Raw genomic sequence first — 216,206 nt, 5'->3', positions numbered from 1 at the left:
TTTACTGGGTTGTGTTTCTATGTTGTTTGTTTCTGTCTTTTTGAGAAACATAGTAATTTGGCTGTGATCTGACAGTGTTGTTTGTGGTTTGACTGTGAATGCTCTGAAAGAGGATGGGTCCAAGTCTGTAATCATATAGTCTACTGTGCTGCAGCCAAGAGGTGAGCAGTAGGTCGATCTTCCTAGGAGGTCTCCTATGAACCTACCATTGACAATGTACAGACCCAGGTTTCGACAGAGCTGTAGTAGCTGTTTACCGTTGGTATTTGACTGCTTGTCGCAGTTATGCCTGTATGGAAGGGAAGGGATGTCAAAGTGGTTATTCCCGAATACATAATTGTTTCCCTGATTATTGGTGAAGTCTGGTTCTTCGCCCGTTCTTGAATTGAGGTCCCCACAGATCAACACGTTCCCCTGGGCCTGGTATTGGATAATTTCCCCCTCCATGTTGGAGAAGGTGTCCTCTTTGTAGTACGGGGAATCGATTGGAGGGATATACCGTTGAAGCACAGCCTCCTGAGCTGAAGTCTTTAAAGTGAGCAGCTGGTCGCACAGTTATCTCACGGACAGAAAGTCCCACCGTGGAATAGAGAAGCAGCCACCTAAGTCGGTCTAACAACTTTGATATAAATGGGATGGAAGTCTTCGAGAGGATGAAAAGGCTCAGAGCAGAGACGTCCCCAAGGTTAGATGGTATTTATCCCAGAGGACTACGAGGGACAGGGGACAAGACTTGTGGGTCATTAACAGTCATTATGAGGGAGTGGAACACGGGAGCAGTATGAGCAGATTGGAAGCAGTGCCCATAATCAGTGCCCATTCAGAGTGCCCCTGATGTACCCCTTAACATTTCCCCAGTCCTCCATTGGCCCATCCGAATAAGGATACAGGAAACTCTTTTTTATCCGGCACCGACGGGACCAGCGTGGTGCCGGTTTATCAAAAAGTCCGGATTACAGAGAGGTATAGTAAAAGGTACGAGAGCTTCGTACACATCAGCAGACCCAGATTTCCCTGTTGCTTAGGTGCAGGAACCCCGCCACAAGTTCCAGACCTCCCTGTTGCTTAGCAACAGATGCAGGAACCCCGGCCACAAGTTCTAGACCGCCCTGTTGCTTAGCAACAGGTGCAGGAACCCCGCCACAAGATCCAGGCGTCCCTGTTGCTTAGCAACAGGTGCAGGAACCCCAGTTACACAGCCACAGATCCAGGAACGGCCACTAATATGAAGTAAAACTTACCTGAACCTACTCCTGAATTTTGCCGGTTAACAGAGATTTCTGGTTATTTAGGTGCCAGTAAATCAAGAGTTTCCTGTACTGGTTTAGTGTTAAATGGAGAAACTTATTTCATGTCGAACCCTCGCACTCGTGGGTTCGTAGCCCCACTCCGGAGACTTTGAGCACATAATCTAGGCTGACACTCCCACTGCAGTACTGAGGGAGTGCTGCACTGTCTGAGGTGCCGTCTTTCGGCTGAGACATTAAACCGAGGCCCCGTCTGCCTTCTCGGGTGGATGTAAAAAATCTAGGGACAGTAATTTCAGTTCAAAGTACCCCCAGCCTTTCTATCGAAGATAAGTCATGGCAAGAGTTTCTTCAACTTTGATCAATTGAAAAATAATGTCAGTCATTGTGTTACGGTGGAGACCAGCCCACCCTGGCTGCCGGCAGTATTAGACAGTGATTGGCCAAAACCAGCGTGCTCTGGCTACAGGTGGACTCGTGGTGGAGAGAGGTTTTTTGTTTGCATTGATCTTGTTGATAAAAAAGTTCTAAAGCTGATTAAATGGTGCGAGGCAGTGACTGGTGATGGGGCAGCACTCTGGCTGCAGATCGACAATTCCCCAGACGCTGAGCTCCATAGTAATCCCTCTGGGAAGCAGAATTGGAGAAGCAGTCAGCTCAAACCTGCCGTTGTGTACCTCCTCGAGGCCAACAGCAGAGTGACAGAGGCAGAGCCTTGCAACAAGTCCCTGCTGGTCCTCATAGATGTGGAATGGTAGAGAAGGAGGAAGCAAAGTAATTTAGGTGTCAGCCGTGGCTCAGTGGGTAGCACCCTCACTTCTGAGTCAGATAGGTCGGAGGCTCAAGTCCCACACTGTGAGACTTTGAACACATAATCTCGGCTGACACTTCCACTGCGAGTGCTGCACTGTCTGAGGTGCCGTCTTTCAGTTGAGATATTAAACCGAGGCCCTGTTGGCCCTCTCAGGTGGATGTAAAAAAATCCCATGGCACTATTTCGAAGAAGCTGGCAGACTGGCCAGAAAAGTAAAGATCAGAAGGGAAAGTGGCAAGTTGGATCCAAAATTGTCTCAGTGGCAGGAAGCAAAGGGTAATGGTCGACGGGTGTTTTTGTGACTGGTAGACTGTTTCCAGTGGGGTTCCACAGGGCTCAGTACCGGGCCTCTTGCTTTTTGTGGTATATATCAATGATTTAGACTTCAATGTAGGGGGCATGATTAAGAAGTTTGCAGATGATACAAAAATTAGCCATGTGGTTTGTAAGAGCCATAAAAGCTTAAGAAAATACTTTAAAATAGTGGCTAAATGGCATAATACAGTTAATTTACCTGAACGACTTATTGTATTAAGAAACCCCCTATTTTCTTGCTCCAGTAGTATAGTCCGACACCCCCTTCATTCTTGCCACAATGGAACAGTCCCTAAGCCACACATGGGTGCAGCCATCTTACAGTTTTAAACTGCACGTGGTGAAAGAGGCAGAAGCTATGAGGTTTGGAGCAGTACAGTTTTTGACCGTGTTCGTTTATATGTGTTTGCTTTGTAATTCTGTTTGTTAAGTGTTATAGTAAACCGTTTAAAAGACAAAGCTACGTTTGGGAACGTTTTATTTCGACACGCGTCTACTCGATGTTAAAAGCCCCACAGCTCAGTGGCCTGCCTGTTTGGAAACTAAGAAGCGCCACTACATTAGTCAAAAACTAGCTCCCTAAGAAGGAAGGGACGGAATCGTCGGTGAACGTATACATGAATGGTCACGGAGCCAGACGACAATTTAAGAAAGCGAAGGTACAGTGACTGTTACTTGCTTTGTTCATTCTGTTGAGAAGCTAAATAAGAGCTGCGGGTAAAATGGCCGAGGCCTTACGGAGCCAGGAGCTTCCCCCAGCCAGAAGGATTGCTGGCCAAAAGAGGGAAATAAAGCTCACCCCAAAGGCAAGGGAAGAGAAGTTACATAGAAGCATAGGTGCAAGGAAGGCTAAATTAGTTCAGATAACTGGAAAAATGAAGATAATTGATCGTCTCATGGAAGATAATGCTAATATTAAGAAAGCTGAAGACATGATGTATTACGATTTCTCCAAGCTGCATGAAGAATTTAATATACTCAATGAAGATGTATTAGCACTTCTGTCTGAAGAAGAGGGAAACACTGATCAGCACGACTGGTTTGATCTTAAATCAACCAGCATTAAGGACTATATCAAGGCCACGGAGCAGTGGATGTTAAAAATTCGTCAAGATGCTGATACAGCAGAGAAAGATAAGGTTGACGATGAAGTCGGACCAGACGATAGCATTTCAGAGACTTCCGCCAGACCGAGCAAAAATCGAAAAGAAGGTAGCTCTGTTTCTGGACGCAGGTCAGTCGCTTCTACCACAAGCTCGGCGCGACGCATGAGAGCGGAGGCCGAACGGGCGGCGTTGATGGCGCGCGCAGCATCTTTAGATGAGAAGCAAGCTCTTGAACGGGAAGAGGCCCAACTGCAGGTCCAAGAGGCCCAACTGCAGGCCCAACTGCAGGCCCAACAGGCCCAACTGCAGGCTCAACTGCAGGCCCAACAGGCCCAACTGCAGGCCCAAGTGCAGGCCCAACAGGCCCAAGTGCAGGCCCAGCGGGCCCAGGTGCAGGCAAAGAAAGAACGGCTGGAGATGAAAACAGCTATCGAGGTCTCAGATGCCAGGTTGAGTGCGTACGAAGATTATGAAGGCTCACGGGACGGCGGGAGCCACTGCCAGTCAACGTTGCCACATAGAGTTGGATCCAGGGCACCTTCAAGAGTTACAACAGAGCCCGAAAGCAATTCCCCGGCATTACAGCGTGGAAGAGTGGCCTCTCCACTAACAGGAGCACGTGATGCTACCCCAGACGTCAGACGGTCTAGACTAGAACCTGCTGATGACCACCAGAGGCCTGAAGACACAGGGAGAAGCCTATACCGAGTGATGCAACGTCAGAACGAAATTACAGAGATGCTTGTAAAACAACAGAATCTGTTTCGACTCCCTCAAAGAGACATACCAGTGTTCCAAGGCGACCCACTCAAGTATAAGCCCTTCATCAGATCCTTTGAACAAGCCATTGACTCCAAGACAGAGAGCAGCAGTGATAAGTTGTACTACCTGGGACAGTACACCAGTGGTAAACCACAAGACCTGGTCAGAAGCTGTGAACACATGAGACCGGACCGGGGATACATAGAAGCCAGGAAGTTGCTGCAGGAGCACTATGGTAACGAGCTGAAGATAGCCACTGCATATATCGAAAAGGCTACCAAGTGGCCACAGATCAGATCGGAAGACGGAGAGGCATTGAACGCATATGTTCTCTTCCTCATAGGATGTCGCAACACCATGGAGGATGTTGAATTCATGGAAGAGATGGACAATCCTACGACTATGAGAATCGTCATCTCTAAGCTTCCTTACAGGATGAGAGAACAATGGAGAAGAACAGCCTTTGAGATAATGGAGAGACGGAAAAGTAGAGCCAGGTTTGCAGACTTAGTGAATTTCATAGACAAACAGGCTAAAATTGCTAGGGACCCATTGTTTGGAAACATCCAGGATGTCAGCCCGACCACCGATGGAAGAGTGAAAGCCAAGCCTGCTGAATCAAAGACTCTCAGGAAAGCTGGTTCCAGGGGAAGCAGCTTTGCAACTATCGTCACTCAGGCCGAGGAAGAAAGGCCCCAGAACTCATCTCCCAAAAAGAGCAGCACAGTGACGCCTGCTAATGCCTTTCAGAAGCCATGCTTATTCTGCCAGAAGAATCATACATTGGATTTCTGCAGCGACATCAAAGCACAGCCACATAAGGACAGAATCGAATTCCTGAAGTACAACGGCCTATGTTTTGGATGTCTCTCTCAGGGGCACCTGAGTAGAAACTGTAAGCAAAGAACAACATGCAGAGAGTGCACTCGGAAACATCCCAGTCTGCTGCATATCCATAAAGAAGAACAAGTCTCTAAGAAGAGTGAAGAAAACAATACCGACGAGAAGGTTGTTTCAAGTGCTCTGGTGTCGCTAGAACCAGAGACTTGTGGACTCACTGGGGCCGGTGACAGTGACTGTATTCTTGCCATCGTACCAGTAAGGATCAAGTCTAAGAGGAGTGAGAAGGTTGTGGAGACTTACGCCTTCATGGATCCAGGTAGTTCAGCAACGTTCTGCACAGAATCACTCATGCGACAGCTGAACGTTAGAGGCAGATGAACAGAAATCCTATTACGCACCATGGGTCATGAGAAGTCAATGCAAAGTTATATCCTGTCAGACCTAGAAGTGTGTGGACTTGAAGAGAAGGACTTCATAGACCTGCCTAATGTTTTGACACAGAGGGAGATTCCTGTTAGAATAGGGAACCTAGCCCTGCAGAAGGATGTGGATAGATGGCCCTACCTAGAAAAGGTGCGTCTCCCATACATTGAAGCAGAAATTGGCCTATTAATTGGAACCAATGCCTACAAAACTACGGAGCCATGGCAGGTGATAAACAGCAAGGATGACGGACCCTACGCCGTCAGGACAGCCCTTGGATGGGTAATCAATGGACCGGTAAGGAGAGATGATGGCCACAAGTCGAACAAGGAGGAACGACAAAACGTCACAGTTAATCGCATCTCTATCGCAAGCATTGAAGAGCTGTTGATACAGCAGTTCAACGCAGACTTCTCAGAACGCAGCTGTGAGGAAAAGACAGAGATGTCACAAGAAGACCATCAGTTCATGGGTTTGATGACAAGGTCTACACAGTTCATTGATGGCCACTATCACATTGGTTTGCCACTGAGAAGACAGACCGCGAAGATGCCGAACAATCGCTGCATAGCAGAGCAACGCGCCATCAGTCTAAAGAGAAAGCTGAACAAGAACCCCGACTTTCACGAAGACTACAAAGACTTCATGAGAAACATCATAGCGAAAGGCTATGCTGTAAAAGTGCCCGAAGAACAGTTGAACAGAGACGATGGAAGGGTCTGGTACATTCCTCATCACGGGGTGTATCACCCAAAGAAGAAAAAGATCCGTGTAGTGTTTGACTGCGCCGCCTCATTCAGAGGAACTTCATTGAATGACCAGCTGCTTCAAGGTCCTGATCTTACTAATACCCTCATTGGCGTCTTGACTAGGTTTAGACAAGAGCTCGTTGCCATGATGGCAGACATAGAATCAATGTTCTACCAAGTCAGAATCCCTGACGAAGATGCTGATCTTCTGCGTTTCCTTTGGTGGCCAGATGGCGACGTTAGTGAAGCGATGGTGGAATGTAGAATGGCCGTACACCTGTTTGGAGCCACATCATCTCCCAGCTGTGCAAGCTACGCTCTCAGAAAAACTGCAGAAGATGGCAAGGGCAAAGCACCATCCGAGGCTGTGGAGACAATCTTCAGAAACTTTTATGTCGATGACTGTCTGAAGTCCGTGTCAACAGAAGACGATGCCATCGCACTGTCAAGAGACCTTAGAACTCTGTGTTCGAATGGAGGATTCCATCTGACTAAGTGGATAAGCAACAGCAGAGCAGTTCTAGCTTCTATCCCAGAAAAGGAAAGAGCCACTGAAGTCAAAGATCTGGACCTGAGCCACGATGTCCTTCCTATCGAGAGAGCTCTTGGTGTACAATGGTGCATCGAGTCAGACACGTTCAACTTCAGGATAATGGTGAACGAAAGACCATCCACAAGACGAGGGATTCTCTCCGTGGTCAGTTCCATCTACGACCCTCTCGGATTCCTGGCACCACTCATTCTGCCGGTGAAGCTGATGCTACGAGAGCTGTGTAGAGACAAGAGAGGATGGGATGAAGATATCCCAGAAGGTCAAGCTCAGAGATGGCACAGATGGCTGACAGATTTGCAACAACTTTCTAGCTTCAACGTCAGTAGATGCATCAAGCCCGCGAGTTTTGGAGTTACAAAGACGGCTCAACTACATCATTTCTCGGACGCCAGTGAGGACGGCTATGGCACGGCTACCTACCTCTTGCTGACAAATCAACAGGGCCAGAAACATTGTGCCTTCCTCATGGGAAAATCCAGGGTGGCTCCGCTGAAGCAGGTCACCATCCCGAGACTGGAATTGACGGCAGCGGTTGTTGCAGTTAAAGTTGACCAGATGATGCGTAAAGAGTTACAGCTCCCATTAGAAGAATCTGTCTTCTGGACGGATAGCACGACGGTGCTGAAGTATATAGAGAATGAGAAGATACGCTTCAAGACCTTCGTAGCAAACAGAATCTCATCCATTAGAGAAGCTACACAACCATCTCAATGGAGGTATGTAAACACCTCATTAAACCCAGCAGATCAAGCCTCACGGGGATTGAAGGCTGAAAACTTCATGAGGAGTGAAACTTGGATACAAGGCCCAAGTTATCTGCTGGAAACAGAGAGATCATGGCCAGAAAGACCAGATATGCCAAGTCAGATTACTGAAGACGACGTCGAAGTCAAGAGATCAGTCACAGTAAATTTCATAACTACGAAAGAGAACTTTGACACAGTGAACAAGCTTGTTAACCATTTCTCAGGATGGCACCAGTTGAGGAAAGCAGTTGCATGGTTTCTAAGGTTGAAAGAGTTGCTGCTACACCTGAGCGGTAAGAGAAAAGAGTACCGAGCCACTATCAGTCAGTCTGAAAGTAACCCTGATAAGCAGAGAATGCTTCTACAGCAGTATATGCATCAGCACAAGACCACATTGAGCAAGAATTCATTGACCGTGGAGGATTTGGCCAAGGCTGAGAAGGAGATAGTTTGCTTCAGTCAAAGACAAAGATACCCAGAAGAAACCGAAGCTCTACAGCAAAATACTCCAATCAAGAAAGGTAGTCATATCTACAAGCTGGACCCTACACTGCAAGATGGAGTACTGAGGGTGGGAGGGAGACTAAACAAATCTGCTATGCCAGAGGAGGCCAAGCATCCTGCTATCCTTTCTAAGGACCTCTGGGTTGCTACTCTCATTCTTCAGCATATACACCAGAGTATTGGACACAGTGGGAGGAATCACGTGCTTGCGAAGCTAAGACAAAGATACTGGATTCCAGGAGCTAATTCCGTAATAAGAAAAATACTCTCTGAATGTATTGTTTGCAGGCGGTTACACGCTAGAGCTGGGGAGCAGAAAATGGCAGACCTGCCTGAAGACCGTTTGTTACCAGACAAGCCCCCATTTACAAACGTAGGGGTGGACTATTTCGGGCCCTTCGAGGTAAAGCGAGGACGGAGCCTTGTCAAGAGATATGGTGTGCTTTTCACTTGTTTGACCATCAGAGCAGTTCATATTGAGGTGGCACACACGCTTGACACTGATTCCTGTATTAACGCCTTGCGGCGCTTTGTCTGTAGAAGAGGACAGGTGTCCATTATGCGTTCTGATAATGGCACTAATTTCGTCGGAGCGGAGAGAGAACTACGGGAAGCTATTGAAGGTTGGAATCAGCTTAAAATACAGGAAGCCATGATGCAAACAGGAATTAAGTGGATCTTCAATCCTCCGGCTGCATCCCACCACGGAGGTGTCTGGGAAAGACAGATACGCACCGTAAGAAAACTACTCAGTTCTGTACTGAAGCAGCAAGCGCTGGACGACGAGGGACTCCAAACCGTTCTGTGCGAGGTCGACGCCATCATTAATGACCGACCGATAACTAAGACATCAGATGATCCCAATGACCTCGAAGCCCTGACTCCGAACCACCTGTTGTTGTTGAAAACACAGCCAGCCATGCCCCCGGGAGTCTTCAAAAAGGAAGATCTGTATGCCCGTCGGAAGTGGAGGCAAGTTCAGTATATGTCAGACCTCTTCTGGACCAGATGGACAAGAGAATACTTACCTCTGCTACAGGAGCGTCAAAAATGGTCCAAAATAAAGAGGAACTTCATCGTCGGAGACATTGTCTTAATTGTGGACGATTCAGCCCCTAGAAATTCTTGGTTGATGGGAAAAATAATTAAGACCATGCCAGACTCCAGAGGCGTCGTTCGTCGCATCTGTTTGCAAACCAAGACCAGTACCCTGGAGAGACCGATCACAAAGCTCTGCCTGCTACAAGAAGCAGCGTGAAGAGCTCCTGAACGAAAGAAAAAAGTGGACACTCGTATTGTAAATATGTTGAACTCATTAGTTTATGACTCTTAATGTTTGAGTAATTGATATGCTTCATGTGCCTAGTCAATTAGGGGCCGGAATGTAAGAGCCATAAAAGCTTAAGAAAATACTTTAAAATAGTGGCTAAATGGCATAATACAGTTAATTTACCTGAACGACTTATTGTATTAAGAAAACCCTATTTTCTTGCTCCAGTAGTATAGTCCGACACCCCCTTCATTCTTGCCACAATGGAACAGTCCCTAAGCCACACATGGGTGCAGCCATCTTACAGTTTTAAACTGCACGTGGTGAAAGAGGCAGAAGCTGTGAGGTTTGGAGCAGTACAGTTTTTGACCGTGTTCGTTTATACGTGTTTGCTTTGTAATTCTGTTTGTTAAGTGTTATAGTAAACCGTTTAAAAGACAAAGCTACGTTTGGGAACGTTTTATTTCGACACGCGTCTACTCAATGTTAAAAGCCCCACAGCCCAGTGGCCTGCCTGTTTGGAAACTAAGAAGCGCCACTACATGGTTGATAGTGAGGAAGAAGGCTGCAGACTGAAGGAAGATATCAATGGACTGGTCAGGTGGGCAGAACAGTGGCAAATGGAATTAAATCTGGAGAAGTGTGAGGTGATGCATTTGGGGAGGGCTAACAAGGTAAGGGAATACACGAGAAAAGGTAGGACACTGAGAAGTGCAGAAGATCAGAGGGACCTTGGAGTGCATGTCCACAGATCCCTGAAGGTAGCAGGACAGGTAGATAAGGTGGTTAAGAAAGCATTCGGGATACTTGCCTTTATTAGCCGAGGCATAGAATATAAGAGCAGGTAGGTTATGCTTGAACTGTATAAAACACCAGTTAGGCCACAGCTAGAGTACTGTGTACAGTTCTGGTCACCACATTACAGGAAGGGTGTGATTGCACTAGAGAGGGTGCAGAGGAGATTTATGAGGATGTTGCCTGGGCTGGGGAATTTTAGCTATGAGGAAAGATTGGATAGGCTGGGGTTGTTTTCTTTGGAACAGAGGAGGCTGAGGGGAGACTTGATTGAGGCGTATAAAATTATGAGGGGCCTAGATAGAGTGGATAGGAAGGACCTGTTTCCCTTAGCAGAGAGGTCAATAACCAGGGGGCACAGATTTAAAGTAATTGGTGGAAGGATTAGAGGGGAGTTGAGGAGAAATGTCTTCACCCAGTGTGTGGTGGGGGTCTGGAACTCACTGTCTGAAAGGGTGATAGAGGCAGAAACCCTCATCGCATTTAAACAGTACTTGGATATGTACTTGAAGTGCTGTAACCTGCAGGGCTACGGACCAAGAGCTGGAAAGTGGGATTAGGCTGGAGAGCTCTTTTTCGTCTGGCACAGACACAATGGGCTGAATGGCCTCCTTCTGTGCCGTAAATGTCTATGATTTCATAAGAGTGAGGGAGTTCTCCCCCGTGCTCTGGATAATATTTAGCCCTTAACCAACACTGCTAAAAACCAGATGATCTGGTCATTATCACATTACTGTTTGTGGGAGCTTGCTGTGTGCAAATTGGCTGCTGCGTTTCCTACATTACAAAGGTGAAACATTTAATTGGCTGTGAAGCGTTTTGGGGTGTCCTGAGTTCGTGAAAGGCACAATATAAATATTCTCTTTAATGGAATGGGGTAAGTACGTAACTAGCTTCAGAGGAAAGCTCTGAGTGTTAGTGTACTTGGTGACTTCTACAGGGTCCCCTACTGGCTCAGTGGATAGTGGCACTGCCCAGTGTGGGAATAAGCCCCGCAGACCGGGACCTCCCAGGGCCTCATTCTCACCAATCTACCTGTCGCAGATGAATCTGTCCATGACAGTATTGGCAGGAGTGACCACCGCACAGTCCTTGTGGAGACAAAGTCCCGTCTTCACACTGAGGACACCCTCCATCGTGTTGTGTGGCACTACCACTGTGCTAACTGGCATCGCTTCAGAACAGATCTAGCAGCTGAAAACTGGGCATCCATGAGGCGCTGTGGGCCATCAGCAGCAGCAGAATTGTATTCCACCACAATCTGTAACCTCATGGCCGGGCATATCCCTCACGCTACCATTACCATCAAGCCAGGGGACCAACCCTGGTTCAATGAGGAGTGTAGAAGAGCATGCCAGGAGAAGCACAAGGTGTACCTAAAAATGAAGTGCCAATCTGGTGAACACAGGACTGCACACATACTAAACAGTGGAAACAGCATGCTATAGACAGAGTTAAGTGACCCACAAACAACAGCTCATCTCAACCACAACGATTGACTTCAATGGGGCTGAATATTGGGCGGGGCGTATAATGGGCGGCGGATGCGATACCATCCATTTTGCGTCCCCACACAAATTGAATTTCACCCCCACTGGGTCACTGAAGGTGCTGGCATATGCTACAATTCTCTTCAGCAGTACTGCGTTAAGGAGTTGGGGGGGGGGGAATCGGCCACGGTCCTTGCTCCTGACAACTATCCAGTGAGCCCTGCTGGAAAGTGTGTGGGTGGGTATTGGCAGAATTGGCTTAGCAGCGATGCCTCTACAGTCGAATAGCCCGTCCCTATCCAGGTTCACGCATGAAGAATGGCCACTTGGATGAGGTACTGGGTGGGGTGGCGGGGTGGGGTGGGGGGCGCGCAGCTGACAGCCGTGGCACTGTATTCCCGTTGGAGCCAGCACCTTCTGTGACACCATGGCAGCGAAATTCGACTTGGGGTGGGAGTGCAAAATGGACGGTATCGCATCCGTCGCCCATTCTACGCCCTGCCCGATATTCAACCCCATTGAAGTCAATCGAACCGAATAGCGGACCAGGCGTATGACGGTCGGAAGATGCGATAATGCCTGTCCTTTGCCACCCTGCTCAAGTCGAATTTCACCGCCCCATAGGTGGAATATCGTGTCCGCACAGAAAGCACAGGAAAGATTCCCGAGATCAGCAAGAAGGAGATAATCAGGTTTCAGATCATAAAAGTATGATGAATAGATAAGGAGGCAAAGCCCATTCCCAGTGGCAGACAGATTAATGGAGAGGGTAGGCTGAAAGATTCTTAAAATAATGAAGGGCTCGGGGAGTTTGTGTAGAACCAGGAATCAGAGTGAGCACTGGGGTTTGGAGCTAAAACTGATCTCAGCTGATACTTGGGGACCATCACCGAATGCAGGGAATGTTAAATGTAGGAATAATAGAAAAGCAGATTATTTTTTTAAATGGTGAGAGATTGGGAAATGTTAGCGTTCAGAGGGACCTGGGTGTCCTTGTACACGAATCACTGAAAGTTAACATGCAGGTACAGCAAGCAATTAGTATGTTGGCCTTTATTACAAGAGGATTTGAGTATAAGAGTAAAGACGTCTTACTGCAATTATATAGGGCCCTGGCGAGACCACACCTGGAGTATTGTGTACAGTTTTGGTCTCCTTACCTAAGGAAGGATATACTTGCCATAGAGGGAGTGCAACAAAGGTTCACCAGACTGGTTCCTGGGATGGGGCGATTGTCCTATGAGGACAGATTGAGTAGACTAGGCCTATATTCTCTAGAGTTTAGAAGAATGAGAGGTGATCTCATTGAAACATACAAAATTCTTACAGGGCTTGACAGGGTAGATGCAGGGAGGATGTTTGCCCTGGCTGGGGAGTCTAGAACCAGGGGTCACAGTCTCAGAATAAGGGGTCGGCCATTTAGGACTGAGATGAGGAGAAATTTCTTCACTCAGAGGATGGTGAATCTTTGGAATTCTCTACCCCAGAGGGCTGTGGAGGCTCAGTCATTGAGTATATTCAAGACAGAGATCGATAGATTTTTGGATATTAAGGGAATCAAGGGATATGGGGATAGTGCAGGAAAGTGGAGATGAGGTAGAGGATCAGCCATGATCTTATTGAATGACGGAGCAGGCTCGAAGGACCAAATGGCTGACTCCTGCTCCTATTTCTTATGTTCTTATGACTCAAGTGAAAAGGAATGGATGGGATACCTGATTAAGCAGGAAGGAAGTGCATGTGGGGTTGGTGCAGATGAGAGATATGATGGCCCAGGCAGGTCCAGTGAGATGGCCGTAGCCACATTCTTCTGTTCCTTGTTTCATTTTATTCTGTTGGGCGAAAGCCAAGAGCCGCATTCACTCCCTAAACCCTGTTTGATTTAAATTATTTTTTGCAGATCGCCAAAGATAGACAAGCGGAAGAGTCAGCATTCGTCTCTTGTGACTCAGCTGAATAGTAGAACGTCCCTGGCTCCACTCGCACTCTGACCTGATGGTCCCCACTAGGGTTCACCAGGTGGACGGTAACAGGGACCAGAGTCATTTCTGCTGCCTTATCATTAACGCGGAGCTCGTGTGGCACTCGCAGATGAGCCTTGTTGCTGCTCATTCGGTGGCATTCATTCGCTGGCCACAGTACATTCGGGCAGTAAGACTCTGAGCTGCCGATGGCCGGCCGGATGGATGGACTCTCGTCCCTCCTACCACCGAGTTCCTAATCTCGGCCCGCAAGCAGTGGGAAGCACGGCCTCGGGGAAAGTCGGAGGGACCATCACCCGGGTGGCTCGCTGGCCAGTTCTGGACTGCACACGAGGGATGGCTGGAAGTCGCTCCCTTGTCCACCTGTTGCTGTCTCCATCCGGTCGAGGAAAAAGTGCGAGAGAAAAATAGAAAAGTGACCAAATAAATCCCTAAATTCCACGATTTGCAATTGTGCAGTAACTCGTTACTCGTTACCCAAGTAATCACTCCATTTGTCAGCAATGTCAGAACTGACTAATAAACTTTTAATTCAAGTCTTTAGCTGTTTGTTCCTGATCAGGCTCATGTCCTTACGCCTGTTTTCTCACTGAGCTGACATTTTCAGACAAGGCCGCACTGGAGTGTCGATGGTTGTTACTCCTATCCCAGGTTTGATGCTCAGATCAGCTGTCTCCTGAGCTCCTGCCAGCACTTCAATGCATCCCTTTTCATTTATTTGGTGCTTTCTAATGTCAGTGACACTCCTTCCCATTGACCGCCCTTCCTTCCCACTGACAATTATTACATAAGAACATAAGACGTAGGAGCAGGAGTCGGTCATTCGGCCCCTCGAGCCTGCTCCGCCATTCAATAAGATCATGGCTGATCTGATCTTGGCCTCAACTCCACTTCCCTGCCCGATCCCTATTGATGTGCCTTCAATAACTCAAAGACAAGGAATTTAAAGGATTCAACTAAGGCTTTTAATCACTAAGAACATAGCAGCATTACAGGCCTTCCCACATCGGGCGTCTGGTAGGTATGACTCATCCGGCTCCTGAGACCTTTATATGGCAAAAGACAGGGGCGTAGCCAATACACACAATAGGAACAAAAGGGGGCGGTTCACACAATACAAGCAGGTGAAACACACAGGTAAAACACATAGGCTGATGAAGGTATATATTTCATCACACCTATAACCCTTGACTTCCTTATCATTCAAAAATCTGTCTATCTCCACCTTGAATATATTCAATGACTCCGCCTCCACAGATCTCTGGGGAAGAGAATTCCAAAGATTCACGACCCTCTGAGAGAAGAAATTCCTCCTCATTTCTTCTTCTTCTTAGGCAGTCCCTCGGAACCGTGGATGACTTGCTTCCACATTAAAAATGAGTTTGCAGGTGACTGATTAGTTTTAAATGGGTGCCCCCTTATTCTGAAATTATGCCCCCTAATTCTAGATTCCCCCACGAGCGTAAACATCCTCTCTGCATCTACCCTGTCAAGCCCCTTCAGGATCTTATGGGGGCTAAATTCGGTTGATTTGTGTCTCCCGTTAGCGCCCTAACGGGGCGCAAATCAACTAGCACCTGGGCGCAGCACCGCGAAATTCAGCGGCAGGTTAACGGCGGCGCTAACTGTTAGCGCTGTGTGGCGCTGCGCCGCCGGCAATGAAGTCATCGCCGTGCGCAGTGCCCCTCTCGCGCCCCGGCTGTAATATTGGGTAGCGCCCCCCCGACTTACCGCCAAACGCTATGCCCGCCAGGGTCAGGGGGGCCTACCTGCGGCCGGGGCAGCGCTAGTTAAAGGGGAGGTGGCGGGCAGCCATTTTTGATGCTGGCCGCCTGCCAGCACCTGCCCCTGTTGCTGTCCCCGGCCCCCGTGAAACCCCCCCCTGCGGGGTGCCGGCTGCTCTCCATGAGCCCGGCACTCCTCCTGAGTGCCGGGCTCGTTTGCCGGCACTCCTTATCCCTGGTGGTCCAGCTGGGCGCCGGGACGTGCTGCGCCAGGGCCCTCCCCTTTAATAAGGGGAGGAAGGCCTGCAGTACCGCGGCACCACGATATTGGCTTGCAGCGCCCCAAGAGGGCCGCGGGGCGCTTCCAGTAGCGCCCCTCCTCCCTCTCAGGCGCTACTTGGGAAAATCGGCCGCGGGGGCACTAACCTTTTCGGGGTGCTACGATTAGAGCCCCGGCAAAGGTAGCGCCCCGAATGGTGCTACCCAATTATTACCCCTATATGTTTCAATAAGATCCCCTCTCATTCTTCTAAATTCCAATGAGTATAGGCCCAATCTTTCTTCATAAGACAACCCCTTCATCTCTGGAATCAACCTCGTGAACCTTCTCTGAACTGCCTCCAATGCAAGTATATTATTAGCTGTCAGCCGTGGCTCAGTGGGCAGCACACTCGCCTCTGCATCAAAAGGTTTTGGGCTCAAGTCTGACTTCAGCACAAAATCAACACAGCGCTGAGAGAGTGCTGCACTGTTGGAGGTGCCGTCGTTCGGATGAGACGTTAAACCCAGGCCCCATCTGCCTTCTCGGGTGCATGTAACAGATTCCACAGCACTATTGGAATAAGAGCAGGGCAGTTCTCCCCGGTGTCCCGGCCAATATTTATCCCTCAACCAACATCACTAAAATGGATTATCTGGCCATTATCACATTGCTGTTTGCGGGAGCTTGCTGTGCGCAAATTGGCTGCCGCGTTTCCGACAGAACAACAGAACCCACATTACAAAAATTGGGTTGTAAAGCGCTTTGGGACGTCCTGAGGTCATGAAAGGCGCTATAGAAATGCAAGTCTCTCATTCTTTTCCTTTTATTATGAACCAAAACAGTGTTCAAAGGTTGTTGGCATTTTGACAAAAAGCTGTTTGCTTTGAGATGTATTTGATTGGCTGCAGATAACCCCGGCGTGACCTGTTGCCGTGAGAACAGTCTACATAAAATATGGGCTGACAATGATCTGCCTTGGCCAATGGAAATGCAGGGTCGCAAGCCAACACATCCCAGCATGTCTGGGCTTGCACACCGTGCATCCTGCTCATTCCGGCTCGTGTTTGAGGACCTCCTGCAATCCTGAGGTCATGCAAGACCTGAGTCTTTCACAACAAACCATCCCACACACGCAGTGACTGTGCCTTGAGCTGCGGCCCAGAGCGGAGCGAGAAGTAGGAAAATGTTCGCAGTATTTTAGGTCGGTCCCTGTCGAGAGCAAGCTGCACAGAATGGGTGTCGTAGCAACTGGGAGTGTAACGACCTCATCCAGCTTGTTCTGGTTCTTGCGAGTCATCCCACAGCTTTGTCGTAAAGTGTCATTTTCCTTATAATGAAACTACCTTATTTTCTCCCCCTCGTTTCCTGAAGGCGGCAACACCTTCATGGATTTTTGGACTGTAGGGGACTCAAGGGATATGGGGATCGGGCAGGAAAGTGGAGTTGAGGTAGAAGATCATCCATGATCTTATTGAATGGTGGAGCAGGCTCAAAGGACCATATGGCCTATTGCTGATCTTAATTCTTATGTTCTTAAGTTCTTATTGATCTCAAATAAACACACAAGATTCTTAGGGTGATTGACAGGGTAGATGCTGAGAGGTTGTTTCCCCCTGGCTGGAGTGTCTAGAACTAGGGGGCATAGTCTCAGGATAAGGGGTCGGCCATTTAAGACTGAGATGAGGAGGAAGATGGGCAACACGGTGGCATAGTGGTTAGCACTGTTGCCTCACAGCGCCAGGGACCCGGGTTCAAATCCGGCCTTGGGTGACTGTCTGTGTGGAGTTTGCACATTCTCCCCGTGTTTGCGTGGGCTTCCTCCGGGTGCTCCGGTTTCCTCCCACAGTCCAAAGATGTGCGGGTTAGGTTGATTGGCCATGATAAAAAAAGTGGCCCTTAGTGTTAGGGGGGATTAAATACGTGGGGTTACTGGAATAGGGTTTGGGTGGGATGGCTATCGGTGTAGGGACCGGGTGCTAGGGTTTGGATGATCAGCCATGATCTCGTTGAATGGCGGAGCAGGCTCGAAGGGCCGAATGGCCTACTCCTGCTCCTATCTTCTATGTTTCTATGAATTTCTTCACTCAGGCTACTCCTGCTCTTACTTCTTATGTTTCACGAACACCAACCTTCCTCAAGTCCCTCATCCCAGGCCGTTCTTCAATTGTCGGCCAAGATGGTGAGGCTCATAGAATTAGAAATGGCAACAAAAATATAGGCCATTCGACCCAACCAGTCCGTGCTGGTGTTTATCCTCCGTGCAAGCAGTATCCCATGTGTCCGCCCTGATCCTTTTATCCAATTTCTTTCTATTACTGTGGCTCAGTGGGCCGCACCCTCGCCTCTGAGTCAGAAGGTTGTGGGTTCAAGTCCCCCTCCAGGGACTTGAGCACAAAAATCTAGGCTGACACTCCAGTGGAGTGCTGCACTGTTGGAGGTGCTGTACTTCAGGTAAGATGTTAAACCGAGGCCCCGTCCGCTCTCTGAGGTGGATGTTAAAATATCCCATGGTACTATTGTGAAGGAAGTTATCCCTAGTGTCCTGGCCAATATTTATCCCTCAATCAACATCACAAAAACAGATTTGGTCATTATCACATTGCTGTTTGTGGGATCTTGCTGTGTGCAAATTGGCTGCGTTTCCTACATTACAACAGTGACTACACTTCAAAAGTACTTCATTGGCTGTAAAGCACTTTTGAGATGTCCTGAGGTCGTGAAAGGCGCTATAGAAATGCAAGTCTTTTTACCTATCTAAGGAAGACTATTTGTCTACAGTGACATAGCATCAAGTCCAATCCTGTCCTCATTCAACATCTGAACATGTACTTGCCAGCTAGGGTGGGGGGGGTGGTTTACTGGATAATAACCCCTGGAGCAGAACCCCTGGATGGTTTTCCCCCAATCCTAGTTCAAGGAAAAACTGGGAATTGAATCCAGGACCTTCCTGGTCTATGGGACTCGCCAGTCACTGCAGTTACCAACTGAGCCATCCAGACTTTTAAACATCAGCGCTATGACTGCTGGCTCAGGATAGAGTTTGTTCAGAGATGCAGCGATGCAAAGCATCCAGTTACCCTGAAGCCTCAGAATCTGGGAACGTGAAATAAAGGAATGGGTCTGGAAGAATCAAACTTGACTTTATTTTAATGCCACTTCTAAATTGTAAAAAAAAATCAAAAGGAACATTTAATTTCATGCAGAAACAACTCAGCAAAATACAGAGAAAAATGACATCAATTTTTTTTTATTCGTTCCTGGGATGTGGGTCTTGCTGGCAAGGCCAGCATTTATTGCCCATTCCTAATTGCCCTTGTGAAGGTGGTGGTGAGCTGTCTTCTTGAACCGCTGCAGTCCGTGCTTGGAGGGGAACTTGGAGGTGGTGGTGTTCCCATGCGCCTGCTGCCCTTGTCCTTCTAGGTGGAAGAGGTCGCGGGTTTGGGAGGTGCTGCCGAAGAAGCCTTGGCGAGTTGCTGCAGTGCATCTTGTAGATGGTACACACTGCAGCCACGGTGCGCCGGTGGTGGAGGGAGTGAATGTTTAAGGCGGTGGACGGGGTGCCCATCAAGTGGACTGCTTTGTCCCAGATGGTGTCGAGCTTCTTGAGTGTTGTTGGAGCTGCACTCATCCAGGCAAGTGGAGAGTATTCCATCACACTCCTGACTTGTGCCTTGTAGATGGTGGAAAGGCCTTGGGGAGTCAGGAGGTGAGACACTCGCCTGCAACCTTTTGGTGAGGCTTCATACGGCTTGCCGCATTAGACAGTTTCCAGTTTTCTAACATGAGCCACTGCACAATCTGATTGGCTGCGATTAGGGTCGCCAACTCTGATTGGACGTGTTACTGGAGGTTTCATCACATGACCTCCCGTCTCCAGCGGCCCCGCCCACTCAAGCGGGTTTTTGAAGTCCTCAAAGAGAAAATGAAAAGATAACGCACTGGGTTTTTTTTTGGATGTGATATTACTCCCCAGGTTGGTTGCAGCAGTGACCAGGAAATTAATCGTTCATTCCTGGAGACTCCGGGGCAATCCCGGAGGGTTGGCAAGTGACAACCCTGCCCTCCGTTTTGGGAAAATCATACAATGGGCCTTCTGAGCCATTGTGAGAGAGACCCTGGAATGAGATAGGTCGCAACCAGAAGCAGCAAACTCTCCCTCCTCCCTTCCACCGCACCGCCCCCCCTCCACCACCCCCCCCCCCACCCCGGCCCACCACCCCCCCACCCCGGGTTGCAGTTCACCATCCTCGTCAGAATACTTGCACCGTTTCATTTTCATTTTGATGAAGAAAGTGAGATATTGAAGGAGTGATTTATTAGCGTGTATTCAGAAAACAACTGAGGAACATTGGAACAGGACTGAGGCCATTCAGCCCCTCGAGCCTGTTCCGCCTTTGAATGAGATCATGGCTGATCTGTATCTTAACTCCATCGATCCGCCTTGGCTCCGTAACCCTTAATACCCTTTGCCGAACGAAAATTTTGAATTGACCCCCAGCATTTTTGGGGGGAGATTTCCGCTACCCTTTGTTTGAAGAAATGCTCCCTGACATCACCCCTGAATGCCCAAGCTCTCATTTTAAGGCTATACCCCCTTGTTACGGACTCTCCCGCACCTCCCCGCCTCACCCACCACCCTCGCATGCCAGTGGAAATAGTTTATCTCTATCTACCCTTATGATCACACTTTAATCTTCTATACTCAAGGGAATACAACCCTAGTCTATGCAAGCTCATAATTTAACCCTTTTTGCTCATTCGCAGTACACGGCAAAGATGCTGGCCGCACAGAACACGGTGCCCTTCTCGTAACAGTGCGAAACAAAGGTGTCGGCGTGGGAGTCCCAGAGAGCGCGACTGGTCAGCAGAGCGTCCTCGTTTCTCCTCTCGCCCACCGTCACGATGCACACCAGCTTGTACCTGGGCGGCAGAGCCCCCTTCGCAAATTCCTTAATTTCCTCGCTCATTTCTTTCGCCAGCCTGCCGGCGAGGGCAGGGCCGTAGGAGACGCCCCTCAGCTTGTCAGGCAGGTACTCCTCCAGGAATCTCTGAACGGGGAAGGTGCGGAATTTCTGCGGGGGTTTCGAGCTGAACGCTGGCACCTGGAAATGGGAAAGCAAGTTAGGGGGGTATTCAGACAATCCCGTAAATAGTCACAAAAGCCAAATACTCCGGATGCTGGAAATCTGATATAAAAACAGAAAGTGCTGGAAATACTCAGCAGGTCAGGCAGCATCTGTCGAGAGAGAGAAACAGAGTTAATGTTTCAGGTCGATGAACCTTTGTCAGAAAGTTCTGACGAAGGGTCATCGACCTGAAACGTTGACTCTGTTTCTCGCTCTACAGACGCTGCCTGACCTGCTGAGTATTCCCAGCATTTTCCGTAAATAGTTACATTTCTATTGTAACAGAGAGCACTTTTTCACACAAAGGGTTGGTCCAAATCGTGGAACTCACACCACCAAAAGGCTGTGGATGCTGGGGGACAATTGGAGCATTCAAGACTGAGATGGATAGATTTTTGTTGGGTAGGGGTATCAAGGGAAACGGAGCTAAGGGGGGTAAATGGAGTTGAGGTAAAGACCAACCAGGATCTAACTGAATGGCAGAACAGGCTAGAGGGGCTGAATGGCATCCTCCTGTTCCTATGATGTTCCTGACATGAATCAGTCATTCATGAAAGAAAGACTTATGAAATAATACTGAGCGGCCTACGGGTGGCGCTGTCCAGGGAGAGTATAAATACTCGGGCACGGGCCCAGCCGCAGGCCGCTCAGTATTAGATCTTAAGTTTTTCTTTCATGAATTACTGATTCATGTCAGTTCCTATTGGTTTTTTATATTTTGCTCAACCAAGTGAAGGATGGTAGTGCTGAGCAATTGAATAATTTCACTTTCCCCCACCCCCCAGCATTCTCCTTCCTATGTCAACATTAAGCAGTCCCAGGGTAGCTGTACAGCACTGGTTAGGTGCGGAGTAAGCTCCACATACTCATACCCCCCAACCTCAGAGAGCGTCCCCTACCAGTGTGCTATTTTTATACTCTGTACCCTGTGTCAGCCATGGCTCAGTGGGCAGCACTCTCTCACCTCTGATTCACAAGGTTGTGAGTTCAAGCCCCCACTCCAGAGACTTGAGCACAAAATCTAGGCTGACACTCCTAGTGCCGTATTGAGGGAGCGCCGCACTGCTGGGAAACTGAGGCCCTGTCAACCCTCTCAGGTGGATGTAAAATATCCCGTGGCACTATTTTGAAGACGAGCAGGGGAGTTCTCCCCGGTGTCCTGGCCAATATTTATCCCTCAATCAACATCTCAAAAATAGATTATCAGGCCATTATCTCATGATGTTTGTGGGACATAAGAAATAGGAGCAGGAATAGGCCACTTGGCCCCTCGAGCCTGCTCCGCCATCCAATATGATCATGCTAATCTTGGGCTCAAAGCCACTTCCCTGCCCACTCCCCATAACCCTTCACTCTCTTATCTTGCAAAAATCTGTCTATCTCCACCTTAAATGTATTTAATGACCCAGCCTCCACGACTCTCTGGGGCAGAGAATTCCACAGATTTTGGTGGATTTTGGAGGACCTTGCTGTGGGCAAATTGGCTGCCACGTTTCATACATTACAACAGTGACCACACTTCGAAATTGTGTGGTCCTGAGCTCGTGAAAGGCGCTATAGAAATGCACGTTCTTGCTTACTTTCTTCCTTTCTTTTCAAAGAGAACCAGAAATGAGTTCACACCCGCACTGCCCAACACGGATTGCCTGGTGTCAGCTGTGCTGTCGTCAGGAGGCCCACTTAGAGGCTCGGTGCTTCTCCCAGAGAGGGAGAGATGGCCAGAGAAAGAGCCGCCACCTCGCAGGGCCAGCGCCGCCTGCTGGTTGCCAACAACGTTCCCGTCAAGCTGCGGGAGTGGCCGCGCGGCGGTCTGGAGGTCCCGCACAGGCCGCTCAGCGGCTTTTAAACGGGAAAAACTGCGCCTGCGCGGAAATCTGAATGGGCTATTTACATCATGTTGCGAGAGAGGGGAAAAGGTTTGCGGCCCGTTTGTAGATCAGAGTCCGAGAGACGGAGGGAACGGCAGCAGAAAAAGAGGAAACAGCCCAGTAAAGAATTTTTTTTTACCAAGAAGAAAGTTGGCGGGAACATTGGCTGCCAACCCTCCGGGATTGGCCTGGAGTCTCCAGGAATTGCAGATTAATCTCCAGGACACTGCTGCCAGCAAGTATGTCACTGAACGGCTGCAGAGCATTCTGAAGGGGGCGGGCAAACAGTCAGAGGTCGTGGTTCACATTGGTACCAACGACATGGGTAGAAAGAGGGATGAGGTCCTGCAACAAGAACTTAGGGAGCTAGGTATCAGATTAAAAAGCAGGACCTCAAAGGTTGTAATCTCTGGATTACTCCCGGTGCCACGTGCTAGTGAGTATAGGAATAGGAGGATAGAGCAGATGAATGCGTGGCTAAAGAGTTGGTGCAGGAGGGAGGGCTTTAGTTTCCTGGATCACTGGGTCTGCTTCTGGGGAAGGTGGGACCTGTACAAGTCGGACGGGTTGCATCTGAACCGGAACAGGACCAACATCCTTGCAGGGAGGTTTGCTAGTGCTGTTGGGGGGGGTTTAAACTAACTTGGCAGGGGGGTGGGTTATGGAGTGGAGCTATAATAGGGGCTGATGCACAGCCTAATATAGAGGAAAAAACAAGTCAGCCTGGAAGGCTGAGCAAATATGTAACGGCACAAGGGAGTATGGCAAGGCTGGATGGCATTTATTTTAATGCAAGGAGTCTTGCGAGTAAGGCAGATGAATTGAAGGTGTTGATGAACACATGGGAATATGATATTGTTGCTATCACAGAGACATGGTTGAGGGAGGGGCAGGACTGGCAGCTCAATATTCCGGGGTACAGAATCTTCAGGTGAGACAGAGGGGGGTGTAAAAGAGGAGGGGGTGTCGCAATATTAATCAAGGAGCCAATTACTGCTGTAAGGAGGGATGATATCTTAGCAGGTTCCTCTAATGAGGCTATATGGGTAGAACTTAAAAACAAAAAGGAGGCAAGCACTTTGCTGGGAGTGTACTATAGGCCCCCAAACAGTCAGGGGGACATAGAGGAACAGATATGTAGGCAAATCTCAGATAAGTGTAGAAATAATAGGGTAATAATAGTACGGGGTTTCAACTTCCCCAATATTAACTGGGATAGTCAGAGTGTGAAAGGCTTAGAGGGTGCGGAATTCTTAAAGTGCATCCAGGAGAGCTTTTTGAGCTAGCATGTAGAAAGTCCTACAAGAGAGGGGGTGGTACTGGACCTAATTCTAGGGAATGTGGCCGGGAAAGTGGTAGAAGTGTTAGTAGGTGAGCACTTTGGTGACAGTGACCATAATTCGATGAGATTTAAGGTAGTCATAGAAAAGGACAAAGATGGACCGGAAATAAAGGTTCTAAATTGGGGGAAGGCCGATTTTAATATGATAAGGCAGGATCTGGCCAAAGTGGACTGGGATCAGCTACTTGTAGGAAAATCCACATCAGAGCAGTGGGAGTCTTTCAGAAAGGAAATAGAGAGAGTACAACGCCAACATGTTTCCATAAAGGTCAAGGGTGGGACCAACAAGCCCAGGGAACCCTGGATGTCAAGGGATATATAAGAATGGATTAGGGAAAAAAGGAAGGCTTTTAGCAGATACAAAGGACTAAAAACAGTGGAAGCCTTAGAAGAGTATAGAAAGTGCAGTGGGGTACTAAAAAAAGAAATTAGGAGAGCGAGGAGGGGGCATGAAAAAACACTGGCGGGCAAAATAAAGGAAAATCCCAAGGTGTTTTATAAGTATATTAAGGGCAAGAGGATAACCAGGGCAAGAGTAGGGCCCATTAGGGACCAAAGTGACAAACTGTGTGTAGAGCCGAAAGATGTAGGTGAGGTTTTAAATGAATATTTTGCATCTGTGTTCACTATGGAGAAGGACGATGTAGGCATATAAATCAGGCAGGGGGATTGTGATATACTTGAACAAATTAGTATTGAGGGAGGAGGTACTAGTGGTTTTAGCGGGCTTAAAAGTGGATAAATCCCCAGGCCCAGATGAGACGTATCCCAGGCTGCTGTGTGAGGCAAGGGAGGAGATTGCAGGGGTTCTGACACAAATTTTCAGAACCTCTCTGGCCACAGGGGAGGTGCCAGAGGACTGGAGAACAGCTAACATAGTACCATTATTCAAGAAGGGTAGTAGGGATAAACCAGGGAATTACAGGCCAGTGACCCTAACATCAGTGGTAGGGAAATTATCGGAAACAATTCTGAGGGACAAAATTAGTCTCCACTTGGAGAGGCAAGGATTAATCAAGGATAGTCAGCATGGCTTTGTCAGGGGGAGATCATGTCTAACCAATTTGATTGAATTTTTCGACGTGGTGACTAGGTGTGTGGATGAGGGTAGTGCAGTTGATGTAGTTCAGTAAGGCTTTTGACAAAGTCCCACATGGGAAACTGGTCAAGAAGGTAAGAGCCCATGGGATCCAGGGCAATTTGGCACATTGGATCCAAAATTGGCTTAGTGGCAGGAGGCAGAGGGTAATGGTCGAAGGTTGTTTTTGTGACTGGAAACCTGTGTCCAGTGCTGTACCGCAGGGACCGGTGCTGGGTCCTTTGCTGTTTGTAGTGTACATTAATGATTTAGATATGAATGTAGGAGGTATGATCAATAAGTTCGCAGATGACATGAAAATTGGTAGAGTGGTAAATAGCGAGGAGGGAAGCCTCAGGCTACAGGACGATATAGACGGGTTGGTGAGATGGGCAGAACAGTGGCAAATGGAATTTAACCCTGAAAAGTGTGAGGTGATGCATTTTGGGAGGACTAACAAGGCAAGGGAATACACTATGAATGGTAGGACCCTAGGAAGGACAGAGGATCAGAGGGACCTTGGTGTGCATGTAAATAGATCCCTGAAGGCAGCAGGACAGGTAGATAAGGTGGTTAAAAAAGCATATGGGATATTTGCCTTCATTAGCCGAGGCATAGAATATAAGAGCAGGGAGGTTATGATGGAGCTGTACAAAACGCTAGTTAGGCCACAGCTGGAATACTGTGTGCAGTTCTGGTCACTACACTATAGGAGGGATGTGATTGCATTGGAGAGGGTGCAGAGGAGATTCACCAGGATGTTACCTGAGCTGGAGTGCTTCAGCTATGAAAAGAGACTGGACAGGCTGGGGTTGTTTTCCTTAGAGCAGAGAAGGCTGAGGGGGGACCTGATTGAGGTGTACAAAATTATGAGGGACATAGATAGGGTAGATAGAAAGGAACTTTTACCCTTAGTAGAGGGGTCAATAACCAGGGGCCATAGTTTCAAGGTAAGGGGCAGGAGGTTTAGAGGGGATTTGAGGAAAAGCTTTTTCATCCAGAGGGTGGTTGGAATCTGGAACTCACTGCCTGAAAGGGTGGTCGAGGCAGGAACCCTCACAACATTCAAGTAGCATTTAGATGAGCACTTGAAACGCCATAGCATGCAAGGCTACGGACCAAGTGCTGGAAAATGGGATTAGAATAGACAGGGCTTGATGGCCGGCGTGGACATGATGGGCCGAAGGGCCTCTTTCTGTGCTGTATAACTCTATGACTCTATGACTAAAAAACCCGGGAGAAAAATATAGGGGTGTTAAAATAAAATAGTGTGTGCTTTTTTTTTCATTTCATTTGTAAAAATTTGGTGATGGGAAAAGTGAAAGTCAAGAATCATCCAATGAGGTAATGAAGAGTCTTTTTGCTTTCCGATTGGCTCGGGAAGGCGGGGCGGCGCCAGGAGGGAAATGTTGGGCGACCAATGGCGAGAGCCTGGGGAGGCGGGGCTGTTGGCGGCAGAAGGACATGTGATGAAACCTCCAGGAATACGTCCAATCAGAGTTGGCAAACCTGGCCCCCCCTGACAACGGTTACCGTAACAGCATTGGCAGAGGGGAGAGAGTGAGAGAGGATTACCCGCTCTCCCATCGAGAGAGAGAACATTACAGACCTGTTCATTTATGATCTTGGTGGCAGCTGGTTTCTTTGCAGCTATCTTCAAAGCAGTTCTTTCCTTCCAACATAAAAACAGAAAAGGTTAGTTACTCTTCGGTTTAAGCCCCTGTCGACGGCGAAGTTGGAATTCTTTACCATCAAATGTGCATTTGTCAATCACCTTCAGATTTTTTGTCAGTCTCCTGGCAACGAGAAGCCCATTGAAAGTAAAGGAGGGAGGATGTGCTTCACTCAAAACATTCCCCAGCGAGGCTCTCCCTTTCACCCTTCCAAGCTGTAAAAGAAGATTGGAGGGAGTTAAGGAATTAATTGCAGCTGCACAATGTCAGTGAGTAAAGGAGGCATGTCCCCAGTCAAGCATAGAGTTTCTAACCAGACCCTGTTCAAGGAGGGAGTGGAGAGCCTAAGTGGGAGTGTTCGAGTTTCTAAAGGACATTATGAAAGGTTTTGCTAAACTAAATAAGGAGAAACTGTTTCCAGTGGCAGGAGGGCCGGTAGCCAATGGACACAATTAAGATAATTGGCAAAAGAAACAGAGGAGATTTTTTTTTACTCGAATGTTCTGACCTGGAACGCGCTGCATGAAAGGGTGGTGGAAGCAGATTTGATAGTAGCTTTCAAAAGGGGATATATATTTGAAAAGGAAAATTTGCAGGGCTATTGGGAAGGACCGGGGGAGTGGGGCTAATTGCATAGTTCTTTAAAGAGCCAACAAAGGCACAATGGGCCGAATGGCCTCCTTCTGTGCTGCATCATTCTAAGTAGCTACCACACTAGGATGGTGCGAGCAACCGTTTGAGGGAACATCATCCTGAGACGACAGAAAATGCTGGAAAAACTCAGCAGGCCAGGCAACATCCGTAGAGACAGAGAAACAGAGTTAACGTTTCAGGTCGAAACCCTTCCTCAGTGGTTTCGACCCGAAACGTTGACTCTATTTCTCTCTCCACAGATGTTGCCTGGCCTGCTGAGTTTTTCCAGCATTTTCTGTTGTTATTTTGGATTTCCAGCATCCGCAGTGTTTTGCTACCATCCCGAGACAGCTCCTCTGAACCTCTTAGTAGCCAGAGGGGGATTAACACCAACCTGGGAGCCGGTTAAGATGCGTGCCGTGAGGAAATGGCAGGGAACATAAGAATTAGGAGCAGGAGTCGGCCATATGGCCCCTCGAGCCTGCTCCGCCATTCAATAAGATCATGGATAATCTTCGACCACTTTCCAGGCCTATCTCCATATCCCTTGATTCCCCTAGAGTCCAAAAATCTATCAGTCTCAGCCTTGAATATAAATGACTCAGCATCCACAGCCCTCTGGGGTAGAGAATTCCAAAGATTCACAACCCTCAGTGAAGAAATTTCTCCTCATCTCAGACTGAAATGGCCGACCCCTTATCCTGAGACTGTGACCCCTGGTTCTAGACTCTCCAGCCAGGGGAAACAACCTCTCAGCATCTACCCTGTCAATCCCCTTCAAAATCTTGTATGTTTCAATGAGATCACCTCTCATTTTTCTAAACTCCAGAGAGTATTGGCCCAATCTACTCAATCTCTCATCATCGGACAGCCCTCTCATCCCAGGAATCAATCTAGTGCACCTTTGTTGCACCGCCTCCAAGGCACGTATATCCTTCCTCAGATAAGGAGACACAAAACAAAAGGAAAATGAATAACTTATAAACGAGCAGCCACACCGTGCCCTTCTCATGTTATAGCTGTGCCCTAGCCGTGCCGTGCTTTACCTCTATTGTCGCTTTGCTTAGTAAAGGAATGCTGTTGGTTCTTCCTCTGTTTGAGATAGACATTCTTTTCTCTGTGCCTCGGGCAGGGACCAGGCTCTCTCTCCTTCTGTCCATGTTGGGATGTGTTGAAGCGCAGCGAAACACTTGGGCCTGCACGGAGTGCCGGAGCTACTGCTCGGACGCTTGCTTGCAGCTCGTTACTGCGACAGAGGAAAGAGTGGATTCAGCATCTCCGTCACACAACAAACTGGCCCACTTTGTCCCCGTCTGCTGGTGGTCACTTTGCCCGTGTTGATCGGTGGATGTTCAAAGAGTGAGCCAGTGGCTCAGTGGGCAGCACTCTCTCTCGCCTCTGAGTCAGAAGGTTGTGGGTGACATGAATCAGCCATTCATGAAAGAAAGACTTATGAAATTATACTGAGCAGCTTACGGGTGGCGCTGTCCAGGGAGAGTATAAATACTCGGGCACGGGCCCAGCTTGCGCAGGACATTCTTAACAGGAACTAGTGAAGGACATAACTAGACCTCCATGTTGTAAAACAGTTGATTAAAGCTTTGTTTAACGCTTAGACCAAGTGCCTAGTAGTTTTCTTACGTCAATGGGTTCAAGTCCCACTCTAGAGACTCGAGCACAATAATCTAGGCTGACCCTCCAATGCAGTGCTGAGGGAGTGCCGCACTGTCGGAGGTGCCGCCTATCGGATGAGACATTAAACCGAGACCAGGTGGACATAAAAGAAGAGCAGGGGAGCCATCCACAGTGTCCTGGGCTAATATTTATCCCTCAATCACTAAAAATAGATTATCTGGTCATTATCGCATTGCTGTGCACAAATTGGTTGTTGCGATCCCAACTTTGCAACAGTGACTACACTTCAAAAGTACTTAATTGGCTGTACTTATTGGGACATCGTGAAAGGCATAAGTTCTTTCTTTTTTCCTTTGACATTTATGGCTGATAATATGGTGTAGTATAATCCTTTAATCAAAATAAGCAGTAAAATCATGCCATTCCACTCATAGTTTCAAATGAAAAATGTATATAGGTAAATCAGGGCAGGTGTAAAGCAGCCCTTGGGTTGATAGAGTTCGTTATGTCCCACACCACAGCAACGAGCTGACACACTCCATTGTGCAGTGTTTTATCACCCCGGTCTTTGCCCTTCCTCTGCTGAAGGCACTAACTCTCGTCATAGTAAGTGCTGGCAGGCCATTCCACTGTGGGGGCATCACAGCCGAGCCCAATCCTGTCCTCACCCAACATACGCGCTCATGCATGCTCCAGCGGGCGTCACAGGACAGTGGTCAGGAATGGGTGACCTTTGTGTGGCTCCCCCTCTCCATCGCAGGGGATCTGTGACCTAATGCGGTGTTGAGGTCGAGTAACTCAGCACAGAGCAGGTCAGAGGCTGGGTATTCTGTGGCGAGTGTCTCACCTCCTGACTCCCCAAAGCCTTTCTACCATCGACAAGGCACAAGTCAGGAGTGTGATGGAATACTCTCCACTTGCCTGGATGAGTGCAGCTCCAACAACACTCAAGATGCTCGACACCATCCAGGGCAAAGCAGCCCGCTTGGTTGGCACCCCATCCACCACCTTAAACATTCACTCCCTCCACCACCAGGGTACCGTGGCTGCAGTGTGTACCATCTACAAGATGCACTGCAGCAACTCGCCGAGGCTTCTTCGGCAGCACCTTCCAAACCTGCGACCTCTTCCACCTAGAAGGACAAGGGCAGCAAGCGCATGGGAACACCACCACCTCCAAGTTCCCCTCCAAGTCACACACCATCCTGACTTAGAAGTATATCGGCCGATCCTTCATCGTCGCTGGGTCAAAATCCTGGAACTCCCTCCCTAACAGCACTGTGGGAGTACCTTCACCACACGGACTGCAGCAGTTCAAGAAGGCGGCTCATCACTACCTTCTCAAGGGCAACTCGGGATGGGCAATAAATGCCGGCCTTGCCAGCGACGCCCACATCCCCACGAATGAATTTTTAAAAAGCTTCCTGAACCTACAGACATCAGAGTTCTTACCTTATGCTCCAGTGCAAACTGGTTAAAGCCCATCTATCGATTCCTGGAGTTTCGGCTAAATAAGCACAGCTCGAGGCTTCAGTGAGTGAGTTCCTGTGAAGTCAGACCAGTAAACTGCAATTCTTATCTGTCCTTTTTAAGATTTATTTGCTGTACTCAGGACCAGCATCACAAGGCACCAATCGGGAACGCGAAGTCTTTAGATAAGATTCTGGACTAGAATGCTGCGTGGGATCCCAGTGCCACTCGGTGCTAGGCAGGGAAGGGGAGGCGAAGGAGGGGACCTTGAGTTACACATGGATCCATGAACAAGAGCTTAAAGTAAATGTTTACTCCGTGTGTTGTTAACAACTTCAGTACTTGGAAAGCAATCAATCAGCGGCTGAACAGGATGAGACAGAAGCCCAGTTGGCATCTGTCAAACATTCAGACCCCTTGTTAAAAGTAAATATTTGCACTTTTTCAATGTAAAAACTTCTGAGTTATGGAGTTGACATAGCTGAGCAATCCAAACTTACGACAGCCATCTCATTATTCAACTGAACTGTGGTTACAGCTCTCAATGAAAGATGAAGACAACAATGAGGTTTTGGATTTCGGGGTCAGCCACTGTTCAGAAATTAGATCCTGGAACCAAGTAAATATGTATTTAAATGGGAAGCGTACTGCGCTGAGTCATCGCATCATTGTACAAGTTATTCAGAGCAACACCTGAACATTTAGTGCGCTGTAACTAACACCAACCACAACCACAAGGAGCTCACAGGCTTCTTTGTCACAACATTCGCTCGGCTGTCTCTGCTACTTCCCCCGCCCACCACCCCGCACCCTCCCATCCTCCCCCTTAGCCATCCAGCCAAACTTCCCTCCAGGCTGCCCCTTGGCTCAGCTCTGAACCTGCGTCTTCCTCCTGTCTCCCCTCTCGTGCCCTTCCTGATGAACCCCCGCCGTCATCACCCTCTTCCTCAAAAACATGAGCCAAACCGACCTCAGCTCCTCTGTGTTTGCAATCTACACCTTCGACATCCCTTTTCCCTCCAACCTCCTTGACTGTGTTGGCGCCTCCCCTAATCCGTGCCCATCTCTCCCACAACTCCATGCTTGAATCTCTCCAATCAAGTTTCCACCCCTCCCACAGCACTGAAATGGCCCTAATCAAAGTCACTGATGAAATTCTCTGTGACTGTGACCACACCAAGTTCCGTAAATCCATCACCTCCCTGACCATGGGGCACTATCCTTCCTCGTCCTGTAGCCTTTGACCTGGTCACCCACACCATCCTCCTCCAATGGTTCTCCTCGGTTGTCCAGCTCAGTGGGACTGCCCTCGTTTGGCTCCACACTTAACTAGCCCATTATAAGTCAAAGCATCTCCAGCGTTGGCTTCTCTTCCCACCCATTTTTCCTCATCTACATGCTGCTGGTTTGACAACATCATCTGCAGACATGAGGTCAGGTTCGACATGTACACTGACGACACCCAACTCTACCTCCCCACACCTTGCTCAACCCCTTCACCATCTCAGGATCATCAGACATCCAGTCCTAGATGAGTGGTAATTTCCTCCAGTTAAACATTAGGAAGACTGAAACCATCGTCTTTGACCCCTGCCACAAACTCCATGCCCTTGCCACTGATTCCAAACTGGAACTTCTTACCCCATACCCTCTTCATCTCAAAGACCACCGACTTCCATCTCCATAACATCGCCGTCTCCACCACCCTCACCTCAGCCAGTCTTCCGCTGAACCATACTCTTGTTACCTCCGAGACAACTATTCCAATGCTCTCCTGGCCGGCCGCCATCCTCCACATTCCATGAATTTCAGCTCATCTAAAACCCCGTCGCCCGTATCCAAGTCCCATTCACCCATCACCCCTCTCCATCCTACATTGTCTTCCAGATCTCCAACGACTCCAATTTAAAATTCTCATCCGCTTTCAAATTCCTCCATGGCCTCGCTCCCCCGAGCTCTGCAGCCCCACGACCCCCTGAACTCTGCGTTTCACTGACTCTGGCCTTTGGTTCCACCATTGGTGGCCGTGCCTGCAGCCACTTAGGCTCCATGCTCTGGAATTCCCTTCCTAAAGCTCTCTGCCTCTCCATGACCCTCTCCTCCTTTAAGACCATCCTTAAAACACCTCTTTGACCAAGGATTTTTCACACCTCCTACTACTGTATCTCCTTTTTTGCAATGTCCATTTTATAATTAAGTCTCTGTAAAGTGCCCTGGGATGTTCTTCTTCGTTAAAGGTGCTATCTAACAACAACGTGCATCTTTAACGTAGGAGAACTTCCCAAGGCGCTTCCCAGGAACGTGAATTGACACTGAGCCAAAGGAGATATTAAACAGGTGACTAAAAGCTTGGTCAAAGAGGTAGGTTTTTAAAGGGGGTCTTAAAGGAGGAGAGAGAGGTAGAGAGGCGGAAAGGTTTAGGGAGGGAATTCCAGTGTTTACGGTCCCGGCAGCTGAAGGCGCGGCCGCCAATGGAAAAATGCACCTTTTTTCGGAGGGTTGTAAGGCTGAAGGAAGTGACAGAGATAGGGAGGGAGGTGAGACCATGGAGGGATTTGAACATGAGGATGAGAATTTTAAATTTGAGGCATTGGTGGTGTGAGAGACAATGTAGGTCAGAGAGCCCAGGGGTAACGGGTGTGTGGAACTTGGTGCGAAATAGGACTGTGTGTGGACTATTCGGATATATTCAAACTGTGCAAGAACATAAGATCATAAGAAATAGGAGCAGGAGTCGGCCATTTGGCCCCTCGAGCCTACTCCGCTATTCAATAAGATCATGGCTGATCTTCTACCTCAACTCCACCTTCCCGCACTATCCCCATATCCCTTAATTCCCTTCGTTCCCAAAAATGTATCGACTTCTGTCTTGAATATACTCAATGACTGAGCATCCACAGCCCTCTGGGGTAGAAAATTCCAAAGATTCACAACCCTTTGAGTGAAGAAATTTCTCCTCATTAAAGTCCTAAATGGCCGACCCCTTATTCTGTGACTGTGCCCCTGGAAACATTTTCTCAGCATTAACCCTGTCAAGCCCCTTAAGAATTGTATATGTTTCAATTAGATCACCTCTCATTCTTCTAAACTCTAGGGAATATAGACCGAGTCTACTCAATCTCTCCTCCTAGGGCAATCCCTCATCCCAGGAACCAGTCTAGTGAACCTTTGCTGCACTCCCTCTATGGCAAGTATGTCTTTCCTTAGGGAAGTAGACCAGAACTGTACACAGTACTCCAGGTGTGACCTCACCAATGCCCTGTATAATTGTAGAAAGACTTCATTACTCTTATACTCTAATCCCTTTGTAGCAAAAGTTAACATACCATTTGCTTTCCTAATTGCGTGCTGTACCTGCGAGCTAACTTTCTGTGATTCATGTACAAGGACACCCAGGTCCCTCTGAGTGCAAACATTTCCCAGTCTCTCACCATTCAAAAAATATTCTGCTTTTTTGGTTTTCCTACCAAAGTGGATAATTTCACACTTCCCCACATTGTATTCCATTTGCCATGTTCTTGCCCACTCAGTCAGCCTGTCTATATCTCTCTGCAGCCTCTTTGCGTCCTCCTCACAGCTTACTTTCCCACCTAACTTTGTATCATCAGCAAACTTGGATACATTGCACTCAGTCCCTTCATCTAAATGATTAATATAGATTGTAAATAGCTGAGGCCCAAGCACTGATCCTTGCGGTACCCCGCTAGTTACAGCCTGCCAACCTGTAAAAGTCCCATTTGTTCCACCCCTGCTCCTATTTCTTATGTTCTTATGTTCCTACTCTCTGTTTTCTGTCCATTAACCAATCCTCAATCCATGCTAATATATTACCCCCAATACCATGGGTCCTAATTTTGTGTAATAACCTCTTATGTGGCACCTTATCGAATGCTTTTTGAAAATTCAAATACACTACATCTACTGGTTCCTCCTTATCCATCCTACTAGATACATCTTCAAAAAATTCTAATGGATTTTTCAAACACAATTTCCCTTTCATAAAACCATGTTGACTCTACCTAATCATATTATGATTTTCTAAGTGCCCTGTTACCACGTCCCTAATAATAGATTCTAGCATTTTGCCTACTACTGATGTCAGGCTAACTGGCCTATAGTTCCCCATTTTTTCTCTTCCTCCTTTTTTAAATAGTGGTGTTATGTTTGCTCCCTTCCAATCCTTGGGGACTGCTCTAGAATCTAGGGAATTCTGGAAGATTAATACCAGTGCATCCACTATCTCTGCAGCTACCTCTTTTAAAACCCTAGGATGCAGGTCGTCAGGTCCAGGGGATTTGTCGTCACTTAGTCTCATTAATTTCTCCAGTACTATGCCTTCACTTATATTGATTTCTTTAAGTTACTCATTCTCTCTAGACCATTGGTTCCCCATTATTTCTGCAATGTTTTTTGTGTCTTCTACTGTGAAGACAGATACCTAGGGCACGATCTTGCCAACCCTGGGGAGGCGGGTTTAGAGGCGGGACTGCTGGGAAAATGGCAGAATTTGGGGGTGGGTGCTCAACCCGCCCCCAACCCGCCTCCATGCCATCTTGCCAGGAGGCGGGTAGCCGTCCTGCGCCGGGTCCCGTCTCCTTGGAGGCGAGAAGAGATTACAGCCACTTAACTGCCAGCTAACAGGCAGAAAATAGGATTATCCCCTTTTTGCCCTCACAGGTGCGGGCTTCCCGAAGGCTCCGAACCCCACCAGGGTTCACCGAGGCGAGTAGGGGGTCTGTGGGGGTCTGCGGGGTCCAAAAAATGTGCTGTGGAGGTGAGTGATGGGTGCAAGTGTGGAGAGGTGAGTATCTGAGGTAAGTGGAAAGTGTTAGAAAAAGTGTACTTACCTTTGTTTCTTCCTGCAGGCTTCAATCGGTGGGTATGCGGAGAGTCTCGCACCTCCGCGGTAGAGATGACAACAATGCAACAACCATCTAATTTCTGCAAAAGAAAGCGATTTGATGAGTTCTTGTATTCAAGAACTCATCAAACAACAGAGAATGTCAGTGTTTGACAGCTTCACAGAGCTGTCAAACGATGACAATTCATTTGTTAAAAATTTTTGACATATGAAACGCCATACGTTGACGTTCTCTGTAACCGGCTTTCCCTTAATTGGCCTGCTAGGCCCACTGGGCGAGCTGAACAAGGTCAATCGAGGGACAATAGCGTGGGTTGGCCACAAGTCGATGGAGGCGGGACTGAAACCCGACAAGTGGGAGTCCCGCCTCCAAAAGCTCCCCATTGAGAAAATCCAGCCCAATGTATTTGTTTAATGTCTCTGCCATTTCCTTATTGCCCATTATAATTTCACCTGTCTCTGCCTCTAATGGGCCCATGTTTACTTCCACTAATCTCTTCCTATTTACAAATCTATAGAAACGTTTACAATCGTTTTTTATGTCTCTTGCTAATTTAGTCTCATATTCTTTTTTCTCTTTCCTTATCAATTTCTTGGTCCTTCTTTGCTGAATTCTAAAATCCTCCCAATCCTCAGGCTTACTATTCTTTTTGGCAACATTATAAACCTCTTCCTTTAATCTAATACTATCTTTAACTTCTCTTGTTAGCCACGGTTGGACCACGTTTCCTGTGGGGTTTTTGTACCTTAAAGGAATGTATATTTGTTGTCAATTATGTATAATTTCTTTAAATGCTAGCCATTGCTCGTCTACCGTCATACCTTTTCCCAATCTACCTTAGCCAACTCGCCCCTCATACCTACATAGTTTGTTTAGATTGAAGACCCTAGTTTTGGATTTAACTAAATCACTTTCAAACTCAATATAAAATTCTATCATATTATGGTCACTCTTCCCTAAAGGCCCCTTTACTACAAGGTTATTAATTAACCCTTTCTCATTGCACAATACTAGATCTAAAATAGCCTGTTCCCTAGTTGGTTCCTCAACATACTGATCTAGAAAACTATCTTGCATACATTCCATGAATTCGTCCTCCACACTATTACTGCAAATTTGGTTTGCCCAGTCTATATGTAGATTAAAGTCCCCCATGATTACTGTATTACCCTTGTTACATGCGCCTCTAATTTCCTGATTTATACTCTGCCCTGCATTACAACTACTGTTTGGGGGCCTATAAACAACTCCCACCAATGTTTTCTGCCCCTTGCTGTTCCTTAGCTCCACCCAAACTGATTCTACTTCTTGATTTTCGGAGCTAAGATCCTTTCTCTCTACTGTCTTTATCCCATCCTTTATTATCAGGGCTACCCCTCCTCTTTTTCCATTTTGCCTAGCTCTTCTAAAAGTTAAGTATCCTGGAATATTTAGATCCCAATCTTGATCACTTTGCAACCACGTCTCCCTAATGGCTATTAGATCAAATCTATTCATTTCTATCTGCGCTATTAATTCATCTATTTTGTTGCGAATGCTTTGTGCATTCAGATATAGTGCCCTTAGCTTTGACTTTCTTTCTATTTTTCCCTGATGTCACCTTAGTCACTGATGCCCTATTACCTTTGTTACTCTCTGACCCTTCCTGATCCACTCTGTTTATTTTTACCCAAACCTCTACTCTGTTCCAGAGCCTTGACATTTCTCTCGCTGCTTTTAAATTTACTCTTTCCTGAATCCTCCCACCCCTTCATCAGTTTAAAGCCCTGTCTACTGCCCTAGTTATTTGATTCGCCAGGATATTGGTCCCAGCCTGGTTTAAGTGGAGCCCGTCCCAACGGAACAGCTCCCTCTTTCCCCAGTACTGGTGGCAGTACCCCATGAACTGAAACCCCTACCTCCCACACCACTCTTTGAGCCACGCATTTAAACCTCTAATCTGTTTGTCCCTATGCCAATTTGCGCGTGGCTCAGGAAACAATCCAGAGATTATTACCTTTAAAGTTCTGCTTTTTAATTTGGATCCTAGCTCCTCAAACTCCCTCAGCAGAACCTCAGTCCTAGTTCTACCTATGTCATTGGTTCCTACATGGACCACGACAACTGGATCCTCCCCCTCCCACTCCAGGTTCTTCTCCAGCTGCGACAAGATATCCTTAACCCTAGCACCGGGCAGGCAACACAACCATCGCGGCTGCAGAAAACAGTATCTATTCCCCTGACTATACTGTCCCCTACCACAACTACATTCCTTTTCACTCCCCCCACTTGAATGGCCTCCTGGACCACGGTGCCATGGTCAGTTTGCTCATCCACCCTGCAGTCCTTGTTCTCATCCACACAGGCAGCAAGTACCTCATACCTGTTGGTCAAAGATAAGGGCCGAGGCTCTTCCATCACTGCACCCTGGGTCCCCATACCTTCCTGACTCGCAGTCACAACCTCCTGTCCCTGACCACTGACGAACTCTAAAGTATTATTTAATCTAAGGGGTGTGACTGCCTCCTGGAACAAAGTGTCCAGGTAACTCTCCCCGCCCCTGATGCCCTGCAATGTCTGCACCTCGTACTCCAGCTCAACAACTCTGAGCCGAAGTTCCTCGAGCTGCAGACGCTTACCGCAGATGTGGTTGCTCGGGATCGCGCTGATCTCCACAAACTCCCACTTGCTGCAGTTACGGCTCACCACCTGCTCTGCCATGTCTATCTAACCGTCTTTATTTATTTGATTAGTTAATTAATTATTTTTTTTCCTCAATCATTTTAGTTTTATTACTTAATTGGTTTATCCAGTTTTAGTTACTAATTTAATAAAGTAAAGTTATAGCAATTTACAGTTTCTTAGCTAGCTTAGAGACTAAAAAAACTGTAATACTCACCAACCAACCACTTACCTGCTGCCCTGTGATGTCACTCCTTGAGTTTTCTGTTTGAAGGCTCTTTATAACGCCGCTGATCCCACTGTTTAATTTTAATTAGTTAAAGTCTTTATTCAATGACTATTTATAGTTATATTAATTAGTACAACTAGTTAAGTTATAAATTTAATAAAGTATGTTATAGCTTGCCGCTCCAAGGTTAAGCCACTGTCCTAGGTGGGAGAGAAGATATGTTAATACTCACCCACCAATCACCGACCTGCTGTCGTGTGACGTCACTCCTTGGTTTTTGTTGCCTCCTCCGCTGCCGCCGCCGATTGTGTCCACGCTGGTCTCAGCCTCTCGTTCAGTTCAGGTGCTGCCGCCGCCGATTGTGTCCACGCTGGTCTCAGCCTCTCGCTCAGTTCAGGTGCTGCCGCCGCCGATTGTGTCCACGCTGGTCTCAGCCTCTCGCTCAGTTCAGGTGCTGCCGCTGCCGATTGTGTCCACGCTGGTCTCAGCCTCTCGCTCAGTTCAGGTGCTGCCGCCGCCGATTGGGTCCACGCTGATCTCAGCCTCCCGCTCAGTTCAGGCGCTGCCACCGCCGATTGGGTCCGCGCTCGTCTCAGCCTCCCGCTCAGTTCAGGCTCTGCTGTCGTGTGACGTCACTCCTTGGTTTTTGTTTCCTCCTCCGCTGCCGCTGCCGATTGGGTCCACGCTGGTCTCAGCCTCTCGCTCAGTTCAAGCGCTGCCGCCGATTGTATCCGCGCTGGTCTCAGCCTCTCGCTCAGTTCAAGCGCTGCCGCCGATTGTATCCGCGCTGGTCTCAGCCTCCCGCTCAGTGCAGGTGCTGCCGCCTCCTCTGCTGCCGCTGCCGATTGTATCCGTGCTGATCTCAGCCTCCCGCTCAGTTCAGGCGCTGCTGCCGCTGATTGGGTCCACGCTGGTCTCAGCCTCCCGCTCAGTTCAGGCGCTGCCGCCTCCTCCACTGCCGCTGCCGATTGGGTCTGTGTAAGCTGGAGAAATTGACTTGTTTCAGGCTGAGAGTGTTTACTTGTGGTATAACTTGATCATCAGAAGCCACAACAGTGTCAGCCGTGGCTCAGTGGGTAGCACCCTCGCCCCTGAGTCAGAAGGTTGCGGGTTCATAGTCCCACTCCAGGGACTTGAACACATAAAGCTAGGCCGACACTCCCAGTGCAGTGCTGAGGGAGTGCTGCACTGTCGGAGGTGCTGTCTTTCGGATGAGACGTTAAACCGAGGCCCCGTCTGCTCTCTCAGGTGGATGTAAAAGATCCCATGGCACTATTTCGAAGAAGAGCAGGAGAGTTATCCCTGGTGTCCTGGCCAATATTTATCACTAAAACAGATTATCTGGTCATTATCACATTGCTGTTTGTGGGAGCTTGCTGTGTGCAAATTGGCGGCTGCGTTTCCTACATTACAACAGTGACTACACTCCAAAAGTACTTAATTGGCTGTAAAGTGCTTTGAGACATCCGGTGGTCATGAAAGGCGCTATAGAAATGCAAGTCTTTCTTTCTTTTAAGAACATGTGTGACAGGCTGCAACAGCTGGTATGTGGGGCAGGTTTTGTGCTGACATATATTCCGCAGAAGCGGTTTGTGTCTTAAACATAAATTGTTAGGCTCTGTTGTTTGTTATAGTAATAGTAGTCGTAGTATGTAGAAGCTGGGCATTGCATGACACAGCGGCCCCGACAGTAAAAGCAAAGCAGCTACTTTAGGCTAACGTGCTTCCCTTCTCAGCCACTGAAAGGGGAATCCCTGCTTAGAGTCGCCAAGCCGAGCTGCTGCTTGTCTTCTGCTCAGTGAGCTGCTACAGCCACAAGAGGGTGATGTCTGCATTTGTTATGCCTTTCACTGCCCATTCACTTTCAGTGCCCTGTATATTATTATTTTTTATTTGTTCCTGGGATGTGGGCAAGGCCAGCATTTATTGCCCCTCCCCAATTGCTCTCGAGAAGGTGGTGGTGAGCCACCTTCTTGAACCGCTGCAGTCCGTGTGGTGAAGGTACTCCCACAGTGCCGTTAGGGAGAGAGTTCCAGGATTTTGACCCAGCGACGATGAAGGATCGGCCGATATACATCCAAGTCAGGATTGTGTGTGACTTGGAGGGGAACTTGGAGGTGGCGGTATTCCCATGCGCCTGCTGCCCTTGTCCTTCTAGGTGGAAGAGGTCGCGGGTTTGGGAGGTGCTGCCGAAGAAGCCTTGGTGAGTTGCTGCAGTGCATCTTGTAGATGGTACACACTGCAGCCATGGTACGCCGGTGGTGGAGGGAGTGAATGTTTAAGGTGGTGGATGGGGTGCCAATCAACGGGCTGCTTTATCTTGGATGGTGTCGAGCTTCTTGAGTGTTGTTGGAGCTGCACTCATCCAGGCAAGTGGAGAGTATTCCATCACACTCCTTACTTGTGCCTTGTAGATGGTTGAAAGGCTTTGGGGAGTCAGGAGGTGAGACACTCGCCGCAGAATACCCAGCCTCTGACCTGCTCTTGTTGCCACAGTATTTATGTGGCTGGTCCAGTTAAGTTTCTGGTCAATGGTGACCCCAGGATGTTGATGGTGGGGGATTCGGCGATGGTAATGCCGTTGAATGTCAAGTGGAGGTAGTCAGACTCTCACTTGTTGGAGATAGTCATTGCCTGGCATTGTGTGGCGCGAATGTTGCTTGCCACTTATCAGCCCAAGCCTGAACATCGTCCAGATCTTGTTGCATGCGGGCATGGACTGCTTCATTATCTGAGGAGTTGTGAATGGTGCTGAACACTGTGCAGTCATCAGCAAACATCCCCATTTCTGACCTTATGTTGGAGCTATTCCCTAGCTTTCTCTCGGTGTTTTTCTCTGTTGGTATAATCTCTTCAGGCCACGAGCTTTTTGTGGCATGATACGGGTCACACAGGCCACTGCCACTGTTCCACCTCTTGCTGGGAACCGCCTGCCAGTGGTTGATAATAGCCTCCACCCCAGCAACGACCCTGCCCACAGTGGATCAAGCCTGCCTCCCTCTCTTGCCATCGCCCAGTTTGCCAACTGCTTTGCTGTAGAGTTTATTTAAAGGAGAGTCTGAGATCCAAACAATTTATATTGAATACACAAACCACTTCTCCGGTATATATCTCAGCACAAAATTAGTCGAAGAACCTACTCTGCGCACCAACTGTTGCAGCCTGTCACACTACATGTTCTTACTGGCTCCTGAAGATCCAGTTAAACCATAATTAAACACACAGTCTGAAACAAGTCCATTTCTTCAGGCTTACACTAACCTTCTTCCGCAGTTTTACTACGTCCCAACAGTTCACACAGAGTGCACAATCCGACATGGGTTCAACCAACAGCACCAGAACAGAAGATCTGGTCGTTATCACATTGCTGTTTGTAGGAGCTTGCTGTGATCAAATTGGCTGCCGCGTTCCCTACGTTACAACAGTGACTACACTTCGAAAGCACTTCATTGGCTGTACAGCCCTTTGGGACGTCCTGAGTTCATCAAAGGCGCTATAGAAATGCAAGTTCTTTCTTTCAACGTCTACCAAGGAACAGCTGGGCTGGAACATATTGTTAGGGGAGGGAGAGAAGATTGCCCATGCTTTGTACTCCCACGTTATGATCGTGTCGAATACAGTTCTGTAACACACTTCAGACTGTGTGTTATTCTGTGTCTAATACATGTCAGTATGTGTGTTATCCTGTGTGTTAAAGAAGAAAGAAAGAACACATTTGCATTTCTATAGCACCTTTCACGACGTCAGGAAGTCCCAAAGCGCTTTACAGCCAGTGAAGTACTTTTGAAGTGCGGTCACCGTTATAAGTGTAAGTTACACAAGCACAGAACTAGGTTACATGTCAGGAGGTAATCCTTTCTCTTCTTCTTCTTCTTAGGCAGTCCCTCGGAACCGAGGATGACTTGCTTCCACACTAAAAATGAGTTCTCAGGTGACTGATGAGTCTGATGCGGGACCTACAGTCTTTGTCACAGGTGGGGCAGACGGTGGTTGAAGGGGCGGGTGGGTGGGGTGCTTGGGTTGACGTGCGCTCCTTGCACTGCCTGTGCTTGGCTTCCGCTTGCTCCTGGCGAAGAGACTCGAGGTGTTCGGCGCCTTCCCGGATGCTTCTCCTCCACTTTGTGCGGTCTTGGGCCAGGGATTCCCAAGTGTCGGTGGGGATGTTGCACTTTTTCAAGGAGGCTTTTTGAGGGTGTCCTTGAAGCGTTTCCTCTGCCCACCTGGGGCGCTCTTGCCATGTCGGAGCTCCGAGTAGAGCGCTTGTTTTGGGAGTCTCGTATCGGGCATGCGGACAATGTGACCCATCCATCGGAGCTGATCGAGCGTGGTCAAAGCTTCGATGCTGGGGATGTTGGCCTGAGCGAGAACACTGACGTTGGTGCACCTATCCTGCCAATGGATTTGCAGGATCTTGCGGAGGCATCATTGGTGGTACCTCTCCAGTGCTTTGAGGTGCCTGCTGTACATGGTCCATATCTCTGAGGCCTATAGCAGGGCGGGTATCACTGCTGCTCTGTAGACTATGAGCTTAGTGCCGGGTTTGAGGTCCTGGTTTTCAAAACACTCTCTTCCTCAGGCGACCTGAGAGAGTCACTGACCTCGGCAATAAATTGCTGGCTTATGGAGTGAGTGCAGATTCACCGCAAGCTTTCAAAAGGGAGCTGGACAAGTTCCTGAATGTGATCTCCTGGAACCAGTTTGATCACCTTTGGGGGGTCGGAGTGCAATTTCCCAGAGTTTCTTCCTAAATTGGCCTAAGGTTATTTTTCCTCTGTCATTTTACCTCTCCTTGGAGATTGTGTGGCTGGCGTGAGGAGGTTGGGAGCAGATGGGGTGATGATGTGTATCAGTCACACCAGGCCCATACAGGACAAGCTCGATGGAGCAGTTGGTCTTTTTCCTGTCCTAAGGTTCCGTCGGTAGTGATAATAGTAGAATTTGTGTTTTTTCAATAAAATGGTTAAGGAACTCAGGAGCAGAACTGGGATTAAGCCCCAGACAGCAAAAGACTTGGATTTATACAAGTTGTTATATATAGCGCCTTTCAGGACCTCAGGCTGTCCCAAAGCACTTTACAACCAATTAAGTACTTTTGTTTGAAGTGTAGTCACTTCTAATGTAGGAAAAACCAATGTGTGCACAGCAAGGTCCCACAAACAGCAATGTGATAATGACCAGTTAATCTGTTTTATTGATGTGGGTTGAGGGATAAGTGTTGGCCAGTACACCAGGGAGAACTCCCCTGCTTTTCTTCAAAACAGTGCCGCAGGATCTTTTACCTGAGGGAGCAGACGGGGCCTCAGTTTAATGTCACATCCGAAAGACGGCACCTCCGACAGGGCAGCACTCCTCATCATTGGTGTCATCCTAGATTTTGGGCTCATGTCCCTGGAGTGGGACTTAAACCCACAAACTTCTTACTCAGAGGTGAGAGTGCTGCCCACTGAGCCACGGTTGACACCAATCATGAGCAGGAACAGGCTTCCCCCACAGTGTCTTTTTAAAAAATAAAGTGCATGACAGAAAATATACTTTCAAGATTTATTAAAGAAAGAAAAAGAAAGACTTGCACTCATATAGCGCCTTTCACGGCCACCGGACATCCCAAAGTGCTTTACAGCCAATGAAGTACTTTTTAAAGTGAAGTCACTTTTGTAATGTAGGAAACGCAGTAGCCAATTTGCGCACAGCAAGATCCCACAAACAGGAATGTGATAATGACCAGATCATCTGTTTTAGTGATGTTGATTGAGGGATAAGTGTTGGCCAGTACACCAGGGAGAACTCCCCTTGCTCTTCTTCAAAATAGTGCCGTGGGATCTTTTATGTCCACCTGAGAGAGCAGACGGGGTCTCGGTTTAATGTCTCATCCGAAAGACGGCACCTCCGACAGTGCGGCACTCCCTCAGCACTGCACTGGAGTGTCAGCCTAGATTTTGTGCTCAAGTCTCTGGAGTGGGACTTGAACCCACAACCTTCTGACTCAGGGACGAGGGTGCGGCCCACTAAGCCACATCTGACACTATTATTAATTAATTACATGATTTGACAGAAAGCTTTCTAAGAAAATAATTTTCCATAGATCTTGGGTTTGAGGATCAATTCATACTGACTCCTCCTGAAAAACAAACGCATCAGTGTACATCTATCAACCTACCTATAAACGATCTGCTGCAAAATCCACCAAATACTGTCAAAACACACTGGTGATGAGTAAACCTGGTTTGCAACACTGAAATTGGGAATCTATAGTACCAAGGTGGCAAGCTATCCTGCATAGGTCCTCCCAGATCTCCTCCTGCAAAATAAATCTCCCCTTGCTTGCTAACTGTCTGATCCCTATTCTGCTCTATTGATAGTTTTTAACATAGGAACAGGATTCAGCCCCTCGAGCCTGTCCAATTTTTTGTCTTAAAATACTCCTGTGCAGCGCCTTGGGACGTTTTACTATGTTAAAGGCGCTATATAAATACAAGTTGTTGTTGTTCTGCCATTTAATTAGATCAGTGCTAATCTGTATCTTAACTCCATCTACACGCCTTGGTTCCGTAACCCTTAACACTCTTGCCTAACAAAAATCTATCAATCTCGGATCTGAAAGTTTTCAATTGACCCCCCAGCCTCAAAAGCTTTCTGGGGGAGAGAGTTCCAGATTCCCTTTGTGTAAAGAAATGCTTTCTGATATCATCCCATAACCTAGCTCTAATTTTTATGTCCCCCTTGTTCTGGACTCCCTCACCAGAGGAAATAGTTTCTCTCTAATAGCAGAGCACTTGGAAAACAGTGACAGGATCGGACAAAGTCAACATGAATTTACAAAAGGTAAATCGTGCTTGACTAATCTACTGGAATTTTTTGAGGATGTAACTGGTAAAATAGATAAGGGAGAACCAGTGGATGTGGTGTATTTGGACTTTCAGAAGGCTTTCGATAAGGTCCCGCATAAGAGATTAGCATGTAAAGTTAAGGCACATGGGATTGGGGGCAAGGTATTGACTTGGATAGAGAACTGGTTGGCAGATAGAAAGCAAAGAGTTGGAATAAACAGGTCTTTTTCCGAGTGGCAGGCAGTGACTAGTGGGGTACCGCAGGGACCTTGGACCCCAGCTATTCACAATATATATTAATGATCTAGACAAGGGAACTAGATGTAATATCTCCAAATTTGCAGACAACACAAAGCTGGGTGGGCGTGTGTGCTGTGAGGAGGATGCCGAGAAACTCCAGGATGACTTGGACAGGTTGGGTGATTGGGCAGAAGCATGGCAGATGCAATATAACGTGGATAAATGTGAGGTTATCCACTTTGGTGGCAAAAACAGGAAGGCAGATTATTATCTGAATGGCAATAGATTGGGAGAAGGAGAAGTGCAACAAGACCTGGGTGTCCTTGTGCACCAGTTGCTGAAGGTAAGCATGCAGGTGCAGCAGACGGTTAAGAAGGCAAATGGTATGTTGGCCTTCGTAGCGAGAGGGTTTGAGTACAGGAACAAGGATGTCTTACTGCAGTTGTACAGGGCCTTGGTGAGACCACACTTTGAGTATTGTGTGCAGTTTTGGTCGCCTTATCTGAGCAAGGATGTTCTTGCCATGGAGAGCGTGCAGCGAAGATTCACCAGACTGATACCTGGGATGGCAGGAATGACGTTTGAGGAAAGATTGGTTCGATTAGGATTATATTCGCTAGAGTTTAGAAGAATGAGAGGGGATCTCATTGAAACTTATAAAATTCTAACAGGGCTAGACAGACTAGATGCAGGCAGGATGTTCCTGATGGTGGGGGAGTCCAGAGCCAGGGGTCACAGTCTAAGGATAAGGGGTAAGCCATTTAGGGCTGAGATGAGGAGGAATTTCTTCACCCAGAGAGTGGTGAACCTGTGGAATTAACTATCACACAAGGCAGTTGAGGCCAATTCATTAAATATATTAAGAAAGGAGTTAGATATATTTCTTAAGGTTAAAGGGATCAAGAGATATGGGGAGAAAGTTGGGATAGGGTACTGAATTTGGATGATCAGCCATGATCTCACTGAATGGCGGAGGAGGCTCGAGGGACCGAATGGCCTACTCCTGCTCCTATCTTCTATGTTTCCATGATCTCATTGAATGGTGGAACAGGCTTGAGGGGCTGAATAGCCGACTTCTGCTCCTATCTTCTGTGTTTCTATGGTTGCCGGAGATTGCCCAGCCGGAACTCCCAGGTTGCCGGAGATTGCCGAGCCCACGGCTTGTCGGAGATCGCCGAGCCCGAAGTCCGACCACGCCCGGCTGTTGCCGAGTATTTCCGGAGATTGCCGAAGTGCTGAGCCGCCGCTCGGGCTCGGGTTCCTGTCGGCGATGCGATGGCCACTTCAAGCGAGCGCCGCGCTTTCGCTCAGAAAATCAACCGGTGAGTTCGCTCGACCGAACTTTTAATTCATATGCGGCGGGAACTTGTCTTGGGCGGCGGGTTGAGAGAGACCTTCGGGCGGCGGGGGTGGAAGAAAGGGTTGTCGTGTTGGAAAAAGTAGGCGCCAAACATGGGAGTTTTTAATTCAGTCACAGAAATTCAGGAAATTTTTACCTCAGGAGCTGAAAACAATGGGGAAAAGCGGCGGAGAGCGGGCGGGGGCCGGGCCCAGGTGTGAACCGAGGCTCCTTTACCTCAGGCTTTGCCCTGCCCCGGGTTACTGGAGCCCAGACCGGCAACATTTGTCGTCCGTCTCACTCCGGTGTGTTTGTATTCTGGGGAAATCAGGGCCCGTTTTCTGCGCCAAGTGCAGGTGGAATCTTGTTCATTTTATGGAGGAAACAGGGAAGGAAAAAAACATTTGGCCGCAAAAGTGTGTCACCGGGTACCCCGTGAGGGAGAAACTGGTCCCATCACATCTAAACCACAACAGCTTCTGTGCCGGGTTAAATAATGATTGAGGCTGTCAGTTTATTGTGGCACACGTTTGATCGAGTTTGGTTCTCCTTTCCCCCCGATCCTCCCTCTCCCCGATTCTCCCCCTCTCCCTCTCCCCGATTCTCCCTCTCCCCATTCTCCCCCTCCCGATTCTCCCCCTCTCTCTTCCCCCCCCCTCTCTCTCCCCCCCCCCCCTCTCTCTCCCCCCCCCCCCTCTCTCTCCCCGATTCTCTCTCTCCTCCCCGATTCTCTCTCCCTCTCCCCGATTCTCCCTCTCCCCGATTCCCCGATTCTCCCTCTCCCCGATTCTCCCTGATTCTCCCTCTCCCCGATTCTCCCCCTCTCCCCGATTCTCCCTCTCCCCGATTCTCCCCCTCTCCCTCTCCCCCCGATTCTCCCCATTCTCCCCCTCTCCCTCTCCCTCATTCTCCCTGATTCTCCCCTCTCCTCCCCCTCTCCCCAGCCCCGATTCTCCCCCTCTCCCCAGCCCCGATTCTCCCCCTCTCCCCATCCCCGATTCTCCCCCTCTCCCCATCCCCGATTCTCCCCCTCTCCCCATCCCCGATTCTCCCCCTCTCCCCATCCCCGATTCTCCCCCTCTCCCCATCCCCGATTCTCCCCCTCTCCCCATCCCCGATTCTCCCCCTCTCCCCATCCCCGATTCTCCCCCTCTCCCCATCCCCGATTCTCCCCCTCTCCCCATCCCCGATTCTCCCCCTCTCCCCGATTCTCCCTCTCCCCCCGATTCTCCCCATTCTCCCTCTCCCCCCGATTCTCCCCCTCTCCCTCATTCTCCCCCTCTCCCTCATTCTCCCCCTCTCCCTGATTCTCCCCTCTCCCCAGCCCCGATTCTCCCCCTCTCCCCAGCCCCGATTCTCCCCATCCCCGATTCTCCCCCTCCCCGATTCTCCCCCTCTCCCTTCCCCCCGATTCTCCCCCTCTCCCTTCCCCCCGATTCTCCCCCTCTCCCTTCCCCCCGATTCTTCCCCTCTCCCTTCCCCCCCATTCTTCCCCCCGATTCTCCCCCTCTGCCCCCCGATTCTCCCCCTCTCCCCCCCGATTCTCCCTTCCCCCCGATTCTCCCCCTCTCCCTTCCCCCTGATTCTCCCCCTCTCCCTTCCCCCCGATTCTCCCCCCTCCCTTCCCCCCGATTCTCCCCCCTCTCCCTTCCCCCCGATTCTCCCCCCTCTCCCTTCCCCCCCTCTCCCTTCCCCCCGATTCTCCCCCTCTCCCTTCCCCCGATTCTCCCCCTCTCCCTTCCCCCCGATTCTCCCCCTCTCCCTTCCCCCGATTCTCCCCCTCTCCCTTCCCCCCCGATTCTCCCCCTCTCCCTTCCCCCCCGATTCTCCCCCTCTCCCTTCCCCCCCGATTCTCCCCCTCTCCCTTCCCCCCCGATTCTCCCCCTCTTCCTTCCCCCCCGATTCTCCCCCTCTTCCTTCCCCCCCCGATTCTCCCCCTCTCCCTTCCCCCCCGATTCTCCCCCTCTCCCTTCCCCCCCGATTCTCCCCCTCTCCCTTCCCCCCCCGATTCTCCCCCTCTCCCTTCCCCCCCCGATTCTCCCCCTCTCCCTTCCCCCCCCAATTCTCCCCCTCTCCCTTCCCCCCCGATTCTCCCCCTCTCCCTTCCCCCCCGATTCTCCCCCTCTCCCTTCCCCCCCGATTCTCCCCCTCTCCCTTCCCCCCCGATTCTCCCCCTCTCCCTTCCCCCCGATTCTCCCCCTCTCCCTTCCCCCGATTCTCCCCCTCTCCCTTCCCCCCGATTCTTCCTCCTCTCCCTTCCCCCCCCATTCTCCCTCTCCCTTTTTCCAACCCCCACTTTTCCTTTTCCCCAATTCTCCCCCTTTTCCCCAGTTCTCCCCCTCTTTTTTCCCAATTCTCCTCCTTTTTCCCAATTGCCCCCCACCCCCTTCCTTGAGCTGGTAGTCCATGGGTGCCAGCACCTTCAGATAGCCCTGTTGGAAGTTTCCATTTTCATTGTGAGTCGAGTGTCAGACTCAACTGTTCGGAGCCAGACCAATACTGTCCTCCCACCCAAACATGGATGTTGCACTTTCCATCTGGGGTCAGTGGCGAGTTGCCAGGAGCTGGGATCCTGGTTGATCACTTGCATCTGGGTGACAATTGTTAGCCTTCCAGGCCAAGATTAGAGAACTCAAGATAAAGACCATGGCCCTTTCTACTTCCTATGGCTCATGTTAACACTAGACACTGCGCTTACACACTGAGCCATCAGGTGAACTAGTTACGTGATCTTTATTTGACACGTGGAAGGAACAAAGAACCTGGCTTGATACACGACACTGAGCTATGTACAATAGACAGAAATGTTTGAGCTTTTTTTGTGCGGTCGTACAGTTACAACAGTTGTGTAGGAGACAAGATTTTGTTTATTTTTGTTACAGCGAGAGAAAGAGATAATGAGATTAAACTCATTGTAGATTATGTGCCGAAATACTATGATTTGTTTGGTGGTTTGTTTCCTTTAGTTTTCTTGCTCCTGATCAGCTGTGTTTTTCTGTTGAAATGAATAGACTAGCTCCAGAGCTTTTGGGATTACATAGTATTTACAGCACAGAAACAGGCCACTTGAGTGCTGAGTTTCTCTGTTTGAAGAAAACGGGTAGAGACTAATGGATAGCAGAAGGTGATTACAGGGTATTAAATCCAGTTGGGTTCAGGTAACATCATATAACATGCGTGAACCCCTGCTGTTTTATAATCGTCATTTGAGGTTAAATTACAGGCTGGAAGTCGCTGCCTGGTATCGATTGCTGTTTAATGCACTGAGTTTTTCTATGAGGCACTTTATTCTGATTCTGGTCTGCGCTTCATCTGGTTAATGCGCTCAAACAAGAGGAATAAGCAGCTGTTATGTTTCAGGTGTAGGATTCCTCCAGCCCTACATCCCTCCGTGATCTTTGCACTCCTCCAATTCTGGCCTCTTGCGCATCCCCGATTTTCATCGCTCCACCATTGGCGGCCGTGCCTTCAGCTGCCTCGGCCCTAAACCTCTCTGCGCCTCTCGCCTCCTTTAAGTCATCCTCAGTTCCGAGGGACTGCCTAAGAAGAAGAGAGAAGACTCTCCTTAAAACCTACCTCTTTAATTAAGCTTTTGGTCACCTGCTCTAATATTAACTTGCGGGTTGGTGTCAAATTTTGTTTGATAAGCGCCTTGGGACATTTTATTATGTTAAAGGTGCTATATAAATACAAGTTGTTGATGTTGGGTGACGATACACACAAGTTATCGCAAAGATTTAATCGGTTTAGCTGCTCTCAAAAATATTCCATTGTGATGTAATTCATTGGAATATATTCAGCTACACCCTTATTTCTTGTCTCATTTGCAAGAATCCACGTGAGCCTTTCATACAATCGCTCAGTAATAGTGTAATTGGTATGTTTATGTCATGCTTTTGTTAATGCAATAGTATTATAGTCCCTGATAATGATTCAAACAAATGCATAACACGAGTCGGCCATTAGGCCCTTTGGGCCTGCTCCGCCATTCAATAAGATCATGGCTGATCTAACTCAACTTCCCGCACTCTTCCCCATATCCCTTGATTCCCTTAATATCCAAAAATCTATCGCTCTGTCTTGAATATACTCAACGACTGAGCCTCCACAGCCCTCTGGGGTAGAGAATTCCACAGATTCACCACCCTAATGATGGCCTGGAAAGCATTGTTACATGGTTGTAATGTCAGAATCCCAAAATTAAATCAATCTTAACTCCTCCCAATTAGCATTGTCTGTTGTTTAATATTCCGTTTACTAAATGTAGTGGTGAGTCTCTCCTGATAACACATCTAGTCTGTGTTGAGTTAGCTGATCTTAATGGGGCCGGTGGGACGGGATGATGCAGTTGACCTCTGCTCCTGGATTAACGAGGGACAATCCACCCTGATCAGAATCCAACAACACTCGCTGGGATTGTTTGGATGAGGGGCAGGATTTGGCGGTGATGCCCTCTGGTCAAGTAGACTGCTGACGCAACCTGGGCTCACACGTGAGCTTTGGGTGAGATTCTGGAGGTATCCCGTGAAACCATACCCCAGAAAGGAATCGGTAGCCTTTGAGTGAGTCGGGGGAGTGGAGAGAATAGAGAAATCATTGAAAAAGGGAGGCAAGAAAAAAAGTTGCTAATGATTCACTTTTATGGATCTTGAGGTGCGCTGTCGCTCCTCATCCTTCTCGACCTCTCTGCAGCCTTTTGACATGGTTGACAATGCCAGCCTCCTCAAATGCCACCCCTCCGTTGTCCAGCTGGTTCCGCTCTTACCTATCCATTTGTAGCCAGAGAATCTCCTGCAATGGCTTCTCTTCCTACCTCCGCACTGTTACCTCTGGAGACCCCCAGGGATCTATCCGTGGTCCCTCCTATTTCGCATCGACATGCTGCACCTCGGTGACAGCATCTGAAGGCATGATGGTTCCACATGCTGATGACACCCAGCTCTACCTTGCCACCATCGCTCTCAACCCCTTCGCTGCTTCCACATTGTCAGCTTGCTTGTCCAACATCCAGTCCAAGATGAGCCACATTTTCCTTCAATTGAACATTGGGTAAACCAAAGCCATTGAACACCCCCCACCGCCTCCTTTCCCTTGATACAGATTCCACCCCCCCTCCCCGCCACTGTCTCTGGCTGAATCAGACTGCTCGCAAGCTCAGCGCCCTATTTGACCCTGAAATTAGCTTCCGACCCCATATCCGCTCCATCACCAAGATCGCCTACGTCCACCTCGACAGCATTGCCCGTCTCTGCCCCTGCCTCAGCCCACCTGCTGCTGAAACCCTCATCCATGCTTTTGTTATCTCCAGACTTGACTGTTCTAATGCTTTCCTGGCCAACCTTCCACCCTCCATAAACTTGAGCTCATCCAAAACTCTGCTACCCATATTATAACTCGCACTGGCCCGCTCCCCCATCACCCCTGTGCTTTCTGACCTACTCTGCTACCCATATTATAACTCGCACTGGCCCGCTCACCCATCACCCCCGTGCTTTCTGACCTACTCTGCTACCCATATTATAACTCGCACTGGCCCGCTCCCCCATCACCCCTGTGCTTTCTGACCTACTCTGCTACCCATATTATAACTCGCACTGGCCTGCTCCCCCATCACCCCTGTGCTTTCTGACCTACTCTGCTACCCATATTATAACTCGCACTGGCCCGCTCCCCCATCACCCCTGTGCTTTCTGACCTACTCTGCTACCCATATTATAACTCGCACTGGCCTGCTCCCCCATCACCCCTGTGCTTTCTGACCTACTCTGCTACCCATATTATAACTCACACCGGCCCGCTCACCCATCACCCCTGTGCTTTCTGACCTACTCTGCTACCCATATTATAACTCGCACTGGCCTGCTCCCCCATCACCCCTGTGCTTTCTGACCTACTCTGCTACCCATATTATAACTCGCACTGGCCCGCTCCCCCATCACCCCTGTGCTTTCTGACCTACTCTGCTACCCATATTATAACTCGCACCGGCCCGCTCACCCATCACCCCTGTGCTTTCTGACCTACTCTGCTACCCATATTATAACTCGCACCGGCCCGCTCCCCCATCACCCCTGTGCTTTCTGACCTACATTGGCTCTTGGTCCACCAGCGCCTCAAATTTAAAATTTTCATCCTCATGTTCAAACCCCTCCATGATCTCACCCCTCCCTACCTCTAACTTCCTCCAGCTATACGTCACGCCGAGAACTCTTTTACTCCAACTCGGGCCTATTGCGAATCCCTCACTCCTTCTGTCCCTCCGTTGGTGGCCGTGCCTTCAGCCGTCTCGGCCCTAAGCTCTGGAATCCCCTCCCATAACCTCTCCACTTCCCTCTTCTCATTTAAGACCTTCCTTTAAAAGCTACCCCTGACCAAGGTCTCGGTCACCCATCCGAATGTCTCCTCCTTTGTTTCGGTGTCAGTTTTTGTCGGATTACTGTGGAACGCCTTGGGACGTTTTCCTACGTTAAAAGGCGCTATATAATTGCAAGTCATTGTTTTCACGAGATGCTATTATACGACAATAAGCGCTCTTGTTTTCAGTGTAATTTTAGAACTATATTTAACGGTTGTGAACACCACTTCTCGTCTTATTGAAACTATATATTATCAAATTTATGGATTGTGGAGGGGGAATCATAAAGTTGCAGTATAATCACTGGGTTCAGGTGACCTGTGTAAACCTCTTCCTTGCGGATGATGTAATCTGAAGCCCTGGGTAAATGACAGTAATATTTTGCCCCCCAGCCATCTGGCCGTTGGGCTTGCTGATGGTGTGTGATGCAGGGATCTGCTTTCTGTTCCTTAAGTGAGAGCTGTTGTATTCTTACTAGTGCGAGGCTCACCACACACAATCTGCAGCTCAGTTTGTGACTCTGAATACACTTTTGCTTTCAGTGTGGGGACTGCAATAATGTGCTTCTCCCAGCTTGCAGTGAAGGACAGACAACAGTGTAAACCTTCTAGATTGGCTGCTTTTTATAGAACTTTGGCTTAAAATTTTGGCAAGAGATTTTCTAAAAACTCACTCATGTATGAGACAGATTAAATAAAAGTGCAGTGCTCCTCTGAGCGATAGTGTGTCTATCCCCTTTGTTGTCTCCCTGCTTGGGTGGAAGCTTTTATTACTTATCCAGGACCAGTAGAAAGGTAGATTTGCTGTCGTGTTTTCACACCTGTTCCCAATGTACAGATCTATCTCAACTTTCCAAAGTGGCTACTCGTCTATTTTGAATCTGTTATATTACAAGTGATGACATCACATTAAATCGTCTTTCCATTTCGTGGTGGGGTGGTGAAGAGATACACCCAGCATATTGCCAGACCCACTATCGATATACTGTAGTTCATATTTAAAATTAACTTTTAATTAGTTTCCTAATGCATGGTATTAACTGATTACATGACGAACTGTGATCTGTACCTCACTGGTGTGGCTCACTCCTTAATCTGCCACTTGTGAGTTACTAACACAGCCCTAAATTAAAGCCCCAAGCTCATGTATCCTCTATCTCCCCCTTCAACCAGGTATAAAGGAAATAACAGTGGGTGTGTAAGCAGGACCCATCTTGACTTTTCAGCAGCTTATGCTTCCTCGGGTTAAGGGAGAGAAAAAAATCACTTTGCATTTTATCTCCACTCTTCTCCTAAGTCCTACACTGTGTCTGTTTTGCCCCCCCATCTCCCTTTCTGCTTTGTAAGTACAAGTTGTTTCATTCATGTCCCAGCGGCTGGTTAACAGCAGCATTGGCAGACACCTAGGAGCTGGTTACCCGTCCACTCTCTCGTCCACAGTTGGTTAACGGACAGTGGAGAACATAAGTACAGAAGCGTGCACAGCCGCATCAGAGAACAAAGCATTATAAACACAACAGCTGCTCAAGGATCGTGGAAGTAATAGCGTTTGAGGGAACGCCAACGTGTTTTATTCTCAAATAAAACTCCAGCATTTGGACAGCGGGATAATGACTAAATTATCACTCCACCTGAGGGTGAAAACTGGTTTTGATTTGCTGTGTGTCTTTGAGTGCTTACACGTTGTCTGTATTTGGAGATATACCAAGAATGCTCTGTAGGTTAGTGCAGGTTAAATGTTAGCGGAGACTCTTGAGCTTCCAGTTTGTAACTGTGCCTGCTCCACTGTGAGCAGAACAGCTAGAACTCCGAGTGGCATAGAGGCAGCCCTGGAGCACATAAAGAACAATTCCTCTCAGATAGACCAGTTTAAAGAAGTGAGAACAGTTAGCGAGTGATGCCGAGAGAGTTTTGTGCAGGGCTGGTGTGCAGCACATACTCTGGTTGTTGGAGCTAATCGGGTAGCTTTTCTAAATTTCATGCTGAATTTAATGTGCATTTTTCAAAATTAGAGGGAGACTTTATGTTTGATTTGGTGGTAGATTATGAGGGGAAATCACTGGGACTTCTCACAAAACCCCTGCTAGCAAGAAGGTGACGGCTGATTGCAAACGACCTGTTTGTGAGCTTGTGGGAAAGGGAGGGATTTTCCTGCTCACTGTGCTTCAGCTGAACTGATTGCAGACTTCGCTCTCTGGTACACGCCACCCAGGCATCTTCACCATCACCCGCAGGAGAGAAGGGGTAAAAGGAGAGAAAATGGTTACAGGCGGAAATTAACAGGAATTTCAGTCAGTTTTTCACGGGAATTAATTCCCAATTGCTGCAGAAATGAGCAATAGAATGTTGAACTTAACAGTAGAATGCAAGTTCGAGGAAGTCTGTAAAAACTGTACAGTGCTCTGGTCAGATGTCACCTTGAATACTATGCCCAGTTCTGGCCACAAGACACAAGGGCAACAGTCAAGCACTGGAAGTAGTGCAGGGAAGATCTAAAAGACATCTCCAGTGTTCGAAGCCTGAGTTATGAAGAAAGATTGGAGAAGTAGGTAGAGCATATGATGAAGCAGAAAAAGAGTGCATATGACAGGTCAGGTTGCAAATACATCGGAGAATCAGGCTATGCAGGAAACTCTCGTTTAAAAGGCACCTAAATATCCAGAATTCTCTATTAACCGGCGAAAATTCATACTCCGAAAAGACCTCAATAACCGGAAATGTGTCCCGAGTCTCCCGCGGTGGCCGAGTTAGTCAGTGGGGGTAGTTCTCCAAACTGCCACTACTCGGCTTCTTGGTGCTGTCGGAAGTCCGAACACCTCAATAACAAGAGTCTGACTCTTTGTTTGTTAAAAATAGCCTCGGTAGATAACCCCCTCCGTTATCCGGAATTTTTAATCAACTGGCACCATCCCGCTCCCGTCGGTGCCGGATACCAGAGAGTTTTCTGTATATAGAAAGGTCAGAGGAGAAATGAAAAAGAAAATAAGAGGGGCAAAGAGAGGATATGAGAATAGAATGGCAGCCCACATAAAAGGTAATCCAAAAGTCTTCTGTAGGCATATAAATAGTAAAAGGGTAGTAAGAGGCGGGGTGGGGCCGATTAGGAATCAAAAAAGAGACCTACGCATGGAGGCAGAGGGTATGGCGGAGGTACTAAATGAGTACTTTGCATCTGTCTTCACCAAGGAAGAGGATGCTGCCATAGACAGTGAGGGAGGAGGTAGTGGAGACACTTGATAGGATAAAAATGGATAAAGAAGACGTATTAGAAAGGCTGGCTGTATTTAGAGTAGATAAATCACCAGGAGTGGATGGGATGCATCCTAGGATGCTGAGGGAATGGAGGGTGGAAATCGCGGAGGTATTGGCCATAATATTCCAATCCTCCATAGATACGGGGGTGGTGCCAGAGGACTGGAGAATTGCAAATGTTACACCATTGTTCAAAAAAAGAGTGTAAAGATAAACTCAACAACTACAGGCCAGTCAATTTAACCTCGGTAGTGGGGAAGCTTTAAGAAACAGTAATCAGGGACAAAATTAACAGTCACTTGGCTAGGTGTGGATTAAGTAAGGAAAGCCAGCATGGATTTGTTAAAGGCAAATCATGTTTAACCAACTTGATCGAGTTTTTTGATGAGGTAACAGAGAGGGTTGATGAGGGTAATGCGGTTGACGTAGTGTACATGGATTTCCAAACGGTGTTCGACAAAGTGCCACATAATAGGCTTGCCAGCAAAGTTGAAGCCCAAGGAATAAAAGAGACAGTGTAGCATGGATACGAAATTGGCTAAGTGACAGGAAACAGTAGTGGTGAACGGTTGATTTTCGGACTGGATGAAGGTATACAGTGGTGTTCCCCAGGGGTCGCTTCTAGGACCACTGCTTTTCTTCTTGATATATATTAATGACTTGGACGTGAGTGTACAGGGCACAATTTCAAAATTTGCAGATGACACAAAACTTGGAAGTATGGTGAACAGTGAGGAGGAGAGTGATAGACTTCAGGAAGACATAGACAGGCTGGTGAAATGGGTGGCCACGTGGCAGATGAAATTTAACGTAGAAAAGTGTGAAGTGATACATTTTGGTACAAAGAATGAGGAGAGGACATATAAACTAAATGGTACAATCCTAAAGGGGGTGCACGAACAGAGAGACCTGGGGGTATGTGTCACCAATCGTTGAAGGTGGCAGGGCAGGTTGAGAAAGCAGCTACTGAGCTTCATAAATAGAGTTATAGAGTACAAAAGTGTTGAAATTATGATGAACCTGAATAAGACACTGGTTCGGCCCCAACTGGAGTACCGTGTCCAGTTCTGGGCACCACACTTTAGGAAGGATGTGAAGGCCTTAGAGAAGGTGCACAAAAGATTTACGAGAATTATTTCAGGAATGAGGGACCTCAGTTACATTGATAGACTGGAGAAGCTGGGGTTGTTCTCCTTAGAGTAGAGAAGATTGAGAGGCGATTTGATAGAGGTGTTCAAAGTTATGAGGGGTCTGGACAGAGTAGACGGAGAGAAACTGTTCCCATTGGCAGAAAGGTCGAGAACCAGAGGACATAGATTTAAGGTGATTGGCAAAAGAACCAAAGGCGATGTAAGAAAAAACTTTTTTCCGCAGCGAGTGGTTAAGATCTGGAATGCACTGCCTGAAAGGGTGGTTGAGGCAGACTCAATCTTCTCTTATCTTTCAAAAGGGAGTTGGATAAGTATCTGAAGGAAAAGCATTTGCAGGGCTACGGGGAAAGGGCAGGGGAGTGGGACTAGCCGAGAGTCGGCACGGACCCGACGGGCCGAATGACCTTCTTCCATGCTGTAACCATTCTATGATTCTAACCTTGATTTTATTTTCAGCTTTGGAAGGGGATGTCGAAGAGGTAATCTTATAGAAGTATATAAGATAGTTAATACAGGAAAAGTAAATCTGGAAAATTACTTCAAACTATGTGATTAGGACAAAGGGACACAGGTTCAAACCAATAAAAGGTACGTTTATAATTGACACAGCCAGTTCTTTGCATGGAATGGGCTTCCAGATAGAGTAGTGGAGGCAACAAATATGGGATCATTGAAGAGCTAATTGGATGCTACAATCTGGGGACTATAGGTTATTTCTAGATGGATGAGAAGCAAGATGGGCTGAATGGCCTCCCTCATCCATTATGACCGTGAGATTTATAAACTCAACTATTTACACTGGTTGCATCAGCCAATTATTGCCCCATCAGTCTACTCTCAATCATCAGCAAAGTGATGGAAGGTGTCGTTGACTGTGCTATCAAGTGGCACTTACTCACCACTAACCTGCTCACCAATGCTCAGTTTGGGTTCTGCCAGAACCACTCTGCTCCAGACCTCATTACAGCCTTGGTCCAAACATGGACAAAAGAGCTGAATTCCAGTGGTGAGGTGAGAGTGACTGCCCTTGATATCAAGGCAGCATTTGACCTAGTAAAACTGAAGTCAATGGGAAGCGGGGGGGGGTAAGCTCTCCACTGGCTGGAGTCATACCAAGCACAATGGAAGGTGGTTGTGCTGGTTGGAGGCCAATCATCTCAGCCCCAGGACATCGCTGCAGAAGTTCCTCAGGGCAGTGTCCTAGGCCCAACCATCTTCAGCTGCTTCATCAGTGACCTTCCCTCCATCATAAGGCTAGAAGTGGGGATATTTGCTGATGATTGCAGAGTGTTCAATTCATAACTCCCCAGATAATGATGCAGTCCATACCCGCATGCAGCAAGACCTGTTCAACATTCAGGCTTGGGCTGGTAAGTGGCAAGTAACATTCGCGTCACACAAATGCCAGGCAATTACTATCTCCAACAAGAGAGAGTCTAACCACCGCCCCTTGACATTCAACGGCATTACCATTGCCAAATGCCTCACCATCAACATCCTGGGGGGTCACCATTGACCAGAAACTTAACTGGATCAGCTACATAAATACTGTGGCTACAAGAGCAGGCCAGAGGCTGGGTATTCTGTGGCGAGTAACTCACCTCCTGACTCCCCAAAGCCTTTCCACCATCTACAAGGCACAAGTCAGGCGTGTGATGGAATACTCTCCACTTGCCTGGATGAGTGCCGCTCCAACAACACTCAAGAAACTTGACACCATCCAGGACAAAGCAGCCCGCTTGATCAGCACCCCATCCGCCACCTTAAACATTCACTCCCTCCACCACTGGCACACCGTGGCTGCAGTGTGTACCATCTACAAGATGCACTGCAGCAACTTGCCAAGGCTTCTTCGACAGCACCTCCCAAACCCGCGACCTCTTCCACCTAGAAGAACAAGAGCAGCAGGCACATGGGAACACCATCACCTGCAAGTTCCCCTCCAAGTCACACACCATCCTTACTTGGACATATATCGGCCGATCCTTCATCGTCGCCGAGTCGAAATCCTGGAACTCCCTAACATCACTGTGGGAGCACCTTCACCACACGGACTGCAGCAGTTTAAGAAGGCGGCTCACCACCACCTTCTCGAGGGCAATTAGGGTTAGGCAATAAATGCTGGCCTTGCCAGCGACACCCACATCCCAGGAACGAATAAAAAAAAAGACTTCATTAAATATCTTTGATAAAGTCTTTGAGGTTGTAAATGGAAGCTGTGGCTGCTCTCTGCTTCCTCCCATTTTCTGCAGCTCTTACAACAGGATTCTATAAAATAACAGTTCATTAAGCCCAACAGTAAACACTTGAGTGTGTCCTGTATACACAAGATTCTAATAGTGACTACTGTACAGTACTGCTCAATTTAAAGTTGCCTAATTGAAATGATCTGGGTTTTTCTAAAGCACTAAATTCCCACTTTGCTGTGTTATTTGCATTGCTTAATTGCAATGATTGGATAATTAACATTTTTTAGTGCAAAAAATGACTGAATCATCGGATGTAAATGATCTTTATTTTCGTATCCTGTCTGGTCATGGTTTTCTTTCTCAGTAAGTTGTGTGTTGACATAAATTGTTTATCTTCGATGGAAGCTTGGAGGGCAGAGAGGAAAAAATTGATTCTTGTGAAAATGGTGGTTATTCTCAAAGTCTTGCTTCATATTTATGGAAGCCTCTGGTCATATTGTCTGGACAGAGAACGCATTCTAGCTCCCCTCTGCTGATTTTATAAGGGTTTATGCAATGCATCAGAAATGCATTTGGCCGTTTCCCAAATAGCTCGGCTACATTGATTAGCTGAGCTATACAGACCAGGAATGTGCAGCTTCGATCTTTGGTCTCAGCCAGGGGTAGTGGTATAATTGGCCTGAGCATCCCTGGGTTAGGAAAATCGGCAGCGATATTCCTACCGCCGCATCACCTGCTGACATTGAGAGGCCGATTTTAACCCTGCCCACCATGGAGGACTTGCTGCTCCGTTTCCAATACGTTCCTGGCGCCATTTTAACCGCACATGTCTTTTTAGTCGGCTGATGACCCCCAGAACCAGGTGCCAATCGGAGCCTTACAACGCAATTAGATCCGACGCCATTTTAAGACGAAATCATAGAAGCCCCGCCCTACGCCCAACTCGCTGCCAGGGCACTCTAGCCCAGCTGGTTTCCTGGCACCGTGGTAGGTATTGGTCAAGGGGGTGTGAGGGGCTGACATTCCTGAGAGAGGGCAACACGTGCAGCTCCCATAGCCCCACTACCATTCCTGTGGGGCTGGAGCTCATCACTTCCACTGATTTGCAGAGAGCAGACTGCCGAAGATGTGTAACTCCTTGAAAGCCTTTATCTATTTGGTCTACCAATCTGACCAAGGAAGACAGCCGTCTCTCCAATGTGGAGCCCAGAGTCTGCATGGCAGCTGTTTGACCTTCCATCAAAGTTGGAAAGGCTGGTGACACCGACTCCCTTTGTGAGGGCTCAACTGTAGCGTCCCTGGATGTGGCCACATTCTCCGAGGTAGACTGCAGAGTGCCGATGCCATGTGAGCTGGAAGCAGACTCCTCCATAGTGCTGAAACTCCTTGGCAGTCCTTTCAATACCTGGTGCAACTGCTTATGAGAGGCAAGCAGTTTTCTTTTTGTAGCTGGACCCCTGAAGTCCTCATCTCTGACCTGCACAGCAGAGCTGGGAGAGGACTTTACCCTCTGGTGAGCTTGTTCCTGGACTGTTCCTGCTGCTCACTCCTACTCCGTGTTTCACCATGTACAAAACCCTCTAACTCACTCTCTCTAACCCACGCGGAGTGTGCTGGTGCTCGAGAGCAATGGAAGGTGTGATGGTGCATCTGCAGGGGGATAGTCCACCTTCAAGGTGAATGAAGGTTGAAGTAATATGCAGACACCCTGCTCAGATAATGTGCCACCCTCACACATTGGACTAAAGTAGCTGCTTTGTATTTACTGTCGTGGCCACTGTGTCATGCAATGCCCAGCTTCTACATACTACGAATACAATTACTATAACACAACAGAACCTAACAATTTATATTTAATACACAAACCACTTCGCCAGTATAATTCTCAGCACAAAATTAAAGAAAGACTTGCATTTATGTAGCACCTTTCACGACATCCCAAAGCGCTTTACAGCCAATGAAGTACTTTTTGAAGTGTAGCCACTGTTGTAATGTAGGAAACACAGCCAGTTTCCACAAACAGCAATGTGATAATGACCAGATAATCTGTTTTAGTGATGTTGATTGCCCAGGACACCAGGGAGAACTCCTGTGCTCTTCTTCGAAATAGTGCCATGGGATCTTTTACGTCTAATTGAGAGAGCAGACGGGGCCTCGGTTAAACGTCTCATCCAAAAGATGGCACCTCCGACAGTGCAGCACTGGAGTGTCAGCCTAGATTTTTGTGCTCAAGTCTCTGGCATGGGACTTGAACCCACAACCTTCTGTCTCATAGAAACATAGAAGATAGGAGCAGGAGTAGGCCATTCGGCCCCACGAGCCTGCTCCGCCATTCAATGCGATCATGGCTGATCATCCAAGTTCAGTACCCTGTCCCTGCTTTCTCCCCACACCCCTTGATCCCTTTAGCCTTAAGAAATATATCCAACTCCTTCTTGAATATATTTAATGAATTGGCCTCAACTGTCTCCTGTGGTAGAGAATTCCACAGGTTCACCACTCTCTGGGTGAAGAAATTCCTCCTCATCTCTGTCCTAAATGGCTTACCCCTTATCCTTAGACTGTGACCCCTGGTTCTGGACTCCCCGACCATCGGGAACATCCTTCCTGCATCTAGTCTGTCCAGTCCTGTCAGAATTTTATAAGTTTCAATGAGATCCCCTCTCATTCTTCTAAACTCCAGCGAGTATAAGCCCAATCTCTCCTCCTACGTCATTCCTGCTATCCCAGGTATCAGCCTGGTGAATCTTCGCTGAACTCCTTCCATGGCAAGAACATCCTTCCTCAGATAAGGCGACCAAAACTGCACACAATACTCAATATGTGATCTCACCGAGGCCCTGTACAACTGCAGCAAGACATCCTTGTTCCTGTACTCAAACCCTCTCGCTACGAAGGCCAACATACTATTTGCCTTCTTCACCGCCTGCTGCACCTGCATGCTTACCTTCAGCGACTGGTGCACAAGGACACCCCGGTCTCGTTGCACTTCCCCGTCTCCCAATCTATTGCCATTCAGATAACAATCTGCCTTCCTGTTTTTGCCACCAAAGTGGATAACCTCGCATTTATCCACGTTATATTGCATCTGCCATGCTTCTGCCCAATCACCCAACCTGTCCAAATCATCCTGGAGTTTCTCGGCATCCTCCTCACAGCACACACGCCCACCTAGCTTTGTGTCGTCTGCAAATTTGGAGATGTTACATCTAGTTCCCTCGTCTAGATCATTAATATATATTGTGAATAGCTGGGGTCCGAGGACCGATCCCTGCGGTACCCCACTAGTCACTGCCTGCCACTCGGAAAAAGACCCGTTTAATCCAACTCTTTGCTTTCTGTCTGCCAACCAATTCTCCATCCAAGTCAATACCTTGCCCCCAATCCCATGTGCCTTAACTTTACACGCTAATCTCTTATGCGGGACCTTATCGAAAGCCTTCTGAAAGTCCAAATACACCACATCCACTGGTTCTCCCTTATCTAGAGGCGAGGGTGCTACCCACTGAGCCATGGCTGACACAGTTGTCCTGGGTGTGCTCCTGCAGGTAGTGGGAAACAGTACCCTCCCTTCGTGCCCTGACCTTCTCCACTTGGACCTCCAGGGAGGCATCAGAAAGCCATGGGGCAGCCCTGTAACTCATTTCAGAGATTCCCTCCCTTGCAGCAGCGAAACCTGAAAGCAGGGAATGCTTTAAGAGGTGCATTCCTGCTTTAAATAGGCCTCGGGTGGCCCGCCGAAAATTGCTTTCATTAAGTGGGCGGACTGTCTGACTCCCGATACGATTGGGCGACCAGCTCGTCAATCATATCTAAATGAGACCCTGGAATTAAAATCGCCCAGCTCTCACGCTGCAGATGGCATGGAGGCTTGCCCCGTCTGCCCGATGTCTGTCCCCATTTAAAATCAGCGGTTTGGTGTCTGGAGACGCCCCTTTGGCATGGCACCAGTGGGTTCCCGGGACCAACTGATCTCTGCTCTGGCAACGGTCACTACCTTCAGAAGGGGAGAGGAAAAACATTAAAGTGAGGGGCAAAACGAAGCGTAGCTGGACAGCAGGACTCAACGACAAGCTGCAGCACGTCGGCCGGCAGCTCCATTTCGGGTAACTCGCAGTCCGGATGGGAGGAGGGGAGCCGGGCATGGCGGCCGGAGCGGGAGAAGCAGGCCACCACACGTGGAGCCGGCAACAGTGAGGAGGAGGCCGCGGTGAAGAGGAGGACGGAGCGGCTGAGGGACATCGTGCTCCCACTGCCACGGGAAGCCATTGTATTGACTCTGAACGCGGTGCTGTATGTATAGCTGACGCGTCCCCACGGGGAACAAGCATTCCATTGTACTTGTTACATATGGCAAATAAATCCAATCTGAATCTGGAAGAGGTGGATACAAATGCAGTAGGAAATGGCCTGGCTCCTTTTGTGCTGATGTTTCTTTGTCACAGAGGAGGTGACTTCAGCAAGACTGTCGGTTGCTACTTTTAGTTTTCTTCCTGGTCATTATGTTGATTTTAACTTGCGTATTTTCGAAAGCGGTGGGTGATTCGTTGTCGATTTAACCCACCTCACCACCCCCACCTTCGCTGAGAAAATGAACTGCCACATTAGAAACTGACATCTGGAGTTGGCCCCGTGTATCTGAGCTTGGGTGAAACTCTTGAAGCTACTAAATAGCTGCAGAGGCATTTCTTTCCAGCTTTGTTGAACGGAGCACAAAAGGAACTCGCCAGCTTGCGAGCAACATCAGCACGCAGCTCCTTAGTCGCCTCCTATCCTTTGTGTCTTGTTGCACCTCTTCCATGCCACACTGACTAGCTCCTACTATGTTGTATCTTTTGCCCCCCTGGCTTCAGCATTGCGCGTTCTTTAATATTTATAGACAATTAGAAACGTAGAATGGACGGAGGCTGAAGTGTGGGGTTTGAAAACCGTCTTGAGTCTAGTGGAATTTCTGGAAATACAGCAAAGTTGTCTCCAGTACTGATCCTTTTCAAATCAGCATTCTTAGCAGTTTCAGCATTTTTGGTTTCCAAATTTGCCAATTATCACACACCAAAGCGGGACCTTTCTCTTCGAATTTATAAAGCCAATAAAAGCTGGAAGAGTATGTGGGAGTTCGCTGTCAGCTGAAACGTGTTCAACTGCATCTGACAGTAGAATCTCCAGAATAACACATTTTTTGTCTGTGCTGTCACAGATGCAGTGCTTCGATTTAAGAGACTCTCTTCTGGATTGCAAAAGTTAAACTGTTAACTTACACATCCTTTTAGTTTTGTGTGTCCCTTTCTGTTTTTGATGTTCTCTATGTGGCTGAGCTCACTCTTTCAAATAACTAAGCCATTGATATTTTTTTCATTCTTTGTACAAAAATATATTTTTGTACAAACAGTAGGTGCTGAGCTCGTTGTATGACTGGGGAAGTAACTGGACCTGACGGTGTGATCGAGCTGAACCCAGATGCAGTTATTCAAGTGTTCTATTTACACGAACAATGTGTTAATTTGTCTCTTTTGTTGCATCAGGGTCACTCTTCCTGATCTCGTTAGCATTTACTGTTTAAAACCAATTGGAAAAAGGCAATAGAAATAAGACAAAAAAAGAGGTTAAAAGTTAATTATTTGACTATTTGATGTACAAAAGCGTTCCTGATTGTGACAGCTGCTTTCTAGAAAGAAAGACTTGCATTTCTATAGCACCTTTCACAACCACCGGATGTCCCAAAGCGCTTTACAGCCAATGAAGTACTTTTTGAAGTGCAGTCACTGTAGTAATGTAGGAAACGCAGCAGCCAATTTGCGCACGGCAAGCTCCCACAAACAGCAATGTGATAATGACCAGATAATCTGTTTTAGTGATGTTGATTGAGAGATAAATATTGGCCCAGGACACTGGGGGTAACTCCCCACCTCTACTTTGAAATAGTGCCATGGGATCTTTTACGCCCACCTGAGCAAATAGACGGGGCCTCAGTTTAACGTCTCATCCGAAAGGCAGCACCTCTGACAGTGCAACACACCAACAGCACTGCACTGGAGTGTCAGCTTAGTTTTTTGTGCTCGAGTCTCTGGAATGATACTTGAACCCACAACCTTCTGACTGAGAGGTGAGGGTGCTGCCCACTGAGCCACAGCTGACACTAAAGAGTTAGAATGGTGGGGTAGGAGAACAGTTTGTGATAAGACTGTGATCACCTACAGATGAAGCTAACAGTTCCTCCAGATTAATGTTGCCAAAACTGAATCCATCCTTTCTGGCCCCTGCCGCCACCAACACCACCTACAAGGATATGGCCTTCACTCTTGGCAATCTGCCTGACTGCCTCTTGTAGCTGAGGCCGGAAGTGCAGAATTTTGGTGTACTGCTCAACAATGAGCTTGCTACGTTTGTCTGTTACTGTGACCACCTTCTTTGACACCTCTAGCATTGCCCACTAGTGCCTTTACTTCTCCCACGACTTTACAACCTGCTATCCAAGCCAGCCTCCACTAATTACAACTCATTCAGAATGCCGCAGCCCATACCCTCACTTGCACCAAGTTCTGCTCTCCCATTTTCTTTTATCTTGGAAAACTTCACTGGCTCCCCATGTTCTCAGTTTCAGGTCCCTCCACTGCCACGCCACACCCTACTTCAGCTATCTCTTCAAATCCTACAGGCATTTTCCACTCCTTTGACACTGGCTTACGATTTGCTCTGCGCTCCAGCGCCAGTGGCTGCCCTTTCAGCACCTTCACATCTGCCCTCTGGAGCTCCTTCCACTCGCCCTTTCACCATGCTTTCTAAGACTTGCCAAAAATTATTCTTTGCCTTTGAGCCACCGACCCTTTCATCATCCCTTTCTTCTTCCCCATTCTTTCTCCCCCCACAGGTTTGGTTTCAACTGTTTCCTTCCTTGTCCTCTTAAAAACCCTCCTGAGGTTCTTTACACGAGGAGCAGCATAGAAATACAAATTGTTCTGAAACTGTTGGACCTAGTATCTTGCAAACAATAATGCTGAGTTTTCTAAGAGCCTTGTATACAGGTATAATGTAACCGATGTCTCTCAGTGACGCAGGATCTGATGGAGCATTAGTAGATTATTTTTTGCAGTGAATTGCAGTTAAATTCACTGATTTTACATGCATTAACATCAAGCTGTACATGCACAATTCAGATGTCTCTTACACTAAAGCTCAAAAATGGAAAGTAAGTCACACTCACCTTTTCACAAGCTTATGCATGAGGTCCTTCTCTTTGCTCCATAGAAGCACAGTTCGTGCATGGAACAGTACTGGAGTGTTACCCTCCCATGGTATTGCTTGTCGTGAGTTAACGGTTATGCTTTTGAAAAGTATGGGGTACTGCTGGCTGGGTTGTGGAAGTGGAGGACAGGGAGTGCAACAAAAATGAAGCATTGTCTCTAATTTGTGATGATGATGGCTTCCTTTTTTATTACAATATACATAACAGGTTCGTTCACAGAAAATGGCACAGCTTGTTTTGGTGCATTCTCCAGGATATGGACATGGTGTCTAGCCAACTATCCAAGAAAGGGGCCAAGCCTTTTTATTCAAATGCAAGCACCTTGTGTGTTTGATACGCAGCTTTTTCTTGTGTTCGAGACACATATTGACTGTTTTTGGTCATTTTTTTTGAAAAGCTCTTGTTTAAATTGAGTAGTCTGTCTGAAGCCATCATCGTTAGAGGCCAGAGAGACTCTGTGGCTAGTCAGTGATAAGCCAGCACGTAAACTTCAGGGACCTCGTGTTTGGTTCAACTTGCAGTTTTGCTTTGCACAGCAGGTGCAACTGTTATTTTTTTCTCTTCCAAGTCTTATCTGAGGAAGGATGTTCTTGCCATGGAGGGAGTGCAGCGAAGATTCACCAGACTGATACCTGGGATGGCAGGAATGATGTATGAGGAGAGATTGGGTCGATTGGGCTTATATTCGCTAGAGTTTAGAAGAATGAGAAGGGATCTCATTGAAACTTATAAAATTCTAACAGGACTCGACAGACTAGATGCAGGAAGGATGTTCCCGATGGTCAGGGAGTCCAGAACCAGGGGTCACAGTTTAAGGATAAGGGGTAAGCCATTTAGGACAGAGATGAGGAGGAATTTCTTCACCCAGAGAGTGGTGAACCTGTGGAATTCTCTACCACAGAAGGCAGTTGAGGCCAATTCATTAAATATATTCAAGAAGGAGTTAGATATATTTCTTAAGGCTAAAGGGATCAAGGGATATGGGGAGAAAGCAGGGACAGGGTACTGAATTTGGATGATCAGCCATGATCTCATTGAATGGTGGAGCAGGCTCGAGGGGCCGAACGGCCGACTCCTGCTCCTATCTTCTATGTTTCTATGTCTTTGTATTCTGATGAACGGCCAGTGTCGCTGTTAATCAGAAAAATTCGAGAAGTATTCACGGGTTGGGACTTGTAGACTGCTAGCTTGAGTCTTGAATCTCCAGCTAACATTGATAGATATAGGATCTTGCATGAATTTGAGAATTATGCTTTTTGCAAAGGCACCGATTTCTGACAGCAAATGTTGCATTACAGCGGGCAGAAGTGGGATGCATACACTTGAGGTGTGATGGACAAATGCATGCCAGATGTACCATTTTTACAAAAAATGAGTAAGAAAGTCAGTCATTGACCCGAATGCTGAAATTTACAACCAGTTTACTAACCTCTATCTGACCGTAGCAATTTACAAGTACCTACAGTAACCTGCATTCCCAAAGGGCAGGAGCACTAAATGTGTTAATCATCGCAACTGTGCCGCTGACTCTTGACTATCCATGATCAATGCTATGGAAAATCCACTAGTCATCAGGGTCTCCCCACAACAAACGTGGTTACGACGCATGTGGCACAGAAGGCAATCGGAGCGAATGAGTTTCAGTCTCTGGCTAGAAGACGGGAAATACCAGCAGACCGGCTCTGTTTTTGCAGACTCACTCAACACAGACTGCCCCTTCCCTCAGCACAGCTACCCAACCATTGGCAATAAAGGGTAATGACCCCAACTGATATGGCCACCAGTATGTACGGTCTCCCTCCACCCAAGCCCGGGCCTATTTAACCCCCAGAACCATGACCAGACAACCTGCCTTAATGCTCTGGCCCACATTGCCAGTGCAAGCAGTCATCTAACAATGTACTCCTCCCTCGAGCACCATGCAATCAATGTACAATGGGTTCATAAATTATGGAAATGTACACTTTTTCATAAATGCTCAAGGGAATATGAATGGGGAAACAAGTGATGGGATATGTCCTCAGAATCCTGGAATCTTTTATAAACAGTGTGAGCTATTCTGCTGTGATTGGTGACCTCATCCAAACCATGAGCAGCGTTACACCCTCCTGACCAGCTTCTAAAATGGGAGCACGTCCCATCTGTTTCTGACCACTGACTGGCTGACTTGTCTCCTCTCCAGTCCATCTGAAGCTGCATTTAGAGTAGGTTTGGTGTCGTGCTGGCTTTCGCAAATCTGGCAAGTTTGCTTTGAGGTCTGTGCGTTGGGAGCTAGCAGCGCCAGCATGCCACTAAAGCAGCATTAAAAACTGCTTCAAGTGCCTGGAATAGAAAATCAAATTCCGCAGGGTTGTTGGGGCTATAATGCTAGTCTCACTGAACCTACCACACAGAAAAAGTGAAGAAACTTCTTAAAGGCAGCAGCCTCTGCCAGCCCCGCCCCAATCTCATTTTGATCTTGCTGGAATCCCCGGACAATTTGTTTTTTGACATTTGTAATTTAACTACTCCAGCTCTCTTTGTAGCTCCCAACTCTTGCCAGCCATTGATATCATACATTTGGAACCATTTAAGCTGACAAAACTTTTAGTCTTTATTTCATTGTGTTAAGTTATTAGAACTTGAGAAATGAAGCTAAAGAACTGCAAGTATTTATCAACACCTGATGTGCACTCCTTCCATTGAGGTAACAGTTATTGTAGCTGCAAAGAGCTGTTTAACTAGAAAAGCAGTTGCTCCTAATCCCATCAGACTAGTAGTTTGAGTGGCCTGTTGGGTTTTAGTCAAAAAAAAATGTGATCTCCCCCTTCAATTTCACATGTGGTAAATTTTGAGTCTCAGCCAGGCTATCTGATGAAATTGGCACTAATCACAAAGGGGGTGATTTTCATTCAGAAGTCGGGAAGGAGGTGGGACTACAACTTTCAGTGTTGTAGTCTCGCCTCCATCGAGATGCGACCAATCCACGCGATTTTGACTTGATTGACCTTGTTGAGCCCGCCCAGCGGGCTCAGCAGGCCAGTTAAGGGCCACCCGGCAACAGGTGACGTCACAGATTGAAATTTCATCTGTCAAGACATTTTGACAGATGAAATATCAGTGTTTCACAGCGGTTTGAAGCTGTCAAACACTGACAGTCTGACTCCTAACCTGAGTCCTTCTACACAGACTCAGTTAGAAATCTCACCGGCACAGAAAGCTGCAGGCTGTCACTTTTGACAGTTCGCAGCCATTCTGCTTTCTGTGCCGGTTAGATGATGGACTCCCGAAACCTAGAGGAAGGAAGGCTGAAAAGGTAAGTACAGGTAATTTAAACTTCTTTACACACTTTAGACACACCAAACACACTTACCTTTGCACTCATGCACCCATCACTCACCTGAACACTGACATCTCGACCCCTCCAAGTCCTTCAACCCGACGGCCCGACTCCTCTAACTTGGCGTGGTTTGGAGCTGTCGGGAATCCCACACTTCAAGCTTTATAACAGGCAGTTAATTGGCACTAATCCCTTCCCGCCTCGGGTAGGCGGATCCCAGTGCGGAGTGGGTGCCCGCCTCCTTTGAAACTTCCATGGAGGTGGGTTGAGGGTGGGATGGTGTCGGGAGCCCCGAATTCGGGACTTTAACCCCCCCGCACGCCTCCAATCCCGACTCCACAGGTCAATGAAAATCGACCCCAAAATGTCAACCGAGGCCTCTTCGCATTAGCAGAGACTTGAAGATAGCTAGACAGCCCAAATAATTGTCTCTGGCAAGTGCTGTGTGTTGGAGAAGAAAGAGGAATTGTTTAATATGCACTTGAATGGAGACCTAAGATCCACCCTTAATGGATGTTTTTGACCCTTGATATAATTTGTTGCTTCAAATGCGCATTTGCCTGGAAAAGCTCCATAGGTGTTTGCGTCTGATTGCTTTATTACTAACTAAAACTTCTTGGATCTGAGCGAAGCAATGCTCCCAATACTTTCCCAGTCAGCCCTTCTGTCACATCTGGTTACTGTCAAGGTAGGAGGCCAACCCTTTCATAATAATCAGTGCAATTACTGTCAGGCACATTAGATGCAGATGCGTCTTAAGTGATGCCAGAAACTAATACCTCATGAAAATTAAACTGGCAAAATCACACGCTGCCTCAATCTTTAGAGCGGTGCTTTACATGCTAAATTTAAGATTCCTCTAATATTTCACCCTTGGAGGTTTAAAATGTATGTAATTTTTAGTGCTAGATTAAAGTCAGCCTCTCTGCTGAAAATGAAATCTAAATTTTGTGGTGGGCTTACAAACAATTCTAAGAGCATGAATGATTTATAAACTAAAATATTGCAAATATATACGAGGGAGACGCATATATAGTACAATATATTTACATGCCTAATAGCGGAAAACTGGGAATGGTTTCAGGCTAGAATCTAATTGAAGTCTTGGAGTTGATTTTATTTGGACTAATGGATCCCTGGAATGGAATCAAGGGGCTCGGTTTCCTCGAGCTGGAAGTTTGATGATGGATGCTAATGGCCAGCTAACTTTGACATGAGCGGGTAGATGCCCAGTGATTATGACCTAACATCTGCATGTTTGAGAGAGCAGTCGATTACTGTGAATTATGATTACACTGGCAAAATACATTATAAATGATCAATTCGGTATCTGTTATCTGTGGTGTAGTTTGTGGTTATTGTAACACAAAGCCATTTTATTAGTGTAAGTAGCTCTGTATGTCTGGCCTCTTCGATATTACGATTCCCACAGAACCTGACTTCGTAGTTGGTATGTTTACATTTTCTGAAATTGTCTGGATGTGCGCACACTGCAGTGTTATGTGCCCCTGCCTCCTATACTCATGTGGGGGATTGGGTAGTTTCCTTGATGTTTGTAACTTCTGTATTAAAATGACTGGGTAGAAACTGAAAACTTTATGTCCTGTAAAATTGTATTAATTTGTTTCAATTCCCCTTTGAAAGCTACTCAAAAGTGATTAGACCATCTCCCAGATATGTGTGCATGCACAAAGTGTGAAAACAGAATACAACACTTTTATATACAGGAAACTTTCTGGTATCCGGCACTGACGGGACCGAGCTGGTGCCGTACCATCAAAACTGCCGTAGAAACCAGCGCTATTGTTAAAACATACGGAGCTTTTGAGCTCCGTGTGAATCAACAAACCCTGTGCTTCAAAACAGTCGGCTGCAGCTTAAAAGCGTCTCTGTAGCTAAGCAACAGCTTCAGCGAGACCTTGCAGAGCCTGACTGGGGGAAAAAAGCAACGAGAAGTAAAAAAACTTATAGGAAACGGCTCCTGAATTTTGCTGGTAGATAGAGCTTTCCGGACGTTTAACCTTAAACGAAAGTTTCCTGTACTCGCATGCACAGGTTGGTTAGAGACTTCTGAAAACATGAAATGCTGTCTTGTTGGTCCCATTGGGACGGTAGCATCGTGGAAATGTTACTGGGTTAGTAATCCAGAGGCCTGGACTAATGAGTTCAAATCCCACCCCGCAGCTGGGGAATTTAAATTCAGTTAAATTAATTAAATAAATCTGGAATAAAAAAAGCTAGTATCGGTAATAGTGACCATGAAACTACCGGATTGTTGTAAAAACCCACTAATGCCCTTTAGGGAAGGAAATTTGCTGTCCTTACCTGGTGACTCCAGACCCACAGCAATGTGGTTGACTTTTAACTGCCCTCTGAAATGGCAGTTCGCCACCACCCTCTCAAGGGCAATTAGGCAATAAATGCTGGCCTTGCCAGCGACACCCACATCCTGTGAATAAACTAAAAAAAACTTTCAAAGTTAAAATACAGATAAGAGAAGCCGTTCACCCTTCCATAGAAACCCACGCTGCCCCTATCACTGCATCCAACTGCCTCTTGAATGATTTGGGGTTTTTCTTCCGCTACACTTATTGAAGTGTTTTCTGACCTCAATCTTGGACTTGCCCTTTACCAGTTTGTACCTGTATCCCATTGTTCGCCAGCATCTCTTCAAACATGTGTGCTTTATGACTCTACACACTCATAAACCAAGGATGAAAATGCTCCTACATGCTACCCAAGTTCACTGAAGCTTCATAGAATCAGACAGCACAGAAGGAAGCCATTTAACCCATCGTGCCTGTGCCGGCTCCTCTTCAAAATAGCGCCATAGGATCTTTGATGTCCACCTGAGAGAGCAGACGGGGCCTCAGTTTAACGTCTGATCCGAAAGACGGCACCTCCGACAGTGTGGCAAATTAGATTTAGGTGTCACTGTGGAAATAACATGTATGACAGAAGCACGTCGTGGTAACTTGTGCCTGCCACTGCTGTGTGTTCGTTATATTATTGCTAGCCAGGCAATCGTAGTATGTATTATCAAACCATATCACTAACTGCAGCCAGATGCGTTACCGTGTGCATGGGTACTGTATGCTATATATGTGTGCTGTTTCTGTGGCTCCCTCTGTCCTGTGTTCAGCTTGCCTGAGATTTAGAGACATCTGCTCATGCACACTCACATTTTGAATGGTATTTTAACCTCTTTATCCCTTGTGTTTATTCTAAGGATTACTTTTCCGCAGTTATTTCTAAACCAGATGATAAATGTTATCCAGAGACAGGTAGCAAGAGTGAAAGAAGCATTTAGCCAAATGCAGAACTGCCTGATTAGCTGATAGCTTAGCATGTCAGCAAGCATTGAGGGTGAAATGCTACCTTCGAAATGTGGGCATAACGCAGGATGCAATGTATGAATGACCAGATGCTCAACTTGAGGGGATAGATACAGAGCTGTTGATCAGTAGCCCAAAGAAAGACCATGTCCTTGGAGACTCTCAGGAACTGCTACTGTCTGAAGTCCTGGTGGGAAAACAGGAGGAAAGAGAGAAAGATAGAGGTACAGTTGACTCGATGACATTGAGGAATGCTTCATAGTGAAGAAGGTCAATCGCACCATGTGAACGGGCTCCGGTTAGAGGCACGTTCACTGTTGAGGTCTCCAAATTTTGGATGGGAGATGGCAGCTGAAGATTACTTCACGAGGAAGTCTTGGGTGGTATCCACATAAAACAAATAATTTTCTACGTTGAGCAGTGCTTGCTTATAAATCACTAACAGTTTCTGAGTGCAGATTTACAGCAAAAGAACCCTCTTGCTATCATCGGCATTGTATCATGCACTTCTCCTGTTGGCCTCTGGAGGTATGGGGTCATGACGTCAATCGCTGAGTGTTATTTTTCAGAGTTCATTCTGCATTTGCCTATAGATTTGACCAAAGGAAGCTGCAGTTCAGTTAGAAATAGGAAGTACATCCTCCTAACAGTTATTAATGTTAATTATTTTAAACAGCTTGTTTTAATGATGGAGTCGGGAAGCAGGCACAGTTCTGTTATCCACAGCTGGTTTTACATTGATATTAATTCAAGATTGCAGGAGTCCTGTGTCTGTAAGCCAGCTCCTGGCATTTGCACTGTTAAATATGGCTCCCTTATCCCAATGGTGGACTGGTAGACCCAGTTTTGGTGGATCTACAACAACGTGCATTTATCTAGCACCTTTAACATAGTAAAACGTCCAATAGGAGCATGACCAAAAATGGACAAAAATTGGTCAGAGGTAGGTTTTAAGGAGCATCTTAAAGGAGGAGAGAGAGGTGGAGAGATTCAGGAAGGTCATTCCAGAACTTAGGCCCTGGATGGCTGAAGGCACGGCCGCCAATGGTGGGGCGAAGGAAGTGGGGGATGCACAAGAGGCCAGAATTGGAGGAGCGCAGAGTTCTCGGAGGGTTGTAGGGCTGGAGGAGGTTACAGAGACAGGCAGGGGCTAGGCCACGGAATCTGCCGCTGGGATAAGGGAGCTGGATTCAGCAGCGGAAACACCAGGAACTAGTTCACAGATACTGATCTCCCAGAATCCGAACTAAACGACACCAATATGAAAGCAGTTTGTAGCTGACAATTCAAACATTATCTCTGGCCTGCTGAACGTCTCTGTGCTAAATCATACTGGGGCATTGGGGGCTCCTGGTTTTAGTTGTAACCTAAGCAGGAACGCTCTGATTGATTACTGACCGTGTGCCCAGAGTGGAAGCCATGGATTCACTCTGTTTGGGGCATAAACATACTATCCATCCACACAGTGAATTAAACCGATTCAGTGTCTTGACGTGACTGCAGATGGTGGCCAAGATAACCAGGGCTGTGAATGGCAGGAAGCAGGCGGTGGTTTCCTGCCAAGAGCTTGACTGATAACAGTTGAACAGAACACATTGTCTGTGATCCTGCTATATTGGCACAAGTCCAGGAGTTTCCCAAGATTAACCCATTCATTGACAAAATTGGAAGAATTGTTCTGTTAAGAGCCTGGGACTATGAGCTTTCTTGGTGACGTGTCTTACTAAGTGTAGTACTGAGTCGTAAAGTCCCAGGTTTGATCCCAATTGTCTTGGCTGGGACAGCATTTTTTAAAATTCATTCATGGGATATGGGCATCACTGGCAAGGCCAGCATTTATTGCCCATCCCTAATTGCCCTTGAGAAGGTGGTGGTGAGCCGCCTTTTTTGAACTGCTGCAGTCCGTGTGGTGTGTATACTTCTTTGTAGTAGTTTGGTACAACTGAGTGGCTTGCTGGGCCATTTTAGAGGGCAGTTAAGAGTCATGTGTAGGCCAGACCAGGTAAGGGCAGCAGCTTTCCTTTCCTAAAGGACAGATGGGTTTTTATGACAATCCGGCAGTTTCATGATCACTATTACTGACACTAGCTTTTTATTCCAGATTTATTTAATTGAATTTAAATTCCCCAGCTGCCTTTGTGGGATTTGAACTCATGTCTCCAGATCATTAGTCCAAACCTCTGGATTATTAGTCCAGTAACATAACCACTGTGCTACCGTACTCCTTTGGGATGCTTCATTTGGCCTCGGTGCCCTAGGACTATAGAGGAGAAAATCAGCCAGGGCTCCTGGTCTAAATTGCTAACGGTGACCGCTGCTGTCGAGTGTGCACGGCAGCAAGGATAGGGTTGGGCTCAACTGTCAAGCACCCAATGATTAAATAACCTAGACGTGACCCTCACGGTCAGCTGAAGATCAGTTTGAGACTGTCTGACACAAGTGGAGTGTCTGATCTGTGTAATAGATGAGCGGAATTGAGGGTCGCAGTGTGTCGGGTTGAATGAAATGCACAGTGGCACCAGTCTAGCACTGAGTGAGTGGAGTGCAAGAGAACTGAATGCTGGTGGGATGCTGTCTCAATCCTTTAATGAGTGGCTGAAATGGTCAATCATTCACTTAAAAATAATGAGTGCCCTTTTTCTTTCTTTATTTGAGGAGGAGGAAGAGCCCCTTTGCCTTTGTATGCGTTCTGTACCCGCAGGCGACAGTTGCATCAGTAGTTCAGATTCCCCTTTCCATGCAGTTTGACCCACTTTCCCATCGATACACATCACTGTCTGGTTACAAGTGAGCCACATTGTGTACATGTGTCAGAAATTTACTGAGGATCTGTCATTTATGCATACACAAAATAGTTAAATCCGCTTTATTAGTTGCCAATTTAAGTACCTGGATTTTTAAGGTTTTATTTTGAGTGTAAAGGGATAGAAAATCAGTATAAAAACACCTGGGTAAATTAAGAGAGAACCAGTGAAGTATAGTTTTTATTTTGATCATCACTAAAACTCAAGAAAACAAGAAAAACATGATAGTCTAGCTACGTGACAACTCACAATTACTGTACTTACACTGTTCACAGACGTGACGTTTATGGGGCTCACCATCAGACTTTCATTTAATTCAATTAAAAGCCAAACTGAAAAGCGTATGTTTATTGTTGTGGTGCAGGTCACTTAGCTGCCACAATGATGGTGGGATATTAAAAATTGTTGGGAGATTATTTAGAGGGAAACAGTTGTGATCTTGCTTTTATTAAAGAGTGCCTTGCTGGGTAACCCGAGTCAGCTTATGTCCGCAGGGACCATCAGTGCAGTAACCGCATTCGTGCACTGCTGTCTTCGAGGCATACCCAACCAGGAGTGAAAAACTGGCGTTTGCTGCACAATAAAGAACATAATTATCTAAAGAAAAGTGCAATTTGCACAGCCATTATTTATTTTCCTCCCAAAAATCAAAAGCACATCACGTCCATAACAGAATGTGGCACGTACAGCACACAGTGTGTTTGCAGACATCACGAATGCAATGTGGGCACATCTCTGGACCTGATTTTAGTTAGAAAACAATGTGAAACTTTGGGGGTGGCTTCTCGCATTCAGGAGGAAATCAGTGCTTACTGGTTCACCACCCAAAGGAAAATCCAGGAAATTGTCAGTGGAAATGGGTTAAAAACTGATTTAAAACCCCAGAAACAGTATACTGGGTGGGGGGTGAGTGTAATGCCCCCATTACTGACTGTACAAACTGACCAATAAGAGTACTTGCTGTGGTTTATGTTTCAGGGAAGTTATGAAAAGGGCTTTGGGTCAGCTGTGGCTCAGTGGGCAGCACTCTCTTACTCTCTGAGTCAGAAGGTTGTGGGTTCAAGTCCCCACTCCAGGGACCTGAGCACAAAAATCTAGGCTGACACTCCAGTGCAGTGCTGAGGGAGTGCCACACTGTCGGAGGTGCCGTCTTTTGGATGAGACGTTAAACCGAGGCCCCGTCTATTCTCTGACGTGGATGTAAAAAAATCCCAAGGCACTGTTTCGAAGAAGAGCAGGGAAGATATCCCCAGTGTCCTGGCCAATATTTATCCCTCAATCAGCATCACTAAAAACAGATTATCTGGTCACTATCACATTGCTGTTTGTGGGAGCTTGCTGTGCGCGAATTGGCTGCCGCGTTTTCTGCATTACAACAGTGACTACACTTCAAAAGTACTTCATTGGCTATGAAGCGCTGTGAGACGTCTGGTGGTCGTGAAAGGCGCTATATAAATGCAAGTCTTCTTTTATACACAGGCTCAGAGACGGTCCTGAAGCTGCACTTTATATAAAAAAAAATTGAACGCCAATTTTCTTTCCTCCTCCCTCCTGAAGGGACTGACATCAGGAGGGGAAGGAACTGGTCTGCTAATTGTGCTAAAGAAACTTGTGGGAATTCCAGTACAGGATTTGTTCTTCTCACCCTAGCAGTTTGGACAGTGTGCATTGGTGGGGACTTGCTTCGTACGAGAAATCAAAGGGTTTGTGACTAATTTTTATTCCTGGAAGGGATGATGTTTGAGTTCCCAGTTATTTATGTTAGGAATATGTTGGTAAGGAGCCACTAAATCCTGAGTGTCTTTAGGAGATTCGAGCCAGATTCCTGCTTGGCTTGTCATGTGTTACAGATGGGCTTTTAATGTAATGAAAGCATTTGTTTTTCTCACAATGAGCTGGTTAGATTTTATATGAGGATTGGAAGTACTAAGAAAATTGTCTGGGAAAGAATTCTCCAAACCTTGGTTCTTGCCAAAGAATGAATCAAGTCCTTTTGTAAAATGAACCCATGAGTGACTGGATTTAAAGCTGTTGGTCTAACTCAGTTTCCTGGGATCAGGTTTGACGAGGTAGCCACATGTCTGATTCAGTGGCCCTGGGTTGTACCTGCCTGGCGTTGCTTTGCTTCGCAATAAATCTAAGAAGCTGCTGAGCTAAGAAGCTCCGGATAAACTTGAGCTTCATGAATTAGTCCTTATCCTCCTCCTGCCTTTCCCCCTCCTTTTTCCGAGTCAGGAGCTGTAATGGTTTCAGACAATCCATTGCACCGTTGTCCCACTTCAGTTTCTTCATGTATGATGTAATTGCATTACACAGTAGTAATCTGGCAGTGACCTACTCAGTTCTGGTAATACTGTAGGTGTTGATTCCAAAGATTCCACTCGGTATGTTTTGGTATGGCAGGCTGAAATCTGAACAAGCCCTTAATGCCCTGTATTCAGGAATATTTCTTTTAGCTTTTGTTTGTGATTCTGGTCAGTTCAAACCTAACAGCTGAGGGTAGAAAAACTTTAAGATGTGAGCTTGAGTGAAAGCAGATTCCGGAATTATGGATTCTGTGTGTCCAGACTTAATGGGCTCGATTTTAATTAGAACATAACATAACAAATAGGAGCAGGAGTAGGCCATTCGAGCCTGCTCTGCCATTCAATGAGATCCTGGCTGATCTTCTGCCTCAACTCCATTCACCGGCCCTATCGCCATCTCCCTTGGTGCCCTTACTAGTCAGAAATCTATCGACTTCTGTTTTGAATATACCCAATGACTGAGCCTCCACAGCCCTCTGGGATAGAGAATTCCAAAGATTCACCACCCTCTATGTGAAGAAATTTCTTCTCATCTCAGCCCTGAATGGCCTACCCTTTATCTTGAGGCTATGGCCCCTGGTTCTAGACTCCCCAGCTAAGGGAAACGTTCTCCCAGCATCCATCCTATCAAGCCCTGTAATAATTTTGTATGCTTCAATGAGATCCCTTCTCATTCTTCTGAATTCAATAGAATACAGGCCTAGTTTACTCAATCTCTTCTCATACGACAGTCCCGCCATCCCAGGAATCAATCTCGTGAACCTTCGTTGCACTCCCTCTATGGCAAGTATATCCTTCCTTAGGTAAGGAGACCAAAATTGTACACAGTACTCCAGGTGTGGTCTCACCAAGGCCCTATATAATTGGAGTAAGACTTCTTTACTCCTGTACTCAAATCCTCTTGTAATGAAGGCCAGCATACTATTTGCCTTCCTAATGGCTTGCTGCACTTGCACATTCACTTTGTGACTCATGTACAAGGACACCCAGGTCCCTTTGAGCATCTGCATTCCCCAATCTTTCACCATTTAGGAAATACTCTACCTTTCTGTTTTTTCTACCAAAGTGGATAACTTCACATTTATCTACATTATATTCCATCTGCCATGTTCTCGCCCACTCACTGAGCCTGTCGAGATCCCCTTGAAGCCTCTTCAAATGCCCTTCGCAACTGACACTGCCACCTAGCTTTGTATCATCAGCAAATTTGGAAATGTTACATTTAGTCCCCTCATCCAAATCATTATAGATTGTGAATAGCTAGGGCCCAAGCACCGATCCTTGCGGTACCCCGCCATCCTGACAAAGACCCGTTTATCCCTACTGTTTGTTTTCTGTCTGTTAACCAATTCTCAATCCATGCTAGTATATTACTCCCAATTCCATGTGCCCTAATTTTGTTCACCAACCTCTTGTGTGGGACCTTATCAAAGGCCTTCTGAAAATCCAGATACACCACATCTACCGGTTCCCCTTTGTCTACTCCACTAGTTACATCCTCAAAGAACTGCAATAGGTTTGTCAAACAGGATTTCCCTTCCATAAACCCATGTTGACTCTGCCCAATCTTACTATTAGTTTCTAAGTGCCTAGTTATTACATCCTTTATAATAGATTCCAGCATTTTCCCAACTACTGATGTGAGGCTAACAGGTCTGTAGTTCCCCGTTTTCTCTCTCCCTCCTTTCTTAAATAGCGGGGTGACATTTGCTAGCCTCCAATCTGCAGGAATCGTTCCAGAATCTATAGAATTTTGGAAGATGACAACCAATGCGTCCACTATTCCAATGGCCACCTCTTTCAAAACCCTAGGATTTAGGTCATCTGGTCCTTGGGATTTATCGACTTTTAGTCCCATTAATTTTGCTAGTACTGTTTTTTTGCTAATAATTTCTTTAAGTTCCTCATTCTCGTCACACCCTTGGTTTTCTCGTATTTCTGGGAGGTTTTTTGTGTCATCCTCCGTGAAGACAGAAACAAAGTATTTATTTTATTTCTATTCCATTTCCTCATTCCCCATTATAAATTCTCCCGTCTCTGACTGTAAAGGACCTGATGTGCCTTCAATAACCACAAAACTAGAAGCTATAGACTTTAACAAGTTGGCTTTTAATCACTAAGATCAGAGCTAACATCTCAACACACTGACTGGCTCGCAGGAATGAGTCACACAGATCCTGGGATCTTTATGTAAGAGAAGTCAGGGGTGGAGCCAAGAGCCAAGACCTGGAGCCTTCCAGGTCAGTCAGGAAAGAGGAAGTGAAACCATACACCATGTGGGGGAGGGTAATATACATGAGTGCAAAACGAACGCAGGCAAGCCAAACACATTTCATTACAGGACCTAAATTTACCTTCGCCAGTCTTTTCCTTTTCACATACCTATAGAAGCTTTTACAATCCGTTTTTATATTTTTCGCTAGTTTGTGCTCATATTCCATTTTCCCTTTCTTTATCAATTTTTTGGTCCCCCTTTGCTGATTTCTAAAAAGATCCCAATCCTCAGGTTGACCGCTTTTTCTGGCAACTTTATAAGCTTCCTCCTTTGAGTTGATAGTCCTTTGGAGGTGGGTCTGTAGCGAAAATCGAGAAAAAAATGGGTTCAGGCACCCAACCCGCCTCCATCCTGCCCCCACCCAATTTTCATGAGTGTCTGTTCAGCCGCTCCCAAACTGACCCGACTGGAACTGGTGGGACAGGTCATTAAGGCAGTTAACAGCCTGTTAACTCCCTTGCTAATCCTATTTTCATAGTGGTTTCCCATTTTCGTGCTTCTGGCTCCTGTTTCCCGACTTGTCAGGAGACGACTTGCTGGAGGACATGATTTGTATGCATTGGTGGAGCACTTTAAAAGCACCCCTTAAACATGGCTGACATTCAAATGCAACAACTTTGTTGTTGTAGGTATGGGATAAGATTTGGCACATCCACTGACCTTGTGACTGTTCAAGCTGACACCCATCTGCAGTGTGACATGAATGGAATAATTTCAGGCCACTTCGACTGTGCGCTTACAAGCTTGTTGCCTCAAATGAAATCTATAGCAAGGGGATTGGAAACATTTATGCCCTCTCATCCTAGTCCTCATAATCGGAGGAATAGCAGCCGCGTGGCTCAGCACAGATCTTCCTGGGAAGAGGAGGAGGACGAGGGGTGCCTTGCATGCCCTGTTGTGACCAATGCAGCATCCCTCCAGTTCACTGCTGCCCGTCAAGCAGGCTATGCACACTACCATGCCACATTAGCATAAGTTTACTCTTCAACCATAGGTGGCTACCATATGGCTCTGTAATAACAAAAACAGATTATCTGGTCATTATCACATTGCTGTTTGTGAGAGCTTGCTGTGCGCAAATTGGCTGCCGCGTTTCCCACATTACAACAATGACTCCACTTCAAACAATATTTCATTGGCTGTATAGCACTTTGAGACGTCCGGTGTTCGTGAAAGGCACTATATAAATGCAAGTCTTTCTTGTAATTGCAGGCAACACTTGTCCAACGTCATACATCATCTCTGATATACCCTGTTATTTCCTATCACTTTTACCATCAGCAATACAAAGGCAAGTCGCCCTGAGCCCTCAATGCACTTTTGCCATTGCCCATAACACATAGGCCACACAATCAACTGTTTGCCATAATTTTTCTATTACACATCGCAAAAGGATAATAAACCAGCAACAGTCAGAAAAAGAAGATAAATTACCCAAGTGACTCACCTTTTGACTATAGGTGCTTAATCTTTCTCTTATGCGTGCTTCTACGTGCTACTTCCCCTGTGGCTTCAGCAGATGTAGAGGCACCTTGCTGACTAGAATGCTGCACCTGCTTAGATGCCTTTAGTGGGCGTCCTCTGGGTTTGGGAGCCTGGGAGGGCTCTTCAACAGTCTGCTCTTCCTGCAGCTGTGCAGGGGCAGAAATGGCCATCTCAGTTGTCTCTGCAATGTGGGTCTCTGACCGAGGGCTCCGCAGTGGCATGGCCGTGTGAGCGCTTTGAGAGGCGCCCACACTTCCTTCTGCCCTGCCAAAAACATCCCTCATGGGTCAGCCGCACCTCAGTGCTGGCAAGTGGCAGGAGAGCACCTTGCTGCACTTCAGGGGGACCATGAGCACTGGCAGTCCTCATCACAAGGACGACCATGAAGCTCTGGTCTCTCTGCTCAATAGCTGCCCATCGCTCCTCCAGAGATGACATTCTATTTTGAACAGTCACCATGTTTTCCTGACTCTGGCAACTTATTTCCTCCATGGCCGTAGCCATCCTTTCCACTGAGGTAGTCAGCCTTTCCACGGAGGTTGCCATCCTATCCATGGTGGTGTGTTCATGCACCATTGCCTCCGCCACAGCAGTGCTGATGTTACAGATGGACTCCTCCACACTCACACTAACCCTGGCGGCAAACCCTTCCAGAGACACTTGCACCTGTTCCTGTATTTCCCGAGACGCTCTTTTTCTGGATGGCCCCAGAGGCACAGCGTCTGCATGCAGCTCAGCAGAGCTAGGAGAGTCCTGCGACCTCCGCCGAGAACTCTCCACTGCTGTCGCTGTCTCCACCATCTGCCGATGCGCAATTGTGCGCTGTGATAGACCAAGTGGCAACACTACTCTAACTCGCGAGGGCCCCACCGATGTGAGCGTTGCTGCGTTGTTGCTGGGTGCACTGTGTCCTGGTGACGCTGCTCCCTCAGAGGCTTCAGGTTCCTCTAAGGAGTTGTCCGGCTCTTTGTCCTGTATCGTGGGGAGGGGGACGCTCGATGGTCCAGTGGGAGAGTAAAGGCATGATTTAGACATCTGATATTGATGTAGCGACACATCCTTTTGAGCAGATGATACAACGCGATTCTCTATGAACATCATATGCCATTAGATTCTGTGAGGGATGAAACTCTATTATGTCACCAGCTTCCTCTAGTGTGCCCGTCTCTCCATCGCACACTTCCAGGTCCTCGCCACCTCCAACAATCTCGTTTGCAGCCTCCTCAGCACTGGTCAGTGCGGCTAGGGTAGGTGTTCCTCCTCCAGTCATTGCTCTCTCCCTCTTATTGTGGGCTATCTTTTCCTGCAAGGAGGGACACAAGCGGTGTTTCAGCCACAGTGATGGAGTGAGTGTCAATCATCTCTACCATAGAAGCTTTGAGGGAGACAAAGATGGGGGTAAGGTGCCAAGAGGAAGCTAGCTCCCTGTGTGTTGTTAGTTGTTACTGCATGACAGTGAGAGCGAGTGTAAGGGGTGCGTAGGCAGGATGCTGAAGTGATTCAGTGCAGAGACCGAGATGGATAGATAAGGGTGCAAGGGAAGTAAGGGTAAGGTGGGATGTGAAGGAGGAGGCTTACAACGCAGAGTGCTGGTGATGAGAAGAGAAGGGAAGCAGATTGAAGGCAAGTGATGGGATACTTTTGATGTTCACACAAGATCATTAAACCTTTTCCTGCACTGGATCCATGAGCGTGCACATATGGACCTTGCGCTGACCTCCTCGGCAATGCGCAGCCAGGCTGCCTTGGTCTGCTGAGGAGGATCCTCAGGCACCCTCTGACAGCATCCACAAGAACATGGAGGGAATCATCGTTAAAAGCCTCTGGACGAAGTCATTGTTGCATATAAATCAATATCAGTGAGTCCAGGATGGCAGCTTTAAAAGCAGCAGCTATGATGACATCATCAGAGGCGGCCAGCCAACCCGATCACACTCATTGGACCGGCCAGCGCGCCTCATTGAAATCAACAAGCTCATTAAATCAAAATCGGACATCAGCAGCTGATCCCGCCGGAAGCGGTTCCGGAACCCGCCAACCACGCAACCCGACTCCAACCCACCTCGGCAAATAAAACCGAGCCCAATGTCTTTGGACACTTCACGAATTGTAGATACTTAGATCTTCAGTAAATAGAGGTTCTTATGCAGGCTTTTAAAGCTCAAATTTGGCAAAACCCTGCTTCATTTACCTCTTCTCTACACCTCACCTTGTTTAGTTGGCCTGCCCCATTAGCTCATCTAGGTTTCTCAATAAGAAAAATCACCACCTTCTGATTTGTTTAGACAGAAAGTAAACCTTGTTAAATACAAAATGGGCAATAGAGTCGCTCTAGCTGCCTCTAATGACAAAAACTGTACACTGGCATTACAGTTACCGTGGTATTTTCTACCAGCCTTTAGTGAAATTTACTGAAGAAGTTCTGATTTTTTTTTTAAAAGGAAAACTATAGACGAGTATTGTAAACCACTCTAAAGTGTCAGCCTTGGCTCAATTGATGGCGCTCTCATTCTGAGTCAGAAGGTTGCGGTCACGTCCCCAGAGACTTGAGCACATAATCCAGACTGACACTCCTAGTGCAGTGCTCAGGGAATGCTGCACTGTCGGAGGTGCTGTCTTTCAGATGAGACATTAAACTGAGGCCCCGTCTGCTCTCTCAGGTGTGCATAAAAGATCCCATGACCACTATTTCAAAGACAAGCAGGAGGAGTTCTCCCCGGTGTCCTGGCCAATATTTATCCCTCAACCAACATCACTGAAACAGATTATCCGGTCATTATCACGTTGCTGTTTGTGGAAGCTTGCTGTGCTCACATTGGCTGCTACGTTTTCTACATTATAATAGTGACTACACTTCAAAAAGTACTTCATTGGCTGTAAAGCGATTTGGGACATCCTGAGCAATGTTCCCTGTAGGCTGCACAGTGCTCCAGGGATCCCCCGCAGCCGGCTTGCTGGCTTTTTAATGCAAAATCTGCGCATCCTTAAAGGGGCCGCACGGCGCCAAACAAAATCACAGGGAACATTGGTCCTGAGGTGGTTAATGATGCTATACAAATGCATGATTTTTCTTTCCCTGACAACTTTTATATAAATGCAAGTTCTTCCTTTTCTTTCTTTACTGGGGACTACTGGTGAGATCTGGGAGCTGTGGTATTATTTCACAGCGAGCCATGTTAAAGCTGCTACAGTATTGAAACACCTGCAGTCTCATAACCTTACAGTGTGAAAGGAAGAACGCAGGACTTTACCATTTCCTTTGGAACCCTGTTGTTTGCAGATGTGGATTCATTCTTAATATGGTGTTTTCTATTTGAATAGCAGGGCAGTAAATTAGTGCTCATTGACTTCAGTAGGCTCCTTTAATGGTGTAGGTCAGACAATCGATGACTGGACTACATTGGATATTTCAACATCCCCAGTGTTTATCGTTATTGAAGGCTTTTCGGTGGGGATTATTGTTTTGAGAGAAGTCAGGGCAGATTCCACAGTGCCACTTACGGAATTATTAATAGGAAACGGCCAAAAGAGAAAAGGGGCTCAAGTCAAATTCAAAAGTTCCACTGCTCTCGTGCCTATTCAATGTTTGAGCTCCATTCTAAATGTTCAAACTCACTGATGGCTCAGTGTGTGGTACTGAGGCATACAGAACAAGAAGGTCGCAGGGTCACTGCTCAGGCTCGGATGAGAAATGAGACTTGGGAGAAGCACGAGAGAGTGGCTGGTGGTCTTGGAGCCGAACCCCAGCGAGAGTCACCGCCTTTAGGAGAGAAGTGAAGAAAACTTGAAAGAATTGCAAAATGCCAAGTTTCACGTACGTGGTTGTGGTATTCTTTTGACTCCCTCAGATCTGGTAATCCTCTGTAATTCTCTCTTTAAAGCTGAACATTTATGATAAGAGTTTTGGACAAAGTCCTGTTCTTGTTTCAGTGGGAAATATCTAATTGAACCTGACATCAGAGTCCGTCACTACTGACAAACCCACATTAGTTAGTGCTCAGAATACAACATCAATTATACAGCATCTAATTACACGTGATTCTGCGGATTAAAATGCCAGTAATAACTCCCGGGCATTCGCTGTAGAGAGATCCTTTAAAATCTTCTTGCTGCTCCTCTAATTTGCTTAACAGTAATTGCAGACAAGTAGAATAGAGTAGAACAGTTGTAATTGATAAAAACTTAGTCGTTATTCAAAACTAGTGATATTCAAACACTCCGAACCATCCTAAAGGGAAGCCAGCCTTGGTGTGTGTGCTTGTTTTACAGAGAAACGCATATATTATTCAGTGTTATGTTATGAAGCTTTCTCGGCTGTCTCCTGTCGAACTGGATTCGAGTGCCTCAATCCCCGGTCTCCTTCATGTATCATGTTCACACCTGCTGGCTCGCTGACGAGGAATTTCCGTGTCCTCTACGGTCACTTGTTCAGTTGGTTTATGTCCAGCTGATTGGCGCAGACCTTTGTCAGTAACCGGACTAGTAAGGATCACTTTTAGTATGTGGCTCGGTGCTGTGTCCGAGTTGGGTAGCCATGTCTTTCTTTTGCTGATTTTTCACCCCCAGCTCTTCTAAAGTTGATGACTCTGATTGAGATGATGTTCTATGAGACCCTCGGCGCTTGAGTAGCTTGCCAGCGGTTATTCATCACGGGCAAGTCTAGACAGCGAGTGGCAGCAAGCCATACCGCTATGCAGAGCCTTTTGTTCTCCTTGCAAAATATCCACGCGTTCATGCACTCTCCATCAAGACTCTGGCTAGTGATCAGGAGGGGAAACCCTGGATGACCTGTCGTCGTCATTTCCGCCTACCTCCCCCCCCCCCCCACCCCCCCATCTCTAACCCAGGAGCACCAAAGCCACTTGTACCATTTCAATCTGCCCCAGTTCCACAGACCACCAATTGAACCCAAAACCTTCTGATGTATATGGCACTGAGTGGCGCCTTTACCAACAGGGCTAAAGTGGGCCAACTCAGGAGCGGAGAGGTAGCGGCCAGAGTCAATCTGGGAATGGCTGAACCATTATCACTGAAGTGAAGTGGGGTGAGACCACAGAGGGATTTGAGGACAAGGACCTTGAAATGAACACACTGATGGGTGGGCAGTTAGTGAAAATGGCAAGGCCAGAGGGCTGATGGAACTGTGAAACTGTCGTAACCAGCCCCTGTGTAATGAGGCAGTTTCATTTCACAGCGATTCTTACTGCAAAATAGTTAAGTAGTTTGTGTTAGCTGTTTCCTTGGGGAAGCTGTCCTGATGGACTTTGAACTAATTGGGCTGTTTGTTTATACTCGACTTGCCCTTAACGTTTGAGGGGCGTGGAAACAGTGATTCTGCGTGTACATGCCCCTGGTGCCAGTGTCCAGTTTCCTGGGTTTCCTTGCTGGGCTGCTGACTTGCCATGTTAGTAAACAGGACTTGTACACAGCACTTGGAATTGGACCTTTGCAACCGTTATTGTATCGATAGTGCACATTTATTAGTGATTGTAGCAAACGATTGGCTCCTGTTTTTATGATGGTACAGTGTGGGTTGTCACCGAGAGCTGAGCTCTTGATTTATATACCAGACTGTCAGAGATATGGGATAACACTTTCAGCCTTTGAACATAAAATTGCTGGCAAATCCCTGTTAGTGCGAATCACGTTATTGTCACCCTTACTAGTCAAAATGAAAGTGGCCATGTTTCTGCTTCTCACAGTACATTAAATACCAATGCAACCCATTTATACTGAAGGTATTTTGCGGGTCTGGAGATGGCAAGTTACACCATCCGTGAGAAGTGAAAGTGTTCAAAACACTGGCTGGTACATTCTCGGGCCAGTCATTCTCAGCGTGGCCTTACCCTACATGTAGTAGTGTCAGTGTGTTGAGACACAGTTGGGTATTTTCATACTGTGAAGATGTTGCTGTGGAAAATAGCCACCAGCTCCTGATCACTAACCCCTTGCTGGAAAGCACGCGTGTTGATTTTGTGAGAGGGCCGGATCAGATTTCGCTGTGGTGCTCCTCACAATCTGCTGACACTCTACTGGCTAGGCTTACACATGAAGGACTCGCTACCTGGGCATGGGACTGGAGGGCTGCTGGCACGCATGGGACAATCTTCCAGCAAGATTCAGCAGCTTCACAAGAAGGAAAGAGATTGGGAAATTAAAGTACAAGATGGCAGCATGACAGAGGTGGTGAATTGTATGTGCCAAGGTGGTGGAGATGTGGATTCTTCCCAAAAGGGGTGCCAAAGATTTTAGAAAGGCCACGTAGCTGGGTCCTGGGTCCGAGGCTGGACTGGAGCTGAACTGGCTGAGGCTTGTTTGAAGGTGACATCGCAGAGCCGTCCCAGGGCTTAGATCCCGCACGGATCCTGGGGAGTTGGCGATTCACTGAAAGAGAGGCCCACCAAGTGAAAGTCTCAAGGTAGCACTTGGGCGAAGCTGCGATGGAGCTCTGTTTTGCTGCTAAATCTGGACTCTCACTTAGATTCTGCACCAGGATTCTGATTGAGTGACTTGATGAATTGCCGGCAAGTGTGCGTGTTATCGGCCGTTTGCCGAGGTGTGGCACGCCCCTGGGGTAATTGTTTGTCCCATTCAAGGTGACAAAATATTTGATGCAATGACTTTGAAAGATGGCTTGTTGATCTACACTAAACAGACTCTGGTCATCCACTGACTCCATCAGTGTCCTTGGTTCTCCCCAGTCATTATTATAAATGTAAACTTTTATGTCTAACTTTATCCCCTGCACATCAGAGAAGTGGATATGCCTCTTGATGTTTGTAAAGAAAGAAAGATTTGCATTTATATAGCGCCTTTCACAACCTTGGGACGTCCCAAAGCGCTTTACAGCCAATGAAGTACTTTATAAAAAAAAAAAAAGTGTAGTCACTGTTGTAATGTAGGAAATGTGGCAGCCAATTGTGCACAGCAAGGTTCTACAAACAGCAATGTGCTAATGACCAGATCATCTGTTTTTGTGATGTTGGTTGAGGGATAAATCTTGGCCAGGACACCGGGGAGAACTCCCCCTGCTCCTCTTCGAAATAATGCCATGGGATCTTTTACACCCACCTGAGAGAGCAGACGGGGTCTCAGTTTAACGACTCAAATAGAAAGACGGCACCTCCGACAGTGCGGCACTCCCTCAGCACTGCACTGGGAGTGTCAGCCTAGATTTTTGTGCTCAAGTCCCTGGAGTGGGACTTTGAACCCACAACCGTCGTGACTCAGAGGCGAGAGTGCTGCCCACTGAGCCACGGCTCACACATTGTACGTGCGAGATCTCTACCTTTCTGGAGAGTTGCTGAGCTTAGATGAGGTTCATGGAATTACATTGAATTTACAGCACAGAACCGGGCCGTTTGGCCCAGCTGGTCTATGCCAGTGTTTATGCTCCACTCAAAGTAGTTTGAATGAGAGCCTCGGGAAGGGCAAGGTAAGAGGGCTCGTTTAACTGCTACACTTCCTTGGTACAGTACATCCCAACAGCTAAGTGTTAGAGGAAGATACATGGCCTGTTCCTAAAGGCTGGGCTGCCGCAGAGGTTTTTAAGCAGTGCTGTGTTATATGACCATAAAGTCAGAGCAGGGAGAGGTCTTCACAAAGAGCGCATCTATTTGCTCTGGCTTCATGTCAGAAGATTTCCCGATCATCCGAGAGAGCCCTGACCTCGGCGTTGGCTCACCGAGTTCTGACCTTGCCATATTGGCGGTTGCCAGATTCTCCTCATTGCGAACTTCATTCAGACAAACTGTCGTTCTCTTCACAGGACCGTAGCAGCTGAAGTCAGGAAGCAAGTGTCCAGCCAATATAGTGGCTCACCGCAGCTGTCCAAGAAACGCAGCGGCTCCCATCAGTTGGTGAGTACACAGCTGTTCCATGAGCCTGACACACGGGCTGTACCAGATTGTTGCTGGGGAGAAAGAGAAAAACAAGCTAAGAGTCAGCTCCTTCAAAGTAAAGAACTGTCCCAGTGGGAATATGCAACAGCAAACACAGGGCTACCCTTTGAGTAGCACCAGCCAGATTGAACTTGAGAGAAGATCCCTCCAACATAACCTTGCTGCACTTTCAATTACATGCAGGCGTATGTGCGCACATGCACTGGGTTGAGAGGGGTACATAGCAGGAGTCTCTCCTATGATTGACTTGTGTGAACCAGTACCTTTACAGCATTGGGATAGTCTAAATACAGGGCTTAACTAAGAGCGTTATTTGAACTTAGTTTGATGTCCAACAGTTTTTGCAATGCGGTTGGCTTTGCTTACTTATATTCTCTTGCTCCTCCCATATTGTTTTCCCTTTCTGTCTAGGTTTTCACAGATCCTCCCCCAGCCAAGTCAACAAGGCGACAACTTACTTGTCTGAGTAAGGTTGCCAGTTAAAGCTGAATGAGGGACAGTTTTGTCCTGCAGCCCCATATCCACTAGGATTAAGCCTGCCCAAGCTCATTTCCCATAACAGCCTCAGTGCTGGCATGTAGAAGAGACTTTTTGTCCCATCAGTTTGTGTTAGATTTGACTCCAGGTCCCAGAGGTGAAAGGCCAGTGTCCAACCCATTACACCCCGCAGCTCCCTGCCGCTGTTTTATTGCCCTCGCTGCTCAGATTGTTTTCGAGAAGAATGTAGGTTTTGTTACATTCCATCGTGGCCCACGAATCACTCTTTGGGACCCGTGGGCTGCTGTACTATCATTAGCTTGCAGAGATTTCCCTGTATAAATTGGCAGGAAACAGCAAGCTCCAGACAGTGAGCTTATTGTAGCCTGTTTTCATTTTTGGTTTCTTTTAAATTGGACAGAAAAAACTATATTGACTCCGTTGGTATTCCTGTGACTGGCGTACTTTAAACTGGTCCATTTTCCCACTCTTCCCGCCTCACAAAGGTGCTATTTGCTTACTGTTGCCGCACTACATTCCATTACCGTCCAGCTGAGGGAGCAGCTAACTGCGCCCAGAAGGAATTCAGGAGCCCACCATATTTTTCACATTGCACATAACAGGTGGATCCCTTTGCACAGAACTGTGAGAAGTACAGCATTCCAACTACAGTATTGAGGAATCCATGCCCCACTTATCTCCCTGTGTCCACACTGTCCTGAGTCAGGGTGGTCCAGTTTGTGGACATCGTGCGTACTGGAGTAGTGGGGTCAGTCAGGCTGAGACTGGGAAAGCTCCTTTGACGCCAAACTCCCTGGTCGTGTAGCTCTTGGACCGACTGTCAGTGGAGGTTAGGACGCCAACTGGTGACTCTCCAGTTCATGAGCTTGTAGGTCATCATGAGGTGCTTGAAGTTTCTCTTTCTGTTGCTGGAATGTGTCCTGGTTTGCTGCTGAGACTTAGTTCTGGAACGGAGCCTGTGAGTGAGGGAGGGAGGAAGTCAGTGAGCGATGAACTGCATCATTTGCTCACTGAGTCTTATTAAAAAGAGGTGAACTTGTGACATTCTGATCGTATGTGCAGATAGCGACCAGACCGGATGTGGGCGGCAGCTAGTGATGTGTAGGTTTACAGTGTGGTCTCCAAAGGAAGTCATACAACCACAAGCTGCATGACAAGAGAGTCTCAAATAACCTGAAGCATTAGTAATTAATTAGCTTCCTTTAAAAAAAAACGTATCTAATATTTTATGCTCATGGAGCTGATGGAAGTTAGTGGCTGGGGAAAGGGACACTTTCCACTTCAGGCACTTAAGCCTACATGTTTTGATCAGTTTTATGCCTTTTAAAGTAAATAGTTATTGCCACTGGTAAAATAATGTCGTACAGGAAATTCAGGCACCAGTGTTGGCATCAAAAACTCCCAGGACATGTACAGCACAGGTTAGATACAGAGTAAAGTTCCCTCTACACTGTCCGGTCAAACACTCCCAGGGCAGGTACAGCACGGGGTTAGATACAGAGTAAAGTTCCCTCTACACTGTCCGGTCAAACACTCCCAGGGCAGGTACAGCACAGGTTAGATACAGAGTAAAGCTCCCTCTACACAGCTGCATCAAACACTCCCAGGGCAGGTACAGCACAGGTTAGATACAGAGTAAAGCTCCCTCTACACAGCCGCATCAAACACTCCCAGGGCAGGTACAGCACGGGGTTAGATACAGAGTAAAGCTCCCTCTACACTGTCCCATCAAACACTCCCAGGGCAGGTACAGCACGGGTTAGATACAGAGTAAAGCTCCCTCTACACTGTTCCATCAGATACTCTCGGGGCATAGCACAAGATAGATACAGAGTGAAGATCCTCTACACTGTCCCAACCTTCGAAAAAGGACAGTGTGTCATTTTTCCATTTCCTGAACCTGCCATCCTGTGGCCTGGCAATGAATCGTTAATTCGGGGCAGTTATGGGCGTGTAGACACGAGGAACATTGAGTGCACAAAGTCATCATGTGGAGCCCCTACTGGCAGCTGACAGAAGAGGCTTTTCATCCCATCAGTTGGTCTGGATTTGAACTTGGGTACCAGCGGTGAAAGCTGATCTCAAACCTGTTTCAGTCCTCAGATTGTTATTTTAAAACTTGAGATGTTTATATTCAGTAAGCAGGTAACTGGAGAGTCTAATTACTGAATGCTAAGCTTCCCCACATCACCCACGCTGGTGTTGGGTAGTGAATTCCAGGATATTGAGTCAGTAACGACGAAGGACTGGCGAGATATGTCCAAGTCAGAATGATGTTTGACGAGGAGAGGAACGTCCACATTGCTGCTGTGGTCCTTCTCGGTGGTGGAGGCCACGGGAAGGAGGTGCTGCTGTAATCAGCTTGGTGAGTTGCTGCAGTGCGTCCTGTAGATTGCACATACTGCTGCCACAGGGAGCTGGTGATACAGGGAGTGGATGTTGAGTCCAGTGGCAGGGATATTGATTACGTTGTTTCCATTGGCAGTGACAGACCTGTAGCTAGCAGCCCTTCACCCCATAGTAATCCATGGTAACATCGGAACAGGAGTAGGCCATTCAGCCCTCGAACCTGTTCCACCATTCAATTAAATCAAGGCTGATCTGTATCAACTCCATCTACCCGCCTTAGTTCCGTAGCCCTTAATACCCTTGCCTAACAAGAATACAGCTGACAATGCTCTCTGTCCTTAAGCTATTATTGTACTGATGGGTATTTCTTGTATCACAAGTGGACAGTATGAGCAATTCACACGTTTTACATCTGCCATTTCTCACAGGTACCCCTTTCGGAAGTGGTGGAGCCTGTGGACTTTGAGGAGTACCTAACTACACATCCCCCTACTCCAGAACCAGGCCCCCTCCGAGAACTGCTCGAGTTTCCTGCAGACGATATCGAGATAGTGTACGAGCCGCGAGAATGTCGAACTGTGGAGCCTGGGGTTCCCGAGGAAATGTGAGTATTCTGACACATCTGTAGCAAGGCCTTGGTTCATGGGACAACAATTTACATTTTTTTTAAAAATCCACTCTTTGACCAATTCATGCCCTCCCTGCACAGTATGGAGGCACAGGGTCACTGAATTTTCTACATCTGCTCTCTTTGACACTTGATCAACCAGAAGCAGGAGCCCAGTTGCAGCATGGTGAGCCAGATTGTGTCAGCTTTATTCTTGTCTCTGGCACTGGACACCTCGCTTCTGCCCACCACGCGAGCAATATGGCACAGCTTCTCCTACTCCTTATCTCTGCAACCCCCGAGATCTCTGCGCTCCTCCGATTCTGGCCTCTCGCATTTCCCGATTTTAATTGCTCCACCATTGGCGGCCGTGCCTTCAGCTGCCGAGGCCTCAATCTCCGAAATTCCCTCCCTAAACCACTCCGCCTCTCGACCGATGTTACCTTGAACTTTTTTTCGGAGTGCGGCCCTTTCAATATACCGCCCATGCGCGGTTTTTCACATTTAAAAGCCGGTGAGCCGGCTGCGCGGGAGCGCCAGAGCGCTGCGCGGCTTAAAGGGAACATTGCTCTCTACCTCTCCTCCTTTGAGACACTCCTCAGCACCTACCTCTTTGACCAAGCTTTTGGTCATCTGTCCTTATGCGGCTCAGTGTCAAATTTTGTTTAATGATGCTCCTGTGAGGCGCCTTGGAACGTTTAGGAGCTATATAAATGCAAGATGTTTTTGAAGCAAACCAGCTCATACGATAGGGAGTCCCACTACCTGCAGGATGGGAATAGGACTCGCAAGCGGATGGGCTGGGCCCAACAGTTCATGTAAGACCTTGAAGTTAAATTGGGTGTCAGGACTGTAGCCCTCTGACAGGAGCCAGTGCATGAATATCCAAGATCGGAATCCTAGTTAAGCAGCCAGGCTGCTTGTCGTTTAGTTAGACGATCTGATGAGTGAAGGCCTGGTAACTTTGAGCTCCAACTAGAACAGTAACTTGGCAGATTGTTCTTTGACAAACGGTGCAAAGGATTTTATATTGACCCAGAACAAAAGGACTGTGTAAGCTGTTGCATTTACGTGGAATATTCTATCCTTTCTCTTTCAGGGGAATGGACCCTCGTGTGAGGGACGCAGTACAGATCTACACCGAAGACTGGGTCATTGTTCACAGAAAGTGGGTTTCTTGCGGTTTATCTTTGTATTTTCGTTAATTGGTTCAGCCTGCTCTGCTTGTTTATTGCTGAACTGTTTGTTTTGCCTAAGGGTGATGTGCTGCTGCTGGGAGATATGCTGCACTGAGGAAACTGGATGGCCAGCTAACCTTTAGGAGGAAAATAAGAGAGCAGAAGTGAGATTGGGGCGGGGCCGGGGGGGGGGGAAAGAGGATGCAATGTTCAAGTATTCAATATTTAAATGGGCAGCTAGAGTCTCAGAATAAACGGGACTTTGATATTTCAAGAATCTTTGGTCCACTCCGAATTTTGTATCTGTGCAAAATGCTGCAACACAAAAGGCTGCACCGTTCTGATTTGTGCAAGTCCGGGTGTTAATTTGAGAGCGAACGGCCCTGTGTTATCACCTTTCAGCACAGTTTAACAGTTTGAGCTCAATAAAATGCATGCTCAGGTTGTGAGGGTACCACATCTGCACATTGTAGCACCTTGTTTTCAAATCCCTCCAGGGCCTCATAAGAACATACAGTACATAACGTAAGACGTAGGAGCAAGAGTAGGCCATTCGGCCCCTCGAGCCTGCTCCGCCATTCAATAAGATCAGGGCTGATCTGATCTTGGCCTCAACTCCACTTCCCTACCCGCTCCCCCTAACCCTTGACTCCGTTATCGTTCAAAAATCTGTCTATCCCCAGCTTCAATATATTCAATGACCCAGCCTCCTCAGCTCTCTGGGGAAGAGAATTCCAAAGATTCACGACCCTCTGAGAGAAGAAATTCTTCCTCATTTCCGTTTTAAAAGGGTATCCCCTTATTCTGAAATTATGCCCCCTAGTTCTAGATTCCCCCACGAGGGGAAACATCCTCTCTGCATCTACCCTGTCAAGCCCCTTCAGAATCTTATATGTTTCAATAAGATCCCCTCTCATTCTTCTAAACTCCAATGAGTATAGGCCCAACCTGCTCAACCTTTCTTCATAAGACAACCCCTTCATCTCTGGAATCAACCTCGTGAACCTTCTCTGAACTGCCTCCAATGCCTCGCCCCCTCCCTATCTCTGTCATCTCCTCCAGGCCTACAACCCTCCGAGATCTCTGCACTCCTCCAATTCTGGCCTCTTGCGTACCTCCAATTTTAATCCCTCCACCATTGGCGGCCGTGCCTTCAGTTGCCAAGACCCTAAGCTCTGGAATTCCCTCCCTAAACCTTTGTACCTCTCTCTCCTCCTTCAAGACGCTCCTTAAAACCTACTTCTTTGACCAAGCATTTGGTCACCTGTCCTTATGTGGCTCGATGTAAAATATTGTTTGATAACGCTCTTGTGAAGCGCCTTGGGACGTTTTACTACGTTAAAGGCATTATATAAATGCATGTTGTTGTTGTGCAACTCCAGATTCTGCAGTGTAAGGGCGGGCAGTATAAGTGAGGCTTCTTGTGGCTACAACTTTTGGTAAACCTGTTGAAGTTGACTTTTATTCTTTATTTCAACATTTTCATGAATTCTTCAGCATTACTTTTCCAGTAAGTTGAGAACCTTGCACCTCAACATTCACTGCTCGTGACGTATGAGCCTGTCTGTACTCAGCTTCGTCATTATAGCGGTTTTCAGATTTAGACACACAGCAGCGATCGACAGTCATTTTCCAAGCTGTGGTCCGGGGCTTGAGTAATTTAATTCAGCAAACGCACGTAAAACAGTGGCCACAGCTCTCCTCAATCTCAACCCCTTGATAGTGTCACTGCCTCTTCACTTTCTCCTACTTCAGAGAAGTCAAGGATGGGGAAAGGTCATTGACCCATCGCACCGACTCTGAGTGAGTCCCTTGCTCATTCCGGCCTCCTCTTCTCTCACTGTTGTAACCTTGTGTTTTGATTTTTTATTTGGAAATAGGTACCAAAGGCTGAGCACTGCATTTAACCCCAACACATTGGAGAAGCAGCGGGAGAGGCAGCGAGGCCTGCCCAAGCAGATCTTCGAGTCTGATGAAGTTGTCGATGACCGAGGGAGCCAGGACGATCAGGTATTTGAGCAGGAAGAATGTGTAACTGCTATAGTTACTTCGGTACTTGATATGCTTTCTGTTGTGTATGTAACCGTTTACCTTTAAGGGAACTATAGAATGTAACCGTTCGCCTTTAAGAGCACTACTTTAGGGTGGCACTATCTATTGGCTCATGTATACTGTAATACCGATAGTGACCACACCAGTATATAAGGGTTGTGATACGTTAACTAGGGCAGAATCGCCCGAGCCTCTGAATAGTAAAGACGTGTTTTATTTTGTTAACAGTGGAGTCTGTGATTATTTATAATACAACCCACAGACTTAACATTGGCGACGAGGATGGGATTCGAACCCTGCGGCAGTTGTTCCACGGCGGCTTCGTCCGAAGACAGGACGTTGGAGAGAGGTCTCAATCCTCACCAGTCTGGAACCGACAGGCTGGAAGCGACAGGCATTAGGACCCTGAAGCCTCCATAACCTCGTGGGTAAGCCGCAGCGTTGGCTGCAAAGACAGGGCGATCGCAATCCCTGATAAGAGCCGCGGTGAAACGCGCAAGCGGGTAAGCCAGAGCCCGGGAGGGAGCGAGCAAGATCCGCGCGAGCGGGTGAGCCAGAGGCCGGGGGCCGCTTTCAAGTGCGAGGCGCAGCCGGGCCATCGATCGCATCCGCTGATAAGGGCCGCACTAGGGCTGAAAGACAGCGTCGGGGGACGGGCGAAGACCGTCAAGCGCGGGAAAACCGCCATTGAAGTGGGCGGGGAGAGCGAGAAGCGCGGGAAAGCCGCCATTTTTCGCGGGAAAACCGCAGGGGAAGAAGGCAGAAGCGGGAAACCGCCATCTTAGAAAATTAATTAGAATTTTCAGAAACAAGAAATAAGTAAAGCAATACTTGTGTTGTTCTCAAGAAGAGAAGAAAATTAATAATAAGTAAAGAAATACTTGTGCTGTTCTCGGAAAGAGAAGAAGATGCCTAAGCGAGGAAATATTAATGATTTTAATGCTGAAATAGAAGACAGGGCCACGTATGGGGAACGCATAGGAATATATTGCGTAGCCATATACAACAAGGCAATAACTTTGTTAAATTCGATGGGAGCAAAAACATACGGGCTTTTGAAACATCTGATAGCACCAGTTAAACCAGTGGACCAGACCTTCGAAGAGATCGTAACAGTGCTGAAGGATCACTTGAACCCCACACCGTTGATGCTGGCTGAACGATTTAAATTTTACGCCAGAACCCAGAGGCAAGATGAAAGCAATGCGGAATACTTAGTCGAACTGCGTAAGCTAGCGAAATACTGCCAGTTTGGAGGGAATGTGACAGAGGCGCTGCGGGACAAGTTCGTATGCGGCTTGGCCAAAGAAGGAACGCAGAAGCGACTTCTGGAAGAAAACGACCTCACACTGGACAGGGCTGTCCTCATAGCTTCATCGCACGAAGCCGCAGCGAAAGGGACGGCGGAAATGCAGCTAAAGGCGGCGGCACTCGGGGTGGATCAAATTACAGCAAACACTTCCAAATGCTACCGTTGTGGAAAGACAACGCACGACCAGAATCAGTGCTGGTTTAAGAATCAAGAGTGCAGGAAATGTGGCAAACTGGGTCACATCGCGAAGGTATGCAGGTCCGGAAAGAAGACCAACAAGCAAAGGAAGCCACCACCACAAGGAAAGTACAACAAGGTGCATCAGGTGGCTGAAAAGAGTTCAGACGAACAAAATTCAGACTCAGACCCAAACAGCCAGGAGTTGGATAGTCTGAGAATCCACAATGTGGGTAAAGTAACTGATCTACAGACGATCTGGGTCACACTAAAAATAGCTGGAGTCCAAGTACGAATGGAGCTGGACACGGGATCAGCTGTATCAGTCATCAACCAAAAGGACTACCACCGACTATTCTCTCACATACCCTTAAGAAATACCAAGTTCGTATTACAGACATACACGGGGCATCGCGTATACCCCATGGGGAAAATAAGAGTCAAGGTGAGAGATAGGGGTAAAGTACACCCAAGAATGAATTTGTACGTACTACCTGAGGGAGGGCCACCACTTCTAGGACGGGAGTGGATCAAGAAAATAGACATGGAATGGCACTACCGACAAGCAATGACGAGTGAGGACTCGGTGCAGACAAGCAGCTCAGACTCTGAGCCGGAAGACGATAAGTCCAGCTTATGTATGAAAAACAAGGTTAACATTAACTCACGGACTAAGGTTGGAAAATCGATGGCGTGCATAAAGACAGAGAATTCTGAGTCTGTTCAAGCTACAGACATATGCATTACGGAGGAACACCGGGCTCGAACTCAACGCTATTTCAAAGTACAACAACAATTAGAACAATTAAGTTACCGCCTCGTACAAGAGATGAAAACAATGAAAAAGTTCTATGACACCGAATGGGAGAGTCTGGAAAGACAACAGAACCTACTGGCTCAAGCAGAGAGCGACCATAGAGCCATCGTGACCAATTACCGATCACATCTCCCTGATGATGTTCAGGGGTTAGAATATTTGCATGATCTAGAGATACAGCAGAAGGGCAAATCACGCTGCACTGAGGATTTTGTTCTGCAATTAGAGACGGAGCTAGTGCAGGCAAAGTTAAGAGAAGTTGAATCACAGGGTGCTCTTAAGGAGATGCAGAAACAAATCTTGGACATGGAAAAGAGAAACGCTTCTTTACCTGATGAGAATAATGTGGCCATGTTGCAAGAGGAGCTTATAGGGGCGAAACTGAAAGAAGCTAAGCAAAGGATGTTGGAACTTGAAACGCAGAACCAAATCAGCGGTAATCAGCTATGTCAAGCAGAGAAGGAGTGCAATGGTCTACATGAGAAGGTGCAATATCTCTCAGCCCAAAATAAGGGACTACTCACTCAGTTAAATGAAAGTAAACGGGAAATGGCTGAGATGGACTGCAAGAATAAAGAAGAGTTGATGGCAGTGAGACTTCGAGAGGCAGATAGCATAGCAGCCTTGGCTGAACTCCAACAGGAAATTGCGAAAGAAACAAATGAAGAGGAATCTTCAGGAAGCCAGGATTTTATTCCAGTTCTTCTCTACGACTCCTTACAAGCAGAGTGCGAGAAGTTGAAAAAACAGTATGAACAGGCCCAGACTACAATTCTGGAGGGGGTTAACTCAGCAACCTCCGAAAAGCTAGTTTCGTTGGAAGTATATGAGCAACTAAAGGTTGAACATGAGCAAGAAGTCCAAAGGCTGCAGGAAATTCTTGAGGAGCTCAGGGCCAAGATAGACTCATCGGTAGAAGTTCCATACATAGATGAGGATGTAGAGGTGAAAGACATGGCAGAACTCATAAAAATATGGAAGGAAGCCCAAGACAAAAATGAGGCGGCAATTACCGAGGTTGACCGACTTGAAGAACAGTTTCAACTGGGAATGGGCCCTGAACATGAGCTAGAGAGCATCGAGGCGCAACTTCTCCAAGCACTGGAAGCCAAAGTACAAGAGGAAGAGAAGATGAAAGCATTGGAGAAAATGATGGATGAAATGGAGGAGTACGCTGAATTACGTCCAGGGGAACAGGAGAATGGGGAAACAGCTACTTCAGTAGAAGGATTAAATAGCCTGATAACGAAATCCCTGAAGGAAGGGAAAGGATTGAACGCACAAATGAGGCCAGGAGGGAAGGAAGGGCAGACATCCGAGGAAGAGCAGGATGAATATGATTGCTTGAAGAAGGGTTTTGACCTGTTGAGTGACACCGAATGTTATGAGGATGTGGTCTGCCCAAATTGTGATGGGAACTCCCAAAGTGCTGAAATCCTGAGGAAGCACTTAAGGTCTAAGGAACATAGAGAGTTGGTGGCGCTACAGATGGCAGCCGGGAAAAGAGCTCGGAGAGTTTCAAAAAGGCAGAAAAGAAAAAGAAGAAGCAGAAAATAATAACTGTTTAAAATATTATTACTTCTACTACCTCAGTCCGAACACTACGAAAGGTGCTAAATTTGTAAAAAAAATCCAGGGACATTATCAAGACAGCCAGTGGGTTGTATAAGTCCGCACTGCTGGTTCAACAGGACGAAAGTACAAGCTGTTAAAAAAAAAAAAGGCTATGGAGGATGCTGTCTGGAACGAATTAATACCAGAGACTGAATTTATGAACTGTTCCCACAGAGACTGAACCTGTAAACTGATTCCACTGAGAGTATGTTTGTAAACTGTTATATGACGTTGACTCCATTGAGAGTATATCTGTAAATTGTTATATGACGTTGACTCCATCGAGAGTATATCTGCAAACTGTTTATATAAAGTTGAAGATTGTATGTTTAACGGGATTCTGTAAGTAATAAGCTAGGAAGGGAGGAGTGTTGTGTATGTAACCGTTTACCTTTAAGGGAACTATAGAATGTAACCGTTCGCCTTTAAGAGCACTACTTTAGGGTGGCACTATCTATTGGCTCATGTATACTGTAATACCGATAGTGACCACACCAGTATATAAGGGTTGTGATACGTTAACTAGGGCAGAATCGCCCGAGCCTCTGAATAGTAAAGACGTGTTTTATTTTGTTAACAGTGGAGTCTGTGATTATTTATAATACAACCCACAGACTTAACACTTTCGATTCGGGAAGCTGACACCAGTGATTGCTTCCTGATGGCATGTTCCCTACCTGAACCATACCATCAGGGCAAGGGGCCAGCAAAGGCCAGCGTCCCCAGCACTGTGAGGAGAGTCGCCCGCATTTCTCTTGCACACCTTGTAGCAGCTGGATCAGGAGCTTCAAGAAATCAAAACACTGCTGATGCTGGAGTTTAAACTCTTGTACAAATTGCTCAATTACAAGTGCAATATACCCCGTGCAAACTTGTGTAAGTCGGGCGGCATCTGTATATTTTTTTAAAAAAGGAACAATTTAAACGTTTCAGGCTTAACTTTCAAAAGGGAATTGGATATATGCTTGAAAATTTGCATGGCAATGGGGAAAGAGCAGGGGAGTGGGACGAATTACAGGAAACTCTATTATCCGGCACCAACGGGACCAGCGTGGTGCCGGTTTATCAAAAAGTCCAGATTACAGAGAGGTATAGTTAAAAGGTACGAGAGCTCCGTACACAGCAACAAATCCAGGCTTCCCTGTTGCTTAGCAACATGTGCAGGAACTCCGGCCACAGACCAAGCGTCCCTGTTTAGCAACAAGTGCACGAACCCCAGCCACAGATCCAGGAACTGCCACTAATATGAAGTAAAACTTACCTGAACCTACTCCTGAATTTTGCCGGTTAACAGAGATTTCCGGTTATTTAGGTGCCGGTAAATCGAGAGTTTCCTGTAAATAGCTGTTCAAAGAGCTAGTACAGGCACAATGGGCTGAATGGCTCCCTTCTGTGCCTTATCCATTCTGTGATTTATAGCCCTTCAGTTCTGATGCCTGAAACGTTAACATTTTACCATTCTTTACAGATGCTGAATGTTCTCCAGCCTTTTCTATTATTGTTTCACCCACCTGCTTCCATGGATAGCGAATGGTGCTTGGCACTGGGACAGGGGTCAGACAGGGAACAATACTTGATAAAAGCTGCAAATGACGTGTTTCCCCGTTCTTTGGTAGGATGAGTTGAAGCGGAGGTCAGTGTCTCTGGACGACACGCCACGGGGGAGCTGGGCCTCCAGTATCTTCGACCTGAAGAACTCCACCGCCGACTCGCTGCTGCCCAGCCTCCTGGAGCGCACGGCCATCGAGGAAGTGGACAGGCGCAACGGGGAGCAGAGGAAAGAGAGCCGACACCGCGAAGTGCTGGCACTCTTCCCACCCCCAGATGAGGTAAAGCAGTTGCTGTGGGGGGGGGGGGGCACCAATATAATCGCACACTCGCAGGCGGGCATGGGGAACGGCGCACCTGGTCCAGTCTCGGCCACAGTCGATGCCTTTCGAGCTCTGCCGTTAGGAGCGCTGACAAATGCTGATAGGGTGGTGGAAACAGATTCAATAGTAGCTTTCCAGAGGGAATAGGATAAATACTGGAAGGAGAAAAAAATTACAGGGATATGGGGAAAGAGCGGGGGAGTGGGACTAACTGGATTGCTCTTCAGAAGAGGCCGGTGCGCCGAATGGTCTCCCTCTGTGCTGTACTATTCTATGATTCTGCAAAATCACGGTGACGCAGGCACATTTTTATCCCCCTCTCCTGTTCTGTGGCCGCCAGCAGCCCTTCAAGTTCCTCGTCCAAGAGGCCATCTTCCATGTGTAGCCCAGACACCGAGCGCCAGCTGGTTATTCCACTGTAGAGGGGGAGGGGGGCATCGTAACCGAGCCCGTTCCTGTTCTTACCCGGCAGCCGCGCACCTGTCCAACGCCAGTCAATGGGTACCGATTGGGAGCAAGACTCTGCTAATTCCCTTTTCCCCGCCTGAACCCGGGAACACCGCTGCAGTGCTCCTACTGCCACGCCAGCTGAGATCACCACAAGGGCAGGTTGATCCTTCTGGTCTGTGTGGCTGAGTTTCACACTGGGCTGTACATTCATCCACTGAGCCACCAGGGGTTGCTAGGCAGCTTTAGTTAAGGTCAAGTTCCACGTGAGAGCCAGTAATCTTCCGTCAGTTTGTTTTAATGGGATTGCATTGATCAGAGGGAGCTGCTCCATTTACAATCTTTCCACTCATTTCAATGGCACAGTGTTCCTAGCCTGTACAATTTGTGTTTTGAAGAACCTTAGAAAGCAGCTGCTATTCTTCCCTAGTGTCACTTGGAAGAAAGGAAAGAAAGACTTGCATTTCTATAGCGCCTGTCACGACCACCGGACGTCTCAAAGCGCTTTACAGCCAGTGAAGTACTTTTTGAAGTGGAGTCACTGTTGTAATGTAGGAAATGCAGCAGCCAATTTGTGCACAGCAAGCTCCCACAAACAACAATGTGATAATGATCAGATAATCTGTTTTAGTGATGTTGATTGAGGGATAAATATTGGCCAGGACACCGGAGATAACTCCACTGCTCTTCTTCGAAATAGTGCCATGGGATCTTTTACATCCACCCGAGAGAGCAGACGGGGCCTCGGTTTAAGGCCTCATCCAAAAGACAGCACCTCTGACAGTGTAGCACTCCCTCAATATTGCACTGGAGAGTCAGCCTAGATTTTTGTGCTCAAGTCCCTGGAGTGAGACTTAAACCCACAACCTTTTGACGCAGAGGTGAGGGTGCTGCCCACTGAGCCACGGCTGACACAGAAGATACCATCCCTGTTCTAAGGATGGGGCAAGAGCTTGGATTTCAGGCATGATTCCCTTTTGAATAGCAAGGAAGGCGCAGTAACACGTGGCCTCAAACCTACATTGTTACTCGGGCAGTGCCTGACCTCAGGCACCGTGTTGGGGAAAGTGCAGAGCGCTGGTGAAATGCTTCCTCACTGGGACAGAGGGAGGAGGAAATGTCCCAAAGCCTCCCTCCTGCACAGCCTACATACAGCTGGCTTAACAACAGCAGCGCGGAAAGCTGGGAGCCTCTTGACCAGGGTGTGGTCTGTGGCAGGGGAGGACTAAACAGTGTGGAGTGCTAAAACCAAGATAAGGGGAAAAAATACTGATCAGAAAGGAAACTGAAACCATCAAAAATACCACTTCTTCAACTGCTTTGTAGAACTTCGAGATTTGTTTTCCTGACAACTGACACTTGGTGTAATGTATATGATACACTGCTGCCTTTATAAAATGTTGAAAGGCGTCTAGTCCCCCGAATCCCCCTTTAAAAGAGTTTGTAACTCCAAGCTTCTCAATTGCCGTTCCCAACATTGGGAACCTTGGTGCCACCTTGTGGATAACATAACTTGTCCTTTATCTATATCTATCTATCTGTCTATCTATATATAAAACGGTCCATCTTTCCCTCTGTCTTTCCAAAAATCCTCAAAACTCCGCTCATTAGCGGTTGACCAATCCTACCTCATTAGCGTTGAGTGACGTGCTGCTTGATCAATCCTACAGTTCAGTGACCTGATGGTTCACCAATTGGTGCGTCACGGGTGGGACCTAATCCTCCAGTCTCCCTAAACTTCGCCGCCATTTTTTTCATCCCCACAGGGACAGCACCAGCCAAACAAACCCCCACATTGTGACTCCGGGAGCGGCAGGTAAGTTTACACACAGCGGGCAGGTCATCGGCAGCGGCCGGCCGTCAACCGCGCGATCCGCGGGGGAGCTCAGCTGGGGTCCGTCTCGGCCCCAGAGCCCGGCCGGGCCTGAAGCACTAGGCCCCGCACCGCTGGTATCACAACGGCACCAGGCCTGACACAGGGGACAGACAGGGGCAGGGAGACCGCGCGACCCAAAATTGCCCTGGCAACGCCGGGCACCCCCTGCTAGTTACATATAAAAAGTGCACCTGCGCACTTCCACAGGTGGCATTGATCAGGAGTGCAGGGGCCTTGCAAAGTGCTGCTTGTTTGGTTAAAAAAAATGTCTTGACACTTACCCATGGAACCTTCCAAATATCTCCATTGCAGGGTGTTGTCGCAGTGAGGGGGGTTACCACAGAACAGCCATGTGCTACACATGGTATTCCTGCCCCATTCAGGGTCACCAGTGGCATTTCCAGAACCTGAACACTAACCTCCCAGGAGTCGCGTAGAAGAAGCACGCAGTTTCCCCCCCCCCCCATGCTTGACGCTGGAGTTGAGGTACAGATCAGCCATGATCTAATAAAATAACCAAGTTTGAGGGGCTGAATGGCCTACTCCTGTTCCTATGTTAATTTCCCTTTCTGCCTCAAATGGACTGGGTTATAAAACTTGTTTCTGATGTTGCAGTGGAAATGTGAGGTTCTGTGTTATTGTTTAAGTATTTTCTCTGTTGGAAATTTACTCCCAAAGATCGAAATATCCAAATATTCTACGACTGACGAGGTGTGTGTTACTTTAAATGCCACCTACCATCTTGGATATTCAGCACTGAAGCAAGTCGAAAGAATAGCCCAAGAATGAGTCACAAAAACAGCCACCATCCGACTGATCAGGATAATGCCGCCCATTACATAGAAACATAGAAAAATAGGAGCAGGAGTAGGCCATTCGGCCCTTCGAGCCTGCTCCGCCATGCAATATGATCATGGCTGATCCTCTATCTCAATACCATATTCCCGCTCTCTCCCCATGCCCCTTGATGCCTTTTGTGTCTAGAAATCTATCTATCTCCTCCTCAAATATATTACCCTGTCCCCCCACTTACTGTTTTGCTCGGAAATAGTTCTTGTTGACATGGGAGCGGTTCCGAGGGACTGCCTAAGAAGAAGAAATGTTGAGCCCAGAACTCGCCTCTCTGTTTACTGATCTAAGCACTGACAGTAAACGTTGGACAGCAGTTATACCAAGTCCTGCTGGAAAACAGGAGACTCTGGGTATTTCATTGGCATTCAGTGCTGGCCTTGGCATCCAACTAGAACTTGCAAATAGGAAACGGGTAATGGATGCAGCCGCCATGATAGAATATACTTGATAAAGTTAAGTGTCTATGTTACTTTATAAGGGAAGACTGACAGATCCGAGTGTTCTGGGTTCCCGTGCTGATTGTACTTTTCCACTCGCAGGATGAAGCGGTAGAACGATGCAGTACTCCTGAAGTCCCCAAAGAACATTTCGGACAAAGAGTTCTTGTAAAATGCCTGTCGTTGAAGTGAGTAGAGTGCCTTTACAGCATAGAAGTGATCTCCACACACTCCCCGCACCATGTTGAACACAAATTGGGAGTGTGTACATATTAACCCATGGGTAATGAGATCACAGGTGGGTTTGGTTAAGGCTCAGTAAGTAGGGTAAACACGACATGTAGCACAGATCTGAAGTGTGAACTAGGGGATTGTTTGTGATATTTCACCCAGAGTTCAGTCAGCTGATTCTGCAGGAGCCCCACAACAATTTAACAATTTTTTTTTAACCTTCCCAATAATAATGACATGGCGTAAACCAGATAAACTACATTTTTAGCCTCCTTCCTCTGCTCAGCTGAAGGTGCTGCCTCATGCTAACGTTTAGCTCTATGGGTGTCAGCAATTCGTGTGTGAGCCGGGCACTGAAAGTTAGCAGAGTGTGGGTCATCTCTGCCAAATCCAATGCTGTCCTCGCCCACCACCCACATGCGCACTTATAGAAGACCCTGACCAATTATTTCCTACCCTCTACCCATAATAAGCTCCTTTTGAATGAATCTCTTGGGGTTAGTCGAGCATTCCTACTGTTACTCCGTGTTTCTCTAAGTATCTCTACTCTCGTGTTCAATTGCAAGTAAACCTATTGGTTTCTCTTCATTAATGTTGTGCTCGTCAAGTTGAAGGATGTCAGTATTTGGATTTGGACACCATCCAGGACAAAGCAGCCCGCTTGATTGGCACTCCATCCACCACCTTAAACATTCATTCCCTCCACCACCGGCGCACCGTGGCCGCAGTGTGTACCATCTACAAGATGCACTGCAGCAATTCAACAAGGCTTCTTTGACAGCACCTCCCAAACCCGCGACTTCTACCACCTAGAAGGACAAGGGCAGCAGGCGCATGGGAGCACCATCACCTCCGAGTTCCTCTCCAAGTCACACACACTATCCTGACTTGAAAATATATCGCCGTTCCTTCGTTGTCACTGGGACAAAATCCTGCAACTCCGTACCTTCACCACCCAGACTGCAGCGGTTCAAGGAGGCGGCTCACCACCACCTTCTTAAGGACAATTAGGGATGGACAATAAATGCTGGCCTTGCCAGCGATGCCCACATCCTTCGAATGAATTTTTAAAAAAGTATTTGGATCTATGAGTTTCCGTTTTGCACCACTAATGTCAACATCAATCACTCCCAGGGAAGATATAGAGTAGGTTAGATGAAGATTAAATCTCCATGAAGTTCAACAGTATGCCTCAAACCCAGTCTCACAAGAATGGTCAATAATATTTGTCCCCTTCCGAAGCCACTCTGGCCTTTGAGTGAGATTGCCAGGTTAGTACCATTTCATGCTGAACTCTGAGACTGCAACCTCTCAACTGGATTGAGACTGCCCAAAACCCTTTCTGCATGGAGGAGAGGAGTTTCATCTCATCTGCTTGGCCTGGACTTTATCGCAGACCCCAGAGCTGTCTGGATGGTGTATTTCCCAGGCCCTGTACATGCTTGAATTCACTATTAACATACTTGGTAACATAGGCAGATGAGAGTGTGTTTGACCCTTTGTGAAAGCTATGAAAGAATATTGTGCTGCGATTGTCCTGTTTCTGCAGGGTAACCATGTTGTATTGTACTTCAGTTTCTTGCCAGTCTGTGCTGGAGTTTGATCGGGTTTTTGTTTATTCACCAGACTCTCACTATTGGATAACCGATACACCCAAACGCTAATTCAAGGGTTGCAGACAGTAGCAAAAAGGTGCATTATCTGCCTCTGAGTGACTGATTTCTGTTTTCTGCTCTTTCATCAAAGGTTTGAAATTGAAATCGAGCCTATATTTGGGGTTCTTGCCCTGTATGATGTGAAAGAAAAGAAGAAGGTAAGTGACTGCTAACAAATTCCTTCATTCATATTTATTCGCACTTTATTGTGCGCGAGGGGGGCGGGCGGGCAGGTGCAAGAATTCTGGTGCTGAGGTGGGTAGAGAAAAAGTATTTGCTGAGAAATGGAACTTTGTTATTGGATTTTACACGCAGTAATAGCCTCTGCCATGTCCCTGGTCCCTCGTCAGCTGGAAAGCAAATCGTCCAGCAGCTGGGAAATGATCGTTCATTCTCCGGCTTTCCGATGCAAGCGCAGTCCTCTCCGTAGCCGCCACCGCCAATGCTGCTTTATCTCCAGCTCTCCCAAGGCTTTGCTGTGGGGATATTGTCAGTTCTGTCCTTAAGTCAGGCTGCTGCTCCCATGTGGGGAGCCCTGACTGACTGACTGGGCCAGCCAGCTACTGCCGAAGCTTATTGTAGGCAAGCCTGGCAGATGCCAACATCCACCCAAGTGTGGGAATTGAAACTTGTAACCAGGTCACTTAAAGTCAGATTCCCAGAGGAATGAATGTGGTGTAGTTGTCATTACGAGAGGCGTGCTAGCCAGGTTCGATCGGGTGTTTCGCAGTATTGTACCCGGTATCCCAGTGTGGATTGTACATTGAGCAGTTTGCTTATTGTCCAGTGCAGCCCCTAGCTGATGTCAGCCAGTGATTGGGATGTAGCTGCTCAAACCCTTTTGATTAAACTAACGACGGTTTTTCTGCCGTTCACTGTAGATTTCTGAAAACTTCTACTTCGATTTGAATTCTGACCAAATGAAGGGCCTGCTCCGCCCTCACATTCCCCATGCTGCTATATCGACATTGGCCAGGTCTACCATCTTCTCTATTACGTATCCTTCCACTGACATATTCCTGGTAATTAAGGTAAGGACTGAACTTCCCTGTGAAATAATCTGTCGTTATTTTTTCATATTCCCTTTTGAGATGTAGATTTAAACTTGTTGGATTGACCTTGACTGAGGTTCCACTCCCCCTTTGAAGCTGCTGATCTTTCTTGGTGTATTTAATTTGGAATAGTCCTCACCTTTGTGCTTCTTCCCAATGCAGCTTGAAAAGGTTCTGCAACAGGGTGACATTGGGGAGTGCGCTGAACCCTACATGGTTTTGAAGGAGTCTGATTCCACCAAGGTGAGCAGAGTACACGCCACCAGTCGCTCTTAGTGTCATTTATCTGCTGCTGTAAATTTCCCAGTGAAAATGAATGTTATCTCAGTATATTGGTAATGATATAATGGCTTTTGTTGAGTCGTGAGGCCGAGAATGGGACCTCAGCTGGTGGCGAATCGCAGCATAATCCCGTGTTCTATTGCTGCATGATGCCTCTGTAATACTTGGTGTACTTATGTGCGGAGTTGCTAAATGCTCACCTTGATCTAATATACATTTACAGCATCACACTGTTGCTTCAAGGCCCTCTTTCTCGCATGTGTCAGTTTGGCTCAGTTTGTAGCATTCGCCTCTGAGTCGGGAGCTGGTGGGTCCACGGCCCAGTCCAGTGTGGTACTGACGGAGTGCTGCATTGTCAGAGGTGTCAGAGGACATGAAAGATCCCGTGGCACAATTCAGGGAAGAGCAGGGAGTTCTCCCAGTGTCCTGGCCAACATTCCTCCCTCAACCAACACGACCCACTGCAGATTAATTGGACATTCATCTCATTCCTGTTTGTGGGATTTTGCTGTGCACATAATGGCTGCTGCATTTACCTTCATAACACGTCACTACTTCACAAGTGAGATATTTCTAAGAGAATGGTGCTTTATAAAATACAGTTCTTTGCTCTCCTTATAGCTCTCTGCCACTTTTGCATGCTCTCTCCTTTTTTTTCTTAATCTATCTGTGTATATCTGTCTCTCTCTCTCCCTCTCGTGCTCTTGCCTTTCCCACTCTCGACGTGCTTATCTGGAGCTGGCTGTTGAATGTACTTTTCCCTTGTTTGTGTCGACTGCCCAGCACAAGGAGAAGGTGGAGAAGTTGAAGAATCAGGCAGAGCAGTTCTGCAACAAGTTGGGCAAATTCCGAATGCCCTTTGCCTGGACTGCCATCCACCTGATGAACATTGTGAGCAGCGCCGGGAGCCTGGAGCGCGATTCCTCGGACTCGGAAAGCGGTGAGATACTGCCTGTGGCTCAGTTCTGCCCTCCTCAAGCTGATCCCTTTTTGTAGTCGGATCTATTAAATGCAACTTGTTTGATGCCAGTCACGTGCCTATTGGAAAGTGGCTATCAGTATCAGCATGCAGTTTAGGATCAATCTTTCCAGCAACAACATCTTGCATTGATATAGCGCCTTCAACGTAGTAAAACGTCCCAAGGGGGCTCCACACGAGCGTTTTCTGACAAAACTTGACAGCGAGCCGCAGAAGGCGATATTCGGCCAGGTGGGCAAGTCTGAACCTGCGGTTCCTCTTGTACTGAGCAGGAATCCGATTGCAACAACACGTCATCAGTCGGGTAAGACTAACCCGTCTCACGACCGTCTAATCCCAGCTCACGTTCCCTGTTGGCGGGTGAACAATCCAGTGCTTGGTGAATTCGGCTTCACAAAGATGGGAAGAGCTGACGTCGATGGTTTTAAGGAGCATCTTAAAGGAGGCGAGGTAGAGAGGCGGAGAGGTTTAGGAGGGAATTCCAGAGCTTAGACAGCTGAAGGCACGGCCGCCAATAGTGGGGCATTTGAGAATGCACGGGGGACCAGAATTGGAGGAACGCAGAGTGTTTTCAGGCTAGAGGAAGGTGCGAGGCCCTGGAGGGATTTCAATACAAGGATTTTCTGGGTGTACATTAATCTCTCTTCTTAGTTTCTTGCTGAACCTGTTCAAGATCTGATCTCTGACGAACAGAGACCGAGTGGTTCTAATGATGTGCATGTTTTGCTTGCCTAATGCGCTCCTAAGTCAGGTAGCTGGGTGTGTACTGGTTTGGAATACCCACTCTAACCATGTAACCTTACAGTACGTTGTTACTAAGCTGATGTTGCAGCTTTTTTCCAACTGGAAAATCCAAGCCAGCTAAGTTATTTTACGATGTTGGACCGGCTCAGAACCTTCTTACACAGAACTGGAAATGCTTTACTATGTGACCACTAAAGCAGGGATTGTAACATTATTTAAAAAAGGAATTGAATAGATATTTGAAAAGGATGATTGGGGGGGTAGGAAAGGGCAGTATAATAGGGTTAGAAAACTCCAGTTAAAGAGCGAGCACTGGCACAAACCATGCGGCCTCCTCCTTTGTTAAACTGTAATTTAACACTGGCTGGCAGTAGGTTTATAGCGAAGGGAAACGGCTGCTGAACCCTTTTATTACTGCTGCTTTCTAGAGCGAAAGGGAACGTGGACAGACCGGAAGAAAAAGACGTTGGAGCGGATGAGCATCGGGGACGATGCCTGCAACTACACCAACTTTCGGCCAGCTACCCTGACTGTCACAAACTTCTTCAAACAGGTAAATAATAAAGATAAAGGAAAAACATCAGGCCAAAAGAAACATTGGAGGCAAGCAAATTTGGCTCATTGAAGGCCGCACAAAACTATCTTTTTAAAATAAAAAGCCAGTTACAGTACTGACCTGTAGCCAGACCTTCCCAAGTTGCCCTCTGAATGACCCAAGCAACAAGTAACTGCAGGTAGCTTCATCACTGTACTTGGACCATCTTTCTGCAGGGAGTACATGGACCTTAAAGGACCGGGCCAGGTTAGCTGCTAAAGATGATAGCAAAATACTGCGGATGCTGGAAATCCGAAATAACAACAGAAAATGCTGGAAAAACTCAGCAGGCCAGGCAGGCAGCATCCGTGGAGAGAGAAACAGAGTTAACGTTTCAGGTCAAAACCCTTCGTCAGGACTGAAAACACAGGAAATGAAACATTTCCGGTCTGTCCACGTTCCCTTTCATTTCCTGTGTTTTTTCAGTCCTGACGAAGGGTTTCGACCTGAAACGTTGACTCTTGTTTCTCTCTCCACGGATGTTGCCTGGCCTGCTGAGTTTTTCCAGCATTTTCTGTTGTTATTTAGCAGCTAAAGACCATCGCTTGAGATTCCAGTCTCTCTCTGTGCAATGTCATGGGAGATCTGCTAGTACCATTTAATAGAATCATAGAATGGTGCAGCACCATTTGGCCACTCGAGTGCCCATAATGTGTCGCGTACTTTATTAAGGTTCCCCTTCATCTCTTTTAGCCTCCTCCTTTGCAGATTGTGAAGTCCAAACTTCTCTGATCTTTCCTCATAGCTCAGGAGCCATCTAGAATAGAGTTTGGTGTAAGTTTTGCTGTGTTGGGTTGACTCGGGAGGAGTTGCACGCACCTGTGGAGCATCAGAAGGGACTCGAGTCCGAATCCCAGCTGTTGTTTCTTACAATTGCCTGCAATGTTAGCTGTACGTGCCAGTTCTTAGTTGCATCAATAACGGTATGGTGGAGTGTATTGAAGGGGAAAATGCTGGGCCACCCCTTCCCTTCCACTGCCCCCCCCCCCCCCCCCAAAACGCAAACACACCCACTGTTAACTAATAAAAGCAGCTCACTGCCAGTGTTGGTTTCTCTCTAAGATCTCGTTGGAAAGACATGTTAAATTAAGCGATGCTTGTGTCAGAGAATTAGGCTAAAAAAGTAATTCAGCTACACAATCACAGTAAAGTGCAAAACCACAATGTCGCACCCCCCGCCTGCCCCCATAGTGACACCTTGAGCCTCTTCGCCGGGAGCAAGCGGAAGCCAAGCGCAAGGAGCGCACATCAACCCAAGCACCCCACCCGCCCGCCCCTTCAACCACCATCTGCCCCACCTGTGACAGAGACTGTAGGTCCCGCATCGGACTCATCAGTCACCTGAGAACTCATTTTTCAGTTCCGAGGGACTGCCTAAGAAGAAGAAGAAAATGGCCATTAACATCATACCATTGTCTGTGTGACTGTAGCTGGTGGAGCTGATAGTGCCCGGTGGTGTATGATTAGTGATCGGTGTGTGCTGTTGGGTCAGTATTTCCTTGTTGTGTTCAATCTGTATGGAGTCCAGTAGAACTTGATTTCTTTTTTCCCCCGTTCTAACGGTGAAGTGTTGAAAACCGCTCTCAAGCTGAGGCCTTGATGCCGTACCACTGTCCTTGTGTTTCACCAGGAAGGCGATCGTTTAAGCGATGAAGACTTGTACAAGTTCCTGGCAGACATGAGGAGGCCCTCATCTGTTCTGCGGAGACTGCGGCCAGTGACGGGTAACTTGCCCCATCCCGAAGGGTCGAAGGTGCAGAGCGAGTGTTGGGCTGCAGCAAGTGACTGCAATGGCTTTGCGCAATGAGGAAATGGGAAAATGCGCCCATGGCTACTTTTGTGGAAGCTAGCATTATTTAACTGTTGCCAGACCTGGCAGTGACCAGTATTGATTTGAATATGTTCATACTGGAAGTCGTGGGTTCGGTTTTCTACCTATTCACACTCGATAGGTGGCATGTCGAGCCCCGAATGTTCAGCCTTGGTGAAACTGGCTAAAATTTAGATGCAAATTTACGATGGTACCAAATAACAGTCCATTTTTTGGAAGAGATTCAGCATAAAACTTGTGTTGGAAAGTCCTCTCACTCCTCGTGGGAATAAGTCGGGTTGAGCCTGGAAATTGCGCGTAACTTCATTGGTAAATCTCCAAGATATAACCTCTCTTGGACACTTAACGCATCAGTGCATTCTGAATCTGGCACTGCATAGAGACTGAGGGTTAGCAACAGGAGGTTGCTGCTGGTTACAGGTTGTGAGTAAGTGAATGGGCAGCCAAGTGGTCCATCTAGCACGCTAGCCAAGAGTGCTCCATCCTATCCCTTACTCCCTGTTAAAACCAGTTTCCACACCTCTTGTCAATCTAACAGACTACCATGTAGTAAGGTATAACAGTGGCTGCTGGTTACGCCTTCTGATTTTTCCTCAATCCCTAACATGTTTGGCTGGGATTGGGAATTTGCTGTGCGGGAATGCCAGGTTCATATCCAACCACCCTGAGGCATCACCAGGCCAACGCTAATGGCGTTTTTAAATGGCACGAGGTTGGTACTGAGCTAGTCTGGCAATTAACTACACTTTCTCATCGCTAGTGGCAACCTCAACGCAGGGAGAGGGGGCGTCATTTTTCATTTCCTGTATTACTTTGGTTTACCCGTATATCTTAAAAGTATTCCTTCTCTGTTTGTAGCTCAATTAAAGATCGATATATCTCCTGCTCCTGAAAGTCCACACTACTGCCTCTCCCCTGAGCTACTCCACATCAAACCGTACCCAGATCCTCGAGTCCGCCCAACCAAAGAGATCCTGGAGTTCCCAGCGAGGGAGGTCTATGTACCATACACTACGTACAGGTAACCATCAGCCTTGATCACATTTACACTACAACTGTGCTAACACCATTGCAAGGAAGAGGGCGGAGGGGGAAGAATCTTTTCCACCTCTGTTGTTCATTGGCAGTGGCCTCTGACATGAATCAGTCATTCATGAAAGAAAGACTTATGAAATAATACTGAGCGGCCTGCGGGTGGTGCTGTCCAGGGAGAGTATAACTACTCGGGCCCGGGCCCAGCTTGCGCAGGACATTCTTAACAGGAACTGGTGAAGGACACAACTAGACCTCCATGTTGTAAAACAGTTGATTAAAGCTTTGTTTAACGCTTAGACCAAGTGCCTAGTAGTTTTCTTTCGTCAGCCTCCATCGATGTTGCATTTATATAGCGCCTTTCACATCCTTGGGACGCCCCAAAGTTTGTGGGACCTTGCTGAACACAAATGGACCATTGCGCTTCCCTACACTAGAACACTCCCTACACTTACAAAGATGGGTGGGAAAGCAAGTTGTGCAGAGGGCTCAAAGAATCTTCAAAGGGATATAGAGAGGCTAAGTGAGTGGGCAAACATTTGGTAGATGGAGTATAAAGTGGGAAAGTGCGAGGTTATCCACTTGGGCAGGAAAAATAAAAAAGCAAATTATTATTTAAATGGAGAGAGATTACAAAGTGCTACAGTTCAGAGGGACCTGGAGGTCCTCGTGCATGAAACACAAAAAGTTAGCATTCAGGTACAGCAAGTAATCAAAAAGACAAATGGAATGTTGGCCTTTATTGCAAAGGGGTTGGAGTATAAAAGCAGGGAAGTCCTGCTACAACTGTACAGGGTATTGGTGAGACCACACCTGGAGTACTGCGTACAGTTTTGGTCTCCTTATTTAAGGGAGGATATACTTACATTGGAGGCAGTTCAGAGATGATTCACTAGGTTAATTCCAGAGATGAGGGGGTTGACTTATGAGGAAAGGTTGAGCAGGTTGGGCCTATACACATTGGAATTTAGAAGAATGAGAGGTGATCTTATTGAAACATATAAGATACTGAGGGGGCTCGACAGGGTAGATGCAGAGAGGATGTTTCCCCTCGTGGGGAAATCTGGAACTCGGGGGCACAGTTTCAGAATAAAGGGGTCGCCCTTTTAGAACTGAGATGAGGAGGAATTTCTTCTCTGAGGGTTGTAAATCTGTGGAATTCCCTTCCCCAGAGAGCTGTGGAGGCTGGGTCATTAAATACATTTAAGGTGGAGATAGACAGATTTTTGCAAGATAAGGGAGTGAAGGGTTATGGGGAGCGGGCGGGGAAGTGGGTTTGAGCCCAAAATCAGCCCTGATCTTATTGAATGGCGGAGCAGGCTCAAGGGGCCGAGTGGCCTATTCCTGCTCCTATTTCTTATCTTCTTATGTTAGAACAGTGACCACACGTCATAGGTAGGTCATTGGCTAGGAAGTGCTTTAGGACAGTTGAGGATGTGAGAAGTGTGATATTAAATGCAACTTCTTCCTTTTATTTTCCTTTCTCTTTTTAAAAAAAAAGCACTTCACAGTCAATGAAGTATTTTCTTTTTGAATTGTAGACACTTGTAAAATAGGGAAATGCGGCAATTTGTGCACAGCAAGGTGCCACAAACAGCAGCGAGATAGATAATCTGATGTCGCGTGAGGGATAAATGTGAGCCAGGGCACCGAGTATCTTTCACGACCACCTGCGAGGGCAGTCAGGGCCTGGGTTTAACATCGCATCTGGAAGACAGCGCCTCTTGACAGTCCAGCACTCCCTCAGTTTTTCGGCCGAGTCGTTAAACCGAGGCCCCGTCTGCCCCCTCTCAGATGGATGTAAAAGATCCCAGGGCCACTATTTTGAAGAAGAGCAGGGAGTTCTCCCCAGTGTCCTGGCCAATATTTATCCCTTAATCAACATCACTTAAAAAAAAAAAAAAACCCCAGATTATCTGGTCGCTATCACGTTGCTGTTTGTGGGAGCTCGCTGTAGGCAAATTGGCTGCTGCGTTTCCCACATTACAACAGTGACTACACTTCAAAAAAAAAAGTACTTCATTGGCTGTAAAGTGGTTTGGGACGTGAGGTCGTGAAAGGCGCTATATAAATGCAAGTCTTTTCTTTTTTAAATTTATTTTCGGTATTGAGCTGGAGTGCCCGCCTGGATTATCTGCTCAAGTCCTGGAGTGGGTCTTGAACCCATGACCTTCTGACTCAGTGCCACCACTGAACACAAACTGACAGGCAGGTAGCGATCTCTGTGGAGCTGCATCTGGTTTAAAAAAAAAACATTTTTGAGGTGTATTGCGACCACATCGTAATGCTGAGCTGCTTTTTATACAGATCATTGTGCTATTGTAAAAAAGGTGCTACTGGCATTCGGCCGCCAGAGGTCCTCAGAGTTTGGCAGAGAGGGCTCTCTAGTGGCAGAAAATTGACACTGCAACATTTCAGTTTTGTACATCACAAACTGATGTTTTCTGAAGGCACTGAATCTCGCAGTGTAGGCGCCAGACTTCAGTCCTGCGGAATTTTCACTGTGCCCAGAGAGAAATTAGAAAGCTAATGGGCCGGATCTTGCCGTGCCCCGTTAGTTAGACTTTTTTTCCCCCACCCTTCAGCTCAAAAGACTTTTGCTCCATAATTTGTTGGTAGCGCGAGCGGATAGCGGCGCAGCGAGGACAACGGGGCCTCTGAGACCTCTGTGAACAACGGGACCAACCGTTTGAATGGTTCCCCTTTCTGGGCCAGAGAGCTTGATTGGCGTTGCATTAACAATTATCACGTCGTTAAAAGGGTACTTGCGCTGTTCATTACCAGACATAATTTTCTGCGTTGAGTTTAATGGGCAATTAATGTGCAAATCTTCTTAAAAATAACGGGGAGGCAAAGGGCAAGATGTTGTTTATGCAAAGCAAACGGCGGAGTGGCGTAAATCAACCAGCAGATTCTGGAGATTCGCAACTTACGGCCTATCAATCCCCCGAACGTGCTGGCCAATTTGCACATTAATAACGCCGTGCGTTGCTAACATGCCGTTGTTTTTCTAGCAACATTTGGCCCATTGATCTGAAAACACGGTTTAAGAAAAGTATCACCAGCAACTGTTGATTTGATTTATTTATTTTAGGTTTAAAATACAGTGAGAGAACAACAGGATATGCTGTGACTGCTTTTGAGAACGCTGTAAAATACCAGCACATTTCCACGGGTTAGGGAAGTTAGTCAGGAATGTGACAAATCCCACAGTCTGCAGATGGTATCACAAAACTTCATCAAAAGTATAAGAACAGAAATACGAGAACGAGCAGCAAGTTTAACATCTCAATTCTGGTTGCTTACTGTTCCACCAAAAATCTTAGGTATATTTATAAATGTGCGTGGACACGCACTCCAGTCATCTCTAATGAAGTGCATCTGTTTCGTGTGTGTTTTTTAATGGACCTTCTCCAGAGATGTGTAAATGTAGGTCAATGTGGTGCCTGGAGGTGTTGTTTGTTTTGAGTACAGTACGTGTCGTACCGGAGCCCTTCAGGCACCATGAGCACTGGCAGCTGTTTCTGAGCATTCACCGAAAGCTGTTATAGTCTGAAAGTGGCGGAAAGTTCTGCTGCAACGGTGCAGCAGTAAAACACCAAAGTAACCCCAGGATAATTGATGGGAGGTATTGGGCATTAACTAGAGTGAAAAGGCTGTTTGAGTGCAGTTAACCCCAATGGAGATAAGATATATTTCACTAGATGGGCACTAATATACTGTGCATGCTTGTGTTAAAGGGAGCATCCTCTCATACATTTAATCCTTATTCGTTATGGAACATTTTCTCAAAGAAAAATGTAAACCGAAGGGGTCAGTACTACCAGAAAGTCCCTAGGATTTTACATTTTAAGAGACTAATTTGATAGCTATGTTTGCAGGTTCCTCCATAACATAATGCAGGGGATTTAGGATTGAGCTGTGTGATATTAGTGGTTGTGTGGTGGAAGTTTTTGGCCCGGTGGGTAATAAAGGCGAACTATCACCTTACCTCTTTGAAACTGATCGCAACTTCAGGATGTACATGCACATCCAAACATGGAAATCTTGAAGGTGAGGTCAGTCATTCACTGCTCTGACACTGGCTGCGCTGTGGCCCCACCCCACTCCCCATAGCTGGCAATCAGTGAAACTGATGAAAACATGGGCTTTTCTGCGGTCATATCGCTGTTAAATTCCCCATTAAATGTTAGGCCTTGTTGGATTAAGTGTAACTGGGGTTTTAACAGGGTATTGACGGCTAAACAAATGTTAGGGCACCCTGGGAGTAGACATATTCTGTGTTTCTAAGTATACATATTATGGGCAGCTTTGTTCGACTTTGAAAGATATATTTTTGATTCCCTTCATTCCTGATCGAACTGCAAAGGATACTAGCGGGATATTTCAGGAGCCACACTATGGGAGTGGTCTTTAGCACTAAGCATGAGAGAAGGATCCGAGTAAAAGCCTCAAAACATAACACGGAGAAAAGGAAGAAAATGTGGGTACACAGAAAACTCCATGGGGATAAGTATAACCTGAAATAATCATGAACAAACTTTTTAAAAAGTTTCTTAAAAATGTTAAGACCCTGAAAAACTAATTTTAATTTTGTGGAGTGTCAAATTTCTCCATTTTGATAAAAATTACAATTTTTAAGAAACTTTTAAAAAGTTTGTTCATGATTATTTCTGGTTATACTTATCCCCATGGAGTTGTCTGTGTACCCACATTTTTTTCCTTTTCTCCGTGTTATGTTTTGAGGCTTTTACTCGGATCCTTCTCTTATGCTTAGTGCTAAAGACCACTCCCATAGCGTGGCTCCTGAAATATCCCGCTAGTATCCTTTGCAGTTCAATTAGGAATGAAGGGAATCAAAAATATATCTTTCAAAATCGAACAAAGCTGCCCATAATATGTATACTTAGAAACACAGAATATGTCTACTCCCAGGGTGCCAGTAGCATCTATTTAATGTCAAAAGCAAAATACTGCGGATGCTGAAAATCTGAAATAAAAACAGAAAATTCTGGAAATACTCAGCAGGTCAGGCAGCATCCGTGGAGAGAGAAACAGAGTTAACGTTTCAGGTCGATGACCTTTCGTCAGAACTGGACTAAAATTTTCTATTTAAAAAGTGTAGACCCAAAATTTTTGTCACTTGACTAGAAACTCCTCTTGTCTTAATATAGCTGAAATGAAATTTTAATGTAGCACCACAGTTTAAAAAAATATCCTGTTACATATATGAAACATAAGAAATAGGAGCAGGAGTAGGCCATACAGCCCCTCGAGCCTGCTCCGCCATGCAGTAAGATCATGGCTGATCTTCAACACTTTCCTGCCATATCCCCATATCCTTTGATTACCTTAGAGTCCAACATCTATCTACCTCAGCCTTGAATATACTCAATGACTGAGGATCCACAGCTCTCTGGGGTAGAGAATTCCAAAGATTCACAACCCTCTGAGTGAAGAAATTTCTCCTCATCTCAGTCCTAAATGGCCGACCTCTTATCCTGAGACTATGCCCCCCTAGTTCTGGACACTCCAGCCAGGGGAAACAACGGGCTGGATTTTCCTTAAGCTGTCGGGAAGGAGGCGGGACTACAACTTTCGGGTTTTAGTCCCGCCTCCATCGACGTCCGGCCAGTCGACGCGATTTTCCCTTGATTAACCTTGTTGAGCCCGCCCAGCGGGCTCAGCAGGCCAAATAAGGGCCACCCGGCAACAGGTGACGTCACAGACTGAAATTTCATCTGTCAAAGAGTTTTTGACAGATGAAATATCAGTGTTTCACAGCTGTTTGAAGCTGTCAAACACTGTCAGACTGACTTCTAACCTGAGTCCTTCTACGCAGACTCAGTTAGAACTGTCACCGGCACTGACAGCGGAAGGCTGTCACTTTTGACAGATCGCAGCCGTTCAGCTTTCAGTTCCGGCTGAGTGATGGACTCCCGACGCCTAGAAAGGCTGTTAAGGTAAGTACAAGTAATTTAAACTTCTTTACACACTTTAGACACACTTACCTTTGCACTCATGCACCCATCACTCACCTGAACACCGACATCGCGACCCCTCCAAGTCCTTCAACCCGACGGCCCGCCTGCTCTAACCTGGCGTGGTTTGGAGCCGTCGGGAATCCCACACGACACCCCTCAAAATAGGGATTAGGCTAAAAACTGCCTGTTAACTACCTGTTAACAGGCACTTAATTGGCACTAATCCCTTCCCGCCTCGGGTCGGCGGGTCCCAGTGCGGGGCGGGTACCCGCCTCCTCTGAAACTTACGTGGAGGCGGGTTTTGGGCGGGATGGTGTCGGGACCCCCAGATTTGGGATTTTTGCCCCCCCCGCACGCCTGAAAGCCCGCCTCACGGCACACTGAAAATCTAGCCCAACCTCTCGGCATCTACCCTGTCAATCCCCCTCAGAATCTTGTATGTTTCAATGAGTTCACCTCTCATTCTTCTAAACTCCAGAGAGTATCGGCCCAATCTACTCAATCTCTCCGCATTAGGACAGCCCTCTCATCCCAGGAATCAATCGACTGAACCTTTGTTGCACCACCTCTAAGGCAAGTATATCCATGCAAATTAATAGCTTAAAACATCAAGGCAATAACTGGTAGTGACAACACTAACGGCATAATTCAGATAGAATCTTCCTAACAGGAAGAATAATAGAATAGCAAAATACTGCGGATGCTGGAAATCCAAAATAACAACAGGAAACGCTGGAAAAACTCAGCAGGCCAGGCAGCATCAGTGGAGAGAGAAATAGAGTCAATGTTTCAGATCGATGACCTTTCGTCAGAACTGGAAGAATAATAGAAGAGCTGAGAATGTGTTGAAGGGCGGAATTCATTCTTGGGTCGTGACTGTGACAAAGAAACACTTCAATGTCACGCCACACCATGCTGTTAATTTACACTGTGCAGTTGCTTTGCAGCTGCTATGCATAGTTTAATCAGGGAGAGTGGTTAATAAAGGCATTTTTCGGAGCCGAGGTAAAGCAGTACTTCAGGATGTGGCTCCTGGTCCATCATAGCACTCTCCCACTTGTCAAAACAAGAAGCGGGTCAGAGGGCAGGGAGCCAACATGGCCAGCCTGGTGAGCACATTTTCTACGGAGGACATCAGTGGCTGCCAGGGCATTACTCTTGTGGGGTTTCCACAATGACGTGATGTGCTAAACTGAATCTTGGCCGCTGTGTGTACAGTCACGGCCCAAGAATGAGTTGGAGTTACACCCTCAAAACACAATCTCCGCTATTCTGTTACTCTTCCTGGTAATAAGATTCTGATTAATTTATGCCTTAATTGTTGCCACGACTAGTCATTGCCTTGCCATTTTCGGCAATTAACTTACAGCTTCATGTATGCAACAGAAATATGTTTTTAAACCGTGGTGCTGTATTAAAGTTTAACTTCAGCTACATTAAGACGAGAGGGGTTTGTAGCCAAACGACAAAAGATTTGGGTCGATGCTTATTAAATAGCTGGTGCCAGCTGCGATCAGGGCAGCCCGATTTCGGGAAGGGGGGGGGCGGTCTCAAGCGGGCGTTGGGTCCTTATTTGCATGCAGAGGGCCTAATGCTCATTTCAGGAGCGGGCCCTGGACACCTATACTGGGGCGTTCACCGATACGCTGGATGGCGCACTTCTGGCGTGGAATTTGTGCGCGCATGCTACCTGCCATATTGGATGATAAGGCGCCCATTTTACACCTGCAAAACTGGGAAAGCATAGCGTCAGTTAATTTACAGGCCAAGGGAGGAAATTGCAGGTCATCCAAGACTGGATGTGAGAGGAGCAGTACAATGACACGGGCAGTGGAGGGGTGAAAAGAGGTGGTGGCGAGGCAGAGCTGGTTGTCGTCGGCGGACCGTGGAAGCTGACGCCTCGTCTCGGATGGTGTCGTCGAAGGAAGAGGAAAGGACCAAAGATAGATCCTTGGCGGACTGTGGTGCGTGGGCAAGAAGTGAAGCCATTGCTGGAGTTGATTGTGTCAGAGCAGCAGAGAGGTCGAGGAGGGATCACGCACCTCAGTCACAGTTATGGAGACTATCGTTCGCAGCTTGGAAGAGGAAAGGGAGATTGGAGATTGAGTGGAAGTTTGCTGGAACAGAGGGGTTGAAGGTGGTTTTTTTTTTTTTGCTGAGGGGTTAATGACTGCAGTTTTGAAAGAGAGCCGGGCAGTATCTGAGGAGAGGGAACCATTTATAATGGGGGCCAGGAAGGGAAGTTGGGTGGTCAGCAGTTCAGTGGGAATGCGTTCAAGGGAGGTGGGTCTCATGGACAAGGTGAGCTTGGAGAGGACATGAGGGCAGAAACGAGAGAATGATGTGGATTCAGGACTACGGCAGGGGGAGCTTGGGGGGAGGTTTCTCTCGGTGCATAAGGGAAATGGGTGGGGGGGGTGGAAGCAGCAGAGGCAGCTAAAAGGATGGTCTCAAGTGACAGGGAAATGGTTAGTTTAATCAGGATTTACTGTAAGGGAGTTGATGTTGGGCTTGTTTTAGGTTGGTATTGTGTGTGTGATCCACTTAGTAAAATGTTCCCTTATTTTTCCATGTTGTCTGTCTCTTCAGTAAATCACTGACAATGATTGATAGTTGGGCGAAGGACAGTTGAACCTGACCTGACCCTGATTAAGGTGATGTAACCAAGTGCCTGAAAGGAAGAGATCCGGCAAAACATTCGTGTGATGTTGAATGGGACAGGCCTTTATAGTGCTGCCAAAATTCTTAGAGCATTATAGCCATGGGAATGTACAGAACCTGAAGATACCACTGCAGTGTATCTGGCCAGTCCCAACATTCAATAAATACCATGCACTCCTCTATCTCTCATCCCGCACAATGGCCTTCACTGAAAAATACATCTCTCTCCAGTACCCCTCTTGATTTGGCAACGCCGTTCGCCTCCACTACAATATATTCCATATATTCAATACCCTTGTTGCTGTGGGTTTCTGATCGGGGAAGCCAGGTACAGCCAAACTTCATGATTGTAGGTGACACTGTGTCATGTGAGTGATTCAAGTGATCGCCAGTTAGACTTTGTTGACTGCTTTCGTTGAGATGCCTGTTACTTTTTTGAGGGTTTCTTCATTCTCTTTGCTATTCAAGTTACGGTTTGCTTCCATGCTTCAGACAACTTTCATAGATATGTCCTAGCTCTCTGAAAGTGACGGGCCAAAATTCCCCTCGTTTGTGCCTCCGGTGGAAGGCGCTAACGGGGCACAAATGGCTTTTCGCCGCCCCCCCCCCCCCCCAAGGCGATAACCGCGCCTCCTGCGAAATTCCACAGGAGCTTAGTGGCGGCACTACCGGGTAGCGCCCCGACCTTCTGCGCCCAGAGACTATGATGACGTCACCTCCGGGCGTAGCGCCTCGGGAGAAAAATCCGCACTCGCGCCCCGCAGCAGCACCGTTAGATGTTACCGACTGCCGCAGGGGTTGCAAACAGTGAGGCTAGCCGCTCGGGGGCGCAACTTGAAGGCGCGGTTGGCGGCCGGCCAAAAAAAAATGCCGAATTTTAAAAAATTTATTTTCGGCCACCGGTCGATCGCGCGGTATTCCTGCTCCCTGGTGGCCTAGAAATCTACATTGAAACCTGCAGAGCTCGCAGCGTGTGGCCCTTCCCTTTAATACAGGGAAGAGCCCCTGTAAAGAGGCAGCGCCACGTGTGGCCACACGTTGCGCTGCTGAGCACCTCACCCCGGGACATTGCTTGATTTAGTGCTCCACTTCCCTCTTGGAGCTTGGCGCTAACTTTCCAAACATTTTTCACTGAGCGCCCCAAACGGCCCTCGAGGGGAAATTCTCCCCTTGAGTGTTTTCACTTGCTGTGATATCTGGATAAATTCATAGCAAGGCCAGGGAACAAACAGAGAATCTAGGCTTTCCTCGAATGCCTTGCTCTTCCATTGCAGGTGGGGGGAAAAAGTACGGCAAGTGTCAGTTTGGCACAATGGTTGCACTCTGGCCTCTGAGCCAGAAGGCTGTGGGTTCAAATCACACTTCAAGGTTGAGCTCAATCTAGGCTGACAATTAATTGTAGTACTGAGGAAGCGTTGCACTCTCGGAGGTGCCGTGCCGTCTTTTGTATGAGACGTTAAACTGAGGCTTCATCTACCATTTGACGTGAATGTGAAAGATGCCAAGGCACCGTTCAAAGGCGAGAAGGGGAGTTCACCCAGTGTCCTAGCCAACAGATATCCCTCAATTACCACCGTCAAACACACAGGTTAACTGATCATTTCTCACATTATGGGACCTTCCTGTGTGCAGATTGGCTGCCATGTTTGTCTAAGACAACAGTGACTACACTTCAAAAGCAATTCATTGGCCATGAAGCCCTTTGGGATGTCCTGAGGATGTGAGGCATTATATAAATGCAAGTTCTCTCTAAGAAGAGACAATGTGTCCAATTCTTTAGGAAGGATGTGAAGGCCTTCGAGAGGATGCAGAAAAGATTTACAAGAATGGTTCCAGGGATGCGGGACTTCAGTTACGTGGATAGACTGGAGAAGCTGGGGTTATTCTTCTTAGAGCAGAGAAGGTTGAGAAGAGATTTGATAAAGGTGTTCAAAATCATGAAGGGTCTAGACGGCGTAGATAGAGAGAACCAGAGGACACAGATTTAAGGTGATTGGTAGAAGAACCAAAGGCGACATGAGGGAAAACTTTTTTACGCAGCGAGTGGTTAGGATCTGGAATGCATTGCCTGAAAGGGTGGTGGAGGCAGATTCAATTGTGGCTTTCAAAAGGGAAATGGATAAGTACCTGAAGGAAAAAACTGTGCAGGGGGAGTGGGACTAGCTGAAGTGCTCTTGCAGCGAGCTGGCACGGGCTTGACGGGCCGAATGACGGCCTCCTGTGCTGTAACCATTCTATGATTCTGTGAAATGCTGGAAATATGCAGCAGGTCAATAGCTATCCGGGCAATAGGTCCCATCTGAAACTTTAACCTATCATCAATCCCACCGAGTGCAGAGACCCAGGAGAAGTTTGTGTGCCCACGCTCTGCAATACTGCATTGTCGAAGGCGCTGTCTTCTGGATGAGACATGAAACCAAGGCCCCATCTGCTTGTTCAGTGGAATATTAAAGATCCCATGGCACTGTTTGTACAAGAGCAGGGAATTCTCTGCGTGTCCTTCAATCAACACCACCAAAAACAGATTAACTGGTTGGTGCTGTTTGTGGGACATTGTTGTGTGCAAATTGGCTGCTATATTAGATTAAAAAAAACAACAGTGGCTGCACTTCAGAAGTAATTAATCGGCTGTGAAGCGCTTTGGGGCATTCTGAGGATGTGAAAGATGCTGTACCGATGCAGGTTCGTTTGATGATTTTGTATGATGCAGGAGACTGAAGGAAGGTAAATGAACACTTTTACTTTCTGTTACAGGTAACATATCCCAGTCTGAAGAGATGTCACAATAGATGGGAATCCCCCCCCCCCCCCCCCCCACCTCTATTACTGAGGTCCACTTTCATCCATTTATTTGGTAGACAAGTAAATGAGTTAGTACATCAGGACAGCCAGCCACTATGAGCCTGGCTTGTGGCTGTATTTTGAATGTGTGTTGTCTGCGCTGACCCACTCTCATTGTTCCTCTTAGGAATCTGCTCTACGTCTACCCACAAGAGTTTGAACTTCAGCAGCCGCCAGGGGTCTGTGCGGATATATACAGTGAAAGTCCAGTTCATGGCGGAGAGGACCCCAACAGTGCCATGCCGGTGAGAAACATCTTACATCAATGTGGAGTGCAGCCACTGTTGTTCCTCAAGCATATGCTAGTGCCATACCTGTTTAGCCGTACTGGTGATGCACATATCGCACAAAGCAATGCAGTTCTTACTTATTATAGAAGGGAAGGGGCCACAATAGAGAACACCACCACAGCTAAAGGATATTATGAGGTAAATCAGGAATTGATGATATCAAAGTTCGGTTCCAAAAGCCAGAAGACTCTGGAGGAAGAAGAAAAGCTTTCATTTCTTTAGTGTCTGGTCTCACAAATGTCCCCAGACTGCTTTATGTGCAATTCATTAATTTGAAGTAGAGTCATTGGCTGCTGCTTTAGACCGTATAACATTTTGCACGCCAGCAAGGTGCCCACAGATAGCAAGGTGATGAGTGAGCAATGAATCTGTTTTTGTTGGTGTTAGTTGAAGGAGGGATGTCGTCAGGATGCAGTGAGAAACTCCCTGCCCTTAGAATAGTGTCAGGGAATCTTTAATGTCGCCACAAACAGGGGGACGGGGCTTTGGTTTAATGCCTAATCTAAAGGATAATGCAGTTCCAACACTGCAACGCTGCCTCAGTACTGCCCTGAAGCTTTGAGGTGCTGGGAAAGAATACGTACGGGACAGTGCATAAAGTCATGATTTGAAGACAGGGAGGAGGAGGAGGAGGAGTGTGTGGCGTGGGGTATCTACAGCTCAGAAGAAAGAGAGGAAAGTTTCAAAGATCAACAAACATAGTAATATCAATAAAACAAAGGCAAGAAAGGTTGCGATGGAGGTGTGAGAGATCACTTATTTGTTGTATGCTGTTTAGAGCGAGGGCTAGTCCCAGATAATGGGAGAGACAGTGTTTGTATGAATGGGTTGGATTTTATGGAGATTAAAGTGTTTGCCTGGAATGGGTTAGATTTTATGGAGATTGAAGTATGTTTTGGGGAATGATTTTTTCCTTTTGTGTCGAACACCAAGTCCAAGTCTGCGAATCTCCCACATCTACTGAGAGTCAATATGTTCCTTTCACACACATTCCAGTCTGACACCACTTGATACTGGGAGTTATATAACTGATTTTCCACTGCATTTGTGCAGTTTTGAAGAATAGATACTTAACAGAAGTACGCATTGTGCTTGCTGTAGTACCAAAATATATTAAAGTACACAATAATTGATAGTTGAGGCAATTACAGGAGCTTTTAGTAGCTGCTTACTCCCACACGATACTGGATTGTAGATGGCTGTGTGGGTGAGACAACAAATGCATCCACTTAACCGATCACCCTTATTATCATACATTTACTAGTGGAAGTCAGTGTGCCACCTCAGTTTTTGAAAGAGCTTAATGTCCATATTGGATAGTCCGTCTGCACTGAAATCTCTGTTCTTGTACAGGTCAGGATTTGTTCCTTCCATTTTAGTCTCTTCCGCTGAAGATGCTGGCTCTTAACTGGGGTACACTTCAGTGGTCACCAGCAGCACCGTAACCTCTATCCAAGTGTGTTTGTTCTGTACACATGAGCCTAGGCAGTGAGTGTTGTCATCCTATTTGACCATGGGAGGCCTCACAACCGAGTCCCGTCCTGTCTTTGCCCAACATAGACTTTCCAGTATTTGTCACTGTATCGTGATCAGGAGCAGGAACCCAGCCCCTACTTACTCCACCCCAGTCCCTGTCGCTATAGTTTTTCTCTCTCTCTCTCTCACCCTCTCTAAGCTCACCTCTTCCAAGAGTCGCACATCCTGCTCCTTCAATCCCCTCTCTACCCAACTCTCTGACCACATAATTACCTTTCCTGCCCCAACTGTTGGCAATAGCTCCCTTTGCTCTTCCTTTCAGAACTGCCGTCATCACCCCTCCTCAAAAAGGCCACATTTGACCCCTTTTTATCCTCGCTGGCCATCCTTCACCCTCCATGAATTCCAACTGGTCCAAAACTTCTCTCCGTGCTAAGTCTTGCTTACCCTTCATTCCTTTCTTGGCTGTTCTACATTGGCTTCTCGTGCCCCAATGCATTCATTTAAAATACTCCTCCCTGTTTTTAAATCCCTCCATGCCTTGGCCCCCACCCTCTATCTCTAAACCTCCTCCCGCTTTGCATCCACTTGGCCCTCTGACAATACAGCAGCTTTTTTCGGGTGTTAGCCCACAATGATCAGATTCAATGTCACAACTTGCCATGCCGGAACTTGAACCCTGGTGGTTTAGATTCTGTAATCCGATGTGCGTCAGTCGGCGTGCTTCTCTTGCCCAGCGCTTGCCTGTAGTGATTTATTTCTGCTTCTTCCTTCCACTTAAATGCAGGTTATCTTCGGCAAGTCCAGCTGTGCTGATTTTTCAAGAGAAGCGTACTCTGCCGTTGTGTACCACAACAAGTGAGTTATCAAGGACAAGTCTCGCCAGAGCCATGGAGACCGTGCAGACATTTCCTGTGCCTGTTTGTTATTCTGCAACTCGGGATAATCGTCATCATGTTATATTATAGTACATATCCCTGGGGTCCTGGGGCCAATATTTATTCCTCAACCAACATCACTAAAAACAGATTATCCGGTCATAACGACATTGCTGTTTGTGGGAGCTTGCTGTGCCCAAATTGGCTGCCGCGTTTCCTACATTACAACAGTGATTACACTTCAAAAGCGCTTTGAGGTTGTGAAAGGCTGGCTCTGCTGTTTGCAGGCAATTAGATTATTTCTTACAAACCCAAACCCATTGTCCGCTGTCTCCCGCAGCCTCCACGGCTCAGCTACACCCTGCTGCGAACCTGCTCCTAGGCTTTTGCCAGTGCCACTTTGCCAATAGCCCAGGGAAGATCTTCCTTCAGTTTTTTTTTCCCCCCGTGGAAAGGCCCTGTTGTGTGCTTGGTGCGTCCCTGAAGCAGTGCAGCTGAGAAATGGGGAGTGAGCATGGCACTGCAAGTTGTGTGTTCCCACATCGCATAAACAAACGCCATGAATCTGTACGCTGCTATAAACTGGCAGTTGTCTGAAATCCTGTAAAGAGCTAAAACAGCAGCACCGCAAGCCGTAACAAAATAAGCCCTCGCCTCTGTCGGCCTTGTAGTACTATCACTGATGTGAAAACTAAATCACATTTACAAGCACTACAAGCATGAAATGTGGCCTGCTACCCTCAGCTCACAGACACAGCACCACAAGATGAAACGATAAAACTGACAATCCTAATGGCACCGCCTGCAACCTTCACATAAACTCTGACCGTAGAAAGTGATTTTACGGCTCCAATCTAATCTTGGCACTCAGTTATCAGCTGCTCAAGGGTCGCCGTCTCCTCTCCATTACTCTGTGCGTCATCTTCATTCCAGTGCTAGTCAGTTGGGTTGTGATTAATCAATGGGCTTGCTTCATGGGGATGAATTGATAAATGAACGCTGTCATTGAATAAGGGACAGATAGGGAATAGATAAGACACATGAACAGGGGTAAATTCATGACAGTCCCATGTTCCATTTTAGAAGAAAATTTTAAGTTACTCCCTTCTTTCCTAAAGGTGCAGCTGCCTCCTTGCTTGGCGGTGTGTTTCCAAGGGCCAAAATACTCATTCCTTATGTATGAGCCTAGACCGTGAGTGTCAGCTGGCTATTTGGCCATCAAGGGCATCACTGCTGAGCCCAATCCTGGCCCCACCAAGAGTCACTGGATAGTGATGAGGAATGGCACCTTCTATGTGGCCCAGTATCACACCGAGTCCAATGTATGAGTTCAGTGTAGCACTGAGCCACAATAGATGATTGCATTGACCCACTGAGCTAATTGAGGAGTTAGGTACCTTTTTAAGGGACAGGCGGGGAGAGAAGAATTTTTCAAAGTGTTGGAATGAAAGTGAGCGAGTGAATGATAATTGTATGTGCACACTGGCTGGCGAGCTCTGCCAACAGTATCGGAGCTAAATCTGACACAATGTGTGACCTTTGCAGATCGCCAGAGTTTTATGAGGAAATAAAAATGAAGGTCCCAGCTAACCTGACCGATAACCATCACCTGCTCTTCACCTTCTACCACATCAGCTGTCAGCAGAAGCCGAGTGCAGCACTGGAGACACCTGTTGGCTACACAGTAAGTAACAGGGAATCAATAAATTGGTCCATGAGAGTCAGTACAGAACCCCAAAGGGGAGTTTTTCAGGTGTGGTACTATAACAAAGGCCTTAATGTTGGTCTCTCGTGTTAATTAAATATTGGGTGGTGTTTATCACTTAATCTGTTGAACTTGGGAATTAAATCTACTTGGAGCTATTCCCAAATTAACATTTCCTTTTGGATTCTTGTCAGAAATACTGGATGTTAAGGGACCATAAGCTTTCTACTGATGATCCTGCTGGGATTCCCTGGCATTTCTCTTGCTTTTGCTTACTACTAAGTCAGAGAAACAAGATAAGGCTGTGGAGCTGGACCTATCCCAGCACTCGCAGCAATAGTGAAAGTCCTATTAAAGCTATGGGCTCTATAGTTTTAACACTATCATTACAAATTACAACGTACTGTTTACATTTAACTTGCAATTCAGCCCCTAAGAGCGGCCAGACATTTTATCCCTGTTTTATATCCCCATCACTGTGAAGCAGCCTCGGGCCTCCCGAGTCATGCATGAGACAGCAGGTGGGATGAGGGGGATTAGCTCCTCACTGAACAGTGGCAGACACCATCCAAACCCACAGAGATACTAAGCTCAGAATAGGTTGAACTGAACACCGTAATGTACTTGCAATCATGCTGCAGGTTACAATTAAGGACAATGAATAATTAAAAGCCTTGTGACAAGTTGCAATTACAATATACCGTACTCCAGTGCGTTTTATCATTGCTTAAAAGAGAAATTAAGTCCATGGGAAGTAAGTTCTGATTCAAGTATTTATTCCCCGCTGTGCATTCAGTATTCTATATTAATAATATTGCTTGCTTGTTTGAAGAAAAAGCATATTTTTTTTACAGCAGTCTCGTGTGTCTGGCTTCCTTTTTTCCGGCTGCTTGGGTGACTGGGAGGAGCCCCGTGCTCCCTGGAGTGACCCCATTCTTTGCAATGGGGGTGGCTATCTCCGATAGGTCTGGGAATCGATCTCGAGATGCCTGGCCCTAGGAAAGCTCGGTACACTGTGCCTGCTGGAGAACCGATCCACTCTTCTCCATTTGACCCAAGCACGGAGTTGAGTTTCCCTGCGATCTGACGGTTTGAGGGAATAAACTGCATTTCGAAGCAGGGGTTCACCTCAGTTTGTGAATCACTTCAATTTGAGCCTGTTGTCCACAGTCACTTCCTCCAACCCTCCTGACGATGATGGACATTTGAGTGCAGTAGTGCAGCCTGAGAGCTCCCGAGTTGGAGTGGTTGCCCTGTGCCGGTGCCAACTATACAGTCTCTAATCTTTAATCTTGTACCCCACTCACTTAGTGGATCCCTTTGATGCAACACGGCCGCCTCCGCACCGGACAATTCAGCCTCCCAGTGTCAGTGGACAAGCCGCCTCCCAGTTACTCCGTGCTCACTCCTGATGTAAGTATGACCTATATGCTGCATGACATCACCCCTCTGGGTGTTTGAATCACTTCCTCCTCCTCCTCCCTGCATTCTGTGTTGAAATAATGACCCTTTGCACCGTCTCCTGTGCTAATTCTGTCTCAGCCCCTCAACCTCAGTCTACCGTTCCTTCTACAAGTCGGGTTTTTTAAAACCCATACTTGATATGTCACCTAATCGCTAATTCCTGATTTTCCTCGTCTTCCCTTGTTGGCCTTGGTGATGTCCTGCATTATGGACCTTGGCCGTCACCTATTTTTTTTTCCCAATCAAAACAAGGTTTAGTGAAGCTGAGGTCTTGGGCTTCATTGACTCAGGACGGGAAGCTTTGAACCTACAGTTGTGGAGTGGAATTGAGCGCATGGTATTGGGGCTGAGGAACTTGAGGCTTTGGAGCTGCATTTTCAATTTTGAGACGTGAGTGTAATGAGCACACTTTGTAATTGAGAGTGGGTCCAACAGTGTCCAAGGAACCTGATGGGAGAGAGCAGGGTTAGCAGACAGCATCCCTAAAACCCTCCATTTATTTCCCTAAACCTTTTCAATTTACGTTTTACAGCACTGCACCACTCCAGCAGTGATATAAGAACATAAGAATTAGGAGCACAAGTAGGCCATACAGCCCCTCGAGCTTGCTCCGCCATTCAATAAGATCATGGCTGATCATCGACCTTAACTCCACTTTCCCACCCAATCCCCATATCCCTTGATTCCCCTAGAGTCCAAAAATCTATCTGTCAAACAGGCTTGAGGGGCTCAATGGCCTACTCCTGTTCCTATGTTCCTATCTCAGCCTTGAATATACGCAATGATTCAGCATCCACTGCCCTTTGAGGTAGAGAATTCCAAAGATTCACAACTCTGAGTGAAGAAATTCCTCCTCATCTTGGTCTTAAATCGCCGACCCCTTACCCTGAGACTATGCCCCCTATCGTGGTATTGGTGGCATACCTGTAATGGGCTTTATTAAAGGCAATCCACGTTATTATTGGCAACATGTTCTGGCTATACAGTTTTCAGAGGCAATGCATATGAAACACAAACATTTTTGTGAACTTAGACCAATCTCAGTCGCTTGTTTACTGTGATCTCTTCACGATATTTTAGTTGGCCGAACCCCCTCTACCAGCTGACGTTACACTGCACTGCGTTATTAGGGCAACCATAAGCTGGCTTTTCCCAGCAGGTGTGCTTTGCCATTTTGACTCTTCTCTGGGAGGAAGGTAGAATGTTGTGGGAGAGAGGAAGGTCGTTCCTCGCTGTGGGAAGGTGCCCATGGCAGATTTTTCAGAGGAAGTTGGTTGTGGAGTTATCTGCAGCCTAGAGCACACTACCCTCCTGATCAAGGGGAACAGTATAGTTGGAGAAACTCAGCAGGCCAGGCAGCATCCGTGGAGAGAGAAACAGAGTTAACGTTTCAGGTCTGGGACCCTTCATCAGAACTGGAAAAAGCTGGAGATGTAACAGATATTAAGCAGGTGCAGTGACAGGAGGGGAGGAAGGAATTGAAGGAACATACTGTGCTTTTGTAAGAGGCAGGAAAGATAAAATGTTGCAAATGGGAATGGCAAAATCATACAGCATGAAAAATGGGGGCAGGGGTTATAGTTTGAAATTGTTGAACTCAATGTTGAGGCCAGAAGGCTTTAAAGTGCCTAATCGAAAGATGAGGTGCTGTTCCTCGAGCTTACGTTGAGCTACATTGGAACAATGTAATAGGCCGAGGACAGAGAGATCAGAGTGGGAGTGAAGCAGAGAATTAAAGTGACAGGCGACCGGAAACTCCGGGTGCCCCTTACGGACTGAACGGAGGTGTTCTGTAAAGCGATCGCCCAATCTGTGTTTGGTCTCCCCAATGTAGAGGAGACTGCATCGTGAGCAGCGAATACAGTATACTAAATTGCAAGAAGTACAAGTAAATCGCTGTTTCACCTGGAAGGGGTGTTTGGGACCCTGGACAGTGGGAAGGGAGGAAGTAAAAGGGCATGTGTTGCATCTCCAGCACTTGCACGGGAAGGTGCCAGGCGAAGGGGAAGGGCTGTTAGGGGTGATTGAGGAGTGGACCAGGGTGTTACAGAGGGAGCGGTCCCTTCGGAATGCTGAAAGGGGAGGTGAGGGGAAGATGTGTTTGGTGGTGGGATCACGTTGGATGTGGCGGAAATGGCGGAGGATGATCCGTTGAATGTGGAGGCTGGTGGGGTGAAAGGTGAGGACAAGGGGAACCCTATCGTGGTTCTGGGAGGGAGGGGAAGGGGTGAGAGCAGAAATGCGGGAAATGGAACGGACACAGATTTCCAGCATCCGCAGTATTTTGCTATTAGTATAGTTGGAGAACTGACTTACAGAGGAAACTATGGAATGTGTGGTTTACGGGACAATGCAGACTTCCTAGTACAGGCGACCAGGTACCGCACAAGGGGCTGTTTTTAAATGATCAGTTCTTGCCGTGGGTCCTGTAGACGTCTGAGAAATGCCTGTGATCGAATCTATATGTTTATAAATGTCTTCCTTTTAATTTCTCTTTCAATAGGTCCAGCTGCCTGGTATGAAGTGGGTCGACAACCACAAAGGAGTTTTTAATGTGGAAGTATTGGCAGCATCATCAGTCCATACCCAGGTACGTGCACCTTGCTTGGGCGAGCCTGCAACCCTGTAAGCTCTCCAAACCACTCTGGCAAAACTCAGCACCCTTTTGAAAGAGGCATTTTGGCCAGAAATTTCTAGCTCGCAAGACAATCTGGCTGAGCAGACACAGCGTTTGTAAATGCAGGCAATTTTCAGTGTCCAAGGGAGCAGGAGAGTAAATGCCAGACCACTGTGATCTTTTACAACAATGTTGTTGAAGAGGTTCTAAGGCAGTACTGTCACAAAATCCCCTGAATGAAGATTACCGTTATTATATACTCTTGCCATCGACAAGGCTGTGTAACCCGTATAGGCCATTCGGAGCTGTTATTGTTTTATTGCCCCTCAAACTGGCCCTTGTAACACAGTAAACTCAGCTGGGAGCAGCACCTGGAACCATCTCTGCTCCCAATGTTTATTTAGCTTCAGGCGGAATGCACAAACATGGCAGAAGTACAAACTCTGGATTGTATCAAGAAGTGAACCATGCCTCTTCTGGGAGTAATTTCACCTGGAATTGAAAGCAGACTCAAGGTAATTAGCAAAAGAACCAGAGGCGACATGAGGAAGCATTTGTTTGCACAGCGAGTACTTATGATCTGGAATGCACTCCCTGAAAGGGTGCTGGAAGCAGATTCAATAGTAACTTTCAAAAGGAAATTGGATAAATACTTGAAGGGGAAACATTTGTCGGACTATGGGGACAGAGCAGGGGAGTGGGACTAATTGGAGAGCTCTTTCTCAAAGTGCTGGCACAGGCACGGTGGACCAAATGGCCGCCTTCTGTGCTGTATGATTCTTTGAATGAGGGGAGCATACAGAGACCTGGAATTATTCTGAACTTATGGCCTATTAACATTCCCAGCCCCTGTATATCCTGATTAGGCATGGCACACCCACACCTTCTCCTCTGCTAGCAGTGCTTTCGAGAAGCTCAGTCTCCCTTCTTCCCTCAAAAACTCACTCTCTTTAAAGCCCAAGTCCACTCGAGACTTGTACACAGCTCTCGAATCTAGGGACGTGTTCTAACACCTGTCGCTTCTAGATGAGCTAGAGGACAAAGCTTTTTGGCTGAAAGTGGCCCTGCCCTCAGCTCTATTCTTCTCTGTCCATTCCTAAGAGCTGGCACAGGCACGATGGGCTGAATGGCCTCCTTCTGTGCTGTGTGATTCTTTGAATGAGGGGAGCATACAGAGACCTGGAATTATTCTGAACTTATGGGGGGAAAATTGAGTCGCGGCCCCTTTGGGGCACTAAATTCGCCGGAGCGCCCCGAAAAAATTAGCGCCCCCGCGACCGAAATTCATCGGTAGCACCCCAAGAGGGAAGCGGGGTGCTACTGGAAACACCTCGCCTCCCTCTTGGAGCGCTGAGAGGGAATATCGCAGCGCTGCACGTTGCGCTGCGGTACTGCAGGCCTTCCTCCCCTCCTTAAAGGGGAGGGCCCTTGTGCAGCGCGACCCAGGGCCCAGCTGGGCCACCAGGGATCGGAGTACCGACAAAAGAGCCCGGCATTCAAGAGAAGTGCCGGGCTCACGGAGCGCAGCCGGCACTCCACAGGGGCACTGGTCAGGAGGCCGGGGACGGCAACGGGGGGCAGGTGCTGGCAGGCGGCCAGCAACAAAAATGGTCGCCCGGCACCTCGCCTTTAATTAGCGCCGCCCGGCCACAGATAGGCCCCCTGACTGCGTCGGACATAGCGTCTGGCAGTAGGTCAGGGGGCGCTACCGAAAATCGCGAGTGGGGCGTTGCGCACGGCGATGACGCGCCGCGGGGCGCTAACGGTTACCGCTGCCGCTAACCTCCCGCTGAATTTTGCGGGAGGTGTTGGTGACGCCGTGCCCAGGCGCTAGTTGCTTTGCGCCCTGTTAGCGCCCTCTTAGGGAGGCGCAAAGCAACCGAATTTTTAGGCCATGGTCTATTAACATTCCCAGCCCCTGTGTATTCTGATTTGGAATGGCACGCCCACACCTTCTCTGCTAACTTGTTGCTATTTTGATGACACACTGTGGATAGTGCCCCTCTGAACTCTTGTTATTTTGATCCTCCTAAGCACCAAATATGGCAACCTTCCTGCTCGCTCCTACCCCTCACTCTCCTACCTGCCTCTCCCCTCCCTCCTACCTTCCCCATCACCCCTCCTACCTACCTTCCCCATCGCCCCTCCTACCTACCTACCCCATCGCCCCCCCGACCTCCCTTCCCCATCGCCCCGCCTACCTACCCCATCGCCCCGCCTCCCTTCCCCATCACCCCTCCTCCCTTCCCCATCGCCCCTCCTCCCTTCCCCATCGCCCCTCCTCCCTTCCCCATCGCCCCTCCCACCTCCCTTCCCCATCGCCCCATCTCCCTTCCCCATCGCCCCTCCTCCCTTCCCCATCGCCCCTCCTCCCTTCCCCATCGCCCCTCCTCCCTTCCCCATCGCCCCTCCTCCCTTCCCCATCGCCCCTCCTCCCTTCCCCATCGCCCCTCCTCCCTTCCCCATCGCCCCTCCTCCCTTCCCCATCGCCCCGCCTCCCTTCCCCATCGCCCCGCCTCCCTTCCCCATCGCCCCGCCTCCCTTCCCCATCGCCCCTCCTCCCTTCCCCATCGCCCCTCCTCCCTTCCCCATCGCCCCTCCTCCCTTCCCCATCGCCCCTCCTCCCTCCCTTCCCCATCGCCCCTCCTCCCTCCCTTCCCCATCGCCCCTCCTCCCTCCCTTCCCCATCGCCCCTCCTCCCTCCCTTCCCCATCGCCCCTCCTCCCTCCCTTCCCCATCGCCCCTCCTCCCTCCCTTCCCCATCGCCCCTCCTCCCTCCCTTCCCCATCGCCCCCCCTCCCTCCCTTCCCCATCGCCCCTCCTCCCTCCCTACCCCATCGCCCCTCCTCCCTCCCTTCCCCATCGCCCCTCCTCCCTCCCTTCCCCATCGCCCCTCCTCCCTCCCTTCCCCATCGCCCCTCCTCCCTCCCTTCCCCATCGCCCCTCCTCCCTCCCTTCCCCATCGCCCCTCCTCCCTCCCTTCCCCATCGCCCCTCCTCCCTCCCTTCCCCATCGCCCCTCCTCCCTCCCTTCCCCATCGCCCCTCCTCCCTCCCTTCCCCATCGCCCCTCCTCCCTCCCTTCCCCAACGCCCCTCCTCCCTTCCCATCGCCCTCCCTCCACCCTTCCCATCGCCCCTCCCACCTCCCTTCCCCATCGCCCCTCCTACCTCCCTTCCCCATCGCCCCCCCTACCTACCTTCCCCATCACCCCCCCCCACCTACCTTCCCCATCGCCCTCCTACCTACCTACCCCATCGCCCCTCCTACCTTCCCCATCACTTCTCCTAAGTACCTGCCCTTCCTTCTCCCTGCATTATTGTTTTCTTGCACTTGGCCTTGACCCTTGCACTTGGCCTTGACCCTTCACCTGGTATTCTCAACAAAAAAAATACTCACACCTTGGCTGAGTGAATAGGGTGAGCCGTACAAACAAGGGAGGTGCTGGGTTTGATCCCAGGCCCTACAGAGTCAGCTGATCTCAGCCAAGGTGGCAGCATGGGCCACTCCAGTTGAGAGCAGCGCTCCCTGGGTTAGTGAAGGGAAAATTGACCTGAGCCTCATTATCCAGTGACCCTTGTTGTAAGTGCATATGTGTGGAAGGCAGGAGTGGGTCAGCTGTGATGACCCCCACAGTTGAACAGTCCGTCAACATTCAGTGTCCACGATCACACATGATAAAGGTCTTTCTGGGGGGTTACAAAAGGATAACTGGCACCTGTGGAACCATGGCCTGACCAGGAGCTGTGGAACCATGCCCTGACCAGGAGCTGTGGAACCATGTCCTGACCAGGAGCTGTGGAACCATGTCCTGACCAGGAGCTGTGGAACCATGTCCTGACCAGGAGCTGTGGAACCATGTCCTGATCAGGAGCTGTGGAACCATGTCCTGACCAGGAGCTGTGGAACCATGTCCTGACCAGGAGCTGTGGAACCATGCCCTGACCAGGAGCTGTGAAACCATGTCCTGACCAGGAGCTGTGGAACCATGCCCTGACCAGGAGCTGTGGAACCATGCCCTGACCAGGAGCTGTGGAACCATGTCCTGATCAGGAGCTGTGGAACCATGTCCTGACCAGGAGCTGTGGAACCATGTCCTGACCAGGAGCTGTGGAACCATGTCCTGACCAGGAGCTGTGGAACCATGTCCTGACCAGGAGCTGTGGAACCATGTCCTGACCAGGAGCTGTGGAACCATGTTCTGACCAGGAGCTGTGGAACCATGTCCTGACCAGGAGCTGTGGAACCATGCCCTGACCAGGAGCTGTGAAACCATGTCCTGACCAGGAGCTGTGGAACCATGCCCTGACCAGGAGCTGTGGAACCATGCCCTGACCAGGAGCTGTGGAACCATGCCCTGACCAGGAGCTGTGGAACCATGTCCTGACCAGGAGCTGTGGAACCATGTCCTGACCAGGAGCTGTGGAACCATGTCCTGACCAGGAGCTGTGGAACCATGTCCTGACCAGGAGCTGTGGAACCATGTCCTGACCAGGAGCTGTGGAACCATGTTCTGACCAGGAGCTGTGAAACCATGCCCTGACCAGGAGCTGTGGAACCATGCCCTGACCAGGAGCTGTGGAACCATGCCCTGAACAGGAGCTGTGGAACCATGCCCTGACCAGGAGCTGTGGAACCATGCCCTGACCAGGAGCTGTGGAACCATGCCCTGACCAGGAGCTGTGGAACCATGCCCTGACCAGGAGCTGTGGAACCATGCCCTGACCAGGAGCTGTGGAACCATGCCCTGACCAGGAGCTGTGGAACCATGCCCTGACCAGGAGCTGTGGAACCATGCCCTGACCAGGAGCTGTGGAACCATGCCCTGACCAGGAGCTGTGGAACCATGCCCTGACCAGGAGCTGTGGAACCATGTCCTGACCAGGAGCTGTGGAACCATGTCCTGACCAGGAGCTGTGGAACCATGTCCTGACCAGGAGCTGTGGAACCATGTCCTGACCAGGAGCTGTGGAACCATGTCCTGACCAGGAGCTGTGGAACCATGTCCTGACCAGGAGCTGTGGAACCATGCCCTGACCAGGAGCTGTGGAACCATGCCCTGACCAGGAGCTTTCGCCAGAGGAGGGAGGAGGACATTTGGTGGGGGGGAAAACGCATATATATGAGGCTATGGGGAACACCAGAGTGATGATGGTACTAGCCATTCCCTCCTCAGTTTCTCTAATCTGGCGCAGGGAAAGTGAGAAAAGTGCATGACATCAAAACAGTGAAGGGCCCTCCATGCTTGGAGGATTAATTGCAAGATTTCTGCATACTGCTTGTCTAACCAGCCATTCTGCTTTTATCCTTAGGACCAATTTCTGGATAAGTTTTTCACTCTGGTGCACGTTCTGGAGGAGTATTCGTTCCCTTTTCGGCTGAAGGATGTGATCATCTCGGAGAATAACGTGGAGACCGAGTTGAAGGCCAGCATAACCAACTTGCGGTCAGCGAGGATGGAGCCGCTGCTTCGCTTCGTGCACCATGTCCTCAACAAACTCATCCTCCTAATCGTGCGGCCTCCAGTTATCAGCGGGCAAATAGGTACGAGCAGGCTTTCCCTCTGAAGTCAGCGTGAGCTGCTCCTCATTTATTCTTCCACAGAAAACGTCTCTAAAAACTTGGTGGAGTTTTCATCAATTGTAAAGTAATGAAACACAAGAGCATTTATGGGAGCAGCAGAAGCTGGTGGGAGACCACAGCCAAATGCTGAAATATCCCATCTCGGCAACAGGCCTCAGAAAGGGGGCTAAAATTGGGGGCTCTGATCAGGATTCTGGCTGTTACCAGGTTAATTTCACAAAAAAGATTTTATAAAAAGACGGGGGGAGAAATTCGGTGTCGCCCCGTTTGGGGCACAATTATCGGCCGGGCACAAAGTTTAGCACCTGGCGCTAATTATCGCCTCCGACTGCAAACTTGACTTCTATCGACCCTGGAGGTGATTGGAGCGCTAAATCAGGCGCTACACACCTCTCTTAAGGCGCTAACGCCGAGGAGCGATGCGCGGGCGAAGCTCATGTGATGTCAGTCAGCAATGGAACACAGACACACTGGCGCCGGCCAGTTCTTAAAGGGGAGGGTCGATCTTGCTCTCCAGCCACACCCTGCTCATTGCAGCCTTGAAACTCGGCCTGGACAGACCTGTACATCAATTCTGCTGGAAAGAACAATGAAGAGACCCAGGGAAAGAGCTCAGAGTGCAGCCCCCATACTCTCTTCTAAATCAATGCAAGGAAGGACAAATCAAAATGAACCTGCAAAGTGCAGCACAGTACCCAAAACTCCTACACACAGCATTGAATCTCTCCAGAAGTCTCTCTCTCTCTCTCTCTCTCTCTCTCTCAGAATGCGTGGTGCAAAAATGTCGCCGACAAAAAAAGACAGGAAGTGTCGCCTTTAAATAGCGCTCTCCCAGTCCCTTTCCAACTGCAAAACGCTCCCCTCAACCTGTCATTGCTAGCGGCAGGCGGTAAGGCAGGGGGCGCCACTCAATATCCGGTCCGGGGCGTTGCACGCTTGACTAACGTCACGATCTGCGGGTGCAGGAGATCGTGGCGGTAGAGTTTAGCGCTGCCGCAAAATGTCTGGTCAGTTTTGCGAGTGGCGCAAACATCGCCGCACCCGGGCGCTCGTTGCTTTGCGCCCTCTTAAGGTGCTAATGGGAGGCACAAAGCAACCAAATTTTTCCTCCTTGGACTCTTAAAGTATCATCACAGCTGATTAATCTAGTGGAAGGCCTGAATCGAAGACCATTGCTGTTCGTGTCACAATTCGGTTTGTACCAAGGTCACACTGACAAAAACCTTGCAATGAAAGTAAGGGCTGGTGAATCCCACGCACTGGAGCATTCAAATTCTACCAAGTGCTATACGACCTGGATGAGTTTCCACGTGCAGTGATGATCTGAGAGTTGCTGAGGCCGTTTTAAAGGCTCGAGTGGGGTGAAATCACACTGTACCATATCAGCACGCAATCTTTGCAGTTTTAATTAAAGGTTAAACTCTTCATAAATGAGTTAGACAGAGGCATTTCAAAGCAGCACATTAACATAGTCCCATGCTGATATCAAACAGCATGATTTCACTCCGTAGGAACTTAGAAATCAAGATAAAGCCTCTGAATTTTTATATTTCAGTAAACCTGGGTCGAGCTGCTTTTGAGGCAATGGCTCAGCTCGTCAATCAGATCCACAAGAATTTGGAAGGAAATCAAGATCAGCATGGACACAACAGTCTGCTGGTATCCTATATATACTATATGTTCCATCTTCCAGACACTGACCACTGTCCTCAGTTCCCTGGTATGTATAACTAACTGCATGCTGCGCTTGTTCAGGCATAATGGGCAAATTACTACTGGCTATTGAGAAACACTCGCCTCCGTACAATCGAGATCATTTTAGTCCGTTCAGTGAGAACCTAAGCCTACAATATGCACTTGAAGTATCCATTATTAAACATGGACCAGGAATTTATAATGGAAATATAAAAATAAGGGCCGAATGTCTGACTTTGAAATAAGGACTGAATTTACATGTGCACTCCCTGGACCAATAATCTCTGTCCTCGAAACCCCATTTCACCTGAAGAATGCACATGCGACGCTACAGGAGATGGACTTGTGTGCCTGTGCTGTGCGTGCGTACGTGTACACACAATCTGGATTAATTTTTCGCAGCCCAAGAAGTAAACCTTGAAAACAAAAGTTATGAGTGCTTCAGGCAGGTGCGTAGTACAGCTTTTAATGGAATGCGATTTAACATCAAGAAACTGAACATTACAAACCGCTTGCAGTGCATTGGCCATGAACTTCCCTGACAGTGCATTCCAAGTTATTTTTCAATACGCTAGTGCAGAGAGCCCAAATTATATTCAAGCTATATCCACTTCACTCGGGCATCGATGTCACTAAGATCCGGGAGCAACTCTGCACGTTTGACAGGCAATGGCCGTTAAGGACGTTGTTATTTCAGTAATTGTATTCCTCTAAGTTATAAAATTATCTTCATCTATTGTCAAAAAGTGAACTTGAATTTCATTTTCGACTTGTATGGGGGAGTTTATTTTAGCTTTGGTACGCAATTGATTTAGATGTTGCTGTAACTGGCCACTGAGGATGGGATTGGTCAAGATAAGGTTGCACCGGTTGTGACGTGTCCCCACTGGGCAAATGACACGCGTGCAAACTAGCAGCGAAGAGCTTTGTTAACGGTCTGATCAGGCAGTAGCAGAAGTGTTCTGTGGGTGTAACAAAGGTTGGCTAACTGACGGGTCCGTGCTCACACTACCCTGGATCTTGGGTACCCAAAAGGACCATGGTCGGTCATTTCAGGCCCCCTGAACTCGCAGACATCCCATGATATTTTTCGATGAAAAAAGAAATAACAATAAGTTGATCATATATAAATAATTAATCATTTTCTCACTTACTGCAGTAACATAGAAACATTACATTTTGCTTCTCGTGCGCATTTTCAGGCCTAAATGATTCATCAGATAATGCAATGCCTGCTTTAGTTACATAAATAAATAAAAAGTGCTCAACAGCTAAATGGCAATTGGCAACACTGTTATCTGTTGGCAAAAATACGGCCTCCAGCTGAATAAATTCACTTCTTGTATTCAAGGCAATCATTTTATCTTTTGGCTACGAGTGCTAACATTCCTGTGGTTTATGGCATCATAGTTAGATTATTGAGCCTTCAGCTATTCCTGGGCACCCATTATTATTTCTATATATAAGAAGTATTATAACCTGGACACATTGTAGTAGTATCCTGCTTTCAGCATGCCCGAAAATTGGAATTCCTGTAATGTTGTGACAAGGATCTCAATGACGTGTAACTGTGGATGTGTGAAATTTTTATCACGTGTCCATTTGCACTGTGAAAATACCTCTGATTACGTATGATTATAGATTGCAAGATGGGTTCGGATGCAGAAGCTGTTTCGCCCATTTGATCTTATGCTTGCAGAATACCAACCCTGCCATCTGCCCATTTCGGCTGTTTTATTGTCCACTTGGACAGGCAAACAGGACCTTAGTTTGCATCTCAACCGATTGACAGCACCTCTGACACTGCCTTCTATTCCAAACCTTGCTCGAGGGAGTTAAACACACAATCTAGGCTGACACTTCAGTGTCATGTTGAAGGAGTGTTGGATTGCCAGAGGCGCCAGTCTTTAGATGAGACATTAAGCCTGTTGCAGTGTTTTAGGTGGTTGTTAAAGATCCTATGGCACTATTTGAAGATCAGGGAATTCTCCTGGGAAACATGTCCTCCCTCAACCAACACTACCAAAAACATTTTGATTGGTCATCCACCTCATTGGTGCTCATATGTTGGCCTTCATAGCGAGAGGATTCGAGTACAGGAGCAAGGATGTCTTGCTGCAGTTGTACAGAGCCTTGGTGAGACCACACCTTGAGTATTGTGTGCAGTTTTGGTCGCCTTATCTGAGGAAGGATGTTCTTGTCATGGAGGGAGTGCAGCGAAGATTCACCAGACTGATACCTGGGATGGCAGGAATGACGTATGAGGAGAGATTGGGTCGATTAGGCTTATATTCACAGATCACAGAATCACAGAAACCCCACAGTGCAGATAGAGGCCATTTCGGCCCATCGAGCCTGCACCGACACATATCCCACCCGATCCCTGTAACCCCTACACCAACACATATCCCACCCTATCCCCGTATTTAATCCCCCTAACACTAAGGGTCAATTTATCATAGCCAATCAACCTAACCCGCACATCTTTGGACTGTGGGAGGAAACCGGAGCACCTGGAGAAAACCCACGCAAACACGGGAAGAATGTGCAAACTCCACACAGACAGTCACCCGAGGCCGGATTCGAACCCGGGTCCCTGGTGCTGTGAGGCAACAGTGCTAACCACTATGCCACCGTGCTGGAGTTTAGAAGAATGAGAGGGGATCTCATTGAAACTTGTAAAATTCTAACAGGACTCGACAGACTAGATGCAGGAAGGATGTTCCCGATGGCGGGGGAGTCCAGAACCAGGGGTCACAGTCTAAGGATAATGGGTAAGCCATTTAGGACAGAGATGAGGAGGAATTTCTTCACCCAGAGAGTGGTGAACCTGTGGAATTCTCTACCACAGAAGACAGTTGAGGCTAATTCATTAAATATATTCACGAAGGAGTTAGATATATTTCAAGACTAAAGGGATCAAGGGATATGGGGAGAAGGCAGAGACAGGGTACTGAGTTTGGATGATCAGCCATGATCTCATTAAATGGCGGAGCAGGCTCGAGGGGCCGAATGGCCTACTCCTGCTCCTATCTTCTATGTTTCTATGTTTATGGGATCCTGTGCACCAAATGGCTGCTAAAGGTCACTGCACTGCAATTCTTTTTGTTCTCTGGCCGTGTCTTGAGCTGCCTAGTCCCTAAGCTCTGGAGTTCCCTTCCTAAACCTCTCCTCGTTCTTTAAAACCTACCTCTTTGACCAAGCTTTTGGCCATCTGTCCGTATATCTCCCTATGTGGCACGGTGTCAAATTTTGTTTAATGTTGCTATAAAGCTCCTTGGGATGTTTTACTACGTTAAAGGTGCTATATAAATGCAAGTTGTTCTTGTGGGTGATGCTCACAGCCCCATGTTTTGCCCCTAGTTGCTCTAGCATGGTGGCGTTGAACACTTCTCGTATGTGAGTGGTTTGAGAAATCTCTGAGAGGCACTGTATAAAATGAAAGTCTTTTTTTTCCCCCCCCTTTGCACTGAAGTATTAGCATAGATTATGCACTCGGAAGTCCTAGAGTTGGTGGGGGAACTCAGAACCACCATCTTCTGTCACGGGGTAAGACTGCTGACGTTGAGCCAAGCTGACAGATTTTGGCCTTCCAATCTGGTTTTGTGTCTGGAGAGAACATTTTGAAGTGCACAGCTTTAAGATGAAGAACTGGTGGTTACAGGTCTGTCACTAATGGTGGGAGCAATTTGAAAAGAAAGAAATACTTGCATTTCTATAGCGCCTTTCACGACCTCGGGACGTCCCAAAGCGCTTTACAGCCAATGAAGTACTTTTTGAAGTGTACCACTGTTGTAATGTAGGAAACGCGACAGCCAATTTGCGCACAGCAAGCTCCCACAAACAGCAATGTGATAACGACCAGAGAACCTGTTTTTAGGTGTTGGTTGAGGGATAAATATTGGCCCAGGACACGGGAGATCGCCCCTGCTCCTCTTCAACATCGTGGCATGGGATCTTTTACGTCCAGCTGAGAGGGCAGACAGGGCCTCAGTTTAATGAAAGGCGGCACCTCCAACAGCGCAGCACCTCAGTACTGTACTGGGAGTGTCGGCCTAGATTTTGTGCTCAATCCTTGGAGGGGATGAATGGCACGTTAAAGTGTGTTGCTTATGTATAACTTTTTCGACATTGCATTGTTACCAATACACAAAACAAACTCAAGTGACTAGCCAATCCTGCATATTGATTTATTCTCCTTTTGCAGGACCAAACAGCCCCTCATATGGAGGCCCCATTCAGTACGCCACCCTGTCTCGTGCCACTACCAGGCCTAGCAGCCTGAACCTATCTCGCTCAAAGAGCATCAGCAACAGCAATCCAGACCTTGCCACGACCCCAACAACGCCCGATGATGAGGTGAAAAAGATCATGGGTTGCAAAGTAAGTCCAAATGCTTACGCAGTGGAACTCTAAACCGAGATTACCGATACAGACATCAATGTGTTCGCCCCTCTACATTATCGATTCTACAGATAATGCCGTGTGTCTGTATGCTCCTGCCGATTACTGCAAGTATCACTCAGTGATTGCAGGCGGCTTAATGTGCTTACCCCAGTAGATTACTGATTCTATAGGTCTTGTGTGTGTGTGTGTGTGTGTGAGGGAGAGAGATCCTGCTGTTAATGGTGTGTTCCTGGAGATTACTGACCCTACAGACAACACTGTGTATGTTCCTGTAGATTACTCTCCCTACAGACTGCTGTATGTGTGACAACGCTGTGTATGTTCCTGTAGATTACTCTCCCCACAGACTGCTGTATGTGTGGCAACGCTGTGTGTATGTTCCTGTAGATTACTCTCCCTACAGACTGCTGTATGTGTGACAACGCTGTGTATGTTCCTGTAGATTACTCTCCCCACAGACTGCTGTATGTGTGGCAACGCTGTGTGTATGTTCCTGTAGATTACTCTCCCTACAGACTGCTGTATGTGTGACAACGCTGTGTATGTTCCTGTAGATTACTCTCCCCACAGACTGCTGTATGTGTGACAACGCTGTGTATGTTCCTGTAGATTACTCTCCCCACAGACTGCTGTATGTGTGGCAACGCTGTGTGTATGTTCCTGTAGATTACTCTCCCTGCAGACTGCTGTATGTGTGGCAACGCTGTGTGTATGTTCCTGTAGATTACTCTCCCCGCAGACTGCTGTATGTGTGGCAACACTGTGTGTATGTTCCTGTAGACCTCTGACCCTAAAGGCTTTGTACTGCTTTCTGTTTAAGGATTGTTTTGCTTTTCGCTGATTTAAATGACCTGTGTTGCTTGAAGCAAGAAACTCTTCTCAATAAACACTGCTACATGTAGGGTCCTCGCTGTTGAACATGTTTCAGTAATGATGCAGATGGGGAAAACTGAGTCACTTTAGAATAATGGACTTCACACAGGGATCTTGACAACCAGATATTTACATGAAGATATCACTGTTCTGGATTGATTGATCCGCAGCTATCCAATCTGTGGTAAATCCACTTAAAAGAATATTGCGATAAGGGAAGCCATTATAACGCCACCATGGAAGGGGAGGACTGTGTGACAGTCTTTGGAGAGGATGGGGCGTGCCCACGTCGCAAAGTCTCCGTGAGGGATGGAGAAGTAAGAGAAAGATCAGGGTGGCACTGAGTCTTGGGAAGGGTATCCCCACTTCATGGCATCCTGGGGAGAGAGGCTGTCTGCATCAGAGTCTCTGGGTGGGTGGTGGGGGGGGTAACTGGCAGCACACAGCATGCCTGCACCCTATTCCTGGGAGGAGGGCAGGACAATCTGTGTCACAGAGACTTGGGGTATCATTGAGGGTAACCCAGTGTCCGTGCTTTCAGTTCTTTTATTGATGGTGGGGTCCAGTTCTGATTGTTGGACACGGAAGGTGAGTTATCTGTTCTGATAACAGCGCAGTGCTGTAATACAAACAGCAAGGACCACACGTGCAGTGTTGTTTGTGGTTTACTTCATTTCTTGAAAGCTTTTCAACAGGGTTGCAGGTTCTTTTTAAAGATATTTTAGTACGGCTGATTATTAGCCCCTTCTGTGCTTGCTCTGTGGCCCCGTACTTGTGCAGCCCAACACATTCAATCCTCTCTCATCGGCAGCTTTTACTGTAAGTGCTGTAACACGGAGATCACTTCAGCAGCTCAGGAGTTGCAGGGATCACGGTTGTGGAGGTTCTGTTGCTTTTCTGTTTTTGGGGTAGAGGGGAATTGGAGTCCGATTTTTATGCGATGCCGATGTGTTCACAGAACATCTGCTCGTTTTCATCTGGACCTATTTTGGCGAGGGGTGAGGGTTGGGTCACAATGCTGTTGAAGTGGAGACCCGATGGATGATTGTAGACATTTTAATATATTGTGTGTAAACTCAGACTGTCTGCCCCATGTTTTCGTCAGGTTGCAATGTCTAAGACAGGACTGGACAGACTAGATGCAGGAAGGATGTTCCCGATGGCGGGGGAGTCCAGAACCAGGGGTCACAGTCTAAGGATAAAGGGTATGCCATTTAGGACAGAGATGAGGAGGAATTTCTTCACCCAGAGAGTGGTGAACCTGTGGAATTCTCCACCACAGAAGGCAGTTGAGGCCAATCCATTAAATATATTCAAGAAGGAGTTGGATATATTTCTTAAGGCTAAAGGGATCAAGGGATATGGGGAGAAAGCAGGGACAGGGTACTGAGTTTGGATGATCAGCCATGATCGCATTGAATGGCGGCGCGGGCTCGAGGGGCCGAATGGCCTACTCCTGCTCCTATCTTCTATGTTGAACACTAATTTTTCTGGTTTAATCCAGAAAATAAAGTTTAGTGATGAAATGGTTGTTTTAAAAAGAAAATGGAACTAAATATTCATAAAGCCATAGGAACAGATGGAGCCAAGCCAGAGGCACCAAAGGAAATGGCATTTTTCACAGCTCCTTAACTGCAGATCGGTACTGGAAGTCAAGGTTCTGTTCCAACCTGACCCTGGGAATTATAAGCTGGTTAATTTGGCATCTGTACTAATAAACATTCTGGACTCAGTTTGTAAGGAAGTAATTAGAGAAAATACAGATGATAATTGCAAGCCAGCCAGGCTGGTGAAAGCAGGCCATGTCTAATAAATGTCTTGAAATTCTTTAAGGGTATATCCAGATTAGTGTTTGGTGGTCGTGTGGGGAGATATTATGTGTCTTGAAATTCAGAAATATTTGGCGAAGCACCTTACAACATCGTAAAGTGAAAGATCTTGGGGTAAAGGAGAAATCTGCAAATTGGATATTGATAACTAGTAGGAAAATAATAATAGGAAATGATCAGATTGGTCCTGATGTTGAATGAGTTGGTTAATTTGGATGACCTTTTTATTTAATAGTCTTATTCGAAAAGATAAAGGAATTTACTGAACTGTGAAACTCTATCGGGAACAATGTCACATGTAACTTCATATGCCTTTCAATGATTGAAGGTTGAATTCTTCACGAAGGTGTTGCATGTTGCAGGTGACTGGGCTGCACTGGAAGCAAAAACAAAAAACCACGCCCACTAAAATTGTAGTCTCAGCGTTTGTTTTCTAACGATGAGGTCAAGTTCCCGTGTATTGTGTAGGGTTAAAAGGCAGCAGTGTGCTGAGAGGAGTGCAGTGTTTGTGGTTATCTTCTCCGGTGTTGTAAGCCAGATGTTGGATGTTAGCTTTTGCTGATGAAGTGAAGCCATTGCGCTCTGTTCTGCAGTGTGCTTGTTGTGCAGACTGTACCTGAACAAAGTGATCTTCAACTGGGGCGAATTCCTCACATGAGCCAGCACTGAACGGGGTAATGAACGCTGCAAATGATGCTTAATTCTGACCTTTCTGTCTCCAGGCTGTCAACATTCAAGGCTCAATGTTGAAATTCTTAATTGTTACATTGTGTTTAATCGTGGAGAGAAGGTGGCATTGCTGGTTTAAAAAACTGTGGCCCTTCTTTTACTGACAACCTGCCAGTTCTGGGTGCCCAGGTGGGACTGCAAGTTTGTCCATACGTGGGAAGATGGCCACGGACTGAGCCTTGATACATTGACCGCTCTGGGAATGAGGGATATCACGATAATACATTGCCTGTTCTCTGATGTACAGCATTCTATCATCAATTCATGTTCAAATTAAGATCTTGATATTGGAGTTGAGATGAAAATGAGAAGTTATAAATTTACTGACCAGCTGTCTTTCAGATTTCATGATTAGTGTTTTATGATTAGAATCATAGTATGTTACAGCATGGAAACCGGCCATTTGGTCCATCAAGTCTCTGGCGTTTTCCTAGATGTGAGCCACCTAGTCTAATCCCACTCTCCTGCCCACACCCTATACTTTTTAACATTCTTCTTTTTCAAGAAACAATCACATTTCCTTTTAAAAGATTTTACGGACTCTGTTTCATCAGTGGTTTAGAAAATTAGAAAAAATTTGGATTCATGTTGCTGCTGAGCCAAGTACTCCAGTCTGGGGTGGGGGGGTAAGTGAAATACTGAAATCCTAGTGAACATCCTTTCTGAACAGTGGGAGGGAGCATAAAAGCAGAACACAGAGACTAGTGTAGTATTACATTGGAATTAGATATTTCATTTTAATTTGAGATTATAGAAGCAGACAAGGACAAGGAAAGGCCATTTGCCCCATCAGAGCTTGGCCGTCTAGCCCTCTTACTTTCCCAGTCTACTATCCCACTGCACTGAATGTGTTAACGTTCCTTATTACTTAGATTTACATACTAATAGATCAGGAAACCAAAACCTGCGTTATCCATTTACAGGAAATTCCTTTTTATCCGGCACCAGCGTGGTGCCGGTTTATCAAAAAGTCTGGATTAGAGAGGTATAGTAAAAGGTACGAGAGTTCCGTACACAGCAACAAATCCAGGCTTCCCTGTTGCTTAGCAACAGGTGCAGGAACCCCGGCCACAGACCAAATATCCCTGTTGCTTAGCAACAAGTGCACAAACCCCAGTTACACAGCCACAGATCCAGGAACTGCCACTAATATGAAGTAAAACTTACCTGAACCTACTCCTGAATTTTGCCGGTTAACCGAGATTTCCGGTTATTTAGGTGCTGGTAAATCGAGAGTTTCCTGTAGTTGATTACAGCCTCAGACATTTTCTAGTCTGGAACCTTGTAACATCCCTACCCATTCAGATCGAGGTTACCAAGCTCTGTGGAATACAATGAAACCTCCAGTCCAGATGAAACATGAATCAAGGCAATTTGAGCACTGCAGTTAATGGTATAAATCCCAGAGGACATAGGGTAAAAATGAAGTTAGAAGCAAGGAGGGAAACCGGGGCAAATGTCCTCACCCAAAGGGAAATCGAATTGTGGAATAAGTTACTGGGAAACCTGTTGACGAGGACAGCCTAAATGGGTTCAATCGATAACTAGATGTGTTTCTGCAGAGAAGAGACAGAGAGGTACGGAAAGAGGATAGATAGATGGGATTGATCTACAAAAAGGAAATAGGCTTGCTTGCCTTAATGGCTATTCCTGTTCCAAAAATGTTTTCTTTTAAATGGTTATATACGTTTTTGGATGTATGAATTTCAAATGCTTTAATTCTGGCAGGCTTCTGCTGCTATCTGCCCAGCACTCCCAATGATGCCACGTAGATTAGTAGAGATCCTGTATTTTCATTGTGGTTTATTGGCTGGGATTTTGATGTTACATGTAAATCGGTGCTCACTTTCTAGTATTTCACTATGTGGCAAATCGCTGCGCGTAAGTTGGGTCAGGAGAAACGAGATGCAGGAGGTTCTCGAGCGAATTCAAAATGAACCTGGCCATTCTTTACGTACATCCATGATGGAAGGTGTATCGTGATATCCCTGCTGGGAGCCCCCTGTTCTCACTGTGAATGACTGTTGTACCTAGACTCTTGTTTACACTTTGTGTTTCCTCCTTGTCCTGCCTCCTTTACCTGCCAGGGGATCGATCGCTCTCACTCCTGGGTTAATTCTGCTTACGCTCCCGGCGGGCCAAAGGCTGTCTTGCGGAGAAACCATCCCAATTCAAGCTGTGATCTAAAGCAGGTGCAGAACTGGTGTTTTCATCTTAAAGCATTCATCAAAGCATCATCATCAATCTACACATTGATTGCTTTCTCATTTTGCCACTTTCTACCGGGACAGACAAGTGCAGTCCAAAAATCACATCTGATTCATTTGTTTTGTTTTCATTCCCTCCGTTCCACTGATAGGTGATGGGGGCAGCGCCTTCAGGAAAAGAATGCCGCAATTCCAACCCTAGGCCGTCTTTCTTCTGTCCACCCAATTAAGGCCAATCTGGTGCAGCTCCACATCCACCAGCCTCGTCTCAGCATCATTCTGTGATGTACCATTTGCCCAATCGCTCAACTATATGCAAACCATAAACCAAGCAGGGTCACGATCCAGAGTTGACATTGCCTGGCAAACTGGATCTGTGTCGAATCAGAATTCCCAGTCTCTGAGTTACTTGGTTCGAATGGGGAGAATGCACAAACATGAACCTGGTGTCATTTCCAAATAATATGATTTTAACAGGCTGGTAAACCAGTTCAGTAGCTGCTGTACTCCTGAATGTAGTGTTAGTTCCAGTGTGTACTTCTGATTCAGGCTGGGGATGGGTGAGCGTTATAGAAACTCCTATGAGATATTAACTTTTTGCCTCTCTAACAAGCTAGTCGAACCTCGACTCTTGTTATTGAGTAAAGGATGATATCGGTGAGAGAAAATATAGGAAGAGAGCAGCAGAGCCGTACCCTGCAACGGACTGGAGTGCGTCTCCAACTCCCAGCAGTCCAGCATATGCCATTCTGTCAGTGAATCTGTGCATCCCTGTACAGGGCTGTATAGTCCTGGAGACAGGTGTTCAATCCCTATAAACCAGGGTGTGCCAGGAATAATAGTTTCAGATTCCATAAACAATGGTCGGTGATTGTTTCACAACTCATTCAGAGTAGCACTGCAGGTTAATAAGGCCATAAAAAAAAATGCAAGCAAAGCACTGTGGGTTCATTTCTCGAGCAATCGAATTTAATAGAAGAGAGGTAATGTTATCCTGGTACCGAACCTTGGTTCGACCACACTTGGAGTACTGTGCATCATTCTGGTCTCCATATTACAAAAATGATATAGAGGGAGAAGGTGTAAAAAAAGATTTACAAGGGTGATACCAGAACTGGGAGGTTATACCTATCGGGAAAGATTGAACAGGCTGGGGCTCTTTTCTCTTGAAAAGAGAAGGCTGAGGGGTGACCTCATAGAAGTCTTTAAAATTATGAAGGGGTTTGTTTAATAGGGTAGACATAGAGATGATTCTACTTGTGGGGGAATCCCAAACTAGAGGTCATAAATATAAGATATTCACTAATAAACCCAGTAAGGAATTAAGGAAAACGCGTTTACCCAGAGAGTGATTAGAATGTGGAACTCGCTACCACAGGGAGTAGTTGAGGCGAATAGCACAGATACATTTAAGAGGAAGCTGGATAAGTACACAAGTGAGAAAGGAATAGAAGGTTATGCTGATAGGTTTAGAGGAGGTAGGGTGGGAGGAGGCTCGTGTGGAGAATAAACACCGGCATAGACCAGTTGGGCTGAATGGCCTGTTTCTGTGTAATGTTCAAGATGTACACAAAGCAGGAACATCTCTGTCAGAGAATCTCCACATCCTCCCCATGAAAATCGGCTCATCAGTTTAGTAGTGCCTTCTGTTGGCATTACACCAGCAGGAAAGCATATATTGGGCCTGGGTTATCTCCATCCCTCATTCCTGTTTCATACTGACTGTTTATCTTATACTCACCATCTCATTTTTTCCCCATCCACTAATACCTGTTCTACGCCATCTTGCTCCCGCCCCTCATTTCACAGGCAGATGAGCGGAGTCCCAACCGCATGTCCGCATTTATGGAAGGCTTCACTCATTCACAACAAGGTCAACCAAGATTTTCAACAAAAAAGGTAGACCAAAAACGTCTGTGGTTTGCAATAAATTGGCGAAGTGACGAATACCCTTGCATATGGTGAGGTTTAAGATGGTGACGGTTTGTAAGGAGAGTACTTGCCAAATATTTAGCCAGTGCTTTCCTGTAAGTTCAATAATGTGACTGTCCAAATGCTCTCGGGGCTGTGAGGGACACTTTCAGACAATTATAGATCTGAGCTCAGGTCAGGGTGATGCATCCGCACAATTTAAAATGACCATTAAGAAGGTATTTTGGTTTCCAAATGACATAGGGCAAAGATTATACTGGCCTGATGAACAGGAGAGGTTCTGATGTCCAAATGCTCTCTGACCTCTTTAGTCTCATCCTTCCCCCCCCCCCCCCATGTGCTCCTATTGCAGCACTATACTGTTTCGCTCTGTGACTGCTCCTGAGTACAAGTGACGGAGGTCACTCGGAAATCCCACCCGAGCTTATCGTTTGGCCAGTTCCCGAGATGTAACAAAGCCGTCACGCAGCGCTCCCTCCACCCACCTGTAAAACTGGCGATCCGCCAGCTGCGGAGAGCAGAGTTAAAATAGTTGTCGGAATTCAAACTCCAACCTGAGCCCCTTGAGTGGGAGTCGGTGTTCCAGCGCAACAGCTAGTGGGTCTCCTGAATGTGAGTACAACACTCCCCCACAGGACCTAATGGATTCCTTAATGGGAGGCCAGTGTTCCACCGCATGTTCAGATTTGGATACACCCGTTAGATATATTTATATTTAACTTTTCTTTTTAATCAGCCACATCTCGAATGCAGGTGAGCAGTGCTCCTATTTCAGTACTGTGGGTCCACCCATTCCGTATCACTGTTTGGTGGTCTTTATACTTGCAGGGGCAGCTACATTTATATAACGCCCACCACTGCGGCCCAGTAGTGTGCTGGTTTGATGAAGGGACAGAAGCACCATTTTCCAGCAGCACTCACTTGGGTCTCGGAGCCGTCCCAATGACTGGCCCTCCAAATATTCAAGAAATATAAATTGTAAAATGTATTTACAAAATAAGTCCGGTGATGCGGCGTTTTATAATGGCAGGAACATCCTACCAGGCGACGCAGTATTCTGCTGCTGAGGTGGAGCTGTGTGTAAATTGGTTTGTCCCATTTAAGCCAAGAAAGTCTAAATTGCTGTAAGCAAACCCAGTCGGAGGTCAGGGAACTTTGCAGATTGGAGTGTAGTTGTCAGCTTAAAGTTGCAGCTGAGAGGCCCCAGCATTTTTAAGGCTGTTTTGGATCTGTACCAAAGGATGGCCTCTGTTGGGGGGAAAAAAGAAAGACTTGCATTTCTATAGCGCTTTTCATGACCACCGGAAGTCCCAAAGCGCTTTACAGCCAATGAGGTACTTTTTGAAGTGCAGTCACTGTTGTAATGTAGAGAAAGCGGCAGCCAATTTGTGCACAGCAAGCTCCCACAAACAGCAATGTGATAATGACCAGATAATCAGTTTTAGTGATGGTGATTGAGGGATAAATATTGGCCCAGGACACCGGGGAGAATTCCCCAACTTCTTTTCGAAATAGTGCCCTGGGATCTTTTACGTCCGCCTGAGAGCAGCTGAGGTTTAACGTCTCATCTGAAAGACGGCACTTCCGACAGTGCAGCGCTCCCTCAGCACCGCACTGGGAGTGTCAGCCTAGATTTTTGTGCTCAAGTCTCTGGAGTGGGACTTGATCCCACAACCTTCTGACTCAGAGGCGAGAGAGAGTGCTGCCCACGGAGCCACGGTTCACACTTGAGTTAACATCCTGCTTTTAATCAATGAATAAATGATGTATGTATCTTTTTCAACTGGTCTCTTCAGTGTAGTAACTGTTGTTTGTATTGTGTAGCTGCTCCACGAGGAGCTGGCCTTGCAGTGGGTCGTCAGCACCAGCACCGTGCGAGAGGCAGCCTTGCAGCAGGCCTGGTTTTTCTTTCAGCTGATGGTAAGTGTTGGCGATGATTCAGCAGCCCTTCGTCACACACATTCACTCAATTAGTCTGAAGTGGGAGCGGGAAGAAGGTGACGCAAAATCCCGACGGCTTCGAGTCTATTCAAGGGCGTTGTGAGTGTATCTAATTCTGCAAACTGTCTGCTTTCTTCAAGAATTGCAGTGGTTTAGACAGATTCATTGTCATTTACTCACATCCCACCTGTTCTAAAAGCAGGATATGCGCAGCAATCCATCAGCATCTGACCAGAGGGAAAAAATAGACTCTTTAACTTTTCGAGTAGATGACTCTCCTCACAACGAGCCTATGGATGTAGGCCCCAACCCGAAAAGTTAACCAGTCTTTCTTTTCAAGTCCTAGATGCTGACAGACGATCTGGAGATCTCTAGTAATTTTGCTTTTTATTTTGGATTTCTAGCATTTGCCAGCTTATTTTTTTATTCTTGCTCCCCATTACATGGGGACTGTCCCTGACACAACACCCCATTACACAGGGACTGTCCCTGACACAACACCCCATTACACAAGGACTGTCCCTAACACAACACCCCATTACACAGGGACTGTCCCTGACACAACACCCCATTACACAGGGACTGTCCCTGACACAACACCTCATTACACAGGGACTGTCCCTGACACAACACCCCATTACACAGGGACTGTCCCTGACACAACACCCCATTACACAGGGACTGTCCCTGACTGACACAACACCCCATTACACGGGGACTGTCCCTGACACAACACCCCATTACACAGGGACTGTCCCTGACACAACACCCCATTACACAGGGACTGTCCCTGACACAACACCCCATTACACAAGGACTGTCCCTGACACAACACCCCATTACACAGGGACTGTCCCTGACACAACACCCCATTACACAGGGACTGTCCCTGACACAACACCCCATTACACAGGGACTGTCCCTGACACAACACCCCATTACACAGGGACTGTCCCTGACACAACACCCCATTACACAGGGACTGTCCCTGACTGACACAACACCCCATTACACAGGGACTGTCCCTGACACAACACCCCATTACACGGGGACTGTCCCTGACACAACACCCCATTACACAGGGACTGCCCCTGACACAACACCCCATTACACAGGGACTGTCCCTGACTGACACAACACCCCATTACACAGGGACTGTCCCTGACACGACACCCCATTACACAGGGACTGTCCCTGACACAACACCCCATTACACAGGGACTGTCCCTGACTGACACAACACCCCATTACACAGGGACTGTCCCTGACACAACACCCCATTACACGGGGACTGTCCCTGACACGACTCCCCATTACACAGGGACTGTCCCTGACACAACACCCCATTACACAGGGACTGTCCCTGACTGACACAACACCCCATTACACGGGGACTGTCCCTGACACAACACCCCATTACACAGGGACTGTCCCTGACACGACACCCCATTACACAGGGACTGTCCCTGACACAACACCCCATTACACAGGGACTGTCCCTGACACAACACCCCATTACACAGGGACTGTCCCTGACTGACACAACACCCCATTACACAGGGACTGTCCCTGACACAACACCCCATTACACAGGGACTGTCCCTGACACAACACCCCATTACACAGGGACTGTCCCTGACTGACACAACACCCCATTACACAGGGACTGTCCCTGACTGACACAACACCCCATTACACAGGGACTGTCACTGACTGACAATACTGCAATACCTTGGCACTGTAGTCTGTCACTGACTGGCATTGCACCCTGTTACAGTGGGGTTCTCACTGAAGCTACATTTCTATTTGCCTGATGCCACAGCAGTTGAGCGATGCCACTACAGCTGACCAGCTACCTTTGGTGTATGAAAGACGACGTGTGTGACAGACAAAGAGATTTGTGAAACGTCATTTATTGTGGAGATTCCTGTTTAACTTTTCTCAGCGCTTTATCACCAGTGAGAGCACAGGCTGATTACTCACAGAATGGATCATTACTGGGGTGTGGAGGGAGCAGGGGGAGTAGAAAAAGTTGAACTTCAAATTCAAAATATTAAACTTGCATCTAGTCTCGCCCAGTAAAGGTGCTGCAATTGCCCTCAGCACCTCCTGGACTAGAGAAGGAATAAATCAGCGCTGGTTCCTGTTCTTGGTGCTATCCGGTGACCCTCTCCTGGGCGGTGAGCATGTGTTGACATTGGCTGAAGATAAGCTGGGCTCAGCCAACCCTCTCCGTTGACAGGATGCTGCAGTTATTGTTTGGACCACATGGCAGGAGGCACACAAATAGCTTGGTAGATTCTAGCCATCTTATTCCGCACCCCCCCCCCCCCCCGCCTCTTTCTCAGTACTCGCATGATGAGATTGGTAATTCGGTGAAGCGTGTGATTGAACTGTGTCCCACCACTTAGCAATGCTGTACTTTGGTACTTGCGTTCCTGGCTCCATTCACATTAGATGTTCTCATTCATTCTCATGGAGCTTAGCCAATGTGGGCAAATGCCTGCCACATCGATCACTAGGGGGAAAGGTAGGGCAACTAAAGTCAGAGCTCCCTTGATGACGCTAGAGAGTAAGATGAAGCAGAAAAAGAGCGCGTATGACAGATGTCAGGTCGAGAATACATCCGAGAATCTGGCTAAATATAGAAAGTTCAGAGGAGAAGTGAAAAAGAAAATAAGAGGGGCAAAGAGAGGGTATGAGAATAAAATGGCAGCTAACATAAAAAGTAATCCAAAAGTCTTCTATCGGCATATAAGTAGTAAACGGGTAGTAAGAGGAGGGGTGGGGCCGATGGGGGACCAAAAGGAGACCTACACATGGAGGCAGAGGGTATGATTGAGGTGCTAAATGATTACTTTGCATCTGCCTTCACCAAGGAAGAAGATGTTGCCATAGACGTAGTGAAGGATGAGGTAGCGGCGATACTGGATGGGATAAAAATTGATGAAGAGGAGGTACTAGAAAGGCTGGCTGTACTTAAAGTAGATAAGTCACCAGGACCAAATGGGATGCATCCTAGGACGCTGAGGGAAATGAAGGAAGAAATTGCGGAGGTACTGACCATAATCTTCCGATCCTCCTTAGAAACGGGGGTGGTGCCAGAGGACTGGAGAATTGCAAATGTTACACCCTTGTTCAAAAAAGGGTGTAAGGATAAACCCAGCAACTACAGGCCAGTCAGTTTAACTTCAGTAGTGGGGAAGCTTTTAGAAACAATAATCAGGGACAAAATTAACACTCACTTGGACAAGTGTGGATTAATTAAGGAAGTCAGCACGGATTTGTTAAAGGCAAATCGTGTTTAACCAACTTGCTCGAATTCTTTGATGAGGTAACAGAGGGTTGACGTGGTGTACATGGATTTCCAAAAGGCGTTCGACAAAGTGCCACATAATAGGCTTTCCAGCAAAGTTGAAGCCCATGGAATAAAAGGGACAGTGGCAGCATGGATACAAAATTGGCTGAGTGACAGGAAACAGAGAGTAGTGGTGAACGGTTGTTTTTTGGACTGGAGGAAAATACAGTGGCGTTCCCCAGGGGTTGGTTCTAGGACCACTGCTTTTTTTGATATATATTAATGACTTGAATGTGAGTGTACAGGGCACAATTTCAAAATTTGCAGATGGAACAAAACTTGGAAGTATAGTGAACAGTGAGGAGGATAGTGATAGACTTCAAGAGGACATAGACAGGCTGGTGGAATGGGCGGACACGTGGCAGATGAAATTTAACGCAGAAAAGTGTAAAGTGATACATTTTGGTAGAAAGAATGAAACAAGGAAATATAAACTAAATGGTGCAATCCTAAAGGGGGTTCATGAAGAGAGAGACCATGGGGTATGTGTGCACAAATCGTTGAAGGTGGCAGGGCAGGTTGAGAAAGCATTTAAAAAAGCTTACGGGATCCTGGGCTTCATGAATAGAGGTATAGAGTACAAAAGCAAGGAAGTTATGAAGAACCTGTATAAAACACTGGTTCGGCCACAACTGGAGTATTGTGTCTAATTCTGGGCACCGCACTTTAGGAAATATGTGAAGGCCTTAGAGAGGGTGCAGAATGATTCTAGGAATGAAGGACTTAAGTTATGTGGATAGACTGGAGAAGCTGGGGTTGTTCTCCTTAGAGCAGAGAAGATTGAGAGGAGATTTGATAGAGGTGTTCAAAATCATGAGGGGTCTAGACAGAGCAGACAGAGAGAAACTGTTCCCATTGGCAGAAGGGTCGAGGACTAGAGGACACAGATTTAAGGTGATTGGCAGAAGAATCAAAGGCAACATGAGGAAAAACTGTTTTACTCAGCGAGTGGTTAGGATCTGGAATGAAATGCCTGAAAGGGAGGCAGACTCAATCACAGCTTTCAAAAGGGATTTGGATAAGTACCTGAAGGAAAAAAATTGCAGGCCTACAGGGAAAGGGAGTGGGAGTAGCTGAAGTGCTGTTGCAGAGAGCTGGCACGGGCCGAATGGCCGCCTTGCGTGCTGTAACCATTCTATGATCAACATCTCCCCCTCGGCCCTGCTGAGATTAGCAACATCATGGGCGCCAACCCCTATTCTACCACTTTGTGCATAATGCATTGTGGTTTCTCATCGACTAGTGTGAATGTTATGTGCAGTAAAACGATCCTTCTGTTTAACCTTGTATAAGAATGCTTCTGGAGACCCCCCCCCCCCCCCTCGCAATGTGCTGACTTTGTTGTGTATGTTTTGAAATAGGTGAAAAGTATGGGCCACCACCTCCATCTTTCAGACCGGCTTGAGACCCTACGGAAAATGAGATTCCCGGAGAGATTTGTAGATGATATAACGGCTTTAGCCAGCATGATCACTGTAGACATTGTCAGCAGGTACCAGAAGGTAAAGGTTTAACTATTCTTAAAGTAATTTAACATTTTACACCAGTTAATATTTTCAACAGAACTCCGGGAAGGTGGGGGGCAGGGGGGGCGGACGTGGGTGTGGGGGGAGGTGCTCCTGGATACGGCCAGCTCCAGCAGCCTATGGACAGCTCAGATGCTCCTGTATCCGTAACTGCAGCCTGCAATGAATAACGTGGGCAGTTGTTTTTGGAAATCAACTTCTGAGGCTGTGAATGCTTTTGGTGTTATGAGCTGTTTGTCTTGATATATTTATGATATACCTTGTGTGTGTGTGTGTACATCTTTTTCAGGATATCGAGTTGGTGGAACGGCTGAATACCAGCTTGGCGTTCTTCCTCAATGATTTACTCTCCCTGATTGACCGAGGATATGTTTTCAGTCTCATCCGCATGTACTACAAACAGGTACTGTGTTGCATACTGAAGCCACGAGAATAGCTGGGTGGAGTTTCTGCTTCACGAGTTGCATGCACGAGCCCTGAGTTATCTCCGTGCCACTGGATGATATCACTTGGGTGGGAACTTCCATTTGTCCGAGACTTGGGGCTGCTACATCCTACTGGATAACAGGTGCTGTAGTACACCACAGGGTTTCCATTGCTTTTGGGGGTCTCTAGTGGTGGATGCCCATTAGAGAAGTGGTTCTCAAACTATTTTGGTTGAAGGACCCCTTTTCAAATCGATTAATAATCACGGACCCCCCCATCTAAATTATAATACTATACAATAATCATAATATGGAAGTTCTACATGTAAAGAGTGTTTTAATAATGCTTTTAAGAAAACAGGTATTTACTTACAGATATCAGTGAGATGGGTGTGCCTGCTTCTCACACCAGTTCTGGGTACTCCGCAGCAACAGATGATGGCCACCATTAGTCACTCAGTGCTGGACAGTTTTTAAAGCCGTCAGCAGGCTGGCCAAGGTGAGTGAGGGCACGAGCGCCCATGTACATGCTGGGTTGCTGCTGGAAGCACGACTCACCGCCATACTGTCCCACTGGCATGTTCTGTAACAGCTGCACTGTGGGATTGTGCGTTTTTGCGCGAACACGTTCAGGCAGGTGTTTGAAAGGCCCCACAGGCGCTCTGATCACGTGTCGGGGGCGCCAGGGAGAGGAATCGGCTCGACCGGCAGGGAGCGGTGGTTGCAAAGTGAGTGAGAGCTGTGGGCCTCTGTGAGGAGGCGGGCTCAACCGTTGAGAGTAATTCGCAAGAAGTGAATCAGTGTCGGTTTTATAAAGAGGAGCAGGCTTGAAATTACCTCTGGCCGCGGACCCTCTGGAAAGTCGCTATCTCGAAGGACCCCAGTTTGAGAAACGCTGCATTAGAACACCAAGCTTGCCTAAAATATACGCAAGGATCTGAATGTTTTGATACAGTCTGCTCCTTGTGCATTCCAACAATAAGCTTATCTCTCACCCCTGGATATTTGTGTTTTGGCCCTTGACGCTGTTACTGGCTGTGAACGGATGCCCAGTACTTCAGCAAGAATGAAGAAGCTGGCGGATAGGAGCGTGCAACTGAGGACAGGTGATTTGATTAATAGTTCAAAGGCAAAACACTGCGGATGCTGGAAATCTGAAATATAAACACAACCTGCTGGAAATACTCAGCAGGTCAGGCAGCATCTGTGGAGAGAGAAACAGAGTTCACGTTTCAGCTCGATGACCTTTCCTCAGAACTGGAACATTTTCGGTTCGGATTAAAAGTTTGTCTGTTTCCAAATCCATTGCCAGCATTTTTTTTTTTTCATTTCACCTAATTTTCTTCAAGTTTTTGCACAACGATGGCCGAGACATAGAGGAGAAGAGATTGCTCCCAATCCGATTGACAGACAACAGCAGGGGATCCCCGCAGCTTATGTCGCCCGAATATTTGATGATATTGGCCCAGAAATTAGGTTCGGGGGCTTGCCGCGCGTGCAAGCCCCCGATGTGCACTTAACCGGCGCGCCGACAGCTGAAGCCTGGGCCTGCTTGGAATTCCTGTCACTGGCCCGGTTCAGCTGTTGGCGCGCTGTGCTTACCTGATCCAGCGGCGTAGTTAGTTCGATGTGCCGGCTGGGATCAGGTGAGCACTGGGCAGCCAATCAGGGGAGGGGAAACTTCATTCATGAGTTTGATAGTAAGAACTGTCAAACTCATGAAAACTACGGGCGCCCAAAACACTACTTAAACTTAAATAAAATTTTAAAAAACATCCCACTAATTAAATGAACTATAAATAACTTTAAAAAACTATTTTAAACAATTAATCAAATTTTTGAAAAAAATAATTTAAAAAAAAATCGGGTCTAAAAATACACTTACCTTACTGTAAAGTCCTTAAAAACAATAAAGCTGTGGAAAAAATGTTATAATTTTAAATAATAGACCACTTACCTTAAAGAATCAAGTCCTTACGTCTCCTTTTTACATTTCTAAAAAGTTAGGCCCTTACACACGGGCAAACCTGTAAAAAAAAAGAAGGACGTTCAACGCGTGCGCGCAGAGTCCTGCGCACACGCGTTAGACCTCTGAACCCCTTGGAGGAAATGCCGGTTTCCCGCGCATGCGCTGTGCATGCAAGAAACCGGCACTTCCATCGGGTCAACGCGTGAGTGCCCCGTCCGTACTCACGCGTTGGGACCCGAAGTACTGGGCCATTAGATTGAGGAAATGGAGTGTCCTTCCAAATGAGCGCTGCCTAGCACCCACTTGTGGTAGAATAAGTGCCCCTAACGTCCCTTCCTATAAAGGCAGCGTTTTTCAATCCAAATGTTTCTATTTCTACGGAAGAAAAGTTGCAGACAATTCTTCCCTCTTCGTTCTGCTCTGATCTTGCCACGTATGGTGTAGGTCAGAATTTGAACTCCTGTCACAGGGGAAGCGAGGGGATCTGATCTTGAAGAATGCTGAGCTATGGTTTGGAACTGACTTAGGTGCCACAGCCTCTCTTTTGGGCGATTGATTCCATTCCAGTGACGAGGGAGGATTTTGTACATCGGATTAACTTAGTTATACCGATGCTAAGTCGGGGTCGGTCCAGGCCTGAGTTAATGCTCTTTGTGTGTTTCTTTCCCTTCTCCCATCTAAAGGTCAGTATTAAACTGCAGACTGCGCAGAACCCAAATGCCCTCATTGCTCTACGACTGGACTTCATTCGCATTATCTGCAGCCACGAGCACTACATCACGCTGAATCTCCCGTGCAGCACACTGTCCCCCCCTGCATCCCCGTCCCCATCGGTCTCCTCAGCTACCTCCCAGGTAAGCACCTTCTTGACGGTGCCCCTTCAAACCCCATTAATAGGTTTGAGCAGAGTGGCACCAACAAGAGGTTTAAACACAAATCTAAAATAACTGACAAAAGAACCAGAGGGGGGGGATGAGGAGAATTTGTTTTACACAGCGAGTTATTATGACCTGGAATGCACTGGGTGGTGGAAGCAAATTCAATCGTAACTTTCAAAAGTGAATTGGATAAATACGTGAAGTAGAGAAAATTGCAGGGGTATGGGGAAAGAGCGGGGGGACTGGGCCTAACTGGGCAGCTCTTTCAAAGAGGTGGCACAGGCACGATGGGCCGAGTGGCCACCTTCTGTGCTGTAAGATTCTCTGATCTTAACCTGTATCGAGGGAATGCAGCTTTGCTTTAGTTTCTTTCTGGTAACATTGGGAGAGGGCATCATAATTCAAGGTTTTGACACTATTAAAAGGCAGAGATCTGACTGAAAGTTCCTGTGTAAACGACCTGCTAGGTTTGGAAGCCTGTCAGTCATCTACAATTTTTTTAAAGTTAGTTTGTTATTAAAATTCTTGGATTAAAAAAAAACATAGCTGATTATTTTGCACTTTTTTTTAAGGCATTTTTTCCCCTTTAATTTTCTCCTCATCTCTCCTGACCACGTGCTCACAGACCTCTGCCTGTGCAGCTCTCAATTCAGCTGCTAGAAGCATCACAGGAGCACCTGGTTCATGCTGGCTCCAGTTCTACCCCCTCCCCTCACCCCATTGGCAATTCATTATCGGTGATCCCAGGCAGTGCACATGGGCAGGCCCTTTGGCTGATGCTGTCCTCGCCTGACGCCCAGGTAGGCACGTTCCAACCGGGGGGGGGGTCACTGGATAGCAGTCAGGAGCAGGCGCACTGGCTGGTTTTATTTTCTCACTTGCCCAGGGTCAGTTGCTCGGCTGAGACCAGCTCGCTTGGCACAGAGCAAGAATTGAACCTGGGGCCCTACTGTTTTCTGAGGCTGAGCTCACTTGACAGCTGAGCTATTGGGGACCTTGGAGATCACAATGTGTAGTCTTTATCAGGGCCACTGCTCTTGGGTCTGTTCAGTGTTGAGCTCCGGCGGAGACCTTATCCTAAAGGGTACCGCAGTCTATAAGTTCCTTTACCACCAGATTGAGCCACACACTTCTTGGGTCCTTCCCTCCCTTGCAAATCTGTGGCAAGTAAGCAATTCACTGTGCACTTCTGGAGGGCACTGGTCAGTGCCCACTAGTCATTGGGCACAACGGTTTCTTCATCCAGTTGGCAGGTTCATGGCTCTGGATTTCCTTGGGTGGAAAATAAAAAGGAGATGGGAGAGATTTTAAATTGCCTTGGCCACTGGTATTTTGCACTGTGCTGTGAACCCATCCTAGAGGGCATGCGTTTACATGGCGAGTTCCTGATTTTGATCTGGTTTGGTAAAGTGCCAAGTGGACGTTGGCTGCTCCTTTGATGCGACTAGCAGCTGAGTTGACGGCAGCACAGGCAGAGGTCCAAGAGCATGTTGTCTGCACACCTTATTAACCAGCTAGTGGTAAAGTGCTAGATAAATGTAAGCTTTCATTTCAAAATTGCTTACCGTGACAATTCTTGGAATGGTACTAAAGAGCAGAGAAAAACTTTTCTGTATATAAAAAAAAAGTGTGAAAGTGAAATTGTCCCGTGAGGACATGTTTTGTGAACTGTATCTGAAGTGCTGCTGACTGGGATTGTCCTTCATTCTGCAGAGTTCAGGCTTCTCCACGCTCCTTCAGGATCAGAAGATAGCCAACATGTTTGAGATGTCCGTGCCTTTTCGACAACAGCACTTTCTGGTGGGGTTACTATTGACGGAGCTAGCCTTGATACTAGAACCCGACGTTGAAGGGTAAAAGCATCTCATTTTCGTACACCAAACAGAGAGCAGGCAATGTTGAGTGTGCGGGGAAGCAAGCTCACAATGGTGACCCTTTGCGATCTCTGGTGTGTGTGTTGTTACGTGCTCTCAGTAGGGGTGAGACATTTGGTATCAGTGTCCCAGGTAGAGACGGGGAAACAGGCCCAGGATCTGGTTCCCAATTCACCACCCAGAAACCGTAGTGTGTGAACATTGGCTGAGGACAGCATCGGGCTCGGCTGAGATAGCCCCATGGTTGATATTCGCTCTCGAGGCTCACTGGAGCTATAACCAGCTGAGCACGATATTGGAAGATGCCTAGTGCCTCTGTAACCTTCAGTATAACTGTCAAAGCCTTCAGGAAAGGAGCACCCCATCGCTGCTCTAGATGCTGAGTGGATAGAAGTACAGTATGGTGGAAAAAACCCTCCCTAACAGCACTGTGGGTGTACCTTCACCACACGGACTGCAGCGGTTCAAGATGGTGGCTCACCACCACCTTCTCAAGGGCAGTTAGGGATGGGCAATAAATGGGCCTTGCCAGCGACGCCCACATCACGTGAACAAATTTTAAAAAAAACAGGGCTGCCCGGGTTTTCCTTTTCCAAGTCTCCGGTTCAGTCCTTGTACTGTGCTGATTTAATTTTGACAATGTACATACTTGCATTTATATAGCACCTCATCGCATCTCTCAGGATGCCTCAAAGCACTTCACGTACAAGTCTAATCATGGTATGCTTAAAACTTATCCTACGGCTGGCCTTATTTTCAGAAACATATTAACTAGACAGTCATCCCATTGCTGTTTGTGGGATCTTGCCCGAGGCAAAATAACTGGTTGTTTTCCCATTTAACACTTCAAAGTAATTCATTGTACATGAAGCACTTTGGGACATCCATGTGATAAAGCAGTATGTAAATGCACGTTTTTCAGAATTGCTAAATATTGTACTGAATGGACAGATGTGCTACTCACAAAGCTGCTGTTGAGTACTACAGAAAGAATCTGTAGCTGAGGCAGTGGGTATCAGTGTGTCAGTTGTTACAGGCAGTGATGCCTGGGGACGTGGAGTGTTGTGACTTACTGCTGCTCACCTGAACCAGGTAACTCCATGCAGATTAAAGTGGACAGTCGTCTCTTTGCTGTTTGTGAGATACCGCTGACACAAAATGGCCGCCACGTTTGCCTGTATAACAGTGCAATAAAGTGCTCTTTTAATTGCAAGTGTTTTTACTGCTGGATATTTTTCATGATTCAAGTGGACACAATCTAAAAATGGCACACGCCCACCATTCGTGACAGCACTGGTAGAGCATTAGCAGGCTGTGGGTAGGTTGGGCAGTGTTGCTGACCCTATGTGTGTGTGTGTGGTGTGCACACTTTTTCTTTTCCAGCTTGTTCTTTCTGCATAAAAAGGCGATCGGCGCAATCCATAACCTGATGTGCAGCCACGATGCAGACCCACGGTACACTGATTGCGAAGTGAAAGCCCACGTCGCAAAGCTGTATTTACCGCTGATCGGTATCGTCATGGACACCCTGCCGCAGCTGTACGATTTCACAGGTAGGAAAGAACGTAACGGGGTCGACTGTTTCGCAACATCAGCAATGACCTAGGTTAACCGTAGTTCAAGGAGCAGTGTGTTGGAGCACACAGTAATGTAGGGGTTTGATCTTCTCCGTGCAGGCGAGGCACTTGCTCATAAAAAGCTCAGAGCAACAACAATAACTTGCGTTTATACAGCGTCTTTAACGTAGTCAAACGTCCCAAGGCGCTTCACAGGAGCATTAGCAAACAAAAATTGACATCAAGTCACATAAGGAGATATTAGGACGTGTGACCAAAAGCTTGGTCAAAGAGAGAGGTTTTAATCGGCGTATTAAAGGAGGAACAAGAGTTCGAGAGACGGAGAGGTTTAGGGAGGGAATTCCAGAGCTTAGGGCCTCGGCAGCTGAAGGCACAGCAGCCAATGGTGGGAGCGAAGAAAATCGGGGTTACGCAAGAGGCCAGAATTGGAGGAGCGCAGAGATCTCTGAGGGTTGTAGGGCTGGGGAAGGTTGCAGAGATAGGGCCATGGAGAGACTTGAAAGCAGCCTTCCGACAGACCATGGAGCAGTCAATAGCAATCGGCATCGCTGGGGGGAGTGGGAAGAAAATAAAAGGATTTCAGACCTTGAGTGGAAGAAAAGAGGCTGTGGGGGGAGGGGGAGAGGAAAAAACAGAAGATTAAAATAAGTGATAAAAAGGTGGAGGTGGTGATTGGTGTTCTTGTGTCTGGGGTAGCGGAGATCAGGAGTGGTGAGTGCTGTCCATCCATGTCATGTCCACAGCAAGAAGATGCTGGTGCGTGTGGAACATGACGGGGACGCGAATGCTGGTCACTGGAAGAATTGTCTTTAGCTCGTCACAAAGCTCTAAACAAATACTCGCTGCTTCCCCTCCCCAACAGAAAACGGCAACCAGAAGGGGCGTCTCGCTGCTTCAATGATGGATGAAGTGGACACCGAGAGCAGCAACATGATCAGTCAGACCATCGCCATGGCAATAGCAGGATCGCCTGTGCCCCACCCAAACAGAAGCTCCCCATTCCAGCTTCCTGTCATGGTAGGACACCAGTCAGTGACGGTGGAGCAGCTGAATGAGCTTGTTCCAATGATAGCTTATTTATTTTTTATTTCTTTTCATCATTTAATTCCATGGGCAGAGAAGCCCGGAGGCTGGGTGGCCCCTTAGTAAATCAGATACCCAACGTTGCTCGGACTTATATTGACTCTGCCGGATCATAACCCTAGCTGACTCTGCTACCCTTGCCCACACCCCCGGCCGCCCATTGTGAGTGATTTATGTCCCAGTAAATGTGTCCTTCACGCATTTGGTATCGAGCTCAAGATGGCTATGGTATCGTGACATATTTATATATACAGGAAACTTTGTGCTATCCGGCACCGACGGGACCGAGCTGTTGCCGTTCCCTCAAAACTGCCGGACAAACCAGCGCTAATGTTGAAAGATACGGAAGCTTTTGAGCTCCGTATCTGTCAACAAACCCAACAGATTCTAAACAGTCCAAGCGTCTCTGTAGCTTAGCAACAGCTTCAGCAGACCTTGCAGAGCTTGACTGTTGAAAAAAAACCTAACGAAAACGGCTCCTGATTTTTGCCAGTGGCTCGAGCATTCCGGACAGTTAGCCTCCGGATAACACAAAGTTTCCTGTACTGAGAACTGCCTGTAAAAACTGTTAGAATTAAATCTTTGCTGAAAAGAGGCAGAAAAATCGAATCAGGTTTCACGCGAATATTTCCCTCCCTCCACTGCCTTTTATTATTCTCCCTGCACACCATTCCCCTGCTGAGCAGCCTGACCGGTCCACCACCAACCTCCTGTCACCCTGCAGTTGTGAAGGTTTTGTTTGAGTGACGCTAGTAAAACGTGCGAAGATTCCCCTTTGATTGGTTAGAAGAGAAATTTTGAACCAGTCCAGGAATTTCTTCAGGGTGATTGACACAAGGAATGAGCTTCTGGGTAGGGCAATGGAGGCAAAACACCTGGAATCAGTTGACGAACCCCTGGATTCTGTAATGGGGGAAGTGTTGATTTTTCTACATGGATGCGGGACCGAATTACCTTCCTCATCCATATTTATATTGTTCTTGGCCCCACCCTTCTCCTGACAGCAGGTGAGATTGGAAACCCGCCATACAGGGCATTGTAACAGTAGAAACGTTGTCCTACTACTCCATGGTATCATGGTACCAACCTTCTGTGCTACCATGCCACCCCTGGATATTAGCTTACCAATGCCACATATAATAAGAATTGGTGCTAGCTGATTTTTGCTTGAGGGGGAGAAACTATTTTAAGTGAAAAAGTTTTCTATTTCAGCCAGCCTCTCTGACCTCAGGTGAATCAAGTGATACTAACCCTTCTGAAATAGGTCTGTACCACTTGCCCAACTGCAGACATTGCTCCCGAACTCTGATGTAATAGGTACTGAAGCCGGGTGAGTTGTAATGCAAGCTCCTTGCCTTTGTAGCCCAGCCGGCAGTATGCCACCCTGTCAGCTGAGTCAAGTCGCATCCTTCTCATCTGTTTCCTCTGGATCCTGAAGAACGCCGATGAGGAGATCCTGCAGAAGTGGTTCACGGACCTGTCGGTTTTCCAGCTAAACCGACTGCTAGACTTGCTGTACCTCTGCATATCCTGCTTCGAATACAAGGTAAGCACACAGAGCAGTGGGGATATGGAGCCTGTGGGGTGTGTGAGAGGGTGCCTGTGGCTACAGTTCGGTTCCAGTATGGGCTGTGTGTTTCTTTTGCCACAGTCTGATATGGGGTTCATTGAGGTGCGTTGAGTTGTATTTGTTCTAACTCATCGAATCAGTGACATAGCAGTTCTGTTGCTGAGTGACAGGTTGGCAAACAACAGCAACTTGCATTTATATAGCGCCTTTTAACATAGTAAAAACGTCACGGGGAGCTTAACACGAACGTAATTAGACAAAACTTAATGGTGCGATTAGGACGGAGCCCCATGAGCACATTTGCTATGGGAAGAAAACAGGAAAGCAAACTCGCAACAAAAGAGTTTTACGCTGAATAACTAGGATAGGGGCTGTTCAACTGTAACCATCAGCAGTTGGCACTCTGTTAGGAATCCTTGACTTCTTTCAGATGCCTGTCATTTTCTCACTGGTATTGTCCCATCAAACTCATGATTCTCTGAGACCCCATCCATCTAAAAGATTATTGTTGTAGTTTATCCAAACAAGAAATAACAAGAACGATACTTATTTACCACAAGATCTAAACAACTTAATATTTTTAAACTTTAATTTCACTTACTGGTGCCAGAGGCTTATTCATGTAACTGCATCCCGACCAAAGCTAGACTCCAATCATTCACACAGCAGCTCAAGTGTCTCTGCGAGGTTTCTGAAAGAGCCAAAGATAGCTGTGATATGTGGACTGTTTGTCTTTGGGTCAGGACCTGTACCTCTACACTAGTGAAACGGTGAGTGAGGTTGCCAGAGTGCACACTGAAATGCTGCCAGTCCCTTCTGTCCGAACCTTAATGTTGTAAAAGCTCTTGGTTGGAACAGTCTCAGGATTGAAATAGTGATCCACAGGTTATGTCGAGGATCAGAAATTCTTGTGGCTCTTGCGGTCTTTGTTTCCTCTAATAATCGTCCGGATTTAAAAGCCCCCAGCTTGGCATCATTACCTAATCATCACTTCCGAATGTGCCGCCCCATCCCATCACTGTTTTCACCCTTGCTGTGGCCTACACTGCAGGCTATGACTTTTAACCTAGATTTCTTAATAAAGTCATTGACATCTCAGTCATCCCTTTAGCTTATGGTGTGGAGAAACCTCCCAGGTAGATCTGGCATGAGACACGTGTTTGGCATTCTATTAGCATTTGGCTCTGTTTTCTGAACAACACACAGATGCTTAACTGTGTGGGCTTAAAATCCTCTTGAGGATCTAGAAATAGAATTGAGGATCTCGCAGACCACTCTGCTGTGAGCTTTGCAGCGAATTGTGTCTGTCTAACAGCATTAGGGCATGCTAGGGGCCTGGACTAATGACCCAGAGACATGAGTTCAAATCCCACCACAACAGCCGGGGAATTTAAATTCAGTTAATTAATTAAATCTGGAATAAAAAGCTGGTGTCAGTAATGGTGACCAAGAAACTACCGGATTGTCATAAAAATCCATCTGGTTCACTAATGTCCTTTAGGGAAGGAAATCTGCCGTTCTTACCCGGGTTGGCCTATATATGACTGCAGACCCAAAGCAATGTGGTTGACTCTTAACTGCCCTCTGGAATGGCCACTAGCAAGCCAGTCATGAAGGCTCACCACCACCTTGTCGAGGGTAATTGGGGATGGGCAATAAATGCCAGCGATGCTCACATCCCATGAGCGAATTAAAAAAGAAAAATTTATGGGCGGGACTGCTTTTTGGCACAGTGGCTCACTATTGGGGTGCTGATGTGGTGATACAGTAAGAGAGCTCAGCTCCTCATCCACTGTCAGAGTTGGTCCCTTGCTGCAGAAGGTGCTCTGGCGTTTCTCCAGATTTAATAAGACAAGTCACCCCAAGAGCTGAGGAAATCTCAGGTGGCCATTAAAAGGTTTTCATGTGACGATTGATTTGTTGGTTCCAGGGTAAGAAAGCTTTTGAGCGGATTAACAGCCTGACATTTAAGAAATCCCAGGATATGAAAGCACGACTGGAAGAGGCCATTCTCGGGACTATAGGAGCTCGGCAAGAGATGGTGCGGCGCAGTCGAGGTACGCAGAGCTCTGTTTGAATTCTCTCCCATTGATCTGCGTTTCCAGCATTCACTCATTAACCTGCCACATATAGACAAAGGTAGAGATTCTGGGCTGGATTTTCATTTAGGAGGCGAGTAGGAGGCGGGACTACAACTTTCGGGGTTGTAGTCACGCCTCCATCGAGTTTTAGCCAACCCACTCGATTTTGACTTGATTGACCTTGTTGAGCCCGCCCAGCGGGTTCAGCAGGCCAATTAAGGGCCACCCGGCAACAGGTGACATCACAGATTGACATTTCATCTGTCAAGACCTTTTGACAGATGAAATATCAGCGTTTGACAGCTGTTTGAAGCTGTCAAACACTGACAATGTGTACTACAAGTTAATTCCTTCCTCTCCGGATGATTTAGAGATCTCCCCGGAACAGAAAGCTGAATGCTGCAATTTTTGACAGATCGCGGCCATTCTGCTTTCTGTGCCGGTGAGATGAGGGACTCCCGAGACCTGAAGGAAGGAAGGCTGTAAAGGTAAGTAAAGGTTAGTAGAACTTCTTTAAACACTTTACACAGACCAAACACACTTACCTCTTCACTCATGCACCCATCACTCACCTGAACATTGGACATCTCGACCCCTCCAAGCCCTTCATCCCGACGGCCCGCCTCGCTAACTTGGCGTGGTTTGGAGCCGTCGGGAATCCCACATTTCACCAATGAAAATAGGGATTAGGCTCAAAACTGCCTGTTAACTATCTGTTACCAGGCAGTTAATTGGCACTAATCCCCTTCCCGCCTCGGGGAGGCGGGTCCCAGCAGGGGTCGGGTACCCGCCTCCTTTGAAACTGGCATGGGGGCGGGATGGGTTCGTGCCCCCCCCGATTTCAGGATTTTAACCCCCGCACGCCTCCAACCCCGCCTCCATGGCCCAATGAAAATCCTGCCCTCTGTGTCTGTACATTGTTTTGTTGGGCGTGGGGCTTCAGACCAATTTTCTACCTCCTTCAATCCCGAAGGTCCTACCTCCGACTGCAGTAAAGTACCACAGGCACTGGTCGCCCTTCTGAGCCGTGCTCAATTGGCTATTTTTCATGTGTGAGCCTGGACAGTGCGTGTCTTCACCCAACGTCTGCACCCATCCACTTCTAGCAAAGGTCACTGGATAGTCATCTCGCACCCTGACCAATTCTGTAGTGCAGAAGCACTGAGGCTAATTGCAGCACCCTGACTGGTTCTGAATTGCTCAGCTACTCAATGCCTTAACCATCCAAGCCATTGGGGAGAGGGAAGGGAAGTGGGTTGTACATTAGTGTCACATGCATGCAGATCAGTGCACACTCACTCAATCCCAGTTAATCCTGTGTTTGATTAGATGCAACCAGAAGTGCATCTTTCCACCCCTTTATTCACAGAGCCTTTATTGGATTCAAGTGGCTGGTTACAGCAGATGCTAGTGCTATGATGTCACCTCTCCTGAATGTATGGGGTGATCTGTAAATATGATCTGCAGTTAGTACTGTACATGAGATTGTGACATTTAGTGGTGGAATATCAGTACCTACTATTGTGTCTGCATGTTATCAAACTGCAGTTGCTTCTGATCTCCATTCTGTGGTGTCTGGACAGTTCAAAAAGGACAAAGTTGCAGAAGACATTCTGTGGCCTGATATTTTGAGGCTGTTTGAACTGGAGAATGGGGGGGGTGGGGGGGGGGAAGTAAAACACAAGGCCAGCCACTGCTTCGTACAGTCAGTTCGTAGCCTCCTGTTTCAAACTAGAGCTATCTCAATCGTCATTGTAACCATCATATGGTTCAAGTAGGCTAACCCATTTAAGAGTGTATTTTCGGTGAATCTGTTCTGTTTTTGATTAAGTATAGAGAGCAGTTCGTGGGCAGTTGATCAAAATCTAATGTACTCCAATCTATTGTAGAGAGGAGCCCATATGGAAGCCAAGAAAATGTTCGCTGGAGAAAGAACATCACCCACTGGAGGCAGAATGCTGATAAGGTTGACAAGTAGGTGGCTGTTTCTACAGATCAGGAATATTGCACATACACCCCCCCAATTATCAGTTCAATTACAGCCCTGCATAATCTCACATAGAATCACAGAAGGATGCCATTCAGCCCACTGTTACTTTGCCAGGGCAGTTCCCAGTCTAGACAAATCCCACTTTCATACTTTTTACCCGTCTCCTTCAATATTTTACCAATTCAGGTATTAATCTCATTCCCTCAAATCTATCGGTCTCGATAGGCACTTGCGTAATCCTTTCTGTGAAAAATCTTCCTCAAGTGGAGCATAAATGCCGGCATGCACTCGTAGGGCCGAATGGCCTGTTTCTGTGCTGTATATTCTATGTAACCGCCCCCATTACGCTTTTAATAGTACTAGCACCGAACTGATTCATGTGTGGCCTTATACAGAGAGATCTACCTGATAGCTGTACCAGGTATTAACTCCAATTTGAATCAGGACAGCATTGGTTTGCCAATAAAAGCACAAAAGTGCTACTGTAGTTATGCAGAGCTCTGCCCAGGATGCATCTGGAATACTGAGTTCAGTTTGGATACTTCCCCACCTTAGGAAGGATACACTGGCCTTGGGGAAAGTCCAAGATGATACCTGGGATGAAGAGCCTGAGTTTTGATGAGATAATGGGTAAACTTGGGTTATTGTCCGTGGAGAAAGGGGTTGGGGGTGAACTGATTGAGGTGTTTAAAATAACAAAGGGAATGGCTCTTCGCTCTAGTAGGGGAATCCAGAACAAGCACGTAACCTTATAATTCAAACTCCCTGTACTTTCTGACTCCCAACTGCTTAGCCTTTGGCTATTCTTTTACCAGAATACCTCTGCAGCCATCGCTTTGCTCAACCGCTCCCTTATCTCCACCCGTGATGTCCGTCCCCCCAACAATACCTGCACTCTCTCCCATCTGGTTGGTTCCCCATCTTTGCTCCCTTAAGTTCAACAAGTGCAGACTTGAATGTTTCTGGTGCACAATTGATTTAGTTATCCATCTAAAGTTTGAATGCTATCAGAGCTCGCTCTCCTCTTCCAAAACCTCCCCCTACTCCAGGATCATCTTTGAGAGCAAAAATTACCCCAGCTTCTTTTCTTCACTACCAGCCCTCCTTAAATTCCTCCATCCTGCTGCCTCCAACAAAAAGTGCAAGGAGCTTATGAATTCCTTTGTCACGAAGACTAAGACCATCCATTCAGCTGCTTCTGACCCCCCTCCCCCCTCCTTTTCCTTGTCCACAGATGCAACGTCAATCAAGGTGTTTAAAAGGAAGATAGTTAATTTGGAAGTACGTATATTAAAGGATATGGAGAAACGGCAAGGAATCAGGATTGTAAAGAGCTGTTGGAGCTAACAGAATGCTGGAGTAGGCGCGATGGACCAAATAGTTTTCTTCTGTTTCCGTGTTCCTATTGGCTGACTGCTTGATGTGTCCATCTGGGTCGAGCTGTTAGACACAGACTGATGCTTCTCTCTCTTTCCCGCTTCCCCTCCCCCCGTTTCAGGACAAAGGCTGAAATGGAACATGATGCCCTGGTAGATGGGAACCTGGTTACTGAAGCTAACCTCGTGGTTTTGGACATACTTGAAATTGTTGTTCAGGTAAAGCAGCAAGGCCTATTGTGTCTGAGCTGGTGGCTGAGTGTACACCAGTACAAGCAGTAGTTCCGGCATGATTAGCTCCTGTTAGTGTCAAGAAAAGAACCTCAGACGCTTGGGTTACATGAGAGTAAAGTAGAGCTGGGAACAACCTTCATCTCATACTGTCAGCTGGCCGAAAACCACTGAGGGTTGTTGGAATCGCAACAACAACTTGCATTTATATAGCGCCTTTAACATAGTAAAACATCCCAAGGCGCTTCACAGGTGCATTCTCAAACAAAATTTGACACCGAGCCACATAAGGAAAGGAAATATTAGGACAGGGCTTGGTCAAAGAATCACAGCAGTTTGATTTTTAAGAAAAATATTGGAGGATCTGCTGTGACATTGTCAGGATGTGTTGGAGAACAGAAGCAGCGCAGCGGCTAGGACAGAATGGATTGTTGCGTTCAGTGAATCTGCTGCAGCATAGATTACAGAGCTGGACGGTTTGGGTCTTACCTGTGACGCACTGGGGGTTGGGGGCCAGTGTCTGGAGAGGAGGAAGGAATGAATTCTGAGTACCATGTCGTGGACCAGAATGAAGTACAGGAAACTCTCGTTTAAACGGCACCTAAATATCACGAATTCTCTATTAACCGGCAAAATTCAAACTCCGAAAACAACACCTAATAACCGGCAATGTTGCCGAGTCCGAGTCTCCCGCGGTGGCCGAGTTAGTCAGTGGGGGTAGTTCTCCAAACTGCCACTGCTCGGCTTCTTGGCGCTGTCAGGAGCCGGAACACCTCAATACCCCTGTAACAGGAGTCTGACTCTCCCGCGCTGCCGGTAGTCTCTTCTGATCCGCCATTTTACAGGGGTACTGTGTGTCTCCCACGCTGCTGGTAGTCATTGCATTGCATTACCCTCAACTGGCAGTACTGTACTTAATCGAGCATCTTCCACCATCCATTTAACACAGCATTCTGTAGGTGAGTACCCAATTACTGTATACTGCACATTTCTTGATTTTTTAATTTTTCTTTGTTAAAAATAGCCTCAGTAGATAACCCTCTCCGTCATCCGGAGTTTTTGATCAACCGGCAACACGCCGGTCCCGTCGGTGCCGGATACCAAAGAGTTTCCTGTAAATGAATCAGAAGCATTGAATAAGTACGAGTGGGTTAGGCTGGAGAGAATGAAATGAAGTTGTCATGAATCTTATCATTCATGAAATAACACTGGGCGGCCAGCTGGTGGCGCCGTCCAAGGAGTATAAATACTCGGGCGTGGGCCCAGCTTGTTCAGGATGTTTCTGTAACCAGGAACTAGTGATGTAACTAGAATCTCATGGTTGTGAAACAGTTGATTAAAGCCTTGTTTTATACTCAAATCAAGTGCTTAGTAGTTTTCTTAGTCAATAGCGACAAGAACAGGATAGATAACATACAAATGAATTCCATCGAAACAGTTGCGACTGTAAATAAATAAATGAAATAATCGAGTTTGATTGCACCTGGCTGGAAATGGATCCAATTCGTAGTTCAGGAGTGTTTGAAGCTATCGCTCAGTGAGCAGAGCGTGTCTGATATTGGTTATGTTGTTTTCCGTTGTGCAGACAGTTATGGTGTCGGAGTCTAAAGAGAGCGTATTGAGTGGAGTACTGAAGGTCATTCTACACGGCATGGCCTGTAACCAGAGTGCCCTCTTCCTGCAGCACTGCTTTGCCACCCAGCGGGCACTGGTCTTCAAGGTAAGCAGCATGACCCACCTTTGTTAATCGTGTTCGCAACTGTTTTTAGTTTAAAGTTACTTCTCCCCGCCCCCCCCCACCACCACCACCACCAACTCTTTTCTGCCCTCAGCACCCATAGGGACCATGTACGGCCAAAAGCCAGAGGGCCTTCTGATCCACCCCTCCTGCTGACAGTCAGAGTCTCGCCCTGCCACAGAGCACTGTCACTCACACGTGCATCTTTAAACACCATGGAATTTGTAATGTACAGGAAACTCTTTCTTATCCGGCACCGACGGGACCGGTGTGGTGCCGGTTGATCAAAAAGTCCGGATTACAGAGAGGTATACTTACCAAGGTATGAGAGCCCCGTACACGGCCACAGATCCAGGCGTCCCTGTTGCATGGCAACAGGTGCAGGAACCCCGGTCACACGGCCACAGATCCGGTAACCCCGGTTACACGGCCACAGATCCGGTAACCCCGGTTACACGGCCACAGATCCGGTAACCCCGGTTACACGGCCGCTAATATGAAGTAAAACCTACCTGAACCTACTCCTGAATTTTGCCGGTTGAGAGAGATTTCCGGTTATTTAGGTGCCGGTAAATCGAGAGTTTCCTGTAGTATGTGTGCTGTAAGCTGATGGTGTATCATCCTGAATTTCGGATTATTCAACAAAAACAAATTACTTTATTTGAAATATTTCTTAAACAGGCAGAAATCGGTAACGTATTTTTTTCACTGAAGTTTACTCTGGTTAACTTATTCCCCACTCCTGCGTTAGCACTCTGTGTAACTGTGGCTCAGCCCTGTGTCTGAAGGTGTTGAGCTGATCCCTTTACTCTGCTGGTTAATTGGTCTTTTGACTGTCTTTGTGCAGTTTCCCGAAATGCTGTTTGAGGAGGACACTGAGCTCTGCGCCGATCTGTGTTTAAGACTTCTGCGACACTGCAGCAGCAGCGTGGGGACCATTCGAGCTCACGCCAGCGCCTCACTCTACCTCTTGATGAGGCAGAACTTTGAGATTGGCAATGTAAGTACTTGTGTCTTTTCTATTATAGAATATTGGAGAGCAGGCGCTAATGATGAGTGTGGGGAGTTGAGGAGAAATTTTATCACCCAGAGGGTGGTGGGGGTCTGGAACTCACTGCCTGAAAGGGTGGTAGAGGCAGAAACCCTCATCACATTTAAAAAGTGCTCGGATATACACTTGAAGTGCCGTAACCTACAGGGCTACGGACCAAGAGCTGGAAGGTGGGATTAGGCTGGATAGCTCTTTTTTGGCCGGCACTGACACGATGGGCCAAATGGCGTCCTCCTATGCTGTAAATTTTTATGATTCTATGATAAGGGCAGTAATCTGGTGGTACGATGGGGTTATGTCTGGAGCTGGGTTCATATTCAACCAGACTTATTGAATAAAAGTTGCCTCTATCTACATGTAAAATGACTTGTGTTCACCTCACTCAATTCCTAGTTGGCATGGGCCTAAAGCACAAAACTGCCCTTGAATGGCATTGTCACTTAGAGAGGCCATAAGGATGGGCTAATGGGTGAAATAGCAAAAATGCAATATTGGCACAGCAAGGTGTGCACTTTTAATTGTTGGGATTAGTTCACACTGTTGGGACAACGTTGAGGTGTCAGCTGTGGCTCAGTGGGTAGCACTCTCGCCCGAGTCAGAAGGTCGTGGGTTCAAATCCCACTCCAGAGACTTGAGCACAAAATCTAGGCTGACACTCCAGTGCAGTACTGAGGGAGGTGCTGTTTTTTTGGATGAGACATTGTACCGAGGCCGTCTGCCCTCTCAGGTGGACATTAGCGAGCCTATGGCGTCATTGGAAGAAGAGCGGGGTTCGGGGGAGTTCTCCCCAGTGTCCTGGCCAATGTTTATCCCTCAACCAACATCACCTAAAACAGATTATCTAGTCAGCATGTCTTTGCTGTTTGTGGGAGCTTGCTGTGCACAAATTGGCTGCTGCGTTGTCCTACATTGGCTGTAAAACACTTTGGGACGTCCTGAGGCGCTATATAATTGCAAGTTTGTTCGTCATTCGAGGGAATTTAACTCAGCATCTCCCCGTGCTGTTCTAACCTGACGGCGCTGGCATGACGTGACAATTTCTGCAGCACTGACAATCCTTACCTTAACGTGGGGTCTGACTGCAAGTTTTAATGTGCGAGACTGATCACTCTGAAGGATACACTACTGCAAGATTACCAGGCAATAATTTGGTTTATTATTCCTGAAACGTCCTATGGCAGGTATTTATCATCATCATTTCTAAAGGGAAACCATACCTGTACAGTCCAATATCACACGTCTGCTTGCTCACCGTGCACAGTTTTCAGGTTTCCAATAAGCGCGAAATTTCCAGAGGAGTACTCGCATATAAAATACTTCAACTGAATGGTGCGTTGAGTGTACAAGGTGGCGATGAATAATGCACTAAGTGGCTATTTGTCAATGAACCGTGTACTGAATGGTCGAGGCGGGGATTAATTGTGCATTGAGTGGCCGAGGTAGCAATGTATGGTGCATTGAGTGGCCGAAGTGGTGATGAATCGTGGCTTGAGCAGGTGAGGTGACAGTGGTGCGCTCAGTGGGTACGCGGCCGATAAATCGAGTATTGAGTGGCCAAGTTGATGATGAATGATAGATTGAGTGGCCAGTCGATGATGCAGTGTGTTTGCACACTGGCCAAACAGAATTGTTCTGTTTTCGGGTGAATTGGTGAACTGATCACGAACCTGGACAAGTTTAAACACAAATGAGTTCCCAAGTCAGTAGGGGGGGGGGGGTTTAGTTTGAATCGTGTAGTCTTATTGGCCTGGAGAGGAAACAGTAACACAGGGAATAACCCGTATCCTAGAGTGAGCTCATCTCTTGCAGCTCAGTGGTCACACCACTGACGGTTCATTATTACCCTGTTCTGTTACACAGAGGCTGCCGGTGGGGACACTGTACAAGGGTAAATGACCTTTATTCTACAACAGAGACCATTGTTCTGGTAAGAACAGAAAAAACTCATCCCAGAATTGTAGTGCTAACAAAAGAAACTAACCTTGATAATCCACTCCTGGTGATTGTATGTACACCTTACTCTAGCATAATCTTTACTGGGAGTTCGCCTCGCACGCTTAATACTTTAACCTCGAGTTTGATGAGACTGAACCAAGCATTCTGTCTTCCTTTAGAACTTTGCCCGAGTGAAAATGCAGGTTACAATGTCGCTGTCTTCACTGGTGGGGACTTCCCAAAACTTCAACGAAGAATATCTTCGCCGCTCGCTGAAGACCATTCTGACGTATGCAGAGGAGGACCTGGAACTGCGAGAGACCACCTTTCCCGAGCAGGTAGAACACTTTAGAGGTACAAAATAAAAACAGAAAATGCTGGAACTACTCAGCCGGTCAGGCAGCATCTGTGGAGAGAGAAACAGCGTTAACCTTTCAGGTCGATGACCTTTCATCAGAACTGGTCCTCTAACTAAAGAGGAGATGGAAAAATGCTTTTCAACAAAGCTTAGTAAGCCAAATAACAAGGCGAACATCAATAAAGCCACTGAATGCACAAGTCACAAGGACCAAATCAAACTGATGATGGTGATAGAGAACTGACGTTAAATATACATCAAGGCAGATTTAAGTGAATGCATATATTTTTAAATGAAAGCAAGTGGGAAATACTCACTCCTCTTTCCCTTATTATTGGCTTCTGGAACATTTATATAATGTAGGTGTGATTGGATGTGCTATTTCCTTCCTGTTCAGGTACAAGACCTGGTGTTTAACCTGCACATGATCCTCACGGACACAGTGAAGATGAAGGAGCACCAAGAGGACCCGGAAATGTTGATGGACCTAATGTACAGGTAAAGGACGTGTTTCTCTCTCTTTACTGACGCTTATTTTTTGCTTGTTCCAAGAACGATGAGAGTGTAGAAATGCAGCCCAAGCCTGGCTGCTTTGAACTAACACTGTGCCCTGATCTAATAGAATCGCCAAAGGTTACCAGACGTCACCAGATTTGCGCCTGACGTGGTTACAGAATATGGCAGGGAAGCACTCGGAGCGAGCTAACCACGCCGAGGCAGCACAGTGCCTGGTACACTCTGCGGCATTAGTGGCAGAATACCTCAACATGCTGGAAGACTGCCGGTACCTGCCGGTGGGCTGTGTCAGCTTTCAGGTAAGAGCGTGCAGACGCAACGTTGTGAGCTAAAATGCTGGAAACACTCGGCAAGTGTGGCCCACTCCTGCTCCGATCTTCGATGTTTCTATGACAGCTCCTTGCCGGCAGATCAAGTGAGCATGGTACTTTGGACTGAAATTATCTCATCTACCCTCCCAGCCGATGAAAGTTTGATAACCATAGGATCTTTTGGGAGGGTGGGAGCAGAGTACCAGTGCATCACTTTCCATAAAATAATGGTGAATGTGAAATACTTTGGCCTGTTAATTGATTCAGTTTGGGTTGGGGGCAAGAATCTTGTTTCATTTCATTTTTATAATACTGTACATTTTTTCCCCCAAAGAACATATCATCGAACGTTCTTGAGGAATCAGCTGTATCGGATGACGTTCTTTCTCCTGATGAAGAAGGAATTTGTGCTGGGAAATATTTCACAGAAGCTGGCCTGGTGGGATTGCTGGAGCAAGCAGCAGCCTCCTTTACGATGGTACACAAATATGACAATACATCTCTCCCTCTCTCCCCATCTCTCGGACCCCCATCCCCCTCCCCATCTCTCGGACCCCCGCCCTCCCCCTCCCCAGCTCTCGTAAACCCCCCTCCCCAGCTCTCGGACCCCCCCCCCCCCCCCGTTCTCGGATTCCCCCCCTCCCCCTCCCCCGCTCTCGTAACCCCCCCTCCCCCGCTCTCAGACCCCCCCTCCCCAGCTCTCGGACCCCTCCCCAGCTCCCGGACACCCCCCCCCCCCCCAAGCTCTCGGACACCCCCGCTCTCTGCCCCCCCCCCCTCCGCTCTCGGACCCCCCCCCGCCTCCTCGACCTCCCTCCCCCCTCTCTCCGCCCCCCTCATTCCGACCCCTCCCCTCTCTTCCCCTCCTCCCCCTCTCTCTCTCCCCCCCACCCCCACAGAGTATTGTCCAAGCTACCAGTGTGTATATTTTTAAGAGGAATGTTATGCACAGCTGTACAGGAGAAATCCTCAGGGAATATCAGTAAAGCATGAAATGCTTGCTCTGTAGGACCAAGCTGTAACAGCATAATGTGAATCTAACTTCACAGCGGGTCTCCTGCATTAGGACACAGATAGGTGGAGGATGCCGAGTCGGCCTAAGGATGCGACACCAGTGGTGCTGCTGATGCTGCTGATCAGTTGTGGACTGACGAAGGTGTCGCGGCAGGAGCCTTTCTGTCCTGCTGTTCAGTTCGAATGTTAATTGCGTGACTTTTCTCCACCAGGCTGGGATGTACGAAGCTGTAAATGAAGTGTACAAGATCCTGATCCCAATCCATGAGGCCAACCGGGACAGTAAGAAACTGGCAACAATCCATGGAAAACTACAGGATGCTTTTAACAAAATTTCGAATCAGGTATTGCATGTTAACTTAGTAGCTGTGTTTTGTTTAGTAAATGGAATGTGTGAAATATTCATTCTAACTTAATAATCATTTGAAAACTTGTGCAGTATTTGCAGGGGGGTAGAAACTTCTCCTTCTCAACCACTCCAGTTAAAAGCCTTTCTCTTCCTCTTTAAGCACCCCTCCCTCCCGCCACACTCCACTCTGTAAATCGAGAGAGCGGACAGTCTGCTCCCAGGATTTGTCAAAGCTGCTCTTGAGTGGGCTGCAGCGTGATGTGTGTAACTTGCCTCTTTTCCCACCTCCACACTCTGGGAAAGAGTCTCACCTGTGCCTTACTCACCTCCCCAAACCCATCCTTCTTTATCACCTAGTGGGTCGAGACCAGCCTGTGATGTGGTGAATCGTGGATTCAGATTAACATCGTTTTCCTGGGCACAGCTTGTTGGTATTGCAGCACAGTGCGTTGCACCAGAGGTTGTAAACACGACTTGTATTTATATTGCTCCTTTAAACTTCCCATAGCGCTTCACAGGAGCGTTATCAAACAAAACCGAACCACATGAGATATTAGGACAGGTGACCAAAAGCTTGGTAAAAGAGGTAGGTTTTAAGGAGCATCTTAAAGGAAGAAAGAGAGGTGGAGAGGTTTAGGGAGGGAATTCCAGAGCTTGGGGCCTAGGCAGCTGAAGGCACAGCCGTCAATGGTAGAGCGATGAAAATCGGGGATGTGTAAGAGGGTAGAATTGGAGAAAAGCAGAGATCTTGGATGGCTGGTGGATGTTACAGGGAGAAGGGGTGAGGCCATGGAGGGATTTGTACACAAGGATGAGAATTTTAAAATTGAGGCATTGCTAAATCAGGAGCCGATGTAGGTCAATGAGCACAGGGGTGATGGGTGAACTGGACTTGATGCAAGTTAGGATATGGGCAGCAGAGTTTTGGATGAGCTCAAGACTACACCGCCTTGGTAGTCCCAGTGACCAGGAATGCTGCAACTTTCTGCCCCTTCACTAACACAAACCCACCGCCCCTTGACATTCAGTGGCATTACCATCACCGAATCCCCCACCATCAACATCCTGGGGGTTACCATTGACCAGAAACTTAACTGGACCAGCCACATAAATACTGTGGCAACAAGAGCTGATCACAGGCTGGGTATTCTGCGGTGAGTGTCTCACCTTCTGACTCCCTAAAGCCTTTCCACCATCTACAAGGAACAAGAGTGCGATGGAATACTCTCCACTTGCCTGGATGAGTGCAGCTCCAACAACACTCAAGAAGCTCGACACCATCCAGGACAAAGCAGCCCACTTGATTGGCACCCCATCTACCACCTTAAACATTCACTCCCTCCACCACCGGCGCACCGTGGCTGCAGTGTGTACCATCTACAAGATGCACTGCAGCAACTCGCCAAGACTTCTTCGGCAGCACCTCCCAAACCCACGAGCTCTACCACCTAGAAGGACAAGGGCAGCAGGTGCATGGGAATACCACCACCACCTGCAAGTTCCTCTCCAAGTTACACACCATCCTGACTTGGAAATATATCGCCGTTCCTTCATAGTCACTGGGTCAAAATTCTGAAACTCCCTCTCTCAAAGCACTGTGGGAGTACCTTCACCACACGGACTGCAGCAGTTCAAGAAGGCAGCTTACCACCACCTTCTCAAGGGCAACTAGGGATGGGCAATAAATACTGGCCTTACCACATCCCCTGAATGACTTGTTTGAAAAAGGCACATGCAGATGCTTGTGTCACACAGTGTATTAACCCATGCAGTGCAAAAAACACAGAATTAGGGACAGATTTAAAAAGCAGTGGCAATGTGCTTGCAGTAACTACACCTTGCCAAGGGGTGGCACAAGTGCACTTTCTATCGTGTTTAAAAACGAGCCATTGGCTGCTGCACCAATCAGGCCTGCGATCAGCTGCCCAAGTTTCAGTAAAAGTGCCTATAAAAATAACTCACGGAAGTTTGAGCTGCATTCAAAATTCTCTCAGCCAATTCCAAAAACCTATGTTTGAATAATGGCCAATGTTCATCTGCGGTGTTGTTTACTCTGCTGCCAGTGTCTCTTTATACAATCCACATACAACTCAGCTGAGTGGAATGACTAAAATGAAGGAGGGAAAAGAAAGTAGCATTACAACGCTGCTTCAGAACGCCCAGCGCCATCGGTTTACAGCTGACTGGAACCCGAGACGTCGAGCCCAAGGAATGACCATCACTTGTGTTGGTTTAACAGTGTAACCCCATTCTGACATGTGGCGCGCTCAAAAAGTAAACACAGCTCCGTACGGGTTTGCCATCTGTTGCAGATCGTAAATCTTAGTCCCACCGATGAGAGCCCTGAGTTGAGAGTGCAGGGTATAGATAAGTGACTGTCAGCTCATTTACTATAAGGGAAAAGTGACCAGACTGAGGGTCACCTCAGAAGGTCGCAAAAGAAATCCAGTTTGCGTCATATTTGATAACAGGCACCCTACAAACAGCATCGTGGGGTGATGCTGAAATAGTGCACAACATAAAATAGAATCATAGAAATTTACGGCATAGAAGGAGGCCATTCGGCCCATCGTGTCTGTGCCGGCCGAAAAAGAGCTCTCCAGCCTAATCCCACTTTCCAGCTCATGGTCCGTAGCCCTGTAGGTTACAGCGCTTCAAGTGCATATCCAAGTACTTTTTAAATGTGATGAGGGTTTCTGCCTCTACCACCCTTTCAGGCAGTGAGTTCCAGACCCCCACCACCCTCTGGGTGAAAAAATTTCTCCTCAACTCCCCTCTAATCCTTCTACCAATTACTTTAACTCCATGCCCCCTGGTTATTGACCTCTCTGCTAAGGTAAATAGATCCTTCCTATCCACTCTATCTGGGCCCCTCATAATTTTATACAACATCTGTATTAAACTTCCAAATTTTTAAAACAAAACATGGGTTTCAATCTACTGAGAAGAATCCTAATTTAAACAGTTTATACAAAAATAAATCCTGAATATTAACATTGGTTCTTAATATTAATTTTGGTCTCCAGATTTAAAACAAAGTTCAGCCTCTTTTCCAACCCAGCCCTAAATGTACGATTAACCCCACCAGTCTAAATGTTCAGCATAGTTCAATGCTTGGTACATCCCTGGGAAAGCTTTGATGAGAGCTTCCGTGACGACATGCTGGCTTCAGAGCTTTGTCACCGACCCCCCAAGTTTCTCTTGTCCCAGTCCACCGCTAAAGACGAAGAACTTTGAGGTCCGTGTAGTTTTGGTGAACTTTTGCGACATCATTAAAACATAGAAAAATAGGAGCAGGAGTCGGCCATTCGGCCCTTCGAGCCTGCTCCGCCATTCAATATGATCATGGCTGATCCTCTCTCTCAATACCATATTCCCGCTCTCTCCCCATACCCCTTGATGCCTTTTGTGTCCAGAAATCTATCTATCTCCTTCTTAAATATATTCAGTGACTTGGCCTCCACAGCCTTCTGTGGTAGAGAATTCCACAGGTTCGCCACCCTCTGAGTGAAGAAATTTCTCCTCATCTCAGTCCTAAATGTCCTACCCCGTATCCTGAGACTGTGACCCCTCGTTCTAGACCCCCCCCCCAGCCAGGGGAAACATCCTCCCTGCATCCAGTCTGTCTAGCTCTGTCAGAATTTTATACGTTTCAATGAGATCCCCTCTCATTCTCCTAAACTCTAACATCCCCTCATGCCAGTTCTGATCAGTACGCATGATGAGTGTTGAGTTCAAAAGTTACCCTAATTGTGCTTCTCCCGGCCGTGACCTTGCTCCGTGTGGCCTTGAACTCACTTCCTGGTGCCCCTCATCTCTCTTCCTCCTGCCCTGAAGGCACAGGTGCCCAAAGCTTCAAAGGTACGCTGTCAGAAAGAGCCAGAGGTTTGAGTTCCATAAGAGGCAAGGATTTATATAACCTTCGTGCTGACATTAACGGCAGGCTGCGTGGGTGAGATGTGAGGATCTTGTGGCTTGACATGACAATTGGAGGCAGTGGTCTCAGGTGGGAGTTTCCAATATTCTGATGGTGAAGGGAAAAGACAATAAATAGCAGAGCCTCAAGAAAAGGATGTCTGGTGGCCCCTTGCTATGGCGCTGCCTGATATATAGCCCACACTCTGATCCTGAGCAATTTTTACCCCTTCCTGTGCCAGTGGCTAATATATGCCCCTTGCTGTGACATTGGCCAATATGCCCCTCACTCAGTATTCCCACTAATTTTTATTTTTGGGTGCACAGCCCCTTTAACAGGCAGTGTGGCCCATTCAATTTTTCACGCGGTCGCAGTTATTTCAATTGTAAAGCCGTTGAGCAGCCTGCACGGGACCTTTAGATCGCTGCGCAGCTTAACAGGAACATTGCCCTCACTGTCACACTGACTGCATTCCCCTCACTGTGACTGTATTCCCCTCACTGTGACACTGACTGTATTCCCCTCACTGTGACTGTATTCCCCTCACTGTGACACTGACTGCATTCCCCTCACTGTGACTGCATTCCCCTCACTGTGACACTGACTGTATTCCCCTCACTGACACACTGACTGTATTCCCCTCACTGTGACACTGACTGTATTCCCCTCACTGTGACTGCATTCCCCTCACTGTGACACTGACTGTATTCCCCTCACTGTGACACTGACTGTATTCCCCTCACTGTGACTGTATTCCCCTCACTGTGACACTGACTGTATTCCCCTCACTGTGACACTGACTGTATTCCCCTCACTGTGACACTGACTGTATTCCCCTCACTGTGACACTGACTGCATTCCCCTCACTGTGACACTGACTGTATTCCCCTCACTGTGACACTGACTGTATTCCCCTCACTGACACTGACTGTATTCCCCTCACTGTGACACTGACTGTATTCCCCTCACTGCGACACTGACTGCATTCCCCTCACTGAGACTGACTATTACCCTCACTATGACTGTATTACCCTCACTGACACTGACTGTATTCCCCTCACTGACACTGACTGTATTCCCCTCACTGACACTGACTGTATTCCCCTCACTGTGACACTGACTGTATTCCCCTCACTGTGACACTGACTGTATTCCCCTCACTGCGACACTGACTGCATTCCCCTCACTGAGACTGACTGTATTACCCTCACTATGACTGTATTACCCTCACTGACACTGACTGTATTCCCCTCACTGACACTGACTGTATTCCCCTCACTGTGATACTGACTGTATTCCCCTCACTGTGACACTGACTGTATTCCCCTCACTGTGACACTGACTGTATTCCCCGCACTGTGACACTGACTGTATTCCCCGCACTGTGACACTGACTGTATTCCCCGCACTGTGACACTGACTGTATTCCTCTCACTGTGACACTGACTGTGTTCCCCTCACTGTGACACTGACTGTATTCCCCTCACTGTGACTGTATTCCCCTCACTGTGACACTGACTGTATTCCCCTCACTGTCACACTGACTGTATTCCCCTCACTTTGACTGTATTCCCCTCACTGTGACTGCATTCCTCTCAGTGACACTGACTGTATTCCTCTCACAGTGACACTGACTGTATTCCCCTCACTGACACTGACTGTATTCCCCTCACTGTGACACTGACTGTATTCCCCTCACTGACTGTATTCCCCTCACTGACACTGACTGTATTCCCCTCACTGACACTGACTGTATTCCCCTCACTGTGACACTGACTGTATTCCCCTCACTGTGACACTGACTGTATTCCCCGCACTGTGACACTGACTGTATTCCCCGCACTGTGACACTGACTGTATTCCCCTCACTGTGACACTGACTGTATTCCTCTCACTGTGACACTGACTGTGTTCCCCTCACTGTGACACTGACTGTATTCCCCTCACTGTGACTGTATTCCCCTCACTGTGACACTGACTGTATTCCCCTCACTGTCACACTGACTGTATTCCCCTCACTTTGACTGTATTCCCCTCACTGTGACTGCATTCCTCTCAGTGACACTGACTGTATTCCTCTCACAGTGACACTGACTGTATTCCCCTCACTGACACTGACTGTATTCCCCTCACTGACACTGACTGTATTCTCCTCACTGACACTGACTGTATTCCCCTCACTGACACTGACTGTATTCCCCTCACTGTGATACTGACTGTATCACTGACTATATTCCCCTCACTGTGACACTGACTGTATTCTCCTCACTGTGACACTGACTGTATTCCCCTCACTGTGACACTGACTGTATTCCCCGCACTGTGACACTGACTGTATTCCCCGCACTGTGACACTGACTGTATTCCCCTCACTGTGACACTGACTGTATTCCCCTCACTGACACTGACTGTATTCCCCTCACTGTGACACTGACTGTATTCCCCTCACCGTCACACTGACTGTATTCCCCTCACCGTCACACTGACTGTATTCCCCTCACCATGACACTGACTGTATTCCCCTCACTGTGACACTGACTGTATTCCCCGCACTGTGACACTGACTGTATTCCCCTCACTGTGACACTGACTGTATTCCCCTCACTGACACTGACTGTATTCCCCTCACTGTGACACTGACTGTATTCCCCTCACCGTCACACTGACTGTATTCCCCTCACAGTCACACTGACTGCATTCCCCTCACTGTGACTGTATTCCCCTCACTGTGACACCGACTGTATCCTCTTCACTGTGACTGTATTCCCTTCACTGGCACTGACTGTATTCCCCTCACTGTGACTGTATTTCCCTCACTGTGACATTGACTGTATTGCCCTCACTGTGAAACTGACTGTATTCCCCTCAGTGACACTATTCCCCTCACTGTGACTGTATTCCCCTCACTGTGACTGTATTCCCCTCACTGTGACACTGACTGTATTCCCCTCACTGTGACACTGACTGTATTCCTCTCACTGACACTGACTGTATTCCCCTCACTGTGACACTGACTGTATTCCCCTCACTGTGACACTGACTGTATTCCACTCACAATCACACTGACTGCATTCCCCTCACTGTGACTGTATTCCTCTCACTGTGACACCGACTGTATTCCCCTCACTGTGACACCGACTGTATTCTCTTCACTGTGACTGTATTCCCTTCACTGGCACTGACTGTATTCCCCTCACTGTGACTGTATTTCCCTCACTGTGACATTGACTGTATTGCCCTCACTGTGAAACTGACTGTATTCCCCTCCGTGACACTATTCCCCTCACTGTGACTGTATTCCCCTCACTGTGACTGTATTCCCCTCACTGGCACACTGACTGATGTAACCCTCCTATGATGTTGGTGTGTATACATTCCCTCTAAGCTGCACACGTGCGCTGCCACGCGGTACTCTGAAATGTTCCGCACAAGCCGCTCACAAACTTTTACATTGGAAATACCGTTCATGCTTAGAAATTTAAAGGGACCGCGCATTGAAAGAAACAGGCTGCGCAGAACATAGTGCAGCCTACAGGGATCCTTGCCCTTGGCCATTATGTCTGATATATGCTGCAACACTGCCTGATGTGTGCCACTCGCTTTACTGTTAGCATTGTTTAAGACTCCTCGTTACCAGAATAACCTTATAAAACATCCCCTTGAGCACATGGATTTTAAATGGCTCTTAAATGCAGCATCATAGCGAGGGTCCTCTGTAATTCTGAATTGTGTGTTAACTCCTGGATCTGTGTGTGTATTCATTGATGGGTGAATTTTGTCTCTCTTTTGCTTTACCTCTACCCTTCCCCCTCTCTGTCCATGTGCAGAGTTCTGGCTGGGAGGTAGGCTGCATGCACTCGGTGTGGATTGGATTGCTCGTACGATGATAGTGCTTTTGCATGTCACGGGCTGTGTCACGCGAGGAGATGGCGCACGCTCGGACTGGGAAAGATCTCCTGTTCTAACTAATGTTTCGTTAGCTAACGCTGAGTGTAGACCTCGGACATTGCTTCAGGCAGCCATCGGATTGTCTCGGGTGGGAGGGAAGGGGTGAAAGCTCACTTACTACTTTTGGTTTTATTTTTACACCACTTTCAACGATTTCCCCTTGTCTTGGCGTGTCCCTCCTATTACACCATTTCCTGGCTGAGGTCAGCAGGCATCCTGCTCTCGGCTCGCTCCACTTACTATTTTAAAACATGTTACTAATCTTTCTGCCCTCATGCTGACTCATTGTTGATGTTCAGTTCCTATTGCCACCTACCTCCCGGTTCCTACATAGAAACATAAAAGATAGGAGCAGGAGTAGGCCATTCGGCCCCTCGAGCCTGTTCCGCCATTTAATGAGATCATGGCTGATCATCCAAATTCAGTACCCTGTCCCTGCTTTCTCCCCATATCCCTTGATCCCTTTAGCCTTAAGAAATATATCTAACTCCATCTTGAATATATTTAATGAATTGGCCTCCACTGCCTTCTGTGGTAGAGAATTCCACAGGTTCACCACTCTCTGGGTGAAGAAATTCCTCCTCATCTCAGTCCTAAATGGCTTCCCCCTTATCCTTAGACTGTGACCCCTGGTTCTGGACTCCCACTTTGCCATCCTTCGCGCCTAGACAGCGAGAGTCAGCAGACTACTGTGGGGCTATAAAAGCCCAGCCCCAATGCTGTCCTCACTTTCCGTCCACATGCATACGGGGGGGTCAAAGCTTAGCGAGCATGAGCAGAAACCCGAACTGCTTTTCTCCTTTCTAACGCAGGGATGCTGAGGCCAGTTGCAGGGGCCCCCTAATGACATCCCAGCGTAGACTAGGGTTCAAACCAGGCAGCCTCTGGTCTGTACGGTTCAGCCACTCACTGACTTCAGGTGTTTCTCAATATCTTTAGCTAGGAGACACATGAGAAAGTCCTGGGCTAACTTCCGCCCACTCCCCCCACTCTGGGGAAGATGCCGAGTTTGAGTTCACCGATGACATGGTGTTGAGGTCCCCGAATTCACTGCATGGTAACTGGTGGCTGTGGACATGCTGCTCCACGGTACAGCGCGTTGGACCTCCTGTCCCCTGCTCCGCCTGCACTGTGAATGTGTGCACTACATCCTCAAGTGATGCTGCTATGTGCAGTCAGAGTATAAACTGATCTGCCTTGGCCAGGGGGGGTGGGGGAGGTAAGGCTGGAGCACTGCCAAAGAGAGCTGAACCTGAACCCTTGCCTTGAGATGTTTGCACTTGGGCTTCTCCTGAAGGGTGAGTTCTACCTGTCATGGAGGAGGTGAGAAAATCTGCAGCTTGGGCAGGAGAAAGGCTGTCCCTCTGTACACTGCTAACCCAGGCTGACCCAGGAGCAGTATTGACAGTGTGTTGGAGACATTTGCAGGCTACACTCCTCTTGTCTCTCAGACTAGGGAGGATAGCTAGGATGCACGGGCCATTGAGGATCGGGAATGGTGGGGAATTCCCAGCCTGTTGGAGGGAATCCCAAATGTTTAAAATTGTCCAGACAAAAATTTTCAGGGGGAAAAAAATGAGCTCCCATTAATGATTCCTCGGGAGTGCCTCAGTGTTCTTTAGAGAACCGCTAAATCCAGAGGGCTGCCTGAAGGCTGCTTGAAGTTAATATCACATTGCCCGACAGTTCCATGGTCGCCCTGTTTTGCTGACTGACCGATGTTTCCCAGCGTGATCACATCATTCACAACACTGACCTTCCAGTCATGTTATAACCAAATAATTCCCATCAGTGCCCTGCTCATGCTGTGGCTCACACCGCCGTTTCTGCTTGTGTTTGCAACGTACCTGATAACACATCTGCTCGTGTCCTCCCATTTTCTCGGTGGGAGTGAGAAGGGGCAGTCAATGAGCCGATGGCTCCGTTCCTGTGCCTCCGAAAATCTGCACAGAAACATCAGACCAAATTACGACTCGGCTAATTCACCAAAAACGAAAGGGGGCAAAAGAAGAAAAAAAAAAATCAAACTCTTGATTGATTGAAAACATGAAGTAACATTCTGCTGGATCCGAACCAGCCACAAGATGTGTTCGAAAAGGTTGCTGCTTGATCGTGGCTGTGTGGGACTGTGGGCAGATCAGAGGCGTAAAGCCCTCGGATCACAAAGCACCTTAACCTGCTTGTGTCCCGCGGGATGCAGTGTGTATGTGTACTGCCTGCAGGAAGCAGCGGTTTATTAAGGAAAGCCAGCAGGTTTTATGTCCGTGCGGAGGTGAAAACGTTAAAGCATGAGGCAGGATGCCGGGTGCTTCAATGAAGTCACTGTCCCCTGTACTGATGTAGAGGCTGCTGGAGAGTGATTACCCGTTAATACATGGCTCATATTGAGTCTGTGGTCCCTGTAGTCAGGAATGTTCTCCTGCTGAATGTCTGTCTCTCTGTTCATTTTGAGTGTGGTGTTTAGATTGTATATTTTTTCGTGTCCTCCTTTACGTGGACGGTTATGAATAAAGACATGTTTCAAATGTGATACTTCAGGGTGAAGGTGGCAGGGCAGGTTGAGAAAGCAGTTAAAAAAGCTTACGAGATCTAGGGCCTCAAATAGAGGTATAGAGTACAAAAGTGTGGAAATTATGATGAACCTGTATAAAACACTGGTTCGGCCCCAACTGGAGTACTGTGTCCAATTCTGGGCACCACACTTTAGGAAGGATGTGAAGGCCTTAGAGAAGGTGCAGAGGAGATTTACGAGAATGATTCCAGGAATGAGGGACTTCAGTTATGTTAATAGACTGGAGAAGCTGGGGTTGTTCTCCTTAGAGCAAAGAAGATTGAGAGGCGATTTGATAGAGGTGTTCAAAATCATGAGGGGTCTGGACAGAGTAGATAGAGAGAAACTGTTCCCATTGGCAGAATGGTCGAGAACCAGAGGAGACGGTGATTGTCAAAAGAACCAAAGGCGACGTAAGAAAAAACTTTTTTACACAACGAGTGGTTATGATCTGGAATGCAATGCCCGAGAGGGTGGTGGAGGCAGACTCAATCACGGCTTTCAAAAGGGAGTGGGATAAGTATCTGAAGGAAAGACATTTGCAGGGCTACGGGGAGAGGATGGGGGAGTGGGACTTGCTGAAGTGCTCTTGCAGAGAGCCGGCACGGGCTCGACGGGCCGAATGGCCGCCTTCCATGCTGTAACCATTCTATGATTCTATGAAGTAATTTCTCTGCAGTTCATTGCAGGAGGGGGGAGGTGGGCTTTTGTCATCCAGCAGCCCTCACTTCCAGTAACCTCCTCGCTAGTACGTCGTAACATTAAATGGAGACGCTGAGGGCTGCAGGAGTGACTGCGAATGGAGTTTCAGGCTGAGGGCTTTATTGCAGCATTGAGCTCACCTGACACCTCGGCACTGGTTCCTCTCTAACACTGGGATTGTAGTCTGTGAAATATCTTGTACTGAGTTAGTTCAGGGCCCTTGGGGAGATGCTTGTGCTTTGTGACGTAACCGAGCAGCAGACTGTGTTCCGCTGACGTCCGCGAGTGGAAGCTGTGAACCGTGACAACTCTCCAGCCAAAACCGCCCCTTGCACTTGTGGTCAGGGGGTTTCCCAGTGACATCTCCCCCGTGGTGAAACCGCTGCTGCCAGTCGGAAGTGAATGTGGTCCGAGCTTGGAATACCATCTCCCTGAAGAGCGCAGTCCGCCTTCCCGAGCAGTGGGGAATCATGGCCATTTACTGCTCGGTGGGGACCTGGTCATCTGCCCGCCCAGCGCCTTGTGAATTACGTTCAGGCACAGGCATCTTTTGGGATGGAGGGTGGGAGGGAGGGAAATAAAAACTAACCGAGGTACAAAAGTGGTTGGTGTTACAATTGCGGTGTTGATGGCCATTTTGGCAGCAGCGCTCACACCTTGGTGTCACGGGAGGCCACCTGTAACCTGTACGTGTAACAGTGATTGGTGTAAAGTCTATCAGTTGATGATTCTCTCTGTGTGCTCTCTCCTTTATTCAACTTGCTGCTGATCGCACTGTCCCCTCACTGCACCCTGCGGTAAGTTACTATATTTTTTTTAAATTTACTATGATTTCGCAATTTGTACTGAAGATCACTTGAAATGAACTGTCAATTACTGATGAATGTTTCTGGCATGCACCCAGTTGCCTCTTGCTTCAACTCTCAGTTCTGGGAGATTTCTTCAACTTTCAAAATACAGGAAACTTTGGTTTATCCGGAGGTTAAAAGTCCGGAAAGCTCTATCTACCGGCAAAATTCAGGAGCCGTTTCCTATAAGTTTTTTTTTACTTCTCGTTGCTTTTTTTCCCCCAGTCAGGCTCTGCAAGGTCTGTAGCTAAGCAACGGCTTCAGCTAGAGACGCTTTTAAGCTGCAGCCGACTGTTTTGAAGCTGTTGCTAAGCAACAGGGTTTGTTGATTCACACGGAGCTGGAAATCTCCGTATGTTTTAACATTAGCGCTGGTTTGTCCGGCGGTTTTGATGGGACGGCAACAGCTCGGTCCCGTCGGTGCCGGATAGCACAAAGTTTCCTGTACTCTCAAAGCGTCTGCTCTCTGACCTGAGATCTGTAAAAGCGTCTTTTCTCTTCAGTTTTCGATGGAGTAGAATTCAGGAAATTTGGGAGGGCAGAGTATTAAACACTGGCCTTTCAGCTCTGGGACCCAGATTTGACTCCTGCCCAGACTGATATGATGAAAGTCTCCTCTCTCTCTCTCTGCTGCCATGAGGGTCCTGTGCTGTGAAATGATTTGGTAGCAGTGTCTGGACTTGAGTGGGTGTCACCCACAGTCCAAGACTGCCGTTCGGCACACCAGTCCGTTGAAGTGTAGGGTCTGCAAATAGCAGATTGGTGAAGTCGGAGGTGTGAAGTTTGGGTTGAGTCTCATTATTCGGCTGGTGTAAAGGGAGGCTTACCCCGCACCTAGTCAGTGTTGTACTCCGTATTGAAGTTCGGTCCCATTCCCCACCACAAACATCCTCACCTTGGCAAGAACATAAATTGACCAGAAAATTAGGGAGTGCTGCAGAAGTCTAGACTGACTCAATATTTTACTTTGGTGTCACTGTAGTCAACAGACGTTAAGGCCTCAATTTTGATCCCAGGCAGCAAAGGGTTGGCCGGGGGTGGTTAAAATATCGGGCTACAGCAACCCAACCCCCACCTGACCCCATTCCCCTCCATGTAAATTTTTGCAACCCAAATCAGGCCATCGATGAGGCTCCCACTAAAGGCAGGCGGGGGCATAATTAACATTCCAAAGTCGCAGCCTAATTACATCATCGGCGTCGCAACTTAAATTTAACCGTAGGTCAGGGGGAAGCCCGAGCCGTCTCCTGCCTGGCAGCAGATACGAGGCAGGAGTCGCCGACTGTCTATGGTTAGTGTTGAAGATCAGCCCCTTTTAGCACTCCTTGTGGGCCAGGAGGAGCAGGCGTGCTCCCCCCCCACCCCTCAAGCCTCATAAGGAAGCCTTCACCAACCCTGATCTTCTACCTCCCCAGATGGCCAGGAGCCTTCCAGCCCCACCCCTACTGACTGCCAGGCACTGTCCCCACAGGTCCCCAGCTGTGGCCTCCCGCCGCTACTCACCACCCCGGCCAGGCAGTCAATCTGGTCAGCTGTCGGGCAGGAGTTTGTCCAAAATCATTCAGATGAGGCCTTGCCATTAAGATCAGCCAGGCTTCCACCTCCTCGTCCTTGCCAGTTTCTTTGGCCGCTACCGGGCTCCCCGCACCCTTCCCCGTCTCCTCATTAATATCGGGGCCACAGTGGACTCTTTGGGGTTTTTTTTGCTTTCGATTCCTACCCAGCGACTGGATTTACCTCCGATTTCACTGAGGATGAATAGAATTGAAACCATTCCATGCAATTTCTGGATGTGCTCTGGCCCCATCATGTGTGTTGGTAATCTAGATTAACAGCATGGGGTACTGGTGTATCTGTTACCACTTCCTGGCAGTTGTAGCCATTTATGTCAGAAATTATTTTTGGGGAGGGCGAATGGAGAGTGAAATGAGTGACACACCTCAGACCTGGGTTTGATTTTGCAGAGTAAGGGTGCTGAATGAAATGTGTTTGGACAATTTCAGTCCGGCCACATCACAAAAACAGCCCCTAATTTGGCACTATTTGGAGAGGTCAGAGAGGCTGGTGTGGGAAATTTTAAAATGTCACACTGATGCAGTAGGCGGGGGGGAGGGCAGCCTTCTGAGGGGGGGCAGAGCTGTGATTCCAACAGGTGAAAGTTAGTGGGATGCCCAATTAATCTGAGGTACGAACAGCTTAACAAGGATGAACATAACCAAAATTGGTCTTCAAACAACTTCTGCTAGGCAGCCAAACAACACCCTTAATGGTAAGATGCTGTCTCTAGTCCTTGTTAGACTGCTTGGATATAACTGGCACTGTGGTGACCAGTCCAGCTAATGGGTACTTTTTTAGTCACTATAACTAACAAGCTTTAAAAAAAAGAAAAGAGATCAAGAGAGTAGAGGGTAGGTGGAGGGTTGAACAAATCACTGCTGCGTTTGTTAACATTCTCCCCTCTCCACGTTCCACAGGACACAAAGAGGATGTTTGGGACTTATTTCCGAGTGGGTTTCTATGGTTGTAAATTTGGAGATTTGGATGAGCAGGAGTTTGTTTACAAGGAGCCCTCGATCACCAAGCTGGCAGAGATTTCATACCGGCTCGAGGTAAGCAAGTTTGGCAAATCCAGCTTAAAGAAAAAAGAAAGACTTGCATTTATATAGCGCCTTTCACAACCTCAGAACGTCCCAAAGCGCTTTACGGCTAAGGAAATACTTTTGAAGTGTAGTCACTGTTGTATTGTAGGAATCGCGGTAGCCAATTTGCGCACAGCAAGCTCTCACAAACAGCAATGTGATAATGACCAGATAATCTGTTCAGTGATATTGGTTGGGGGATAAATATTGGCCAGGACACCGGGGAGAACTCCCCTGCTCTTTTCTTTGAATAGCGCCGTGGAAACTTTTTCGGCCATCTCAGAGGGCAGACGGGGCCTCGGTTTAACTTCTCATCCGAAAGACGGCACCTCCGACGGTGCAGCACTGGAGTGTCAGCCTAGGTTTTGCACTCGTCTCTCGAATGGAACTTGAACCCACGAACTTCTGACTCAGACACAAGAGCACTACCCACTGAGACATGGCTGACACCGAACTCTGACAGCTGTGTGACGCTGGGACTTTAAAATGTTAACTATAGTACTTTAAATGAATATTGTGTGTACACTGGGCGTGGCCGAACAGTATTGTGACTTAGCATTCATGCAGGGAGGACCAGGACAGTTGGTCACTGATGGTGGGATGAAACAGCATATTGATTGTAAGGAGTATAACCTGCTGCTGCAACTAGTGCAGTGATGGACCTGTGACAGCAACACCAGGTGACTTGAAGATGTATTACTGTTGGTACTGTAGTTTAACAGGACTTCTGTATTGCCCTGCACTGTTGGTGTTGGGGTTTCAACAGGGATTCTGCATTATATTGCTATTCTCCTTAAATCATACTGTTCTGTATTGTGGCAGGAGTTCTACCAAGACCGGTTTGGTGAAGAGGCTGCTGAGATTATCAAAGATTCCAATCCAGTTGACAAAGCTAAACTGGATCCTAACAAGGTAATGGCAACCTCCGTAGTACCTTGTACAGTGCTGAAAACTGCTCTCCGTTGAAACTCGTTTAATACCCATGCACTCAATTCAATCCAACACTGCACACAGCACTTGAGCAGCAATTGTATGTTTTTACTTTGCTGGTCAAGGTAAGGAGGGGTTTCGGTGCTAGCAATGTATAATTTTCCAGCACCAAGTACCACCTTTGGGCACTTCCACATGATATATACCCCTATTAGATGCAGCATAAAGCTCCCTCTGCTCTGATCCAGCCATGTACCTTTGTTTTTCTAGATTTGACTATTCCAACGCACTCCTAGCCGGCCTCCCAAGCGCTACCCTCCATAAACTTGAGGTCATCAAAAGCGCGGCTGCCCGTGTCCCAGCTCGCACCAAGTCCCACTCGCCCATCTCCCCTGTGCTCGCTGACCTACATTGGCTCCCGATTAAGCAACGCCTCGATTTTAAAATTCTCATCCTTGTTTTCAAATCACTTCATGGCCTCGCCCCTCCCTATCTCTCTAATCTCCTCCAGCCTTACAATTCCCCCCCCCCCCCTCCCAAGTTCTCTGTGCTCTGCCAATTCTGGCCTCTTGAGCATCCCCGAATTTAATTGCTCCACCATTGGCGGCCGTGCCTTCAGCTGCCTAGGTCCTAAGCTCCGTAATTCCTTCCCTAAACCTCTCCGTCTCTCTACCTCTCTTTCCTCCTTTAAGACGCTCTTTAAAACCTACCTCTTTGACCAAGCTTTTGGTCATCTGCCCGGTTATCTCCTTATGTGGCTCGAAGTTAAATTTTGTTTGGTAACGCTCCTGTGAAGCGATTTGGGACATTTTACTACATTAAAGGCACTATATAAATGCCAAACTCTGAAGAGTCCCCCTAACGTACCAAACTGAAATTTCTCAAACCTGCCATTTTGTGGCCACTTTGCATGAAATTGCTAATTTAGTACCTAAATAGGTGGAGTCTTGTGCGCTGGACTCTCGCCCACTAGGGGCTGGGTTAAGATTGCTCGAGCGCATTTCATGTTAGACAGTCAACAGAAGAGACTTTCATCATATCAGTCTGAGCTGGATTAGAGTCCACGCCTCAGAGGTGAAACGGCAACATACTGCAGCAGCTCTTTGCTGTTCTATCAACGTTGGTAAATTCTCTATGTGCAGTAATTCTGAAGGGGCAGTTCTTGCACTGACTTGTGCACTTCTAAGGGTTGGGTTTTGTGTTGTTTATGGCTAGAAATTTCACAATCACACACACACTTGAAGTAAAGTTAGTAGAGGATAAACGAAAATTGGCAGTGATACTTTGCATCAGCGTCACAGAATATTGAGCAGATAAATCCTAAATTGGTTAAAAGCGAGATGATAAATCAGAGGGAAAGTATTAGAGAAGTTAGTTAAGCTAAAGGAAATGGGGGAAGAAAGAGTGGAGGCCAATGTTCCCTCTAAGCTGCGTGCATGCACGGCCGCGCAGTAATCTGCAAGGTCCCGTGCAGTCCGCTCTCAAGCATCTCCTTTTGAAATACCGCGTATGCGCAGAAATTTAAATTGCAATAAACAGGCCGCGTACAACAAAGACAATTTAGAGGGATCATTGGTGGAGGCCCGAGAAATTATATTTGAGGCTTTGATTGCGTGTGGATGTGTGCTGCAGGACAGGGGAGTGGCCAATGTAATCCAGTACCCAGTTTGAAAAAAGGGACACAGAGCTATCCTGAGTAATTACAGTTTGTTTAACATCTGTGGTAAGGAAAATGTAGGAATCTTTAATTAAAGATTAAATTACTAAATATCTAGTTGAAGAGATAATTAGAAGCAGCCCACACAGGTTTCAGAAAGGGAGATCGTGCTTGATGAGTCTAATAGGCTGTGACAGATATGCTGGATGTGGTGTTCAGAAAGCCTTTGACACTGTAGCACACAGGAAACTATCAGGCGATTAAGGAGTATGGAAGTCGGGCAAGGGTAGCAAACTGGGTTAAAATAAACTGTTCTGAAGCGAAGACAGAAAAATTGGGAGTTACGGGCAGTTTCTGAGTGGTTGGAAGTGGGTAGCAGTGTCCAACAGGATTCTGTTCTGGGACCACTTCTATTCACTGTGTACATCAGTGATTTGGATATGGGGCTAGAGGACGATACTAAAATAGGAAAGATAGTTAATCATTCTGAGGACCAATTGATGTGCCAAATAACGGCCTGAATCCGTGAGGTTAAAGTTTAAAACTAAAGGCTTTTATTAAGTAAGAACATGGCATCAAGTTAACACAGGGCAACCGTCATTCATCACCGACCCAGCCCTTATGAGTAAGACCCAGCTCTTATAAGTAAGACTCTCACCAATCCGGAGGATCCAGAGGGGCGGGGCTAGGGAGGAGCATTAGTGGTTACACCTGTAGAACATTCCAGACATTGACAAGTACAACAACAACAGACAATACAAATGCCAGAACACAGAGTTATTTCATCACACCAATGGAAGCTGCAATATTGATAAGAAGGTGGAATGGTCAAAAAAGTGCAGATGAAATTCAATATCCGTACAGGTGACGTGGTAAAAAAAATGTAAGCAACAATTATACTTTGAATGAGGGAAGGCCAAGTAATGTGGAAGAGCAGAGGGATTTGGGGGTTCAAGCTCAAAAGACATTAAAGGCAGCACTTCAAAGTGGATATGGCCTTTTTTTTTTAAAAAAGCTAATGGAGTACTTGGTTTTATGGGGTGAGGTATAGACTATGGAAGTCGAGATGCAATGAATCGATATAAAAGTTAGTAAGACCACAGTAAGAGTACTGGGTGCAGTTTTGTGCCTCGCACTGCAGGAAGAATGTTAAGGCAATAGAGAGGGTACAGCGCAGGTCTGCTCGGACGCTGCCTGGTGTGAGGAGATGCAAATACAAGAAGACTTGAAAAATGGAGGCGTTTTTTTTTATTAAGAACAGAAAAGATTGCGGGGTGATTTGATAGAGGTGTTTAAAATTAATGAAGGGATAGGACAAGGTCGATAGAAACAAATTGTGTTCAGTTATTGAGGGGTCAAGAACAAGGGGAAATGGGTATAAAATGAGAAGAAAGAGATTTAGAACAGAGAGCAGGAGACATTTTTTTTTAAATAGAGGCTTGTGAGATTGTGGAATTCACTACCGGAGTTAGTGATTGAAGTAGAGACCGGAAAGAGGGATAATGGGATATGGGAACAGGGTGGGCACATGGGATTAAGATAGATTGTCTGGGAGATTGGCCCAACCTGTCGTGTTTGGTGTCTATCGACCTGTTTTCATGTTGTAATTTCTGTGTCGTCCTTGGTTCTTCTTTTCTGTCTAACCTTTAACCTACTGAATTGAAGGCATTCAGAAGTCTCCCATTTGTCTTTTCCAGGCATACATACAGATCACGTACGTTGAGCCGTTCTTCGACACCTACGAGATGAAGGACCGTATCACTTACTTTGACAAAAACTACAACCTGCGCTGCTTCATGTACTGCACGCCCTTTACGTTAGACGGCCGTGCTCACGGAGACCTGCACGAGCAGTACAAACGGAAGACGATCCTCACAACCTCGCACGCCTTCCCCTACATCAAAACTAGGATCAACGTCATCCATAAGGAAGAGGTGAGGGCCCTGTGCCGGGATGTCAGTGAATACGAGTGTCCAAATCAATCAGCACAGTCTGGGGGGAGGGGGTTGCGGAGAACTGTTTGTGCTCATCGAGGTGAGGGGTTTCTGTTAACCTGTGGAGCATTTGCCTACTCTTTCAATGAGTTTTAGTTTCAAGTCCTCCCTTTTACTGAATGGTGTTTATCCGACACACCAGAATTCCCTGTACAGTGCCTGCACTTCACTCAGTAAAATCTTTGGGGCAGTAACTTCGCCGGGCCGCTACTTTTAGCGCCCCGAAAAAGTTAGCGTGCCCGAAATTCAATGGTAGAACCCCAAGCAGGAGGCGGGGCGCTACTGGAAGTTCTCCCCCTCCCTCTTGGGACGCTCCCATTGAATATCGCGGCACTACCTGCAGGAGCGCCACGCGCGCCGGCATGTAGCGGTACTTCAGGCTTCCCTCCCTCTCCTGATTAAAGGGGAGGGGCCTAGCGCAGCACACACCAGGGCCCTGCTGGCCCACCAGGGAGCGGGGTGCCTGCCAGTTGATGGATCACGGCCGGCAGCCCGCAGCAGGAGGTCAGAGGGGCCAGGTGCTGGCAGGCAGCCCAAAAGAAAAAGGCCGCCCGGCACCTGCCCTTTAATTATCGCCGCCCCGGCCGTAAGAACGCCCTCCCTGACGCTGTCGGACATAGTGTCCAGCGGTAGGTCGGGGGCGCGAGCCAAGTTTGCAGTCGGGGCGCTGCGCACGGCGATGACGTCATCACCGGAGGGCGCAGCGCCACAGGGTGCTAACGATTACCGCCGCCACTATCCTCCCGCTGAATTTCGTGGGAAGCATTAGCGGTGCCGCGCCCGGGCGCTAGCTGCTTTGCGCCCTGTTAGCGGCCCAACAGGAGGCGCAAAGCAACCAAATTTTTCCCCCTTTGAGTTTGCTGCTGTGCTATCTCCATGTTTGAGTGAGAATGTTAGATTACGAGCCTTGACACTGAGGGCGAGATCACATCTTCACCCAGTCGCTTCAAGCTGGATTTCAATTCATGTCCCAGCAATGAAAGGTTAATGCTATATCACACTGTCCTGCGTACTTCAATTCTTATTTTTCTGAAGCTTGCTAGGAGAATTGCCACGAAAACATCAAGCCTGGAAATGGGAAATTGGGCCAACAGGACAACTTCACTGAGTGTCCACACTGGATGGCCAAGCTGTACATCTCGACAGCATTCCTGGTGACTGATACTCGACTTGAATATATTGATAGGAAATTTCTTGACCCAGTCTTATCTGTTTTCACAAATTGCCTGATCGACTATTTGGGTTCTGACTGACTCCACAATAGTGCAGCTCTGTAGCTAGCCCTTCACCAATACCAAAATGCATCCTTGTCACAGTGTGACTGACTGACCCCTTGGCACTGGCCATCCTTGTCACAGGTTGCCAACGTCACCCGCAGTGTTATTCCTGCTGGAGCTCCAGATTGTTGCCATTACCCTCAGAGTGTTACCCCTGCTGAACATCACGGCAATAACCTCAAGATTATGAATAACTGGCCCAGATGAATTGTTCACTGTGGTGAAAGGGACACGAGTTTATAAATGAGGAAGCTAGGAGCAAGAAGGGAAGTCTGTGACACTTGGGTGGAATGGCCTTCCTCATCCACATCTATCATGTGATAAAGGGTATTCGAACTATGCAATGGGTTACTGAGGGAAGTCATTGAGGTGGAGAATACAAGAAACCATTCAATATGTGCCTGGAGAAAGGATGTGGTGTGTGTTCTTATATTCTCCTTCCTGTATTTTCAGATTATATTAATCCCGATTGAAGTAGCCATCGAGGATATGCAAAAGAAGACCCAGGAGTTGGCTTTTGCTACACACCAGGATCCAGCTGATGCCAAGATGTTGCAGATGGTATTACAGGGAAGTGTGGGAACCACTGTCAACCAGGTAAAGTACCTGTACACTCTTTATATTCGGGTACAGTGTCTGCGTGCTCTTTATATTTGGGCACAGTGTCTGTGTGCTCTTTATATTCGGGTACAGTGTCTGCGTGCTCTTTATATTCGGGTACAGTGTCTGCGTGCTCTTTATATTTGGGTACAGTGTCTGTGGTTTATATTTGGGTACAGTGTCTGTGTGCTCTTTATATTCGGGTACAGTCTCTTCGTGCTCTTTATATTCGGGTACAATGTGTATTTATATTCGGGTACAGTGTCTGCGTGCTCTTTATATTCGGGTACAGTGTCTGCGTGCTCTTTATATTCGGGTACAGTGTGTGTGTACGCTCTTTATATTTGGGTACAGTGTCTGCGTGCTCTTTATATTCGGGCACAGTGTCTGCGTGCTCTTTATATTCGGGTACAGTGTCTGTACGCTCTTTATATTTGGGTACAGTGTCTGTGTGCTCTTTATATTTGGGTGCAGTGTCTGCGTGCTCTTTATATTCGGGTACAGTGTCTGTGTGCTCTTTATATTCGGGTACAGTGTCTGCGTGCTCTTTATATTCGGGTACAGTGTCTGCGTGCTCTTTATATTCGGGTACAGTGTCTGCGTGCTCTTTATATTCGGGTACAGTGTCTGTGTGCTCTTTATATTCGGGTACAGTGTCTGCGTGCTCTTTATATTCGGGTACAGTGTCTGCGTGCTTTTTATATTCGGGTACAGTGTCTGTGTGCTCTTTATATTCGGGTACAGTGTCTGTGTGCTCTTTATATTCGGGTACAGTGTCTGTGTGGTGTTTATATTCGGGTACAGTGTCTGCGTGCTCTTTATATTTGGGTACAGTGTCTGCGTGCTCTTTATATTCGAGTACAGTGTCTGTGTGCTCTTTATATTCTGGCAGTGCCTGAGGTGTGGATGATGATGTGTGCAATGGAACATTTTTCAGAGATGAGCACCTTCAGTTTTTTGGCAGAGGGTGCATCCCATAAACTCGGTGCATGTGACTGCTACACCTGTATAGGCAGTTGGCACAAAACCACGAAATGGTGCATAAATAGTCCCTGCAAGTCTTTAATCATACACCACAATGCAAAACCAACAACACTCCTGGATGATCAACACTGACTGAGGGGTTTATGTTTGGAAGGATTACGCAGCACTGTTCCTGATTAACCTTTCGTGTGGTTCCAGAACACCTCTGCAGTCTGCTGGTGCCTTAAGCTTTTTTCGGCAGAATGCCTGGAGAACTATTGCTGTTTGCACAAACTCTCTGCACTCCTCATATTTTTCCCAGCAGTTTCTAACAATATATAACGTATAATTATTGTAGTAATGTCAGACCTCTGGGTTTTGCTCTTGTATTTTTCCTCTGATACCCTGCCACTACCTTCCACTTTCAGTCTTCTGCTGCCTGGGTTAACCCTTCCACCTTCAGCCCAGGAGATCGGGGTCACCTCTCCTGCGGCCTGGGTTAACCCTTCCACCTTCAGCCCAGGAGATCCGGGTCACTCCTCCTGCTGCCTGGGTTAACCCTTCCACCTACAGCCCAGGGGATCGGGGTCACCTCTCCTGCGGCCTGGGTTAACCCTTCCACCTTCAGCCCAGGAGATCGGGGTCACCTCTCCTGCGGCCTGGGTTAACCCTTCCACCTTCAGCCCAGGAGATCAGGGTCACTTCTCCTGCTGCCTGGGTTAACCCTTCCACCTTCAGCCCAGGAGATCAGGGTCACCTCTCCTGCGGCCTGGGTTAACCCTTCCACCTTCAGCCCAGGAGATCAGGGTCACTTCTCCTGCTGCCTGGGTTAACCCTTCCACCTTCAGCCCAGGAGGTCAGGGTCACTTCTCCTGCGGCCTGGGTTAACCCTTCCACCTTCAGCCCAGGAGATCGGGGTCACCTCTCCTGCGGTCTGGGTTAACCCTTCCACCTTCAGCCCAGGAGATCGGGGTCACCCCTTCCACCTTCAGCCCAGGAGATCAGGGTCACTTCTCCTGCTGCCTGGGTTAACCCTTCCACCTTCAGCCCAGGAGATCAGGGTCACTTCTCCTGCGGCCTGGGTTAACCCTTCCACCTTCAGCCCAGGAGATCGGGGTCACCTCTCCTGCGGCCTGGGTTAACCCTTCCACCTTCAGCCCAGGAGATCAGGGTCACTTCTCCTGCTGCCTGGGTTAACCCTTCCACCTTCAGCCCAGGAGATCGGGGTCACATCTCCTGCGGCCTGGGTTAACCCTTCCACCTTCAGCCCAGGAGATCAGGGTCACCTCTCCTGCGGCCTGGGTTAACCCTTCCACCTTCAGCCCAGGAGATCAGGGTCACATCTCCTGCGGCCTGGGTTAACCCTTCCACCTTCAGCCCAGGAGATCAGGGTCACCTCTCCTGCGGCCTGGGTTAACCCTTCCACCTTCAGCCCAGGAGATCAGGGTCACTTCTCCTGCGGCCTGGGTTAACCCTTCCACCTTCAGCCCAGGAGATCAGGGTCACTTCTCCTGCTGCCTGGGTTAACCCTTCCACCTTCAGCCCAGGAGATCAGGGTCACATCTCCTGCGGCCTGGGTTAACCCTTCCACCTTCAGCCCGGGAGATCAGGGTCACATCTCCTGCGGCCTGGGTTAACCCTTCCACCTTCAGCCCAGGAGATCGGGGTCACCTCTCCTGCGGCCTGGGTTAACCCTTCCACCTTCAGCCCAGGAGATCAGGGTCACTTCTCCTGCGGCCTGGGTTAACCCTTCCACCTTCAGCCCAGGAGATCAGGGTCACTTCTCCTGCGGCCTGGGTTAACCCTTCCACCTTCAGCCCAGGAGATCAGGGTCACTTCTCCTGCGGCCTGGTTTAACCCTTCCACCTTCAGCCCAGGAGATCAGGGTCACTTCTCCTGCTGCCTGGGTTAACCCTTCCACCTTCAGCCCAGGAGATCAGGGTCACTTCTCCTGCTGCCTGGTTTAACCCTTCCACCTTCAGCCCAGGAGATCGGGGTCACTTCTCCTGCGGCCTGGTTTAACCCTTCCACCTTCAGCCCAGGAGATCAGGGTCACTTCTCCTGCGGCCTGGGTTAACCCTTCCACCTTCAGCCCAGGAGATCAGGGTCACTTCTCCTGCGGCCTGGGTTAACCCTTCCACCTTCAGCCCGGGAGATCAGGGTCACTTCTCCTGCGGCCTGGGTTAACCCTTCCACCTTCAGCCTGGGCTGCGTGGATTTTGCTTCCCCTCATCAATCAGCTCAGGTCACGGCCCTTGTCTCTCTGCTCGCTCCTGCTGCCTACTTCCCCCTTGGACCGAAGGGATTTCCGATAGTTCTCCCACCACTGCTCACAAGACCTTGGGCTGGGGAGCTCCGGGCCTCACTTCCTCCTTCAGCAGTGAGGCTGGGACAGTCTGGAATATGTCTCCTAATTAGGGGGTGGCCGGTCTTCCTTCCTCACCGTGAGGTAGTGTGTGACCTCCACCCTGTCGGGCTTCCTTCAGGCAGTCCCCAATAACCTCTGTATTGGGGGTGGGGGGGAGAAAGGGGATTAGTTCTACTGGTGGGGCTTCTGGAAACATAAGTAAAATCCCAGTTGGATTCTATAACCAGTGTTGCTTTCCTGTCTAATTTGTGTGTACGGTGCACCTTTTAGTAGGACTGTCGGCCCTTGCAAGATGAGGCACGAACGGCAAAGTAGATAAAGCGCACTGTCCCTTTTGGTACTGAGCAGTCTCGGACAGGGCGGAGTAGATGCTCTAGAATTGGCCTTACAGCCTCTGGGGGTGGTGTGGGAGGGAGTGGAAAAGTTATTTACTAGGGTTCCTGCTACTGTCCAGTGTCTGCATGTGGATGTTGGATGAGCGCAGGATTGGGCTTTGCAATGATGCCCTCCACAGTCTCAAATCCTCCAGGCACGCACTAGCTAGTCTCACATATGAAGAACAGTCACTTGGACAAGCTGCAGGGAGAGCAGCTGATATCTGCGGCCATGCTCCAGAAAGAGTCAGTGTATTCACAAGAGGAAGTGGGACGGGATTAAACCGTGAATTGTATAAACTGTAGCCTATATATTCTTAGCACCGCCCCCATTTTTCTTCTAACTCTGTGTAAACCTTCACCCCCGGGCTGTGACATTATGTCAAACCAGCACATGGTTAAAAGCGACCAGCAGTCTCTGGGTTTGTGGAGTTTGTAACAGATGTGCCATTGAAATGATCCTGTTTTCTGTCTGGAACTTTCCCAGGGACCTTTGGAAGTGGCCCAAGTTTTCCTGGCAGACATTCCAGACGACCCCAAGCTCTTCCGACATCACAACAAGCTACGCCTCTGTTTCAAAGACTTCATGAAGCGGTATGTCAGTATCTTCATGTCTACAATGTACCAGTCAACAAAGGATTAACTTTGCATTACAGCTCGCAACTTCCTTAACAGCACAAACCCCCAGCCGCATCGTGACCTGCCCCTTTTAAACCTTTCCCTTAAACTCCGCACAATGCACACCATCCTGCGGCTGAGACAGTGGGCAACGAACCAGCTCCTCATGCCACACCAGCCGTAGGTCGGCCTCAGACTGGTGAATGCAGATTGAAGGAGGACAGTGGCTGCTAATTCTCGGGGGTGGCCAGTCTTCCTCGACGGGAGGTAGTGTGTGACCTCCACTCTATCACCATAATGTAGCCCAGACCAGGAACTCGCCCAGCAGGAAGTGCAGGCCAGGAACTACGAACCAGTCACTATGTCTCCTGGTGCCAGCTGTCTCATAATGTCAAACGGCACTTGGTACCACGAAAGGTGGCCTGTATGATGGTGAGAAGTTTCACTTTTTTATTCGTTCCTGGGATGTGGGCATCGCTGGCAAGGCCGGCATTTATTGCCCATCCCTAATTGCCCTTGAGAAGATGGCGGTGAGCCGACTTCTTGAACCGCTGCAGTCCCTCCGGTGAAGGTAACAACTGAGTGGCTTGCTAGGCCATTTCAGAGGGCAGTTAAGAGTCAACCACGTTGCTGAGGCTCTGGAGTCACATATCGGCCAGACCGGGTAAGGACGGCAGATTTCCTTCCCTGAAGGACATTTGTGAACCTGATGGGTTTTTACAACAATCAGATAGTTTCATGGTCACCATTACTGATACTAGCTTTTTATTCCAGATTTATTTAATTAACTGAATTTAAATTTCCCAGCTGCTGTGGTGGGACTTGAACTCCGGTCTCTGGATCATTAGTCCAGGCCTCTGGATTACTAGCCCAGTGACATAACCACAACCTACCGTTCACATGAATGCACCTGTGTAACCAGTGTTTAATCTGTAGATGTGAGGATGCCTTGCGCAAGAACAAGACTCTGATTGGAGCAGACCAGAAGGAGTACCACAGAGAGCTGGAGCGTAACTATCACCGACTGAAGGAATCTCTGCAGCCAATGATCAACAGGAAGATCCCCCAGTTATACAAGTGTCTTATACCCAGCTCAAGCCACCGGTAAGGTGTCCTCGTACAGCTCTCGGGGATTGAGAGCAGGGCTACACTGAGTTAGTTCAAATTGTGTTCCGCCTCTGAGACTTGGGTTTCACTCAGTCCATGGATCGGTCTTTTTTCTCTCCCTCTCTCTCACTGTCAACTCCAGGGTCGAATGTTTTAATTTTTTTAAACCCTCTTCTCGCTCAGTCTCCCCTCCCGCTCCCTTACTCACTTAACCTCTCGCGTGCTCGCCCCGCTCCCCTCACTCGCTCTCCCCATCCCTCTCGCTCACTTTCCCACCTCTTACTCAGCTCCAGGGATTGATTTTTCTTTTTTTTTCCTCCCTCTCCCTGCCTCCCCAACCCACTCATCCCCCAACCTTCGCTCTTCTCTCCTACCTCTCTCTCTCACTTGTGCTCTCTTCCTTCCTACCTCAGTATCATCTCTCCTCCCATCTCTGTCGCTCACTCTCCTCTTCTCTCCCACGCTCTGCCCTCCTACCCCTCTAGAATACAAGAACCAGGGGGGTCATGCTTCAACTGTATAAAACACTCGTTAGGCCTCAGCTAGAGTACTGCGTGCAGTTCTGGTCACATTACAGGAAAGATGTGATTGCACTAGAGAGGGTATAGAGGAGATTTACGTGGATGTTGCCGGGAGTAGAGAATCTTAGCTATGAGGAAAGACTGGATAGGCTGGGTCTGTTTTCCTTGGAACAGAGAAGGCTGAGGGGAGACCTTATTGAGGTGTATAAAATTATGAGGGGCCTAGATAGAAAGGACCTATTTCCCTTAGCAGAGGGGTCAAAAACCAGGGGGCACAGATTTAAAGTAATTGGTGGAAGGTTTAGAGGGGATTTGAGGGGAAATTTCTTCACCCAGAGGGTTGTGGGGGTCTGGAACTCACTGCCTGAAAGGGTGGTAGAGGCAGGAACCCTAACCACATTTAAAAAGTACTTGGATGTGCACTTGGGATGCTGTAACCTGCAGGGCTACGGACCAAGAGCTGGGAAGTGGGATTAGGCTGGATAGCTCTTTGTTGGCCGGCACGGATATGATGGGCCGAAATGGCCGCCTTCCGTGCTGTAACTTTCTATGATCTATGATGATCTACCCCTCTAGCTCGCTCGCCTCACACCCCACCTCTCTTGTCTGCTCTCTCTCCCCTCGTCTCTCATGTTCTTTTCCCCTCCCACCTCTATTGTGCACTCTTTTTCCTCTCGCCCACCCGCCCCTCCCTCCCCCCCCCTCCCTGTTTCTGGATGGGATCAGTAGGTGACTTGTTCTGTGGACTGTATTGGCTAATATGTCAGATTAATTTATTGCATCCTCTGCATTTTATCTTGCATTAATCTCCCTTGTGTCGTTGCCACGTATGCTCTTTTTGTTAAAAGTCAGAAGAGAAGAACATTTATGAAGAACTGCTGTAAGCTCTGCTGATGGCTCAGTCGGTGAAGCTGGCGTATCATTGAGAGCTGCCAGTCCCAGCCTTGCTGAGTTAGGCCATCTCAAGCAGGTTGGCCATTGGAAACCCTCAGGCTAGGCCAGGGGGGAAATCAGCCAGAATTGCAGCTGCTGATCACTATCCAATGATTCCTGCAGCAGGGTGTGTGTGTGTGTGCTGGGGCTTTTTGTATGCGTGGTGTGCGTCAGCTGTGATGCCCTACACGGTTGCATAGCCTACTTACACTTTTGGACACGAAGGGAATCGAGTGATGTGGGAATAAGGCAGGATAGCGGAGTTGAGGTAGAAGATCAGCAGTGATCGTATTGAATGGCGGAGCAGGCTCGAGGGGCCGTGTGGCCTACTCCTGCTCCTAATTCTGATGTTCTTCTGACACTCACAGTCTTGAATCACACATGAAGAATGGCAATTTGACGAGGCACTGGAGAGCTGCTGTACCACAGCAGGGAGTCCACATCTTCAGGAGAGGTGGGGATTAAATAGCAGGCCAAAGGACTACTTGGGAAATGCAGTGCTGCGTTAGTTGCCTGTAACATTCCCCAAAGCCCTGAAACCTTGTCTCTGCTTTTGTTTCAGGAATTCATTCAGCAGATCGAGTCTGCGTAAAGTGGAAGTCTAAAGACCTGGCGGATGCCTTGCTTTTTTTTTTGTTTTCTTGTGTATGAAGGAGCTGGTATGAAGGAGGACCATGTAGCAGGGACAAGCCCAGGGACTCGGGGTCTGCTATCTTTAAAGCCTCCTCTTCAGGACCCGTCCGACATAAGGCAGGTGATCACCGAATCCAAGCCAGGTGTGGCCGTAGCTTTACCTTCGCGATCCAGTCACGGGAGACTGTTTTCCAAATAGGGATCGTAGTCCGCGTGAGCCGGGCTTCTTGATCTGTGTGAGATGTTCTTGCGTGGCTCATGACTTCACTCCACTCGTTGTCGAGATTTAATTGCCTTTTAATAACCCAGACATTTTTTTTTAAATACTCATCTCATCGTACCAGTGTCTCCAGCCAGATGCAGACGAGGGGCTGTCTTTGTCTGATTTATTGTCCTTTCCCTATCCTATGCACTTGTGCCCTGTACAGTATTATATGGCGCACTCTGGCACTAGTAGCCGCCGGCAACCACCGGAAAGGTTTGGCACGTGCCAATTTGTGAAGAGGCGGGCACTGATCGTTGATGGGGAGTATTTTTTGATTTCTTGTCATAAAAGTATCTTTTGAAATACGGAATGGATGCGTTGTAGCACTGGCTTAAGTCGGCAGCGTGTGATGTAACACGTCCTCTGTCAGTATTGGTCACAGAACCAAATGCCACCGGCATGCAAAACAGACTGCTCCACTCTGGTGCCTACCAATCGCCGCCATTAGTCAAGCAATAGCTGTTTTGTAATTTATTACTGAATTACTATTTCCGATGTGCACATGTTTTATGTATTAATGACCTTTTAAGAACCACTAAGTAACTAGCTGGACGTTTCCGATAGATTCTGAAGCAGCCTCCCAAGAATGGCATCACTACAGCTGTCTCCTGATGGGAGGGGTTTTGTCATGTTTTATCCGTTCGGTTCTTGCACCGTTGCCCTTCTTCAGGGTATTTTTTTGATGGCGTTGTTGGTCATCAGGGTGATGGAACTGCTTATTGTAGCACCTGATGACTAGCGAGAGCCCGACACATCCACTCAGGCCCTCACCTGCCAACCGCAACTGACACATACGGACCCACTAGCCCGGTTTTTGAAGATCTGCCTGAGCTGCAAGGTTTGTGATGGCAGTGCATTCGTTGGGCAGAGGGGGCGCCAAGCAGCAACCTCATCTAAATGGAAGTCCTGCTGATGACAGAGGTGGATCAGTGGGTCCTAAAGGGGAAAGAGAATATATAGATCTGCCACCGATGACATTGGGGGTTTTTGAGGTTGTTGGCTTCTTCTGCAGGACTATCCTTGTTTCTGTGTAAATTGTCTTTTAAAAATTGTCACTTCGGAACAGAGAAGACATTAGTGCAGTGCTAGAGCGTTGATCAGGATTTACAGATAATGTGAAGTTAATGCTGTTTAAAGTTTTTAAAGAATATTTCTATCAAGAACGTGATGGTCTTGCTGTAAATGATGTTTAATCCCCGTGTCTGTATTCAGGGGCTAAACTGACTCAACAAGGACCCAACTGCAATGTTCTAAAGGCGTCGGAGGGTTAATGCTGTGCCTGCACTAACATGGCAACTCGCCTTGATCCTTACAGAAGCATCTCTGCTGAGACACGGGTAACTCCAAACAAGTGCGTTGCTCTGTACCGGATCACTTCAGTAGGCTAAACCCTCCCATTCACTACCATGTTTTAAGACTGAAACCCTGCAAGCTGGGCATCCTCTTCCACATTGTTATTGGCGTTAAATTATTGTGCGTTCTGTATGTCTGGTATTGTTTCTTTAATTTAAAAGAGATCAAATTGACTTTCCACTGCACTCTCTGAGTCTCTTGACTATGAGGCAGGCGAACCCCAGGCTTTTATTGTGTTTTTTTCTTTTTACACTGGCTCCTCCCATCACTTGCCGTAACCAGGGTTTGGTTCAAGATGGAAGAAACTTCCTTTCCATCCCCATTCAATGTTTGATGTCGATCAAGGAGACAATGCTGGATAAAGCCACCGTGTTTCCATTCAGTCCCGAGTGTCATTGTCCTTGGAGTGCAGCGTCCAATCTGACTGTCATGTCTTATATTAAAGCCTAATCCTGCTGTGTCATTTTGAACTAGGTGATTGTAATCTTTACTCAGACCTGTTTCTTTTTTTTTATGATTTGTTCTTATTTATTCAGAATTATTTAAAGATATAATGGGATATTTTACACAGAGCATGTTTATTGACGATTGATTGGGCCTGACACACTAACTTTATAAATTCCAGTAACCAGGGCTTTTATTAGGCGGTTACTTAGGCTAGGGTTGGTTTCCCCCGCGTTCCCCACTGCCCCCAAAGGGGGGGAACTCTAGTCCCAATCCAGCTGTTGTGGCTGTTCGATTCTCAGATTTGTCAGACTTGTACTGGTTTGTGCTCACGATTCCCTAGCCTTAGCCTCCCTGCCAGGAGGGGAAGTCTATTCGTGCTGTGTTCATAAACCTCCAAGCAGCCAGGCAGATGACGGAATAGATGCCGGCAGCCCTCGGGTGCATCACCAGAATTGTCATTATTCTTGTGTGAGCGTCCACAGCGAGTGCTGGTGCATTCTTGAGCTGTACGAATCACCACTGCTGACTCTGCTGCTGTCCTCTCCTGCCAGTTCCCCCACACGCGCGCACAATTTTCAACAGGTGCTGCTGGATAGTGACCAGGAGTGAGTGGCATTCCCCTTGCTGAGCTTCTGCTCAGAGACCAGTTGTCGTGGCTCCTACCGCCACCCAGGCTGATTCAACTCGCGACCTAGGCTTAATGACTGAGCCCTCCAAACCAAAACAGATTGGGACCAAACAAAGGGACCAGCATTAAGAGGACAGTCATGAGCCGGGGAGGAGGAATTTCCATCCGTCGAACCATTGTAGCAGCAGGAAGGAGACTGGAGAACACGCACCTTTTCCAGACTTGTCAAGTGAGAATAGAGCCTTTCTGCTTTGCTGGTCAGAGGTTGTTAGAGGCCAGAGAAGCCCCGGGAATGGTACAGTCCTGTGCCCATCTCTTATTGTGGATTCTGATCAGTTATACCACAAGCACGGCTGCACTGATGTGATTCTCACAAGGTGACACTCCTGCGGTGCACACAGCACTCAGCGTCTCTAAGTCCATATTAGCAATATAATTTTTGATTGTGCAGTTTATATTAGAATGCCATATATGTCGGTAAGTAACATACCTCACACAAGGACCAGCAACATCGTGGGACTGTTGTCATAAATCCACCACTGACTTGACATATATTTTAAAAACTGCAAATATTAAAAATCTGAAATAAGAAAATTCTGGGAACGCACAGCAGGTCGGTTAACAAGAGTGATGTGCACTAATAGGGCGTCTTTCACATGAGTGTGTCCCCGGGCACCTTACCAGAGAATCGGGGGGAGACACTGAGCGCGAAGTGTCGGGGGCCGGGGGGGGGAGGGTAGCAGGGTTATTACACTTTCCAGTGCTAACTAACCTGCTGTGTATTTCCAGCAGTTTCTGTGTTTTTTTTTCCTTTACTGACAGCTAGGATACGGGGATCGGCATTCTTTGCAGTGTCTCCTGGATGTAAGCGTGCCTCCGGTTGCTATATTATCGTCTAGTAGTCGGGAATAAGAAGGCCCCCGCTGATTGAGAACACTACAAGGGTATTTTACTGGAGCCAGACCTCGCTCGCTATTATCGGTGTTATAAATATTAGATTTTTTTTAATTGACTGACTGAAAGTCTCTTGTGGGATGTAGATCTTGGTGTACCGGGGGTTGGGGGGTGGGGTTCCTTTATTCCGCACTGTTGATGAAGCTCTAACGATACTGTGGAACCCGAGCACCCTCAGTCAAAGTGGAAAGGGCCCCACAGGCCAGCTCCAAAGCACCGATTGCTGGGAGTTCTCGAGTCCCATTGTGTTGCCCTCCCATCTTCAACCTGCTTTTCTCAGGTTGGTGTGTTGGCTCAGCGTTTTTTTCCTAGACTACCTTTGCACTTTTTTTTGGGAGGGGGTGTTGTTGATTCAGGAAAAGGGTGGGGGAGGAGGTTACGTCATGTCTTTGAAATGGATTTTTCTTTTCAACTTGTAATAATCTGTGTAAATCAATAAAGAAAAGGCCAAGCTTCTCTGTCGCTCTGGTGGTGGTTATTTTTTTTTTAAGTTTTCCCCACGCTTCCCTGCCCTTCACCAAACCCAACGATTCTTGGTCAGAAAGAAGGTGACGCAAGAAAACTACTCGGCACTTGGTCTAAGCGTTAAACAAGGCTTTAATCAACTGTTTTACAACATGGAGGTCTAGTTGTGTCCTTCACTAGTTCCTGTTAAGAATGTCCTGCGCAAGCTGGGCCCGTGCCCGAGTATTTATACTGTCCCTGGACAGCACCACCCGCAGGCTGCTCAGTATTATTTCATAAGTCTTTCATGAATGACTGATTCATGTCAGAAGGGGCGGTCCAGCTACAAACATGGATAGATGGCATCAACAACGCTTCATCACCCATCCCTGGAAATCACCAGTGAGACAAGGCTACAGTTCAGCCACTGAGGCTGCTTCCTGTCACCTTTTTATTGATGACATGGTCAGGTGAGGGTAGACGAGCAAGCTCCAGCTTCAGGCACAACTTGCGCAGAGTGTAACGCTAATATTTCTGATCTATTTT

General features: G+C 47.6%; 2 protein-coding genes and 1 long non-coding RNA gene across 4 annotated transcripts; 2 read left to right on the top strand and 1 right to left on the bottom strand.

The window, feature by feature from the left end:
* Nucleotides 1-8,692: 8,692 nt before the first annotated feature.
* LOC147097661 (uncharacterized) lies at nucleotides 8,693-14,043 on the top strand. 2 transcript variants are annotated; one of them, XR_015074299.1, is made up of 2 exons: nucleotides 8,693-9,678; nucleotides 13,518-14,043. It is a non-coding gene; the product is annotated as an uncharacterized LOC147097661 (long non-coding RNA). The 2 variants fall into 2 exon arrangements; XR_015074298.1 differs by lacking the exon at nucleotides 8,693-9,678 and adding an exon at nucleotides 9,688-9,933.
* Nucleotides 14,044-19,815: 5,772 nt separating this feature from the next.
* LOC147097660 (dynein light chain Tctex-type 5-like) lies at nucleotides 19,816-30,718 on the bottom strand. The gene is made up of 5 exons (XM_085971656.1): nucleotides 30,393-30,718; nucleotides 28,352-28,551; nucleotides 26,774-26,887; nucleotides 26,609-26,671; nucleotides 19,816-20,687 (listed from the first exon to the last, which is right to left on the bottom strand). Exons 2-5 carry the CDS (start codon nucleotides 28,463-28,465, stop codon nucleotides 20,340-20,342), a joined length of 639 nt encoding a protein of 212 aa, XP_085827782.1. The 5' UTR covers nucleotides 28,466-28,551; nucleotides 30,393-30,718; the 3' UTR covers nucleotides 19,816-20,339.
* A 15,762-nt stretch (nucleotides 30,719-46,480) lies between these two features.
* On the top strand, nucleotides 46,481-215,672 carry LOC147097659 (dedicator of cytokinesis protein 7-like). The gene is given in 51 exon segments (XM_085971655.1): nucleotides 46,481-46,551; nucleotides 90,050-90,140; nucleotides 93,458-93,633; nucleotides 94,736-94,804; nucleotides 96,695-96,824; nucleotides 102,403-102,615; nucleotides 106,372-106,457; nucleotides 108,247-108,313; nucleotides 109,037-109,186; nucleotides 109,370-109,450; nucleotides 110,273-110,429; nucleotides 111,641-111,765; nucleotides 113,438-113,531; nucleotides 114,497-114,659; nucleotides 126,284-126,308; nucleotides 126,310-126,370; nucleotides 126,373-126,401; nucleotides 128,710-128,780; nucleotides 130,346-130,484; nucleotides 131,817-131,918; nucleotides 134,473-134,559; nucleotides 139,897-140,128; nucleotides 141,723-141,887; nucleotides 146,070-146,245; nucleotides 151,788-151,892; nucleotides 153,717-153,806; nucleotides 155,664-155,759; nucleotides 160,500-160,640; nucleotides 160,954-161,067; nucleotides 163,742-163,912; nucleotides 165,650-165,789; nucleotides 167,194-167,363; nucleotides 168,250-168,404; nucleotides 169,834-170,016; nucleotides 171,971-172,097; nucleotides 174,011-174,095; nucleotides 175,610-175,706; nucleotides 177,304-177,438; nucleotides 178,304-178,456; nucleotides 180,622-180,780; nucleotides 181,198-181,298; nucleotides 181,423-181,615; nucleotides 181,962-182,105; nucleotides 182,854-182,985; nucleotides 197,430-197,564; nucleotides 198,417-198,506; nucleotides 201,879-202,115; nucleotides 203,906-204,049; nucleotides 208,245-208,351; nucleotides 209,312-209,479; nucleotides 211,499-215,672. Coding segments are annotated over 51 exon segments (6,351 nt in total). The 5' UTR covers nucleotides 46,481-46,504; the 3' UTR covers nucleotides 211,542-215,672.
* The last annotated feature ends 534 nt before the right edge of the window (nucleotides 215,673-216,206 follow it).

The sequence above is a fragment of the Somniosus microcephalus genome, chromosome 31 (assembly GCF_052327205.1).
Source record: "Somniosus microcephalus isolate GS21.2 chromosome 31, FLI_Smic_1.0, whole genome shotgun sequence".
Lineage (NCBI taxonomy): Eukaryota > Metazoa > Chordata > Chondrichthyes > Squaliformes > Somniosidae > Somniosus > Somniosus microcephalus.
The sequence above is the reverse complement of the archived record's forward strand: the minus strand, read 5'-3'. Positions and strand labels throughout refer to the sequence as shown.

Bases quoted from the DNA above. Each gene is read 5' to 3' on its own strand.
- LOC147097660 (XM_085971656.1), bottom strand. From the start codon at position 28,465: ATGGACAGAAGGAGAGAGAGCCTGGTCCCTGCCCGAGGCACAGAGAAA. The intron at 26,672-26,773 runs GTGATTGACAAA...TTATGTTGGAAG, and splicing joins GACTGACAAAAAATCTGAAG to GAAAGAACTGCTTTGAAGAT. The intron at 20,688-26,608 runs GTCTGTAATGTT...TCCCATTTCCAG, and splicing joins CCAAGATCATAAATGAACAG to GTGCCAGCGTTCAGCTCGAA.